At 44.0% G+C, this 288,358-nt stretch overlaps 2 protein-coding genes, 1 non-coding gene and 1 pseudogene across 3 annotated transcripts; all 4 read left to right on the top strand.

Moving 5' to 3' along the window:
* The first annotated feature begins 57,092 nt into the window (after positions 1-57,092).
* Positions 57,093-123,918, top strand: LZTFL1 (leucine zipper transcription factor like 1). The gene is made up of 10 exons (XM_030204336.1): positions 57,093-57,199; positions 57,314-57,438; positions 71,702-71,896; positions 77,693-77,753; positions 80,386-80,457; positions 89,853-89,918; positions 91,471-91,548; positions 104,218-104,394; positions 112,158-112,261; positions 123,189-123,918. The coding sequence occupies exons 1-10, from the start codon at positions 57,197-57,199 to the stop codon at positions 123,205-123,207; spliced, it is 900 nt and encodes a 299-aa protein (XP_030060196.1). The 5' UTR covers positions 57,093-57,196; the 3' UTR covers positions 123,208-123,918.
* Positions 106,671-106,769, top strand: LOC115460806 (annotated as a pseudogene).
* A 19,869-nt stretch (positions 123,919-143,787) lies between the features above and the next one.
* SLC6A20 (solute carrier family 6 member 20) lies at positions 143,788-284,498 on the top strand. The gene is made up of 11 exons (XM_030190010.1): positions 143,788-143,978; positions 201,318-201,458; positions 225,503-225,594; positions 227,158-227,385; positions 231,898-232,008; positions 242,780-243,021; positions 249,059-249,221; positions 256,119-256,323; positions 262,018-262,177; positions 278,027-278,192; positions 284,182-284,498. Exons 1-11 carry the CDS (start codon positions 143,858-143,860, stop codon positions 284,329-284,331), a joined length of 1,779 nt encoding a protein of 592 aa, XP_030045870.1. The 5' UTR covers positions 143,788-143,857; the 3' UTR covers positions 284,332-284,498.
* Positions 195,058-195,152, top strand: TRNAI-UAU. The gene is made up of 2 exons: positions 195,058-195,095; positions 195,117-195,152. It is a non-coding gene; the product is annotated as a tRNA-Ile (tRNA).
* Positions 284,499-288,358: the final 3,860 nt, after the last annotated feature.

The following is a 288,358-nucleotide window of genomic DNA, read 5'->3' as shown; positions in this document are numbered from 1 at the left end:
AGTTTTTCTGATGGTCTTTCTTTCCACAATATTACAGCATAAACAATAGTGTTCTTTACACAGAATGATTTATAATATTAGTATTATTAGAGTATTCTGGAATTTGGGGGATCACTTCAGTGTGGTTTACCCTACAATGAATCATATTTTCATGCAAACAAACCTATTTTCAGCATTAGAAATAAAAGCTAGAAAAGGGGAACTTACGCTTTCCCACGTGTATGTTTTTAATGGCCAAAATGCCATATACATTCCTTTCAACATAAATAATAACTCTGACACACATGGTACAAAACAGATGTTTTGAACACCACATCTCAAAAATAATTTATACACTAAAGGAGGAATAGGATGTGGTTGCTTCGAACAGTAGGAGAAACGCTTCTGATTCTTATTTTTGGTTACCCGTAATTAAATTTTGCAATGCAGCATAGCTTGGCTAAATTTAAAATGCATTGGTTTTATGGACAGGAATGCAGCTGTTTTGCTTCAGCAGAACTATCAATGAAAGAACGGGGATTTACAGCAGTACTATGGGATTCATTCTATAATAGGGTGCCTCTATTTAGGTGCCCTATCGATGCGTGGAGGAACAAATGACCACTGCGAATGCCACACAGCATCCAAAACAAGTGGAGTTGAGGAATGGGTCTTCCAGCAAGGGACACTCGTACACTGATTGATAAATAAAGACTGTTACTGAGAAATTATCAGTGTACAAGTGTCCGGTTTTGGAAGACCCAGCCTTCTACTTCACTTGTTTCGGGTGCTGTCTAGAATTACTTCCAGCAAAAACCAAAAATCCACTGTAGATAATCAGTACTTAACTATTGTGGAAAGACACTTCAAACAACTGGAATTTTAAACAGTTTTTCTATTCATATCTTTTATATATATTCAGTTAGAGATGGGGTAGAAAAAAGCCTCAGAACACAAATAATTGTTACTGCTTCGGTTATTTGTTATCCAATCACTGGTTCAAAAAACATCCCCACTCTAGTTTTATTATTATTATTCTATTTATGGCGCTAAATATTGTGCACACAGATTTGGGCATGTGCCCAATTTGTGTACACAATTTAATTGAGTAACAAGCCAATTAGCGCCAACAATTGGGCGCTAACAATCAATTATTGGCACTAATTGGCAACATTTTGGATTTACGCGTGCATCTTGCTAAGTGCTTTTCTATAAAGATTCGTACGTAAATCTTCAAGGGGGCCTTTTACTAAAGGGTTGCCATGTGGCAACCCAGAATTACTGCCGGTCTAACGTGGCTGCTGGCAGTAGTTCTGCCTCCAGTGTGCGCCATTTCCGGTGCTGCTGGATTTTTAAAACATATGCTGTAGGGGGTTACCATCAGGGTACACGGGAGCCCTTACTGCCACCTCAATGGGTGGCGGTAAGTGCTCCCCGCCACATGGCCACGCGGAAAGAGTAATCTTACCGCATGTCCATTTCTTTGGGGGGGGGGGCTTTTTACTCGCTGATGGAAAAAGGACCCTGGCATGTGGGGAAAATGGCCCTTGCTGCTACCGCAGGGCCCTTTTTACTGCAGCTTGCTAAAAAGACCCCTTAGTGTGTAACTGAAAAGGGGATGTGACCATGGAACGAGCAAGGGCAGGTCAGGGGCATTCACTATACGTGCAGTATTATAGAATTCAGGGGATCCATGCCCTAATTTACACATGAGGTTTCAGTTGGTATAAATAAAACTAGAGTGGAGAGATTTTTTAAGCCAGTGGTTGGATAACAAATAACCGAAGCAGTAACAATTATTTATGTTCTGAGGGTTTTCCGAAACCCGCCTCAAATTGAATATCTATCTATCTATAAAAGATATACATAGAAAAATAGCCGTTTTAAATTTATCCCCCTGTTTACTAAAGCTTAGCTCGAGTTATCTGCATCAGGGCCCATTTTATTCCTACGGGCCCTGCTGTTAAATTGTTAGAATAGCCTTTCCATAATAGTTGAGGTATAATGGGGACGTCGACATAAGCCATGCAATGTGCATAACTTATAGCATTCTCTAAATTGCGTGCATAAATGAGACATGCCCATGCCACGCCCAGATGTACACCCCCTTGCGGTTACATGTTATAATCTTATAGACCCAACGCTAAAATGTACTTCTAAATGATTTCTAATAATTAGGCACTATCACAAACTTTTATTTGCTTTCATAAGACCTCAGCAGCCACTCATTTCATAAGAGCTAACTTGCTCTTGATTTGGCGGACAGTTTGTCGATCAGTAAACTTTATGTCTTTAACTTTTCAAAAAGATTTTTTGTATATTTTGATAAGATAGAATGTGAACTCATATGTAAATGTACTTAGCTCATAATTGTCACTCATTGTCATTCATTGATGGGAGTGCTAGCCGACATGTGGCATGTTTGACATTCTTGCTGCATTAGGATTCAGTTCACTGTCCACAAAAGCAAGTTAGCTCTTGTGAAAAGAGTCGCTGCTGAGGTCTTATGAAAGCAAATAAAAGTTTGTGATAGTGCCTGCTGAATTATTAGAAATTATGTAGAAGTACATTTTAGCATTGGGTCTTTCCAGTTGGATTACTTTCAACCCCCGCTGCACAAAATCTTTGGGCCACAATAATGAATAATCTTACAGAACAGCATGTAGTACACTTATGTGCATAAGTGCTGCATTTCTGTGCACTTATTAATGCAAGGCACATTTAACTGTGTATGCCCAGTTATAGAATTGTCTTGTAATGGTTTAAGAAACGCGGCTTAAAATCTCTGGATAAAGTTGAATGGAGAAGATATCCATTTAAAGCTATCCTTGAGCAGAGGATTGAAAGTTACTTTTGTAATTCCTGCAGTGTGAATTTAATGAATACACCATCTGTTTAGCTGCTCCATATCACTGCTTAAATGGAAAATATACACTATACCTGAATGTAACTCGTCTTCAACTAGTACTGAAAGGGTGCGAGCTAAACAAAGATGAAAGGTGGTTACTGTAAGGAACAAAATTGATAAAAGAACAATACTAAGAGAAGAAATATGTACAGAAGGTTAAAAAATGTTTATGGGGTGCCAACTGAAAGAATATAAGTACATGCGTCTTGCCATACTGAGATAGACCAAAGGTCCGTCAAGCCCAGCATCCTGTTTCCAACAGTGGCCAATCCAGGTTACAAGTACCTGGCAATATCCCAAAACAGTACAATACATTTTATGCTGCTTATCCTAAAACACACCTACACCAAAAAAATATAAAGTACACTCAATCTTATATGCTGCTTATCCTAGAAATAAACACTGGATTTTCCCCAAGTCCATTTTAATAATGACTTATGGACTTTTCTTTTAGGAAGCTAGCCAAACCTTTTTTAAACCCCGCTAAGCTAACTGCTTTTACTACAGTCTCTGGCAACAAATTCCAGAGTTTAATTACATGTTGAGTGAAGAAATATTTTCTCTGATTTGTTTTAAATTTACTACTACTACTTATCATTTCTATAGCGCTACTAGACGTACGCAGCGCTGTACAAATTTACTACTTTGTAACCCCTAGTCCTAGTATTTTTGAAAACAGTAAACAAGCAATTAACGTCTACCTGTTCCACTCCACTCATTATTTTATGGACCTCTATCATATCTCCCCTCAGCCATCTTTTCTCCAAGCTGAAGAGCCCTAGCCACTTTAGCCTTTCCTCATAGGGAAGTTGTCCCATCCCCTTTATCATTTTCGTCACCCTTCTCGGTACCTTTTCTAATTCCACTATATTTTTTTGAGATGCGATGACCAGAATTGCACACAATATTCGAGGTGAGGTTGCACCATGGAGCGATACAAAAGCATTATAACATTCTCATTTTTGTTTTCCATTTTTTTCCTAATAATACCTAACATTCTATTTGCTTTCTTAGCTGCCACAGCACACTGAGCACAGAATTTCAACGTATCATCAACGTCGACGCCGAGATCCCTTTCTTGGTCGGTGACTCCTAACGTGGAACCTTGCATTATGTAGCTATAATTTGGGTTCCTCTTTCCCACATGCATCACTTTGCACTTGCTCACATGAAACGTTATCTGCCATTTGCGCCTGCAAAGAGGTGGGAAAATGTGGGATACAAGTACAATAAATAATAATAAATAATAATTTGGATGCCCAGTCTCCGAGTCTTGTAAGGTTCTCTTGTAATTTTTCACAATTCTCATGTGATTTAACAACTTTGAATAACTTTGTGTCATCAGCAAATTTAATTACCTCACTAGTTACTCCCATCTCTAGATCATTTATAAATATGTTAAAAAGCAGCAGTCCCAGCACAGACCCCTGGGGAACCACTATCTACCCTTCTCCACTGAGAATACTGACCATTTAACCCTGCTGTCTGTTTTCTATCTTTTAACCAGTTTTTAATCCACAGTAGAACACTATCTCCTATCCCATAACCTCAAATTCCTCTGGAGTCTTTCATGAGGTACTTTGTCAAATGCCTTTTGAAAATCTATAATGAAAAAAGCACTGAGCCTTCAAAGTCGGGACACAATTCCTTTAATCATGTTACTTAAACATCAATATTCCATAAATGACCCGACACAGGCCGTGTTTCAGCTCACAGCGCCTGTGTCAGGGGTCAAATATGTTATGACGTCTAATAAAATGGTGTTCACAAGCCACCACCTCCTTGGTAAAAAGCAGTCTGTGCCAAAAGATGGCAACCTCACACAGCATTTCAGTAATCCAGATAATATTAACTGGCTCACCTTTATCCACATGTTTGTTCACACCTTCAAAGAAATGTAATAGGTTGGTGAGGCAAGATTTCCCTTCACTAAAGCCATGTTAGCTTTGTCTCATTAATCCATGCTTTTGAATATGCTCTGTAATTTGTTCTTTATAATAGTCTCTACCATTTTGATTGGCACCGACGTCAGGTTCACCGGTCTACAATTTCACGGATCACCTCTGGAACCTTTTTTAAAAATCGGCATTTAATTGGCTACCCTCCAATCTTCCAGTACCATGTTTGATTTTAAAGGTAAATTACATATTACTAACAATAGTTCCGCAAGTTCATTTTTCAATTCTATCAGTACTCTGGGATGAATACCATCTGGTCTAGGCGATTTGCTACTCTTCAATTTGTCAAATTGCGCCACTACATCTTCTAGGTTTATAGAGATTTCATTCAGTTTCTCTGACTCATCAGCTTTGAATACCATTTCTGGCACCGGTATCTCTTCCAAATCTTCCTCGGTGAAGACCGAAGCAAAGAATTCATTTAATCTCTCCACTATGACTCTGTCTTCCCTGAGTGCCCATTTTACCCCTCGGTCATCTAGTAGTCCAACTGGTTCTTTTGTCGACTTCTTGCTTTTTTTTTTTTAAATTTCTCTTTATTAAGTTTCAATTGCACATTTACATAAAATAAATGCCAAGAAAAAAGAAAAATAAACACTGTCTAGCAAATGATTAATAGAAAAATTACCTTTAAAATTTGTCCTCTCTAACATCAAGATATAAGGAAAACAGCAAGAAAGAAAAATTATCTTGTTAATTAACAAAAAAAGAAGTTAGAACACACATCCCAACCAGCGGTTTCAGCTACCTGTAGGAGCAATCGAGGTTGCTTCAACATTACCATTTTCTTTAACAGTAATAAATTGTAGTAATTTAACAGGGTCAAAGAATACATAGTTAATTGAATTCAAGGAAATTAAACATCCACATGAGAATTTCAAAATGAAAGTTCCCCCCAAAGCTAAAGTCCGTGACCTTAACCCAAGAAATTCCTTCCTCCTTCTCTGTGTAGATCTACTCAAATCAGGATAAACCTGTATCCTTGACCCAAAACATTGCTGGGAAATATGTCTGAAGTAGAGCCTCAATATATTATTCCTATTGGTCTCGAAGGCGAAAGTAACCAATAAAGGTGTACGTTCAGTAATCACCTCCAACGAGGTTTCCAATAGTTCAGTTAAATTTTGATCGGGAATTGGAACTGAAGTTGGCAATTTTGTTCCTGTAATATAATACGCTTTCACAATAGGAGGAAATAAATCTGTAGAGACACCTAAGACTTCTGAAAAATATTTTCGCAGCATTTCTGTTGCGGATATCAGAGGCGTCTTTGGAAAGTTCAAAAATCTTAGGTTATTTCGTCTTAATTGATTTTCTAGTTATTCAACTTTGTTCTGCATCTTATCCTTATCAGCAACAACTGACCCCATACAACTTTGAAGTTTTTTGATCTCAAGTTCGTTTAACTCACTTTTTTCCTCTTGTTTTTTCACCCTCTCGCTCAAGGTTTGATGTTGCTGTTTAACTTCGGCTACCTCAGCCTTAAGAGAATTAGAGGATTGTAGCAATGTCAAGTTTAAAGCCTGGATTGCATCCCATAGGGTCTCTAGTGTAACAACGGCTGGTCTCATCTGTCCACCAAGACTCTCCACAGGGGTTGCCAGAATAGGAGAAGGTGAGGGAACAACTTCACTCAAACTTCTTCCCAATGGTAAATCTTCTGGTGTAGAGAAACCAGCTGGGCCTCCTGTAGTCACTATCAGTTCCGACAGTGACTCTCGAGCTGGCTTCAATCCTCCACCGGGTCTTGGTGGAGCCGTTTGTCGAGGCGGGCTCAAAGACGCCGTCTCCAAGCTAAGGTCTCCCAGCTGACACGGATACCCAACCAGGGTCGGAGGGTGTGCTCCGTGTGCTTGGGCGCAAAAAGCCTCCATCGTCGTCTGTCACAGGGCTAGGGTGTTACCGGGGCTAGAAGAGGCTTTAGCCCTGGCCTTCTCCTTTCTCTTCCCCATAAATCAGGAGATAAGAAAGACTGCTCTGCGATACGCAGTGGAAGTTCAGGAGCGCTCAAACAGCACTTCCTCTCACGGATGCCATCTTGATTCCCTAAGTCTTCTAACTCACTTCTTGCTTTTAATATACCTAAAAAAGGTTTTTCCTGGTTTTGCCTCCAATGCAATCTTTTTTTCAAAGTCCTTCTTAGTATTCCTTATCAGCGCTTTGCATTTGACTTGTCATTCCTTATGTTGTTTCTTATTATTTTCAGTCAGATCCTTCTTCCACTTTCTGAAGGATTTTCTTTTAGCTCTAATAGCTTCCTTTACCTCACTTTTTAACCATGCCGGCTGTCGTTTCGTCTTCCTTCCTCCCTTTTTAATACACAGAATATATTTGGCCTGAGCTTCCAGAATGGTATTTTTGAACGCCTGGCCGATCCTCCTGTCCACCAGCCACCCAGCTATCTACATGCCTAATAATCAAATCGCCAACTACAACAGCTGTCCTAACCCTTCCCTCCTGGGTAGTAGCTCCTGGGGACACATCCTCGGTGCAAGACAATATTGCATCCCCTGGTGTGCTGGTCCTGGCTACAGGATTACTTCCAGCTGCACTAGGATGATGCTCTTCTTTTTGAAGACCTCCCTCCTCCATGGCAGCACTCCCTGCTCAAAAGAGCTTACAATCTAAATCAGGACAGACAGACAGACAGGACCAGTGCTTTTTTTGTAGAAAAAAAGGTGCCAGTACTCATTGTGGGCGGAGTCACCACATATGGCTCCACCCCTTATGATAGCCACACCCACATTGGCCACACCCCTTATAGCAGCCATGGTGCATATAAACAGACATCATTGAAAATATACTAGTATAGGAGAAAAAAATATCATGATTTTTTTCATTATAAATAATTTCTGTAAGCTGCTACAGCTCCAGTATACCCAGTGCAAAATAAGACAACAGATGTAAACACTAAAATGAAAATAAAATGATTTTTTCTACCTTTGTTGTCTGGTGACTTTGTTTTTCTATCCATATTGGTCCCAGCCTCTGATTCTGCTGCTCTCTATCTGTTCTCTTAACTCCATTTATTTCTTTCCTTTCCTCTTCTTCATTTCTTGCCCTACATCCATAAGTAAAAGCTGGATCCTCCTCTGCGGAATTGACTGGAGGAGGTACAACATGGATCCAGCTTTTGCCTATTTTCTCCATCCAAGTGCAGTTTTTCTCCTCTCTTTCCTTTCCCTCATCTCCATCCATGTGCATCTTCTTTTTTTCTTTCCTCCGCTCCATCCATGTCCAGCATTTCTCCTCTCTCTTCCCTCCCCTGTATCCATATAAAGAAATAATTCTCTCTCCCCTCTCCTCCATCCAAGTGCATTTCTCCTCTCTCCCCGCCAACCCCTCCATCCATCCATGTCCAGCATGTCTCCTCTCTCCCCTGCTCTCCCCTCCCATGTCCAGCCATTCTCCTCCGTCCCCTGTCCTCCCCTGCCATCCATGACCAGCCATTCTTCTCTGCCCCCTGTCCTCCCCTGCCATCCGTGACCAGCCATTCTTCTGTGCTCCGTCCTCCCCTGCCATCCGTGACCAACCATTCTTCTCTGCCCCCTGTCCTCCCCTGCCATCCATGACCAGCCATTCTCCTCCGTCCCCTGTCCTCCCCTGCCATCCGTGACCAACCATTCTTCTCTGCCCCCTGTCCTCCCCTGCCATCCATTCTTCTGTGCTCCGTCCTCCCCTGCCATCCGTGACCAGCCATTCTTCTCTGCCCCCTGTCCTCCCCTGCCATCTGTGACCAGCCATTCTTCTCTGCTCCGTCCTCCCCTGCCATCCACGACCCATTCTTCTCTGCCCCCTGTCCTCCCCTGCCATCTGTGACCAGCCATTCTTCTCTGCTCCATCCTCCCCTGCCATCCGTGACCCATTCTTCTCTGCCCCCTGTCCTCCCCTGCCATCCATGTCCACTGATTATCCTCTCTCCCCTCTCCAGCAATTTTCTCTTTCCTGCCCTCCCCTTCTTCTCCAGCCCCAGCATTAGACCCTCAGCCCCAAACCTCAGCGTCTGTCCTTGGTCCCTTTTTCTCCAGCCACAGAGTCAGACTCTTCTCCCTAAATCAGCTCCCTTCTCCCAGCCCCAGCAAAATACCCTTCTCTCTCCTCAACCCCTAGCGCCCAGCATGTGCCCTGTTCTCCCATCCCCAGGCTCTGCCATTCATCCAACCCCCAAATCAGACCTTCTCCCCACCCGACGTCGAGATCCAGCGCCCCTGCCCCAGCTGCCCGCCCTCTTTGCTTCCCGACAGCCCTGCTTTCCGGTCCAAACCTCCCCCCCCCCCCCGCGACGCGTTTCAATCTTGTATTTATTTATTTTTTTTTACTTGCAGTCACAGCGCCGGCGTGGTTGAGAGGACCAGGCTCGCCTCCTCATGCTTTCCTTCCCTTCGGTGTTCCAATTCGCTGCCTCAGTGTCCCGCCTTCCTGTGACGTGTTTCCTGTTTCCGCGAAGGCGGGACACTGAGAGGCAGCGAATCGGAACATCGAAGGGAAGGAAAGCATGAGGAGGCGAGCCTGGTCCTCTCAACCACGCCGGCGCTGTGACTGCAAGTAAAAAAAAATAAATAAATACAAGATTGAAACGCGTCGCGGGGGGGGGGGGAGGTTTGGACCGGAAAGCAGGGCTGTCGGGAAGCAAAGAGGGCGGGCAGCTGGGGCAGGGGCGCTGGATTTCGACGGGCGGCAGGAACGCAAGTCAGGAACCCTAGGGAAAAAAGGTGCCGGTACGCCGTACCGGCGCGTACCGGCACAAAAAAAGCACTGGACAGGACAAATAAGGGACAAGGGTAGGACAGACAGATAGGATACATAGGGAAAAGGGACTATTGAAGAGAGGAAGACAAGATAAGGTACAAACAGGTGACAAGTTAGGAATTAAAAGCAGCATCAAACAGGTAGGCCTTTAGCCAGGATTTGAAGGCGGCCAGGGATGGAGCTTGACGTAATGGCTCAGGAAGTCTATTCCAGGCATAAGGTGCGGCGAGATAAAAGGAACGGAGTCTGGAGTTAGCGTTGGAGGAGAAGGGTGCAATTAGGAGAGATTTACCTAGTGAACGGAGTTCCTGGGAAGGAGTGTAGGGAGAGATGAGTTGTTCATCAGGAAGAGTAGCATATAATGAATTACAATAATCCAACTGTGCTAATATATAAGAGGTAGAAACTTAACAGCCAAAAACTCTTGTTCTAAAAGGCAGTTATTTTCTGTTCTTTGGCTGCTGGAGAGGTAGCACCTCCAGTGACCTCAATTAGGTGTTAACTAAGGTGTGGGGGAAGTAGAATATTTGCATAGGTCGCTGAGTTAGCTTCAAAGAGCCTGTTTAAAAAAGGCCCCTTAGATTCAAAACTATATAAAGAGGAAAGGTCCCACTAAACTTTCTCTCTGAGAAGTCCTGAGAGAAGAGGACATTTCTCTGGTAAGTGAACACTATTTTGCTTTGTGCTTTGGGAACGTAAAGATTGGGGTTTAAAGGAAGAATTGTAGGTTAGTGATAGGCAAAATAAAAATATAAAAAAGCAAATGTTATCAATTAATCTCCATAGAGGGGCATAATCGAACGCGAACGCCCATCTCCATGGGCGTCTATGTCCGAAAACGGGTATGTGAAGAGGCGGGACAGACTGAATTATCGAAAAAGATGGGCGTCCATCTTTCGTTTCAAAAATACGGTTTGGACGGACCAAATGCCATGGATTTGGTCCCTTCTGAGATGGGTGTTTTTTTTGTTTTTTGCGATAATGGAAACTAAAAACGTCCAGGTCAGAAACGTCCCAATCCAAGCCATTTGGTCGTGGGAGGGACAAATGTACAACACTACCATAGCTCTTAGGGGTGAAGGGGGCAACTACATGTGGGTACAGTGGATTTTAGAGGCCTCCCATTCTACCCTCATCTCCCCTTACGCTCTTACCTGTAACCTCCGCTCACAGGATAAATCCCTCCTCTCAGTACCCTTCTTCACCACCGCCAACTCTAGACTCCGCCCTTTCTGCCTCACCTCACCCTATGCTTGGAATAAACTCCCTGAGCCCATACGCCAAGCCCCCTCCCTACCCATCTTCAAATCCTTACTCAAAGTCAATGTCGCTTTCGGCACCTAACCATTGTACCTCTAACCAGGAAATCTAGACTGCCTCAATCTTGATTGACTGCACTTTTTGTCCTTTAGCTTTTAAGCTCGTTTGAGCAGGGACTGTCCTTCTTTGATAATTATACAGCGCTGCGCAACCCTGGTAGCTCTTTAGAATGTTAAATAGTAGTAGTAGTACCACCACAAGTGTTACGGGTGGGGTGGGGGCAGGCCTGGGTCTGCCTGCCTGAAGTGCACTGCAGTACCCACTAAAAGTGCTCCAGGGACAGGACTTGTTGTTGCTGTATAACCTTGGCACAGCAGTTCACACCTGACGACTAATCTCGCTGAAAACGTCCTTTATTTGAATAAGCACCTTTACTCACAGTTAACTGCAGATCAGAGATTGTGCCACACTGGCAACGAGTCTCGCTGGTACTGAGATTAGCAGTAGGTCCGAGCTGGCAGAATGGTGTACAATGCCCTCTTTCAGCAACATTCAAGGTAAGAACTAAGTGCTGTAACGTGGCTAACACATGGAAGGGATCTAAAAGTGTCTTACACAAATGGCCACTACCTCATGGACTACCGGAAACAAAACAGGGCACACTCTGACCCAGTAAGCAGAAGAAAAAGCACCATGGGAGTAGAGCCTACCAACTACCAACATCGTGAGCATTTAACACAAGCTAGTGGAATCACGGAGCCCAATACCCTACACCCACCACAATGCATTGCTGATGTGACTCTGCAGTGCCCTTAACAGAAAAGGTGTCACACTCACCCGAGACCCACATCAGAACCAGGGAAAGGCTGTCAGAGGATAGAACACATTCTGCTGTCATGGAGGTGGGTACGGCATTTGAGGCTGGCATACAGGCTGGCAAAAAAAGTTTGTAAAGTGGGGGTTTTTTGGTGGGAGGGGGTTAGTGACCACTGGGGGAGTCAGGGGAGGTTATCCCCGATTCCCTCCGGTGGTCATCTGGTCAGTTGGGGCACTTTTTTGGGACTTGGACCTGAAAAAAAGGGTCCAAATAAAGCGAACCAAATTCTCGTCAAAAACGTCCTTCTTGTTTCGATTATCAGCTAAAGACGCCCATCTCTCCTCGACTGATAACCACGCCCCAGTCCCGCCTTCGCCACGCCTCCGACACCCCCCCCCCCCCCCCCGTGATCTTTGTTCATCTCCCTGACGGACTGTAGTTGAGGACACCAAAAATCGGGTTTCGATTATACCGATTTGGGCGCCCATGGGAAACGGACGCCCATCTCCCGATTTGGGTCGAAATATGGGCGTCTTTCTCTTTTGAAAATAAGCTGGATAGTCTTTTCCCCTTAGTTTTAAAAACTTTGTACCACAGCATTAACAGATAGACTCTAGCAGGCACTGCAGGATCTAGTTTGGTCTTCCCACCCACCCCTAGGACAACTCTTCATTTATAGTCAGTTATTGTAATTAGGGTAACAAGCAAGGAGTTCTCTTACAGAGTTTTAAATACATTTCATTACCATCTAGGAAGGAAACACTAAATAAATCATACAATATACTATCCAGCTTATTTTCGAAAGAGAAAGACGCCCATATTTCGACCCAAATCGGGAGATGGGCGTCTTTCTCCTGTGGGCATCCAAATCAGTATAATTGAAAGCCGATTTTGGGCGTCTTCAACTGCAATCTGTTGCGGAAACGGCCAAAGTTGACGGGGGCGTGTTGCAGGCATGGTGAAGGCGGGACTGGGGCGTGTTTATCGGCCGAGGAGAGATGGGCGTCCTCGGCCGATAATTGAAAAAGAAAGGCGTTTTTACCGCGATTTTAGGTCACTTTTTTTGGACCCTTTTTGTTCTTCTCGGTCTGTTTGTGTGCTAGGTTCAGCCTTCAGCCATAGTTCTGTTGTTTGTCTGTGTGGGTCAGCTTTGTATCCTGCTTGTGTCTGCCCTGTTTGTCTTCAGCTCCAGTTCCCTTCCTACTTGTGTTTGCCCTGTTTGTCTTCAGCTCCCGTTCCCTTCCTGCTTGTGTCTGCCCTGTTTGCTTTCAGCTTCCACTCCAGCCTAGCCTGTTTGAGTATGCTAAATCCTGTTCCTGCCAAGTACATAAGTACATAAGTACATAAGTAGTGCCATACTGGGAAAGACCAAAGGTCCATCTAGCCCAGCATCCTGTCACCGACAGTGGCCAATCCAGGTCAAGGGCACCTGGCACGCTCCCCAAACGTAAAAACATTCCAGACAAGTTATACCTAAAAATGAGGAATTTTTCCAGTCCATTTAATAGCGGTCTATGGACTTGTCCTTTAGGAATCTATCTAACCCCTTTTTAAACTCCGTCAAGCTAACCGCCCGTACCACGTTCTCCGGCAATGAATTCCAGAGTCTAATTACACGTTGGGTGAAGAAAAATTTTCTCCGATTCGTTTTAAATTTACCACACTGTAGCTTCAACTCATGCCCTCTAGTCCTAGTATTTTTGGATAGCGTGAACAGTCGCTTCACATCCACCCGATCCATTCCACTCATTATTTTATACACTTCTATCATATCTCCCCTCAGCCGTCTCTTCTCCAAGCTGAAAAGCCCTAGCCTTCTCAGCCTCTCTTCATAGGAAAGTCGTCCCATCCCCACTATCATTTTCGTCGCCCTTCGCTGTACCTTTTCCAATTCTACTATATCTTTTTTGAGATACGGAGACCAGTACTGAACACAATACTCCAGGTGCGGTCGCACCATGGAGCGATACAACGGCATTATAACATCCGCACACCTGGACTCCATACCCTTCTTAATAACACCCAACATTCTATTCGCTTTCCTAGCCGCAGCAGCACACTGAGCAGAAGGTTTCAGCGTATCATCGACGACGACACCCAGATCCCTTTCTTGATCCGTAACTCCTAACGCGGAACCTTGCAAGACGTAGCTATAATTCGGGTTCCTCTTACCCACATGCATCACTTTGCACTTGTCAACATTGAACTTCATCTGCCACTTGCACGCCCATTCTCCCAGTCTCGCAAGGTCCTCCTGTAATCGTTCACATTCCTCCTGCGACTTGACGACCCTGAATAATTTTGTGTCATCGGCGAATTTAATTACCTCACTAGTTATTCCCATCTCTAGGTCATTTATAAATACATTAAAAAGCAACGGACCCAGCACAGACCCCTGCGGGACCCCACTAACTACCCTCCTCCACTGAGAATACTGGCCACGCAATCCTACTCTCTGCTTCCTATCTTTCAACCAGTTCTTAATCCATAATAATACCCTACCTCCGATTCCATGACTCTGCAATTTCTTCAGGAGTCTTTCGTGCGGCACTTTGTCAAACGCCTTCTGAAAATCCAGATATACAATATCAACCGGCTCCCCATTGTCCACATGTTTGCTTACCCCCTCAAAAAAATGCATTAGATTGGTGAGGCAAGACTTCCCTTCACTAAATCCGTGCTGACTTTGTCTCATCAGTCCATGTTTTTGTATATGCTCTGCAATTTTATTCTTAATAATAGCCTCCACCATCTTGCCCGGCACCGACGTCAGACTCACCGGTCTATAATTTCCCGGATCTCCTCTGGAACCTTTCTTAAAAATCGGAGTAACATTGGCTACCCTCCAGTCTTCCGGTATTACACTCGATTTTAGGGACAGATTGCATATTTCTAACAGTAGCTCCGCAAGTTCATTTTTTAGTTCTATTAATACTCTGGGATGAATACCATCAGGTCCCGGTGATTTACTACTCTTCAGCTTGCTGAACTGACCCATTACATCCTCCAAGGTTACAGAGAATTTGTTTAGTTTCTCCGACTCCCCCGCTTCAAATATTCTTTCCGGCACCGGTGTCCCCCCCAAATCCTCCTCGGTGAAGACCGAAGCAAAGAATTCATTTAATTTCTCCGCTACGGCTTTGTCCTCCTTGATCGCCCCAAGCTTGTTTGAAAATCCTGAATCCTGTTCCAGTATCCTGAATCCTGTTCCTGCCAAGCTTGTTTGAGTATCCTGAATCCTGTTCCAGTCAAGCCAAGTCCGTTCCTGCATCCAGTTCCTGTCAACCCAAGTCCATTCCAGCATCTGGTTCCAGCCAAGCCAAGCTTGTTAGTCCAGTCCTGCTTGGAGGGTTTTGCCTCCTGCTGCCGCTCGACGACAGTAGGCCAAGAGCTCACGTTGTTCCAGAGTTCGTGACTGTTTGTTTAAAGCCTGGGACAGTGACAAGAAGTTTTCCTCAGGCATGGGGAAAAGCATAAAGGGAAGACCAGGGAATTCCCCTCTGAAGCCCAGGTAGCTCTCCACTACCGGCAATCCACCATTCCAGAGCTCCTTACTGTATGGTTTGCCATGGATGAGTTCTGCTGAGGCACTAGAAACGGTGTCTCCTGGAATGCTCAAAACCACTTTGAGCCCTGAGCTGTGGGTTGCTCCTCCTCCACCTGGGATGGTGTCATTGAGCAGGGAACTGCGGTTGGAACTGCCGCAGGATGGTGCTTCAACCGCCGAGGGGAACTCCCTGCCATAGGCGGTCGGTGGCCCAACTGTTTGGGGAGGCTAAAGGGGGTGGGGTTAGGGGTGGGGCCAGGGGCGGACCTTATATCCATAATTGTCTGACAACACACAGAAAAAAAAATAAGTAAAAATAAAATAGTCACAATTAATACCTTTTATTAAATTTAGATATTAGATATGTATCATATGTCAAAGAATAAAGTGGTTGCTCAAAGCATATACTAACCACAATTGCCCAACTGCAAAACACTATGCACAACTTTGTGCAAAAACACACTCAGAACCTTACTGTACCATAAATATTACACTGGGCAGAACCTAATACACCATATACCACCCAAACGGACAACATCACAGACCGAAGACCGTCAACAATATGAAACATGGAATCATATCACAATTCTCATGTACAGCCACAAAACATCCTTTTAAGGTGGAAATTCACAATTAGCTCCTTTTATTAATGACCAGATAGAGAACAGTTTTCAAATTTCAATTGTGGCACAGTATAAGTCATCACAAACAAAATATAGAAAAACCAAAAGCATTAGGGGCTTATAGCCCATTTAGGTATGTTTAAACAAAAGAGATGTGCATGAAACAAAATATTTTTTTTTTTACTTGTTTTGTTTTAAAACCTGCTTCAGAGTCAGCAGCACCTACCTCTGTCTCCAGGCTGAAATCCAACGTATGTGCAAATTTCTGGGTGTGGATGTGGAAGGAAGTGGGAGGGAACATCTCTCAGACTCTCTGTCTCTTCTCTTCTTCTTCTTGCCTTCCCTACATGCCCCTCCCGCGCGTTCCAGCTTATGCGGAACAGGAGTACATGGGACGGGAGCGAGCGCTCGAAGGCTCAAGACTGACTAACTAGCTCTGGCTGCTTGAGCTGAGGCAGGGTGAGGGTGCGAGGCGAAGAATTTCAAAAAGATGAAGCAGGTAGCATTGCACTGCAGGCACACAGGACCGCGGCGCTGAATTTGGGATGGCAAGGCGTGTCGGCTCGGGCTCGGCGTCGTGGTGGTCGCGTCGGTCCGAAACAGAGATGATCCTGATTCTTGCGGTGAGCCCCGAGCGGGCGGAACTCTGGGGGCTGATGGCGTGTTGTGGTGTCGGCGGCGTCATGGTCGGTCCGACCTGTCAATCATAATCCGACGATCCTGTGGCTGGGGAGGTTTAGCCTGGTAGAAGGAAGTTCTGGCCGTCTTTGGAGGAAGTCCTCAGCTGGGGAGGCTTGGGATCCCTACTAGCTATACAGCAAGGGTCAGAACTGGTGTTAGACATGCTAGGGCCCCATCCGTGATCCCCTCTCCTCACTGCCTTCCCTCCGATTTCCCAACCTGCCATTACTGTCACACCAACAGACCCTCACCAAATACAGAACAAGGGATCACATATCAGAAATAAAAATATTTAGACAAAAATTGAACTCGGAACCCCAAAAAGTTAAAATTAGCATGTACTTCAACACTAGAGAAATAAAAACAGAAATGCATTTCCTTTCTCCTGAACACGATACAAACACATTTGCTATGTAGATTTCCCAAAGCCAACATATTCCATTTAAAACATTCAAAATACATTGCTTATTTCTACCTTTGTGGTCTGGACATTGTATTTTTCCATCATGTTGGTTGCAGTTTCTTTTCTGTTTCCCTGTCTGTCGTCTTCTAATTCTCTTTCGAGCGGCTGCTGTCCATTTGTCTTCTTTTACCTTCACTACACCTGCTTCTGACATATTGACTTCTTATTTTTAGCTCTTTCCTCTCTTTTTTCTTCTTTCTGCCTTGCTGTCAACTCAAATTTCACCCTCTCACTGTTCTCCTTTTTAGTTTACAGCTACCTATCAGATTTTCATCTTTTTCTCTCACCCACTAGCTTTTCCATTTCCCCATCTCACTCCTTCCTCAGCCCTCCATTCTCTTTCATTACCATATTTCTATCCTCTGTAATCACTATCTTTTTATTTATTTATTTATTTATTTATTTATTTATTTCCTTGCCACCCTCTTCCTCTCCCTCCTGGCCTATCCCACATGGTTCCACCATCTTCCTTCCCTCTACCCTTCTAGCCCAGCATCTGCTCCCTCTTTCTCCCCACACCACTCTTGTAGCCTTACATCTCTCTGCCCCTTCTCTCTTCCCTCCTGCCCTCTCCCCCATGTTCCAACATTTCTCCCTCTCTCTTCCCTCACTCCCACTGTCCGGCATCTCTCCATCACCCTTCTGCTCCTGAATCCAACATCTCCTTCTTTCTCCCCTGTCCACCTCCTGTGTTTCTCTCCCCCTCTCATTCACTGCCAGGTCCAATATATCTCCCTCTCTCCCATATCTACCATTTCTCCCTCTCTTGTGCCATGGGTCCAACACTTCTCTTCCCCTTCCCCCCATGCAGCATTTTCTCTCTTCCTCCCTTCCACTGCTATGTCCAACATTTCTGCCTCTCCCCCTCCCTTGTGCCCCATCCAACATCTCTCACTTCCCTCTACAACATCTCTTCCTGCCCTCCATCATCATGTCCAATTTTTCACCATCTATCTTCTCCTCCTCACCACCCCCTGTCCAAGTCCAACATTTACCATCTCTCCCTCCGCACTACCTCCCTATGTCCAACATTTCTTCCTCTCTTGTCCCTCTCCCCTCCCAATGCAAGATTTTTTCCTTTCTTACCCCTCTGTACCCTATGTCCCACAATTCTCTCTCTCTTGCCCCTCTCCACCTCATGCCCCCCCATGCAGCATCTATGTTAAGAAGACCTCCCCCCAACTCTCCCTCTCTTCAATGGGGCACAGCACCACCCTTAGCAGGCTGAGGTCCGATCCTGCATCTGCCTCCCTCTCTCCAACAGCGCTTCTCAGACGCTGCCTACCTATCGCCGCCATGATCCTGCATCTACCTCCCGTCTCAGCAGCAGCGGACCAGCGGTAGTGATTCATGCTGCCTCCTGCTTCGTTCTAACCCGGAAGCGTCTCCTCTGCCACGTGCCTGCGCCCTGCCCCAGCAGAAACAGGAAGTTGTAATAATGGGGGGCGGGACGCGGCAGAGGAGACGCTTCCAGGTTAGAACGAAGTAGAAGGCAGCATGAATCGCTACCGCTGGTCCACTGCTGAAGTGCTGAGACGGGAAGTAGATGCAGGATCGTGGCGGCGGTAGGTAGGCAGCGTCTGAGAAGCGCTGTGGGAGAGAGGGAGGCAGATGCAGGATCGGACCTCAGCCTGCTCCCTCCGTTGAAATGAAAGTTCTCCACTGCTGGCTGGGTGGACCTGAACCCAAACTGGGTGGGCCTAAGCCCACCCAGGCCCACCCGTGGCTACGCCCCTGGTATATAATATAAACTGCTTTGATTGTAACCACAGAAAGGCAGTATATATCAAGTACCATCCTCTTCCTCTGGGTTTTGGAGGGCTCACGTTCCACTACAACTGTAACAATTAGAGTGGTATATGGGCCTGGGTCCCCTTCTCTACAGTGCACTACACAGACCACTAGGCTACTCCAGGGACCTGCTTGCTGCTCTAATAGGTCTGCCCATAACATCTGGCATAGATGCTGGTATATACTGTTTCTTTCACATCTTGAGAGGGTGTAAATGGGGGGGGGGGGCGATTTAGAATCATGCCTTAATCTCTCCAGTGGACATTTAGGACACCTCTCTGTATGACTTAGTCTTGATTGAAACAGGTCCAGATTAAAACATCCAACTTTGAGCCCTGGACGTTTTCACTTTGTTCCATTATAGCAGAAAAGCGTCCAAGTTCTGGGAACGCCCAAATTCTGCCCCCGACATGTCCTTTGTGATTTGGATGCACTGCAAATGAAATGCATAGAAAAAGGTCTTAAAAATGTGTTTTGAAAATAGCAATTTGGACATTGTTTGCAAGAAAAATGTCCATTTTCCACTTTGTGCCACTTTTTGGACATTTTCTTTCAAAAACAAGCCCTGTAGTGAGCCATGTAGTTTGCTACTAATTGTTATACATACTGCCAACCAGCAGTGGCAAAGCAAAGCAATACCCACTGCCTTGGAACAGTGACACCCTGTGATTATTATTATTATTATTATTTATTGCATTTGTATCCTACCTTTTCCCACCTATTTGTAGGCTCAAAGTGGCTTACAGAGAGGGGCATAATGGAACAGAAACGCCTATCTCCATGGGCGTTAATCTCCGAGAACGGGTCCGTGAAGGGGCGGACCAAACTATATTTACGAAAAAAATAGACGCCCATGTTTTATTCGCCAATGTGTGAGCTGGGCGTTTTTGCTTTTCAGCGATAACGGAGAATGAAAGCGCCCAGCTCAAAAACGAATAACTCCAAGGCATTTGTTCGTGGGAGGGGCCAGGATTCGTAGTGCACTGGTCCCCCTCACATGCCAGGACACCAACCGGGCACCCTAGGGGGCACTTTTACAAAAACAAAAAAACAGGTAAAAGAGCTCCCAGGTGCATAGCACCCTTCCATTGTGTGTTGAGCCCCCCCAAATCCCCCTCAAAACCCACTGCCCACAAGTCTACACCATTACTATAGCCCTAAGGGGTGAAGGGGGGCACCTACATGTGGGTACAGTGGGTTTGGGGGGGGTTGGACGACTAATAAGCATTAAGCAGCACAATTGTAACAGGTAGGGGGGATGGGCCTGGGTCCACCTGCCTGACGTCCACTGCACCCCCTAACAACTGCTCCAGGGACCTGCATACTGCTGCCTGGGAGGAGGGTATGACATTTGAGGGTGAAAATAAAAAGTTGTGAAACATCATTTTTTTGTGGTGGGAGGGGGTTAGTGACCACTGGGGGAGTCAGGGGAGGTCATCCCCAATTCCCTCTGGGGGTAATCTGGTCATTTAGGGCACTTTTTGGGGCCTTATTCGTGAAAAAACAGGGTCCAGGAAAAGTGCCCTAAATTCTAGCTACAAACGCATCCATTATCGGCGAAGGGCGCCCATCTCTGTTCGGGTGATAACCACGCCCCAGTTCCGCCTTCGACACGCCCCCGTCCACTTTGTCCGCATCCGCGACGGAGTGCAGTTGAAAGCGACCCAAATTCGGCTTTTGATTATACCGCGTTATTCGTTTTTGTGAGATAAACGCCCATCTCCCGATTTAGGTCGGAACTTGGGCGTTTTTCTCGTTCGATTATAAGCTGGAGAGTGTGGTTATGACATAATCATTTTGTGATAACAGGTACAGTTCTTATAGTTTGAATGTTGGTAAGAGAAGATAAGCATAGTCGTTTCATGATAACAAGTACAATTATTACTGTTTAAAGATTGGGTAAGGGAGGATAGACGGGAAGTGTTAGGTAAGTTAGAGGTGAGCTGTGGTGATTGTGTGATTTGTTGAAGTAGTTTGTAGGCTATGTATTTTCCTTGTAGGCTTTTTGGAAGAGATGGGTTTTCAGAGATTTGCGGAAGTTAGTTAATTCGTCAATGGCTTTCAGGTCTGTAGGTAGAGCATTCCACAGCTGCGTGCTCAAGTAGGAGAAGGTGGTGGCATGTGTCAGTTTGTATTTCAGTCCTTTGCAGCTGGGGAAGTGCAGATTGAGATATTTGCAGGATGATCTTACAGCGTTTCTGGGAGGCAAGTCCACAAGGTTTAGCATGTAGATTGGGGCGTTAGCTTGTATAATTTTGTGTACTATCTTGCAGATCTTGAACTCAACACGTTATTTGAGTGGGAGCCAGTGGAGTTTCTCTCTTAGGGGTTTAGCACTTTCATATTTATTTTTTCCAAATATGAGTCTGGCGGCTGTATTCTGGGCTGTTTGGAGTTTTTTGATAGTTTGTTCTCTGCAGCCGGCGTATAGTGCATTACAGTAGTCCAGGTGACTTATTACCATTGACTGTACCAGGGTGCGGAAGATATGTCTCGGGAAGAAAGGTTTTACTCTTTTGAGTTTCCACATTGAGTGGAACATTCTCTTCGTTGTATTCTTCACATGAGTATCAAGTGTGAGGTTTCGGTCGATAGTAACTCCAAGAAGTTTTAGGTTTTGCGCGATGGGAAGAGAACAGTATGGTGTGATTATTTTGGAGTAGGTGTTTTTGTTGTGTTGTGAGGTTAGTACAAGACATTGTGTTTTCTCTGCGTTGAGTTTCAGTTTGAACGCATTAGCCCAGGAGTGCATGGTTTGGAGGCTTTGATTGATCTCGTTGGTGATTTCGTTTAGATCCTGCTTGAATGGGATGTAGATCGTGACATCATCTGCATATATATAGGGATTGAAGTTTTGATTGGCTAGGAGTTTGGCTAGTGGTATCATCATTAGGTTGAAGAGAGTTGGTGATAGGGGGGATCCTTGGGGAACTCCGCATTCAGGTGTCCATGGGGATGATGTGTCCTCGTTGATTGTGACTTGGTATGATCTTGTGGTCAAGAATCCTTTGAACCATTTGAGAACTGTGCCTCCTACTCCGAAGTATTCTAGTATATGTAATAGTATTTCATGGTTGACCATGTCGAAGGCACTGGACATGTCGAATTGTAGGAAGAGTATGTTGTTGCTGGTTGCAATTGCTTGTTTGAAAGCGTTCATTGCCGACACTAGTACTGTTTCGGTACTGTGATTTGTCCGGAATCCTGACTGTGATTCGTGCAGAATTGAATGTTCGGTTAGGTAATCAGAGAGTTGTTTCGTCACTATGCCCTCCATGAGTTTAGTTATGAGTGGGATAGATGCTACTGGGCGATAGTTAGTTAGGCCCATTGTGCTTTTCTTCGCATCTTTTGGCAGTGGGGTGAGTAGGATGTAAACTGTAAAGCCCATCCTTTCAAATCTGACAATGACCTATAGGACTAGTTTCTATATATGGAGCCTAAAAAAATTGGCACCGAAAAAACCACTTAAGTGGTATTCTATAAGCTGCACCTAAAGTTTGATGCAGTTTATAGAATTAACTCTTAAGCATAAAGGTTGCACATAAATTTAGGCACTTCCATTTGCACCAACGAAAACATGGCGCAAATACCCATGCCTAAATTTATGCATAGAGCACCATTTTTCTATAATTATGTGCATAACTCAAAACTACACCCCCAAAACACCCATGACCCTCCCATTTCCATGCCTCTTTATTCGGGCCATGCGTAAATTTTAGGTGCAGATCCTGCACCTAAAATTACACACATAAGTTCCAATTAAATGTAATTAGTGCCAATAATTGCTTGTTAAAAAACAATTATTGGCACTAATTGGCTCATTATTCTTTTAACTTGTACACGCAAGTCAGGAACGTGCCTAAATTCGCCTGCACAATTTTTGGCGACCATTATAGAACCAGGGGGATAGTAAATAAATATATTATCACACTTGGTTTCATGTAATTATTCTTTCAAAACTAATGAAATGTTTGGAACTGCTCCATTAAAACCACCCTTCTCCACTCCTCTTCAGGTCAGAGAGATGGCACAAGATACAGACACACACACACATACATGTGCAGAGAAGTTTGGAAAGATTCCCAAGAGTCATGCTTTACAATACATGCTTTCACCACTGTTTAAAATGGATTACTTTTTTGGCCATCAGAAATATAAACAGCCAAAGTTATCTGTATATGTGGCCTACATTAAAAATAAATTAATTAATAAAAAAAACACTCATGCAGTCAGTACCACTATTGACTGTGTGTTTTTGAGTATCAAGTCCAAAATGGCCAGACAACAAAGGAAAAATAAATATTTTCAGTTTAGAATTGAAATATGTCAGCGATGGGCTTCTGAATCTCACGCATCTTTCTATTTTGCTCAGTAGAGAAGAAAATGCATTTCAGTTTCTTTTCTCCATTGTTGCAGTGAGTCTGGCTTCTTGGGGTTGCCGTTTAAGATTTTATAATTTTTGGTCACTTCTGCTTTATTTGGTGAGAGCCTGAAATCTGTTTGGGTGTCATTCTACTAACGTGCACTTGCTGTGTAGGAAGCCTCAGCAGTTCAACTTATTTTGTTTTACCAGTTGCAGATATATTGGTATATTGAAATATTTGCAGTACTGCCTTGTATAGGTAGGGCTGTTGATGTCTGAGTCTGGCATGTTATAGTATAACAGGTTTGCTCTATAGTTACTATATATGTGTTTGCAGGGTTTTGTATTATTCACAATGTACTTGGTGGTGGAGAGAATTTGTGCTGCTGTTTACTGAGATGTCACTAGAATTAGTTTTTCATGGTGATGGGAATGCAATCATAGTTGGAGGAGTTTCTGTGTATATTTATACAGAACAATATTCAAAGCAATTTAAGCAGGCATGAGCCACTCCTGCCCACTTAAATCGCTTCTTGCCGCATAAGTGAGGATATTCAGTGGCACTTAACCGGAGAGTGCTGTTGAATTTCCCCACAGACCACCCAAACAAAAAGTGGACAGATCTAGCGCAGCACTGGGGCGGCACTGGGAAGGAACCCAAGGTTGTAGGTGCTGGCAGTATTCAGTGCCAGCACTCACATATCTAAGCAGCTTAATTTAAGACAGCTCAAAAGCTGTCCTAAATATGGCCACTTAGCCATATTACCAGCACCCGCATAACTTTTTAAAAATAAAACCCAGTGCCCCCTCCTTCTCTCCCCTCTAGCCCCAGATCTTGTCAATAAGAACCCCTTCCCTCCCGGAATGCCTCCTGCCTCCTCACCTGTCCAGGTAGGCCTCCCCGGGCCTACCTGTATTCCTGGTGGTCCAGCAGTGGTCATTGGGGGCAGGAACGCAGCCCCTCACTCCTGCCCCTTACAGCGCCATTCCAAAATGCTGCCACGACCTCCCGCAGCGGTTAGTGGTACTACATGAAGTACCACGAGCTGCCACAAGAGGTTGTGGCAGTTATTTTGGATCTGTGCTGTGAGGGGCAGGACCGAGGGAGCTGCGCTTTTGCCCACAATGAGCACCTCTGGACCACCAGAGATACAGGTAGGCCCGGTCTGGGGCCTACCTGGATGGTTGAGGGGTTGGGGTGGTTCTAGGGGACCTTCTTATTGGTAAGGGATGGAGGGAGAGGGGAGAGAAGGAGGGTGAACTGTTGGGGGGAAAGAAGGGGCTCTGGGGAACTTAAAAAAATAAAGTTCCGATATTCAGCAGGCCACATAACTCTTATGCGGGCCCTGGATGAATATCAACTAGGCCCGCATAATCAAAATTATCCCACGATATTCAGTGCCAGTGGCCGGACATGGCCTGGTACTGAATACTGGGGAATAATTTAGCAGGCGACGATCAGCATTTTAAAAAACACTGACTGATGCCGGCTGAATATTGTGGGGATAAAACTTTAAGGTGCAGGGTTTATATTGGGGTTCTTTTCTTTAAATTTTTATTAAAACACAGAAACATAGAAAAATGTAGGCAGATAAAGACTGTTTGGCCTATCCAGTATGCCCATCCGTTCCATCAACTCTCCCTATCACTCCCTTACAGATTCTATGTACTTGTCCCAAGCTCTCTTGAATTCAGATACTGTTTTCATCTCCACCATTTCCACATACAATCACACCCATGTCCTGTTCCTCTTTCATGTACAGAAGTTCTTCACCCTCTAAACTGTATCGTTTCCTTGGGTTTTTGCAGCCCAAATGCATGACCCTGCATTTTTTAGCATTAATTTTAAGCGGTCAGATCCAGAACATTCCTTTAGCTTCACTAACTCCTTCCTCATATTATCCACATCATCAGGGGTATCTGCCCTACTGCAGATACTGGTATCATCTGCAAAGAGGCCCTTCAGCAATATCGCTTACAAAAATGTTAAAAAGAGCTGTCCTAAGAACCGAACCTTGCAGCACACCACTAGCAACATCCTTTTCCTCAGAATGAGCTCCATTTAACACTACCTGATGCTAGGGTCCACCTAGGTGCCATTGTATACAATATGCTGAATTCTGTCCAGTGTACAGCGCTAGCCAAAAAAGCAAACAGGATGCTAGGAATTATTAGGAAAGGGATGCAAAATAAGACCAAAAATATTACAATGCCTCTGTATCACTCCATGGTGCGACCTAACCATGAGTACTGCGTTCAGTTCTAGTTGCTGTATCCCAAAAAAGATATAGCGGAATTAGAACAGGTTCAAAGAAGAGCAACCAAAATAATAAAGGGGATGGAACTCCTCTCATATGAAGAAATGTTAGAGGTTAGGGCTCTTCAGCTTGGAAAAGAGTCGGCTGAGGGGGGATATGATTGAGGTTTGCAAAATCCTGTGATATAGAATTGGTAAAAGTGAATCAATTTTTCACTCTTTCAAAAAGTACAAAGACTAGGGGACACTCAATGAAATTACATGGAAATACTTTTAAAACAAATAGGAGGAAATATTTTTTCATTCAAAGAATAGTTAAGCTCTGGAATTCGTTTCCGGAGGATATGGTAACAGTAGTTAGCATATCTGGGTTTAAAAAAGGTTTTGCAAGATTCTGTGTTATTTCATAAAGTGTCTGGCCCTATTTGAAAGCAGGCTCTGGGGCAAACAAAAATAAGAACATAAGAATAGTCATACTGGATCAGACCAATGGTCCATCTAGCCCAGTATCCTGTTTCCAACAGTGGCCAATCCAGGACACAAGTATCATCAGAAACCTAAATAGTAGCAACACTCAATGTTACCAATCCCAGAGCAAGCAGTGGCTTCCCTATGTCTATCTCATTAGCAGACTATGGACCTTTCCTCCAGGAACTTTTTAAACTTTTTTAAAACCCAGATACGATAACTGCTGTTACTACGTCCTCCGGCAGCGAGTTCTGGAGCTTAACTAATCCTTGAGTGAAAAAATATTTCTTCCTATTTGTTTTAAAAGTGTTTCCATGTAACTTCATTGAGTGTTCTCTATTCTTTGTACATTTTGAAAGAGTAAAAAATTGATTCCCTTCTTATTAATTGTCTATGCAGAACCATGTCAAAGGCTTTGCTAAAATCTAAATACACCACATCTAGCACTCTCCCTCATTCCATCTCTCTGGTCACCCAGTCAAAGAAATTGATCAGATTTGTCTGACAAGACCTGCCTCTGATGAATCCATGTTTCCGCGGGTCCTGTAATCCATTGGATTCAAACAACTTTACTATTCTATGTTTTAAAAGCATTTCCATTAATTTACTTACCACAACAACCTCTTCCTTCCGCTTTTATGAACAGGGACCACATCTGCTCTTCTTTAGTCCTCCAGGACCACTCCCAACTCTAGAGAAGCATTGAAAAGGTCAGCCAGCAGAGCCGCCAGAACTTCCCTGAGTTTCTTCAGTACCCTCAGATGTATGCCATCTGGCCCCATTGCTTTGTCAGTTTTTAGTTTAGCAAGCTCCTCTAAAAATCATTCAGGGACTACCACCCCTCCATTCAGCTTATTAGCCACATTGAACTTGAAATTGTACAGGAAAAAAATTGTATTGTATCCTCTTGAATTAATGTAAGCCACATTGCGCCTGCTCCTGTGGGAAAATGTGGGGTAAAAATGCACCAAAATAAATAAATAAATAAAATGTCATCATTACATTAATACATAAACAAATTAATACAGGTGCTCTGTTTGTAATACTTACCTCGAGCCATGAGGCGCCGTCGCATGCGCTGGATGATGTCCAGATTGTCCCTCCGGACGCGATGGTACTGGCGCCTCAGGGACTTGAGCTCCTGTCTTACGCCAAAACGCCTGCAAGATACAAGTTTGTACACCAGGAGTCAGGGGATGGCCCTTCTTGCCTTCACAGACAAAATTCCTTTGGAAGCCTAAGAGACACATAACACTGATTGGGGGGAGGGGGAACATTACGTGGGCACAGGTGATATGGTAGTTGAGGTGGACATGGGGACAGAGAGTGCACATTCTGTGCAGCATGTGCAGTATTGCAGGGATGTGGGAACTGATTCAATTTATGGAGTTAATGCTTGCATTGGTGAGGGAGCTGTTATATGTGTTGCAACAGGAGGGGGACCTGATACCCCATGTCCAGTGCTGGGGGGGCTGCCATTACTGAACAACTTACCTTACAAAGGTGTCCCTTATTAGGGTCCAGGCCCTGATAGAGATGTTCCTCAGGGGCAGGTGGTGGTGCCATTTAAATAGGCACCATCTGTGCCGAATACATAGTTGCACCAGATGCAGAGTCTCAGCTAAAGAATAGTTTGGCTCTCGCCGGAGTGCCATTTTGCTCTCTGAATAAACGTTCTGAAACATGCAGCACCTTATATGGACATTCAACACGTGTATGAACGTCCTTACATGTGCAGTGCTAAATATGGATGTTCAGCACGTGTATGAACGTACTTACATGTGTGGAACCTTATATGGATGCTCCGCAGGTACAGAAGACATTTCTAGCATGACCATGCACGTTTTTGATACGTGTGGGGACGCAATGGACGTTCTACAGCGCCTGTGCCCAAAAAGACATCTTTCTGCGGCCGACTTAGTCGTTCCCATTTTATGCAGTCTTCACCAGTATTATGGAACACGGAAAGACGTCCATAATATCTTTCCATTATATGTGCCCGACTTTGGAGGTTTTCATTAAAACGTCCAAAGTCGGACTTAGACGTCATATCGAAAATGCCCCTCCATGTATAATAACAGCAAAGTAACAAAGAGGTAGATATTCAGCCGGCGGCAGTGAGCAATTTTTTGTAGCTTCCGCCAGTGTAATCCCCAGGCAACTGGCTCTCTCTTATGCAGTTAAGTGTGATATTCAACACTTAACTATCTAAGCAACACCACACAAAGATAGGACTGTTTTATGCAGTCTGACTTAAGGGGCCCTTTTACTAAGCTGTGGTAAAAAGTGGCCTGCGGTAGTCTGGACGCATGAATTTGGCATGCACTAGGCCATTTTTTACCGTGACTGGGTAAAAGAGCTTTTTTTTAGTGGGACGGTAAATGGCTGTGCGCTACTCGTGTGGTAATCAGTTAGCATGCGCTAATGTGGCCACTCTGCCAATTACCATTGGTAATGCCCCATGATAGAAATTAGAAAAATATTTTCTACCGTGGGAATAGCGCGTGCTAACTTCGAAATTACTGCCAGGCTTTAGTATTGATTTGGCGTGCGCTACCCATGAAGTAGCCCTATCGCAACTTAGAAAAAGGGCCCCTAAGTTTGCAATATTCATCAATTTTTCGATCTGTTTTGGAGCCTGGTTACTTTTAGTCAAATCTGCATGTTGATCATTTTGATTTTGCAGATATACTAACTGAAAGAATGTGGTTTAACTTTAAACCTCTTTTTCCACCCTGAGTCCTTTGGTAAATAGGTTGTCTAAATCTGGCTGTCCACGAGATGTTATATCTTCCTACTTACTGAAAGATCCTTCACTAGGTTTATTAAAGTGGCTTAAGGTATTTGTTAACTCTGCTCTAGGTCTGGGATGGTTTCCACAGGATTTGGGAAGAAATGTGTTAACTCCAATCCCTAAGCAACCTGATGGTAATTTATCTCAAGTTTCTAATTTCAGGCCAATTACTATCATACCATTTCTTGCAAAGTTAGTTGGGGGGTCCTTTTAATAAGGTGCGCTGAAAAATGGCCAGCGCTAACGTAGGTACATGCTTTGAACACACGCAGATCAAATTTTCAGTGCACCTGTAAAACAGGCCTTCCTGTTTTGGGCCAAAAATGGACATATGGCAAAATGAAAATTGGTGCGTGTCCATTTTGGGCCTCAGAACTTACTGCTACCTGTTCACTTAGTGGTAAGGTTTCATTGAGAATACTGACCATTTAATCCTACTCTCTGTTTTCTATCTTTTAACCAGTTTTTAATCCACAATAAGACACTACCTCCTATCCCATGACTCTTCAATTTCCTCTGGAGTCTTTCTTGAGGTGCTTTGTCAAACTCCTTTTGAAAATCCAGATACACAATATCAACCAACTCACCTTTATCCACGTTTGTTCACCCCTTCAAAGAAACGTAATAGATTGGTGAGGCAAGATTTCCTTTCACGAAATTCATGTTAGCTTTGTCTCATTAATCCATGCTTTTGAATATGTTCTGTAATTTTGTTCTGTATAATAGTCTCTACCATCTTGCCCGGCACCAACGTCAGGCTCACCGGTCTATAATTTCCCAGATCTCCTCTGGAACCTTTTTTAAAATTCGGCGTTATATTGGCCACCCTCCAATCTTCCAGTACCACACTTGATTTTAAAGATAAATTACATATTACTAACAATAGTTCTGCAAGTTCATTTTTTAATTCTATTAGTACTCTTGAATGAATACCATTCGGTCCAGGAGATTTGCTACTCTTCAATTTGTCGAACTGCCCCATTACATCCTCCAGGTTTATAGAGATTTCATTCAGTTTCTCTGACTCGTCAGCTTTGAATATCATTTCTGGCACCTGTATCTCTCCAAAATCTTCCTCGGTGAAAACTGAAGCAAAGAATTCATTTAATCTCTCCCTTATGACTTTGTCTTCCCTGATTGCCTCTTTTACCCCTTGGTCATCTAGCAGTCCAACCGATTCTTTTGCTGGCTTCCTGCTTTTAATATACCTAAAAAAAATTTTATTATGTGTTTTCTCCTCCAACGCAATCTTTTTTTCAAAGTCCCTCTTTGCCTTCCTTATCAGCGCTTTGCATTTGACTTGACATTCCTTATGCTGTTTCATATTATTTTCAGTCGGTTCCTTCTTCCATTTTCTGAAGGATTTTCTTTTAGATCTAATAGCTTCCTTCACCTCACTTTTTAACTATGCTGGCTGTCGTTTCATCTTCCGTCCTCCTTTTTTAATACGCGGAATATATTTGACCTGGGCTTCCAGGATAGTATTTTTGAACAGCATCCATGCCTGATGTAAATTTTTGACCCTTGTAGCCATTCCTCTAAATTTTTTTCCAGTGTTCTTCTCATTTTATCATAGTCTCCTTTTTGAAAGTTAAAAGCTAACATTTTGGATTTCCTGCATATACCTACTGTACCTAAATATTTATGACACCTGCAAGCCTGAAGGCAGTGTACAGTCAGGTATAGTAGGGAAAGGGAAATGGGACTTGATATACTGCCTTTCTGTGGTTTTTGCAACTACATTCAAAGCAGTTTACATAGTATATACAGGTGCTTACTTGTACCTAGGGCAATGTAGGGTTAAGTGACTTGCCCAGAGTCACAAGGAGTTGCAGTGGGATTTGAACCCAGTTCCCAAGGATCAACATCTGTTGCACTAACCACTAGGCTACTCCTCCAGTAGGCATTTCCTTGTTCTGGAGGGCTCAGCATTTAAATACAAATTGTAGGGAGCTTTGAACCTGGGTGCCCTGGTTTACAGTCCACTGCACTGACCACTAGGTTGCCCCTCTGCTCTGCAAGAATGTCTGTGTGACCATTTTGAAAAACAAAATACTGTCAGACAGACATCCTTGTCCCTGGTTTTGGTGTTCATAATTTGAAAGTCTCAGTTTGTAAAAATGGCTGTATAATTTGGACATTCTCACATATTTTCGAACATATTTCCTGTTTGAAAATGGCTGTAAGATGGACAAGTTTTTTTGGACATTATGAGCAGGAAGTACCAGTTCTGACTTGGATGTCCTTTACGAAAATGCATCTGCATGTTTATATTCAGTTAGAATCATGTTTAAGTTCTTATTTAAGGTTTGTCAATTATAATTCTTTTCTAAAAATTGCATTTAAGTGCAAAAATATGTAAAACTGTATTCATACAGGTGGCTTAATTTGACAAAATTCTGTGTATACTGTTTGCGGTAGTGGTAAATAAATATCACCAAACTGACTCAGATTTTCCACTACCTTAAATGAAAGACAATGGGAACTTCTCGTGGTCATGAAAGCATAACACAATTTGAATATTGGTTTTATGTAATGTTAGGTTTGGACCCTTGTGTATTTCAAAACTCATCTGATACTGTTGACATTAACCACTATCAAGTTCACACCCTTGTTCACTAACACCCACAAACATAAACATGTTTGCAACACACACACACACAAGTTCACACCCTTGTTCACTAACACCCCCCCCCCACACACACACACACACCATTTATTTGCTCTAAACAATATAGACGGGGCATGACAAGCATCAAACTATAATTTTTTCCCATGTGAAATGAAGTAAGAATTAACTCTAGGATTTTTCTGATTCTTTTGTACATGTGTGGTACAATAATTTATTTTATTTTTTTGGACATTGAGCAATTTTGTTTCTTTGCTGTGGCTCATTCTGTAGCAGACGTTACACTATGAATATCTCACAGTTCCCAGTTCCATAATAAGTACAGGCCAGTAAGCCTGATGTTCATGCCGATTAAAATGGTCAAAGTTATTGTTAAGAACAAACTTACTGATCATATAGATAAGCAGAGCTTAATGAGAAGAAGTCAATATGGATTTAGCAAAGGGACTTTAGTGTATTAGCAGGTATTGAAGGTGTGAATAAATAAGGCTGAGCTAGTTGATAAGGGAAAATTGCAAAGGCTTTCTACAGTAAAACAGTTTTGTCCATGGAATTGTGCTTCTATATCTTTGTCAGACCTACATGTGTATATGTGTAGTACCATTCTGTGAGTACTTTTACCCAGTACAGGAAAAAGTGTTCCTGGGAGTAGGGTAGGGGCTGGAATTGGAACTATAAACATACTTCAAGTTTTTCAAAAGTATGTATGTCCTTTTCTCAGGAAATATATCCACATAAATGTGGGTTTTGTCCCTTCCATAGTCTCTAGGAAAAGGTGACTAAAGTAGCAAATCCAAAATGTTGAGAGTGGCTGAATTTTCATGTCATGGGTCCGTAAGCAATCTGAAAAAGTTACGTGTTTGAAGCAGGGGCGTAGCCAGACAACAGATTTTGGGTGGGCCTAGGCAAGAAGTGGGTGGGCACCAAATGTTCTCCTCTGCCACCACCAAAAGACATCTCAGCTGACAGGAAAATGCTTCTTTCCACCTTGGCATGCGCTGAAAACTGAACATGTGCAGGTGCAGGTGCTAGTATCGTGAAAAGTAGTGTTTTCATTACTATCAGGGGGAAGTCTTCAGCTGGTAGAGCTTGGGATCTCCACCAGCTACCGCTAAACATGTGCTACTGTTGGATGGGCCTGAGCCCTAAGTGGATGGGCCCTGGCCCACCCAGGCCCACCTGTGGCTACGCCACTGGTTTGAAGATAGGACTTGGATCATTGTATTACAAAGTGTGTGCTCTAGCAGAATTCATGAAAACCTCATTTTTTGTTTCTGGTGACTTGAGTCACTCTTTTCTCAGAGATGGTCACAAATAAGTAGGTGTAATTATGTGAGGATATTTCTCCTCTTGTAATTTTTATAGATAAAGTAAACACATGCTTTTATTTTGACAAATGCTGTAAAGTCCAGGGAGTGCACTTTTGCTCACAGTGTGGGCACCTAACAGAGGGATCAAGAAGACCCTATCAATATTTCTGCCTCCAGCTTTCACCTCTATGGGACTATATTCACATTTGTTCAGCACTGTAACAGATTTTTGTGCAGTGTTTCTGAGAAATTGGGCTTTTTACACAGTTTAAGCTTTATGAATTTTTATATCAAATCCTGTGTAATTTTCATTGACACCTCAAGACTTGCATTAATACTGAGATTCATGATGATTATACGATTCTGACTGACAGCTGAAACTCGAATGCCGGCATATTAGGTCCTGCGACCACCTGCATAAGTGTTTCTCTCTGTTTCAAAAACATTTTTTTCTTTTGTTTTTGCTCTTGCTTCTAGTTCATTTTAAGTGAATATTTGCATTAACGGTTGTGCTGTTGTATTTTTAGATAGTACGGAATTACCTTAATTTGTGTACCAAACCTTTTTCTGCACCTATGGACTCTAGTTTGTTTTTTGCCAGTTCTAAAATGACCCCATAGTGCAGCTGCATTTTCAAAAAGCAGTTAGTAAAGTTCCTTTTCAGAAGAAAAGTCACGTTAGAGGAAATAATGTTCTATTGTGGATTCATAACCGACTAAAAAGAGAGAAAATAGAAAGTAGAACAATATAGTTTTCTTAATGGAAAAAAGTAAACAATGGAGTGCCCCAGGGATCTAGAGCAATGAGTGAGATGATCATATTGACAGATAACACAAAATTATTGTAAGCATTTCAAACACAAGCAGACTATGAGGAATTGCAGAAGGACACTGCCAGAACAGAGAAATGTGGATTAACTATATGTAAGCCCAAATCAGTAGGTAATTAATCAAAACATAGCATAGAATAATAACATAGAAATTATATAAATTAAAAAAGGCGACATTAAAAATATAATCAAGTATAAACTTGTAACATTAAGAGCCAAATGACATTGAAAATATGGTCACATACAAATTTATAACATTAAAATCTATAACATCAAAATCCCACAGACTCATTATTCAAATTGTAGACATCATGTATATTGGTCATAGGTGGTTAGTATATCCACAACATACATATACAAATACATATGTATGTTGTGGATATACTAACCACCTATGACCAATATACATGATGTCTACAATTTGAATAATGAGTCTGTGGGATTTTGATGTTATAGATTTTAATGTTATAAATTTGTATGTGACCATATTTTCAATGTCATTTGGCTCTTAATGTTACAAGTTTATACTTGATTATATTTTTAATGTCGCCTTTTTTAATTTATATAATTTCTATGTTATTATTCTATGCTATCATTATATGGTTTTTATTTAGATGTTTAGATCTACTACTTATTATTTATTTATTATCTTGTCTTTTAGCCCCTGAAGCAGCCCAGTTGGGCGAATCACGGCCTCTGTCGGGCTATTATATGCATATGGGCTATTGTATGCATATTTTATCTTTGTTATATCAATAAAATATATTTTGGTTTATTAACGATGTGCTTTGTACAGTTTCCACTTTGGAGTTTGCGGATCGTCTGCCCCTTTGCTTTCTTAAAATCATAAAATGTCATAGTAAAGAGCATCAAATTTATTAACAGAAACTGTTTTTATTTTTTAATTTTTATCTCTTACTCTTTATTTTTGATTTATAAAGGGCTCCTTTTATGAAGTGGCGCTACCGATTAGCATGCACTGAATGTGAAGAAACCCTTTCAATTCCCATGGGCTTCTTCACATTCAGTGCACCCTAATCGGTAGTGCCGCTTCGTAAAAGGAGCCCAAAGGGGCCCTTTTACTAAGCAGCCATTAGCCCACTGTGGGCTCACCGTGTGGCAATCCTGAACTGCCGCTGGCCCAATGCAGGCACCAGCGGTAGTTCCACCCCCAGCATGCACCATTTCTGGTGCTAGGGAAAATAGGTCCCTATTTTTTTTACCACAGCAGTTACTCAGCAGTAATTGGACAGCACGATGCAGTTACTGCGGGGTTAGCACGGGAACCCTTACTGCCACCTCAGTGGGTGGCGGGAAGTGTGCCCCCCCCCCCCCCGCATGGCCACACAGTAAGTGCAATCTTACCGCATGGTCATTTCTTTTTTCAGCCTTTTTACCTGCTGTGGTAAAAAGGACCTCAGCGCACAGTAAAAATGGCCGTCACCACTAGCGCAAGGCCCCTTTTACCACAGCTTAGTAAAATGGCCCCGAAGTTTCTTATATCTCCCCCCTTTTTCAAAAAAATCTTTTTTTTGCCTGGGCGCACCTTATTTTTCAAAGGAAGGCTCCTGTGACGTAGGACCCTTGACAGATCCAGCAGGTATAGATTTTTGGGGGGATAAAAAAAGATCTAATGAATTATAGTGGCTTTTGGTCCTTAGCAAAGCATTTTGTTTATATTGTGTGTCTGTGTTTTTCCTATTACAGCCCCTGGAGCCTCAAAGCTACCTGACATTTCCTTGATTCTCCTGTTACTAGTGGATAGGGTGCCAGGCTCGGTTAAAGGTAAGGCACTCTGTTTACAAGGTTTTATTTCAAGTAGGATGCCATTGTTCTTGTTTTGGAAAAAAAAAACCATATTGCTCAGGTTGACAACATAGATTGAAACATTTTAAATATTGGCATTTTCACAATTTTTTAAACATTTTTTTAGATTGTCTGACACTGATTGTGAGCAGAAGGACAGCAGTTACTGAGTATGGAGCTGTGTCCACTTGCAGGTAAAGGCTTATATTTTCTGATGTCATTCAGGTTTTAGAATTGTGCTTTCATATATTGTTTATTTTTTGTACATTGAACCTATTTTTTTCAATTTCCCCTCTACTCCTTTGGTTTTTACCTTTAGCTGCCCTCTGTGGAGATTGGTTGGGCACATACAAGTCCTTTGATGCTTTTATATATATAGTTTGATTAATAATACCACAAAGGATGTTGAAATAAAATGACTATTTATTCTGATATTGACCCATCTATAATCAAAAAGACATATTTTATTTATTTATTTGCTGCATTTGTATCCCACATTTTCCCACCTATTTGCAGGCTCAATGTGGCTTACATTATGCTGCAATGGTGATCACCATTAATGGAATGATAAATACAAAGAGGTGTTACAATCAAGGTATATGAAAATATCATGTAAATTAGATGTAAAAATAAAATATCAAGTGAATTAGAAGAAATAGATAAATGATTCATAATGCATTTAAAAACTCACAGAGATTAGTATATCAGAACAAATTTTAAAGGGTCCTTTTACTAAATTGCGGCACGTGTTTTTGACATGCGCTGATGCCCCCTTTTACTGCAACAGGTAAAAGTCTGTTTTTTTAACAAAATGGCCATGTGGCAAGTGAAGCACTTGCTGTGCGGCCATTTCAGGGGGAGCACTTACTAAGGGCTCCCACACTAATCTGGCGGTAACCGGGCAGCATGCAGCACTGCTCGATTTACTGCCAAGTAAACACTGGCACTGCAAAAATACAAATTTTTGCAGCGCCAGAAATGACAAGAGCTGGGGGTGCAAACTACCGTCGGGCTGCTGCGATTGCCCAGCGGTACTTTGAGTTGGGCGAGCAGTAAGCACGCATTGGGCTTACCACCGCTTAGTAAAAGACCCTCTAATAAAAATAGGGCATTGACTATCGTCATAATACATAAAAATGAAAATAGACATACAAACAATAAACATCAAAATAAAATGCATATAGCTGGGGTGATTCAAAATCTTGAAAACTAATGTTCACAAAATTATACAGCTTAAATCACAAATCAGAAACACTAAAATACACTAAAAAATATATATTTAAAAAGTCTACTGTTTTATGATGTAAACTAAAATTATTTTTACATTTTTCTTGGAGGGGATGTGCCTGGGGAGCAGTGATTGGGTATTCCAGTGCTAATCAGTTATTAGTGCAGGATTAGGGAGTGAGCTCTTACCTTCGACAAAATAGGTGTCAGTAAGTGATCACATGCTAATTTTTTTAATGGCTGCACGCTAATGGCAACATTTCTGCATGGCCATTAATTGAAAAAAAATGGAAAATTGGCCATTTTACTGCTTCAGGGGTCCTTTTACTAAGGTGCACTGAAAAATGGCCTGTGGTAGTGTAGACATGTGTTTTGGGCATGTGCAGAATCATTTTTTAGTGCACCTGTAAAAAATGCCTTTTTAAAAATTTTTCGCTGAAAATCGACGTGCGGCAAAATCAAAATTGTCGTGCATCCATTTTGGGTCTGATATGTTACCGCCAGCTAGAGACCTAGTGGTAAAATCTCACGCGGTAACTGGGCGGAAATGACCTATGTGCGTCACATGCCACTTGATGCGCGTAGCTGACACGTGCCAGATAATAAAAAATATTTTACATATGTGTGTAGTGGACGCATGCCAAAAATGAAATTACCGCAAGGGCCACATGGTAGCCGGGTGGTAACTCAGAATTGGCGTGCGTTTTGTGCGCGTAGGGACTTACGTGGCTTAGTAGAAGGGCCCCTTAGTTAAAACAGCCTTAGTGCACAGGAGAAACCTGTGTGAGGGTGCACTAAAGCCATTTTTTTATTGCAGCTGTGGTAAAAGGGGACCTGTGCTAGCATCAGCATGTGTTTTTGATGCGAGCTGAGGCCCCCTTTCACCGTAGCAGGTACATGGCTGTCTTTTGGGGGGAAAAGAAATGGCCATGTGGTAAGTGAAGCACTTGCTGCACGGCCATTTTTTTGGGGGGGGGAAGCACTTACCCACCCATTGAGGTAGCGGTAAGAGCTCCTGAGCTAACCCAGCGGTAACCGGGCAGTGTGCGGCACTGCCCAATTACCAACGGGTAAGTACTGGTGCTACAAAGTTGAAATATTTTTGTAGCACCAGAAATGGCGCACACTTGGGGTGGGAACTACCACCAGGCTCCTGCGGTAGTTCTGGACTGGCGCACTGCAAACCTGTTGCCACGCCAACCCTTTAGTAAAAAGGCCCCTTAACCAGCTATGATGAATTGCATAAAGATAGAACTGTGCTTTATGCAGTCCTATTTATCCAGTTAACTTATCTGGTTAAGGGCTAAAGATTGTTTTTTAGGGGCCCTTTTACTAAGCTGCGGTAAAAGGGGGCTTTGCGCTAGCGGTGGTGGCTGATTTCGCTGCATGCCAGGGCCCCTTTTACCTCAGCGGGTAAAAAGGACAAAAAATGAAATGGCTGTGTGGTAAATTCATATTTGTCACATGGCCATTTCAAGGGGGGGAAGCACTTACTGCTACCCATTGAGATGGCAATAAGGTAACTGGGCAGCGATTACCGCCGGGTAACCCCTTGTGGAAATATTTTTTAAAATATTTCTGCTAGTGCCAGATATGGCAAGTGCTGGGGTGGAACTATCACCAGCACCCACGTTGGGCCGGTGATAGTTCTGGGTTGCCACATGGCACCCTTTAGTAAAAAGGCCCCTTAACCGGCTAAGTGCCAACACTGACCCCTGAATGCCCATTAGCTGTTTTCAGCATAGGCACTAACGGGGCATTTTTAGTGGCACTATTCAGTTAAGTTCTGCTGAATATGCCCAGTTAGCCTTGGACAAGTGATTTATTTATTTATTTTGCACATTTATACCCCACGTTTTTCCCACAGGCTCAAAGTGGCTTACAATGTACTGATAGGCTATCGCCAGATCAGTGGTGATACCGTTACAATTAAATTAGATAGAACAGAAGAAACAGGGAAAGAAGTAAAAAAACAAACAAAAAAAACTGTTTCTGGCCTTTTAAATCCCTTTGAATATCAACCCATATATTTCTCTATCTATCTATATCTATCTATAGATAAATAGATAGAGATAGTGATAAATTTATTGTCCCTTACATACCATATGCTATAGATATGGTGAATTTGATGCTATAGGCTTTTTAATGAGAAAGTCCACCTTATAGATGTAAACATTAAAAAAAATGTTTGTGTCACTTCATGAATTCTAATTTTAAAATATGTATCAACTTACTGTAAGATGACGTCTGCAACATTAACTCTTAATGGCATGGACCTGCCTTCAAACCGACACCAACTGTTTCAAAATCTGTATAAAGTGTGCAGAATCTCTGATGTACAAAGGAACCAAAGGAATGAGGAAATGACTCTATAAAAACTGAAAAAGAGTCCAGAAGCAATCCTATAGCTAAAACCATATTAAATTTGAGGCAGTAAGCTGTCTCCAGTGTTGTCCAAAGTACTTAAGTAAAAGTAAAAATAAATGCATATTTTAATACTTATGTAAAAGTACAGTGAGGAACACATTAAAAATTTACTTACATGAAAGTAAAAAAGTTATTGCTTAATATAATACTTTTGGGGTAAAAAGTAAAAGTACCGTAACTACAATGAATGCAACTATTTTTAATGTTTTTTATCCCAAAAGGTGTTCAACAACTGCAGTGACAGGAAGTACAGCATTCAGTCTGATAAAAGGTTCCTTCAGCTCAGGCCAGGCTGCAACATTACTGATGTCTTCTGACTGGATCTGCAGGTATAGATCAAGAGAATCTCTGTGTCTGAAACACTTGACTTTCATATAGCAAAGAATATTTTATCATCATCATCTGCATTAGAAGTGGTGCTGTCTAATTCATCACTTGCATCTTCATCTTCATCATGCTGTACAGGTACAGAGAAGCTTTCACAAAGCTGGAGTCATTGTAGTCTGATGGCAAACTCCGAGTATCTTCAACAACTGATGCAAGAACGTCAAATGTGTGGGAATCCTTCAGTCTTGAGGCCAAATAAGCAGACTTTCTCTCTAAAGATTATCAATCCAGTGGACAGTCACCTCAATGTAAAAATTTTCCATGGGATGACAAGCCATCTGTTGTGGTAGAGACATATGTCTGTTCACCAAGAATTGCAACCAGTTTCAGCTTCATCTCCGCTTCAAAGTGACCCAACTCATCACTGTTCTGTTTGGCTGGAGACTAGTAACCAGTTCAACAATCACAGACAACTCCACTATTCTCATAGGCTATATTCACTGAATAGCAAAACTTAAGATGAGACGATCCACTGTTACTGTTAGTGTAACAAGGTTTGCAATAGCAAAATACTGTTCAAGAAGCTGCTGTTTAAACCACTCGCCTCCACCTACCCTCCTCTCTTCCTTCCCGTTCACATTAATTGATTTGATTTGCTTACTTTATTTATTTTTTGTCTATTAGATTGTAAGCTCTTTGAGCAGGGACTGTCTTTCTTCTATGTTTGTGCAGCACTGTGTATACCTTGTAGCGCTATAGAAATGCTAAATAGTAGTATTAGTAAAAAGAGCTCTGGCGGGTGGGAAAAATGGCCCCACTGCAACCGCAGGGCCCTTTTTCATGCACCTTAGTAAAAGCATCCCTCAGTTTTGCTTCTGCTATTTCTTTTACTTTTAACTACAAGTATCAGATGTAACTGAGTAAAAATAATAAAAATTGGTGAAGTTATTAACTATACACAACTCCTCCACATCATCATCATTATGTTACCTAAGATCCTTCTGTTACACTAAATGTCTATTTTCTAATGTATTTCCACTATTCATGATTAATGTAAGCCACATTGAGCCTGCAAAAAGGTGGGAAAATGTGGGATACAAATGCAATAAATAAAATAAATAAAAATAAAAGTAATACATTTTTCCTGTACTTCTTTACAATTAAAAGTGACAAAACTTTTTCTTAAGTACAGTAATTAGCTGCATTTAGGACTTCTTTTCTGAGCTGCGCTAGTGATTCCCGGCATGGCACATGAGAGGAAGCCCATTTAATTCCTTTGGGCTTCCTCTCATTTGCCGAGTGCGAATCGCTAGCGTGGCTTTGTAAAAGAAGCCTTTACTTAGGGGTCCCTTTACCAAGCTGCAGTAAAAAAGGGCCCTGTGCTAGTGGAAGGGGTCATTATTGCTATGCGCTGCAGGTAAAAGAGGCAGAAAATAGCCAAGGCCATGCAGTAAGATTGCTCTTACCTCATGGCCATGCGAGAGGTGGTGAAAGGGCTCCCGTGCTAACCCAGAGGTAACCAGGTAACACGCAGAGATGCCCAATTACTGCCAGGTTAGTGCCACTCTAAAAAATATGGGCCGATTTTCCCCAGCATGGGAAATGGTGCGCACTGGGGCTGGAACTACCGCCGGAGTCTGCGTTGGGCTGGCGGTAGCTCCAGATTAGCGCCCTTGTTGGGTTCACCGCTGCTTTGTAAAAGGTCCCCTACGTTACTATACAACACTGGCTGTCTCTTATTTATGAAGTTTCTAACTAGGCACTAATCACTTTTGAAAGAGTCAGTGTAGAAGTGGATCCCATAAAGGACAGACTGTATGGTTGACTCTGCAGTGGACATTTATGCTCCAGGATGCTTGTTACCCCAAAGTCTAATTGTTAATCAAAGAGGATCACAGACTCATACAGAGGAAGAGTATGGAGAGTTACAGTGTTTATTCAGAGGGTCTTTTACAAAAAGGCGGTAAGCACCTGAACTACCACCAAGAAATAAGGATACTGAGTGCCGCTCTCTGGATAAGTATTTAGACAGCTTAGGACTGTAATTTTTCTGTCCTGTGTTATCTGGTAGTTATCTGAATAACAGGTACGAAATATGGCCGCTATACAGATCATTTCCCACTCCACCTCTGTAGTACCCCAGCGCTGTCCTCAGCGGTCTGCAAGAGCTGGATAATGTCAGCAGATGTTGCTACCTGGATGAACATTTTTGAATTATGAAATTACTGCTGTGAGGTACCAGAGAGGAGCAGAGATGGGCTAATGAAAGATTAGAGGAAAGGGATAAGAAGATATTACAAGAGTGGAGGCGATCGTAAGACTGCACCGGAAATAGATGTGGATGGGGGGGGAGGGGGAAATCATGGGAGGGAGGGCAGTGGTATGTGCCAAGCTGGCAGAACTGAAGAGGACGTGAGAAATAGAATGAAGTGAGGAAAGCACAGGAACTGGGTACGCAAGTGGAAAATTAAGCAGGCAAACTATTGCAGTGGCCTGTGCTAGGAAGATGAAAGATTATTAAAGTCTCCTCATGTTCATAATTATTTGTTATTAATATGGTGCTGTGTGTGGTTGTGTATGTGGCATTGTAGGCAATAATTCAGATGCTTAATGTCTAATGGTCATAGGCAGTCAGTGCTCACTTATTTGGGTAGAATGCAGCAGAGGGATGGGGCAGGGGTGAGGGCACAGACACAGCCCCCTTCAATGATGTGACTAGGGTGGACAATTTTAAAAGAGACAGAAACCTTGCCATATGCACATGCTCTCTTACCGTGGTCCCACCTATGACTTATTTCATAAAAACTTCACATAAGAGACAATTAGGGATTTACATCTACAAGTAAGTAGCCCTGATTTTTGCAATAAAAAGTACTCCTTTTATTTATTTTTATTTATTGCATTTGTATCCCACATTTCCCCACCTATTTGCAAGGTCAATGTGGCTTACATAGACCTGTTATGGCATTGCCATTCCAGGGTAACAGGTACATTTGGTGTTACAGAGATCAAGGATAACAAAGATACAGTTGATATTACAAAGGATCAAGGATAACACAAAGAGTTAATCAAACAATTATATATAGAAGACTTTCAGGGAAGGTTGGAGTGGTGGGGTGTTATAATTACGCTATGGATTTTCGGGGTAGGCTTTGTTGAAGAGGTATGTTTTCAGAGATTTGCGAAAGTTAGTTATTTCGTTGATTGTTCTCAAGCTAGTTGGTAGTGCATTCCACAGCTGCGTGCTCGTGTAAGAAAAGCTTATATAGAAAAGCTTATATATAGCTTTATAGGTCAATGACAAATTAACATACACTATACCACATAAATATGAAGGACTTTAAATCAGACTAAGGGGGAAAGGGAAATGGGACTTGATATACCGCCTTTCTCAGGTTTTTTTTTTTTTTTTGCAACTACATTCAAAGCGGTTTACATATATTCAGGTACTTAAGCATCCTCCACTCCCAAACAACCGTAAATGATTTTATCTACTCAACTACATTAAGCTGCAGAGAGCAGTCCAGCAAGATAGGGGCAATATGGGGGTGATATGGAGGCTATCTAGTCTTTTTCACTAAATGCCACAAGTACGATTACATAGCAGTTAATGTCTCATCAGAACTGATGGTATGAGTGTGGCTGTGGCTCAGCAGAGAAAGCAAACAATATATTTTAAAGCAGGGTTGTAAGACATGCTCTATTAATACTAGCAATTACTTCATTTCCTCTCCTTCTAGTAATTTCCTGTAGGTGGAGATTTCCACATCTAAAGCCTGTTTGATATCAAGTAACTTCTGATAAGACATGAGGAGGTTGTGAAGTTCCGCCTTCACTGAATCAATCCCAGTCCCCAAGCTGGTGATCTGTGACTGGTACTCCGCTACTCCTACAGTGGACCTGACTAGAGCTTCTACCACACTGTTTTCCAGAGCCAAGTTCTAAAAATACAAAATTGAAGGAAATATATTTTTCATGATAATGTAATTTTGCTCTAATCATGGGTCCAACAGAATTTTCTGAAAGAGATACCAGAGCTGGATGAATGCATTCACAGTGTTGCGTCTCCAGTCTCCAGATATTTGAACATGGGACCTGAAAAGGGAATAAAAGTTGCCCCACATTCATTGGTTTCCCTGCTTAGGGGCCCTTTTACTATGCCACGTAAGCATCTACGCACGCCAAAATGGAGTTACCGCCCGGCTACCGCATGGCTCTTGCGGTAATTTCATTTTTGGCATGTGTCTGATATGCGCGTCAGAAAAATAATTTTTATTTTCAGACTTACGTATTGGACGTGCACCGAGTGGCATTTGAGAGGACACTCAAATGCACTTGGCGTGCAGTTACCACATGAGACTTTACTGCTCTAAAGGTCTCAGACTCAAAATGGACACAAGGCAATTTTCACTTTGCCGCATGTCCATTTTTGGCAAAAATTTAAAAAGCCTTTACAGGTGCGCTGAAAAATGATTCTACACGCGCCCAAAACATGCGTCTACACTACTGCAGGCAATTTTTCAGCGCGCCTTTGCAAAGGGTCCCTTACTTTGGGGGAGTGGGGGGGGGGGGGGAAGAAAGACAAATCAGCATCAGTACCTGCAGCATTTGTGAGGACACTGTCCGTCCATGCCTCCTCCCAAACTATAGCTATGTCCACATTTAAGAGCCTTGTCTATCAAAATGAGCTGGCTATCACCTTGAAAAAGACACAAAAATGTTACCATTGATCCACCAACCAGCAATTTCTGTCCACTCTGTAATACTTTCCTTGCAGTTCAATAAAATGGTGCTGAATATTTGGTTAGTGTGCAATATTTATTTAAAGTGAAAGTATGAGGGTTAAATGAAAAGTAAAGCCTCCTCCATAATTCATCAACGGGTGGCTGCATTGATGCACTGCACATATTCACTTTTTCTCTGAAATCTCTTCCTTCACCTCAGTTTGCAAGATGTATCTGTGTGAGGAAGCTATTTTGCTATTGCTTGTGAAATAGAAGCATGTGGTGAGCATTTGTTGGTGATAAAAACTTTCTGACTGTTGAAGGAGTCCCTCCAATTCAAATTCACCGTGCATGCAGGTTGTTTAAGGTGATGACTGTATGTCACTGCGCCAAAAAATGTAAAGACTGTGGTTCAGGAAAGGATGATTTGTGTAATCCAAAACAAAGTGGATGATCCATTTCAACAACTGACAAGTCTCACACGAGAAAGTTTAACAAACTCATAAAGGACAATAGGAGGATCACTCAAATGGAAATTGTTGACACACTTGACATGCGACAGTGAATTACATTGGAGGGACCTCCTTCAACAGTCAGAAATTCTATCATGACGCATTGCTTAAATCACACCAACAAGTGCTCATCGCATGCTTCCATTTCACAAGCAATAGCAAAACAGCTTCTTCACACAGATAATTCTCGGCAGCTGAGTTGAAGGAAGAGATTTCAAAGAACAAGTGAACATGGGTCGCGCATCTGTGCTGCCATCAGTTGAATTGTGGAGGTGAAGGCATTCGTTTTCATTTAACCCTTGTACGTTGGAGAAGTCAAAGGGAATATTCAATGAAAATTAGATGGTGAGTGGGGTAGTATGATGGCATTGTGCCTGTTGTTGGCCCCATCTCAGTGATTACAGGAGACAAGTAGGAACTGGGGAAATCATGAAAAAAGTTGAGAGTTTCCTGTGAATCTCTCTCATCACAACAGAACTCAGTGTGAAGAAGATGAACATAATATTGTTATGATTACTCAGGAATTGCTCAGATCTCCATCCTTGTCAGCGAAGGGCCTACTAGGCACAGGCATCTCCCATCATTAGTAACTAGGAAAGAGCTAGACTTTGATATTGCTTACATTTAATTAATTATTTGTTCATTCATAACATTTGATATATCACCCTTCTGGGTAATTACCAAACCAAAGAGGTTCACATAGCTAATTCCGCTTTAAAATGCAATACATATAACATAGCCAACAGTGGATTTAACATATACAAATATTACTCAAAATCCAACAGTCACAAAATCAAGCAAACAATTAAGTAGACCATCAAGCAGTTCAGCCATCAAACCTACACTGTTTAACACCCTTCATGTACACAAAAAAGGCACCTTAAAAAAAAAGTTTTCATTCCTTTCTTGAGAGGCTTTAACCATGATTCTACCCATAACTCTTGGGGGAGAGAATTCCACTACGATGGGGCCAAAAAGAAAAAAAAAAGTCAAATCTCTCATAGAGTCCAATCTTACACAAAAAAACGGGAGGAATAACAAGTTGATTTTGATACTGGATCCAAGTACCTTATTTGGGCAGTATAGAATAAGCATCTTCAATAAATAGTGAGGCATGTATTTAGCTACAGGATCCTTGAGACATTTGTTCAGCCATGCAGTAGTGCTTTAAAGAACAGTGTCTCATATTCTTGACCAAATTAAAATGTACATCAGTGGGTCATTTGGCAGCACATCGAATAATGGGGAGTAGAGGAATAGCTGACTCTGTTCTGTTAACATAGCATAAATATCACTTGGGAACTTATGCCCGCAGAACTTGCAGATTCTCACCAGTTACAATAACCTTACTTTGGTCATTGGAGGGAAGTGAGCCAAAAGTGAGACCTGTGCTCCTCCAGCCGCCTCTCCCCCCAGCATGGCTAGGTCCCTGATATGAAAAATCTAAAGACATGCCCTTCCCCCATACCTTCAGAACCATTATTGGGGTCATTTTGGATTCCACACTTTCTTTAAAATCATGTTAATCATATTATTCAGACTGTATTTTTTAAGCTTCGGCAATTACGTAATGTTAGCCACTACTTTAACCAAAGTCATTTTACTTTATTGGTCCAGGCCCTTGTTCTATCACACGTAGAATATTGTAACAATCTTTTTTTCCTCTCTGTCAGTTAAATTATGCACTAAGCTTCAGTTATTACAAAATATGGCTGCAAGGCTCATTTTTCATCTGAAAAAACTTGATAGCGTAACTCCCTCATTGATCACTCTTCACTGGCTCCCAGTTCAATCCTGTATTCTCTTTAAACTAGCTTGCTTGATCTTTAAGATGTTCAAAGGTACCAGTTCAGAGTATCTTATTGATCTGCTTTCGTTCCCTACCAATAATCGAATTTTTAAACATAGAGATCCTTATCTTCTATTCTAGCCATCCTTCTCTGGTGTGAGATTTAAGAAAATATTGGAGGGTTTGTTATGCTATCAGGCAGTCCATACCTGACTTTCTTTACCACTATACATACAAGCTTCCCCTTCATATTACAGTTTCTATAAAAATCTGAAAACTTATCTTTTTAAAACATTTTTTGATTTGGATTAGTTATTTTTATTATCCTTCTTTGTGTTTATCTTTTGTTACCCGCTTTGAACCGCTAATTTAGCAGGAGCTAGCAGGATATAAGAGCCATACTATTATTATTATTATTATTATTATTAAATCACCAAAGCACAGAGTACAAAAAATGTTCACTTACCCAGAGAAATGTCCTCGACCTCTTCTCTCAGAGCTTCTCAGAAAGAAAGATTCCTGGGACCTTTCCTCTCTATATAGTTTTGATTCTAAGGGGACTGCTTCACAGACCCTTTGAAGCTAAAACAGGAATCAGATTGCCCTAGTAACCTTTGCAGCTATTCTACCTTCGTCACACCTTAATTAACACACCCTCCTCTGATGTAACTTTGTTTCTGCCCGTCCTCGCAGAAACAGTTACATCAGAGGAAAGTGGGGTGTGGTATGCTCCAGGGAAGGCCGAGGCTCCAAAGCAGCCCAGCTTCAATCGTTGCAGTGCCTTAAAAGGTGGAGGATAAAAGATTTTTTTTTTACATCTATATCCCACATTATCCCAAGCAAACTTGGGTTCAATGTGGCTTACATTTGAAAATACAGTGAGACAGAATGATAGAATTCAGTAAAATCATGGGAGCAAGTAGATGGATATGTCTGAAACATGTAACAAAGTTGAGATTAGCATATATACCCAACTGAGCATTTACAAGTCTATCCTTTAATGATGCTGCATGTTCAGAAATAATAGCCATATGTATAGACAGTTATTCAAACATTATCACACACACTAGAACAGGCATCCATACACACATTGCAAAAGTAAACAACAACTTCTACAGAGTACATCCAAAACTTAATTTTTATTTTCTCATTTCCAATTTCCAAATTTCTAGACAGCAGATGTACAGATCAGTGGGACCCAAAGCAGTCCAAAACAAGTAAAGGCAGAAAAAACACAATTTACACCTAATTGTTCAACCACCCGTAGGATTCGCCTTTTGGTTTAAAAAGCAAAGTAAGGTCTGGATAAACGAATTAAAACAATCAATGTTTAAAGCAAATGCCCATAATATGTAATACTTGATAGCAATATTGAAACAGTGATGGAATATTCACATAGCAAGTAGCCTGAGCCAACAGATTTATTTTCCACTGAACATAATTAATTTTGTATGAACTTGACAGCTGCTGAACTGGACAACGTTGGCACATTTAGACTGCCTCTGGACAGCACTTCTGCATGTAGGAAGCCCTTCCCTCATTATTCAGTACCTCTCTGTGAAATAGTAGTAATAAACAAGTACATTTTTATAATATACCACTGCATTCTGCAAAACAAAAGGAGAAAGGTCCCATATACCATCTTTTTCTTTTGATGTACGCACAGAAAAAAATTATGTCAAGTGCTCCCAGGTTTCAACCTAATTAATGTTTTAAAAATAAACTGTACTTATAAATAGTAAGCATGATTGTTGAGCACCTGTTTCTCTTAACATGATGTCTGTTTTGGTGGCTCTTTACTAGGTGAAAACATCTCTGCATGAATACAGGGAGTCCCTATAACCAGCCCCTCCAAATGACACAATGATTATGATTTAGAACTAATTACTACTATAGAAATCTGAGGATGTGGCTTACTGGTTAAAAGCCTGATTCTTTATTGCAGCTTGGTTTAAGGTGATATAGACTGGATCTGATGAATCTGGGTTACCAAATTTTTATCTATTTCCCTATATGCATATTTTATTGGAGTTAGTGCTAAGGGGGTGGGGTAATGTTGATTGGCTCTATTGTGTTTCCCCACCCTTCCCCTGATTTACTTGCATTCAGATTGATGGACCTGGTTGGGCAAGAGGTGCTTTATTTTTGTAAAAGGTGCAAATGTTCAGTTTATTAATGTATAGATGAGTATGTGTCCACTTACACTCATATACGCTAGTATGCTGTGTAAGTGCTATTCGGTAAATACCCACCTAATGTACGTGGAGGGGCATAATCGAACGCAAACGCCTATCTCCATGGGCGTTTATCTCCAAGAACGGGTCCGTGAAGGGGCGGGCCGAACCGTATTTTCGAAAAAATGGACGTTTTTGAGCTGGGCGTTTGTTTTTTTTAGCAATAATGGAAACTAAAAACGCCCAGCTCAAAAACGTCCTAATCCAAGCCATTTGGTCGTGGGAGGGGCCAGGATTGGTAGTACACTGGCCCCCCTGATATGCCAGGACACCAACTGGGCACCCTAGGTCAGTGCGATGGACTTCAGAAAAAGCTCCCACATGCATAGCTCCCTTACCACGGGTGCTGAGCTCCCAAACCCCTCCCCCAAAACCCACTACCCACAAATGTACAACACTACCATAGCTCTTAGGGGTGAAGGGGGCACCTACATGTGGGTACAGTGGGTTTTGGAGGCCTCCCATTTACCAGCACAAGTGTTGCAGGTGGGGGGGATGGGCCTGGGACCACCTGCCTGAAGTGCACTGCGGTACCCACTAAAAGTGCTCCAGGGACCTGCATACACGCAGGCCTCTAGGACTTGTTGCTGCTGTATAACATTGGCACACCAGTTGACACCTGAAGACTAATCTCTCTGAAAACTTCCTTTATTGGAATAAGCACTTTTACTCACAGTTAACTGCAGAGGTTGTGCCCCACTGGCAACGAGTCTCCCTGGTACTGAGATTAGCAGTAGGTCAGAGCTGGCAGAATGCTGTACAATGCCCTCTTTCAGCCACATTCAAGGTAAGAACTAAGTTGTCTAACGTGGCTAACACAGGAAAGGGAACTAAAACTGGCTTACAAAAATGGCCACTACCGCATGGACTACAACAGGAAACACAACAGGGCACACTCTGACCCAGTAGGCAGGGGGGAAAGCACCATGGGAGAAGAGCCTACCAACTACCAACATCGTGAGACTGTAACACAAGCTAATGAAATCATGGAGCCCAATACCCTACACTCTCCACAATGCAATGCTGATGTGACCCTGTAGTGCACCCGAGAGCCACATCTGACCCAGGGAAAGGCTGTGAGAGGATCAAACACATTCTGCTGTCATGGAGGTGGGTACGGCATTTGAGGCTGGCATACAGGCTGGGAAAAAAGTTTTTAAAGTGGGGGTTTTTTTTGGTGGGAGGGGGTTAGTGACCACTGGGGGAGTCTGGGGACGTCATCCCCGATTCCCTCCAGTGGTCATCTGGGCAGTTGGGGCACTTTTTTGGGACTTGTTCGTGAAAAAAAAGGGTCCAAAAAAAGTGACCCAAAATCGCGGTAAAAACGCCTTTTTTTTGATTATCAGCTACAGACGCCCATCTCTCCTCGGCTGATAACCACGCTCCAGTCCCACCTCCGACACGCCCCCGTCAACTTTATTCGTTTCCGCGACGGAGTGCAGTTGGAAATGCCCAAAATCGGCTTTCGATTATACCGATTTGGGCGCCTTTGCGAGAAAAACGCCCATCTCCCGATTTGGGTCGAAATATAAGCGTTCTTCCCTTTCGATTATAAGCTGGATAGCGCATCTTTGCAGAATTTATTTAAACACTGTAGCTGGAGACACTGTGTTCCACAAATTTTTAACATTTCATGGGTATCCAGATAATTTATTTGTGGGTTTTACAGCAGTGCATCTGCTTGCGTTGTGTTAAGAGTCACAGTGAGTATAGCCTCTGTTTCAAGTCATTTTAGGCATCTGCTGTGTGCGCTGGTTTTTTCCAATCTATTATACACCACAAGTTTTCCGTTTTAGAGTTGCTCCTTTCAGAAGGTTTCAAATTAGCCCCTGACGCAGCCCTTGGTGGGCGAAACACGGCCTGTGTCGGGCAATTTGTTTACATGCGGTATCTTCAATAAAATCTTTCTGATGTTATATTGATCTGCTGGCTTCTTTTTCCATTGCGTTCTGTGAGTGAATGAAGTAAGATATTTAAAAATGTTAGTGTTTCCAAAGTTTCCATAAGTATGAATGTGGTTTGTGTTGATGCAGAACAGACTGGAATGCTCTTTAGTGCGGGCTTGGGATTATCTGGGCAATCCGCTTTGAAATGTCCTGTACTTCCACACTGATAACAAAAGCGCTCATGCCTAAAGTCTTTAGGTTTTAGGGAACATTGGAGGGTTTGCTGTCAGTCTCGAGGTTGCAGGGATATTTGGCTTAGAGCTCTAGCTGCCCTTAGATTCCGGCTGCTGCGGATAAGGATGGCTTCTCTTTGCCAGCCAGGGACTGTTAGCTATAATGATGTCAACCAGTGGCGTAGCTACGTGGGCCACGGGGACCGGTCTAGGCATTTGCTCTGGGCCCCTGGTTTGGCTGCCGGGGGTTCACAACCCCCGCCAGCTGAAGACTTCATCCAGCGCTGGTCTCTGGTGCCGCCACATTGCCTGCCCTGCTCTCTCTTCCCCTCACGTCTGGCACACTCCTTTTAGTGAAATCAAGCATGCTCAGTTTCACTAAAAGGAGTGTGCCGGACGTGAGGGAAAGAGAGAGCAGGGCAGGCAATGCAGCGGCACCGGAGACCAGCGCTGGATGAAGGCTTCAGCTGGTGGGGGTTGGGGACCCCCATCAGCCAAGATGTACAGTGGCGGCAGTGGGTGGGGAGCGGCAAGGAGGCGGAGGGGGGTGGCAACGGACCAAAATGTGCCCTCCCCACCTCGAGGTCTGGCTACACCCCTGATGTCAACCAACTCAGCCGCTTTCTCTGGAGTATGGGGCTGGTGATCTTGAATATGTTCCTTCACCTCTGGACAACAACACTGAAGAAACTGCTCCAGGGTCATCAGGTTTTGGCAGTCCTCCAGGGTTTTAACTTCAGCTCCACTGAACCTCCGCTGACGCTGGTATCTTAGCTGAATCACAAACTCGCTGTATCATCTACCCCCTTTTGAAAAGTCCAAAACTTTAGCCTGTAGGTCTCAGGTGTAATGGAATAACGGTTCAACAAAGCTTTGTGCACCTCCTCATACTGGGAGCAATCTCCATGGACAGTCCTTGGAACACCTCAAGAGCTCTACCAGTGAGCTTTCCTCCCAGATTGCGCACCCAGTCTTTCTGAGGAATCTCATTGAGGCTGCAAATTTTTTCAAAAGCAGTTATATATCCATCTATGTCACCTCTGGTATCATCAAACTGAGAAAACAAGTTGGGCCCGATCCGAGCTGTGGATCCTGTCTTGGGCCTCGGCACAGGGACTGCGTTGGAGCTTTGGATGTGAGCCATTTCCATCTCCAGCTTCATTTTCTGCAGCTGGAATTCATGCTGCGCTCGCTGCTGTCACTCTTCCCGTTCCTCTTGCTGATGCTGTTGTGCCTCTCACCGCTGGCACTCTTCCTGATCCTGTTCTCTCACAGCAGCTGGTCTAGCCACTGTTGCTCTAGCATGTAGGTCAGTCGGATCTCAGCTGGCGTGGCATCTGGCCCTGCCAACTCACAGACCTCTGCCCACAAGGGGTCTGCTGTCCCCCCAGGAGAACTCTGCACAGGCTGGTCATACAGCTCCCCCTTGCTGAGGTTATCTGGTTGCTCTTGTGTTAGGACAGGCATATCCAGTGTCTGAGGGCTGCTACCAGTCGCCATCAGCACATTGCTAATCTCCTAACACTACCAAAAAAAAAAAAACCTGAACAGGAAAGAGACCCTGTTACTGCTGCACTTGTTCACTGTGCTCTTTGTCTGGAGGTTACAGATAAAAAAAGACTCTGAACTACTCAGTGGATGGTGACCCTCACTCCACGTAATCAGCCTGACAATCCCACTGCTGCCACAAAAAATGAAGGACGAAAAGGTCTGTCATGAAATGCCTAGTCACCTGCCTGGGGTTACCCCGCGGCCACTCAAATGGTCTATCCCCAGCACAGCTCAGGTCCATCTGCACCTGCCGTTTGTGCTCTACCTTAGCACCCTCCTCCCACCGACTGGGTCCCAACCGCCTCTGGGTGAGTCTCCCGCTCTCAAATTATCCCCAGTGATTTCTAGGTTACTGGAGCCATACTCCCAGTGGTCCCACAGTTCCCAGAACTTACTCACAGACTCAACACGCAAACCACCAGGATTCTTTATCAGTCCAGACAAAAAGGCAATAAACTAAATTGTTTATTGTCTTAAGAATATTGAACAATGAACAAAAAAAGTACAATCAGCAAACAATAACAGGTAACTGAAATATGGATCAATTATAAAACTATCTAAAGATTTGTTTACTTTCTGAAAAGTACCTGGGAAGATCAGGACATAGAATTGTTCACTGAGCCTCAGCAAAAAGATCTGATTCTCTTTCTCCCTGGCTAAAACTGGAACAAAAGCCAGTAAAATCCAAATTAAAATGAACTCCTGGGCCAATCAGAGCCCAGAACAACAATCTTTGAAAATATACTGCAGACTGCCTTTCCAAAAGGCTTAAACAAAGAAAACAGCTTTAGTTCTACAGCAGCTTCAAAGCACAAACATGTACCACCTGCTGGCCAAACTGGAGAAATGCATTTCAAAAATTAATAAAGGCAGTTTTACAGGCTTAAAACACACTGTTCTGTCACAACACCTTTCAGAGATACTCTTTGTTGACTAGTCAATTTGTACTTCTGCATCTTAAGATGTTGTTCTTGAGCGTTAACATCCCCTCAACACCAATCATGAGAAAGTGTCTAAAACTGAGTCTATGGGTCCAGGGAGGGGGGGTGGGGGTGCACCAAGTCGAAGGCAGATGGTATTTGTCATAAAATCTACATTCTGACATAGTAACTTCTGATATTTCTGTATTTTTGGACTCAACCACTTGTTTGACACACTGGGATTTCTCTACAGCTGATGGATTCGTTTTTATTAGAGTGACACTTCAGTGTGGAGCCGTCTGGGAGCAGCAGATGGAGAAGTAACTTTGAGAAGAGTCTCAAGAGTTTTATTGCAAGATACGTATAGACTATAGAATTTAGGATGTATGTAACAACTTAAGGACATTGACATTTTGAGGTTATTGATGCATTCCAACTTGTTGTACTGCAAAACCGGGGTTGATGTATTGTTTTATGTTGATAGTAGGAAATGTAAGTTTTATAAATCAAATAAAGTTAGTCTTAAGAGATAGAATGGTTTTGTAAGTAGCATATATTACAATTTATAAACCATATAGTGAGAACAGAATCCAGTATTTGTAATTAGATTATGAATATTCATTGTGGATGTCCTGAAAACCTGACTGGCTGGGGTGCCTCCAGAAACAGGTTTGGGAACTACTGGTTTAAACCCAAGGGCAAAACCTAAGGGTAGTTGAACAATTCAGTATAAACTTTGTTGTTTCTGACTTTATTTATTTTGGATTGCTTTGGATCTTATGTACATCTAAATGAGGAAATAAAAATTAAGTTTTGGATGTACTCTGTAGAAGTTGTTGTTTTCTTTTGCAATTTGTGTAGGGATGCCTGTTCTGGTATGTGCATGTGATAGTGTTTGAATAACTGTCTACTACTACTACTATTACACTTATGGCTATGATTTCTGAACATGCGGCATCATTAAAGGGCAGACTTTTAAATGCCCAGTTAGGTATATATGGTAATTTCAACTTTGTTAAATGTTTCAGACTTCTGCGCTTGACACTACATTAGTCTGTAGAAATAATTCATGGCCGTTCTCGAAATTGGTCCGAGGTTTGTTTTTCTGTAATGAGAACCGGTGTTCATACCGAAGTTCCACAATGTTTGTTTACACATAGACGTCATTGATACTGGATGGATTTCCTTACCAACATCCTTTAAGACTCCTGATGAAGGCCTAATAAGCTAAAACATGGCCCATGTCAAGTCTTGGATATTAATAAATATTTATTTTTTAACATCGTCTGATTATTTTAGTCACCTTCGCTGTGTTTGTGTCACCTGATTCTCACAACATGATGTCTGTTTTGGTGGCCCTTTACTAGGTGAAAAAAATCTCAGCACCAATACAACACCTGCTAGAGTATCCCTATAACCAGCCCCTCCAAATGACACAATAATTGCGATTTAGGAAAAATTAATACTCTGACCGATGAAAGGTTATTCCGTTGTGATAGTTCCTCTGTGCACATCCGCATGCTGCACGAACCGCCATGTTTCTAAATATAACTGAGATAAAACACCAATGAACAACAATGTGGATACAGCAGCTGATAGCCTCTTTACTTTGTTTTGGGTGTATGAATATGGCGGATGTTTGGAGAAACCAGCTTCAGCCTTGTGACATCATGTCGTCTCCTGTTCTTTCTCCAACCTCCTTGTTCCCACTCAAGGAGGTTTAATGACAGGAGATGGCATGACGTTAAAAAGATGAAGCCATCTCCCCCAGGATACTGCCATATTGGTGTACTTTAAACAAACTATCCACTAACAGTAACCAAGAATAAAAATCCAAATACCTAATTCCGCAAATATGAACAATAGGTACAAAAAAGAGAAAACATCTTTAACTTCTTAGACAAGACACTGCCTTCACTTACTGCCACCTAAGCACTTTCCTACTTGCTTCTTCTCACCTCAAGTTTGGTGAGTAGCACCTCCTCTGATTCAAAGCTTTTCTCTCCCATTATAGCTGAAACATGGAAGTCTTGCGAGTAGGGTTACCATATGTCCGGATTTACCCGGACACGTCCTCTTTTTGAGGGCATGTACGAGCAACCGGGCGGGTTTTGCCAATCTGCCCGTTTGTCCGGATTTCTGGACAAACGAGCAGGCTGGGGGGGGGGGGGGGGGCGGGCTGTCCTATAGGACGGCCTGCCCGCCAGCCTGCCCATTTGTCCAGAAATCCGGACAAACGGGCAGATTGCTAGCCTCCCCTTACTTACTATTGCCCTGGTGGTCTAGTGACCTCTTCCGTCTTCGGGGCAGGAAAAAGCCCCCTCTTTCTTGCCTGAAGCACTGCCCTGCATGCATCCTTCCTGTTGCTGATCCTCGGCGCCGATTCAAAATGGCCGCCGAGAGTTGAAGTGACCTCGCGAGACTTCAACTCTCGGCGGCCATTTTGAATCGGCGCCGAGGATCAGGAACAGGAAGGAAGCATGCAGGGCAGCGCTCCAGGCACGAAAGAGGGGGCTCTTTCCTGCCACGAAGAGGTCACTAGACCACCAGGGCAGTAGTAAGGTAAGGGGATGGGGGTGACTGGGGAGGGGAAAATGTGACAGAGGGCGGAGCGAGGGTGTGAAAGGGGACAGGGAGGGGTGTGTGGTGGTGGGGGCATGTGTCCTCCTTTTTGGGGGACAAAATATGGTAACCCTACTTGCGAGGCCACCACTTGAGGTCTCGGCAGCCATTTTGAAGTAGCAGCAGGCAGGAAAGGGTGGAGTTCTTTCCTGCCCCTAAGAGGCCACCACTACACCACCAGGGTACGTTCAGAGAGGGCACCCTGACTCAGTGGGAAAGAAAGTGGATGAATGGATGGAGTCGTGTGAGTGGGTGGAGGGAGGGTCTGTAAAAAAGATGGATGGATGGTGGGTGCAGGGAGGGAGGGGGGCTGGAAAACGATTGGTGAGGGAGATATACATGGGGGAAGGGAAAAGGGGGAAATACAGTATATGGATAGAAGGGGATGGAGAGGAGAGGGTACATGCTGCTCATAGATGGAACAAAAATGATGGGGTACATGCTGCTCATGGATCTTTACTTTTTTGGAAATGCATATCTTTTCTAATTTTGTATTTAGCACCATATGGAAGAAAATGCATTTCTTTTACTTTTACCAGTATTCTTCACTGCTTATAGAATCTGGCTTTCTTGAGGGGGGGGGGAGGGGTCAAGCTGACTGTGGCAGGGGTGGGGCTGGGGCAGGCCACATTTTAATTTTTGCATCCTCTCTTTTTGTTTCCACAAATATTGTAACCCTAGTTAGGAACGCCCTAAGTCTGCCCGAAACATAAGCAAAACTAAAAGTATATAGTGCATCACTGAAATCCACAATACAGCATTGCAAATAACAAAGCAAGCTCTGGGGCACTTAAAAAAAACCATTTTGAATATAACCAGGGCTTTTTTTGAGGGGGTACTTGGGGGTACTGAGTACCGGCACCTTTTCCACTGTCTGCTAAAATTGACTCATGGACCCCAAGTTTTAATGATAGATCTCAGGCTCTACACACCAATTCTGTCTTGTCATAGATTCTGTGACTGGTTGCAGGGGGCCTGGCTATTATGGGGTGGGTCCGACCCTCAGAGATCACCCCACTCCTGAAGGGTGGTCTAGCATTTGAGTACCCGCACCTTTTTTGCTAGAAAAAACACACTGAATATAACCCTCCCTCCATAAATCCTGAAACCACCAGCCCTTACTCCCCTTACATCCCCTCCTCACAGAAAGAATACAAAAACCAAGGGGATTTACTAAAACAACATAAACCTCCCAAGTTTGCTATTGTTTTCAAAAGCTGCGCATTTGGGTCACTCAACATGGCAGCAAGCTCCACCCACTGCCTTCACTTCAGCCCACATAATGGGCCAGATAGGCAGCCCTCATGCCGTCTCCTGTCATAAACCTCCTTTACTCCCACCCTATCTCTCCCTTTACGTCATTTCTCCTCACGTGCCAACGGAGCGCCAATGACAAGAAAGTAAGAACCGGTCGCGTGTCTAGCTTTACCATGGCAACCGGTTCATTTTAATTCCTTGTTTATTTACCCAGGTGCCAAGTCCCGTTCAAGCGCCGCGGATCCTGCGATTATGGTAGGTAACGGGCGCAGTGTTTGCAGGGAATCAGGCCCATCCCGGTGTAGAGGGTCGGGAGCGCCTCATATAATCTTACTGGCTTTGTTTCTTTCTCTTTCATCTTCGCCGCAGGCCGAGCTGGGGCTGAACGAGCACCACCAGACCGAGGTGGTCAGCTACATGCGTTTCGCCCGCTCCAAGCGCGCCCTGCGCCTGAAGACAGTGGACTCCTGCTTCCAGGAGCTGAAGGAGAGCAGGTGAGATGGGCCTGGGGGTACGCTGTCATCCCGGGGTCTGAGCCATAGGGGCAGCACAGAAAGACGTCTTACAAGCAGGGCTGTTTTTGAGGGAGTATTTGGGGGTACTGAGTACCTGCACCTTTCCATTATCTACTAAAATTGACCATGGACCCCCTAGTTTTAATGATAGAACTCAGGGTCTACACACTAATTCTGTCTTGTCATAGATTCTGTGACTGGTTGCAGGGGGCCTGGCTATGATGGGATGGGTCTCTCAGTGATCACCCCACTCCCGAAGGGTGACCTAGCATTTGAGTACCGGTACCTTTTTTGCTAGAAGAATCACACTGCTTACAAGTCACAGGGTTATTTGGGGGGGGGGGGGGGGGGCGCGGAGGAGGAGGAGAAGAGAGTTTTAATTTTTCTGCTTTGGTAGTGGTCATTAAATCATCCTGTCCCTAACGGAGATAGGGCGGTGTTATTAGATCTAGTTCACATCTTTTCAGTAGTAGTTTGCCTTCGCAGCAAGTTATATTCAGGTGCAATTAATATTTTCCTTCCTCAGAAGCCGTGCAGTAAAAAGATTAGGTTTGCTAATATGAATTCATATCAGTGGGATTTAATACACCTGAAATCCTCATTATTGTTATTACAGTTTATTTACTTCGAGGGTTATTTTATAACTTAGTGCACACATAAAAGTACATATGATGATAAGATCGAGTGTACTTTATATATTTTTGGTGCAGGTGTGTTTTAGGATAAGCAGCATAAAATATATTGTACTGTTTTGGGATCTGGCTAAGCACTTGTGACCTGGATTGGCCACTGTTGGAAACAAGATGCTGGACTTGATGGACCTTCTCTCTGTCCCAGTATAGCAATACTTACGCACTTGTGTGAAGCTTGGGCAGAATTGTGATTTATACATCTACCTTTATAAAATATGTGTGTGTGATCTTGGGCAAGACACTTAACCCTCTATTGTCGCAGGTACAAACTTAGGGGCCCTTTTACAAAGGCACGTTAGATGCTACACGCGTGCAGCATGTGCCTAAATGAGGCTTCCGCACCCCCAGAGGTAATTTTAGATTTGGCGCAGGCCCATAATGCCTGGATGAGTTGTTTATTTCCTCTCACACGCATAGTTTCTGGTGGTAATCGGCAGTTGGTGTGCGCTGACCAGTCACCATGCTTGTAGCACGGTCGCCCTTACCACTAGATCAATGGGTGGCATTAAGGGATCAGGCCAGTTTTAGGCACATGCTGGTTTGTTTTACCAAATGCCCTTTTCCCATCCCATTAAAAAAAGCCCTTTTTTGCATACACGGTAAAAACTGGTCCAGTGTGCGCCCAAAACATGCGCCTGCACTACCGCAGGCCACTTTTTTACCGTGGCTTAGTAAAAGGACCCCTTAGATTGTGAGTCCTCCAGAGACAGGGAAATATCCAGTGTAGCTGAATGTAACTCGCTTTGAGCTACTACTGAAAAAGGTGTGAGCAAAATCCAAATTAAATAAAATATTTACATCTGTTCCTGAGCTGGTGTAAGTTCATGTGGTACATTTTACTCATGATTTATAGTAGTATTTTATAGAGGTGGGCAGTGATTGAAAATTTTGATCGCAATCAGCCATGCAATTAAAACTTTTAATTGTGCGATTAATCGCACTTAATCATGGCATGCATTTTGGGCACATGCTTTTCTTTTCTTTTTTTTTTTTTCCATGTTGACCCAAACATCCTTTTGAACAAATGCTTAGCGTGGCTGGTTATCCTTCACAAAGTGCTATTCAATTAGGGGTGGGCAAGAAATAAAAATTTTTATCAAAATTAATCATGGACTGGACTCTGGCTCTGGACTGGATGGCTTGGTACTGGTAAATTCCCACTGCATGAAAATTCTTTAACCCTGCTAAAAGAATGAAAAACTACAGAAAGACACTTCCTTCCCACATGCTCCCCCTCCCTTCCTTATGGGTACCTACCATTCTCTCGCGCTGTATCCATCCCCTGTATATACACCCAAGTAGCTGCCCTTCTGTTGCTTTACCTGTTACCCCTGATACACAGACACCCATTTCTCTCCTCTCCTGCTGTTGACCCCCCCCCCCTCCAGTACAGAAGTCCAGCATTCCCCCCCCCCCCCCCCCCCCCCCCACACACACACACACATTTATTTTAACCTTTATCTGGCTCTTCATAGGGTTTCCGGCAGCAATCCCCACATGCTACTTACGCCGATGCCTTCCCTCTGCTATATGCCAAGCTGAAAAAGGATAGGCAAGGAAGAGAAAGCAATGCTGGGCAACAGACAGGAGTTAAATTTTTTTATCAAGATTTAAAAATTTAATCATAGTTGAAATAAAAAAATAATTGCATTAATAGTGCACTAAATGTCCACCCCTATTTTGTAAAGAATTATAGGCACCTATATTTCTTTACAAAATAGGCATTATATTGCGTACTCAGTTTAGGTATCTTTTTATAAAACTACCCTCCATCTACATAACTCACATTAATGAACATGAGTAAATCAGACCCCAAACTTGTACCAGAGGCAACAGAGAGTTAAATAACTTTGCCTGCAGTCACAAGCAGCATCAATAGGATTTGAGCCTTGCTTTTCAATTTACATCCTGATCACTAGTTTATTCCTCCCTTACTGTACAGGTTCTCAGTCTCAGCAAAACAAAAACAAAGAGATTTTTCTCAGTTTATGTAGGCTTTGTGTTTAGATTACTGTCAAAAGTAGGTTGAGAACTAGACTCTGGTTTAGCAAAGATGCATCGGCAGGAGGACTCTTACAGACTAATAACCTATTTACTGTAACCCAGTAAATGATGGCATATAAGGACCACAGTCAATGGTGGCTGATGAAAAAACTGCACAGTCCATCCAGTCTGCCCAATAGAGGCATGCATGAGCTTTCAAGAACAAGAGCCCACTTTAGCAGATGCGGAAATTAACTCATTTTTGAAAGCTTATGCCTTAATAAATGAAGACTTTTGTGAGGCACTTCATATTGTTGCAGCTGAGAACATAAGAAAAAAAAAAACACTGAGTCAAGCCAAGGTCCATCGAGTCCAGCATCCTGTCTCAACAGTGGTCAGGCCAAGTCACAAGTACCCAGCAGATAACAAAAAGTGAGAGACTTAATTTTCATAGCTCATTCCCAAGGATAATCATTGTCTTTCCCAAATCAATCAGGAACTTGACTAACGTAGTGGAGTTTAAAAGAATGTTGGACACCTTGACCTCATCTAGTGACATCCCACAATTTAAATTATTAATTGCATGAAAAAAAATTTCTACAATTTGTTTAATATCTTCTGGTGGTTAGTCTTATGGAGTGTCCTGTTGTTTGAAAGGTTTAAAAAATTCCCTCATTAACTGTTTCACCCCACCCATGATTTTATAAACTTATTTCATATCCCCTCTCAGTTGTTTTTTATTTTCTCCAAGCTAAAGCTCTTTAACTTGTTTAGTCTTTCTTCAGAATGGAGGTGTTCCATCCCCTTTTTGTTGTTGCTCTTCTGTGAGCTCTTTCTAGTTGCACTATATCTGTTGTGAGATGAAGGTGAGCATAACTGATGCCAACTCAGAGTACGATTGTACTAGAGACCTATTCAGGGGCATAATAATTATCTTACTTCCCTGTGGCAAAACAGGGGACTTATGTCTGTGATTTCTTATGTGAATGCATGGTGGAAAAACAAAAGAGCAGATCGATAAGAGAGAAAAAAATATCAATTTATTATATGACAAAAATATTCAGAATCAGCTCAGGGCTGATTTGCTCTTATGTGAATGCATGCCTTTTTTGTTCCCTAGTGCATTTCCCTTGTTTGGCCAGCAGATGGTGTCTGTTCTCTGTTTGTAAAGCTGTTGCAGAAGTGACCGTTTCTTCCTGCCTAAGCATTGAGGGAAAGTAACCTGCATGGCTGTTGGTCAGAGGCCCCTCAGTGTTAATGCCCTGGGCTCTGATCGGCCCTGAGGTTCAAAATACTGCAAGAATCTGCTGGAAATCTTTAGTCTCAGAGAGGGAGTGTGGAGACTAAGAGCCTCTAAACTAAAATCCTGTTCAAACCTGTCAGCAGTTATATTTTTCCTAATCTTCCCAGGAACTACTCAAGTAGTGTTTAGTTAGTTTTATGTTGATACCGGTTTAATTTACTGGTTATTGTTTACTAATTTCACCCTATTCCTCCGTTCATTGTTCTACCTTGTTCTGATAAAAAACCTATTAGTTTATTAGCTCTGTTGTCCTGGACTGACTAAGAATCCTGGTGTTTGTGTACTTGGTCTGTGGGTGCTTTCTAGGAATTGTAGGACTCCTGGGATTGTGGCCCCAGTGTCCTTAGAAACCACCGGGGAATTAACTTGGGGGGGGGGGGGGGGGGATGCCAGTGTAGAGCATGTGCCCAGGTGCAGGTGGGCCTGAGCAGTGCTGGGATGGACCCTTTAGGTGGCCTCAGGGTTAGCCCCCGGTGAGTGCTAGGCGTTTTGTGACACCCCCCTTTTACAAAGCTGCGCTATCAGCTGCTGGTATGGTAATGCCAACACAGCCCATTAACTTTGAATGGACTGTGTCAGCATTACTGCACCGGCAGCCACTAGAGCAGCTTTGTAAAAGGGTGGATTAGTTTTGTTCTCCAAACCTTTTCAAACAATCCCTAGCATTCTGTTTGGGTTTTTGGGGGACAGCGGTGGCACATTGGGCTGAGAATTTCAATGTATTGTCCACAGTGACTCCAAGATGTTTTTCTTAGATGGCAACACCTGACTTAGAATCCAGCACATTTTGTACCTGTAGTTGGGATTATTTTTCCCTATATGTATCACTTTGCATTTTCTTATAATAAATGTATCTGCCATTCAGCTGCACAGTCTCCCAAATCTCACAAGATCCTTTTCCAGCCCTCTGAATATTTGTGTTCATCTGCAGGTTTGATCACATCACTCATTACTCTTATTTTCTAGATCATATATGAATACGTTGAACAGTACTAGCACCAGAATAAACACTTGGGCCACTCCACTACTGACTCTTTTGTATGTGGATAACTAGTCCTACTTTCTGTTTCCTGACTTTTAGCCAGTTTCCAGGCCACAAAAGGGCATGGCCTCCTATCCCATAACTTTAGTTTCTTATGGAGTCTCTCATGAAGGATTTTGTCAAATGCCTTCTGAAAAAATCCAAGTACACTAAAACACAACTACCAAGTTACCTACTGGTAGAAAAAGATAGGACAGGGATACTCTCTTGCTTTTTGCCATATGTTGGTTGCCTTTAAAGTACAGAATTTGATATATTTTATTTTTGTTACATTTGTACCCCGCGCTTTCCCACTTATGGCAGACTCAATGCGGCGGGCAATGGAGGGTTAAGTGATTTGCCCAGAGTCACAAGGAGCTGCCTGTGCTGGGAATCAAACTCAGTTCCCCAGGACCAAAGTCCACCACCCTAACCACTAGGCCACTCCTCCACTCCACTTTTGTTGGTTTTTAAAATTCTGTAATGGACTTGAGCATTTATATCTGCAGGTATTGTTCTTTTAGGTCTGGTTGTAGCATGAAAATCATTTAAAGCTTCCATCCTTGAAGACTGATTAGCAAGCTTGTGTAAGTGTATTTTACAGGGCAGTGCTTCAGTAATACGGAACTACCTGCTTACAGCTAAGTTAAATGGGATTCTGGAAAGAAACATTCAACCTGGCATTTTTGACCTATGGCTGCGAAACTCTTAAATAAGCAGTAATGTTGGGTGTTTCTGGATTGATAGAATGTGCAAGCTTTTTAGCCAATCATGAGCATGTAAAAGCACTAGTAGTATCCAGTTTAAAAATCCTTACCAATTCTAAAAAAAAACCCGGTAGCCTCCATTAAAAAATATGAATTAAATGACATCATAGGCTAAAACCCTTCTAAACAGACTGTGCCTGTATGAAAATTGCTCTCTCTATGCTTCAAAACAAAAAGCTATTTGTAATGCGCCCCCCTAATATATATCTTAAATGTAATCGTGGAAAGTATAATAAAGAAATCTCAACCGTGCACATACTGACCAACTTCTCCATAATAGAATGACACTGAGATATAAAGCAATACTTTCTTCTAAAAGCAGTCCCTACAGAGAGTAGATGGTATGATGCATTCTTATCTTGACTCTGCAAGTCAGCATAAAATGCATCCAAAGAACTGCCCACACTAAAGTCGACAAAACATTCCTTGGTTTTAGAATCCCGCCATTTATAGACGTATGCTTTCATGAATATTAAAAATATGATGTCACAGGTTAAAACCTCTGAAATACTTCTGATGCTCAAGAATAAAATATTAATGGAAAATTAAACCAGCTGCTATGTTGGATTCTCATAAATATACAATGAGAATACACAGAGATTTATAAATATAACATATTCCCCCAGATTCTATATAGCGCTCCTTTTTCAGCACAGATTCTATAATAATGTGCAGAAACTTAATTGACTTAAGTTAATCAGTGTTGATAACAGCTCTTAACAAGCAATAATGAACACTAATTGGCACTGATTAGAATTCACACGCACAACCCGCTAAGCGTATTCTATAACAAAGCGTGCTAAACTTCTAACACGCGCAGGCAAAAGAGGTTATGGTTAAGGGCGGGGAAATGGGTGCCTCCGGATGGGTGTTCTGAAATGTATTCACATAGATGTAGAATACTAGTAAAACAGGCCCGTTTCTGACGCAAATGAAACAGGCGTAGCAAGGTTTTCCTCGGAGTGTGTATGTTTGAGAGAGAGAGAGAGAGAGTGTGTGTGTGTGTGTGAGAGATGGAGTGTATGTGTGTGTGAGAGTGAGTGTGTGTGAAAGAGAGAGATAGAGTGTATGTGAGAGACAGAGAGTGAGTGTGTGTGTGTGGGGCTCCGAGTTCCAGGCCCCCCTTCCGTCCGAGGTGCAGGCCCCCCTCCCTTCCTCCCTCCCTCTCTCTCCTCTCCTCCGAGTTCTTGGTCCCCCTTCCTCCGAGTTCCATGCCCTCCTTTCCTCGGAGTTTGTATGTTTGAGAGAGAGTGTGTGAGTGAGAGATGGAGTGTGTATGTGAGAGAGAATGAGTGAGAGAGATAGAGTGTGAGTCTGTGTGTGAGAGAGAGTGTATGTGAGAGACAAAGAGTGAGTGTGTGTGAGAAAGTGAAGCCTTCAAGCCTTGAAGCATTTGTGCACTCTGTAAGGCTCCATCTCCTCAATTGATGACACGTAGTTCCGGAATGTTGCAGGAATGCTTCAAGGCTTGAAGGCTTCACTTTCTCGGCTTCAGAATGTTGGAGGTGCGTTTTATTATATAGGACTAGCCGTTAAGCCCGTTAAAACGGGCGAGTTTTTTTAATTTCACCTCCATGTGTAGCAAGTCTGCTCTGTCCCCTGTCCTCCCCCCATGTCCAGCAATCCTCCTCTGTCCTCTTCCCTCACCCCATGTCAAGCCACAGTCCTCTGTTCCCTGCCCTCCCAAAGAGACAGTGAGTGTGAGAGTGAGCAGCTAGTGTGTGTGTGCTTGGGTGTCTCTGTGTGTGTGTGTGAGTGAGTGAATGAGAGAGAGTGTGTGAGTGAGTGAAAGAGAGTGCTTGTGAGCTGTTAGTACTCCCTGTCTCAGTGGAGGTTCAGTGTCTCCTTGTAGTCAGTTGTTGGAGCTGTGTGTCAATGGAGGTTCAGTGTCTCCTTGTAGTCAGTTGTTGGAACTGTGTGTCAGTGGAGGTTCAGTGTCTCCTTGTAGTCAGTTGTTGGAGCTGTGTGGCAGTGGAGGTTCAGTGTCTCCTTGTAGTCAGTTGTTGGAGCTGTGTGGCGGTGGAGGTTCAGTGTCTCCTTGTAGTCAGTTGTTGGAGCTGTGTGTCCGTGGAGGTTCAGTGTCTCCTTGTAGTCAGTTGTTGGAGCTGTGTGTCAGTGGAGGTTCAGTGTCTCCTTGTAGTCAGTTGTTGGAGCTGTGTGGCAGTGGAGGTTCAGTGTCTCCTTGTAGTCAGTTGTTGGAGCTGTGTGGCAGTGGAGGTTCAGTGTCTCCTTGTAGTCAGTTGTTGGAGCTTTGTGGCAGTGGAGGTTCAGTGTCTCCTTGTAGTCAGTTGTCGGAGCTTTGTGGCAGTGGAGGTTCAGTGTCTCCTTGTAGTCAGTTGTTGGAGCTGTGTGTCAGTGGAGTGTCAGTGTCGTAGTCAGTTGTTAGAGCTGTGTGGCAGTGGAGGTTCAGTGTCTCCTTGTAGTCAGTTGTTGGAGCTTTGTGGCAGTGGAGGTTCAGTGTCTCCTTGTAGTCAGTTGTTGGAGCTGTGTGTCAGTGGAGTTTCAGTGTCGTAGTCAGTTGTTAGAGCTGTGTGGCAGTGGAGGTTCAGTGTCTCCTTGTAGTCAGTTGTTGGAGCTGTGTGGCAGTGGAGGTTCAGTGTCTCCTTGTAGTCAGTTGTTGGAGCTGTGTGGCAGTGGAGGTTCAGTGTCTCCTTGTAGTCAGTTGTTGGAGCTTTGTGGCAGTGGAGGTTCAGTGTCTCCTTGCAGTCAGTTGTTGGAGCCGTGTGGCAGTGGAGGTTCAGTGTCTCCTTGTAGTCAGTTGTTGGAGCTGTGTGGCAGTGGAGGTTCAGTGTCTCCTTGTAGTCAGTTGTTGGAGCTGTGTGGCAGTGGAGGTTCAGTGTCTCCTTGTACTCAGTTGTTGGAGCTGTGTGGCAGTGGAGGTTCAGTGTCTCCTTGTAGTCAGTTGTTGGAGCTGTGTGGCAGTGGAGGTTCAGTGTCTCCTTGTAGTCAGTTGTTGGAGCTGTGTGTCAGTGGAGGTTCAGTGTCTCCTTGTAGTCAGTTGTTGGAGCTGTGTGGCAGTGGAGGTTCAGTGTCTCCTTGTAGTCAGTTGTTAGAGCTGTGTGGCAGTGGAGGTTCAGTGTCTCCTTGTAGTCAGTTGTTGGAGCTGTGTGGCAGTGGAGGTTCAGTGTCTCCTTGTAGTCAGTTGTTGGAGCTGTGTGTCAGTGGAGGTTCAGTGTCTCCTTGTAGTCAGTTGTTAGAGCTGTGTGGCAGTGGAGGTTCAGTGTCTCCCTGTAGTCAGTTGTTGTAGCTGTGTGGCAGTGGAGGTTCAGTGTCTCCTTGTAGTCAGTTGTTGGAGCTGTGTGGCAGTGGAGGTTCAGTGTCTCCTTGTAGTCAGTTGTTGGAGCTGTGTGGCAGTGGAGGTTCAGTGTCTCCTGTGTGGCAGTTGTTGGAGCTGTGTGGCAGTGGAGGTTCAGTGTCTCCTTGTAGTCAGTTGTTAGAGCAGTTTGAAACGCAGGCTCATTTTTCAGTCGTGTGCCGGTCTCCCTCCCCCCTTCCCGCATACATGTTGTTGTTCCGCCCCTTCTGCTGACTCCTGCTGTTGTGTGTGTGTGTGTGTGTGTGTGTGTGTGTGTGTGTGTTGTGAGTGAATACACCTGTTTACCTTTTTCTGTTGGCCCCAGAACGTTTTTTGATCCCTGCTTGGTTTCTGCTGCGGGTTTTTTTAGTTGCCTCGGCCACTTCGTCGTTCCTGCTGTGCCCTTGTACATGGTGGTTCTCTTCTCCATCCTCCCTCCCCCATTGATGTCCACGCCCCCTCCTTCCCTCCCTATTGGCTGCATTACGTCCTCCTTCAATTTCCACGCCCCCTCCCCTTCATATTGGCTGCATTAGGTCCTCCTCCGATTTCCACGCCCCCTCCCCTCCCTATTGGCTGCATTACGTCCTCCTCCGATTTCCATGCCCCCTCCCTATTGGCTGCATTACATCTTCCTCCGTTTTCCACGCCCCCTCCCCTCCCTATTGGCTGCATTACGTCCTCCTCCAATTTCCACGCCCCCTCCTTCCCTCCCTATTGGCTGCATTACGTCCTCCTTCGTTTTCCACGCCCCCTCCCCTCCCTATTGGCTGCATTACGTCCTCTTCCGTTTTCCACGCCCCCTCCCCTCCCTATTGGCTGCATTATGTCCTCCTCCGATTTCCACGCCCCCCTCCTCCCCTCCCTATTGGCTGCATTACGTCCTCCTCCAATTTCCACGCCCCCTCCTTCCCTCCCTATTGGCTGCATTACATCCTCCTTCATTTTCCACGCCCCCTCCCCTCCCTATTGGCTGCATTATGTCCTCCTCCGATTTCCACGCCCCCTCCTTCCCTCCCTATTGGCTGCATTACGTCCTCTTCCGTTTTCCACGCCCCTCCCCTCCCTATTGGCTGCATTACGTCCTCCTCCAATTTCCACGCCCCCTCCTTCCCTCCCTATTGGCTGCATTACATCCTCCTTCATTTTCCACGCCCCCTCCCCTCCCTATTGGCTGCATTATGTCCTCCTCCGATTTCCACGCCCCCTCCTTCCCTCCCTATTGGCTGCATTACGTCCTCTTCCGTTTTCCACGCCCCTCCCCTCCCTATTGGCTGCATTATGTCCGCCTCCAATTTCCACGCCCCCTCCTAACCTCCCTATTGGCTGCATTACGTTCGGTACAGGAGCTGCTAGTGGAGGCGGGGTTTGGAGTGTTGCTCCTTGAATGTTGGTCTCTACTGCGCATTTGCGGTGAGTACGGTCACTCGCAATTTATATGTTTGATTGCCCAGTGTGCCTAAATCTACATGTGGGGATTTACGCCACGTTTTTGTTGGTATAAATGGATACATGTAGTTTTAGGCGCTCAGATGTCAACTAAGTGTATTTTTAAAAGAAAATTCCTACTATCTGAAGACCATTTATAATATTTATTTTTGTGGATTCTATATGAAGTCTTGTAATATCAGTCTGTTGAAATGTTATCCTGCTTTGAATTCCTTAGGAGAAAAAGCAGGTTATAATTCTGTATATGATGCAAGCTTTCGTGGAAAGCTTATATATAAGATACACATAAAAACTTATATGAACGATAAAAAATGTTATTAAAAAAAGTGATAATCCTATATAATAAAAAGCACCTCCAACGTTCTGAAGCTAACTCCGTAAAAGTGAAGCTTTGAAGGGTTCTTGCTCCTGCTTTATCCATCTCCTGAATTGATGTCACGTACTTCCAGGTTCATCACAAACAGCAGTGACCAATCACTGGTTGGGAATGCTGCAGAGTTGCCAGGCAATGGAACGCGACGTCACACGCATGAGGGTGTCGATGTCCCTCCCTTCCAGTTCCAGGCCCCCTCTCTCCAAATTTTAAAAGTCATCTTCACTTACCAAGTTGGGTTTACAGCGGCCGTCAGCAGTGGTAAAAGGCGTGCAGGCTCGGCCCTTCTTTCTCTCTAAGCTCTGGTCCCGTCCTTGCGGAAACAGGAAATGATGGCGGGACCAGAGCTGAGAGAGAGAGAGAAGGGCTGAGCCTGCAAGCCTTTTACCGCTGCTGATGGCCGCTGTAACCCTGACTTGGTAAGTGAAGATGACTTCTAAAATTCGGAGGGAGGGGTGCTGGAACTGGAAGGGAGGGAGGGACGACGACCCTGGAACTGGGAGGGAGGGGGATCCTGGAACTGGGAGGGAGGGAGGGGACCCTGAAACTTGGAGGGAGGGAGGGGGAGGATGACCCTGGAACTCAAAGGGAGGGAAGGAGGGGATGACCGTGGAACTCGGAGGGAGGGAGGGGACGGACGACCCTGGAACTCGGAGGGAGGGAGGGAGGGAGGGAGGGAGGGGAGGGGACGACCCTGGAACTCAGAGGGAGGGAGGGGAGGCCCATGGCATACACTCTCATTCTCACACACACACACACACTCTGTCTCACAGACACACTCGCACCCAGTCTCACTCTCTCTCTGTCACACACACACACTCTCATACACACTCTCTCTCTCTCTCACACAGTCACTCTCACACACACTCTCTCAAACATACACACTCCGAGGAAAACCTTGCTAACGCCTGTTTCATTTGTTTCAGAAACAGCCCTTTTTTACTAGTATGCATATAATTATACATTAAGAAGGCAACGTAAATATACAATAGATATAGAATAAACTCAAGGGGACTTTAAAAACTTCCATATTATCCATAAGAGAGCTAGGTTAAATAATAAACTTATCTAAATTGTAATAATGACCTGCCCGTATGTGGCCTCAAGCCAATATCTCTTTTATGGTAAAATTTGCTAGAGAGCAAAAACTACTACTAGTACTACTTATCATTTCTATAGCGCTACAAGGCATATGCAGCGCTGTACACCATACACAAAAAAGACAGTCCCTGCTCAAAGAGCTTACAATCTAGATAAGACAGACAGACAGACAGAACAATTAAGGGTAAAGGAATAAAGAGGTGAAGATAAAAGGACAGGGCAAGTGAGCAGTGGTTAGGAGTCAAAAGCAGTGGTAAAGAGGTGGGCTTTAAGTTTGGACTTGAAAATGGCCAAAGAGGGGGCTAGACATACAGGCTCGGGAAGTCTATTGCAGGCGTGAGGTGCAGCAAGATAAAAGGAACGGAGTCTGGAATTAGCAGTAGAGGAGAAGGGGACAGATAAGAGATATTTATCAACAGAAAGGAGTACCTGAGGGGGGGGGGTGCGTAGGGAGAGACAAGAGTGGAGAGGTACTGGGGAGCGGCAGAGTGAATGCACTTATAGGTCAATAAGAGAAGTTTGAATTGAATGCGGAAACGGATAGGGAGCCAGTGAAGTGACTTAAGGAGAGGGCTAATGTGAGCATAGCGACTTTTGCGGAAAATGAGTGGCACAGCAGAGTTTTGGACTGATTGGAGAGATGGCTAAGAGGGAGGCCGGTGAGAAGCAGGTTACAATAATCAAGACGAGAGGTGATAAGAGTGTGGATAAGGGCTCTGGTAGAGTGCTCAGAGATGAAGGGACGGATTTTGCTGATGTAATAGAGAAAGAAACAACAGGTTTTGGCAATCTGCTGAATGTGAGCAGAGAAGGAGAGAGAGGAGTCAAAGATGACCCCAAGGTTACCATTTTGGTGGGTAGGGGAAGTGGAGCATAGTTGTAGATTGAAGTTTAAACTGCTATGTATAACACCTAAAAAATAATGAACGAAAATAAAAAACTGTGGTTGGTATAAACATAAAAATAATAAGACCACATTTTTTGTTCTTTTACTTTGGTGGCATTACGAATCAACATTTGCAGTGAATATTCTCTTAAGAAATTCAAAATGTTACTAAAAGCATGTGTATTTCAATTAGCCTACAGTTAAACATCACTTCCTGGCTGGTTGATGGTTCCTACCCCTGTATCCTTTATCCTTCACTCCACTCTTGCTTCTTTCTGTGTGTCTGTCCCCCTTTTTTCTGTCTATATATCCCACTTTCTATTTCAATTCTATTTTTTTCTTTCATTAGTTTTTATTGTATTGTAACCACCTAGTGGTACACGGTGCAATTGGCAGTATATCAGATCCTTATGAATAAAATACTGAATTTGACCATAATGTTTTACTTTATATCATGTGCATGGAAGATTTCTGTTGAGATTTAGTTTGGCTAACACCGAATTATATGTGAACAGGAAAGACAAGTTCATTAATCAATTTTACTTCACAATGACCTTCACTAAAGGGGTTTAGGAGAGAAGTTATCAAACTGTTAGGGCACTAACCAATGTTATTTACCCTTTAATGCATGTTAAAGGGCTGTAACATTGGGTGCAGTGCCCAAACAGTGTTAAATAAGTCACCCTGCATTATATAGTAATGAAATGCAGACATGCAAATGCATGTAAAGCAGTTCATTACTATGTAAAGTTGCTACCATGGTTCGTAGTATGCACCAGGTGCTCACTTCAGTTTGCGCTATTTTCAATAAAATAACTTCAGCTAATAGATTACCAGTTGGGGGTCACTGGCGCAATTTTGGATGATGGAGCCAGCGAGGGCAGGAGCAGCTGGGCATCGCTGCTGCCCAATCACTAGACACCAGGGATTTTTGCATAAGATAGACCGGGGTAGCTTCCAGTAGGGGAAGAAACTGTCACTTATATGTAAAAGAAATACGTTTATTTATATAGTGTAGCATGCCAGAAATTAAAAATAGTGGTAGTAGCAGTAGGAGTGGATTAGTAGCCTAGTGGTTAGTGCAGTGGACTTTGATCCTGGGAAACTGAGTTCAGTTCCCACTGCAGCTCCTTGTGACTCTGGGCAAGTCATTTAACCCTCCATTGCCCCTGGTACAAAATAAGTACCTGAATATATGTAAACCGCTTTGAATGTAGTTGCAAAAACCTCAGAAAGGTGGTATATCAAGTCCCATTTCCCTTTCCCTAAGGATTTACATTAAATATTTGTTTTCTCTTGCTAAGTACACTAGGTAGAGCATTGGATTGTCCTGCTAGCACATCTCATATCTACCCTTTTCTCCATTGTTCAGGCTGGTAGATGAGACCTTCACTATGGATGAGGTGTCTGACATGCTGGATGGTCTGCAGACCGTGGTTCACAGTGAAGTGGAGTCTGAGCTCATTAACACTGCACACACCAATGTGCTGCTACTTCGTCAACTCTTTTTTCAGGCCGAGAAGTGGTACTTGAAGCTCCAGACTGACGTTTCTGAACTGGAAAACCGGTAATGTATCTGGAGACGGGTATTCTACTCCACAGAGGGCTATAGTTGAATGGTGATATATTTGCAGCTATAGACGGGATGGGCAAGTAAACTAGTACTGTGAGCCAGGCCAGATGGGCTTTGTTTTTTTTCTGTCATGAATTGATTGAAATTGTATTGGATTTATAGGATCTCTCTTAATATAAGTTTTGTTTTTGTTTTTTTCCTTTGTGTTTTTTTTTTTTTCAGTGGGCTCAGACTTGCAAATAAATCAGGTTCATGGTGTTTGGTGACAAACTCCAGCTCAATAGAAGAACAAACTGAGCCTGGATAGAGAGAAACTGGGAAGGGAAGCTGCAGTGGTCCATGTAACTTACAAGGGCTATGTAAAAATTAAGGGCCTCTTTTATCAAGTCGTGCTAGTGGTTCCCACACGGCAGTGCCGACGGAGCCAATTCAGAGTGAATGGGCTTTGTCAGCATTATCACACAGGGAGCCACTAGTGTAGCTTTATATGAGGCCCTAAACTTTTTACAAGGTTACTTTGACTTCTGGTGTTTTATTTATTTATGTATTGGGATTTATTAACCACACTTATGAAGAGATTCACCCAAGATAGTGTTCATCAGGTACAGTTTAACATAAAATTTACAATTTTGTTAACAGCATAACAATATTAAACTGACCAAATATAAGCATAAATACAATCAATGAGGTAAACATGTAAATGGCAAATTTAAACCTAATAATAAGACTAACATGAAATGGTATGAAAATCATACACTTTTTTAACAGCACTGCAGTACAATCATATAACAGAAATATGATAAATGTCAGTACAATACAAACAATACCATATTTCATAGCGTCCCTCCAGACCAGCACAGCTGGGTTAGGCACTCCGACCAGCAGATGGAGACTGAGAACCACAAACTTTTCGAAAGACCTACACTATCCTTTGCAGTCCCCTGAAAGTCAGTAGTTCTCAGTCTGTAGCAGATGGATATGTTTTCCTGCGCAGTCCCGGTCTGAGGTTTGAGCTTGCTTTAATTTTGGTAAAATAAATATTCTAGTGGCTGCTAGTTTCTTCTCAGCGGTGCTAGTGCTCGTTTGTCAGCTGGACTGGGGTTGAGGTGTATGTCTTTTGCCCCGGGGGTGTCACCATGGAGGACAGGTCCCTCCCCCCATCCCTGTTGAGGATTCTATTCTGAAGTTGCCTCAGCTGTGCTTCTCTGCTTCAGTGAAGACAGCCAGCTTAGAGCGCAGTGGGGTCTGCTGATTACAAAAAAGTAAAAATAGTCCAGTTGATTGGGGTTTTGTACCTGCCTTCCCCTTGCAGTGTGCCATTTGCAGTCATGTTCCCTGGGATCTCAAGGAGGCATATTCTCGCATCCCGATTTGGAATCCCCACTAGCTGTTCCTGTTCTTTGCGGTCCTGGGCCGACACTTTCGATTCTAGACCCTTCCATTCGGCCTTGCCACGACTCCCAGGACCTTCACCAAGGTGATGGTGTTCATGGCGGCATTTCTTCACAGACAGGGTATCAGGGTACATCCTTGCCGGGACGATTGGATCCGGGCATCATCAAGGCAGAAAAGCCTGGATGCGACCTCCCAAGTGGTGTTGCTTCTTCAGTCGGGTTTGCAAACTGCAGGGTCAGTTTCAGAGGCTGCTGAGACGTCCTTTCCTTCAGGCATGGGATTATGTGCAAGTGCTGGGCTCCATGGCAGCTTTGTTGAACATGAGCCGGGGCTCACATGCGGCCACTTCAGGCCTCGCTTCTCAGTCATTGGTGCCTTCTCCATCAGGACATTTCAGTCCTAGTTCCTTGGACTCAGCAGGCCAGGAGGAGCATGTTGTTGTGGTTGGCTCCGGGCAGCCTGCTGGAGGGCAAGCCTCTAGTGGCTCTGGACTGGATTGTAGTCACCACATTCACCAGCCTGTTGGGCAGGGGCACCCATGGCCTTCAGCTAGTGGCACAGGGTGAATAGTCGGTGTTTGAGGCAATGTGGTTAATCAAACAGCTGGAGCTCCGGGCAATCAGGAGAGCTGTAGTGGCTTTCGCTTCTGTTCTCCATCTGTGAGTGGTCCAAGTGCTGTTGGACAATGCTACAGTAGTGTTTTATGTTGACAGTCAGAGGGGCACTCGGAGTACAGCCCTGGGCTTTGAGGCTCAGCTTCACTTCGCCTGGGCAGAGAAGCATCTCCTACAGATCTCGGAAGTGCACATTGCGGGTGCTGTGAACACACAAGCGGACTTTCTCAGCCGGCATGCGCTGGATCTGGCTGAGCGAGAGCTCTCTGCTCGGGTCTTTGCACTCCTAACCTCCACTTTGTCCCAGCTCTGGACCTCATATCATGGAAGTGCAATGCCAAGGTTCTGCAATTCTTCAGTTACTGGTGGGAGCCGGGGTTGTTGGTGGTGGATGCATTTCTTCAGCGGTGACTCCTTTTTTATACGTGTTTCCCCCCCCCCCCCCCACCCACCCTTGGCCCATGGTGGACAGGTTGCTGGGTAAGGTGGCGCTCCATCTGGGCAGGGTGGTCCTGGTGGCCTTGTCTGGCCCAGGCGGCCATGGTATGTGAATCTTGTTCGTCTGTTGATCGCCAAGCCCTTGCCTCTTTCCCCAACTGTGGGGCTTCTACATCAGGGGCCTGTGTCCCCTTTTCGTGCCTTGCTGCAGATTGTAGCCTTTCTGCAGGACTATTTTAAGAAAGGCTTGGCTTTGAATTCCTTCAAGGTTTAGGTGGCGGCCCTGGCCTGTTACAGGGGTCATGTGAACAATTCTTTGTTGGCCTCCCATCCGGATGTGGTGTGCTTTTGTTTTGGGGGGGGGGGGCGGGGATTCAGTTGGTTGCAGCCTTCTTTCCAGCCCATCTGTCCACAGTGAGATCTTAACTTGGTCCCGCGGGGCCTTCAGGCAGCTCCCTTTGACTTGAGCACCTTCTGGGGATTTGGTGAAATATTGTATTCTTAAGATGGTGTTTATGGTCGCTATCGCGTCGATTTGCAGGGTTTCAGAGTTTTAGGATTGCTCTTGTCTGGATCCTTTCTTGGTCTTCACAGAGGGGGATGTTTCCATCTGTGCAGTTCCATCCTTTCTACCTAAGGTGACTTCTTCCTTCCACCTCAATCAGGCAGTGCTTCTTCTTTTCATAGAGAGGATTATTGGTCTGACTTTTCCTACCTCTGTCTGCTGGACGTTCGGTGGGCCTTGTTGCACTACCTGATGGTCACAAATGATCTTCAGTTGTTGGACCACCTGTTTGTGCTGTTTTCAAGGCCTCAGAAGGGCCACATGGTGCCCAAGACCACAATCTCCCGTTGCACGCGTGAGGTGATTGTTTCAGGGAAACAGCCCCCGGTGTTAGTGTGGGCTCATTCCTTTCGAGGGCTCACAACATCTTTTGCAGAGTCCCGAGAGGTGCCGCTGGTTGAGATTTGCAAATGTGCTATGTGGGCTTTGGTGTATTCCTTTGCGAAGCATTACCTCCTGAATGTGGTAGCATGGTGGGACATCAGTCCTTCTTGCGGGAGTGACTGGTTCCTACCCTACATGAGGACTGCTTTTGTACATCCCACTTGTCCTGGATTGATCTGTTGCCATGCTAAAAAAAGAAAAATTAGTTTCTCACTGGATAATTTTCTTTTCTTTAGTGCAATAGATCAATCCAGGAACCCTCTCTTCGAAAATTCTACTCATGTTGAAGTGTTTTTTTCTGGCTTCCCCTGACTTCTTTGTTTAGATGTAGATGTCACAGTTTCTGTGGATGGCAGCCTTTTGAGGGCTCTGAAGGTAGAGGAAGGAGATCCATCTGCAGAGGCTCTTGTGTGGTTTGGCTTCTTTTCCTCTACTTTGTTACCAGTATACTAGGAAGTGACACTAAGCATCGAGGCTTAAGGTACAGTGAAACTGTCCTCTATCTCCACATGCTGGTAAATGGGCATAACCCACTTGTTCTGGGTTGATCTGTTGCACTAAAGGAAAGAAAATTATCCGGTAAGAAACTAATTTTCCCTTGCATGTGCCTCAGGATAGGTGCGAAATTGATGGGGATACTTTTTCCAATAGACGTGTATTCTCATTGTTAACTGGGAAGTATAGCCCTGTCCTGTCGTCTTTTATATCTGTCTCTAGGATGTACACATCCAAATGGCTGCTTTCTAAAATTGCTAGTTGCATCTAGTTGCATATGCATGCAGTGTAGACACAAATGCCACTATTTACCCATCTAGATGCTTCTAAAATGACTTCCATAGTGTGTTTGAGCTAATCTTGTTCGTGGAAACTCAAAACTTTAGCAGATTGTGGGTTAGGTAACTTGAATAAGCATGTCATTTACTTACTGAAGGCATGCAAAATAGTGCTAGCATTCTAAACTGAGTATGTTCTTTTCTCTTTCCTCTTGACTCCTGCTGATACCTAGTGTCCTTCAGCACAGGAGCCAACTTTTCAAAATGATTGCGGGTGCTACCCAAATGGAAATTACCCCTTCCTAGGCACTGTCAAGGAGTTTGCTCAATACTGGTGTGCTACTACTACTACTATTTAGCATTTTTAAAGCGCTACAAAGCGTACGCAGCGCTGCACAAACATAGAAGAAAGCACCCAAAGAGCTGGCTCCTATGCTACAGCTATTGTACATCAAGTGAGTAAATCAAAGGAGAGGGAAAAGTTCCAGGAGAGCCTTGTGTATCACGAAGGATCTTCAGAGTGGTGTGAGATTATGTGGTTGTTGGAAAAGGGAGTAAGGAAGGCTGAATCTGTCCACCTTGACTCAGAAGGGCACTGTCATCTAATCAGTTCTCCTCTATGATCAATCACCCTGTAGTCTAGGCACAATAGCAGTTGCATTACATAATCTGCTACTGCTTCAAAGCTCACAGATTAGATTTGTGCTCAAATCAATACTTGGTCAGCTGAAATGAGGAGTTTGTGTCTGTAAAACTCAGTCATGAGCCCATTTTTTTTATTTCATTCTTTTGTCCTATCCTAGGTTATTGCTGAGACTCAAAGGAAGAACTCTTGAGCACTCAGGGTTATCTTAAGGTGGTGAAAGGGGAGTTAGACTCATATTCCTTGTGTTTCACCAAACGGTTACCTGTAGTGTTTATTTAGTTAGATAGGGGTCCTTCTTCTAAGCTGCAGCAAAAGGGGGCCCTGCACTGGTGTCTGTGTGTGTTTATGATGCACACTGAGGCCCCCTTTTACTGCAGAGGGTAAAAGGCTTTTTTTTTTTTTTTTTTAAAGAAATGGCCATGCGGCAAGTGAAGCACTTGCCATGCAGTCATTTCGGCGGGAGCATTTACCACCACCTCAAGCTCCCACGCTAATCCGTCAGCATTGCCTGATAACCGCTGGGTAAACACTGGTGCTACAAAAATACTCACTCACTGAATAGTATGGAGGATACTTGGTATGAGAGGGAGAGTGAGGTTGAGTTCCGTATTAAGTTCATCATGATTTTATATATTTTTAATGATCTTTTGTTGTACTTTAAGATTGTAAACTACTTTGGAACATTTATTCATGGAAGAAGGAATATAAATTGCAAAAATGAAATGAACTTAGTAACTGCTGATTTACATAGGATAATTCTTCATTTGCATGTGCAGATTTGTGAAGTTTGCATGCTTATGCCAGGTCTTCTCTTTAATGTGCATGTTGAGGCCTTCCAGCATAGCTTGCTATCCTTAGCATGCATAAGAAGGCCTTAATGTTTATGGTAAAGTTTATTGCATAGGCTTCTAAATTAATTCACTGATTGTGCTGCCAGTATGTAACAGCCTGTTTTTTTATCTTTTGTCCTTGAAGAGCACTGTTAGAACAAGTTGCAGAATTTGAAAAGGCAGAATTTACATCATCCAGCATGAAGGTAGGTTTGTGTTCTCGAAGAGCACTGCTTGCTTGAGAAGAAAGGGATTTTGGAGAGAGGGGAAGGGTTTTAGAAGGATAACACCCTGGGCACTTTGGGAAGAGGGTAAGGTTTTAATGTGCAGAGGTCCTGGGTGCTTTGAGGAGAGAATAGGGTTTTTCTTTGCAGTGTCTGTGAGTGCCTTGGGGAAAGGGGAGGAATCAAACATTGGTCAGCAGTATTAAGTAGCTGCTTACAGGTCTATACAATTGCTGCTTCCATGATTCTGGCATATATTTGTATAGGTATTTTTTAGAGAGACTGTGCAGGTACAAAATACTGTTTGTAGTGAATTTTTAAGGATAACCACAGGGAAATATTGAGGGCTTATAATAGACATGTAGCAAGGATTTCCTTTCAGTAATTGGCAGTGACGCTCTGCCTTGTGTTGCTTTTATTATTCTTAAATATTAACAGTGGGTGGATGCAGATTATAATATTTTAATGCAAAGATTTCTAGGCTCATATCACAGAAAAGGGAGTAGGGGATGACACAATGACTTTCAGCCAAAGGGTAGATCTGAAAGCAGTCTTTGGGGGCCTTTTACAAAGCCACACTAGCGTTTTTGGCTCATGGTAAAAATCAGCTTGCGATAAACACTGAGAGACTCATTATATTCCTGTGCGCGTCTCGGCGTTTACCACAAGCTGATTTCTACCGTGGCTTAATAAAAAAAAACCTTTATTAAGTAAAGTGATAGTTTATACCCCTGACGCAGCCTGAGGGCGAAACGTGGCCACGTCGGGTATTGTTCCAACTTATGAAACCTCTAAAAAAAATAGCACAAAAACATAAAAATAGCAAATAGCTATAAAAAATAGTCAAAAAATCACAAGAGATAATCCAGGCACAGAATGTAAAATAGTAAACAGACAATAAATATATTAAAACAGGATATGTCTATAGTACAAATTGAAGGAGAATAGATAAAATAACAACCAACCTGTTAAATATAAATGCTGTGGCAGTGGTGCCACCTCTATATGCTGAACAGATCCCGCCTCAAACAAACGAGAAGTGCAACAAACTACAAGAAACAAGCAATGCAGTATTGTAAAACCATGAAAGAAGACTCCGGAGAGCATGGGGCAGGACTTGAAATATATAAATACCACCAAATCTGATTTTAAAAAGGAAAAGAAATGTACCAAAGCAGAAAAATCAAGGCATAAAAGGATATGGCACTGGGTACTGTTCGGGGACTATCACACCAGTACCGCATGCATGTATCGATACACCTAAAAATCTACAATCAAAAAGACAGGGGACAAAAACTTAATTGGCCAAAGATGTAAAAGAAGTGCAGGCACAAAAAATGTCATTATGAAAAAGTAAAAGTGCACCAAAACAACGACTTGAAAAGTCAGGGAGAGAAATGCCCATCAGTAAAAATGACCATACGCAGTTAAACTTGCCCTGCGCTAGAAAATCTTAAACAACCAGCTTTGAGAAACTTAGGTGCCATTTTACTAAGCTGCATAGGTGCCAATGCGCACCCAACGCATGGCAATTCGGAGTTACTGCCCAGATACAGCGTGGCCCATGCGGTAATTTTATTTTTTATGCACGTGTGCTATGCGCACCGGAAAATCATTTTTATTTTCTGGCATGCAGCAAAAATCAGGCGGTAACTCCAGCTTGACGTGTGTAGGCAATTACCACATGGTTAACGCAAGAGACCTTACCGTTAAGTCAGTGGTCAGTGATAAGGTCTCAGACCCAAAATAAACTCGCAGAAATTTTTATTTTGCTGCACGTCCATTTTCGCAAAAAAATGTTTAAAAAGGCATTTTTTCAGGCACGCTGAAAAATGGATCTGCACGCGGCCAAAACCCGCACCTATACTAGCGCAGGCCATTTTTCAGCGCACCTTAGTAAAAGGACCCCTTACTCTAAAACTTATTCTAAAACACATTACCAACAGGTACTGTGAAGTATAAGATAAAAGGAGGAAAAGCCCGCCAAAATCTCTACTGTGAACTAATGGGAGTGTCTGAAGCCATGAACAGGGGAATTATTAGAGATTTTGGCAGGCTTTTCCTCCTTTTATCTCATACTTCACAGTACCTGTTGGTAATGTGTTTTAGAGTAAGTTTCTCAAAGCTGGTTGGTTTTTTTTTCAAGCGCAGAGCAAGTTTAACTCCTTACTTTGATGCCTTAGTAAACTGTTCATCTACTATTGAGAGTCGTGAGTCACCCTCTAATTTGTGCTGCATCTTGTGTTCTTTGTAGAGGTTTTCTCCTGTTTTCCTTGTGCATTACAGGCATTTCTCTCCCCAACTTTTTAAGAGTCTGTTATGGCGCAATTTTACGTTTCCATAATGACGCTTTGGTGTATGTTTTCCTTTTAAAAAAATCAGATTTGGTGGTTTCTATACATTTCCAGCCCTGTTTAAACCATTTTAAATGAAGATACAGCTTGTTGGTGGGCTTTGGGCCCCCTCTCAAATTTCTGCCTTGGCCCCCTGCATGCTTAACACCAGCCCTGACAAAATATGTATTTTGGAGCCTGAGTTTCTGACAAGTGTGGAGATAATTCTTTATTTTCTTCTTATTGTCAAAAAATGTTATTCCCTTTAAACACTGGCTCAGGGAAATCCAGAGACCCATAGACCAAGACTTGCCCCATTAAATGAAGGTGGATCATCGGAGCTGCTCAATAAGGTAAGATTTGCTTTTTTTTTTTTTTTGATTGGGGGGATGACTCAGTTCAGCTACTGACTTGGGTTAGCAGAATGTTGACTACAGAGTGCTATAGATTGTTGATTATAGAGTGCTGCCTATGATAACCCTTAAATGGTATTCAGTAGATCATTTATTTAAAAGTGTAGGTAACAAGGTCCCCAGTATAAGCCTTTCCAGTACTTAACCTTCAGTTGTCCCAGCTGGAGGTGGTGGCACCAGAACGCGCTCACACCCAGCTTACTGGGACAGACCAGTTAAGGTCTGGCTGTAGTAAGCAATTTGAATCTGACTGAGAACCTCAGACATAACAAAGGCAAATAGCATAACAGAGCTCATAATTGAAACAAAACAAACAAACAAAAAAAGAACTGTATGGGGATCAATGTACTTTAACTACAAGAAAATTTCTAATTTTTATAATGTGATTTTAGGGTTTAAGGCAATGTGCTCATTTGGAAACAATGTTTTGAAACGTTCACAGGATTTCCTCCAGGTTTAAATGTGAAAGTACATGCCTGCTTTTTGTCTTGGTACCTTCTAAATGTGAAAAATACATGAGGATTTGAAAATGCAACGTGCAAGTGTCATGTTTGGCATCAACCAAAACACATTCCAAGGAATGTTTGGAATTTCTTGGAATGTGTTTTGGTTGAAGATGAACCTGACACATATTAGTACAGCTAAAAGTACATATGCATTTTCATTGTCTTGCGAGACAAGTCCTTGGAAAAACCTATTTGTCTGGACAAGCAGGGTAGCAAGTGGTCATTGACGGAGCCCTGCACAGGAAGGTAACTCCAGCTTTATCTCTTGAAGATTTTGAGCCACCTCACTGCGCATGCATGCCACTTTGTCCCTCCTGGTGTCAGTCTTCATCTTTTAGTGGAGCTGATTGGTTGTGTGTCACCAGAGTTTGCATCAACACAATTTCTTGTTTTCACATATTTTCACATATTTTCACATATTTTCTATTTTCCTTTAAAACGTTCGGTGCCAATTCTTATTAGTGCTTTCATTTTTATGTTTTCTTTTATTTTGCACATTCCACCCAGTGTAGGTCTCTGTCAAGGATCTTGGGACCCTCAGTTTGGGTGTTACTTTATAAAATCAAGTCTTTTGAATTTGTTGCAGTTATCTTTTTTGATGATATGTCCCAGAATAAAAGCCCCAGCAACTTTAAGAAGCACACCCAGTACAGCAAATGGTGTCTGGGGCCCAGCCATGATTCCTCTTGCTATTATGATTACAGATGTCACAGGTCTTTGTTCTCATGAGAAGCTGTGACTTTGATATCAGAAGCATCAGTCTCTGTGGGTTCCAGGGTTCCAGAACAGTACTGGAAGCTGGGGATGCGTTGACATAGGGTGTGTTGGTCACCCTCAGCATTAAGTATCGATAGGAGGCCATTGGGACTGGTCATTCTCAGAGTACCACCCAAAGAAGAGGAAGGATTCAACTTCGACTTCATTGATGCCAGACGGAGTCCAGAGCACAACCTCACTGGAGTAAAGCACTGAGAGCACAGTGTCTTTGAAGCACCTCAGATGGGAGGATTTGCTCATCCTTCCTCAATATCAGAGGGGATACAGTAGCCTCCATGGAGCTGAGACCAGGTCTCTGAAACAACTCAAGTGACTCAGGAGGATATGGTCACTCCAACTGCACTCCCTATGCCTCCGCTGATGGTGGCCTTCAAGGAGAAGCTCCTGAGGATATTAGATGAACACTCCACTCAATACAGTGCTGTGGCTACCACACTGTTAATGTCAGTGCACAAAGAGATCAGCTAGTCTTGAGACTTCTGCAAGAGAGGCACCAACACAGATCTTGAAGAGCCTCAAGATCACTATCTGCCACACCGATGTTGATCTTCAATGCACCCTCTCTTACCCCACAAAAATGTAAAAGAAACAGTACATATCAGCCTCTATGACAGCCTCAGATGTTATAGCCAGTCCTATTAGAGCAGCAAGCAGGTCCCTGGAGTAGCCTAGTGGGTAGTTCAGTGCACTGTGGAGAAGGGGACCCTGGCCCATAAGCCATCCTAACAGTTATACTTGTGGTGGACAGTGTGAGCCCTCCAAAACCCACCAAAAACCTACTGTACCCACATACAGGTGACATCTGCAGCCATAATAGCTATTGTAGTGGTGTACAGTTGGGTACAGTAGGTTTTTGGTGGGTTTTGAAGAGCTCACTATACAATATAAGGAAGCAATGGTGAGATGTGTACCTTGGAGCTTTTATGTGAAGTCCACTACAGTGCCTCCTAGGGTGCTCCACTGCTCTCCTGGGATATTTGTGTGCCCAGTTTACTGAGAATGCTGGCTCCTCCCACGTCTCAATGACTTGATTTTGTTCGTTTTTCACTTGGACCTTTTTTTTTTTTTTTTTTTTTTAATGGACCAAAAAGATAAACTCATAGAGCACAAACACATCTAGCAAATAGCCATTTTCAGGGGGGGGGGGGGGAAGAAAGATGTTTTCTGGTTTGAAAATTATCATTTTCATTACTCTATTTTTGGGCGTTTTCAGCAAAACTTCCAAATCCAATTTAGACATCATATTGAAAATGTCCCTCCACGTAACTTTGTAAGTCTAAGTGCTTTGAAAATACGCCTCTGTGTAACTTTATAAGTCTAAGTGCTTTGAAAATATGCCTTTGTGTATTGCAGGCATATTGTTCTGTGTTTACCTCCATGTCTGTTGGTGGAAATGTAGGGTAACAATATGGACCTTCACCTTAGGCTTCTCATGGGACGGTTCTTGTGGTTCATTATTCAGTTTTTCGCTTACTGGTTTTGTGAGGAATTACTGGCAAGTCTCCTAGAAACACAGCCTTTTATTGACAGTGATAATAATGTCACTGCAAAGCTGTGCTCTCTGTTTCTATCATCTGCTGGCAGGGAAGAATGAACTCATCCACCTGAACTGGTCTAGCAGGATTCAAGGAAAGGAAATGAACAGGTAAGGCTAAATTTAATCGTTTACTCAGTCTGTGTTAACTATGTAAATAGCCTTAACTGCTCTCATTTATAAAACATTTTCCATATCATCATGCTGATCAATCCATAGACTGGTGGGTTGTGTCCATCTACCAGCAGGTGGAGATAGAGAGCAATCCTTTTGCTTTCCTATATGTGGTCATGTGCTGCCGGAAACTCCTCAGTATGTTCTCTATCTCAGCAGGTGGTGGTCACACACACAGCAGCAGCTCTGGCTAGGTCTCCAAGCCTAATTTTTAGGTTTTGTTGAGTACCTGGGGTTGAGGGCTCTTCTTGAGCAAGTGCAAACCTGGTGGCGCCAGGTCCCTCCTTTTCTCCCCCCTCCCGCTGGCTCCGTTAAAAAAAAAAAAAAAAAATTTTGGACGTCCTTAAAGGTGTTTATTTCGACGTTTATTTAAACGTTTATTGCAGCTACTCACTGGGACACCAGGTCGTTACAGCTCGGAGCGAGAAGCAGGTAATTTTTACCTTTTTATAGCGGGCAGGGGTTTCCCCGATCGATCTCCACGTGGCCTATGACGTCGGAGGGCGAGGGCGCGAAGAATCGCTCCCCGGACCGCGTGTGCGCTTCTAGCGGGGATGCGGGGGTCTTAAAGTCTGATTCGCCCTTGTTGGGTGTCAGTTCGGAGGCCGGTCAGTGTCCCGGGTCTTCCTCCGGTGCGGCAGTTTTTCCCGCCATAAACGCCCATCCCCCGCTGCTCGCCTCCACCATCTTGGCCGGCCACTCTGCTCGGACGGCTTCTTCTTGGGCCGCCCTTGAGCTGGAAGACGTTAATGCCATGGCCGCCCTTGATTTGGGCGACGGCAAAAAAGCGGGTAAAGTTAAGCGCCGTTCTTCCCGCGCGGCTCCTTCGTGGAGTGTCGCGCCGGACGCCATCTTGGATGCGCAGCATGTTTCTCCCCTGCTCTTGCGAGCGCCGGTTGAGGGTGCGTCTAGGGCTGTGGCCCAGGCTGCTGAAGTGCACAGTCTGGGGGGTTTCTCCCCCGAGTTTATTTTGCTGCTGCATCAGGCCTTCCTTATGCAAAACGCTGCCCCTTCTCCCTTGTCCGATAAAGGGGTTGAGGCCCCCAGAAGTAAACGCCCTCGGGTGGATTCCCAGGCCTTAGAGGACGCTGTTTCCTCTGATGTAGATGAGGGCAGCGTATCTGAGTTCTCCCAACGGTCCTTTGGGGATTCCTTGGAGGAGACGGATTCCCGCTCGGATGGAGCGGATGACCCCTCTGCAGCGCGGATCTTTCGCTCAGAGGATTTGCCCAACCTGTTAGTGCAGGCCATGAGCATTTTGAAGATTTCCTGTCCAGAGGACGTCTCTCCCTCAGCCCCTGTTGGCTCCGCCATTATGCTGGGGACGAAGCGCCCGCCTAGAACCTTCCAGGTGCATGATGCCATGCACACCTTAATTTCGGCTCAATGGGATGTCCCGGAAGCGAGCCTCAAAGTGGCTAGGGCTATGTCCCGCCTCTATCCTTTGCCTGAAGGTGAACGGGAGGCCTTTCTTTGGCCTACCGTGGATTCTTTAATCACTGCGGTGACTAAGAAAACGGCGTTGCCGGTGGAAGGTGGCACGGCCCTAAAGGACGCCCAAGACAGAAGATTGGAGGCGGCCTTAAGGTCGTCCTTCGAGGTGGCTGCTTTAAGTTTGCAGGCCTCAGTTTGCGGCTCCTATGTGGCCAGGGCGTGCCTGACGATTGTGCAGCGGGCTTCCCACTCGGATCCTTCCTTGAGGGCTGATTGACCGGCCCTGGAATCGGGCTTGGCTTATTTGGCAGACTTACTGTATGCTGTCTTGAGAGCCTTGGCTAAAGGTATGGCTCAGACAGTCTCTGCGCGGCAGTGGCTTTGGCTGAAACATTGGTCTGCTGACCACGCCTCTAAGTCCCGCCTGGCTAAGTTGCCTTTTAAAGGCAAGCTGCTCTTTGGGGTTGAGCTGGACAAAATTGTGACCGATCTCGGCACGTCTAAGGGCAAGAGGTTACCAGAGGTCAGGGCTCGGGCCAGTGCTCGCCCCGGTATCTCCAGAGGACGGTTTCAGGAAGCCTGTCGGTACCGCCCGGGCAAGTCGGGCTCCTCTGCCCCCTCTTCCTTCAAGAGGAATTTCTCCCCCAAGCAGCATTCCTTTCGCAAAGACCGCTGTTCCGGAGGTGCGCCCTCCGGTCCTCCCCCAGGGTCTCGTACCCAATGACGGGGTCCTGGTCCATGGCCCAGTGCAGATTGGAGGACGCCTGTCCTCGTTTCTGGGCGAGTGGACCAGGGTAACTTCAGACGCTTGGGTGCTGGAAGTCATCAGAGACGGCTACAAGCTAGAGTTCTGCCGACCCTTAAGAGACGGGTTTGTACTCTCTCCCTGCAAGTCTCCGGTCAAAGCTGTGGCAGTGCAGCAGACCTTGGACAATCTGATCCGCCTGGGTGCGGTCATTCCGGATGCCAGAAAATCAGCTTGGCAAGGGGCGTTACTCCATTTACTTTGTGGTACCAAAGAAAGGAGGTTCTGTACGGCCTATCCTCGACCTCAAAGGGGTCAATCGGGCCTTGAAAGTTCGGCACTTTCGCATGGAGACTCTCCGCTCTGTTATAGCGGCAGTGAAGGCAGGGGAGTTCCTGGCATCCTTGGACATCAAGGAAGCGTACTTGCATATTCCCATCTGGCCTCCTCATCAACGCTTTCTGCGTTTTGCAGTCCTGGGCCGACACTTCCAGTTCAGAGCCCTCCCGTTCGGGTTGGCTACTGCTCCGCGGACCTTCTCCAAAGTAATGGTGGTCATCGCGGCCTTCCTGCGAAAGGAAGGAGTACAAGTCCATCCTTATCTGGACGACTGGTTGATCCGAGCCCCCTCTTATGCAGAGTGCGGCAAAGCTGTGGACCGGGTGATTGCTCTTTTGAGCTCCCTGGGGTGGATCATCAATTGGGAGAAAAGCCAGCTGCGCCCGACTCAGTCCCTGGAGTATCTGGGAGTTCGATTCGACACCCAAGTGGGCAGAGTGTTCCTGCCGGACAATCGGATTGTCAAACTTCAGGCTCAGGTGGACCAGTTCCTAGTAGCCTCTCCGCTTCGGGCTTGGGACTATGTGCAGCTGTTGGGCTCTCTGACGGCCACGATGGAAGTAGTGCCCTGGGCCAGGGCTCATATGAGACCACTACAACACTCTCTGCTGCAGCGCTGGACTCCGGTGTCGGAGGATTATGCTGTGCGCCTTCCCTTGGACCCAGCAGTGCGCAAGGCGCTGAGCTGGTGGCTGAAGACAGACAAGTTGTCTGCAGGGATGCCTCTTGTGACCCCGGAGTGGATTGTCGTCACGACAGACGCCTCTTTGACGGGCTGGGGAGCCCACTGCTTGGGAAGGACAGCGCAGGGGCTCTGGTCTCCTGCAGAGGCAAAGTGGTCTATCAACCTCCTGGAATTCAGAGCCATTCGGTTGGCGCTTTTGGAGTTCCTCCCGGTACTGGCGTTGAAGCCAGTACGGGTCCTGTCGAACAACGCCATGGCTGTGGCCTATGTCAACCGCCAGGGAGGTACCAAGGGCGCCCCTCTAGCCAAGGAAGCCATGAATCTATGCCAGTGGGCGGAAGCGAACCTGGAACAGCTGTCAGCGGCCCACATTGCTGGAGTCATGAATGTCAAGGCGGACTTTCTCAGTCGCCATACCTTGGATCCCGGAGAGTGGCAGTTATCGGCTCAGGCGTTCTTGGACATCACGAAGCGCTGGGGCCAGCCGAGCCTAGATCTGATGGCGTCATCAGCCAATTGCCAAGTGCCGCGCTTTTTCAGCAGAGGACGGGACCCTCGATCTCTGGGAGTAGATGCTCTTCTCCAACTGTGGCCGACACAGGAGCTTCTCTATGTGTTCCCGCCCTGGCCCATGTTGGGCAGGGTACTAGACCGGGTGGCAAAGCATCCGGGCCGAATAATCCTGGTGGGTCCAGACTGGCCTAGACGTCCCTGGTATGCGGATTTGATCAGGCTCTCAGTGGATGACCCTCTGCGGCTGCCAGTGGAGCAGGGCCTGTTGCATCAGGGTCCCGTGGTGATGGAGGATCCCTCCCCCTTTGGTCTTACGGCCTGGCTATTGAGCGGCAGCGTCTGAGGAAGAAGGGTTTCTCAGACAAAGTCATCGCCACTATGCTGAGAGCGAGGAAGCGCTCTACTTCTACTGCTTACGCCAGGGTTTGGCGTATCTTTGCAGCGTGGTGTGAAGCAGGCTCACTTTCTCCCTTCACTGCTCCAATTTCTTCAGTGCTGGCGTTCCTGCAAGAAGGTCTGGAGAAAGGCCTGTCGCTCAGTTCCCTTAAAGTCCAGATAGCGGCTCTGGCTTGCTTCAGGGGCCGCCTGAAGGATGCTTCCCTGGCTTCGCAGCCAGATGTGGTACGTTTTCTCAAGGGAGTTAATCACCTGCGCCCTCCTCTGCACTCAGTGGTGCCTGCGTGGAATCTCAACCTGGTGCTAAGAGCCTTGCAGAAGCCGCCTTTTGAACCCTTGTCGAGGGCATCTCTGAAAGACCTGACGTTGAAAGCAGTCTTTTTGGTGGCTATCACTTCAGCCAGAAGAGTTTCCGAGCTCCAGGCACTCTCATGTCGAGAGCCTTTTCTGCAGTTCACTGAGGCAGGAGTGACTATTCGCACAGTGCCTTCCTTCCTGCCCAAGATTGTTTCTCGCTTCCATGTGAATCAGCAGCTCTGTCTCCCTTCCTTTCGTAGGGAGGACTACCCAGAGGAATATTCTGCTCTCAAATTTCTGGATGTGAGACGAGTCATCATCAGATACTTGGAAGTGACCAATGATTTCCGGAAATCGGATCATCTGTTTGTCCTGTTTGCAGGTCCTCGTAAGGGTCTGCAGGCTGCTAAGCCTACAGTGGCAAGATGGGTCAAGGAAGCCATTGCAGCGGCTTATGTGGCCGTGGGGAAGGTGCCGCCTATTCAGCTGAAGGCTCACTCCACTAGAGCTCAGGCGGCCTCGATGGCAGAGGCCGGGTCCGTCTCCTTGGAGGAGATATGCAAGGCGGCAACTTGGGCATCGGCCCATACCTTCTCCAGGCATTACCGCTTGACTGTGGCTGCTTGGGCGGAGGCCCGGTTTGGAGCTTCAGAATTGCGGTCAGAGATTTCTATGTCCCGCCCTGGGTGAGTACTGCTTCGGTACATCCCACCAGTCTATGGATTGATCAGCATGATGATATGGAAGGTAAAATTATGTATCATACCTGATAATTTTCTTTCCATTAATCATAGCTGATCAATCCATAGCCCCTCCCAGATATCTGTACTGTTTATATTCTGGTTGCATTTCAGGTTCAAGTTTAGTCTTCAGTTCCTGTTCAGGAGGACTTCGTGTTCAAGTTTTTTCAATGGATTCTTCAAGAGTTGAGACGAGTTTGTGTTACAGTGAGCTGCTGCATTCCTCTCCCCTCCGTTTTACGGGGCTGGATTGAGACATAAATTCTGCCGGCGCTCCCTCCCGCTTCGTGCGGCTGTAGGGCAGCTTTGTACCCCTCCCGCTTCGGCGGTGTTAGGGTCAGTCAGCTCCTCCCGCGGTTGCGGTTGCAGGATAAGCCAGATCCCCCCGCATCGGCGGGGTGGTGTCCCTCCCCCGCTCCGCGGGGATGAGCTGGACGGATTCCCCTCCCCCACTTGTGTGGGGATGAGCTGGGTTAATTCCCCTCCCCCGTTTCGGCGGTGGTGAGCTGGGCAGAGTGTCCCTTTGTGGGTGTAATTCTCTAAGTGCTGAGTCCTGCGGATGGAGCTTGGATATCGACATACTGAGGAGTTTCCGGCAGCACATGACCACATATAGGGAGGCAAAAGGATTGCTCTCTATCTCCACCTGCTGGTAGATGGACACAACCCACCAGTCTATGGATTGATCAGCTATGATTAATGGAAAGAAAATTATCAGGTATGATACATAATTTTACCTTCACTTCCTATTATGATTTCTGGTGCATGGGCCTCTCAAAGCCACCAAATTATTTCAATTTCCAGTCAAGAGAACAGGGATTTTGGTTTGCAATTTATTGGGAATTGTTGCACAGCAGTGTCCTAGGCATTCACATTTGGAAAATGAATCTAGCTGTTTGCTTGGGCAAGGAAGAAGTATTTAATTATTTTTTTTAACCTGAGCAGGCTATACTGTGGTTAACTAAAATATGAACTGTATAATACATCTTGCCTTTTTTTAAATCTTTAATCTTCTAAAGGTGAGAATGCTGTACCAGATATCATTCTGCCACCACCAGGTGGTATGATTTGACTGTATCATGGACAACACTTGTGTTCCTGAAAACAGTATGAAATTACTGTAGGATTGGATAGTAGTGAGGTATCCTTAATTCATCGTTACCACGTCTCATGAGCAATCTTGTTTACTTCTCAGGAAATTGCAAGGCTTCATGAAGAAAATGAGAAGTTGAGGGCCAGACTTCGCACTATAGAATCACAGGTAATGTCAAGCCTCAAAATTCAACTTGTGTGTGTTTGAGTTTTGTGTTATGAGCATGGTACCACTTGTGTTGTAAAAGGGTTACCTCATGCAACTTTGGATAGTAGGGGCTGGGAGAGCAATATGCCCTGACTCACACATGGGGATGCTCATGTACCATATGCAGACTATGCATGGCTAGCGTTCACAGTGGCTTTTCAAAATTTACTAGTTTTCATAATAAAGTAGCAAAAAGAAGAAAAGCTGGAGCAATAAGCTTTTTGCTGCTAGTTAGACTAGGAAAAAGTATACTTGCCTTTGCCACTGGGCAGCACAAGTGGAGATGTGACGGCTGTTAAATGGCACCTGAACACAAACTACTTTGTGATGAAAGGTCAGTCAGCACATTAGATGGCTACTTAGCTTGCCAAGAGGCATTTCTCATCAGAAGGTATAATGTAGTTTTTGGAGTAGAATAGGCCACTTGCTGTTTGTTGTACTAGCTAGATATGGCAGAAAGAGGATTTTTTTTTTTTTCAAAAATAACAGAATGCTGACTTGGCTACATCTGTAGTATCAGTGCCACTGGTTGATCTGGTTAGCTTTTAAAAACTGAGCAGACACACTAAGCAGCAATGCAGTTCTGTAGTGGCAGGTCATTCTTAGATACTTTTATTCTGGACAATATTTTCAGTTGTGCTTTAGACACAGACATTGACTTATATAAACTATTAGGTCTGGCTCAGATGCAGGTGTGTTCCTCCTATTCTATACTGTTTTTGGCAAGCAGAAAAGAATGTGGACTGTGACTCGGGTAAGCCTCTTAACCTGTCATTGAGTCCCTGCCGTTTGTTTCCGTTCTTTCTTTATGAAATAGCATATTACTCATGCTGTCTTGTCAAGCCTCTGAACAAATGTAAGATGCAGAACTTGAGACTAGTTAGATTAGCAGGGTCTAAAAATGGTTTGGATAATTTCCTAAAAGAAAAGTCCATAAGCCGTTATTAAGATGGACTTGGGAAAATCTACTGCTTATTTCTAGGATAAGCAGCATAAAATATGTTTTACTTGTTTGGGATCTTGCCAGGTACTTGTGATCTGGATTGGCAACTGTTGGAAAAAGGATATTGGGCTTGATTTTAGTCTGTCCTAGTATGGCAACGCTTATGTTCTTAAGAAAGAAAGCAATTAAGGTGAAGTTGGGGTGTGGATGAACCCAACTACAGACATTCCAGCCAGTAAAAAACAGTGATGATGGATTTGTTTGTTAAGATGAATGACAAAATATCACTATACATATATAATTTAATAAATATCAATCCATCAATTTAGGAACAAATGTAAAATCGATTAATAGACACAAATTTAAGTGAAACACCACTTTGTATTTTTGCCACAGAGCTATCATCCAGGGGCTAGATGGTAAATACTTGGAACCAATGAGAATTTTTTGCAGATACTGGGACACCAGTCTTGTCCCATTTTGCTAGCTGGATCCATTTACTATGACAGGCTCTATTGCATTGCTGAGCAGCTCTAATAGGTTTGATCTTTTTTGTTTTCTTATTTACAGGCTACAAGTGCACTGGATGAAAAATCAAAACTGGAGAAAGCTCTGAAAGATGTGCACAAAGTTCAGGGAGATCAGAAGGTAAGCACGGTTCTCTTCAGGCTTCATTCCTTTTTTTATCCATGGGTTGGCCACTAGAGGGCAGTGCTTGTTCTCATCTCTTTCTGCATGTACTGTAGAACTAGAATTCTACTACTTTTTTTTTTATCACTTCTGTAGCACAAGCAGTCATGCAAATCTTTTACATCAGACAATGGGGGGAGCAAATGAGAAGACATTTTTCTCCAACAAATAGGTTTAATTCAGATATATCTGGGTTAGCAGGAGGGCATATATTCAAACATCTCCTCTGAGCTGCCTGACTAGCCAGTTAAAAATCCATGTATAAAAATAACTGGCAATGTTCCTGACCTCCCTGCAACCTGTGGAAAAGGAGGCACAAGAAAGCTAGCAAACAAAAGCTTATATATTTGAATATTGCTGTAAAAATGCATAAAGAGAGCCAGGAAAGAGGAAAAGTGGCCTTCGGGGAAAACAAGTTGGAATCTGATTTGTCAGAGTCCCACACCCACAGTACTTTAGTGTAGTTTATTAATTTATATTCTGACCATATGTAAGCGGATAACAAAAGAAAAATACATAATTTGCAAGGCACAGCAATAAACACATACACTGAACACTAAAACATCATTTAAAACAAAACATAAAACCCAACCTACTTCAAGACTTCCTAATCTTCCTTTCAACTGCTGCATAAATTTTCCAGCTCAAAAATCTGCTATACTGCATACCTCTAGAATACTTCACTAAATAAATGTTTTTAACAATTTTTTAAAATTGTGCTGTATCATTCAATGTCCTAATTTGTATTGGTAGTTTGTTCTACAGTATTGGGCCTGCCAGTAAAAACATATGCTGCCTGGTCTCTTCAAAGTGAACTTTCTTCAGTGCTGGGATAGAGAGATGTCATGTACCCTCTGACCTCAGTGTCGTGTTAGGATGATACATTTTTAAAACTGTAGCCAAATAAAAGCAGGGGCGTAGCCAGACTTCGGCTGGAGGGGGGGGGGGTCCAGAGCCCGAGGTGAGGGGGCACATTTTTAGCCCCCTCTCCCCCCCGCTATTGCCAACCCCTGCCATTTGGATTCCCAGTCTCTGTGTCTCGTAAGGTCCCCTTGCAATTTTTCACAAATCTTCTTGTGATTTAACAACTTTGAATAACCTTGTGTCGTTAGCAAATTTAATACTAGTTACTCCCATCTCTAGAGCATTTATAAATATTTTAAAAAACAGTGGTCCCAGCACAGACCCCTGTGGAACCTCACTATCTACCCTTCTCCATTGTGAATACTGACCATTTCACCCTACTCCAATTCCTTTCAGTTTAAGCGGTGCTTATCACCGGGGCAAGTCCATCTCTGTTAAGCTTCTAGTTGTTTGCTTCATGAGAGGTTTGTTGTTAACAAAGCCAACCTCTAACTGTGTCATGGGATCTCAATGTTGTTCTCAACCAGTTGATGAAAACTCCTTTTGAGCCTCTTGATTTCTGCCATCTGAAGTATTTGACCTGGAAAGTTGTGTTTTTGGTGGCAGTCACTTCAGCTCACAGAGTGGGTGGGCTTCAGGCCCTAGTAGCTGATCCATCTTACACTAAGTTTCACTACAACAGAGTAGTTCTCCGCACACACCCTAAGTTTCCTCTTAAGGTAGTTTCAGAGTTCTATCATAATCAGTCAATCGTTCTACCAACATTTTTCCCAAAGCCACATGCCCATCCTGCATAGCTTAGACTGCAAGCGAGCCTTGGCCTTCTGTCTGGAGTGGACTAAAGTCCATAGACCAACGGTTCCCAAACTGTGCACTTCAGTGAACTCTCAGGGGTGCTACGGCAAATCGTGACCTCCCTCCCGCCACCACCACCTGAACTGCTACTTCTGTGCCCAGTCCAGCGTCTGCTTCCTGTCTTTCCCAACTCCCCCCCCCCCCCCCCCCCCCCCACACACACCCATCTCTGCCGCTTCTGCTTCTCTAGATGCCCCTCAAACATCACTTCCTGTTCTGGCACACAGCCGGAATCTGCGTGTCTGGAGAGTCCGGTCCTGCATAACTGCAACTTATTTTGCTGCAGCCACTGCTGCTGCTCATCTAGAAAAGCAGCAGTGGCAGGGATGGGTGTGTGGGGAGAGCAAGGACAGAGAGGAAGCAGACGCCGGATTGAGGGAGAAACGGGGCTTAGGCTGCATGGAAGGGGGAGCATGAGGGAGGGCAGAGGCTGGCTGAAAGTAGGGAGAGAGGGAGGGCAGAGGCTGGATTAAAGTGGGGAGAGAGGGCAGAGGCTGGATTAAAGTGGGGAGAGAGGGCAGAGGCTGGCTGAAAGTGGTAAGGGAAGGAGGGATAAAAGGGAGAGAGAGAGAAGGAGGGCAGAGGCTGGATGAAAGTGGTGAGAGAGGGAGGGATGAATAGAAGGGAAAGAGAGAAGGAGGGCAGATACTGGATGGAAGGGGAGAGAAGGGCAGACGCTGGAGGGAAGGGGAGAGAGAAGGAGGGTAGATGTTGGATGGAAGGAGGAGAGAAGGATGGCAGACGCTGGATGGAAGGGGGAAGAGAAGGGAGGACATGCATGGGAATGCAGATGTTGGTGGCTGAAGCATGCTACCTATTTGCTTTCGCAAGCAGCATGGAGTGTGGACCTGAACAGTGGACCTTTTGAGCTAATAGGGCTTGGGCATCCCCACCAGCAAAGGTAGGACTCAATACTGGTGGGGTGGGGGCGGAGTGAGGAGGAAACTTGAGAGCAAATGTGTAGCCTAGGGGCACCGTGACCCGAGAAAGTTTGAGAACCACTGCCATTGACAGTCCACCCAGCTTTTCGTTTCTTTTGACCCAAATCGGATGGGAGTGGGCATCAGCAAACGCACTACTTCCAGTTGGATAGCAGATTGCATTTTCTTTGCTTATGCCCAGTCTGGACTTACTCTAGAGGGTCATGTCAAGACTCATAATGTCAGAGTCATGGCAGCGTCGATATCACAGTTGAGGTCAGCCTCCATGGAGGAAATATGCAAAGCTGCAACATGCTCTTCTGTCCTCACATTCACATCTCATTACTGCCTTGAGCAGGATTCTCGATGTGACAGCCAGTTTGGAAAGGCAGTCTTGAAGAATTTGTTCAGTATCTAGAATACAACTCCACCCACCTAGGCCCAGTTCTGTTCTACTCCAGGCTGCACCTCCACTTCTAGTACGTAAATAGTTTCCGGTTGATTTCCAGACCTCAGCGTTTTGAGTCCTTGTTCTCCCGGCGTTGTTATTTTTGGTGAGCCAGGTATCTAGGGATTCTCAGCTGTGAAAATACGAAGGCCTGCTTGTTCTTGGAGAAAGCACTTACCTGTAGCAGGTGTTCTTGGAGGACAGCAGGCCAAGTATTGTCACATACCCTCCCACCTCCTCTTGAAGTTGTAACCTTTAACTATTTAATCTGACTGAGGAGATGGCGCTTGTGCTTTAGGCAGGAAGGCACTCATGCATGCACGGTGCAGTGCTGCTGGAAAGTTCTACTTATGTAGCTAGTCAGCTTCCGCACCAGACTCCACTGGAAGATGTCACCCCTCTATGAGACTACTTGGCCTGCTGTCCTTGGAGAACACCTGCTACAGGTAAGTAACTTTTCTTTATCCCTATTCTTCAGTGGTGGCCTCAAGGGAGGGCAGAGAATGGTGTTATCTGTATGGTTTTGATTATAAAAAAAAACTAAAGGCGGAAAGTTATCAACGAGGGCTACCTTACCGCAAGTCAAATTATTTTAGCACAAGGTCCCATTTTATGCAGAGACCCTGTGCTAAAATAGCACAACTTGTGGTAAAATACCCCATATTAATGGTAGCCCATGTTGATAACTTGCCCGCTGAATGCATAGATTTGTGCTACAAAAAATTATGCACAGAGAAAGCAAGCACAAATCTCTATGTAATTTTTTGGCACGATTTTGCTTTGATTATTGATGCAGTTCATGCAGGCAAAAGTACCCTTGGAGTGAGTACTGGTGGGCTCAGTTTTTAGTATTTTTCTCTGAACTGTCAGCAGTTAGGAACTAATAGCATTAAAGAATATGAACACAATTTCTTCCAGACTCATTTTACAGTTGGCTTGATAGTGAAACATTCTTGATAAGCTCTCCAAACACAACCCCCTTCCCCAATGCCTTCTCTCATTTCTGAAATAAGTTTTGCCATTGAAGATCTTCAACATATGTTGTACTGTATTGTATTTTTATGGCATGTGATATTGTGTTTTGCATGACATCTAACTCTAATTTTCTTTTTTTTTTTTTTTTGTTTGTTTCCGAATGGTTGCTGGTATGTAGTTTATTTCATTTCATACATGGCTATAAGGCTGGAGTGAGTGAGTGATGATGGAATAATAAAGAGACAGTGTGCATGACATGACCCTAGGAAGGCCATAATGATTCCTTCCTCCTTCTGGTACCTACGCTGTTTCTCTTATGTTTTTGCTTTTTTCTATTAATTTGCTGTCTGTGCTAGGTTTCCCTTGTCACGCAGTGGAGGTCATTTTCCAAACAGATAGACCTCTCAAAATGGCCAAAAACACATACATCTGCTGAAACAATTTTCAAAAAGGCGGAATTTGGACATTCCATATCATCAAGCTGATCAATCCATAGACTGGTGGGTTGTGTCCATCTACCAGCAGGTGGAGATAGAGAGCAAACTTTTGCCTCCCTATATGTGGTCATGTGCTGCCGGAAACTCCTCAGTATGTTCTCTATCTCAGCAGGTGGTGGTCACACACAGCAGCAGCTCTGGCTAGGCCTCCAAGCCTAATTTTTAGGTTTTGTTGAGTGCCTGGGGTTGAGGGCTCTTTTGAGCAAGTGCAAACCTGGTGGTGCCAGGTCCCTCCTTTTCTCCCCCCTCCCGCTGGCTCCGTTTAAAAAAAAAAAAAAATTTTGAACGTCCTTAAAGGCGTTTATTTCGACGTTTATTTAAACGTTTATTGCAGCTACTCACTGGGACACCAGGTCGTTACAGCTCGGAGCGGACAGCAGGTAATTTTTACCTTTTTATAGCGGGCAGGGGGTTCCCCGATTTATCTCCACGTGGCATATGGCGTCGGAGGGCGAGGGCGTAAAGAGTCGCTCCCCGGATCGCTTGGGCGCTTCTAGAGGGGATGCGGGGGTCTTAAAGCCTGATTCGCCCTTGTTGGGTGACAGTTTCGTGGCCGATGAATGTCCCGGTCCTTCCTCCGGCGTGGCGATTTTTCCCGCCATAAACGCCCATCCCCCGCTCCTCGCCTCCGCCATCTTGGCCGGCCACGCGGCTCGGATGGCTTCTTCTTGGGCCGCCCTTGAGCTGGGAGACATTAATGCCATAAACGCCCTTAATTTGGGCGACGGCACAAAAGCGGCTAAAGTTAAGCGCCATTCTTCCCGCGCGGCTCCTTCACGGAGTGTCGCGCTGGACGCCATTTTGGATGCGCAGCATGTCTCTCCCCCGCTCTTGCGAGCGCCGGTTGAGGGTGCGTCTAGGGCTGTTGCCCAGGCTGCGGAAGTACACAGTCTGGGGGGTTTCTCCCCCGAGTTTGTTTTGCTGCTGCATCAGGCCTTCCTTATGCAAAACGCTGCCCCTGCTCCCTCGTCTGGTAAAGAGGTTGAGGTTCCCAGAGGTAAACGCCCTCGGGTTAATTCACAGGCCTTGGAGGACTTTGTCTCCTCCGATGTAGATGAGGGCAGCGTATCTGAGGTCTCCCAACGGTCCTTTGCGGATTCCTTGGAGGAGACGGATCCCCGCTCGGTTGGAGCGGATGACCCCTCTGCAGCGCGGCTTTTTAGCTCAGAGGATTTGTCCAACCTGTTGGTACAGGCCATGGACACTTTGAAGATTTCCTCTCCGGAGGACGTCTCTCCCTCAGCCCCTGTTGGCTCTGCCATTATGCTGGGGACGAAGCGCCCGCCTAGAACCTTCCACGTGCATGATGCCATGCACACCTTAATTGCGGCTCAATGGGATTTCCCGGAAGCGAGCCTTAAAGTGGCTAGGGCTATGTCCCGCCTCTATCTTTTGACTGAAAGTGAACGTGAGGCCTATCTGTGGCCTACCGTGGATTCTTTAATCACTGCGGTGACTAAGAAAACGGCGTTGCCGGTGGAAGGTGGCACGGCCCTAAAGGACGCCCAAGACAGAAGATTGGAGGCGGCCTTAAGGTCGTCCTTTGAGGCAGCTGCTTTAAGTTTGCAGGCCTCAATTTGCGGCTCCTATGTGGCCAGGGCGTGCCTGACTATGGTGCAGCGGGCTTTCCCCTCGGATCTTTCCTTGAGGGCTGATTGGCCGGCCCTGGAATCGGGCTTAGCCTATTTGGCAGACTTGCTGTATGATGTCTTGAGGGCCTCAGCGAAAGGCATGGCTCAGACAATCTCTGCGCGGCGGTGGCTTTGGCTGAAACATTGGTCTGCTGACCACGCCTCTAAATCCCGCCTGGCTAGATTGCCTTTTAAAGGCAAGCTGCTCTTTGGGGTCGAGCTGGACAAAATCGTGACCGATCTCGGCACGTCTAAGGGCAAGAAGTTACCAGAGGTCAGGGCTCGGGCTAGTACTTGCCCTGGTACCTCCAGAGGACGGTTTTAGGAAACCCGTCGGTACCGCCCGGGCAGGTCGGGCTCCTCTGCCCCCTCTTCCTTCAAGAGGAACTTCTCCCCCAAGCAGCATTCCTTTCGCAGAGACCGCCGTCCCGGAGGTGCTCCCTCCGGTCCTCCCCCAGGGTCTCGTACCCAATGACGGGGCCTGGGTCCACGCCCCAGTGCAGATTGGAGGACGGCTGTCCTCGTTTCTGGGCGAGTGGACCACAATAACTTCAGACACTTGGGCGCTGGAAGTCATCAGAGACGGCTACAAGCTAGAGTTCTGCCGACCCTTAAAAGACGGGGTTGTACTCTCTCCCTGCAAGTCTCCGGTCAAAGCTGTGGTAATGCAGCAGACCTTGAACAATCTGATCCGCCTGGGGGCGGTCGTTCCGGTGCCAGAAACTCAGCTTGGCAAGGGATGTTACTCCTTTTTCTTTGTGATTCCAAAGAAAGGAGGTTCTGTACGGCCTATCCTCGACCTCAAAGGGGTCAATTGGGCCTTGAAAGTTCGGCACTTTCGCATGGAGACCCTCCGCTCTGTTATAGCGGCAGTGAAGGCAGGAGAGTTCCTGGCATCCTTGGACATCAAGGAAGCGTACTTGCATATTACCATCTGGCCTCCTCATCAACGCTTTCTGCGTTTTGCAGTAATGGGCCGACACTTCCAGTTCAGAGCCCTCCCGTTCGGGTTGGCTACTGCTCCGCGGACCTTCTCCAAAGTAATGGTGGTCTTCGTGGCCTTCCTGAGGAAGGAAGGAGTTCAAGTCCATCCTTATCTGTACGACTGGTTGATCCAAGCCCCCTCTTATGCAGAGTGCGGCAAAGCTGTGAACCGGGTGGTTGCTCTTTTGAGCTCCCTGGGTTGGATCATCAACTGGGAGAAGAGCCAGCTGCGCCCGACTCAGTCCCTGGAGTATCTGGGAGTTCGATTCGACACCCAAGTGGGCAGAGTGTTCCTGCCAGACAATCGGATTGTCAAGTTTCAGGCTCAGGTGGACTAGTTCCTAGTAGCCTCTCCTATTCGGGCTTGGGACTACGTGCAGCTGTTGGGCTCTATGCCGGCCACGATGGAAGTAGTGCCCTGGGCAGGGCTCATATGAGACCACTACAACAATCTCTGCTGCTGCGCTGGACTCCGATGTCGGAGGATTATGCTGTGCGCCTTCCCTTGGACCCAGCAGTGCGCAAGGCACTGAGCTGGTGGATGCAGACAGACAAGTTGTCTGCAGGAATGCCTCTGGTGACCCCGGAGTGGATTGTCGTCACGACAGACGCCTCTTTGACGGGCTGGGGAGCCCACTGCTTGGGAAGGACAGCGCAGGGGCTCTGCTCTCCTGCAGAGGCAAGTGGTCTGTCAACCTCCTGGAACTCAGAGCCATTCGGTTGGTGTTGTTGGAGTTCATCCCGGTACTGGTGTTGAAGCCTGTACGGGTCCTGTCGGACAATGCCACGGCTGTGGCCTATGTCAACCGCCAGGGAGGTACCAAGAGCGCCCCTCTAGCCAAGGAGGCCATGAATCTATGCCAGTGGGTGGAAGCGAACCTGGAACAGCTGTCAGCGGCCCACATTGCCGGAGTCATGAATGTCAAGGCAGACTTTCTCAGTCGCCATACCTTGGAGCCCGGAGAGTGGCAGCTATCTGCTCAGGCGTTCTTGGGCATCACGAAGCGCTGGGGCCAGCCGAGCCTAGATCTGATGGCGTCATCGGCCGATTGCCAAGTGCCGCGCTTTTTCAGCAGAGGACGGGACCCTCGATCCCTGGGAGTAGATGCTCTTCTCCAACGGTGGCCGACACAAGAGCTTCTCTATGTGTTCCCGCCCTGGCCCTTGTTGGGCAGGGTGCTAGACTGGGTGGCAAAGCATCCCGGCAGGGTAATCCTGGTGGGTCCGGATTGGCCCAGACGTCCCTGGTATGCGGACTTGATCAGGCTCTCAGTCGGCGATCCTCTGCGGCTGCCAGTGGAGCAGGGCCTGTTACATCAGGGTCCCGTGGTGATGGAGGATCCCTCCCCCTTTGGTCTTACGGCCTGGCTATTGAGCGGCAGCGTCTGAGAAAGAAGGGCTTCTCAGACAAGGTCATCGCCACTATGCTGAGAGCGAGGAAGCGCTCTACTTCTACTGCTTACGCCAGGGTTTGGCGTATCTTTGCAGCGTGGTGTGAAGCAGGCTCACTTTCTCCCTTCACTGCTCCAATTTCTTCAGTGTTGGCGTTCCTGCAAGAAGGTCTGGACAAAGGCCTGTCGCTCAGTTCCCTGAAAGTTCAGGTAGCGGCTCTGGCTTGCTTCAGGGGCCGCCTGAAGGGTGCTTCCATGGCTTAGCAGCCAGATGTGGTGCGCTTTCTCAAGGGAGTTAATCACCTGCACCCTCCTCTGCACTCAGTGGTGTCTGCGTGGAATCTCAACCTGGTGCTAAGAGCATTGCAGAAGCCGCCTTTTGAACCCTTGTCGAGGGCATCTCTGAAAGACCTGACGTTGCAAGCAGTCTTTTTGGTGGCTACCTCTTCAGCCAGAAGAGTTTCCGAGCTCCAGGCACTCTCATGTCGAGAGCTTTTTCTGCAGTTCACTGAGGCAGGAGTGACTATTCGCACAGTGCCTTCCTTCCTGCCCAAGATTGTTTTCGCTTCCATGTGATTCAGCAGCTCTGTCTCCCTTCCTTTCGTAGGGAGGTCTACCCAGAGGAATACTCTGCTCTCAATTTCTGGATGTGAGACGAGTCATCATCAGATACTTGGAAGTGACCAATGATTTCCGGAAATCGGATCATCTGTTTGTCCTGTTTACAGGTACTCGTAAGGGTCTGCAGGATTCTAAGCCTACAGTGGCAAGATGGGCAAGGAAGCCATTGCAACGGCTTGGGTGGCCGCGGGGAAGGCCCATACCTTTGTCATGCATTACTGCTTGACTGTGGCTGCTCGGGCGGAGGCCCGGTTTGGAGCTTCAGTGTTGCGGTCAGGGATTTCTATGTCCCGCCCTGGGTGAGTACTGCTTCGGTACATCCCACCAGTCTATGGATTGATCAGCTTGATGATATGGAAGGTAAAATTATGTATCATACCTGATAATTTTCTTTCCATTAATCATAGCTGATCAATCCATAGCCCCTCCCAGATATCTGTACTGTTTATATTCTGGTTGAATTTTAGGTTCAAGTTTAGCCTTCAGTTACTTCAGGAGGACTTCGTGTTCAAGTTCTTCTTTCACTTGGATTCTTCAAGAGTTGAGACGAGTTTGTGTTACAGTGAGCTGCTGCATTCCTCTCCCCTCCGTTTTACGGGGCTGGATTGAGATTTAAATTCTGCCGGCACTCCCTCCCGCTTCGTGCGGCTGTAGGGCAGCTTTGTACCCCTCCCGCTTCGGCGGTGTTAGGGTCAGTCAGCTCCTCCCGCGGTTGCGGTTGCAGGATAAGCCAGATCCCCCCGCATCGGCGGGTGTGGTGTCCCTCCCCCGCTCCGCGGGGATGAGCTGGACGGATTCCCCTCCCCCACTTGTGTGGGGATGAGCTGGGTTAATTCCCCTCCCCCGTTTCGGCGGTGGTGAGCTGGGCAGAGTGTCCCTTTGTGGGTGTAATTCTCTAAGTGCTGAGTCCTGCGGATGGAGCTTTGATATCGACATACTGAGGAGTTTCCGGCAGCACATGACCACATATAGGGAGGCAAAAGTTTGCTCTCTATCTCCACCTGCTGGTAGATGGACACAACCCACCAGTCTATGGATTGATCAGCTATGATTAATGGAAAGAAAATTATCAGGTATGATACATAATTTTACCTTTTTCACTGAGTTCGTCCAAATAACAAGGGGCGTGTGTTTTGGACAGGATTAGGGTGGGCCCAAAATTAGGACATCTTTCAGCAATAATGGAAGAGGAAGACATATCCAAGTCTAAAAAGAAGCACATTTTTATCTAGACCTGCTTCAATCAAGTCCGAGTTGAAAAAAAATGCTTTGAATGACCAGTTGACCTCTGGATGGATTAAGGCTTGATCCCTTCTTAATCCCCCAGTAGATGCTGGCCCCCCCACCCCTAAAAACTGAAACTGAAAGGGAATTCCAGGCATTATGACAGTATCGGGTATTATGGCATACCCAACACTTTGGAAAACAGCTCTTCTTTTTAGACATCCATCGTAGAGCGATTTTCAAAGGGGAAACCCAGATGTATTTCCTGTTTGACAATGACTCTGATGAATTTTTTTTTTAATGTAATGAGCTAGGTCTCTCAATTGTGACTTGAACGGTTTTTGAAAATGCCCCTCCACGTGTAGTGTTGTTCTCAGTACTTCTACTCTTCTGCTCATAAGGAGTATGTAAAGTTGTTGGGGTTTGTTCTTCCCTTTCCCATCTAAAAATCTTGTTCCATCTAAACTCCTGCCCCACTAGCTCTGTCCCTTTATCACCTTCTTCTACTAGAGTGGAAATGCCTGATAGAGTCTGAGAATATACGTTGTGAATCATATCCTACTTTTTTAATGCAGTTAGAATGTACTTGATTCAAGCTACAGTCGATTTTTTTTTTCATATGGTCACTCCCATTGTAAGGAAATATAGGGCCATTATTCAAAGCCAGTTATACATTCACCAGCTGCTAATGGATATATAATTGGCCTGTCCATATATTTTCAAAAATGATATGGATAGTATTGGGCCAGCCCAATAGTATCTATATAATATGGGATCAGGTTTGAGGTGAAGGCAGGGTGGGCTTTAAAATTATCCATTTAACAGTGATCTTCAGCCACTAAACAGATAATTTTACACAGTTTAAGCCCACTGCATGTTGAGCCTAAACTAAACGGACAGTGGTGGTATGCTGACTTATCTATATTCAGCGCTACTACCTAGATGGAGAGCGGCACTGAATATACATATTAAAAAGCGCTGGCACTGAAACTAATACACTTGCTTTGTTGGCTGAAAATCCAATCTTATGTGTTAAAAAAATATTTATAATATGTAGATAGCTAATAGAGATATATATACCTTTTTATGCTGAATGTCTAACTCAGGAGCTGTTTTACTTTATTTTTCACAAACAGACAATTGCACACACCTGATTTACCCTGTAAAACCTGACCTGAAAAGTTACCTTTCTCGAGTAGGCAGCTCATTAGTTTATGTGGCAAATTGTTTTCCTTTTGTATACCGTATGGAAAATATACCTCTAGTAAACCATCTGCACGTGGAAACTAGAAGGTTGTGGCCCTGAGAGAGCCCAGAATACTGTGCCCTTAAAATTTCTAGATTCCTCCCACCTTCCAAAGAGAAACAAGCTAGTGATCCATGTTATTCAACAGTGATATCAATTGGACAAATTAACAAGTATGGGGGAGGGGGGCAGCATTTCTCCAGACATGTAATCCAGTGTTCTGTGGGCTGCTGACTGTACTTGTTTTCGGCCATTGTCAGAACTGCAGGTTGCATCTTTCCACGCCAAATCGTTTACTTTTCTGAAAACTGAGGGAGTTTTTTACTAAGCAGCGGGAACCCTAATGCAGGCTTACTGTTTGCTAAACTGGAAGTACTGCTGGGCTACCGCAGCAGTCTGGTGGTAGTTCCCACCCCCAGCTCCCTCCGTTTCCAGCGCTCACTGGTGTTTACCCAGCGGTAGTTGGGCAGTGCTGTATGCTGCCCGATTATCGCTGGGTTAGCACTGGAGCCCTTACCACAACCTCAGATGGGCCCTTACCCCCCTAAATGGGCGTGCAGCAAATGTGTCACTTGCCATACGGCCATTTCTTTAAAAAAAAAACAGCCTTTTACCTGCTACGGTAAAAGGGGGCCTCAGCGCGCATCAGGCCCCTTTTGCTGCAGCTCAGTAAAAGGACCCCTAAATCCTGAGGACAAATGTCCTGACCTATGGGACCCTGGCTTTAAATATGGAGATAGAAAGAGGACTGTTTATTTAGTAGCTACAGGTTTCAATATATACCAGCATTTCCCACCTATGCTCTGAGAAAAGTTTTCCCCTTGATGCAAGTGATCTTGCAGTTCCCTGGGACAAACCTTGCTTATGGAGAGTTTTTTTTGTGTGTGGTGGGTAGGAGGAGGGAGGTAAGCAGGCAGCAACAAGAAAGGGAATCTTACACTTAATCTTATTTTTATTATTATTTCTTAAAGATAAATTTCAAAGCACAGGAGATCAACAATTTGGAGAAGACAGTATCGGCACTGAAGTCAGAGTTTGAGAAGTCTCTCCATGACAGCACTGTAAACCAGAAGTGTCTAGAAGAAAACCTGGTATCAACCAAGCACGACTTGCTCAGGGTTCAAGAACAGTTGAGCCTGGCTGAGAAGGTGAACTTTGGTTTCATTAGTAATTTTAACTAAGAATAGAAATAATAATAAGTCTTATTATAAAATGAGCTGCATGTGTCCAGGTGCTTCCTTACAGCTTTTCTTTGATGATGTCTGACTTTGCTTTTCCACATCCTACCATTATCTGGTTTTGTTTAGATTTGCTGACTGACTAACCTTCAAAAGAACCTGTGATACCCTGATTCCTAGAAGAACTCTCAGTCCAGTTCAAGCTCATGGATTGGGCCTACCTGAATCTTTTGCCCTTAAACTTGCCATCTGGGTTGTTCCAGTTTCTTTATAGTCTTTTCCTGCTGCCATCCAATCCTATATTTTGCCTTTTCATCTCCAACTTATTTTATTTTGATGAGATTCTTCTTCTTCTTCTTTTTTTTTGACTGCAAGGGCTACCGTCACCATTCTCAGAACACAGATAACTTGCATGGGGCCATAAAAATGATGAATAGGTCAAGGGTTTCATAGAATGCAGGCTGTAGCTCTCCCTACCTTTACTTCATATTATTGTTACAGCCTGTTTGTAGAGCTGATAGCTACCTCTGACTTTTAGGGGTCAGTATACTAAAATATGCTGTTCTTCAGCATGGCAGTCAAGATGTTCCTATGTTAACATTTCTACCTGATGTATGTAGTAAGGTTTTACCACTGAAGAATCCACAGTAAAACCACTGCAGTAAAGAGTAGCACAGTCAGCAGAATGACTAATAGTTTCCAGTGTTGAAAAATGCACTAGATTTTGGTATGATTTTTTACTTTCTCCATGGGTTGTATTAAAGATTTCACCTTAGATCACTCTGGTCATAAAAAGATCTCTGGTGGCCTCAGTGGGCCCCAAAATCCCAAGTAGGCCCCCTCCTTCCGCCCCATCTCTCAAGCCAACGTTTCTGTTGCGAGACTAGAGGATGTCTGTTCCTGCTTCCGGTTCCACAGTCTTGAAAAATAATGGCACAAGAAGAGGATACCCAAGACACTTCCCCAAGACCAGGTAAGTAGTAGTAGTTCACAGGGGGCTGGAGGAGGGTGCTGTAGCTTGGGGGGGGGGGCTCTGGTCAAGGTCCAAGGGTGCCTGGACCAGGAGTGCTCTGGACCTGACAGCCTCCTTAAAGGGGGGGGGGGGGGGTCGGTCTTTCTACTTTCCTGTCAGTGCATGAGCCACTCCCTTAGTAGTATTAGATAATGATCGGGGATTGGCTCACGCACTGACAGGAAAATAGAAATAGACCCCGCTCATCCATATCTGAATGATCTAAGTAACAAAACTCTGCTGAAATGAAAATATTTTAAGGCTACTTTGAATCTTACAAAGGAAGGCTTGGCGCACGTCAGCAGTGGATCATTCCAAAACATAGGAGCAGCAGAAAAGAAAGCACGCTGGCATGTAGACACAAGATGAGCCAAATGAACTAGTGGAATACAAAGTTAGCCATCGTGAAGAGAGTGCAGCGCTCTCTGTGGGTGTGGGCAGTAAGATGGGGTATAGCTAGAGAATGACACGGGGGCAAAGTTTGTCCCCTGCGGGCTCTGTCCTCATCTGCACAGCCTCAAACACATATGATTTTATATTTAAATCTTTTTTGTTAATGTATGAAAAGGAACAATATTTTGTACAACTGTTGTTTATAAATCACAAGTAGAATACAATAATAACAAGCAACTGAAATAAACACCCCCTCCCGCCACTCTCTACCCTTCCAACCCTAACAATATCTGACTTCTACTACCCCAAGGAATCCTAATCCACCCTGTTAAAACTTCCAGGAGGACAAACTACAACCCACTCTGCATGCCCTAGTGGGTGAGAAATATGCCTGTGAAGCACTGTTATGATTTTGTAAATCTGTGGATGAAAAATAAGTTGTCGACAATCTCAGGATTCAGTCTAGCTCTCCTGTCTTTCATAGCCCTCACAGAAGACATGCTGGTAGCAGAAATTCACAGGATCCCCTGTTGAAGTTTTGACAGTTTTGGCCAGCACTTTTGCTTGTTTTTCCAAAAAATCGAAACATCAGTGGAGGAGTGGCCTAGTGGTTAGGGTGGTGGACTTTGGTCCTGGGGAACTGAGGAACTGAGTTCGATTCCCAACACAGGCAGCTCCTTGTGACTCTGGGCAAGTCACTTAACCCTCCATTGCCTGCCGCATTGAGCCTGCCATGAGTGGGAAAAAGTGCGGGGTACAATTGTAATAAAAATAAATAAATAAAAAATCATCTGCATCACTCAAACATAAATAACTGTCCAATCCATTAACAATAGCTTTCAAGACCATACTTTCAGGGATCATTTCTATAGTTTGTAACAATAGCTTTCAAGGAAGCATTATTCTATAAAAGTCACTCATCCATTTTCATTCTCTTGGAGGGGGACTCTTCCACATATGTGATGCTTTCTGGGAATGTGGATTGTGGAAGATCCCGAGTTGTTGATGTTGATGGACTCGAACCTTCCATTTCGATCTGGTTTTGGTACAACCTTCTCAAAGATTCTGTTGGATGTATTTTTACATTATCTGGGAAGATTACTGGATTGTCTTTCAGACATGGGTGTAGAAAAAAACAGCACTGTATAGTGGATGAACAGGAAAATAAGTGTCAATTAAGTGTTGGAAATGCTCCTTGATGCCAGCAACAGTGGATGAATCTGTTGCTGTAACAGTAAGATACTTGAGCAATTGGCATGTGATGGAAGGTTGCAGATGGTAGGAGTCTGATCAGCAGACAAGACTCTTGTTGCCACATCAAAGGCAGACAAGACATAAATGATGTCATTTAACAGTACTTTATTTAAAGCAGCTTCTGCAGTTTATTATTAAATTCAATTGCCAGTTGTCTAAGGTGTGTTGTTTTTACATATTGATACTAGCATTTTATAGACGCTGTTCTATCTAGTTTGAACAATCTGTTTAAGGCTAGTCTTAAGCTTTTAAAGAATGCCACGGGAACAAAGTTTGTCCCTGTTGCCACGCCATCCCCGCAGTTAACCGTGTGTTCCCATCCCTGTGTCATTCTCTAGGTAGCATTATATAGTATTTTTTCTGTGCAGAATCTATGCTGTTTACCCGCACAGTTTCAGCTGTACCTAACTGTGCATGTTCACTTCTGCTTCTCATCGTGGATTCACCTTTCCTTTTTCTTGCGAGTTCCTCTGGACTTAGCTGTATTATCCTCACTAGCCCTCTTAAGATTCTCCTATCATAGGGGTTCTCAACCCAGTCCTCAGGTCACACCTAGGCAGTCAGGATTCCATGATATCCATCATAAAGGCCTACCTATTTGATGCTGCTTTCGACTCCTGACTTGTAACTTTTATCTTATCCTTATGTGTCCTTCTGTCTGTCCTTCCCTTATCCTTTGTGGTCCTGTCTATTTGTCCTGATTTAGATTGTAAGCTCTTTTTAGCAGGCACTGTCTTCTTCATGTTCAATTGTAAAGCGCTGCGTACGACTGGTAGCACTATAGAAGTGATTTATATTAGATTTATAGTAATAAATATGCACGAGATAGATTTGCATAGAATGGAGGTAGTGCATGCAACTTTAACTTGTGCATTTTCATTGTGGATATTCCAAAAATCTGACTTGCTAGCTGTGTCCTGAGTATTGGGTTGAGAACCCCTGTCCTACCACATTCAGCGGTCTTTCTCCTCTTTCGGTCAGCTCTGCTTTTATTTGCATTTTCAGTTCAGATTTCCTTCTCATAATGGCTGAATTTAAGCTCAAAGGATCAACTATGCTTGACTTCACAGAATCAGCTCGCATTCATCAAGTCATCTGGGCTTAGCCTTGCAGAATCGGCGGGCTATAACCTTGCAGAGTCCACTATTTATGCAGTCCTATTTAGTCACTTAGCTATGCAGGCACTGGCACTGAATATTGCTGGCACCTGCATACCTGCTGGCTCCTCCACAGCTCCACCCTCGGAACACCACTGTCCTGCCCACCTTCAAAACAGCTGGTTACAGCCAATGTTCAGTGGCACTGCCCAGAAGTGCTACTGAATATCCGCGGCTGGCCTGCTGAGTGCGATTTAAGCGGGCAGGAGCCTCTCCTACCCCTTAAAGCACTTTGAATATCAGGACCTGTATTTTATTGTATTAGTTGTTTAGACACTGTATAAAATGTGTATTTTGTTATGTATTTTTTATTATTTTGGAAAAATTGTATTGCATTTAAATGTTTATCTTATCTGCCTTGTGCAGACTGAATAAGGCAGAATATTAAATAAGATGTATTTGTATACACTTGGTTCCAAGAACAAGGTTCAGGCATGTGTTTTGCCTCCTTTGAAACCCGGTCTTCTGTGGCCATCAAGGATTGCAGTTAAGACCCCCTCGTCTGTTTATTTAAGCACTTCACTATAATGTAGAATTTGTCTTTGGATAGGAGTTCCAGGCTCCTCTTTGTCACTGATTGTATGACCAAGACAAGGCACTTGGAGGCCAGTATACCAAGATAAGTGTGTGTTTGCAAGTGCATTAACATAAAGAAAAAAATTAGAGCATGTACATAAGCATGGATTGAGACAAAGCCAACATGGATTTAGTCAAGGGAAATCTTGCCTCACCAATCTGTTACATTTCTTTGAAGGGGTGAATAAGCATGTGGATAAAGGTGAGCCGATCGATATTATGTATAAACGGTTTTTATTGATGGTCAAACGTCAATTCAAACATAGTAAATGCTTACAGTGTATAACTTATCGATATTTCTATAACAGCAACTTATCTGACAGCATGTCTATCCCATCACTTTTTTAACATTTACCCCTTCCCCTCCCCCCCCCCCCAAAAGAAAATGAAACATTACACTCTGGATTAAAGCTTCATACATCCTATTGACACTCTTGTACAACCTTGTCCAATCTTTATTCACTTACACGAGGGGCTCATAACTTCATTGTATCGGTCCTAATCTATTAAGTATAGCACTTCTGGCTCTGTGGGATATATTTTGCAAATAATGAGTCCAAACATTAAGAAATTTCTTTCTTTTCCTCAAATTATCATATGCATCCCTTGCCTCCCACAACATTAGCTCATGTAGCTTATTCCTCCACAGCCAAACAGAGGGTGGGTCTGCCTGCATCCAATGTCTCAGTATGCATTTTTTGCCCACTGCATATGCTTTACATAAAAATCCCTCCAAGTTTTTATCCGATATCCCATATGCATTATTTTTGTTCAAGAGTACTCCTCTCCAAGAGGGGTGCACCCTTTGCCTCAATACTTGTTCTAGGTATTCCTGTATCGCTTTCCAAAATGTTTTAATTTTATCACACCTCCAAAATGCATGCAAAAATGTGCTCCTCTCTCTTTGACATTTAAGGCATTGGGGATCAGAGCTCCATCCCGCCCTTGCAGCCTGGGATTGTGTTATGTAGCCTCGATGAATAACCCTAAATTGACTCTCTTGTAATTCTGCTCCCCCCACTTGCCCCGGTATACCTTTGATTAGTTTTGCAAAATCTATTCCCTTCAACTCATATCCCAAGTCCTTGCTCCATGTGTCTTTAAGCTTCTCATATGTTCTGGGAGGACCTAGCGGGACCAGGGCCTTATGTAAGCTCGATATTGATACCTGTCCATGTGCATCCCCCTCCAGGAATTCACGTATCTTCTGACCCAATTTTGTGCCCAGGGCTGCCTGATCTAAACTATGCCAATAATGATGCAATTGTCTGTATGTATAATAGTCCTTCTGGGCCAACACCTGTCTCTGCTGCAGGCTCTGAAAGCTATGCAGGTTTCCCTCTTCATTCATTAAGTGTTCAAATAAAGTGATGCCCATTTCCGACCATCTAGCCATTATCCCTTTCTCTAACCCGGGGGGGAAATCCCTATTCCCCTGTATTGGAAGTTGAGCCGATCGATATTATGTATCTGGATTTTCAAAAGTCTTTTGACAAAGTACCTCATGAAAGATTCCTGATGAAATTAGAAAGTCATGGGATAGAAGACAATGTCCTATTGTGGATTAAAAACTGGTTAAAAGGTAGAAAACAAAGATTAGTGTTAAATTGTCAGTATTCTCAATGGAGAAGGATAGATAGTGGTGTTCCCCAGGGATCTGTGCTGGGACTGCTAGAGATGGGAATAACTAGTGAGATAATTAAATTTGCTGATGAAATAAAGTTATTCAAAGTTGTTAAATCGCAAGAGGATTGTGAAAAATTGCAAGAGGAGCTTATGAGACTGGGAGATTGGGCATCCAAATGGCAGATGAATTTTAATGTGAACAAATGCAAAGTGATGCCTGTGGAAAAGAGGAACACAAACCATAGTTATGTGATGCAAGGTTCCACGTTAGGAGTCACCACTCAGGAAAAGGATCTAAGGGTCATTATTGATGATACGTTGAAACACTCTGCTCAATATGCAGCAGCGGCCAAGAACGCAAATAGAATGTTAGGAATTATTAGGAAAGGAATGCCTAACAAAACTGAGAATGTTATAATGCCTTTGTATCGCTCCATGGTGCGAACACACCTCGAATACTGTGTGCAGTTCTGGTCACCACATCTCAAAAAAGATGTAGTGGAATTAGAAAAGGTACATAGAAGGGCAACGAAAATGATAAAGGGGATGGGATGACTTCCCTATAAGGAAAGAGACGACTGAGGGGAGATATGATAGAGATTTATAAAATACTGAGTGGAGTGGAACAGGTAGATGTGAATCGCTTGTTTAATCTTTCCAAAAAATACTAGGACTAGGGGGCACATGAAGCTGCTGAGTAGTAAATTTAAAATGAATCGGAGAAAATATTTCTTCCCTCAATGTGTAATTAAACTCTGGAATTCGTTGCCAGAGAATGTGGTAAAAGCAGTTTAGCAGGATTTAAAAAAGGTTTGAATAATTTCCTAAAAGAAAAGTCCATAAGCCATTATTAAAATGGACTTGGGAAAATCCACTTCATATTCTAGGATAAGCAGCATAAAATCTGTTTTGCTGTTTTGGGATCTTGCCAGGTACTTGTGACGTGGATTGGCCACTGTTGGAAACAGGATACTGGGCTTGATGAACCTTTGGTCTGTCCCAGTATGTTCTCAAGCTAAAATGACAGTGTACATTATTCCAGTTTTGAGCATTTGTGCATTTTGCTTGTATTCTAACGAGCATTACTTAGATGCTGTAATCATCATCACAAAATGTATATAAAACTAGCTAATGAGCTGCCTATTTTGTGTAAATCAGCTCATTACCTATGTTCACACGGCAAAATAGCATGTATTATGGCAAATGTAAACACACATTTTTGTGAGAGGCATAAGTATATGTCACCGAGAATTTTAATGCATACAAATCAATCATTTGCATTCTATTAACATGGACCATTCTCCTGTATATATTAATTCACAATAATAGTCATTGTTATTGCAGCTTAGCATATCAACCACTAGACCAGTGGTTCCCAAACCTGGTCCCGGAGGCGCCCCAGCCAGTCAGCTTTTCAGGATATCCACAATGAATATTCATGAGACAGATTTGCATGCACTGCCTCCACTGCATGCAATCTCTTTCATGAATATTCATTGTGGATATCCTGAAAACCTGACTTTCTGGGGTGCTTCCAGGACCAGGTTTGGGAACCACTGCACTAGATCTTTCTTTGCTTCCAGAACCCAGTTGAAAAGGAAGCACTTGACTTAACATGACTTTGCAGACAATGGATTGCCAAAGTCAAATGGCAACTATAGATTCTGTCTGAAATAAACATAGCATTGTAATGTATTGGTGTTTGTTATATACAGGAATTAGAAAAGAAGTTTCAGCAGACAACTGCATACCGTAATATGAAAGACATGCTGACCAAAAAGAATGACCAGATAAAGGAGTTACGGAAAAAACTGTCCAAGTAAGTTGCTTCATTTCACTGAACAACATCTCATCTAGGGCCCGATGCACAAAGGCAGCTGTAAAATTCAGCTGCCTCGGCGAAATTTAGCGACTCATTAACAGCGAGCAATGCACAATGGGGATAGCATGCATATGAGCTGCACAGATCTCCCTTTGTGTATTGCTCACTGTTTGTGAGCCCAAGCTGTCAAACAGATTTGACACTGCTGTCAAATCCATTTGACAGCTCTCATGCACCGGACCTCCTTGACACCACAGGTTTTTTTTTTCCCCTAGTAGTCCAGTGGACCGTGACCCCCCTACGAATCTTTTTTTTTTTTTTTTTTTTTTTTTTTAAATGTTCTCTGGTGTTTCAGTGAACCGGACTCCTTCCCCCACGGTGCACATACTCCCTTCCCGATCCCACCCACACCTCTCCGTGCACCTTTACAAGGTGGAGGAAGGTGGACAGAATCAACAGCTCCTCCCTCCTGCCTTGGGCCCACCCAGAACACAGTGGCAGCACCTAGGCCCTGCCTAGTGTATTCTGGGATGCACTGAGCGGGGCTGCCTCCACCTTGTAAAGGTACAGGGTGGAGTGGGGTTGGGACCGGGTTTGGGGTGTGTGCAGGCGTTGGGGAAGGGATCTGATTCACTGAACCACCAGGGAAAATTAAAAAAAAAAAGATTTGGGGAGGGCCGCGGGGGTCAAGGTCCACTGGACTACCAGGTAAATAAAAAAAAAAAAAAGATTGGGGGGGTGTCGGGGTCCATTGGTCCACCAGGGAAATTTTTTTAAAAATTGGAGGGGGACGGGCGCTGGGAGGTAACAAGTAGGAAGCACAAGCAGGCAGCCTTTGCAGCTTTCTGCTTGTTGTTCTTTCCTCTCTGACAGCTCCAGAACAGCCGTAAATTTTGCTCATTAATTTACTGCTGGTCTGGAGCTGTGCATCCCCTCGAATACACGTTAGAATACTAATGAGCTCATTAGAATACTATTGAGCTCATTGTAAATACATTTGCATAGGGTTCTTGGTGGCTGCTAATGGCACACGTTAGCCACGGAAAACTCTTTTGTGCATTACTAGCTACATACTCATTTGCTTTAAACTGGGTAGAATCAGTCTAAAGCAAACGTTAATAGCACTTTAAGCTTTGTGCATCTGGCCCCCAATCTCCATGCTCCTCTCCTCTCCTCCATAATCACACAGACAGAGATAAACACACACCATGAAGTTCACCTGAATATGTTTTAAAATCAATTCTAACATATTTGAAGATCAACTTAACCTTTAAGTGAATGGAAAAGTACTACAAGGTAATCCTATCAAAAATAAGTGGAGCAGAGAGATTGGTGCTTTCTTTGTTTTGAAAATTCAACATCTTAAAAAAAAAAGGTGCTAAGATCCCTTTCACAAGCAATGTTTCTAAAAGTCTGCATATTATGGTTCTTATTTTTGCCCTTGTTATTTAAATCTCATATCATAGATATGTACCTGAGCAGTGCAGGTATTCTTGCCAAACCCAACAGTACAGAAGGGAAGTTGTTGAGACTCGCTCTTCATATTACACTATTCTCCTCGGGGGATGCTGTCCTCTTGATCTACCTGGGCAAGAGAGTATCTACTGCTCCTTGATAGTACAACCAGAGCCTAACTCACAAAATATGTACGTTATCAAATATTAACCTTATAAAGGTAAGTATAAAATAACGTATCAGCCAGGCCTTGACAAATTTTCCTTGGATCTAGGATTCAGCCCCCAAATTTAGAAGCCACCAGAAGGGAAGGCAGAGGAGAATAGGGCCCCAGAGAAAGGGCCAACTGCTGAGTGTGTGAGGTAGCAGCTCTGATTTCAGGCCAGATGATTGGGTTGCTTCTTAGTGGTCCATGTAGGGTTCAACACCAGAGCTGCTGCTCCTCTTCTTCTTGTTGACCACTACTACTACTACTATTTAACATTTCTAAAGCGCTACCAGGGTTGCGCAGCGCTGTACAATTAACAAAGAAGTACAGTCCCTGCTCAAAGGAGCTTACAATCTAAAGGACAAAAAGTGCAGTCAATCAAGATTGAGGCAGTCTAGATTTCCCGGATAGAGGTACAATGGTTAGGTGCCGAAAGCGACATTGAAGAGGTAGGCTTTGAGCAAGGATTTGAAGATGGGTAGGGAGGGGCTTGGCGTATGGGCTCAGGGAGTTTATTCCAAGCATAGGGTGAGGCGAGGCAGAAAGGGCGGAGTCTGGAGTTGGCGGTGGTGGAGAAGGGTACTGAGAGGAGGGATTTGTCCTGTGAGCGGAGGTTACGGGTAGGAGCGTAAGGGGAGAATGAGGGTAGAGAAGTAGTGAGGGGCTGCAGATTGAGTGCATTTGTAGGTTAGTAGGAGAAGCTTGAACTGTATGCGGTACCTGATCGGAAGCCAGTGAAGTGACTTGAGGAGAGGGGGAGAGGGGTGATATGAGCATATCGGTCTAGGCAGAAGTTAAGACGCACAGCAGAGTTCTGAACAGATTGAAGGGGGGATAGATGGTTAAGTGGGAGGCCAGTGAGGAGTAGGTTGCATTAGTCAAGGCAAGAGGTAATGAGAGAGTGGATGAGAGTTCGGGTGGTGTGCTCAGAGAGGAAAGGGCGAATTTTGCTGATGTTATAGAGAAAGAAGCGACAGGTCTTGGCTGTCTGCTGGATATGGGCAGAGAAGGAGAGGGAGGAGTCGAAGATGACTCCGAGGTTGCGGGCAGATGAGACGGGGAGGATGAGGGTGTTATCGACTGAAATAGAGAGTGGAGGGAGAGGAGAAGTGGGTTTGGGTGGAAAGTGCTGATGTCACTGTTAGTAGCTCCTTCTGTTGGCTTGCCCTGGCCCATGGTGATGTGGTGCTGGAGGTTTGTTGAGCCCTGTGTCATATATCAGTGTTTAAAGTTAGCATATTGTGAACTTCTACTTCATGTAAAAATGCACTATTAATTTTCAGCACTGTAGCATACAGTGGGGGAAATAAGTATTTGATCCCTTGCTGATTTTGTAAGTTTGCCCACTGACAAAGACATGAGCAGCCCATAATTGAAGGGTAGGTTATTGGTAACAGTGAGAGATAGCACATCACAAATTAAATCCGGAAAATCACATTGTGGAAAGTATATGAATTTATTTGCATTCTGCAGAGGGAAATAAGTATTTGATCCCTCTGGCAAACAAGACCTAATACTTGGTGGCAAAACCCTTGTTGGCAAGCACAGCGGTCAGACGTCTTCTGTAGTTGATGATGAGGTTTGCACACATGTCAGGAGGAATTTTGGTCCACTCCTCTTTGCAGATCATCTCTAAATCATTAAGAGTTCTGGGCTGTCGCTTGGCAACTCGCAGCTTCAGCTCCCTCCATAAGTTTTCAATGGGATTAAGGTCTGGTGACTGGCTAGGCCACTCCATGACCCTAATGTGCTTCTTCCTGAGCCACTCCTTTGTTGCCTTGGCTGTATGTTTTGGGTCATTGTCGTGCTGGAAGACCCAGCCACGACCCATTTTTAAGGCCCTGGCGGAGGGAAGGAGGTTGTCACTCAGAATTGTACGGTACATGGCCCCATCCATTCTCCCATTGATGCGGTGAAGTAGTCCTGTGCCCTTAGCAGAGAAACACCCCCAAAACATAACATTTCCACCTCCATGCTTGACAGTGGGGACGGTGTTCTTTGGGTCATAGGCAGCATTTCTCTTCCTCCAAACACGGCGAGTTGAGTTCATGCCAAAGAGCTCAATTTTTGTCTCATCTGACCACAGCACCTTCTCCCAATCACTCTCGGCATCATCCAGGTGTTCACTGGCAAACTTCAGACGGGCCGTCACATGTGCCTTCCGGAGCAGGGGGACCTTGCGGGCACTGCAGGATTGCAATCCGTTATGTCGTAATCTGTTACCAATGGTTTTCGTGGTGACAGTGGTCCCAGCTGCCTTGAGATCATTGACAAGTTCCCCCCTTGTAGTTGTAGGCTGATTTCTAACCTTCCTCATGATCAAGGATACCCCACGAGGTGAGATTTTGCGTGGAGCCCCAGATCTTTGTCGATTGACAGTCATTTTGTACTTCTTCCATTTTCTTACTATGGCACCAACAGTTGTCTCCTTCTCGCCCAGCGTCTTACTGATGGTTTTGTAGCCCATTCCAGCCTTGGCAGGTGTATGATCTTGTCCCTGACATCCTTAGACAGCTCCTTGCTCTTGGCCATTTTGTAGAGGTTAGAGTCTGACTGATTCACTGAGTCTGTGGACAGGTGTCTTTCATACAGGTGACCATTGCCGACAGCTGTCTGTCATGCAGGTAACGAGTTGATTTGGAGCATCTACCTGGTCTGTAGGGGCCAGATCTCTTACTGGTTGGTGGGGGATCAAATACTTATTTCCCTCTGCAGAATGCAAATAAATTCATATACTTTCCACAATGTGATTTTCCGGATTTAATTTGTGATGTGCTGTCTCTCACTGTTACCAATAACCTACCCTTCAATTATGGGCTGCTCATGTCTTTGTCAGTGGGCAAACTTACAAAATCAGCAAGGGATCAAATACTTATTTCCCCCACTGTATATTGTAATCATTTGCCAAACTTTTAAGTCCATATTTTTTTTACTTTACAGAATTAGTAATCCTTTAAATAAATAGCTGTATTGCTTTTGGGATGTAATAAAACATGGACATTGGAGTTTGGTAAATGATTATCATATATACTTGAATATAGAACTATCCAAGTATAAATTGAATATACACCTGGAGGGGGAGGTTAAATTCAAGTATTTCTCTCTCTCTCCCCCCCCCCACCCCCACCCCCACCCCCGTGGCATCCAGCATATTCCCCTTACCTCTCTTCTACAGTTGATGCTGTGGAAAGGAGGAGCAGAATATCTGAGATCAGCTGCATCCTTAGATCACCAAGTCGGGGGTGGTAACTCTCCTGGCTGATGGTGCTGATGCAGTCAGCATGTGTAGAGGTCTTAAGCATCTGCACATGCTCAAGGCCTGCCAGCTCCTGCCTCTCCAAAATAGGAAGTTAAGGGTAGGAATTGGCAGGTCTTGAGCATGAGCAGATGCTCGAAACCCCTGCACCAGCCTACCATGATGCTGTCAGTGCCAGGAGAGTTACCACCCTGGATTTGGTGATCCTGGGACATTGCTGACCTGAGAGACTCTGCTCCTCCTTCCCACAGTGTCAGTCGCAGAGGGAAGGTAAGGGGGGAAATGCTGGACACCATGAGGGCTCAAATATACACAAAGAGGCATTTTTTAACATTTTGTTATAGCAAAAGTTTATCAGTTTATATTCGAGTATATATGGTATATATTAGAGCTGATAGTTAATTGTGAATTTGTACAAGGTGGCTAAGAAAGCAAATGGAATGTTAGATATTATTAGGAAAGGAATGGAAAGCAAAAGTGAGGATGTTATAACGCCTTTGTATCGGTCCATGGTGTGACCACACCTCAAATATCGTGTTAATTCTGGTCACCGCATCTCAAAAAAGATATAGTGGAATTAGAAAAGGTACAGAAAAGGGTGACGAAAATGATAAAGGGGATGGGACGACTTCCCTATGATGAAAGGCTGAAGCGTCTAGGGCTCTTCAGCTTGGAGAAGAGACGGCTGAGGGGAGATAGAGGTCTATAAAATAATGAGTGGAACAGGTAGACGTGAATCGTTTGTTTACTCTTTCCAAAAATACTAGGACTAAGGGGCATGTGATGAAGCTACAAAGTTGTAAATTTAATACAAATCAGAGAAAATATTTCTTCACTCATCGTGTAATTAAACTCTGGAATTCATTGCCACAGAATGTGATAAAGGCAGATAGCTTATTGGAGTTTAAAAAGGGACTGGATGTCTTCCTAAAGGAAAAGTCCATAGACCATTATTAAATTGACTTGGGGGAAAATCCAGTGCTTATTTCTGGGATAAGCAGCATAAAATGTATTGAGCTTTTTGGGGATCTTGCTAGGTATTTGTGACCTGGATTGGCCACTGTTGGAAATAGGATGCTAGGCTTGATGGACCTTTGGTCTGTCCCAGTGTGGCAATACTTATGTACGTATGTTATATGACTTAATTGAAAGTGGAGTCTGGACATGAATTGCATCTTCCTATTCTTTATTTTACAAATCAGAGGAAAATATGCAAATTATAGATCTTTTTAGTCTAATAAAATGACTGAAAGAGTACTAGATTTGTCAGTAGGTAACCAAAACTTGGTTACCTACCGACAAATCTAGTAGCCAAATTGGACTTTTTTTCATCACTGTTGCTCACCTGTTCATTAGATTTTTGTTGCATGTTGTTCAATATGCTTCACAGTATAGCTTGAGTCCTATACTTCTGGTACAACATGAATATTTTTTTATTTTATTTTCTTCAACTGTTTGCTCAGCCCTTGGGACCTAATGCCACAGTCAGTATGTGTAGGTGATTTCAGCTGTTCTTAACCAAGGACCTTGCATGTTCCCTAGACATTTCTGGTGGCATTTACCTGCTAACAGTTTGATATTCATGTCTTATTTTTTTTTTCCATTTTGCTAATCAAATAGCAAGGCTTCCTTGTCATGTGTACCAGGTGAGTACAGTACTTGTTTGTGTCCATGTACCAGCAGGTGGAGATAGAAGAATATGGAATTGTCTGAGCTGCACATGGCACAATTCTGTACTTTTATCTCCAGTAGGTGGTAGACGGTCACTGTGCGGCTCTTGGTTTGGATTTTACTTTTAATTTATGAACTGGCTAATGACTATTTTATCAGAATTTAGGGGGTAGGACCAATGAAGTTCTGTGGAGAAGGGCTTTTGATATTGTACTATAATTGGTCGTTTGTGGGTATACCTAGCAGCATCTGGTCCTCCCTCTCTCGAGGCACTTTATTTCTACTTCCACCTTCTTTACTAAAGATAACAATTGTTGACAGAGAAGAGCAGTGGCTGAAAGGAGAACTGGGTTCTGTCTCTGAGGACATCTGTCAGTAAAAGCTGCATTCGTCCTGGTGTGAATGAATTACTGTGTACTCTGATAATGACAGTTGGACCGTGCAGCTCCTACTATTCCCTGACCTATCTGGAGAACTGGACTTCAGTTAGACAGAGGGGTATCTCACTTGAGGTTTTACAAAAAAAAATAAAAAAAAAGACATAAATCAATTGAATTGGACCTGAACAGGAATGAGTCCTTCTCCCCTCTTCCCGTCCCCTCGCTTGTTCACAGCTGTTTTCTCCTTTTCCACTAGAAGGGATTTTACTAAAATTGGATGGGAAGTTATTTCCTCACCTCAAAACATTAGAAGAGCTTTAAGCACTGCAGTAAGCTTCACTGCAGCGTTTGTTTCAGGCTACAATACCAGTTAGTGGAAAATTGGGAGTTTGGACCTGAGGGATGTTTTCCGGTCTTTTTGGATAGTCCAGAAGGGTGGGCAAGCAGCAGAGCTTATTTCAGTGTGTCTAGGCTGAAGCACCAATATTTCAGCCCAGGCACATCACTTCTGGATGTAGAAGAATAGCTCGGATGAGTCTATGTCCTGTTCCCTCCCCCCAAGTTTCTTTTTCTTCAGCTTCAGGCAAACAGTGGTCAGGTGGGTGCAATCTGTGGAGATTTAGCACCCAGCCAAAAGCAAAGCTGGAGAGGATCCCCAAACTGAACTGTGATCTATGTGGGGTGCCTGGCACTGTTACTTATTTCTTTTCTTTAGTCTCATTTTGGGCTGCTATATACAATGGCTTCAGATCGAGTCACCCTGTATTGGATCCAACATCCCCTGGATGGGGCCATGCTGACCTTCCTGCAGGTAACAGTATGCAGAGGAGAGAGGACTTTAAAATCCCTATGTAGGATTTAACAGCTTCTGGACAGGTTAACTGCTGGTGAGTTTTGCTTGATGAAGGTAAGTGATGCTAGGAGTTCCTCTGCTTGGATTCTTCATATTGCCTGCTCAGGACTAATTTAGGACAGGGCTTTATGTTTTGGCTATGCTTCTCTGGAGCTCCTATCCAAAGGGACAGATATGTCAGTCTCAAACAGGTTGTTAGGTTTCATCCTCTCCAAGAGAAGAAGTCCTGGAATTTTAGAAACCAAATTCAGAGGCAGCTGGAAGTACTAATGGGGAGGGGAGGGGAGGGGGGCCTTCCTCACCTCAGGCCACTCCTCCCATTACTGGCCATTGTTGGTCTAAAATCAGAGGCCAAGAGCGAATCGGTAGGGAACGAGAATTCACTAAGGAAAGGGAATGCAAATGAGCTACTCATTGTAGCTCCATTGCATTCACCATTACCTCGGTAGCCAGTCAGAGAATCGGGACGTCCCATTCGGTTATGCTCCTCTTCCAGGTCTATTCAGCCAGTCAAGCGCGTCTAGCTTGCTGGTGTCAGCTAAACGCACTCTGATTGGCTGAAGAGACCTGGAAGAGGAGCATAATGGAAAGGGACGTCCCGAACTCCGTATCGACTCGCACGTCCCCGATTCCCTTCTCCTCGCACAGCTACAGAAGGTGAGCAGCGCCGGGGAGACAAAACTAAAAAAAAAAAACGGCGAAAAGACAAATAAAAGACGTCCCTCACAAGCGCAGGCAGAGTACGTCCATAAAGGACGCCCCTCAAGTGCGTGCGCTGCTTTTTTTTTTTTTTTTTTCCCTTTTTTACCTTTTTTTGGGGGGCCCTTTTCCTTTCCGATTCCCTCACAGGAGCCATAACGAGAGGTGCAGACCTCCTGTTAGGGTTCCCACGGTAAGGGAATTGGAAAAACGGTAGTGCATCTCATTATAATGAGCTGCAACGGTAGTGCAGTCTGCCCAACAAGATAAAACTCCTAGAATATGATAACGTATGCATACCTGATCTTGAGCTGCCCTTGCCATTTTCAGGGTGTAGACCATAGAAGTCTACCCAGCACTGGCTTAATTTTCAACTACAGGAGTTGCCGTTGAAGCCTGCTCCAGTGCAATCATATCTATCTATCTATGGATGATCACTAAATCAAATCTCACAGTCTTCTGGTAAGCAATGGTAACACAAATAACTAGAACCAAGACTGAAAATGCTGCTCCACTGACACAGCTAACAGCACTGCTAACAATGTCCCTTTATGAGATTGCTTTATTTCTTTTAACTTTTTATAATTTTTTTGTTAGAGAGTGCCCTCAGCAAAAAACCACTTTTTTTTTTTAGGCAATATATTTCTTTGCCAAGTGGTATAGCACTTCTTTCATCGGGCCACTCCCTGTATTTATAAGTGTGCTATACCCAGTCCAAATAGTGCTACAACATAAGCGTTTAAACAAATCAAAACGTGAACTTATCTTTTAACATTCTCAGCAACGTGCATAATGTTGCTCACATAATGTTTTGGGATCTAGTCTCTTCAGGTTTGTTAGTTTCTTTGTATGTTGTTTTCAAGGAATGCTCATTCTTTTGAAGGATGTCTTCCACAATGAAACTCTTTTCTTGGTGTCCCTGAAAGAAGACCCACTCTGCTTTGAGTGGATTTGATTCCTCCCTCCATAAGATGGGTTTGATCTTGCAATGTTTGAGTCATTGTTTCACCTTTTTTACCCTCTATCTTTTCCCATGGTAGTGGAGAGTCAGAAACTGAGGATTAAAGGTCTTTCACCTTGTAGCTCCTCGGACATTTTCTCTCCGTGACATCTTTGTACAGTAGGACAGTTAGGAGCATGGTAGTCCAGTCCTAGGCAGAGAGAGCTTTTTTTTTGTTGTTGTGTATGCGTAATGGACATATTCCACCCAGAGGAATATCTATTGAAACTTCTAAGCAAGGTGAATAATTGATCTGTGATGTAAAACTCACATTTTATAAAAAGCAATTTTTGGGAGGGAGAGGTAAGTGGCAAAGAGGAAATGCAGAGGAAGCAAAAAAGAGAAAATATCTTTAGCAGCTATAAAAGAAAAACATATTGAAAGAGAAAACCGCGGTCTTGGTGATAGCTGATATAAAAGCAAATTAAGAGGAAATCCATAAGGTAACAGCTTTACAAGAAACTCCAAAGCCCCATGTTAGGGGTTCTGAGGGGCCAATGCACAAAAGTCCCTGGTAACATCCGCTTGCTGTTTCCACCTCGGTAAAAATTACTGAGGTGGAATTAGCGAGCGATGCTCAGAAGAAATCACATGCAAATGAGCTGCGTGGACTTTTACCATGCATTTCATAGGGAAGGCTGCCAGGGCATGTGCAGAGCATCCATTCGCAAAGCTGCGCATACCAGAACAACCTTCCGTGTCATTTCATAGCTTTCATACACACATACAAGCTGCGTGTATGAAATCCATGTGTAGCTTTTTTTTTTAACTTGAAAGACACTACAGCAGGGGGGGAGAGAAAGAGAAAAGGCAAAAAAGGATCGATGGAGGTTGTTATTCAGAAGTATATAGCACATAGCGGCTATCCGGCGCTGAATTTCGCGTGATATAACCGGCTATTCACTGATTTTAAACGTCAAACCAGTCAAGTTTGGCAGCCATATTAGGTGTAATAACTTTGGCCTGTCTGATTTTAACCGGCCAGCGCTGAATATGAGCTTGATCGGTTAAAGTCGGACCGGCCAAAGTTAAACTGGATATTCAGTGCTGGTCTTCGGAAATGGACCGGCATTGAAAATCCAGGTTGAGCACGGACCACGGGAGACATCCCGGCTATCTCCCATGGTCTGAAAATTGGGCAGATTGATTACTGTATGTATATTAGTCATATCCTGTGTTTACATACCTGTTACAGGCTCTTTTTGAACAAACCAAATTTTTTTTTTTTTTAAACCCAATAACAAAAGAAATTCCATGGATAATTTCTTGTATCTGTGGCCTTCAGTGTTCTCTAATGTGCTACTTCTGAACCATTGTAAATGAGAGCTGAGCCACCTTTTCTATGATTAATTGTATACAGTATGAATAATTTGCCTTTAACTTTTTTCTGTTTCTACTTTAGATATGAATCAGAGAATTAGACTGTAAAGACGGATTTTCTCATCTACTACCAACCTGCCATGCAAAGGGACCTGGGACTGTTCTTTATATGCACATTGTAGTGCAGCTATTCGTAATAGCTGGTTTTGAGTTTTACCCTTTTTTTCCCCTCCTTGTTTGCCATAATTGTTTGTAGCTTTTGTTAGGAAATAGTTGTATTATTTTAACCCAGAAGTTGAATGGAAAGAATGACAGAAAGGCATGTTATTTTTTTCCATACTTTAAAAGAAAACCCATGCATTTCCTAGCATAATGTTGGATGAGAATTATTAAAAATTCAGTGCTTTTTCCAAAGATACATTTTTATTTTTGCTAATAATAATAATTAGAAAAAAAAAGTGAAAAAAAAATCTTTTGCGTCTGTATAGTGTGAATGGGACTGCAGAAATTGAAATGCATTACAACTGTACATACCTACCGGTAAGGAGCGGATTCAGATTCAAAAATTGATCGGCATTTCTAGACTGTGTCGACATGTTGTTTTTATACATATTTTAAAATAAATTTGAGGAGTTCCGGTTTACAGAGGCACTTCATGTTATTCTAATATATTTTCCCTTCATTATTTTCACCAGTTGAATTAATATTGGATAGGTCTGTAAACAAATTGGAGGTGATACCTTTTCTAGGGGTCCTTTTATAAAGTGGTGGTAAGCCCAACACAGGTTTACCACTCACTAAAAAGGAAGTACTGCCGGGCTACTGGAGTCACCTGGCGGTAGTTCCCACCCTCAGTACACTGTCATATCCGGTGCTACAAAAATATATTTATTTTTGTAACATCAGTGTGTACCCGGCAGTAATCGGGCAGTGCCACACTCTGCCCAGTTACCGACAGGTTAGTGCTGGAGCCCCTGGTGGTAAGGGCTCTCCCCCCCCCCCCCCCCCAAAAAAAAATGGCTGCACAGCATATACTTCACTTGCAGCACTGCCATTTCTTTAAAAAAAACAAAAAAGAAAGACCTACTTTTTACCTGCTGTAGTAAAAGGGGACCTCGGCGTTCGTCAAATACATGTGTCAACGCCAATGCAGGCCCCCTTTTGCCGCAGCCTGGTAGAAGGGGCCCCTAATGAATTAAATTATCACATTTTGTGACCCCTTCGGACTTATTCTACCTTCATGCTCAGTGTAGTGACATATGCTATGGCTTCATCCAGTGAAAAGGTATCACTGCTGCTTGTTTTGCCAGCCCATTGATTTGGGTTGTCACTAAAAATGAGTTCAATCTGTGTTTTCCTTTCCTAACTTCAACAATAAATCTACAGAATAAAGTGAAAAATGTTTAAAACATAATTTTTAAGTACTTTTCCTGCCCCAGCTAAAGAGCACAGACTGTTGTTGCAACTTGGAAGGCCTCACTTGCATTCAGCTTCTGTACATTGATGGAATATAAAATAGACACCCAATATTATAAGCTAGGTAGACCCTCTAGCATTGATTGACTGGAGCCTGAGTCAGAACTGGATTAAAGCATATGCAAACTAGGCACGTGCCTAGAACCCAAAAGTTTAGAGGGGCCCTTTCAGGTGTGCTCAGGACTTGGGAGGCTAGGACTGCAAACTCTGGATTTTGTTCAGTCTTCTACAGATTTATAAAGTAACTGTCTCAAAGTCTGAAGGATGGCTAAAATGTCTGAATACTTTTCACAGTTTAACCCTCAATAGTTCTCCAGTCCTCCCTCTTCCAGTGCAGACACTGTGGTAGGATCCAGCCAGCGGGAAGGCTGCTGTAGTCACAGGAAGAAAAGGGTGAGCTCAGCTCAGCTGTAGACCTTTTGGGGAAGGGAGAGAGGATGTGAACTCTGTTTAGTGCTTTGGAGACAGTCTGTGAAGTCAACAAGTGTCTTGGGGGGGAGTTGTTGAGAAGGGATAGGAATATAAGAGGAATGGGGGGAAGTTGAGCATCTGTTGCAGGCTGAAAAAGAGCTGGCAGAAAATGCAAGAACTTTACATGATGGTGGTCAGAGTAGAGCTGCCAAGGGGACCCAATTTTTTAGTACATGCCCCAGCCCCGCCCACTCTGTCTCCTGGTTTCACCCCTTGACAGACCTCTAACTCATGGTCATTCCAGAAAATACCTTATTTACGTTGATGACAACAGGGATGAATGAGAAAAACTACAGATAACCATTTCTCCTGTTTTTTCTGTCATCTCCTCTCAACTCTTCTTGCAACTCACGCTGGGGTTTACTAAGCTGGTAGCGTGGCTGGCTGTGCGCTAGTGCCAACACAGCCCATTCAGTTTGAATGGGCTGTGACAGCAATGCCACGTGGAAGCCACTAGCACAGCTAGTAAACAGACGGGGTTGGGAGGCGGGGCTGGTGGTTGGGAGGTGGGGATGGTGCTGGGCAGACTTGTGTGGTCTGTGCCGGAGCCGGTGGTTGGGAGGAGGGGCGGGTGGTTGGGAGGCGGGGATAGTGCTGGGCAGACTTATACGGTCTGTGCCCTGAAGAGCACAGGTACAAATCAAAGTAGGGTATACACAAAAAGCAGCAAATATGAGTTATCTTGTTGGGCAGACTGGATGGACCGTGCAGGTCTTTTTCTGCCGTCATCTACTATGTTACTATGTTTTCTTGGCTTGTCTTAGGATGTAGGACAAATATGTCAATATTAAGCCAGGCCCTAGAGCACCAATATAGCCACTACTGGGAAACCAGACCAAGCTGAAGAGTTACATATTCCTACACAGAAGCTACACACAAATTAGAAATAAACGGGTAGATAAAAACAAATCAAAATTCAGAACATCTAAGAAAGCCAGACTCTGGAAGCAGTGCAGAACCACTAAAAGAAAAACAGAAATCTGTTTCCTTCTATGCTACAAAATACAAAAATGGGAAAACACTTTTTCCAAAACTGATGCATTCCAGTTTCTAAAAATGTAATTTTTTTGCTGTCTTGGCAAGTTAATTTTTCTGACCAGGTTGGTTCCAGTTTGTATTTTCCATTTCCTTGTGTGATTCTTCTAAATTCTGTTTTCAGCATCTCCTTTACATTTTTTTTCTCTGACTTGTCATCTTCCCTTCCTTCTCTACATCTAACACTGATCTTCTCTTTCTCTTTTTTCTCCATTTCTCTTTTCTCTTCTTGTCTATTCCTAGTTAACAGTGTAGGCTCATTTTCACTTTCTTTCACCCTCCAGTCCTTAGTCTCCCTCTTTTTGCACCTCTCACCCACTTACCACCTTTCCATCTCCCACTTTTACAACCCTCCTATTGTCTTTTCTCTCTCAGCCTATTCTCCCTTTGTCTTTCACGCATTCCCTAGTTCCCCAGTCTTATCTTCTCCCAAGCCCTCATCTACTTTTCTTTGACTCTCATTCCCTCACCAACCCCAGTTCCTTCCCTCTAACTCAACCCTTCCTGACATCTAGGCTATTTTCTGTCTGTCACCCCCCCCCCCCCCCCTACCCAGCTTCCCGTTCCTCTTCAGTTTTATCTCCATTTTCATATTCTCCCTGCCTTTCCATAGTCCCATCTCTTTACACTGCTTCCTAGGCCCCCTGCCCTTCTGATCCTTTACTGGTGAAGGGGTAGATGGGTGGAGAGATGGTTCTCTCCACCTGTCTATCCCTTCCCCCTTTGATCCTCTTTCCACTCGCTACAGGCTCATCCCTCTCCCCAGCCCCAGAATCGGCTCCCTTCTTCCATCAATAACATCTTTCAGTCAGTCTCCTCCTATATCTAGCATCAGATCCTCTCCCACCCTTTCAATCACTACCAGCCTCCTTGCGGCATTGGGGAGGGGGAAGGAGAGACACATCTCTGTCTCTCTTGTCACTCCTTGTCCATCCTCTCTCTCTCCTTCCCTACATGGTCCAGCATATCTCTCATTCTCTCCCCCCAATCCAGCATCTCCTCTATGTCTCTGTTCACTCCTTGTCCATTCTCCCCCCACCCCCAAACATAGTCTGACATCTTCCCCTGTCTCCTCCTCTTCGTCCTCTTATCAAGTATTTCTTCCTTACACCTCCCGTATATGATCACAACAGGTATTTATTCAGCTCTCAGCATGAGCAGGTACTTGCAGAGGAACTCGCTGCCCTTTTGAAGGCCCATGCGGTTGAACCTGTTCCACCAGGGGAAGAAGGGCAGGAATTTCTATTCCAGGTACTTCCTCATGCAAAAGAAAACGGGGAATGCATCCCATCCTAGACCTAAGAGCCCTGAACAAATTCCTGGTCAAAGAAAAGTTCAGGATGGTTTCCATGGGCATCCTTCTACCCATGATCAGGAAAATGATTGGCTATTCTATCTGGACTTAAAGGATGTATGTACACATATCCCGATACTTCCAGCCCACCCGAAGTATCTATGATTTCAGCTGGGAACACATCACTACCAGTACCGCATATTGCCCTTTGGCCTCGCATCAGTTCCCAAGGTATTTACCAAATGTCTAGTGGTAGTCACAGTGTCACTATGCAGACTAGGAGTCCATCTGTTCCCTTTATCTTGACAATTGACTGGTGAAGAGCATGTTGGAGGATGGTGCTCAGGAGTCCATGCAGAGGACTGTTCAGGTGCTAGAGCTACTAGGGTTCATGTTAAACTGCCCCAAGTCCCATCTTCGGCCTGCCTATCAGTTGGCATTCATTGGAGCCCTGCTTGATATGCAGAAGGTTTGAGCCTTTTTCCCAGGGCCGAGCAGATGCTTTAGTCACATTGGCTTCTCAGGTTCAAGCCTCTCAGCAGGTCACAGCTCGGCAGATGTTGAGGTTGTTGGGCCACATGACATCCACAGTTTATGTGACACCCATGACAAACCTTCACATGAGATCAGCCCAATGGACCCTGCCCTCAGTGGTGCCAAGCCACAGGGGGTCTGGAAGATGTTGTCCAAGTGTCCCTGGAGCTTGTTTGCTCTCTGTTGCGGTGGACCATTCGATCCAATTTGACTCTGGGACTTCCATTCCAAATTCCTCAGCTACAGAAAGTGCTAACTACTGATGCATCTCTCCTGGATTGGGGAACTCGTGTGGATGGGCTTCACAATCAAGGTGCTTGATCCACCTAGGAAACGGATCTCCTGATCTATCTCCTGGAACTTCTGGTGATCTGGAATGCTCTAAAGGCTTTCAGAGAGTGGCTGTCTCACCAAATTGTACTCATTTAAATGGACAGTCAGGTTGCCATGTATTACATCAACAAGCAAGGGGGGCATTGGATTTCGCCCTCTGTGGCAGGAGGCCGTCCAGATGTGGCACTGGACTCACCGGCATGGCACGCATCTTCGAGAACAACAGCCTGGCCGACAGACTGAACAGGGTGGTCTGTCAACATGGGTGTTGCCCAAGAAATCTTCCGAGCGTGGGCACCCCCTCGGTCTCTTTGCCACTCACATGAATCACAAAGACCCTCAGTTCTGTTTCAGGCTTCAAGCCCATAACAGGCTAGCGTCAGATGCCTTCCTCCTTCATTGGGGGACAGGCCTTCTTTATGCATATCCTCCCAGTCCTCTCATGGGGAAGACATTGCTGAAACTCAAGCAAGACCATGATTCTAATCACGCCTTACTGACCTTGGCAGATCTGGTTCCCTTTTTTTCTGGAATTATCCTCCGAATAACCGTGGAGATTGGAGTGTTTTCCCTCCCTCATCATTCAGAACGAGGGGTCTCTTCTGCATCCCATCCTTCAGTCTCTGGCCCTCACAGCCTAGATGTTGAAAGCCTAGAATTTTCTTCCTTAAGTCTTTCAGAGGGGGTCCAGCACTAATCGGGCTCTAACACCGATGTTAGGTTCTGAGCACCGAGGCCCTGGAGAGGTAAAATGTGGGAGAAGGCCATGAATCATGATTTTGGGGAAAGGAAAGAAGAAAAACAGCTCTATGATAAAGGGGCCCTGAAATGTTGATTCCTAGTTCCCAATATAGTATTAATCCTTAAGCTAATGCACACCAATTGTTTTAAAAACTATTATTTTGCAAATTTGTTTTATCATTTGCAGAAAATTAAAACCAAACTACAGCATGCTTAAGTTATAGACGGTTGTTTAAAAAATATTTTAGAAGGAAAAGGTCTACACGAATCCAGTCAATGATTTGATGATACCACCTATGGAATTTATTTAGAAACCCAGATCCCTAAGTCACATCCTCTAAGAGGGGTTGGTACACCTCCTGCATCCTCTGTATTTTCCATCCACTTTTCTGCAGAATAATGCTGTCAGCAACAGAGTGTACTCTCTTATAAAATATTGGCACTTCGGGTTTTACTGAGTTTAAAACTCTACATTTAAAAGATTAATGTAGATATTCATTATAACTTAATACATGTGCAGCACCATTTTAGATTGTAGAAATAGGAACTGAGATGTTCAGTGCGTTTCTATTTTTACCTTTATTTTAGAACTGAATCTTCTGACATACAGCATGTTCTAAAATACAGGGAAATGGCTGTTTATCTGCCTGGTGTGTTTAAAAAAAAGAGCGTCCTATAGAATAAAGATGTTTAGAAAGCTGGCACATAACTGGTTATGTTTCTAAGATCACAAAAATAACTGGACATGTGCCAGCAAATAACAGATTATCTTTGTAACCTTAGAAACTTAAGCGTTCTATTCCCGACATTGATCTGTTAACCTTTCTGGTTTGGTATTTGGGCCAAAAACTATTGAGGGATTAAAGGACCACCCTTCAGTGGAATGCTGTTCAATAGCAGCTAGTCACAATCCTAAGTGTGCTTGGGAGCAGGTGTAATTCCTGATGTTGATTTTTTTTTTTTTAGGGCATTAGTCCCCTTCTGAAATGAGGACTAAGAGGTGAATTCTACAAGCCGCTGAAACTTAGGCGTGGCTTATAGAATAGCACTTATGCTCGGAACTCGCATCTAACTTTAGGCTTGGCCATTTGCACCAGCTGAAACATAGTGCAAATATATGCACCTAAATTGGGCGTGTATCCCCCATATTCTTTAACAACATGCGTAAATGCTAGGAATGCCCCCATTCTGCTCATGACCCTCCTATTTCCATGCCCCCTTTTTTTCACTTTTGCATAAGATTTAGACATATAAATTCTAATTAAATCTAATTAGTGCCAATAATTGTTAAAAAGCCAATTATTGGCACTAATTAGCTTGTTATTCAATTAAATTGCATATGCAAATTGGGCGCACACTCAATTTTTAGCAGCTTTTATAGAATTAGGGGGTAAGTGTTTGTGAACTTGCCACGCCGTTGCCATTTGCACACACTTGGGCCTAATATAGGCATATCCCAGGCTTTGTAAAATAGGGATGTAAACATTTAAGTGCTGGTTTATGCACGTATTAAAGTCAAGTAGATCTTGTAAAATGAGGGCCATAATTAATAGGTTTTAAAATTTTTCTTGTTCTCCATACCAGACCAGTTCATACAGAGGAAAAAAGTTCAGAGCTAATTTCATTCCCCTTACAATGATCTGGTGCTGCATTCAGGTCTGAACTATTTCCCTGTCTCCAACAGATAAAGGTCCCAAAAAGCAACAAGGCAAATGATCTGCAAAATCCAATATGGAAAAAGAAGCCAGCAGATCAATATAACATCAGTAAGATTTTATTGAAGATACCGTATGTAGTTTAATAAAATCTTTCTGATGTTATATTGATCTTCTGGCTTATTTTTCCAACAGATAAAGTACACTTTTGCCTGGTGCACCAGTTAGTAGTGGACTGCCCCCAAGAAGGCTATGGGCCCAGGTTCTTGAGGGTAAATAAGAGTCTGAGGATGTTGTAGTGTAAACATGTAAAGCAAACCTCAATTTTTTTTTTTACTCAACCCTACAATATTGTCCAGTGTTCCAGAGCTCAAGTGATACTTGGTGTCCATCTTGTGAGAGAGCCTGCAGATTTGATATTATTTATCTTTTTCAGTTTAATAATTTTTATTGTATATTGCTATTATTACTCCCACTCTCCCCTCCCTACTATTAACAGACTTTTCTTTTATAATTTTACTAGCCGTTGAGCCCGTGTGAACGGGCTAGTTTTGGAATGGGGGGGTTCGAGCCCCCCCCCCCCGAGGTCGCCGCTGCTCCGCCCCCCCCCCCCCCGGCCCGAGCACTGTCTGTTATTGAACTTACATCGCACCACGCAGACGCAGCAGGCACATCAGCAAAGCTGCCATCAGGACGGGCTTCCTTCTCTGCCTGTGTCCCGCCCTCGTGTGATGTAACGCGGCGAGGGCGGGACACAGGCAGAGAAGGAAGCCCGTCCTGACGGCAGCTTTGCTGATGTGCCTGCTGCGTCTGCGTGGTGCGATGTAAGTTCAATAAGAAAGACAGTGCTCGGGCTGGGTGGAGGGGCGGCGACTCCGGGTGGGGGGAGCGATAGCAGTGACCTCGGGGGGGAGGGCGGAGCAGTTGCGAGTACGTCTTCGGCATGTGCAGTAGAGACTTCCCGCTCTGTCCCGACCCCCTCATCACGTATTGCTGCAGGGGCGGGGCAGAGAGGGAAGTCTCTACTGCGCATTTGCGAGTGAGTACGACACTCGCCTTTTATATGTTTGATTATTGTGTGCACTGCTTTTCTGGTCTTAACTAAAAACGGTTAATCAAGTTGAATAAACAAAAACAATCGTGTTGGGACTAATTTACCCTACCTCTTAAGAACCAACTTAGGTGGGGGCTTGAGTTCCCACACTAAGGATCCAATGCAGAAAGCCACTGACTGCACAGCTCCTAATGTGAGGTTCCTGCAAAAAGGTTACTGCATAATACAGTAATCATTGAGCATGCAAATTTATGTTGCATTAATATTGTAACCCACAGCTTATTGTGAAATGTTACCTTTCCAGTCAGCATGTGGGTGCAGGTTGGCTCACGCACTGACAGGAAGGGTGACATTTACAACAACAACAAAAAAAAAAGTCACGAGTCTGCATTGGGCCATGACCCCTAAGGTAACCAACCTGACACCCCCCCCCCCCCAAACAAGCCTTGGTAGACTAATGGCCTGTGACCCTACACCCGCCCCACCACACCCTGATGCTGCCATTAAAAAAAGTATCCCTGGTGGTCTAGTGCAGTGGTTTTCAACCCAGTCCTCAGAGACCATCTGGTCAGTCCGGTTTTCAGTATATCCACAATAAATGTGCATGAGATAGATTTGCATGCACTGTCTTCTTGGTATGTAAATCTCTCTCATTCATTATAGATATCCTGAAAACCCAATTGGCCAGGTGGTCCCTGAGGTCTGGGTTGAAAACTACTGGTCTAGTGTACCCCTCCTCTCTCCTCCCCGAATGTCCCTTGCCAAACTCGCCCCATGCACATCAAATCTGGCCAGAGAGAAGTGATGCCTACCTCTCCTGCCTCCAGCGCCTGACCTCTAGCACTACATTGTGATGCACTGCTAGGGGTCTGTCTAACAAATAAAGCATTGTAATGATAGTAGACAATAAGGCGTACTTTCAAAGCACATAGACTTACAAAGTTCCATAGGTTACTGAGGCGTATTTTCAAAGCACTTGGAACTTTGTAAGTCTCAGTGCTTTGAAAATGAGCACGTGTCAAACAAAAGACATTTCCTCATCTAGCTCATAAACTGAAATAGCAGATAAGTTGGCTACTTATCTTAAATGTAAAGTGGATATTTTAAGATAGATCAAACATAATGACATTTTGATCAAACGGGCATGACCCTAGGGATGATCCAATAGATCTTATCCCTGTGGATAGATCTAACCCAACATGATCATTTCTATTCTGTTTAACCCAGAATGGCTCAAGGCAGATCACAATGATAAAGAAATAAGATAAGATAACATTTTATTTTTATAGCCCGCAATACCTCACAGTTTGATGCAGGTTACAAAAGGAAGAAACAGAACAACTCAGGAAAACAATATTGTACAAATTAACACAAAATGTACCAGTAACAATCACTTCTTACTAAAATTCTGAAACAAGTGGGTGAAGTTAAGTAGTTATTACATTTACAAAATCATGCTATCAATTGGGCATTCCTTATCATCAGCTCCAGACCATGCCCTACAAGTGGGTATATGTCCTCCTACCAGCAGATGGGGAGATTGAGATAAACTGTGAAGTGGATACACTTGGTTATGTAGTGTGGAGCCCTGTATCCCTCAATATTTCTATTGACAAAGCAACTGAAAAGAACAACGGTACAACAGAGCAAAAGATCCCCCTAAATAGCCCCATGGGGAACCAAAATAACCAAGAACCAAGCAGGAACTACCTGAACGTCCTGCAGCACAAAAATGCACTGCCAAGTTAGTTTGGTTGGTTTATCTTCTGTTTTTTTTCTTGAGCTGAGCCGCCCACAGGGTCCCCTAGAAGCCAGCTGGCTTCCACCTCCTGCTATTCTTCCAGTGGTAAAATCCTGCAGCATGACGCACCACAAAACAGTGAAGACAAAGTAGAGAGGGAACAGGCATGGTCTGCAGCAACTAAAGGAAAGTAAATTAGCAGTTAAGACCTAATTTCTCCATCCTCAGCATCAGCTCCAAACCATGCCCTATGAGTGGGTAGTACTAGAGCAGTATGCACCGAGGGAGGGACACAGCCAACCTTTGGTTTAGAACCACCACCCCAAAGGCAGCCTTTCCCCAAGCTTGGACATCCAAACGATACTACTTGATGAAAGAATTCAGGGCTGACCAGGTAGCCACCCTGCAATTGTCTGTGACTGGAATCAATGCGTGCTCCGCCCATGAGGTCACCTGCACCCATGTAGAATGCAAGTGTAGACCCAAAGGAGCACTCCTGCCTCCAAGGAAATAGGAGAGATTGCCTCCAAGAGCCACCTGGGGATCATCGCCTTCGAGGCAGCCTCCCCCCTGCAGTGACCCGCAAAAAGTACTAAAAGATGATTGGAGAGTCTAAACTCCATCATCTTGCACAAATAACAGCAAAGAGCCTGATAAGTATCTAGCCAATAGAGATCATCACCTGCCTTCCATCATGACAACACCGGAAGAGAGATGGTCTGGTTAACATGGAACGGCAAGACCACCTTCAGCAAGAAGGATGGAACCAGACGCAGAACGTGCTCCTCAAGAAACAGGAGAAAAGGTTCCAGGCACGACAGGGCCTGAAGCTCCGAGACTCTCTGCACTGGTGTAATGGCAACCAAAAAGGCCACCTTGAAGGAAAGATCCTTTGGGGTTTTCATCTGCAAAGGCTCAAAGGGAGGGTGCAGTAATGCAGCCAGCACCAAATCCAGGTCCCAAAGTGGAATGATAGATCTCACTTAAGGGCAAAACGACAAACTCCTTACAAAAATGGGTGACATCAGGATGGCCCGAGAGGGAATGGCCATGGACTGGCCCCCAAAAAACCATGAGGGCCGCCAACTGGACCTTCAATGATGAGAGGGTTAACCCTTTCTGCAAAGCATCCTGGAGTAACTGCAAGATCTCAGCAATGGAGGATTGCCAAGGTACCACCCCATGGTCCGAACACTAGTCCTCAAAATGGGCCAGACCTTGACATACAGTGGTGGAAATAAGTATTTGATCCCTTGCTGATTTTGTAAGTTTGCCCACTGACAAAGACATGAGCAGCCCATAATTGAAGGGTAGGTTATTGGTAACAGTGAGAGATAGCACATCACAAATTAAATCCGGAAAATCACATTGTGGAAAGTATATGAATTTATTTGCATTCTGCAGAGGGAAATAAGTATTTGATCCCCCACCAACCAGTAAGAGATCTGGCCCCTACAGACCAGGTAGATGCTCCAAATCAACTCGTTACCTGCATGACAGACAGCTGTCGGCAATGGTCACCTGTATGAAAGACACCTGTCCACAGACTCAGTGAATCAGTCAGACTCTAACCTCTACAAAATGGCCAAGAGCAAGGAGCTGTCTAAGGATGTCAGGGACAAGATCATACACCTGCACAAGGCTGGAATGGGCTACAAAACCATCAGTAAGACGCTGGGCGAGAAGGAGACAACTGTTGGTGCCATAGTAAGAAAATGGAAGAAGTACAAAATGACTGTCAATCGACAAAGATCTGGGGCTCCACGCAAAATCTCACCTCGTGGGGTATCCTTGATCATGAGGAAGGTTAGAAATCAGCCTACAACTACAAGGGGGGAACTTGTCAATGATCTCAAGGCAGCTGGGACCACTGTCACCACGAAAACCATTGGTAACACATTACGACATAACGGATTGCAATCCTGCAGTGCCCGCAAGGTCCCCCTGCTCCGGAAGGCACATGTGACGGCCCGTCTGAAGTTTGCCAGTGAACACCTGGATGATGCCGAGAGTGATTGGGAGAAGGTGCTGTGGTCAGATGAGACAAAAATTGAGCTCTTTGGCATGAACTCAACTCGCCGTGTTTGGAGGAAGAGAAATGCTGCCTATGACCCAAAGAACACCGTCCCCACTGTCAAGCATGGAGGTGGAAATGTTATGTTTTGGGGGTGTTTCTCTGCTAAGGGCACAGGACTACTTCACCGCATCAATGGGAGAATGGATGGGGCCATGTACCGTACAATTCTGAGTGACAACCTCCTTCCCTCCGCCAGGGCCTTAAAAATGGGTCGTGGCTGGGTCTTCCAGCACGACAATGACCCAAAACATACAGCCAAGGCAACAAAGGAGTGGCTCAGGAAGAAGCACATTAGGGTCATGGAGTGGCCTAGCCAGTCACCAGACCTTAATCCCATTGAAAACTTATGGAGGGAGCTGAAGCTGCGAGTTGCCAAGCGACAGCCCAGAACTCTTAATGATTTAGAGATGATCTGCAAAGAGGAGTGGACCAAAATTCCTCCTGACATGTGTGCAAACCTCATCATCAACTACAGAAGACGTCTGACTGCTGTGCTTGCCAACAAGGGTTTTGCCACCAAGTATTAGGTCTTGTTTGCCAGAGGGATTAAATACTTATTTCCCTCTGCAGAATGCAAATAAATTCATATACTTTCCACAATGTGATTTTCCGGATTTAATTTGTGATGTGCTATCTCTCACTGTTACCAATAACCTACCCTTCAATTATGGGCTGCTCATGTCTTTGTCAGTGGGCAAACTTACAAAATCAGCAAGGGATCAAATACTTATTTCCACCACTGTAGGCCAGCAAAGTTGACCACTTCTTCTCACTCAGCAATGTAGAAATGACAGCTGTCGAATAACTTCACTTCAGCAACCATGCCAATTCAAGAGCCACGCTGTAAGCAAGAATCAAGCTGCGTCAGGCATGGCCACTGAGCCTTGAAACAGCAGCGGAGTTGCGAGAGACAGCCAAAGGGGCAGGTCAACCAGTAAGCACATCAGATCCTTGTACCACAAACAGCGAGGCCAGTCTGTGGCAACGAGCACCACTGGCCCCCCATGAACCTTTATGCACTGAAGAACCCAACCCACAAGGGGCCATGGGGGAGATACATACAGCAGGCCATTCTGCAGCCATGGCTGGACAAAGGTTTCAAGGCCTTCCAACATTGTCTGCTTCTGCTGACTGAAGAAATGCGCCACCTTGGCATTCTGAGCCGTGGTCTTAAGATACATGTTTGGGGTCCCCCACCAGATTGAGAAGGGTTTTAGGATGTCCACCTGCACATTCAACATGCCATCTATATGCTGAGCCAAGAACTGAAGGAGTTTATTTATTTATTTATTTATTGCATTTGTATCCCACATTATCCCATCTCTTTGCAGGCTCAATGTGGCTTATAATACATCATGGATAATGGAAATGAGAAGAGAATAGATTTTAGGTGTTACAGAAGGATTTTGGTTTGCATGGTAATGGAATACATGATAGTAATATAACAAAGGCATTATTAACGTTATTTCACATGTTTTGATCTTCGTGGTATATCTTGTCGAAGAGATGGGTCTTTAGTAGTTTACGGAAGTTGGTCAGTTCATAAGTCGCTTTTAGGTTGCATGGCAGTGCGTTCCAGAATTGTGTGCTCATATAGGAAAAGGTTGATGCGTGCATTAATTTGTATTTTAGACCCTTACAGTTGGGGAAATGAAGATTGAGGAATGTGAGCGATGATTTTTTAGCATTCCTAGGTGGTAAATCTATCAGGTCTGACATGTAGGCTGGGGCTTCTCCATGGATGATTTTATGTACTAGGGTACATACTTTGAACGTGATTCGTTCTTTGAGTGGGAGCCAGTGTAGCTTCTCTCGTAGGGGTTTTGCACTTTCATATTTTGATTTTCCAAATATGAGTCTGGCTGCCGTGTTCTGGGCTGTTTGGAGTTTTTTGAGTATTTGCTCTCTGCATCCTGCGTATAGTGAGTTGCAGTAGTCCAGATGGCTGAGTACTAATGATTGTACCAGATTCCGGAAGACGGTCCTAGGGAAGAATGGTCTTACTCTTTTTAATTTCCACATTGAGTGGAACATCTTTTTGGTTGTGTTTCTCGCATGATTCTCAAGTGTTAGGTGCCGATCAATGGTAACTCCAAGAATTTTCAGGGTTTCCGAAATTGGTAGATTTAGTTTTGGTGTGTTGATGGTGGTAAATTTGCTCGTGTTGTATTGAGAGGTGAGTATTAGGCATTGGGTTTTCTGCGTTGAGTTTTAGCTGAAAGGCATCTGCCCAGGAGTGCATGATATGAAGACTTTGGTTGATGCCATTGGAAATTTCTTTTAGGTCTTGTTTAAATGGGATGTAGATCGTTACATCATCAGCGTAAATGTATGGGTTGAGGTTTTGGTTTGATAGTAGTTTAGCCAAGGGTGTCATCATTAGGTTGACTATAGTCGGTGAGACGGGAGATTCCTGTGGAACTCCACATTCAGGTGTCCATGTGGCTGATGTGATCGAATTTGATGTCACTTGATATGAGTGTGTGGTTAGGAATCCTTTAAACCAATTAAGAACGTTGCCTCTGATACCGAAGTATTCAAGGATGTATAATAGGATTCCATGATCAACCATGTCGAAGGCGCTTGACATGTCGAATTGTAGAAGTAATATATTCTTACCGGATGCAATCGTTTGTTTGAATTTAGTCATGAGCGTAACTAGTACTGTTTCAGTACTGTGATTAGAACGAAATCCTGACTGGGAGTCGTGTAGTATTGAGAACTTGTTTAGATAGTCTGTGAGTTGTTTGGTTACCATCCCTTCTGTTATTTTGGTTATTAAGGGAATGGATGCTACTGGTCTATAGTTGGTTAATTCACTCGCATTTTTCTTTGCATCTTTGGGTATGGGGGTAAGTAGAATGTTTCCTTTCTCCTTTGGGAAGAGTCCATTTTGTAGCATAAAGTTCACGTGTTTCGTTAGATCTGTTATGAAGTGTTGGGGGGTCGATTTCATAAGGTTATTTGGGCATATATCTAGTTTGCAATGGGATTTGGCGAATCTTTTAAGCGTTTGGGAGATGAGATCTTCCGATAGTATCTCAAATTCAGTCCAAATCCTATCTGCTGGGTATACTCCAGGGTCTGGGTCTAGACAGTCTAGAAGTGCAGTGTATTCGATGGTGCTGACAGGAATTTTAAATCGTAATTGTACTATTTTCTCTTTGAAGTACTTCGCGAGGTTTTCAGCTCCTGGTGTGTCTTTGCTGTTGTTTGTGACTGGTGTGGTGTCTAGTAGTTTATTCACGAGTTGTAAGAGTTTGTGTGTGTCCTTGTAATTTGGTCCAATTTCAGTTTTGTAGTATAGTCTTTTGGTTTGTCTTATGGTGTATTTATATTTTCTTCGGAGTTGTTTCCAAGCATTAAGTGTGGGATCGTCTTTCTTTTTTTTCCATGCACGTTCTAATTTCCTAACTTGTGTTTTGAGTTTTTTCAATTCTTCGTTGAACCACGGTATTGACTTCTTTCTGTGCGAGGTTCTAGTTTGAGTTGGGGCGATGTTGTCTAATATTGTTCTGCATCTATCATCCCAATCTAGGAGGAATTTGGTTGTGTCTGCCTTTGTTGTCCATTCATTGTAGTAGATCTGTTGCCAGAATATTACCGGGTCTATTTTTCCTCTCGTGGTGTAGGTTTTTCGTTCTTGTTTTTTTATTGTGGTTTTCGTTCGCCACTGGAGGGAGATGTGTGCTTTGAGCTTCCACCCAGGAAAACAACTTGGTCGCCTCAAGTGCTGTCTCTGCTCCTAGTGCCCTCCTGACAATTCACGTACGCCACAACTGTGGCATTGTCCAAGAGAACCTGGACCACTTTGTTCTCCAGAAGGGGCTGAAAGGCCACTAGAGCTAAACACATGGCCCTGGTCTCCAGATGGTTGATAGATCACAGAGCCTCCTCTGGCGACCAATGGCCCTGGGCCAACTGGCCAAGACAGTGAGCTCCCCAGCCCAGGAGACTGGCATCTGTAATCATCAGTACCCAGGCTGTGGGCTCGAGCAGCATCCAGTCCGCCAGATGAGCCAGGTCCGTCCACCAGCTCAGACTGCCCCGCACTGCCCTGGACAAGAGGAGAAAACTGAGACAGGAAGGACCGCTGCAGAGGACGCATGCGAGTTCCTTGCCCGTGTCACTACCTCGATTGTCACCACCATGGAGCCAAGGACCTGAAGAATACTCCATGCGGACGGGGGAGGGGGGCGACGACCCAGCAAGGCCTGTACTTGGGCTTGCAGCTTCAGCATCTGGGACTAAGGCAGGAATACCTTGCCCATCGCTGTATCAAAATGTACACCCAGATACTCCAGGGATTGGGAGGGCTGAGGTCAACTGTTTGCCATGTTCACCACCCAGCTGAGATGCTGCAACAGGGCCACCACCCAATCTGTGACCCGCCAACTCTCCTTGTGAGTCTTGGCCCTGATCAACCAATCGTCCAGGCAGGAGTGCACCAGCACCCCCTCCTTTTGGAGATGGGATGCAGCCACCAGCTCCATCACCTTGGTGAAAGTCTTGGGTGCAGTGGCCAAACTGAATGGAAGTGCCTGGAACTGGTAATGCCAGCCCAAGATTGCAAAGTGTAAGAACTTGTGATGGTCTGGATGGATGGGAAAGTGGAGGTAACCTTCGGAGAGGTCCAGTGCTATGAGAAACTCATCCTTGCGCACAGCCACAATCACAGACCACAGAGTCTCCATGTGGAACAAGGAACCTTTGAAATCCAAAATGGGCCAATACGAGCCCTACTTCTTGGGAACCACAAAATAGATGGAATACCTTCCAGAACCAATCTGGCACGGTGGCACTGGCTCTATGGCCTGCAGCGCCAAAAGATGGCTCAATGTCTGGTGAACAGCTGCTGCCTTTTCCAGTGAGCCACACGGAGACAGTAGAAACTGCTCCTGCAGAGGACAGTGAAACTCCAGAAAGTAACCGACTCACAATAGATCCAGGACCCACTGGTCGGATATGATGTGGACCCACCTCAGGGGGCCACTTGCAGCGTTTTTACCAACAGGAGCCACCAGCGTGGGCCCACAAATCTTAATTAGGCAGCACAGGAAGCTCCTGCCCTGAGGGCTCCATCCCAGTCTCCCCAATGGGCTTTCTGAAGGCCTGAGAGCTCTGGTGGCACTTGCAAAAACCAAAACTGGGATTGCTGAATGTCCCAGGACCTGAATGGTTAGGTAAAGGGATAAATACACTGGTGCCTAAAGGAAAATACAGGAATGTGCAAAATGTAATCAAAAAATTCCTATTGAAAATGATCAAAATTAGGGAGGAAAAGACCTCTTAAAGATCGTTGCCAACAATGTTGAGGCTCCCAAATAAATGAGGCCACTGAGCAATGCACACGGTCAAAAAGTAATCATGGGTCTGAAATCTCCCCCAGTAGCTCCAACAAAAATACAACTTGTATTCTTCATCTATGGAACTACCAACAGCAAATATACAACAAAAGCACTTAGCTTTGGATGCTGAATACTGTGAGTGAAGATAATGACACCATCTAGTCTTCAAACGATTATAGGTTGTGTGCTCTCATTATAGAATACTAAATACTTTTCAGCAAATTGGCTAAGGCCTTGACAGGGACCCATTCCACAGGTAGCTTCTTCTGGAGACCTCTCCAAAAAATCACCTAGATAACTAATTTGAATAAACCAGGCAGAGAGACGTATTACATTGTGACTCGACCAGATCCATTAATTAGTAGCAGGTAGTGGCATGCCTCCTCACACTCTCCTCACATAGGCCGTTGGTGGCTCAGGTTGCACGCCACCAATGGCCTAGGTGGTAGTAGATGTAAGTAGTGATGTCCAACATAGTTGTTTCTGTGTTATGGTGGCATCTGAATCCAGTTTGGTTAGAGAGGAGCACGTGTTTTCTCAAGGAAGTCCTACAGCCATGAGTGAACAACAGATTCTGCAATTTTTGCTGTGAATGTAAAGTTGGCAATAGGACAGAAATTAGCACAGTCATTTGGAGGTTTGGTGATGTCTTTAATTTTGGGTCTTCTAGTGGCGGTTTTCCATGCAGCCAGTACATAGCCTTTAGTGAGGCTGGATGTAAGCATAGATAACAGGAAAGGAGCCAGTGCTTCTGAAAACTTCTTCACAAGGCTGGAGAGAATTGGATCTTGAGAGGCAGTGGCTATCTTCATATACCTAATTACTAAAGAGAGGCTATAGAGTGTTGGGAGATTGAAGTGAATAGTAGAGTGGGCGAGACTTGAGTCGTAGAGAGAGTATGATGTCAAGCTAGGAGTTTTTGCTCAACGTGAGCAGCCAATACTTTCGAGGTTGGCATGAGACCTGCGGAGTCCTTTGTTGTGAGGAGAGGTAAGGGTTTTAAGTACATTGTAGAGGGTAGCAGTGTTGGGCACAGTTGAGACTTTCTTAGTATAGAAGTTTCTCTTAGAGAAGAGCTGTCTAAAGGTACTAGCAATATCTTTATATGGGAGTGTGGAGCTAAAACACAATCACCTGACCCTAGGTAAAGGGCAAGCAAAGAGGGAACATATATACAAGTAACAATTATTGGTATTTTAGTACTCTGGAATGTAATTAGGTGTAATTAGACGTCTCGCCAACAGCAAAATCCAAGTTCACTATAGCCCAAAAAATAACACTGAAAGAATAAAACAAAGCTGAAATATTGTAAGAAAAATAGAAAAACTGTTCATGGCAAATCTGGTACCTGCATAGCTAAGTGGGCAAAGATAGGACTGCTTGTTGTGTGGCACTGTCTGCCCGTTTGGCTATTCAGGCAACGGCACGGAATATGGCTTGTGCATAAATAACTGCTAACTCCTCCCTGACTCTGCCCACAGACCACCTTGACACCAGGCAGTGCCATGTTAGTCAGAGCTATCCAGGCAATCATTGAATGTTAAGTGCCACTGTATATTGGCGGCCAGGACGCTGAGCACAATTTAGGTGGGCAGGAGCCTCACCTACTTAAACCACGCTAAATATTGACTCTGGTCTGTTTGGATATCAGCAAAGTTTTCAAAACAGTCCCATGGAAGCCTCAAATAAACTAAGCAGCCTGGGGTGGACCCAAAGGTAGTTGAATGAGTTAGAAAATGATGGCGTGATAGAACACAATAGGTACAGCAAGGAAAAAAGGGTTAGCTGTGGAGCTTTCATCAGAGTGACACAGCAGAGCAAAGGGTTTTCTTTTGCTTATGTAATTAAGGATTGCAACAGGGTGGACACACCTGATGAAGCAGACAAAATGAGTAGTGATCTAAGAGCATGAGAAATGGTCAAGAGATTGCAACCATACTTCAATGGAAAATTATACTGTCAGATTATGCACTGGAGGAATGTAGACATCTAAGAGTACCCAATTTTTCCCTCCTCCAGCATCTGCCATTTACCACTGCCTCCTCCCTTCCCTAGCATTTGCTCCTTGCCGAATATGTAGCCCCTGCCTCTTCTCTCTGCCACCCCCAGTTCTCTGCACTCACCAGCATCCATTCCCTCTGACTTCATTTAACTGGGCGGCAGGAACCTATCCCACAGCTACTGACTGCCTGGCCTTAAGAGCAGAGCGAACACTGGTGCTGCCAGCACAGAGAAGGCAAAGTGATCGGCAGCTGTAAGATGTGCTCCTGAGATCTTGGATAGTTTAGAACGGGGTCTGCATGGCCTCTGGAGGAATGCTATGTGGCCACAGTAGGAGCATGGAACTATGACTTGGGGCACAGCTGCATGGCATTGGAGCATGTGTTTTCAGGGCCCATTCTTAGCAACGCCCATGTAAATACCCATACCCACACCTTTGCCCTATACCAGGGGTTCTCAACCCAGTCCTTGGGCCACACCCAGCAATCAGTTTTTAAGATATCTACAAAGAATATGCATGAGATAAATTTGCATGCACTACCTCCACTGTATGCAAATCTGGCTCATGCATATTCATTGTGGGTACCCTGAATACCTGACTGGCTAGGTGTGTCCTGAGGGCTGGGTTGAGAACCCCTATCCTAGCCACACTCATGCCCCCTCCTACATACAGCCAGTTACCTACTCTTGCATCCACACAAAAGTTTTCAAATCCAAATTCCAGTACTAGAAATCAGAAACCTAGAAGTTGCTCAATAAATCTATGACATAATTTACAGCATTTTGTGGTCTATAATCTATTTACTAGCATTCCCCCTAAGTGCCTGTTAATAAGATTAGTGATTAAAAAGCCTGATAAGAATTGGCAAGGATTACATCCCTCTGAGGCTTGTTGGTTTAGAAGCCTGCAGCCAGCTGAAGTTGGGCACTGCAAGCATTCCAGCTAAGAAGCTGCAGCTTACAAAGAGTTGAGCTTCCTCTGGACCAGGAGATGGAGAAGACACGACCTTTGTGGGACAATCCCTTACAGTTTGTGTTTGCCTGTATTTCCTATGCTGTGGGCCTGGGAAATGTTTGGAGATTTCCATATTTGTGTCAGAAGTACGGAGGAGGTAAGTGGGATTTGTTTCTGTTTCAGAATTTGCTGTCAAAGGAACCGCGTTGTGGGGTATTTTGAGTATGAGGCAAATGCAGGAAAAGTTTTCAGTTAGCATTTTATATGAAGGGAACAAATGTTTTTTACAATTTTAAAAACCATTACTTTTCTAATGAATTTAGTACTTTCAAAGGTGCTGGATAGACAGTACTGGACACAAGTCCTCTGTTTAGCAGGTACAGCATAGGCAGTACTAGGATAAAACTTCCCAATGTGCTCGGGGATCTCAAAGGGGCAATTTCTCCAAATGGGTTAGTTTTTCACATACTGTGTATGACAGGAATGAATCTGATTCTTACACCAGGGTATGTGGAGTATGATCTAGTCTCTCAAACTATCCAGTGTACCAGAATGTAACTCACCTTGAGCTACTACTGAAAAAGGTGTGAGCAAAATCCAAATAAATAGCCTAGAATGGGTGGCAGAGCTGGTGGTTGGGAGGCGGGGCTAGTGCTGGGCAGACTTATACGGTCTGTGCTAGAGCCGGTGGTGGGAGGCAGGGATAGTGCTGGGCAGACTTATACGGTCTGTGCCAGAGCTGGTGGTGGGAGGCGGGACTGGTAGTTGGGAGGCGGGGATAGGGCTGGCCAGACTTATATGGTCTGTGCCCGGAAGAGGACAGTACAAATAAAAAAGTAGCACATATGAATTTATCTTCTTGGGCAAACTGGATGGACCGTGCAGGTCTTTTTCTGCCGTCATCTACTATGTTACTATGTAAATAAATAAACTTACTGCTAATGCTCACTGTGAAACTTGCATTGTGCCAAGACAGCTTCTTCTGGAGTTTGTAAGATGCAATATGTACAAGCAACTTATCCAGGTGCTGTACTTCTCTACCCGGCTCAGGAGAGTTCCCAGATCTTCAGTTGATTTTTACTTCCCTGTTTAGTTTTCTTGTTTTCTAAATCCCGCCTCTTTTTAATGAATAGCTGGTATAGATCCAAGTGTTGTTTTAAAAACTGACACAAAATCAGAACATCAGATTCATTCCAGAGCAGTGAGAGTTTGCTAAAGTGAGACATTGTGCTGTGTTCGTTTGAGACAAGACTTAAGAAATGTAAGGTGAGGGATTCCTTTCTATACAGCAAATGTATGATCTCACCTCAGTGGCAGCAGGAGTTCATGCAAAGAAAATGCCACAGTCAACTAGCTTAGGGTTCAAGCCCATTCCATGATCTTTTGATTGTTCCTTTCCAGTAAAAGTTTTTGCATTCTGCAAACAGCAATACTAACAGTTCTCTGGACTGATTTACAGCAGAAGATATCACTGTTACCCATACATAGCAGTCATCAGAGAAATCCTTTATAGATCAATAAAATAATGGGAAAACCTACCCATTGCAATTATATGCAGGAAAGCACATCCATTATGCTATGTGGTTCAATCTTCTTGAGACAAATTCTTCAAAGATTTCTAGACTGACAACATTTTGATAGTGTTATTTAAGGGCCCCTTATCTCCTCCATTTCCATTATCTGCCCACAATGTGTGACTTAAGTGATGAGGGAGAGGACAGACTGAGAGGTGATGTAGAAAGCCGCGTATTAGAGCCGTGTGCCAATGGCGGAGTACACAGCTCTCTAACGTGAGCTTATTGAGAAAGTTTTACCCACCGATGCAGTAAGCTAATCATATGCACATATGAAACATGCAGAACTCGTGCGCTATTCAGGGTACGCCTACCAGACGCAAGTGCACAAAGATCTGTGCCCAGGGCAGCTAGTACTGTGTGCATATCCAAGCAAAATGAAAGTGCTTACACATATCTGCACACAAGCTGGAATGTTATTCTGTGGATAAATAGCCTCACAAAATGTTCATCACATAAAATGTTTGCAATGCAGATATTGCATCCTGGAACCACTTTTAAGTACTGCTTCACCAAAATAAAACCCTTATGGTACCTTTATTATGGATATTGTTACAAACGTCTTAGTCCAGATGAGACTGGACTCTTTATCCTGGGAAAGAACTTTGTGTCACATACTCAAATCCTGTCTTCTTTACATCATGCAGTTATAAACTTGTACATAAATGTCTCTCTAGCTATGCACTTCTGCCTGTGCTAGATTTCTGCATCGGCCTGAGTATTTCAGTTCTGGTATGAGCCAGTCTGCCTGTGTTAAGTAAATGGTATTATTGCCCTACAAGGCAGGGGATGCCAATGTCTAGTATGTAGACGTCTTGTACCATACAATGCCCCAATATTCATCAGTCGGTTAAGGATATATGAGCTTGTCCCAACACTCTACATTGTAGATTATAGATTATATAATACAGTGCACTCCATTTAAGTGCACTTCGGATAAGCACAAGCTCTGTTTAACTGCATGCCGTACTTCGGTCCTGTTTTTGGTGCTATCAATTTCTATGGGGACAAACTTTGGTTTAGCGCACCACTGATAAGTGCAAGATTCACTTATATGCATGGTTTAAGACCGCTCCTCTGCAGGAAAGACTCCGCATAAACGCACGCACGGAATATGGAAGCCGATTGACATGTGACAAAGGAGCGATAAATTTGAAATTTCATTGGTTAACTGCCACAGGCAGAATAAGCAAAAGAAAGTTGTTAGAGTGTACACTGGAGTCATTGTCGTCATCGCGCAACTGTAAGACTTTAACACTGGCTGAACGAATAGAAGTTCTTAAAAAATTAGAAAACAAACAAAGTCAAGCATCTATTGCTAAAGAATATGGTGTCAATCCCAGTCAAATTTCACATATCTTGAAGTAGAAAGATCAGCTTCTGGAAGACTGGCAAAACAATACAAATCCACACAGGAAATGTAAACGGGCGGGAAAAGCTGAGGATATAGAAGATGCTCTTCGGTGGTTTTCTCAAGTCAGGAGCAGACAGTTTCCTGTCAGTGGTCCACTGCTTATGGAGAAAGATAATCAGCTAGCTGAAAGTCTTGGACTAACTGAATTCAAAGCCACTGTTGGATGGTTGGAAAGATGGAAGGAGAAGAACAACATAAAATTCAAGAAACAACATGGTGAAAAACAAGATGCTGATGACTTTGGTGCTGAAAATTAGGTTAATTCAGTTCTTCCTACCATCTTGAACAAGTTTGCACCTCGTGACATTTTCAATGCTGACGAAAACAGTCTCTACTGGCGAGCGATCCTCCTTTGCTGCAATATGGATGGGAGTGAGAAGTTGGAACCACTCGTCATTGGAAAGAGCAAACAGCCCCATTGCTTCAAGAATGTTAAGCGACTTCCTGTGTCATATGAGGCTAACGCAAATTCATGGATGACTGGGGAAATTTGGAAGCAGTGGCTAAAGAAGTTAGACACTAGAATGCGGGCACAAAAACGTCAGATTTTGTTGCTTTGTGATAGTTGTGCTGCAGACAGTGATGATGTCAGGCTGTCTAACGTCAAGGTGGTCTTCCTGCCACCAAACACTACCTCTCTGATCCAACCTATAGATCAGGGCATAATAGCCAATTTCAAACAACATTATCGGGCTCTTGTGCTACGTCGTCTGATGAGCGTTATGGATGACCAGACCTGCAAGGATAAACGTGCTGTTGAACTGGCTTGTAATCTATCACTGTTGGATTCCCTACATATGCAGAAAGAAGCCTGGAATCATGTTACACAGGCAACCATTGTGAACTGCTACAAGCGGGCAAGCTTTGTTAGGGATGTGGAGAGGGACGAAACAGATGCAACTGTTGCAAACGTGTCAGATGAACAGGCTATTGACATCCCAGCCGATGTTACTGAAGAGGAGTTTCATCACTACGTAGCTGTTGATTACGATCTACAAACAGCTGACGAAAACACTGATGTCGAGATATGCGCCTACACGCAGGCAACGGCTGATGATGAAACAGATGATGAAATGAGCAGCGAGGCACATGCTGATGAAATTCAACAACCTCCTGTCACTTTTGCAAGAGCGCTGCAGAGTCTCAACATCGTGCGGGCCTATCTGGAGGCCACTGTATGTCAGTGCTATGACAGTTTTTACTGTCTGGCAGACGTGGAGGGGCATAATCGAACGCGAATGCCCATCTCCATGGGCGTCTATGTCCGAAAACGGGTATGTGAAGAGGCAGGACAGACCGTATTTTCAAAAAAGATGGGCGTCCATCTTTCGTTCCGAAAATACGGTTTGGACGGACCAAATGCCATGGATTTGGTCCTTTCTGAGATGGACGGGGTTTTTTTTAGCGATAATGGAAACTAAAAATGCCCAGCTCAGAAACGTCCTAATCCAAGCCTTTTCGTCATGGGAGGGACAAAGGTACAACACTACCATAGCTCTTAGGGGTGAAGGGGGCAACTACATGTGGCTACAGTGGGTTTTAGAGGCCTCCCATTTACCACCACAAGTAATACAGGTGGGGAGGGGATGGGCCTGGGTCTGCCTGCCTGAAGTGCACTGCAGTACCCACTAAAAGTGCTCCATGGACAGGACTTGTTGCTGGTGTATAACCTTGGCACAGCAGTTCACACCTGAACTACTACTACTACTACTATTTAGCATTTCTATAGCGCTACAAGGCGTACGCAGCGCTGCACAAACATAGAAGAAGGACAGTCCCTGCTCAAAGAGCTTACAATCTAATAGACAAAAAATAAATAAAGTAAGCAAATCAAATCAATTAATGTGAACGGGAAGGAAAAGAGGAGGGTAGGTGGAGGCGAGTGGTTACAAGTGGTTACGAGTCAAAAGCAATGTTAAAGAGGTGGGCCTTCAGTCTAGATTTAAAGGTGGCCAAGGCTAATCTCGCTGAAAACGTCCTTTATTTGAATAAGCACATTTACTCACAGTTAACTGCAGATCAGAGGTTGTGCCCCACTGACAATGAGTCTCGTTGGTACTGAGATTAGCAGTAGGTCCGAGCTGGCAGAATGGTGTACAATGCCCTCTTTCAGCAACATTCAAAGTAAGAACTAAGTGCTGTAACGTGGCTAACACATGAAAGGGATCTAAAAGTGTCTTACACAAATGGCCACTACCTCATGGACTGCCGGAAACAAAACAGGGCACACTCTGACCCAGTAAGCAGAGGGAAAAGCACCATGGGAGTAGAGCCTACCAACTACCAACATCGTGAGCATTTAACACAAGCTAGTGGAATCACGGAGCCCAATACCCTACACCCACCACAATGCATTGCTGATGTGACTCTGCAGTGCCCTTAACAGAAAAGGTGTCACACTCACCCGAGACCCACATCAGAACCAGGGAAAGGCTGTCAGAGGATAGAACACATTCTGCTGTCATGGAGGTGGGCGGTTTCAGGGGAAGGCAATTGATGAATGTTTCAGCAAGGCAAGATAGTTTTGCCTGGGAGGCAAAAACTCAAGAGATAAGTGCACAGTTTTCACCTAGTATATACAATTTTAAAAGTGATAAGTGATTTTATAGCACTGAGGTGATTGGGAAGCATAAAAAAACGAGCATATGTTGCTCTCCCAAAAAATTTGTTAGAGTTACCTGATGAAAGAAGTGCTATGCCACTTTGTAGCAGCATTATTGACTGCAGTTATAGTGGTAAATATCTGAGGGTACTCTATACACACATATAATATTTTTATTACATTATACTGGTGTGAACTGATTTACAGCACTCTCTTGAAGTTGGTGGCTAGAAGTCCTGGTTTGTATGTACAAGTTATGGAGGTGGGTACGGCATTTGAGGCTGGCATACAGGCTGGGAAAAAAAGTTTGTAAAGTGGGGGTTTTTTGGTGGGAGGGGGTTAGTGACCACTGGGGGAGTCAGGGGAGGTGATCCCTGATTCCCTCCGGTGGTCATCTGGTCAGTTGGGGCACTTTTTTGGGACTTGGACCTGAAAAAAAAGGGTCCAAATAAAGCGGACCAAATTCTCGTCATAAACGCCCTTCTTGTTTCGATTATCAGCTAAAGACGCCCATCTCTCCTCAGCCAATAACCACGCCCCAGTCCCACCTTCGCCACACCTCTGACACGCCCCCATGATGTTTGTTCGTCTCCATGACAGACTGCAGTTGAGGACGCCAAAAATCAGGTTTCGATTATACCGATTTGGGCGCCCACGGGAAATGGACGCCCATCTCCCGATTTGGGTCAAAATATGGGCGTCTTTCTCTTTCGAAAATAAGCTGGATAGTCTATGGAACTCACAGACACAATAGTGTACAGAGGATTATGACTGATTACTTCAAGTAAGTCTAACGTCAGTTAACAGAGACTGTATATTGTATGTATAATAAACAGCACTGTACATATGTTTATCAGATGTCAAGCTTCTTTGGGTCACAATGGTTAACTGCATGTATTTCTTTGGTCCCAGACCCTTGCAATTAAGAGGATTGCACTGTATATGAAAAAAGTTGTGTTTACTGAAATGATTGAGCTTTAGCAATTAAAACAAATATGGAAAGAGTATGGCCTGAAGGAGATATTTTTCTGAAAATACTTGTGTTATACATATACACAAAAAAGGGGCAGCTAGGCCTCCCCTTAGAAGACTTGTTTAGTATACACAAGTGATTAGAGATGAAATCAAGTAATGTTTTAATCTATTCAGACCATTGATAAGTAAGCTCTGAGCAAACCAAGATGTGTATGAACGGGGAAATAGCTGAATGCCATTTATTGTACGTTATAACTGGTTCATAGAGATGTTTAGGGCCAAAACAAAAAGCTGGTTAGTCTTCATTTTAAACAAAGTTTGTGATTTTCATGTGTCTTTTTCTTTTTTTATTCACATCAACGTTTTCCACATGCAAATCAATTGTATGTGTGTTAATTCATAGGTTTATGTGGGCATAAGTGATCTGTGTGCACTTTATTAGGATTTATTTACCACCTTTTTGAAGAAATTCACCCATTTAGGGGCCCACGTAAACCAAATACACACTCATATTCCCAGAGCAGGTACAAAGAAGGGTACCCAGGGTGATTTTCTGTCAGGTCACCAATCTGGAACCTTTTATCAGTGACCTTTTCTCTTCCCCCTCCCCCCCCCCCCCCCCCCCAGCTGTCCTAGATCTATTACCTTATGTTCAAGAAACTGGGGATACTGTTCCTCAAATGTCATCTCTATCAAATGGCAATGTTCAGGTGTAAGCCTCCAGTATGCCAGCTTCCTGAGACAATAATGCAACTGTGAAGCAAGAGGCAGCAGGAAGCATTACCATGACAAGCTTAATCCTAGACTACTTCCTGATCCAGACGGATGGAATTTATTTATTTTATTTATTTGTTGCATTTGTATCCCACATTTCCCCACCAATTTGCAGGTTCAATGTGGCTTACATTATACCGTAATGGCGATCGCCATTTCCGGATAGAGAAATACAACTGGTATTGCATTTAGGTACACCACATGCTTCATATAATGCCTCTAATTTCCTGTCTCTCTCCTCCTACTGTCCTATTGTTCTTCCCAATTGATTGATTCATTATGATTTTGATTTCTTTTCGTCAACTCTCCCTAATGTAATCCATAACCTGAATTTTTTTAACAAATTGTATTTCCACTATTCATAATATATTGTAAGCCACACTGAGCCCGCAAAAAGGTGGGAAAATGTGGGATACAAATGCAATAAAAAAATAAATACATAAGTGGTAAAGTAGAATACACAATGGTATTACATTGAAGTTCCTAAAAGATAAAGTGAATTATAAAATAAGTTAGACAATCAACTATAGAGAGTTCATTTCCGGTATATGAGATAAAGTGGTAGTGCGTATTGCTTAATTTTCATTGTTAAGCACAGGGGATATGTTAATCTTATGGAGGGGGAGGGAGACTGAACTGGCTGGTAACACACATGTATTATTAAAACTTGTGATTCCAGAAATGGTAAAGGTGATTGTTCGAAAAAGTGAGATTTAGCTCGCCAATAAGTGAGATTAAAGGCCAGCTGATGAAACTTTTCAGGGATCCAACTGGATTGAGAGCATGCACACATGGAGCTCAGGCAGCAGCCACTGCACTCATACTGCAGTGAGTGAGTGCTGCAGACAGAGCGGAAGCTTCTTACTATGGCAGAGAGAGCCCCACTAGCACACTCAACATACATTGCCATGAGATGCTGCTCCTGGCCAGTTTATGTAGGTTTATCCAAAACCACCACCACCTGCTCAAGCACCTCAGCACACAGCTCCTTTATTTTCTTTTGATAGCATGGTTCAGTCCCTCTGAGACAGCTGGGGCACTTCAGACAGACATGGCATTTATTTAATGATAGGATGGTATAAAGAGTATGCAGCAACAAAAGCAATCTTTTCTTCTGTCTTTTGATGCATATGAGAAGTCTGTAGCCTTACAGTTCTGGCTCCATGGGTTTAAAAAAGGTTTGGACAAATTCCTGGAGGAAAAGTCCATAGTCTGCTGTTGAGACAGACACAGAAAGCAACTGCATGCCCTGGGATTTGTAGAATGGAATGTTGCCACAATTTGGGTTTCTGCCAGGTACTTGTGACCTGGCTTGGCCACTGTTTGGAAAACAGGTTACTGGGCTAGATGGACCACTGGTCTGACCCAGTATGGCTACTCTTATGTTCTTATGCTGCAAACCCCTAACAGCAAGAGACTTTCCAGCCTTCTATCATAGAGATTCCCTATCAGTGAGGTCATCCTCTGATATCCTGACCCTAGTCAGTAGGTCTTCCCTGCCAGTCCCCTCTTTGGGCTGTTCTGCTCTATCCTCGCCATTGCCTTCCAAGGCAGCCTGTATGAGCAAGTACCCCCCCCCCCCCCCCCCATGTGGCCCAGTGGATCAGTGCCGGATCCTCTTTCAAACATGTCCCTCCCTATTTCTCACCTCAATGCCTCATACTTAACTCCCAATACAACACGAAAAAATTTATCGCCATTAACACACCTAAACTAAATCTGCAAATCTCAGAAACTTTAAAGATCCTTGGAGTCACTATTGACCGCCACCTAACACTTGAGACTCACGCGAACAACACAACCAAAAAGATGTTCTACTCCATGTGGAAACTGAAAAGAATAAGACCGTTCTTTCCAAGATCTGTCTTCTGCAGCCTAGTGCAATCACTCGTACTCAGTCATCTGGACTACTGCAACTCGCTATACGCAGGCTGCAAAGAGCAAATACTGAGGAAACTTCAAACAGCCCAGAATACAGCAGCCAGACTCATCTTCGGAAAACCAAAATACGAAAGTGCAAAACCATTACGTGAGAAACTACACTGGCTCCCACTCAAGGAACGTATAACTTTTAAAGTATGCACCTTAGTTCATAAAATCATTCACGGTGAAGCCCCTGCATACATGTCTGATTTAATAGACCTACCACCCAGAAACGCTAAAAGATCATCCCGAACTCCCCTCAATCTCCACTTCCCTAAGTGCAAAGGCATAAAATACAAAGTAATGCACGCATCAACCTTCTCTTACATGAGCACGCAATTCTGGAACACACTACCACGCAACCTGAAAACGACCTACGAATTAACCGACTTCCGCAAGCTATTGAAGACTCATCTCTTTAATAAAACTTATTGCAAGGATCAAAACACATGAAGTCCATACACACTAATAGAAATGCATCAATACACTCTCTTCTGAATTCTCTTCCCCCATGTTTTCACCACACTTAAAACTCTACCTATAGTTAAAATTGTTATACCCAAATGTTTCTTACTATTGTTCTATCGCCTTATCATTTTCCCATTGTTACACTCCATTGTTCTATTTCCCTAATGATATTTTGACTTTGTCTTCCCATAACCCTTCACAATGTAACCCATAATTGAATTGTAACAAAATGTATTTCCATCATTCACTATGTATTGTAAGCCACACTGAGCCCGCAAATAGGTGGGAAAATGTGGGATACAAATGCAATAAATAATAATAATAATGTGGGCTGATGCCTTCTCCTTACTCTGTCTTTGTGGACTGATGCTAACATGGGCTGATGCTAAGGCCGTGCAGCACTGCTGACACAGCCCATTCAAAGTGATTGGGTTTTGTCGGCATTGTTTTGTTCTAGGCTGCGCGTTTGGTCATCCTATTCTTACAAAAAACTCAGGCTGTTAGAAGAAGAAAAGTATCTTTATTACTCACCAGCAACAGCACAAGAAATACTATTGGCTCTTGGTATTAGTAGTTTTGCAGAACAGAGTCTAACAATAGGAAGGAAAGTTTTATTCTTCATACAAAGGTTACAGAACAGAGAGAAAGAAAGGAAGGAAGAAAGAAAGAAAAAAATCTTAGCTATAGAGAATTAGTTTCTATCAAGGGGGGGGGGGAGCGTACCCCCCTCTGGACATAGGCTGATACAAGGATATGATACTCTCTTGCCATCAGGACTATTTCAGGGTCTCTTTAGATGAGCAGTTACTTATATACTCTTCCCATCACAAAGGACCACCTCATATATCACCCAATCAGCAATCCTGCAAGTACATAGGAGACCTGTGATAGGGCCTTAGTGTCCTTGCCACACCTCTGCTCAGTAACAAACAGTTGAGATGTCATGACAACGGGGGGGGGGGGGGGTCTGGTCAGTTTGTTTGTAACAAGACAGTTGGTTGAGATGTCATGGCAATGGTCTTGTCAGTTTGTGGTCAGCCAGAAATTCCTGTCTTGTAACTATCAGTGGAAACTCACAGGAACACAAACAGAAATTAGAAGACCCAAAAGAAAAGGCCAGAAAATTCCAGAACAATTGCCACACTGGGAATTGCTAGCACGGTTTGGTAAAAGAGTTCGCTGCTGCTTGCGTCTGGTAGCGCTAATAATAATAATAAATTAAGTATTCCTATAAAAAAACTTTTGTACAATAATGATCTATGATTAAACGTATAAGTTATCACTTTCAGGCTTATTTTCGAAAGAGAAGGGCGCCAATCTTTCGACACAAATCGGGAGATGGGCATCCTTCTTTCAGGGTCGCCCAAATCGGCATAATCGAAAGCCGATTTTGGGCGTCCCCAACTGCTTTCCGTTGCGGGGATGACCAAAGTTCCCGGGGGCGTGTCGGAGGCATAGCGAAGGCGGGACTGGGGCGTGCCTAACAGATGGGCGTCCTCGAGCGATAATGAAAAAATGAAGGGCATCCCTGAGGAGCACGGACAACTTTACTTGATCCATTTTTTCTTACGACCAAGCCTCAAAAAGGTGCCCGAACTGACCAGATGACCACCGGAGGCAATCAGGGATGACCTCCCCTGACACCCCCAGTGGTCACTAACCCCCTCCCACCCTGAAAAAAACAACTTTAAAAACTTTTTTTGCCAGCCTGAAATGTGATACTCAGGTCCATCGCAGCAGTATGCGGGTCCCTGGTGGGGGGAGGGAGGTATGTATGTGTCAGCGGAGGCATAGCGAAGGTGTGTACGTCTTTCTTTCAAACATTTTGGATGTCCTGAACTGCCCCCCCCCCCCCCCACAGGGACGGCCAAATTTCAAGGGAGTGGAGTGGAGGAGTGGCCTAGTGGTTAGAGCACTGGTTTTGCAATCCAGAGGTGGCTGGTTCAAATCCCACTGCTGCTACTTGTGATCCAAAATCCAAAATAAATAAAGCAGCTATCAGAGGCATAGCAAAGGCATGGACATCTTTCTCACAGAAACATCCACATTTTGGACGTCCTCAACTGCCCATTGCAGGGATGGAGGCATAGCAACACTTGGACGTCTTTCACCCATACTCTATAAAAAAAAAAAAAAAAAGACATCCCTGATGAGCACTTGGATGTTTTCACATGGATTTGTTCTTTATAAGGTTGTAGACAGCTATTATACATGCAGCCTGTCTGCATGTATGAAGCCGTCTTTGGCATGCGCAGAGCAGCCACGCATAATGCTTGGCTGCTCTGCACTGGCTTCCCCTCCTTAGGAAGGAAATTGTGTGCAAATTATCTAACAGCAAGCAGCTAATTTGCATGCAATTTCCTTCATGCATGCCCGTTCCTTTACGAATCGATAAGGGATCGGTAAGGGAAGGGATTTTTCCGTTCAGTTAGTGCATCTGGCTGAAGGTAAGGGAGATATGTACCTGGGAGCAGTTTGTGAAGTCCACTGCAGTGCCCCCTAGGGTGCCCGGTTGGTGTCCTGGCATGTGAGGGGGACCAGTGCACTATGAATGCTGGCTCCTCCTATGACCAAATGGCTTGGATTTGGTCGTTTCTGAGATGAGTGTCCTCGCTTTCCATTATCACTGAAAATCAGAAACAAAGTCCTGAGGATGACCATCTCTGCTGGGGACGACCATCTCTAAGGTCGACCTAAATTTGCTGATTTGGGCGTCCCTGACCGTATTATCAAAACGAAAGATGGACGCCCATCTTGTTTTGATAATACGGGTTTCCCCACCCCTTGCTGGAGCCGTCCTGTTATTTGGGCTGAAGTGATGTTAGATAGTGGCAGGGGGGGCTGCCTACTGGAGCAGAAGTGATTACCTGATAAACTAATAAGCACAGCAGGAAATGTAGGCATTGAAGCTGAGGTGGGGGCTGGCTACCAGTTACTACTACTACTTATAATTTCTATAGCGCTACTAGACATACGCAGCGCTGTACACTTGAACATGAAGAGACAGTCCCTGCTCAACAGAGCTTACAATCTAATTAGGACAGACAAACAGGACAAATAAGAGATAAGGGAATTACTAAGGTGGGGATGATTAAATAAGGGTACTGAACAAGTGAGTAAGGCTTAGGAGTTAAAAGCAACATCAAAAAGGTGGGCTTTTAGCCTAGATTTGAAGATGGCCAGAGATGGAGTTTGACGTACTGGCTCAGGAAGTCTATTCCAGGCATAAAGTGCAGCAAGATAAAAGGAACGGAGTCTGGAGTTAGTGGTGGAGGAGAAGGGTGCAGATAAGAGAGATTTACCCAGTGAATGGAGTTCCCAGGGAGGAGTGTAGGGAGAGATAAGAGTGGAGAGGTACTGAGGAACTGCAGAGTGAATGCACTTATAAGTCAATAAGAGGAGTTTGAACTGTATGCGGGAACGGATAGGGAGCCAGTGAAGTGACTTGAGGAGAAGGCTAATATGAGCATAGCGACACTGGCGGAATATAAGTCGTGCAGCAGAATTTTGAACAGAGGAAGAAATGGGCAGAAGGTTTAGGGATTGAAGATGATTCAGAAGAGGAACTCCACGAAGGGGTAGTGGGAGCAGAACAACTGGTAGATAGCGCTCAACTGTGGGAAATAAATTTAAAAACATTACCCAAAGCCTCTTAAGTGGGTACGCAAGGTAAGAGCAGACAGGCATCCTAATTTTAATAATTTTAGGGATCCAGAAGGAACTTATTTCCACTGCAGTTGCTGACTGTATTGGGTGTGTCCCTTCAGAAGACCCCCACAGGTGTGTCTGTTGGGTAAGTGTGAAGATCTGGAAATGAGCTTGGAATCTCACATCTTATTTCTAAGAAAAGCTCGTTTTATAGCAAAAAGGTTGTACCTTGATTTAAGAGACCAAAAAGGAGACTCCTGTTATATTATGGAGGAACCAGATGCATGAGTTAATACAAAGGGAACGTCTATCTGTCGGTAGAGGGAGATGCATGCAAAAGGACAAATTTGAACATATTTGGGAACTCTTCTTGAATTCAAAGAAACACAACGGCAGATAAAGGTCAAATGGCCCATCCTGTCTGCCCATCCTCTGTAACCCCTAACTCTTCCTTTTCCTAAGGGATCCCACATGCTTATCCACACTTTCTTAAATCCTGACACAGTCCTCGACTCCACGACCTCCGCTGGGAGGCCATTCCACGCTTCCACCACCCTTTCCGTGAAATAATACTTTCTCAGATTCCTCCTAAGCCTATTCCTAGCCTTTCCCTCTTAACTTTGTCATATGCCCCCTTGTTCTAGAGTTTTCCTTCAGTTGAAAAAGGCCCACTTCCTGTACATTAGTGCCCTTGAGATATTTAAACGTCTCTATTATATCTTCTCTCTCCCTCTTTTCTTTCGGCGTATACATGTTGAGGTTCATGAGCCTGTCCCTATTTAGTAACCGCCCTCTGGACCGACTCCATCCTGTTTGTATCTTTCCGTAGGTGTAACATTTGTAAAAGTTTTAAACTCAGATGCCCTCTTTCTTTATCCTTGGCTGTTTTCAAATCCTGCTCTCCCTCTCTTACCTTCCCTGATAATCAAAGACCCCTCTTTGATATATTAATAACTATTACACAGCAACTGATTCTGGACATTTAGAAAAAACTCCAAGTTATTAAATGAGCATTTTTGGTGGCAATCAGTTCTATTGTACCATAAATATGAAGAAGAAGCCACCACCTCAGGCTGTACTCCTAAAAAATGCTCTATCTGGGCACCGTTAACTGAGTTTGTCAATTCCTCTGAGTCACTTACTTAATATATTTATGACTGTTAATGGATATCTATTTTTCTTTAATATGTTCTTTTCAGCCTGTACTTGTATTGGTTGCCTCTGATTGTACTTTTATTGCATTTTTACTGTTTTTGTTTAAATAACAGCGTGTTATCTTAAAATTTAATGTAGTGTAACAGAGAGAGGGAGCAAAGCACAAAAAAACAGAAACAAAACCAAAAAGCACCAAGGGCCTTCAAAAAAAGGGGAATAAAGTCTTAAATTTTATATGTTGATGATACAGTGCTTGAATGGACCCGACACGGTCCGTGTTTCGGCGCCCAGCGCCTGCGTCAGGAGTCGCAAGTAATAGCTGACAGCATACAGCAGTATTATGAGAACAATTCAATTTTTAGAAATGATCTACTGCAACGCCATGTGATCCCCTTCACACAAAAGTAGAACGATATTTGGATTGACCAAACGCAGTCCCTCAGTTGCATTGCAGTAGATCATTTCTAAAAATTGAATTGTTCTCATAATACTGCCGCATGCTGTCAGCTATTACTTGCGACCCCTGATGCAGGCGCTGGGTGCCAAAACACGGACCGTGTCGGGTCCATTCAAGCATTGTATCATCAACATATAAAATTAAAGACTTTATTCCCCTTTTTTTTGAAGGCCCTTGGTGCTTTTTGGTTTTGTATCTTAAACTTTAATAAAATTTCATGGAAATAAAAAGAATTAGTGGGATTTGGGCTTAATTTACACATGGGGATTTACACCAAGTTTCATTGGTGAACATGGTCACACCTAAATGTACTCACGGTTCCTGGCGCTGGCTCTATTCTATAAACTGCACCTAACTTGTTCTCTGTCAATTTTATTCATGTTTGTCTTAGGAGGGGAGGGGGGAGGGGCATGGAGTGACAGGAGCAGAGCTGAGCACCAGTTAGAGGGTGAGAGTGAGAGAATTGCATGCTGCATGATTCACATAGTCGAGTGGCTGGTCAGCGCAGGAGAGAGAGGCGCAAGTGCGTGCATCACATGGGAGGTTAGCATTGGGCCCCCCACTGACCTGAGCCTTCGGGCACTGCCTGGTTGCCCGAATGGTCAGTCCATCACTGGTCTCAGTCTCCAATTTCTGCTTTCCTGTGTCTTTTCTTAGCTCTCTTTTGAGGGTCTCTGGGCCATCTGCCACTATTTCTTCTCTCCATTCCTGTCTTCTCCTACATCCATCTCTAATTTTGATCTTTTTCTTTCATCTTTCTTCCTTTTATTTTTCTGTCTCTCAATCTGCTCAGATTTCATTCTTACTATCCAGTCTTCAGTCTTCCTCTTTTGCTGCATCTACCTACAGTTTTCCTTCTCCCTCCCCCTAGCCCTCCCATTCCTAATCTTATAATTCACCAGTTTTTTTTCTAACATTCCCCTCTCTCTCCTCCCCTCTATCCAGCACCTCCTCTCCCCTCTGTACTGCACCCCTCTACCTCTCTTTTCCTGCTGTGCCCAGCATCTCGTTTATCCCCCCTTCTATTGAATATCTCAAATCTCTCTTTCCACCTCCATCCAGCATTTGTCCATCATCCTACTTGCCTCCTGCCCACCTGTATTCAGCATCTCCCTCTGTTTCTCTTTAGCTCTGTCAGGATCTCCCCTTTCTCCCTATTTCCCCCACATCCAGCATCCCCCCTTCTGGTCCCTATTCCCTTCCAATGTCCAACATCTACCATTGTCTTCTGACTCTCCCCATGTCCAGTATCTCCCCTCTGTCTTCCTACTCACCTCATATCCAGTATTTTCTTTCACCCTACAACCCTGATGTCCAGCATTCCCTTTCTGTGTCCCTATACACTCATGTCCCTTTTTCCTCCCTACCCAATCCAGCACCTCCTCTCTCTTTCCCCTCCTCTAATCCCCCCAACCTGTTCCAATACCCACTCTCTTCCCTTATCCCAGTCCAACATCTCCTTTGTCACCTTACTACATAGTAACATAGTAAATGACGGCAGATAAAGACCTGTACAGTCCATCCAGTCTGCCCAACAAGATAAATTCATTTTACATGGTATGTGATACTTTATATGTATACCCGAGTTTGATTTGTCCTTGCCTTTCTCAGGGTCCAGACCGTAGAAGTCTGCCCAGTACTGTTCTTGTACTAAGTTCTGAAGTTAACGTCGAAGCCCCTTAAAATTTACACTCCAGCCCATCCCTATTTATTCAGTCATGATCAGGGCGTAGACCGTAGAAGTCTGCCCAGCTCCTGTTTTGTTTCCCAATTTCCAGCATCGCCAACCAATCTCCGCTAAGATTCCATGGAACCATTCCTTCTAAACTTATATTTGAAAAAATGAAATTTGAAAGCACCAAACCCCTACGAGAAAAACTGCACTGGCTCCCAATTAAAGAACGCATCGTGTTCAAAATCTGCACCCTGGTTCACAAAATCATTTACGGAGAAGCCCCAGGATACATGGCAGACCTCATAGACCTACCAACCAGAAACACATCAATATCAACATGAACATACCTAAATCTCCATCACCCAAGCTGCAAAAGACTCAAATGGCAGATAAGGATACTGCACTACTTTTCATTTGAACCATATGGGCTTCTATACAGCCTCATGTTTCAAATGAACAGTTGGGCCTAGAGCAGCAGAGAAGGAGGGCACAGCCATTCACCTCCATTTGCCATGAGGTTTGGGGCAGGGAGGAAATGGTAGGTGCTACGAGATAGCTGGATATGTGTGTGCCATGGGATAGAGGTCTCTAGTGATAGGTGTGGGGGGGGGGGTCGTAGGGGTAAGACTCAATGGTGCAAGCTGAAGCTTTATGCCATGGGGGTGGGGGATGCCATAGGGTTGGGGGGAATCACTGAAGAAAACCGGGTGGTGTGCCACATGGGTGGGGGATGATAGAACAAGTGGGAAGGTGGTGCCACAGCGTTAGTGGCACTGGAGAAAGCTGGGTAGTGTGCCATGAAGATGAGGGTCTCTGGAGCAAGCTGGGGGGGGGGGGGGCTGTATGACTAACGTGGAGAAAGAAAAAGATGTAAGTGTATGTGCATGTTGGGGGGGAGGAGAGTATGCAAGGTGGGTGTACATGGTGGGGAGATAAAGATGGAGAGGTGAAATACATGTTTGGGGGAGATAAGGAGAAGCAAAGGTTGGTGAAAAGAAAGAGGTAAAGAGGTACATGCATTGAGTGAGAATTGAAGTTACACAGGATTGGGAATTAGAGGGGGAGAGAATGAGGGAGGCAGGTGTTCTTCTGATGTTGACCCTTATAGCATTTGATTAAAGTTCATAATCCCTGTATGGGTCCTACATATTACTTGCTGGTGCCTAGGAGTGGAGGAGTGGCCTAGTGGTTAACTGAGAAACTGAGTTCGATTCCCACTTCAGGCACAGGCAGCTCCTTGTGACTCTGAGCAAGTCACTTAACCCTCCATTGCCCCAGCTACAAATAAGTACAATATGTAAGCCGCATTGAGCCTGCCATGAGTGGGAAAGCGCGGGATACAAATGTAACAAAAATAAAATAAATACAAATCAACCTATGCATCCAGCTTCTCCTATATAAGCACACAACTATGGAACGCATTACCAAAAGCCGTGAAAACAACATATAACCACCTGAAATTCTGGAAATTACTAAAAACTAACTTGTTCAAAAAGGCATACCCTAACGATCCAACTTAAATGCCTTAACCCAGCAACACAACAAAACCAAAGCTCATACTAGACATACTGGACATAACTTAACTCTTCTTCTTACGATTCCCCAATGTGTCTGTCACACATGAACTTTACTTTACCACAACCTCACTTTGTATTTGTTATAACCGGTATTGGATATCGCCTCTACGGTACTATGTAAGCCACATTGAGCCTGTAAATAAGTGGGAAAATGTGGGATACAAATGTAACAAATAAATAAATAAACCAGATTCCTTTGTGTTTATCCCATGCACGTTTGAATTCCATTACCGTTTTCATCTCCACCACCTCCCACGGGAGGGCATTCCACATATCCACCACCCTCTCTGTGAAAAAATACTTCCTGACATTAGTCCTGTCTGCCCCTCTTCAACCTCAATTCATGTTCTCTAGTTCTACCGCCTTCCTGTCTCCGGAAAAGGTTCATTTGCGGATTAATACCTTTCAAATATTTGAACGTCTGTATCATGTCACCCCTGTTTCTCCTTTCCTCCAAGGTATACATGTTCAGATCAACAAGTCTCTCCTCGTTCGGTTTGCAACGCAAATCTCATACCATTTTTGTAGCTTTTCTTTGCACCGCTTCCAGTCTTTTTACATCTTTAGCAAGATACGTCCTCCAAAACTGAACACAATACTCTAAGTGGGGCCTCACCAACATCTTGTAGAGGGGCATCAACACCTCCTTTCTTCTGCTGGTTATGCCTCTGTCTATGCAGCCTAGCATCCTTTTGGCCACGGCCGTCGCCTTGTCGCATTGCTTCTTCACCTTCAGTGTCGCATTGTTTCTTCACCCATGTCTATCATTTCCCCTTCTCCCCTTGATCAACACATTTCTTTTCTTTCCATCCTTCCCTGATCCAGTAACTCCTCTCTCTTTCCTCATCCCAACTTTTGTCCAACATTCAGGTCTCCCTACTTCCCCCTACTTCTCATGTTCAGCATCTTGCATCAACTCATCTTTCCACTCCCCACAGGGTCCAGCATCCTCCTTTGTGTCCCTATTCCCACCCCCCTTCTTCCAACATCTTCTTTCCCCATCATTTCCTTTCTGTCATCCTACTGCCTGAGCTTTGTCTAGCACCCTTCCTCCCCACCCTGTGAACAAGCATAGTTGCTTTCTCTCTTCCCTCCCTGATCCATCATCTCCACTTTCCTCCCCTGAACCCCTCCCCCAATCCAATTTCTTGTGTGAAGCAGCAGTAAAAAAAAAAGACATTGGGGCCTTCCATCTCGAATGTGCTGCTTCAAGCTCTGCCGGTTCTGGTCTCACCCCTCAAAACAGGAAGTGACTTCATGGGGAAGGACCAGAACGGCAGAGTGTGCAACAACAGCACATGCGAGATGGAAGGCTCTATGTCTTCACTTTCCTCTGTTGTCAGTGCTGCACACTGCAGGAACCAGCCATGGCAAAGGAGCCCACACTGGAACTGGGATGGCAAAGGGGGGCACTTGTCACCCCATAGCAATGCCTATGGAATGGAGTGGAGTAGTCTAATGAGTAGAGCACAGTCTAAGAACCAGAGAAACTACCACAGCTCCTTAAGATCTTGGGCCCAGATTTTGGGCCAGTCCTGATTTCAGTGGGTAGGACAAGTGACTACAAATCCCACACTGCTTTGGGATGTAACTTCCAAACCAGAACTGTATTCTACTGCAGAGTAGAATACAGTTCAAGATTCTTTGTTATGTGCATCAAGCTATTTATAGCCCTGCTCCAGAATATTTGAAAGACACTTTTTGCGTGTATTGTCCAACAAGGAGTTTGAGATCAGAAACAGCAATGCGCTTATCAACAGATATAATGTCTCAGGTTACATATTGTGAATCTAGATCTGCTGGGGTACGGTTATGGCATGCATTGTTTGCTTTTATTTTATTTTGAATAGTTTTATTGTAAACTGCTTTGATTTAAGCAGTATATAAATGTGTAAAATAAATAAATAAAGTCTCCCTCCTGGAGCTCAGTAACTTGGCAGCTCTGTGTCATGAAAGGGGCTATCTAAGATACCAAGGGCAGAGTGCTGCAGAACCCTCAGGGGCTACATCATAGATGAATAGGACAGCACTGACCAAACACTGCAGCTTCTGAATAGGATCACTCAGGGCATTTATCTTATATGCAGAAAGATTATTTACGCCAGTGAATTGAGCAAATGAAAAGTGCAGGGACCATAACCACCTCACACATAAACAGTACAAAGGTTTCTTGTTTATAAAATGACTTTTATCTCAGACATCATTCTTTAGCTTTGCTATTTCATTCAAACTCCTGACAGCAAGACAATGGACACAGTTGCAAAGCCATCAGCTACTTAACAGAGTAAATATGTCTGGCACCTAGGTTTTAGCTCTCCATTCTGGAAGATGTCCTGCAATTGCTATGATAATAACTTTCATTAGGCTGTAAGACATCGGCCCTAGAACTTTCTAATGGTGATGTCCATAAGGGAAGAAAGCACCTAGATAATATGGGTGTGAGGTCTAGGGGCTCATTTCAAAGACTTACAAAGTTCCATAGTTTACTAACAGGCTCATTTTCAAAAGAAAAAAATGTCTAAAAAGTGGCATAAAGCAGCATTTGGACATTTTTCCCCAAAAAACTTCCAAATCAGTTTTTTCAAAACCTATTTTAAACATTTTTCTATGACGTCCGTCAGAAGTCCATCCAAATCTCAAGGGGGCATTTCAGGGGCGTGTTCAGGGCGGGACTTGGGCGTTCCTAAGACAGACATTTTTCAGCCATAATGGAACAAAACAAAAACGTCCAGGACTAAAACTTAGACGTTTATTTATTTTATTTATTTATTGCATTTGTATCCCACATTTTCCCACCTTTCTGCGGGCTCAGTGTGGCTTACAATACATTATGAATGATGGAAATACAATTTGTTACAATTCAGGTTATGGAATACATAGTGAAGAGTTATACGAGACAAACTCAAGGTAGCGTTAAGGAATATATCAATGGAAAAGAACATAGAAACATTGGAAGGAAACAACGGGAAATTGAAGGGCAATATATGATAACAAAAAACATATGGTATACATTTTTCTGTGAGTACAGGTATGAGTGTGGTGAGATTAGGGGTTGAGAATTCATACGTGGATGTATTGATGTATTACTGAATGTTGAGTGTGGACTTTATGTGTTTTGGTTCTTTCCGTAAATTTTATCAAAAAGATGTGTCTTCAATAACTTGCGGAAATTGGTTTGTTCATAGATCGTTTTCAGGTTCCGTGGCAGTGTGTTCCAGAACTGCGTGCTCATGTAAGAAAAGGTTGATGCATGCAGCGCCTTGTATTTCAGGCCCTTGCAGTTAGGGAAGTGGAGGTTGAGGAAAGTTCAGGATGATCTTTTAGCGTTTCTGGGTGGTACGTTTTGAGCTAGACCTGTTTTTATAACGAATAAGGCACAAAAAGGTGCCCTAAATAACCAGATGACCACTGGAGGGAATCAGGGATGACCTCCCCTTACTCCCCCAGTGGTCACTAACCCCCTCCCACCCCTCAAACAATGTGATTAAAACTATCATTATTAACCTGCACTGCTCTGTGGCTCCTGATATTTCTACTGTACTGCTCAGTCTTTGCCGCTCTTTCACATTTAAATGTCCTCTTTTGCACAGCTCACTTGCCATTTTTCTCCTGCTGTTAAACTTGCATTCCTTTCAGGGATTACTTTCTCTTCAGTATCCACTGCCCTTATCTACATATTAATCTCCTGCACTGTTTCACCAGCTCCTGACATTTTTACTTCACTGTGCTGTCTTTGCTTCTATTCTCACACCTTCTTCAACCCTTGCTCACTCTGTTATGACCTTTTTCTTTGCTCCTGTGCATTCTGTTTAGATATTACCACTTAAGTATTATTACTCTTTCACACCCTTCTATCATCTCACTCTGTCATCTCACTCTGTCTTCACATTCAGACCCCCTCTTAAATATCTCCCTCAGTCCTTACCCATGTGCTCGGGACTTGATCTTTCACTCCTGTGTATCCAGTTTAGATGCTACCACTTTATCTACACTTCTTCTGTATATTTTTCTCTCCTTCCTTGGCACCCTGGTGTTCACTCTCACATCTGGTTGGTCTCCGATTTAGGTATTACTGATGTCTATTTGGTCCTTATCTGCACCTCTTGGTTTTATGAAGTCCACTGCAGTGCCCCCTAAGGTGCTCTATTGCTGTGCTGGGATGTCAGGGGGACCAGTCTACTAAAAATGCTGGCTCCTCCTACATCCGAATGGCTTGATTTTGTATGTTATGCACTTGGTCCAAAATGGACCAAAAAAACCCGTCCAAAATACAAAATGCCCCTCTATGTAACTTTATAAGTATAAGTACTTTGAAAAATATGCCTTCTAGTGTGTCAGGGAAAATGAGAGTGCTGTGCATAAGGAATCCGGATGCAAGTGAGGGAGGGACAGCTTGAGTGCTGTGCATTTGAGGAAGAATTAGAGTGTTGCACGATGGGAAAACATAAGAATGGTTTGTTTGACTGGGAGCATGGAGAATGGTGAGTTTACTTTGCTAAGCATGTGAGATACGTAATGAGAGTGGTACATGACCACGCATGAGATGTGCGTGTGATAGAATGCCTACTGTTTGTGACAGAGTTCAGTGTGTATAGGTGTCTGTGGGAGAGGTGAGTGTGTGAGAAAAGTCTTTCCTAGAAATGACCATCAAAGGACATGCTAAGGCCACTTTCTACTGCAGCTTAATAAAAAGACCATCTCTGATACTACAAGCGCCATAGCAAATTATGAGTTAAGCACTAAAAAATTGTCAGATTTGCCAAATAATATAAATTGCTGAAACCTTAACTTACCTGAGCTTGTCATCCTATTCCACATACAGTATACTCAAATGCATATTCAAAGAAGCAGTATCTATGTATTGCGCCACAAACATATCCAGCCGGTCTATAAATGCATAATTATGGATTATAATTGCCTTGAATCAATACATGCAGATGAAGCATCATCTGTCAAATGTTGCTGTTATTTCTCATGTTTCACTGTGTTTAATCACCCACTGTTAATAGATGATATAGCTTAGTGCGCTCCAGTGCTGAAGAACACTTTATTATTGCTCTGTCGGAACTGAAATGCACAATTCTAGGATCTGACAGTCCCAAACATTTTCTTTGGATTTTATTTCCATGCTTGAATTGTTTAGTGAGATAAAACCTGAAGTTCTTTCATTTCTGGCCAAACAAAATTCTTCTATTCTTAAAGGTTGTCAATGGAAATCAAGCAAAATAAAACATGGAGGAGAGGGTGGGATGGTACCTTTTTTGTTGGACATGGCTTGGTGCATTTCTTGATTGGCTTTCGAGGGTTGCCCTTCTTCCTCAGATCGATCTGGGGAGGAGGGGCAACCTTCGGGGGCTGGTCAGGAGATGTGTTGAGTTGTGTCCAATGGAAAAGGTATCACCTTGTTTTCTTTTCCATGTTTTGTTTTGTTTGGTTTCTATTGATAACCTTTAAGAGTGGACTAACACGGCTACCACACCTCTCTATTCTTAAACTAAGGATTCTTCTCTCCCACTGTGTGGCTTAGAAATAGGCAATCATCATTATTTGGCTACATTAGCCCTCTCAAGTCACTTCACTGGCTTCCTATCTGTTTCTGCATACAGTTCAAACTCCTCTTATTGACCTATAAGTGCATTCACTCTGCAGCTCCTCAGTACCTCTCCACTCTCATCTCTCCCTACGTTCCTCCCCGGGAACTCCGTTCACTGGGTAAATCTCTCTTATCTGCACCCTTCTCCTCCACTGCTAACTCCAGACTCCATTCCTTTTATCTTGCTGCACCATATGCCTGGAATAGACTTCCTGGGCTGGTACGTCAAGCTCCATCTCTGGCTATCTTCAAATCTAAGCTAAAAGCCCACCTTTTTGATGCTGCTTTTAACTCCTAACCCTTGTTCACTTGTTCAGAACCCTTATTTTATCATCCTCACTTTAATATTCCCTTATCTCTTGTTTGTCCTGTTTGTCTGTCCTAATTAGATTGTAAGCTCTGTCGAGCAGAGACTGTCTCTTCATGTTCAAGTGTACAGTGCTGCGTACGTCTAGTAGCGCTTTAGAAATGATAAGTAGTAAGTAGTAGAAAGAGGGATGCAGGGAGTGTATTGTATGTGTAACATCATGACTGTCGTGTTCTCCTGAGTTGATCTCCCTGTTCATTTTATAGAATTAGTAGATGGAGAAATTAAGGTATAGTTTTAACATAGCCATATTGCGATCTGCCCTGGTGATACTGAAGAGTGAGATAATTCATCAGAGAGAAGTAACCTAGTGTAAGATGTCTAGTGTTAGTTGATTAAATAGGATGTTCATAGGTTGGAGACCTGTTGAAAGAGTTCTTGAGGACATTGGAAAGATAAAGGAGGGTTTAATAAGTGAGTGGAGAGAACCTTACAAATCGTAAACCATCACCATAAGTCCCAACCAAAATATAAACTGTAATTGTAAATCATCACTATAAGTCTCAACCAAACTGTAAAATGTAAACCAATACCGTAGCTGTTAACCAGAATATAATTTGTAAACCACTTTGAACTGAAACTTGTTTTTGGATAACAGTGGGATATAAGAATGTATAAGTAAATAAAAAAATAAAAATAAACCTTAGGGGTGGGATTGGGAACGTGAGAGATGGCCTGGGGTGTAATAATTCCATAATGTATGAGAATAGTAAATGGAAGATATATCTTATGATTGTTATGTATTGTTTTATATTGATGCTTTGTTTATTTAACTTTACTTTGGTTGAGGCTTTGGCCTATAAGAGTAGTTTATAAATGATGATGTTAAATTAAGTTAAGACCAATCAGCTTGTGGAAATATCTCCAAAGTCCTACAGAGCACTCAGAGAAAGGCATCGGGGATGTGGAGCGACTACAGCAAGAAGAGAGTTATCTGTGTTTAGGTTGAGTGAAGAGGTAAGTGGAAGCCACATCCTTCAAATTAAATGGACATTTCTAGTTAGTAATCAAAAAGGCCAGACCATGAAGAAACTGGAATGTGGATCTTTTAACTTTCTCGATCATAATGAAATCAAAGGAGCAGATGTCATTTTCTATACTACATGGATGAACCCGTGCTGGAAAGCACACATCAAATTTGTTCACATTTGTAACAAAGGTAAAACTGTAAACTCCAGAGCAGTTTGGGAGACCTGAGTATCTGATTTTGGTTGTCCCAGTATTGCAACACCAAAGAAAACCAATACTCCCATATCCTTCTGTCTTTGGTCAAAAGGTTGGAGGGCACAGAAAGGCATGAATGCGCGGAGGCAATTGCGAAGCCACGTCCTGTTAGCTTAGGTGCTGACAGAAGATTCCAAGGGAAGTTGGAGATCAATGCTTTGAAGAGCCCAGTGGAGCTGTGAATTTAACTTTTAATAGTATAATTGAACCTGAAAATGTCATTTAAGGATTGGGTCAAAGATGTGTAGGAGCTGGAGAAAAATTAACAAACGCTTCCTCGGTAGCCGCATTCCAGAGGGTAAATGAATCTAGTAGAGAAAGGTTTTGGCCTGCAGTCAAATGTAAGGTAATCTGGGGAGAGGGGGGGAGAAAAGCAATGGGAGGCCCCGCTATTTACTATTACTTTCCAGGATGCCATGCTTTCCAAGTTTCTTCCTGTTAGCTATTACCAGATCTGTCAACTGGAGTCTAAATGTTGTGAACTTCCTGAATTACACCCCGAAGGTCCTTAAAAGTGAGCTCAACTTTACTATGGAAAATGATGTGGAGGTGGAGCAGGTAAGAGAGAAGATAGGTCAGATTTTCTCTTGCCTGAAGATCTCACAGCCGCATGGAAGATATCCAAATCCCATGGGCGGAACCTGAGTGGCCAAGTTGCTTTTGCTTGACATGTCTAAGCAGAGCCAAGAGAGTGGTTCAGACAGAAGTCTATGATTTGTGATCATTAAGCTACCCCTACAGTATGGTCCTATAGGGATCATGAACCAATCTAAGGCATTATGTGATACCTGGTTAAGAATTCAGCAATGAACAACTTAAACAGGACCACACTTTCAGAAGCACAGTGGGGGCTGGCCCATGTCTATTCTCTGCTTTGGCAAGAATTGTCAGGTATGGGAAGTGGTAAGAAATGTGATGAAACATTAAACAAGTAACCAGGGCCGTGCTTAGGGTCTCTGGCGCCCCCCTGCAGACTATCAGTTGGCGCCCCCCCCCCCCCCCCCCCCCATGTGGCATCTCCTTTCTCTCAACGCAGTACGGTACGGTTTATTTTTTTAATTTTGAAATAGAACTCGACCGCCAGCGCCGTGGCCGGCGCAGCGCCCTTGAAGGCAGGCGCCCAGTACTAAAGCCATGAGTCACAACAAATATAATAAACTCAAACAAAATCTAGTTGCACAAAATAATAGTAAAATTAATAGCACATAAACGAACAGCTAGTCCTATCTGTCAAAAATGTCAACTGTATGAGTGCAGTGGTTGCTTGAGCATCACCACTATAGCACAAACTTGTTCAAGCGTGTCCAGGAAAGAGTACTGTCAGCAGAGAGTACAAACTTGTTCACTACGTCCAGGGAGACGTACTGTCAGAAAAGAGTTTGGTAAGTTGGTTTGTGCTTTGTGTCCCCCTCCCCCTGCAGACTCACAACTGCAGGAGCCGGAGTTGCGTGGACACTACAGGCCTTCCTCAGGGCGGACCCTTCCCTCCCCCAATACCCACCTTGTCACACACGGAGCTCACACTTGCTGTGACAAGCAGCAGCTCCACCCCACAGCCCCCCATCCGCTGCCGGTCTTCCTCGACTCGGTCAGAGTAAGAACTTGCCACACTGCAAGCAACACCTGCCCCGGTACTAGTTCAGGAAACAGTAGCAAGGAAGCTAAGGCCGCATCTTCCTGCCCGCTAAGCAAAGCTGAAGAGATAAATCGCGCCCCTACCCTCGCCGCTCGCTGAGCAGCTGAAGAGATAGATTCCCCGCTTTACTTACCCGGGTGTAGAGCTCACAGGCAGATATGTCTAGGCGCTGATGGGGAGGGAGGGAGGAGAGCTGAGCCCGAGTGCTGCGCGCGGGAAGGCAGCAGCACATGCGCATAGGCACCGACACGCCAATGCAGTACGGTACAGTTTATTTTTTTCAATTTTGAAATAGAACTCGACCAGCAGCGCAGCGGCTGGTGTGGCGCCCTTGAAGGCAGGCGCCCCCCTGCAGTGCTTACCCCGCTTACTGGGTTGGCACGGCCCTGCAAGTAACTATATAACTGCACATACTTTCCACTGTTTGAAATACATGTAAACTGTTTTGCTTTGAAAATTACCCAGGAAACCTATGCACTTTAAATTTACACTTGTAGCATCCTTTCCTCTTCTCCCAAAAATGTATTGCATGGTAAGAAGAAAACTATAGAGAACTATCACTTGATAGTCTTGATCTAACAGACATTTTTTAGAGGCTGGATATTAATGCTGTCATTATTTAGCTAACACGACTCTGATGTGCTGTGAGGAACTTTCACTTGTGCAGTATAAATTTGACTCCTGTAGAGGAAAGATGAAGTGTGTCACAACTGTCATTGACAACCGTTTTACTCTCTCTCTTCAGAATCAAATTATTTTCTTTTTAGAAAGGCTTTTAAAAACAATTCTATTTCTGAGTTGTAATGCACCTAAGAAATGTTAGCCATGCTAATTTGATGATCTGTTGAATTTGTGATAGGTCGAATTGTAATTACAGGGTAATTGACCTTGCTTCTGATTGTAATCCACATTGAACTCATATTAGGAGTATGTGGAATATGAAAGATGTTTATGATTATCATTATCATTATTCCCTCTCCTTTGACTTCTCTGGTCTCCTGCCAGCAGGGGGTGTCAGCAAGCAGCATGTGTTAGGGCCGGCTCTTTTTAACGCCTTTGTGAGCAATATTGCGGAAGGGCTGTCTGGTAAGGTTTGTCTCTTTGTGGATGATACTAAACTCTGCAACAGGGTGGACACCCTGGAGGGTGTGAATGACAAGAGGAAGGACCTAGCGAAGCTAGAGGAATGGACCGATATTTGGCAACTAAGGTTTAATCCCAAAAAATGCAGGGTCATGTACTTGGGTCGCAAAAATCCAAGGGAATGGTACAGTATAGGGGGTGTAGTGCTTCAGTGTGCGAAGGAAGAGCGGGACTTGGGGTGATTTGTCTGATGACCTTAAAGCTTTCAAACAGGTAGAAAAATCGACGGCCAAAGCCAGAAAGATGCTTGGGTGCATTAAGAGAGGCATGACCAGCAGGAAAAAGGAGGTGATAGTGCCGTTGTATAAGTCTCTGGTGAGGCCTCATTTGGAGTACTGTGTGCAGTTCTGGAGACCGCACCTATGGAAAGATATAAACAGGATGGAGTCGGCCCAGAGGGCGGCTATGAAATTAGTAAGTGGTCTTGAATGCAAAAATTATAGGGACAGGCTTATGAACCTCAACATTTATACGCTGGAAGAGAGGAGGGAGAGAGGAGGCATGATAGAAATGTTTAAATATCTCAAGGGCATTTATGTACAGGAAGAGAGCCTTTTTCAAATGAAGGAGAGCTCTGGAATGAGGGGGCATATGACAAAGTTAAGAGGGAATAGGCTTAGGAGTAACCTAAGGAAGTATTATTTCACAGAAAGGGTGGTGGAGGCGTGGAATGGCCTCCTGGTGGAGGTGGTAGAGTCAAGGACTGTTCCAGAATTTTAAAAGGCATGGGATAAGCATGTGGGATCGCTTAGGAGCAGGAAGAATTAGGGGTTACAGAGGATGGGCGGACTGGATGGGTCATACGGCCTTTATCTGCCGTCATGTTTCCATGTTTCTATGTTTCCTGCTTGTGTCTTCTCTGTAGTTTGCGGGCTTCACATTTTGCTGCAGCCGGTAGCGATTCACAGTCACAGGTTGACTCCTGTTGTTCCTCCTGCTACGTCCCACTCTATCTACTGCAACTTCCTGTTTAGTGTCAAAACAGGAAGTTGCAGTAGAGAGAGCAGGACACGCTAGAAGGAAGGCCATAGATTCGGCCTGTGACTGTGAATCGTTGCAGGAAAATGTAAGTGACACCCGCTGCGAAGAAGAAGGGAAGGGAGAAAAGTGTCGGCTGCTCCATGCACGCACAACCTTCTTGCCCCTGCCCCTACAGCTGCAGCCCTGGCTCAGTGTTGATCACAAGCAGAAGAAAGGAGAGCAGCTGCAGTGCTGCACATCAGGCCACACACTCCTCATCTGCTGCTCAATACTGAATGAAAATTTGAACCATGTGGCTTGAATTTTTATTCAGTGCTAAAGTGGCAGAGGAGGAGGATGTGGTCCAATTTACAGCTGTTCTCCTTTTTTTTTTCTCCCCCTCTTGTGATCACGTTGTGCCACCGCTGGGGTTGGGGGGAAGAGGATAGAAAGCTGAGCACTTGCACCCTGTGATCATGTGTCCCTGCAGCACATTGAGATCAGACACTGCATAGTTAGTTACACTGGAGAATTACATTTTCCAAATATTTCCAAATGTTTTCAGATTATATGTTAGAGCTTGCAGGGATGGGGACAGGGATGAGGACAGAGCTCGTGGGGATAGGGATAGAGCTTGCGGGGACCAGGACAAACTTTGTTCCTGTGTCATTCTCTAATCTCACCTTCCCTCCTTAAAAGTGAAAAAAACAGAAGCAGAAGATGAATAGAGACCAAAGATAGGGAAGTGACCAAGGATCTGAGAAAGACAAAATGGGCTGAAAGAAGAGCCAAAGACAGCCATAAGAAAGAGGAGCTAAATGAGAAGCAGAAAACGGAAAGCCAGAACCTGAAGGAAATCAAGAATGCTGAAGAGAGATTTGCAGCCTGCACTGGAGCTGTGCTGCTTGAAGGGAGCTGAGTGGCAGCAGAAACTAAGAATCCAGCTAGGGAAGAGAAAGGCTCTTCATGTTCAAGTGTACAGCGCTGCGTACGTCTAGTAGCACTTTAGAAATGATAGGTAGTAGTAGTAGAGCAGGGATATCAAACATTCAACCCATGGGCTTTTTCAGGGCTGCTGAGGTCCTTCATCTGGCCCACATGTGTATTCAACAGGAAGGGGCATTCCCGGCAGTAATTGGAGCCCTTACCACTAGGTCGATGGCTGGTGGTAAGAGCTCAGGCTATAAATAGGCGTACGCTAGTTTTTAATTTTTGCGCACACCTAATCTCTGCGACATAACAACACTATAGCTCGTAATGATAACCACCGAACTCTCCCGTCGAACAATTCCTCTATGTGGTCCTACCACGTGAACCTTACCATACCACAACTTCACCTTGCAATTGTATACACCGGAATATGCATCTGCTCTCCGGCACTATGTAAGCCACATTGAACCTACAAAGAGGTGGGAAAATGTGGGGTACAAATGTAACAAATAAATAAATAAAGTAGACACACTGCAATGTTGCACCTACTCTTACACAGTCTGTGCGTAGGCATTACTGGCAGTGAGTCCAGGCAGAGCAGGAGCAGCGTGATGATGTATGTGCGTATTTTATAAAATACTGCTTACAATAATGTGGTATCAAAATCAGAACTCTTATTTGGAATATATGATGACAATCAATACAATATATCCTTCTCAATGAACTCAGTTATGACAGCTGGACCATCAGATGGTGAACTCAGTACCATATAAATTTCTTCAGGTACTGGCTAAACCCCCACTTTTTCATTATCTTCTATAGCTTCATAATCTAGACAAATTTTCAGGAAACCTTGTCTAGAATATATGAAAGATAATGAAGATACGTGTATAGTATAATTTTGAATATATGGAGTTAATATATATGAGTATCCTTATATGGAATTAAAAGTAAGAAAAATGATATTGCACCTATGTAGAAGTGGGTGTTTAGCCGATACTTGAAGAAGTTTATATGGTACCGAGTTCACCATCTGACAGTCTAACTGTCATAGTTGAGTTCATTGGGAAGGATTTATTATACATTATAAAAGATGTATATTGACACAGCGAATGCATGCATGTATTTATACCTTCTATGGAGTGGGTGTCTGTGTGCTAGTGGGGGTCATTGTCGGATTCTAGTATATAAGGGCACACAGGCACCTAAAGAGATGCATAAAACAGGTACCTTTTTGGACATTTCACATAGATGCCCTGTTGTGAAGTTATCCGCTGTGTCTGTCTGTCTATCATAGTTTTGTACGTTTCTAAAACAAAGTGAGTGTATGTGCTGAATATAGTATATTTGTAATATAACATACTGGGTCAGACCAATGGTCCATGCTTCCAACAGTGGCCAATCCAGGTCACAAGTATCTGGCAGAAACCCAAACAGTAGCAACATTCCATGCTACCAATCCCAGAGCATGCAGTGGCTTCCCCATGTCCTTCTCAATAGCAGATACGCTAACCGCTGTTACCACATTGTCTGGCAACGAGTTCCAGAGCTTAACTATTCTTTGAGTGAAAAAATATTTCCTCCTCTGTTTTAAAAGTATTTCCATTGAGTGCCCCCTGGTCTTTGTGAAAAATTGATTCACTTTTACACATTCTACACCACTCAGGATTTTGCAGACCTCAATCATATCCTCCCTCAGCCATCTCTTTTCCAAGCTGAAGAGCCCCAACCTCTTTAGCCTTTCCTCATATGAGAGGAATTCCATTCCCTTTATCATTTTGGTCGCTCTTCTTTGAACCTTTTCTAATTTCACATTTTTGAGATACGACAACCAGAATTGAACACACTACTCAAGATGAGGTCGCACCATGGAGCAACAAGAGGCATTATAATATTCTTGGTCTTATTTTGCATCTCTTTCCTAATAATTCCTAGCATCCTGTTTACATTTTTGACCACCGCCACACACAGGGCAGAAAATTTCAGTGTATTGTCTACAATGACACCTAGATCTTTTTTGGGTGCTGACTCCTAAGGTGGACCCTAGCATCAGGTAACTATGATTTGGATTATTCTTTCCAATGTACATCACTTTACATTTGTCCACATTAAATTTCATCTGCCGTTTGGATGCCCAGTCTTCCAGTTTCCAAAGGTCTTCCTGCAATTTTTCATAGTCCGCCCGTGTTTTAACAACCTTGAATCTCAATCTCTCTGCTATGGCCTTGTCCTCCCTGAATGCCTCTTTTGCTCCTACATGATCTAACAGTCCAACAGATTTCCTCACACGCTTTCTGCTTCTGATGTACCTGAAAAAGTTGTTACTATGAGTTTTTTTTCTCTGCGGCAAGGAGCAGAAAAGAACAGAGACCTAAGAATCCATCTGGCCCTAGAACTGCTTCTCTTTCTAGATGTCCTATAGCAAGGGTTCAAAACTCCAAGGCTTATTTTAAGAGTAACAAAAATATGTAAATTAGCCTATTTGCCTAGACCAAGTGTAAACAAATATCCAGGATGAATAATAATCATGGTCATGTTGAAATTCAGGCCTATTTGCAGAACTGAAAAGCTCTGCCCTTGTCTATGTGCATTCTAAGTTTTGCAGATTTTTCTATATGTGCTTGTATAAGTGAAGATATGCTAGCACTTAGCTATGTAAAGCAGTGTGTGTGCATGCATGTGTGTACAATGTGTGCGTGTGTGTGTGTGTGTGTGTGTATGTATGAATAGAGGATGTGCATTCACCAGTTCAATGGAAGCCTTTCCTCTTTTTTAGCTTGCACATTGCACTAGTAGCTACAAGTACTTATCATTTCTATAGCACTACTAGACATATTTATTTATTTATTTATTTCAGAACATTTATACCCCGCCTTTTGCCACAGTGTTGCAGCCCCAAAGCGGCTTACAATGAACTAATTATATAAAATAAACAAAATAAATACATTAAGTTAAATTCCAGTAAATAGAATGGGTGAACAGGTAAGGAGGGGAAGGTAAAGGAGGCAAAGAGGAACAGCGAAAGTCCTGGCGGGCCAAGGGGAGCGATGAAAATCCAGGTTGACACGAATAGGACCAGCAGGATGACAGGTGACAGGTGAAAAGAGTTTAAAAGTGGCCCGCAGAGATGTCACTAGGATGGACTTCTGTGAGGTGTTGAAGCCGTGGAAGAGGATGAGACTCTGTGGCTGCTGCAAATCCAACCCTGAAAAGGGTGAAAAGCAGGAAGAGATGAGAGCTGCCGAACCGGCTCAGTGAAAACAGCAGGCAGCAGTAGTAGTAGGAGGTGAAAGCAGCTCCACCACTGACGCAGCAGCAGCAGCAGCAGCATCGCAGTGCTGTACACTTGAACATGAAGAGACAGTCCCTGCTCGACATAGTTTGCAATCTAATCACACAGGACAAATAAGGGAATTATTTAAGGTGGGAATTATAAAACAGACATGGGTACTTAACAAGTGAATAGGGGTTAGGAGTTGACTCTGGGCAAGTCACTTAACCTTCCATTGCCTGCCATGGAAAGCGCGGGGTACAAATAAAAAAAAAAAAAAAGCAGCTTCAAAAAGGTGGGCTTTTAGCCTAGATTTGACGAAGGCCAGAGCTGGAGGTTGACGTACTGATTCAGGAAGTCTATTCCAGGAGTATGTTGCAGCAAGATAAAAAGAACGGAGTCTGGATTTGGCAGTGGAGGAGAAGGGTACAGATAAGAGAGATTTACCCAATAAAGAGTTCCCAGAGGGGAGTGTAGGGAGAGATAAGAGTGGAGAAGTACTGCAGCATGAATTTGTTTATTTCTTACCCTGCACTTTCCCACTCATGGCAGGCAATGGAAGGTTAAGTGACTTGCCCAGAGTCACAAGGAGTTGCCCGTGCCTGGAATTGAACTCAGCTCCTCAGGACCAAAGTCCACCACCCTAACCACTAGGCCACTCCTGCACTTGTAACTCAATAAGAGGAGTTTGAACTGTATGCAGAAATGAATAGGAAGCCAATGAAGTGACTAGAGGAGAGGGCTACTGTGAGCCTAGTGAGACTGGCGTAATATAAGCCGTGCAGCAGACGATTGAAGGGGAGAGGAGGTGGCTTACTGGAGCTCTAGCTCCATTTTGTCGATGAGTAGCTTATACACAATCTGACCTCTGCAAAGGGAGTAACACATTCAATGACAGGTTTATTTAGTTAAAAAGTGATATTTTAACTTCCTTAAGACTGCTGTTGATATGCAGATTCTGTAAATGAACTCTAGCCTTTGTATGTTCTATTTATTCCGCCCTTTCTGCCTCGCCTCACCCCATGCTTGGAACGAACTCCCTGAGCCCATACGCCAGGCCCCCCTCCCTGCCCATCTTCAAATCATTGCTCAAAGCCCACCTCTTCAATGTCGCCTTCGGCACCTAACCACTACACCTCTACTCAGGAAATCTAGACTGCCCCAACCTGACATTTCGTCCTTTAGATTGTAAGCTCCTTGAGCAGGGACCGTCCTTCTTTGTAAATTTGTACAACGCTGCATAACCCTAGTAGCACTCTAGAAATGTTAAGTAGTAGTAGTAGTAGTAGTAGGTGGAAAGACTTAAGCCTTTTGCCTTTTCTTCCAAAATCTGCAGTCATTATAGAACCTTATTGGCGTAAAATACCTTATTTTGAACTAGTTCCAAACAGTAAGTAAATAATCACAGTAAAACGATGGCAAACATAGAAACAAAGAAAAATGTAGGCAGATAAAGAACATATGGCCTATCCAGTCTGCCCATCCATGCCATCTACTTTCCCTTAGAGATCCTATGTACTTGTCCCAAGCTTTCTTGAATTTAGATACAGTTTTCATCTCCACCACCTCCTTCAGAAGGCTGTTCCACAAATTCACAGTGCTTTGAAGATCCCATTGCTTCTTTTTCCCATCAACTCAATACTGACTAGACAAAAATGTACACAGAACATCCTATATAATAATTCTCACCTCCAACGTTCTGACTTGCCTGGGACCGTGGCTCATTCTGAGTTGGTCTGCTAGGCTCCGTAGATCAGGCTGACATCACCATAGCCATTATGATGTCAACTTCAGAACCCGGGGAAAAAAAAAACATGCCTCCTAGCTGAACCATGTCCAGAGGAGGGTCGCTGGACATGGGTGGCTGGAGGGGGGGCAGGGTAGAGAGGAGGGTCGCTGGACATGGGTGGCTGCAGTGGGCGCAGGGGGAGAGGAGGGTTGCTGGACATGGGTGGCTGCAGGGGAGCCGAAGAAAACCTTGCTAGCACCCATTTCATTTTGTCAGAAACAGGCCTTTTTTACTAGTTCTATATAAAGGGGAAAAGAGTTCCTCCAAAATAGGAGAAAACAAGTTTGAAAAGAAAACTGAAGATACTGAGCACATTTTACATTTATAATTTGCTTGGTTAAGAATTGTGTTCTATGGACTTGACTTTTGTTTTTTGGGTCACCAAAGCCTGGGGATGCTGTGTTCCACAGGTAGGAGGAGGGAATCTCCAGTGAATTCTCAACAGCTGCATTTAGGGGTGAATCTAGAATCCAGTGGAATCTATGATCAATGGTCTTCTTCAAAGAACTATTGCTGCAATGGACAGCTTGTAGAAGGAAGAAAGTGAAGGGGTAAAAATAGGGGAAATTCTTAGGTGCAAATGTTGCCATAACCCACGCTAGGGCAGATTCTGAAAGAGTAGTGTTTCTCAACTCTAATCCTCAGATTCCCCAGCATATCTGTATGTTCAAGAAAACCAAAATATGTGCAATAACAACTTAGGGCAAATATATGCAAATGTTTCTAATGAATATTCATTGTGAATACCCTATGCACAAGCTTTATTTGGTGTGGAGATGGAGGAGGATTCTGAGGAACATGTTAAAGAAAATGTGCTCTGCCCCTTTAAATTATTTAATCACGCCTAAGTATGTATTCAGTCAATGTGTTGATCAAATTAGGGAAAGAGAAGCTGCTTGAAGGTTATGGTAGTTACCTTTCAAATAGTATGGGCTAACAAAAACAGCCAAGGTGGTGATTGTTAATATAAGCCCAGCTAGGGAGTCCCAAGCTAAGTGGCCCTATTACTAAGGCACGTAAGCACCTACGCATGTCCAACACACGTCAATTTGTAACTACCATCCGACTACCACAAGCCCCGGGTGGTAATTCCATTTTTTACACACGTCCAATAGGCGTGACAGAAAATATTGTTTATTTTCTACAGCATGGCGCTAACTGGGCGGTAATTGGCAGTGTATGTGTGCTGACGATTACCGCCTGGTTAATGCGTGAGACCTTACTGCTAAGTCAATGGGTGGCGGTAAGGTCTCAGGCCCAAAATGGACATGCGGCAATTTTTATTTTGCTGCACATCCATTTTCGGCCAAAAAAAAAAGAGCCATTTTTTGCAGGCGCACTGAAAAATGGACCTGCGCGCATCCGATACACATGCCCACAACAGCGCAGGTCATTTTTCAGTGCCCTTTAGTAAAAGGACCCCTAAGACTTCAAATGACACAGATTATTGCTCGGTATTAAACTCATTTACATCAATTACTGTGATGACTGCATTCATTTACAGTGCTAGGCATGACCAATAGAGTCTACTAGAACAGGAATGTTAATGCAAGGGATTACATGCTGAATATGAGATTGTTTTTTTTGTTGTTGTGTCAAGGAGAAAAGAAAGGAAAGACTTCATTCAGAAAAGCTGGTTTTGACCTAATCAGCAGATCCAGCAGAGGTGAACTCAAAGTCAAAAAAATAGAGGCTTTCTTCTAAAGAAAGAGCTTAGGATGGGAGGATCCTAAGAAAGCGCAGCATGGTGGTCAGTCAAGAGATCTGTGTTTCACCACTACATAACTTTCTTTCTCTACTCATAATTGCACAGACCCAAGGGCACGCCAGCTGCTTGCCCCAAGATTGGTAGCATGGAATGTTGCTAATAATTGGGTTTCTGCCAGGCACTTGTGACCTGGCTTGGCCACTATTTGGAAACAAGATACTGGGCTAGATGCAGGGCCGGTCCTAGGGTCTCTGGCACCCCCCCCCCCCCAGCATCTTCTTTCTCTCTTCTCCCACCCTGCCCCTGTCCAGCGATTCTCCTTCGTCTGAATCGCCCCATCCCCCGCCGCCCTTGGTGCTTTAAATCTTTAATTTGCCTCCATTCCAGCAGCCGCATCATTTGAAAGCCTTGCCCCATCTCTAGCCTTCCCTCCCTTCATGAGTTCGTTCTGCAGTCCCCCCCCTCGAGGAAATGACATCAGAAGGCGGGATTGCGGAACGAACTCACGAAGGGAGGGAAGGCTAGGGACGGGGCAGGGCTTTTAAATGATGCGACTGCTGGAACGGAGGTAAATTAAAAGATTTAAAGCACCAAGGTCGCGCATTATGGCGGCACAGCACTGCAGCGGCGCCCTTGAAGGCAGGCACACCCCTGCGGCGCTTACCCCGCTTACCGGGTTTGACCGGCCCTGGCTAGATGGACCATTGATCTGACCCAGTATGGCTACTCTTATGTTCTTATTCCGTGGAATATGTGTTTTTTAGAACAGTACTGGCAGGTGCAGTAATTACTGAGTGATCTATCCGACAAAGTGCTTCCGCTATTCTCTGCAAAGAATAAAATTGCTTGGCTCCGACTCAGATCAAAATGATAGTAGTACTGGGCATAGGAGACAACTTTTCAAAATTATTGGGGGTGCTAAGCCCAGTGGAAATAACCCCTCCATGGACACATACATGGAATTTTCTCAATATTGGGGGTGCTCAAGCACCCACAGAGTCGGCTCCTATGGTACTGGGCATGCATGGGGGAATGAACTTCATCCACACACAAATCCATGTGAAGACAAAGACAGACCACTTAAGTCAGGTCAATTACGGCACCTCACCGGATCTAATTGCATCACAAACAGTGTCTTCAGAAATGGTGCTGAATGCTACTTTATCATAAGCTGTCAGCTCTTCATCTCATTGGCAGGGTTGCGGTGTGCTGAACAGAGCTGCTTGAGAGCACCTTGTTATATAACATTGTAAGAGCACGGAGCTGGTGAAAGCCCTTTGAGAAAACTCTGGCAGCGTGTCATTAATCATAGGATTTCTGCCATAACCTGCAGCTCCATTCACTTTTGTTCATAGATTATTATGTAACGCTCAGGATTTGTTGCTAAGATTTATTGTTACCTGCTATTTTTTGACCTGTATCTCACTTTGAGCACTATTTTAGCAATAATGGCAAGTTACAAATTGTATAAAAAAATAAGTATAACTAACCTGCACAATGGTAAAAAAGGAAACGATGGATGGTTGAAAAATGAATATACATGGAGAAAGTACGCTGTCACAAATGTAAGCTTAACATCAAGAAGTTGAAGATTATGGGGCAGTTCTGTAAGTGGACACCTCCTTTTGGGCATCCCAGTGGTGTAGACACAGGTGTGCCCAGGTGGACACCGGCCCACCCACTTTGGACTGAGGGCCACCCAGCAACAATGTGGCTGGAGGGGATCCCCAAGCCCCACTAGCTGAAGACTCCTGGCATGTCTCCTTCCAGGAAATCAGGGTGTCACCTAACCCCCCACCCCAGGTATGTTTTAATCCTTTAATTCTTCACCAGCATCAAGCGGCAATACATTCCCATTTCTCACACTGGCTCTGAGCCTTCTCTCTAATGCAACTTCCTGTTCTTTGGATCAGGAAGTTGCATCATAGTAGGAGTGCCAACTGGCCAGTTTCCAGCTGGCCTGGCAGGTTTTGCAATGGCCAGGCTGCCTGCCGGCAGACCCTTAAAACTGGCAACACAAAAGCCATTTTTGCTGCCTCTCTGATCTCTTTTGGCAGGTCCGGCAGCATCTCTCCTCCCTCTTCCCATGGTCCTTGACTAGCAGTGAGCCATGGGAAGTACTGAAGGTGCCTTGCTTCTGGCTGGTCTGATCCTCCTTTCTGCTTGTTCCTGGCTTTTCTGATGCAGCTTTCTGTGAGTGCGACCAAGCAGAAAGGAGTACCGTGGCAACTGGAAACAGCGTGCCTTCAGCGCTGGCCAAGTTCATTGCTGATCGATGACTGCGGGAAGAGGGAGGAGAGATGCCACTGGACCCGTGAGAGGCTGGGGAGAGGGGAGAGATGCCAGGCAGGATGAGGGAAAAGGGAATGATGTCAGATTCTTAGGGGGGAGAGAGATGTCAGACTGGGAAGTGAAGAGGAAGAAAGGGGGAGAGAACCTGGACAAGGTGGTTGGGGCAAGAAAAGGTGTTAGATCCACTGGGGTGGAATACCAACCCCATGGACGGAGGGGATAGGGAGAGATGTCAGACCTACAGGATGGGGGAAGGGGAAGAGGGGGAGACACCAAACCAACAGGTGGAGTATGAGAACAGAGGGAGGAGAGATACCAGACTAGGAGGTGAGAGGAAAGAAAGGGGAGAGATGCTGAACTCTGGTGGGGGAGGCGGAGAAGAAAGTGAGAGACCAGATCAGAGATGGTGAGAGATGCTAGACTCACTTTTTTATGCCTAGTGGTCTAGTGGAGAAAGGGCAGGAATGATGCCTACTTGTTCCTGCCCATTGTGACTCCCAGTTCAAAATAGCTGTCACAACCTCTACCAGGATTATGGTAGTGTGGCTGTCAAGTACGGTGGCTGTGCAGCACATCCTTGACCCTCCCGATTCCCAGCCCCCCAAGTCAGCATTCCCTATCCCACTCCAATCCCCAACACAAACACCTGCCTCTCCCCTCTCAAACACCTCTCCCCCCCCCCCCCACACACACACATAAGACATCCAATTCTCCCCCACATAGGGAATTTGATCCCTCTGACCTTCCCAATCAATGCACTCCAGAAAAGCCCTGCACTGGCACTCATAATTCAACCCTCGTATCCTCGTGCCTCCACCCCCAACCCACCCTGGGACATACCCAGGGGTCTGCTAATCCAGAAATCTACCTCATAGCAGCAGCAGTCCCTTTCTGCTGCTGCCTGAGTTGGTGCCTCCTCCAAAATGGCACCTTCCCCCCTAGCAGTAATCTTGAGAGTAGACTTCTGGATTAGCAGACTCCCAGGTCAGTCCTGAGATGGGTTGGGGGAGAATTGGGCATGGGAGGCAGGTTTTAAATGCTTGGGGTGGGGCTTTTCTGGAGGTGGGTGAGTTGGTACAGGGGTTGATTGGGAGGGTCGGGAGGAACAGATGCCTTATGTGGGGGGGGGGGGGGGTCAGATGCCTCTTTTGGGAGGGGGTCTATATGGCTAGAATTTTAGGCTTGAAGGGCTCTTCCCTCACACCAAGGGTCAGAGGCTGAGGAAGTAATAACCAAAGACAGTTATGCAAATGAGCCGAGAGGTTTTTATACTCAGAGGGGGTTTCTCCTAAAACTACTCTCTCCCTCTACTTGTCCTGTCAAGCCTCCAGATCCTTCTCCCTGCTGGAAGAAGATGGAAAGTCTAAGTGTTGTGCAGTGCTCTGCCTGGCAACTACTGATGTCAGCAAAAGGCAAATTTATACTTCTTATATTAGAGGTTCTGGGAATCTATACAAGCATCAAATACAGTGTGACACAAATGGGTGGTGGGCAGTTTTGACATTTCTGGAAGGGATAAATGAGATGTTTCCATCCTTCCTGGGTCCTAGAAATAGATCCATAAATTCCCCTTGCTAGAGTTATAATGCTGTTTCTTCTGATTAATTTGTTTTACATCCGCCTTCCTATATAGAAGGTTGGGATAATCTTGTTGGTTTGTGTATAGTTCTATCCCATTGATGATTGGAATCTATATCATACCACATTAGTGTATTCTTTGCATTAAAGACATGTTATCCATTATCATTTCTTGTTTAATTTCCCCCTCTAACTATAGGAAGATATTTTTTTATGGGGTAAAATCCAGCTTTGCCGTGGCCTGCTGTTTTAAATACAAAGAGAAGTGCAATCATCTGTAGAAATGATCAGCAAAGTGGCCCACTCAGACTGAGAAGCAGGAGGAAAAGACTCAGTAGGTTACAGTCTGCAACTAGACTGTTACTGATTATTAGTCAGTGTGAAAATGTCAGGGAGTATAAAAACAGATTCACACATTTCCCACATTAAGCCAAGGTACAAGGGTACTTCTGCACATGCTACTGACCCAGCCGCTGGTTGGGATTCTCATTAAGGTATATGATGTGTTACTCATTAACACAGCTTCTAGTATGCTATGAAAGATACTGGACTACTCACACACGGTGCCACAGCTGTTAATATGCAATAGATGATTGCGAATTTCTGCAGAAGAAGGCAGTCAGCTTCCTTGTTGACAATGGAGCTAATTTTGAAAGCACTTAGACTTACAAAGTGCCATAGGTTACTATCAGGCTTATTTTCGAAAGAGAAGGACGCCCATCTTTCGACACAAATCGGAAGATGGGCGTCCTTCTCACAGGGTCGCCCAAATCGATATAATGGAAAGCCAAGTTTGGCCATCCCCAACTGCTTTCCGTCGCAGGGATGACCAAAGTTCACAGGGGTGTGTCGGAGGCGTAGCGAAGGTGGGACTTGGCGTGCCTAACACATGGACGTCCTCGACACAAGATGGAAAAAAAGGGCATCCCTGATGAACACTTGGACGACTTTACCTGGTCCTTTTTTTTCTTACAACCAAGACATAAAAAGATGCCCAAACTGACCAGATGACCACCAGAGGGAATTGGGGATGACCTCCCCTTACTCCCCCAGTGGTCACTAACCCCCTACCACCCTCAAAAAACATCTTTAAAAATATTTTGTGCCAGCCTCTATGCCAGCCTCAAATGTCATACTCAGGTCCATTGCAGCAGTGTGAAGGTCCCTGGAGCAGTTTTAGTGGGTGCAGTGCACTTCAGGCAGGCGGACCCAGGCCCACCCCCCTACCTGTTACACTTGTGGTGGTAAATGTGAGCCCTCCAAAACACACCAGAAACCCACTGTACCCACATCTAGGTGCCCCCTTCACCCATAAGGGCTATGGTAGTGGTGTACAGTTGGGGGTAGTGGGTTTTGGGGGGGCTCAGCACACATGGTAAGGGAGCTATGTACCTGGGAGCAATTTTTGAAGTCCACTGCAGTGCCCCCTAGGGCTTGCATTTGGTCATTTTTGAGGTGGGCGTCCTTGGTTTCCATTATCGCCGAAAATCAGAAATGACCAAGTCTAGGGATGACCATCTCTAGGAACGACCTAAATGTCAACATTTGGGCGTCCCCGACCGTATTATCAAAACAAAAGATGGACGCCCATCTTCTTTTGATAATACAGGTTTCCCCGCCCCTTTGCCGGGACATTTTGTGAGAACGTCCTCAGAAAAACTTGGGCGTCCCTTTTGATTATGCCCCTCCACGGGGCTCATTTTCAAAAGAGAAAAACATCTTTAAACAATGGCATAAAGCCAACGTGCAGGATGTCAGAAACAGAAGGAAGCCTTTTGCGAGAAGAAGAGGACCTCGGCTGGCGGGGGTTGGGGTCCCCCGCCAGCAAAGGCAGGTGATGGCGATGGCGGTTGGTGGCGGGAGGGGGGGTCAGGCGGGTCGTCGACAGAGGGGTCCAGGGCCAAATCTATGGGGGCCCAGGCCCCCCCTGGCCCTACGTAGCTACGTCACTGCTTTATAGAACAGGCTCCTACCAGACACCCACTTACACAATTACTCTCATACCTGAATTACTCTCATGGCAGAAAGCTACAGAAATATTTCCCATCATTTTGGGTGCCATTGGCTTGATAAAAAAAAATCTTCCAAGCACACTTGCATAAGTTGCCTATCCAGGTTACATCTTATCAGTGCTTTTTTTGTAGAAAAAAAGGTGCCGGTACTCATTGTGGGCGGGGTCACCACACATGGCACCGCCCCTATTATAGCCACACCCACATTAGCCACACCCCTTTTACCAGCCATGGCGCATATAAACAGACATCATTGAAAATATTATACTAGTATAGGAGAAAAAATAATGTGATTTTTTTTCATTATAAATAATTTCTGTAAGCTCTTACAGCTCCGGTATACCCAGTGCAAAATAAGACAAATTCCAAACACTAAAATGAAAATAAAATGATTTTTTCTACCTTTGTTGTCTGGTGACTTTGTTTTTCTATCCATATTGGTCCCAGTCTCTGATTCTGCTGCTCTCTATCTGTTCTCTTAACTCCGTTTCCAGGGCTTTCTTTCCATTTATTTCTTTACTTTCCTCCTTTCTTCTTCTTTTGTTGCCCTGCATCCATAAGTAAAAGCTGGGTCCTCCTCCATGGAATTGACTGGAGGAGGTATAACATGGATCCAGCTTTTGCCTATTTTCTCCATCCATGTGCAGTTTTTCTCCTCTTCCCTTTCCCTCATCTCCATCCATGTGCATCTTCTTTTTTCTTTCCTCCCCTCCATTCATGTCCAGCACTTCTCCTCTCTCTTCCCCTCCATCCATGTCCAGCATTTCTCATCTCTCTTCCCTCCTCTATATCCATATAAAGCAATAATTCTCTCTCCCCTCTCCTCCATCCAAGTCAGCATTTCTCCTCTCTCCTAGCCAACTCCTCCATCCATGTCCAGCAATTCTCCTCTATCTCCTGCTCTCCTCTCCATCCATTTCTAGCATTTCTCCTCTCTCTCCTCTCATCCATGTCCAGCAATTCTCTCTTCCCTGTCCAGCGATTCTCCTCTCTCCCCTCCATGTCCAGCAATTCTCTCTTCCCTGTCCTCCCCTCCCCATCCAGCAATTCTCCTCTCTCCCCTCCATGTCCAGCAATTCTATCTTGCCTGCCCTCCCCTCCATGATCAGCAATTATCTCATCCCTGCCCTCCCATCAATGTCCAGCAATTCTCTCTCCCCTGCCCTTCCCTCCCATCCCATGTCCAGCAATTCTCTCTCCCCTGCCCTTCCCTCCCATGTCCAGCAATTCTCTCTCCCCTGCCCTTCACATGTCCAGCAATTCTCTCTCCCTTGCCCTTCCCTCCCAGCCCATCCAATGTCCAGCAATTCTCTCTCCCCTGCCCTTCCCATGTCCAGCAATTCTCTCTCCCCTGCCCTTCCCTCCCATTGATTTCCAGCAATTCTCTCTCCCCTGCCCTTCCCATGTCCAGCAATTCTCTCTCCCTTGCCCTTCCCTCCCATCCCATTGATTTCCAGCAATTCTCTCTCCCCTGCCCTTCCCTCCCATCCCATTGATTTCCAGCAATTCTCTCTCCCCTGCCCTTCCCTCCCATCCCATGTCCAATTCTCTCTCCCCTGCCCTTCCCATGTCCAGCAATTCTCTCTCCCCTGCCCTTCCCTCCCATCCCATGTCCAGCAATTCTCTCTCCCCTGCCCTTCCCTCCCATCCCATTGATTTCCAGCAATTCTCTCTCCCCTGCCCTTCCCTCCCATCCCATGTCCAGCAATTCTCTCTCCCCTGCTCTTCCCTCCCATCCCATGTCCAGCAATTCTCTCTATCCTGCCCTTCCCATGTCCAGCAATTCTCTCTCCCTTGCCCTTCCCTCCCATCCCATCCTATGTCCAGCAATTCTCTCTCCCCTGCTCTTCCCTCCCATCCCATTGATTTCCAGCAGTTCTCTCTCCCCTGCCCTTCCCTTCCATTATTTCCAGCGATTCTCCGCCTCTCCCCTGCCCTCCCATCGACGTGCAGCAATTTTTCTGTCCCTCCCCTGCCCTCACCTCTCTCATATCCAGCGATTCTTCGTCCCTCAGCGTCCTCCTTCACTGCCTGCCAGCCAGCGTCGGACTCAGAAGCGAACGGTGCAGGCAGCGATTGGCTGGCAGCGTCGTAGCTTCCCTCTGCATGTCCCGCCTACAACTTCCTGTTTACGCATAGGCGGGACTTGCAGAGGGAAGCTACGACGCTGCCAGCCAATCGCTGCCTGCACCGTTCGCTTCTGAGTCCGACTGGCTGACAGGCAGTGAAGGAGGACCCTGGGGGACGAAGAATCGCTGGATATGAGAGAGGTGAGGGCAGGGGAGGGACGGAAAAATCGCTGCACGTCGATGGGAGGGCAGGAGAGAGGCGAATTGCTGGAAGTAATGGGAGGGGAGGGGAGGAGGAGAAAAAGGTGCCGGTACGCCGTACCGTTGCGTACCGGCACAAAAAAAGCACTGCATCTTATGAACTGCAGAAAGAAGCCCTCTTTGGCACATTGCAAGCATTACAGCGAGTGTTAGCAGTAAATTTGAGAGATTGAGATTGTGCCCTGGTTTAGGAATGAGATTGATTTCTATAAGGTATGTGCACAACTAACTCAACTGGAGAAATTGTCCCTGAGACAACCAATGCAGAAAACTATGCATATGTATTATTGCAGTTTTGTGCACACAATTTTTATTGTGTGTGTGCATTTCTTAATGCTACTGTAAATTTATGTGCAATTATTTTGCTACTTTAAAAGTAAATAGGTTTTTTTAAATGTGTGTTCAGAAACTGTATGTATATTGATTTTCATTTTTTTTTTAATCCTTTATTTATATACTAGTAAAAAAGGCCCGTTTCTGTCAGAAATGAAACGGGCGCTAGCAAGGTTTTCCTCGGAGTGTGTGTTTGAGAGAGTGTATGTGAGAGTGACTGTGTGTGAGAGAGAGAGAGTGAATGTGCGAGTGTGTGTGTGTGAGAGAGAATGAGTGTGTGTGTGAGAATGAGTGTGTGGAAGTGCGTATGTGATCCTGGTTTCTGTAGTTGAGGGGGTGTTCCCAGGAGGGTGGCTGTGTCAGGCTATTTGCCATCTGTGCCCTGAGGTCCCTGAGCTATGGTGATTGAGGCTGTCACACTTTCTATCCCTCTGTATGTTGAAGATACCTTCATGCTGTTTCCTTCTGTGTGACACAGAGGTGCCTGGGTTCTGTTTAGAAATTATTCTTCTGAGTTTCTGTGAGGCTCTGTGGCAATGGGCTGTCCCTTCCTGCGTGTAGGTTCCCTCCCTTCACAGTTCTTCCATGCTGTCTGGGAAGCTGCGTCCCTGTGGGCACTGTTGATGAGCGGCATGGCGATTGTTTGGGAGGTATGTGCTTGGGGGAGGAGGTGGTTGGGTGATGCGCCTGGGAGGGGGGCAGAGGAGGAGTAGGGAAACATGCTCCGCGTGTTTCTGTACTCCTCGCCCTGCATGCGTCGCGGTTTTGTTTGTTTTGTATTCCTGCTCCTCCCCCTGCGTCCGTCACATTTTTGTGTGCCTTCTTTTTTTTTTTTTTTTTTTTGTTACATTTGTACCCTGCGCTTTCCCACTCATGGCAGGCTCAATGCGGCTTACATGGGGCAATGGAGGGTTAAGTGACTTGCCCAGAGTCACTGCCTTTCCTGCCCTGCCGTCAACGTCTGTCCATGTGACTCGTGGCTTCTGCCTTCCCCACCCCACCATCGACGTCATTGCGAGAGGCGGAGGGACGCGCCGTCGACGTAATTGCGGGCGGTGGAGGGGCACAAGGGCGGAGCTACAGGCCACAGGCCAAACCGGATATCTCGGCCGCCTGAAATGGCCGTTTCTGAAACTAATGAAAGGGGCGTTAGCAAGGTGAAGGCTGCAGTTGGAAGTAGTGTCGGTCCCAGCCTGCTGTTTGGGAGACGGCAGCTGTCATGGACAGGGGGATCGGGTTGCGTCAGTGGGAGTTGGTGGCGGGAGGGGTGATAGAGGCTGGAGGCGTGCTTGGGGAGTGAGAAGCAGCCTTGCCCTGGGGGGTGGAGATCTAATTCTCACGTCATCACAGTCGACGCGAGGGCGTGTCCGAGAGACATGGTAAGTAGAGAGGCTTCACCACCATGAAGTTACGAACCCTTCACGGACGTGGGTGGAGCTTGGGGGCTTTATTCGAACGTTGGGGTTGCGAATTATGTCCGGATGGGGCGTGGCTGGTGGCGTGGCTGAGCACGGGTGTATGAGTGACAGTGAGAGTGAGTGGTGCTGGCAGGCTACAACAGTACAGGGCTTCAGTGTTTCCCTGCCACACTGTGAGCTTCAGAATTGGAGGTGAAAATTATTTATATAGATTTCAAATATTGTTACAAGTTCAACATACTTGCACAAGAAAAAACAGGGCATAATATTAATTAAAAGGAAAAGTAAAGGAAAGAAGACAGATTTATATATTGAAGAAACGTGATTTGACCACAATCAATATTGCTATACAAATTAAGAAATGTCAAAGGTAAAGCCCTTCCTTAGACCCCAAAATAGAAGAGGAGATCAAAAATAAAGCAAAAGAGAATTAAAGAAAAGGCTTAAGGCCTCTTTTATCAAGCCATGCTAGTGGCTCCCGGTGCAGTAATGCCAACAAAGCCCATTTACTTTGAATGGGTTCCATTGGACTTGCCACGCAGGAACCGCTAGTGTGGCTTGATAAAAGAGGCCCTTAGCTAGAACATTCAAACAGCCTAAAGCTAATTATGATGACACAACGCTGGTTACTTTCTTTACGTCAATAAAAGACCTAAGATGTTCTGGGGCAAAAAAATACATACTTCATTCCCAAATATTTCACCACACACCTACATGGATATGCTAACAATAAAGTAGCTTTTTTGATGCATCTCTCATTGCAAGGAATGCCTTCCATCTTTCCTGAGTAGATTCCCTCCCAGTGTCTAGTGACTTATCTCTTAAAATTGATCGGCCTTCTAAGATCCTTGGAGTTATATTAGATACTACTCTTTCTCTGGAACCACAAGTGAATCATCTAACTCAAATCATTTTCTTCAAGCTATGTCAGTTATGTCATTAGAACACATTTCGCCATTTTAGTATTTTAAGTCATCTAGATAACTGTAATGCCCTTTATTCATCTCTTACTGTGAAATTGCATCTTAAACTACAATTGTTATAGAATACTGCCACTAAACTTATTCTTGGTCTTAAAAAATCTGACAGTTGTACTGTTGCTCTCACCTCTCAGCATTGGCTTCCTATTCATTTGTTAGTTTTATTTAAGTTGGCCTGTATAATATTTAAAATGTTTGATGGTACATTCCCAGACTATTTTTTAGTCTGATTTCTTTTCCTTTCATTTGTGGAATCATGAAAGTCCGAGATCCATTTCACTTGATTCTACTTTCCTTTTCAAATGTTAAATATAAAAAAACTTTGGAAGTGTCCTTCTGTTACCAGGCTCCTCATTTTTGGCTCTCTCTCCCTATTGAACTTCAAAGTTCTGTCAGTTATTTTTCATTTTGTAAGAACTTAAAGACTGATTTGTTTATAAGGTTTTTGTCTTAATTTTTCAACATTACCGTTTTTATTCATTTTGTTACCCACTTTGAACTACTAATAAATGGGAACACCAGAATTCCTAAAATAAAGTCACAGAATTGAATTCAAATCTTGCTCAAAAACAAAAGCAACTAGTAAAGTTCCACTCTTGGTAGTTTCGAAAAAAACCTTTTTCCAAAAGCGCAGAAAGATCTTTTAAACCATCTTTATCAGAAGTCTGAACTTGCAAGTCCATCACCTGTAGCTTGGAAGATAAACTATCTGTGGCATTTTTCTGTGCAGTTGGCAAAAAATAAATTTTATTACAAGGTGGAACATCTTCAAGAGGTAATTTTAAATAGTCTATAAGACACTTCTTAAAGGAATCCACTGGGGTTATTCCCATTAATCTGGGGAAATTCAAAATTCTTATGTTTAGTCTTTGATTATAATTTTCTAGTTGCTCAAATTTTCTATGCATAAATTTCTAATCTTTTACTATAGTTGACACAGTCATGGTCTCTTCAAGATTTTTTATTTCCCTTTGTGTAAGTGAAACTGTTCCACTCATTCCTGATGAACCTTATCCCGGTTCTGGGAAAGTATCTCAACTTTACTTGCTAGATTTGTAATTCTGCCACTGATTTTTAATAGTTTCATCCATCTGTTTAATCACTGATTAAAGTGTCTCCAGCATAATTGCCATGGAAGTAGCCAGCACCTTGGCTTCTCAAATGAGTCCACACTCAGCTGTTCTCACTGAGGGGGGCTCCCACCACCACAGGCCCCAGCTTCTGAGAATCCCACCAACTGGGAGTCTGCAGTCTCCTCATGCAGGACGACTGGACACCGTGGAACATTAGCATCCAGTGGGGACAACGATTTCTCCTGCTCCAAAAGGTCCAGCACTCCTTCGCTGGGCCGCATTGCAGGGCTCTCATTCCACCTTACCGGCTGAAATCTGGCCACATAGTTCTGTGGATCAGGGACAAGGATCTGGCCGATGGGAAAGGGGGAGGATAACACCTTCACTATCCCCTTCTGTTTCATATGGGGCATAGTCTATCAAGCAACAAGAGAAATGAAGAAGCTTCCCAACAGAGATTGAGGAATGCTGTGCTTCAACATCTGGCCGCCATCTTGGTCACTCTCCATATATTGATTATCAGCACATATTCTTAGTCCACAGCTTATTATGTTAACCCCTACATAGGCTGCTGCTTCAGCTGTAACTATCTTCACTTTAAAAGCTTTCTCTGATTGGCGTTCCCTTGATGGGAAGACACAGAGCAGCGCCCAACCTGACTGGTGTCAACATTCTATTTCCAAAGCCGCTTTTACCCAACACTCCGAACGACTGAAGAGATTAATATCTTTGTAATTACAGATAGTCTGGTCCTGTGGTACAAATAAATAAATTCCAATAAATAAATACATATCAAACTCAATCATCGGCCAGAATTTCCTGCCGTTTAAGAAGAGGGCTAGGAAATCTCTCCCGCTCCTTTCCAGGATACAGTGAACCTTTAAATAGAGCACCCCATGAAAAGAAAACCAATGCATTTAACTTAGAAAAGCACTCTAGGGAAAACTGTACATTTTGTTATTCAAAAATGAGCAGAATATGACTTGAACTAGGAAGAAGCTTTTCGAAGTATCACAGATGCACAGCAAAGACACTGTAATTAAATCAGATGAATACAGGATTTGTTATTACATTTAAAGATACCAAATTCCTTCAACTGCCACTGACAACACCATATGCAGTGTTAAGTGTAGCCCCCTCCTGTGTCCTTATTGGTAAGGGGAATCAACTTCTAGGTCTGCCAAGGCCTGACAACTTATAACAGCTACAGGTGATTCATCCCAAAAGGGAGAAGCCAATGATCCAGAGCCCTAAGAACCAGAATTAACAGTCTCTCAAAACGTACTTAGTATACTGATGGTGGTGTTCAAATCGAAAGATAGTTTAGTGAAACAAGACTTCTTCAGAAATGATGAGTTGGCAAAAATACATGTTTTCTAGAAGATGTAATACCCCGTGTTATGGGTATTACTAGAATAGCAGTGATAGATTTTTCCAGAGGTCCTGGGGGGGGGGGGGGGGGGGGGGGGGGGAAGGGAAGTCCCTGCCAGTGGGTGGCATGTGAATTTGGAGGTCTGCTCATGGGAGGTGCTGGCAGAGATGTTGGACAGATAAAGTGAATCCCTGTAGAGAGTGGCAGCAGGGGTGGAGTTTGGAGAGTAATAAAAGTAATAAAACATGCAAAAATACATGTTTTCTAGAAGATGTAATACCCTGTGTTATGGGTATTACTAGAATAGCAGTGATAGATTTTTCCAGAGGTCCTGGGGGGGGGGGGGGGAGGGAAGTCCCTGCCAGTGGGTGGCATGTGAATTTGGAGGTCTGCTCATGGGAGGTGCTGGCAGAGATGTTGGACAGATAAAGTGAATCCCTGTAGAGAGTGGCAGCAGGGGTGGAGTTTGGAGAGTAATAAAAGAGTCTGGAGTAAGGTGCATGAAGTCTTTAGTTGCCTGTACCCCGCCCGGACCCTTGGGAGCATTGGGGAATCCTGGAGTGAAAGGAATAAAGGCAGGCTAAGTAAAGGAGTAGTTGCTGCCCCTCTAAGTGGCAACTGAGAAGGAGATAGAGCTTCAGGTGGATAAGGGGAGTCCAGCCTAGAAGCAGGATACAGAGCAGGGGAAGACTGTTCAAGGCCAGAGTATAGCCCTGCGAGGTGTGTCACTGGAAGAAGGACTGCATAAAGGGTTTGTGCCTAAAGGAGTTGGATTGATATCAAGAGTAACAGAAGCAGCCTTAGTTTATTTCTGGCCCAACAGGATGGGTAAAGGACAGGAGTCTGTGTAAATATGTGTATCATTGAATATCTACAAAGAGTAAAGTGGAATGGAGAAGGCTATCACCAACCGCAAAGCCAAGTGGGGTTCACAATTTCCACAAAAGTTCAACAGCACGAAAGGAAGTGGCAAAGCTATAACTGTGCTCCAGTGGCGCATTCGGTTAGCGCGTGGTACTTATATAGCAGTACTTGCCAAAAGTCATGCCGAGGTTGTGAGTTCAAGCCTCACCTGGAGCATTGCCTTTAAGGCTTTTGTAAAAGCCGAAACACGGCCCGTGTAGGGTCAGAATAAAGTTTGTGTTTTGGAGCATCTTATTCTGGTATTCTGTTTGATCTCTTGAAGTTGATCTCTTTTCCACTTCCTTTCGTGCTGAAGGTTATCACCAATAATCTCAGATGGACAATGTTTATAAAGAGTTTTGAAGAGTTTGTTACAGAAGTTCCTGTAAAGTTATTTGTATTCTACAAAATTCCGGGAGTGCAGAGAGTGAGTGTGCCTGCTCATGGACTGACAGGAATGCCAAAGTGAGACTCTCTTAGCTTCCCAAACCCCAGATTTCTATTCCAGACCATTGGCCCACTCCCAGGCTCATTGGATGGAAGCTGTGATGGTATGAGTGATGAGCTGAGTGGAGACAGAATAGAGCATTGAGAGAGAAATACATTTTCCTTGTGACCCCGGTCTGGGTTGTTGTGGACCTGAGCTAGTAAAGGGCAAGACTTGGGTTACCAAGATGAATCCTTATACTGTAATCTCACAGTTTTATATTATACTCACCCTGTTAGGATCCCTTGGCAGTATCAAATGACTCCTTTGGTACTGTGCTGTGAGGTTTCTCTTACTCTTCCCTTGTACCTGAAAGCATTTAAGCCATCCATGAGTGAGGGACAGATTGTTGACTTAAACATTTTTGATAAATAAATAAAGAAATAAATACTGGTTATATCAGGTAGGCACTGGCTTATTACTTCCTGTTGCTAACATAATAACAAATCTCAGTTTATGTTTATATTGAAGAAACATTCATTTCTTGGGGCCTATGAAGTTCAGTGACATTGGATACGGGGACATGGGTGGCACTGGCATGTTTTTATACATTTTGTATTTCATTTCATTTCTTGTCTTTGTTGGATGAATGGTTTTATAGTGTGTGCTCTTTCCTGTACATGACTGGAGTTCCTTTCATTTACAGTTAAGTTTGTAAATCACCTAGATTTGGCATTGCCATAGATTGGCGATTCATTAAATTCTGAAATAAACACAAACGTATTTATTGAGTACTTGATATGCCTTAACCTTTCAAACAAGAATCACAGCAGTTTACAAACAAAAATTAACAGAAAAGAAAAGAACTACAATCAGGTAACAGAACCGATGAAATGAAGAAAGAGAAAAAGGTAAGTACATGGTAGAAAGGGCAGGGACTCATTGCTTAACACCAACAAGACCAGATCTATGACCCACTACGGAAGGCCAAAGTGAAGAGATAGGCTTTCAAAGTGGCCTTGAATGAAGAATACAATTGCTCATCCCAAATGTCCAAGAGGAGTGGAAAAGAGATCAACTTCAAGAGATCAAACAGAATACCAGGATAAGATGCTCCAAAACACAAACTTTATTCTGACCCTACACGGCCGTGTTTCGGCTTTTACAAAAGCCTTAAAGGCAATGCTCCAGGTGAGGCTTGAACTCATAACCTCAGCATGACTTTCGGCAAGTACTGCTATATAAGTACCACACACTAACCAATTGTGCCACTGGAGCACAGTTATAGCTTTGCCACTTCCTTTCGTGCTGTTGAACTTTTGTGGAAATTGTGAACCCCACTTGGCTTTGCGGTTGGTGATAACCTTCTCCATTCCACTTTACTCTTTGTAGATATTCAATGATACACATATTTACAGAAGAAGGGTGCAATATAAAAGAAAGCAAAGGGAGGTGTTGACTCCAGTCTAGAGCATTAAACCGAGGGCATAGTGAGACAGTATTCAGTGGAAGAACGCAGAACATGGGTGGGCTCCCATGCACACTCCAGCACACTGGCAGGGACTAGGTAATAAGAGAGGACAGGAAAGAAGGAACCCTAAATAAGAGGACTTTTGTGAGTCAATGTTAAGATAATATGTTGGATTCAATAGATAATGGGGAGTCACTGGTGTTTCATTAAAATGGAGTAATGTGATCGTGTCAGTGGGCATGGGAGAGCAGGCATGTTTGGACAGTCTGTAATCCTTTAAGGAGAATGGAAGATAGATCATATTAGGGAAAGTGAAGCATTAGAGCATCAGCTTTCCTCAGAAGAGATTAATAACTATGTAATCACAGATAGTCTGGTCTTGTGATACAAAAAAAGAAGGTCTCAAAAACTCAAATAGAAGATATAACCTCAGGTTTATAAACTTGCTCAAATCTTCTAATGTCTCACCTTTGGATATGTTTAAGAAATACTTCCTAGGCATGTTGAAAATACATGAGAGTTGATTCCACCCACAACTAGGGCTTATTAATCTCTCAATAGGGAAACAAAGAGAGCTAAACAGAAACAGCTCTTGGCCAGTTGAATATTTTTACTGCTGTAATTGTCTATTGCTTATGTTTGATTTATTCTTACTGTACACTGCCTTGAGTGAATTCTTTAAAAAAGGCAGTAAATAAATCCTAAGAAAGAAAGACAATATGGAGTCTCCTATGGGCCATCTCATTGGGACTATTCAGATAGTATGAGGGCGGAACTTGGGCTTTCCTTATTTCAGTCGGTGATATCCAGCTGCTTTCCAGGTAGCTATATGAATAAGTTAGGACAGCAAAAACCACATAACTATCTGGATAAACAGCTGAACGTTGCTGCTTTCCTTATAGCATTACGGGATTGGAGGTGCTATCCTTAAGTGGATCAAGGGTTTCCTCACTTCAAGATCGTACCAAGTGAAATCAACAACAAGTATTTCGTCACCGTGGAAGGCTCATTGTGGAGTACTACTACTACTACTACTACTTAACATTTCTAGAGCACTACTACCGATTCTCTTCAACATAATGATGTCCCCTCTGGCAAACATCTTATCCAAAGAGAGCTATCACTCATTTATTTATGCTGATGATGTCACAATTTATATCCCCTTCAGACGTGACCTCTCAGATATCTCCAAAGACATTGATTGTTGCTTGAACATCATGGATTTATGGGCTAACACATTTTGGCTGAAATTGAACACCGAAAAAACTCATTGCCTTATTGTCTCATCCTCATATAATACTTAAAAGCCTGCTACCCTCGTTACTTCAACTTATTCTCTCCTTATTTCTGATAACCTTAAAATTTTAGGAGTTACTATTGATAGCCACCTTACATTAGAGAGTCAAGTTATGGCCGTTATAAAGAAGATATTTTATTCGATGTGGAAACTAAAACGTATAAGACCCTATTTTCCAAGGGATATATTCTGCAACTTGACGCAATCATTGGCATTAAGCCATTTAGACTATTGCAATGGATTATATGTGGGTTGTAAAGTTCAGCTTCTGAAAAAACTCCAGACAGCCCAGAACACTGCTGCCAGATTGATATTCAACAAAACGAGATATGATAGCGTTACATCTCTTCATCGGATACTACACTGGCTCCCAATTATGGACTGTATTACCTTCAAACTTTGTACTCTAGTCCACAAAATAATCTATGGTGAAGCCCTGGGTTATATGATTGATTTACTTGGTCTTACGGCGAGGAATAGAATCAGATCATCTCATAATTATATGAATCTTCATTATCCCAGTTTATTTTTATTTATTTATTGCATTTGTACCCCACATTATCCCACCTTTTTGCAGGCTCAATGTGGCTTACAGAGTGAGGTTATGATAAAGTCAGTACATGATTTAAATACAGTTGATCATAAGCTGAAGTAAGAGAGGTGATAGATGGGCTGATGTTGGGTAGGTTGTATGAGAAATGTTTTAGGTGTGTTTGGGTGATTTGGGGGATGAATTGTATCAATGAGGGTGGTTATTGTAAGCTTTGTTAAAGAGTTGCATTGGTCTTAAATACAAAACCACCTACGCGTGTAATTTCTCCTACTTAGGAATGCAGATGTGGAATGCACTACCGAACTGTGTTAAAACGCTGCATGATCATCAAGACTTTAGGCGATCTTTAAAGACCTATCTGTTTTGTAAGGCCTACCCTACTGATGCTACTCAATAGACTCTACTTTATATTGCCTCAAAGGACAATTTTATTCCTTATTATTTTATACATGTACCCCTCCCTTACCTGACCCAATTTCTTATTGTCTAGTAAGCCACATTGAGCCTGCTTGTGTGTGGGAAAATGTGGGATACAAATGCTGCAAATAAATAAATAGCCAGCGCTGGGTCGCCACCGATTACGTATATTCAGCACTGCTGCTTCTGCAGATAGTGGTGCTGAATATACATAGATAATTCAAATGCTGAGGCTGGCTTTTCAAACAAATGCTAACTTTATCTTTTGAATATTGACCTGTTAATTACCTGCCAGATACTGGAGTCCCCATCAACAGAGGAGATTCTGAAATATGTGTTATTTCCTGGAGCCAGATCAAGACAACAAGATGAATCATTTGTAAGGCAGAAGATACATATTGTTTTTGTCTGAATATGTATAAAGCTTTTTACATTTTTGTAAGACATTTGTATCCCACATTATCCCAAACAGAGTTGAGGTTCAATGTGGCTTACAATCCAGTTACAAGCAGGTACTATCTCTGTCCCTAGGGGCTCACAATCATGCTACTTGTACCTGAGGCAATGGAGGACTAGTGACTTGCTCAGGATCACAGGTTGCTGCAGTGAGAATCAAACCCAGGATACTGGGATCAAAGTCCACTGCACTATTAGGCCACTCCTCCATGCCATCCAATGTGCATGTAAAACAAGCTTGAGGCAGAATCACAATTGAACCCTGATCAGCACTGTAAGAGCATGTCAGGCTTGACTTTCTCACCAGTAGCCTAGTGGTTAGAGCACCAGTCTTGTACTCCAGAGGTAGCCAGTTCAAATCCTACTGTTGTTCCTTGTGATCTTGGGCAAGTCACTTAGCCCTCCATTGCATCAGGTACAAACCTAGATTGTGAGCCCTCCTAGAACAGAGAAATATCCAGTGTACCTGAATGTAACTCACCTCAAGCTACTACTAAAAAAGGTATGAGTAAAACCTAAATAATAGATAAACATTCTTTTTTTTTGCCACTCTCTCTCATCCCCTTCTCTAGGCAGATATATTTAGTCATTCTGTGTATAAAAACAGCCAAATTTATCTGTAGAGCTGTCAGATAAGAAAAGCTCTGATGCAGCCCGCACTGCATAAGTGCCTTTAAATATCAGCACACTAGTGTAAGAAGGTTAACCAGAGAATAATAATCTATGGGGTCGATATTCAAGGCAATTTTATTGGCCAGAAACAGCTCTTGGCCAGTTAAATCACTAGTTTGGGACTATTCACTGATACTCAGTGTTACTTAACCAGTTAGTGCTGCTGAATATCACCACAGCCCACTAAACTCAAAACCAGCTACTTTGTGGGTGGTCCAGGGATGGAGTCAGCACTTATACGGTTAAATGCCAATATTCAGCACTTAACAGTCGAAGAGGTCCTTTTACTAAGCCGTATAAGGGCCTAAGTGTGCCCAACACGCGCCAATTCCAAGTTACTGCCCGGCTACCGCGTGGCCCAGGCAGTAATTTCATTTTTGACGCGTGTCCGATACACGCATCAGAAAATATTTTTATTTTCTGGCACGCAGGTGGTAATCAGCATTTGGACATGCGTTGATCATTACTGCCTGGTTAAAGCGTGAGACTTTACCGGTAAGTCAATGGCTGGCGGTAAGGTCTCAGACCCAAAATGGACGCACGCCAATTTTCATTTTGCCACATGTCCATTTTCAGCCCCTCAAAAAAGGTATTTTTTACAGGTGCACTGAAAAATGATCCTGCGTGCGGCCAAAACACGTGCCTGCACTACCACAGGCCATTTTTCAATGCACCTTAGTAAAAGGACCCCTAAGTTTAGCGGGCAAATTGAGCTGCATAAACGTCAGTCCTGTGTTTACGTGGTGTCACGACTTATGCAGTTAGGGGCTGAATATTGCACACTTAACAGGATATGAGATAGCCGGCCACATAAACCTCAATATTCAATACCAGTGCCCGGACATGGCCCAGCATTGAATATCCAGGAATAAAGCTGGTGTCAGCTAAAAGAAAATGCTCACCACCACCAGCTGAATATCGACCCCTTTATCTCTACTTTATAAAGTAGAAAAAAGAAGGAATTCCAATGATGAAATATGGTTTTGTAGCTGGAAAAGTATAAGAAAACATTTTGCAGACATTTACATTATTTTTCTCTTACTGTGCAGGTGGCTTTCTAATTCCCTACCTCATCATGTTAATCGTAGAAGGGATGCCACTGCTATACTTGGAGCTAGCAGTTGGGCAACGTATGCGTCAAGGGAGTATAGGCGCATGGAAAACCATAAGCCCTTATCTCAGCGGGGTCGGTATGTTATTTTGTCATTCTTGTGTATAGCTATTAACCCTAGAGTCCATTTCCACCTCTCACGGCAACTTTCTGATGTTATATTTAATTAAAACTTTCACAGGTTAAAATGGCTAGGTGTGGTGTCCTTACCAGTTGGAATGAAAGATAATACACCATGCATTATATTATACCCAAAAACAAGAAGCTGAACCTGGGAACCAAATGGTCATAACAGCATCTTGTGTCCCTAGTTCTAACCACTGTAAGGACAGAGAATTAGAAGTCACTTTGAATAGCTGGTCCTTCGGTTTGCTGCTTCGCAAAGGAGTTAAGGATCGCTCTACCCTTGGGAGTTGGGCCTTCAGTAGGGAAATAGAGGTCATATACTGGAAATTGACTGCAAGTAAGTACATGGATATAATATGATATTTTTTTATGCTGTTTTAAAACATTTGCAAATTTATTCAGACAGGCCAGAATGTTTCAGACATGCAGAAAACAAGGTCTCCCTAACTCTCATTTCTGATTCTGCCCCCATAAGGTTATAGACCTATCTAGATATGTGACTTTTATTCACCTTCCTGAGGCCTCTCTTTTGCCTATGTCATTCCCTTTTAGGTCTATTTACTAAGGTGTGTTAATGAATTAATATGCATTAAGCACCAGGTACAGAATTCATCCCTCTGTCTTGCTCCCCCTTAGTTACCTTTCTCTATCTTCTCCCCTCACACTCCACTTTGTGCTCTCACTTCTCTGTCTCCCCTCCCTTGATCTCATCTCCAGTTCCTCTCTCTTGGTCTCACTCCACCGTCCTTCTAAGCAGGTCACTACTTCTTTCAATTCTCATAGCTGATCGGGTCTAATGAGTACAATGAATCAGACAGCTATAGGAGATAAGGATATGAATAAGCTTAGTAGTGTGGTTATTGTGGTTTGCTACCTCCTCTTCTATATCACACAACTAGCACTGGAGTGGAGACACAAACGGAGCCTAGGGAGGGAAGAGCACATCATTTGCCTCCTGCTGTCAGCAACTCCATGGAACTGGCTCTGTCTCCCTCCTTGTGCTACTGCCTGACCAGGTGCATCACCTGCTCTTCTCTTGTCTTCCTTCTATTCCATGCAAACCCATCTCTTTTATTTTCTTCCATCTACCAATAGCCCCGTGCAGGTCATCATGCCTTTAGGTTTCTGCAGGTGCAACTGCCACAAGGCTTTGGGGCATGGTGTAGACATACCGGGGTGCCTCCTTTTAGGGATCTCAATGTCATGCAGTGAGAGTCCATTCTATAATGGAATCTGGGTGCCTGGATTCCATAATAGAATATTAGTGTAATCCAGTATTGGGCTGCCTAAAATCTAGGTGCCCACACTTACACCAGCCACAGACCTGGTGTATTGCATCACATAAATCTGACTGGGTCACACATAATTTACAATATTCTATAAGATATGCATGCAAGCGGTAGCACTGCCCATGCCCCTCCCATGCTCAGTCCATAAAAACGCCCTCCCCCCACCTTGCATTTACGTATTATGCCACGTACATCTGCCCTTACAGAATGGCACTTAGCTGCTTTGTTGCCACTTACCTGCAGAAGCACAGGTATACTGTACATTCACCCATGCAACTGGTGCTGAAGTGTGGGCACCCAGTTGTAGAACTGCCCTTTATTGTTCACATCATCCTGCTTGCAAGTGCATTGTTACATCAGCAAGGCTTAAGAATGGAGAATGGAAGTGACCGATTGTCCTGGCCCTCTTAAAGTGTACAAGTGCTATATTATCCAGGGAGTATAAACTTAGGACATCAGCACATGGAAGAAGTCTCTGTTCTTTTCAAAATTTACTTTAGTGAATAAATGTAGCTAATATACTCACAGTTTGTAGATTCTCAGAAGCTTGTTGCCCTAAGGCAAGAGACTTCATAGTTCTGAATGCTGCAGCAGTAGGTGGAGGTAGAGTTTTGCAGAGAAAAAGGAAGGCTTTATGGTAGAAGTGGGAGAATTGGCAGGTAGATGAAGGTAGTTCAGAGGTGAGGTGTTGAGTTGTGCAGTATTGGTAAAAAGGCAAGTTCACTTCATGGGAGCAGAGAAGCACATGCTTCTGAGCCAAGATTGAGCTTGCAGGGACAAAGGGACCAAAAAGAACACCCACAAGGCCAGAAGGTGTGGTGAAGGAACCAATAGGGCCAGAGCCTGAGACCAGGTTGTACAGAAGGTCATAGAGGGTAGTCCTTGATTGGAGAGAGAAGTCATACCCTTTCTGACCCTCAGAACAAAGATAGTAGAGATAATCATGAAATAAAAGCAGATAGGCAAAGGACAAGCTCGGATGAGAGAAAGAGGAGGCCTTTGCAGGAGAAAAGACCATTAGTTATACAGATAAGCAGGGGTGGTTGCAGTACATGTGACACTACATTACACACAATGCATTGCTTACATACCATGGCAGGAAGTGACCGCAGCACTAAAATCCTAAGAAGTGAGAATAGCATTAAACACATTTTAGAGCTATGCTATAAAAACTAGTATAGGGCTATCGGGGGCAGAACACCAATCAGTGCACAATATAGCAAGACTAATTGATAATACCAGTTGCAGTACAGACATCTGTGGTCTACAGGGTACACAACTGCAATAGAAATCCTCCTTCAGTGCCTATTCAGTGCCTAATTTCTTTGTCAAAATCAGGGAATAACAATGAGTGCGAGTCACCATAAGGAGAAGGCACCCTGATTCGAACAAGGAAGTAACGAGTACAAGGGGCAATTCTTTAAAGGATGTCAAAAGTTAGGCGCCAAGATGCAATGCACCAAGAGCTACTTCAATAAACAGCATTTGAATGCCCGGATTCCATTACAGAATGCTAGCACAAGACAGCATCTATGCATCTACATTTAAACACACCCACTTATACCTGGTCAATTTCAGGGTTTAAAAAAAGTTTGGACAAATTCCTGGAGGAAACGTCCATAGTCTGCTATTGAAACAGACATAGGAAGCAACTGCTTGCCCTGGGATTTGTAATATGGAGTATTGCCACGATCTGGGTTTCTGCCAGGTACTTGTGACCTGACTTGACCACTGTGTGGAAAACAGGATACTGGGCTAGATGGACCAAATTCGATCTACCAAAATCCCTAGCTGCTTTTCAAAAGCCATAATATCATTAGGAATCTCATTATTTAGAAACAATGCTCTAGCATTGCTTATTTTAGACTGAAAATCATCAGCCAATTGTGAGGAAGTAGGAACATTATTCACTGTTGGACAAGTGAATTGAGCTGTATCTGTCAAGGTCAAGACTAAATGAAAAAGAGCCTTAATATCCGAAACATCATTACCCATATAACTAGAATACCAAGTTGTACACTTAGCATTTAAGGAAACTTTATATTTATAGATAGCTGATTTCCAGTTCTTATATATCTCAGAATCTGATGTTTTCTGCCATTTTTGCTCTAACCTTCTGCATAATTGCTTCTATAAGAATAAGTCAGAATCATACCACTTATAGCTCTTCCTAATTAATTTGGTCTTACTCTGTAATGGAGCAATTTCATCTAAAGTAGTTGTACAACATGATTTCCAATTCATTTCAAAGTTACAATAGTCTTCGAGACGTTCTATTTGAGAAAACCATTCCCAAAACAGACCAGAATCAATATTTCCTCTAGAGAAATAAGTTTTACTACATTTTTGTCTATTTTGTCCTAGTTGTTCCCATTTCAGTGGAAAATCTAACAAAAAAATGATCAGCCCATATGACTGGAGACCAAGAGGGAACATTAAGAGGCCCTTTTACTGAACCTTGTTACAAATGGTATTATCGGGAAAAAAAAAGATAGATATTTTGCGTTTTCAAAAATGATTACATTTGCTATTTGGATTTGAGACATTTTATGTGTCTAAAGTCCGACTTAGATGTCATATCTAAAATGCCCTTCCATATTGTCAACACTCTGCTGAAAAGTTAATGGCACATAAAAGAATGACCTGACACATCATTCACAATTGCCCAAAAGAGCTTACATAAAGCCAAGTTTTCAAGGTTTTGTAAAACTGCAAATAACTATCTGAACTTCTTATTTCCTCTGGCAACTGATTCCACAGATAAGGGTCAGAATAACAAAAGGCCCAATTCATAGTTTATGATAACTTAACTTGGGATAATGGCAGAAGTTCCAACAAAGTTCGCCGTGAGGACCAAAGCTGCCTTTTAGGAACATATCTTTTGATCACTACAGGAAGGTAGCCAGGAACACCCACTCGAAATGCTTTAAATAACAAACATAAAATATCTTACCTATCTATATGTTCCATCTTTGCTTATACCCTACACTGTCAATTAAAATGTTCTACTACGTATTGTGTTGACATTTTAAATAGTATACTATCATACTTTCTATTGTTATTTAAATATTTTGTTTTACTGCTGTAATTGTCTATTGCTCATATTTGATTTATTCTTACTGTACACTGCCTTGGGTGATTTCCTTCAAAAAGGCAGTAAATAAATCCTAATAAATAAATAAAAGTTATTCTTGCAGTTACTGGCAGCCAATGAAGCTCAGCCAGGACCAGTGTTATATGGTCAGTTCTCGATATACCTGTAATCATGCCTGATGCAGTATTCTATACTAACTGTAACCTTTTCAAACAAATCTGTGACATACCCTGGAAAAGCAAATTGCCATAATCCAATCTGCTGGTCACCAAAGCATGTGTAATTTTCACCATATTAGTGGCCTTAATTGACATATCATCCTTAATTGAAAATGACAAGACCTTGACCACATCACTGACCTGAAGATTAAATTTCATTTGATTATCACAGTGAAAAACTAAAGTAATAAAATCATGGACAACTGTAAAATGTTTCCCGTGTAGCAATGGCTTAAACTCTAACGAATTGGATGTACGAGAAATCCACATGACCACTGACATATCCATAAAGAGGAGGAAATAGTCTAGTGGTTTGAGCACTGGCCTGACAAGCAGGGAAGATAGGCTGAAATCCTGCTGTAGCTCCTTGCGATCTTGGACAAGTCACTTAACCCTCCATGACCTCAGGTATAAACTTGAGATTGTAAGCCCTTCAGGGGCTACTGTACCTGAATGCAAATCACCTTGAGCTATTACTGAAAAAGAGATGGTAGAGAGAGAGGGGACCCCCTACAAGTACATAAGTACATAAGTATTCCCATACTGGGAAAGACCAAAGGTCCATCAAACCCAGCATCCTGTTTCCAACAGTGGCCAATCCAGGTCACAAATACCCAGCAAGATCCCAAAAAAGTACAAAACATTCTATACTGCTTATCCCAGAAATAGTGGATTTTCCCTAAGTCCAATTTAATAATGGTCTATGGACTTTTCCTTTAGGAAGTTGTCCAAAACTTTTTTAAACTCGGCTAAGCTAACCACCTTTACCACATTCTCTGGCAACAAATTCCAGAGTTTAATTACACATTGAGTGAAGAAAGATTTTCTCCGATTCATTTTAAATTTACTACATTGTAGCTTCATCGCATGCCCCCTAGTCCTAGTATTTTTGGAAAGCGTAAACAGACACTTCACATCTACCCATTCCACTCCACTCATTATTTTATAGACCTCTATCATACCTCCCCTCAGTCGCCTTTTCTCCAAGCTGAAGAGCCCAAACCGCTTTAGCCTTTCCTCATAGGGAAGTCGTCCCATCTCCTTTATCATTTTCGTCACCCTTCTCTGCACCTTTTCTAATTTCACTACATCTTTTTTGAGATACGGTGACCAGAATTGAACACAATATTCAAGGTGCGGTTGCACCATGGTGTGATACAAAGGCATTATAACATCCTCATTTTTGTTTTCCATTCCTTTCCTAATAATACCTAACATTCTATTTGCTTTCTTAGCCGCAGTAGGGGTTATTTTCTTAATGGAGGAAAGCCCATGAGGACTCTTACAGTAGCACAGCAACATCATTGTCACTTTGCTAATAGAAGTTACCAACTCTTGTTCTATAATATTGGGGTAAGTGTAGCTTTGCAAGCAGGAATGAGAGACTCAGGGGTAATTTTGGATACATTGTTATCCTTCCACTCGCATATCAAAGCACTGGTTCATAACAGTTTCTTCAAACTATGCATGTTGAATAAATTGAAATTATTTTTGAATAGAGATTTTATTTATTTATTAGGATTTATTTACCGCCTTTTTGAAGGAATTCACTCAAGGCGGTGTACAATAAGAACAGATCAAACATGAGCAAAAGACAATTACAGCAGTAAAAATATTCAAAAACAATACAAAGTATGGCATGGTATACTATTTAAAATGTCAACACAACACGTAATAGAACATTATAAGTGATAGCGAAGGGTAAAGCAAAGATGTAACATATAGAAGGGTAAGAAAGTAGGAAGAGTTAGAAAGTAAGGTGATTGATTTAAAGAAAGTTGCACATGAGAACACAGAAATGGTTAAATGTTATCTCAGCAAGGGTAGGAGTGAATAAACATATCCTGCTGCAGTATATGCAGCCTGAGTACTCCTTGTGTGTGTGAATGAGATTAACGAGTTAGTTACTTCTTCCACTAAAGGCCTGGTTGAATAGCCAAGCTTTCACCTGCTTCCTGAAGTAGAGCTAGTCTTGTGTTAAGCACAGCCTTTCAGGCAGTGCATTCCAGAGTGTGGGGGCTACTCCGGAGAAGGCTCACTTGCGGGTATCACATCGTGTGATGTCTTTTGGAGAGGGTGTGGTTAGTGAAAGTCCTTGGGATAGGGTTACCATATGGCTCCAGAAAAAGAAAGACAGACTGAGTCAGTCTGGGTTTTACTTCCATTGCTTTCAATGGAAGCAAAACCTAGACTGGATCAATGTGTCCTCCTTTTTCTGGAGCCATATGGTAACCCTACCTTGGGAGGACCTCAGTGTCCTTGGCGGTGTGTGGAGGATCATCCTATTTTTCAGGTACTCAGGGCCACTTCCTTTCAGGGCCTTGAAGATCAGACATAGAGTTTTAAATTTAGCCCTGTATTGTACTGGTAGCCAATGAAGTTTTTGCAAAAATGGTGTGATGTGGCCACGTCGCTTGCAACCTTCTATGAGTCTTGCTACTGCATTCTGAATCAACTGGAGCTGGTGCAGGCCCTTTGTAGCCCTTGTGTTGCTACTTTATGTGTTGTGTTATTTTTACGTTGTCATGGAGAGGTGGACTAGAAATAAATAAGTACATACATAAATAAATGTTGGTTAATTGCTATGAATGATTACAGCCCGGTGGCTTTATTGGAAATCTCTCTTTAAAACACTTGATGCAAGGTCATTCTGAACAGCACTCCAACTCCTCAGTGTTTATTGCTTTATGGCCCGTCTATTCCTTTTCTTTTATTGACCCAAAATAACTGAGATAGACTGATTGAACTGGGGTCAACCACCTGAGAATCTACTGTGGTTATAATTAGACATGGGTGTATGTTTTGAAGACCAGAGGGAGACACTAGCCAGATCACATTACAAAGTGGTTAATCTGTATCCTTTTGTTTTTAATTTTATAGTCATAATTTTACAACATTTAATCATGCAAATAACAGTGTAGAACAAACATTCTCTGTTGCCTAGATAACCATTTAATAAGTAGAGGAAAAGACTTCAGAAACTCCCCAACAGCTGGTCCAAATTATAACAGGACCGCTGATCGCTCTGCTCTGCGTGGCCAATTATTCAGCTCACGCTGGCGGGGATCCTCATCAGTCCAAATCCTCTAACGCACTGGCACTAGCAGTAATATTTTTTACATTTTTTTTCAATTTTTCTTATACGTGCTGTGCGGTATACATATAAAAAGAATACTTAGCTGTGGCTGTGCTGGAATAGTAGCGAATGTCCGCACCCAACAGCGAGCCCCTGTTTCGCTCTACACTTCTAAGGGGCCGGACCTTACATCTTTTCACAGCACCTACAGTAATAAAAAGAAATCTTGACAATTGAAAATATTTCTTATAAATGGAAAAGAAAAATATAATCCAATATACACAAGAAAAATTAATTTATATGAAATATAATCATCAGTAATACTAATGGAATAATGAAAAGGAAAAAAAAAAGTTAAGTAGGACAACACTTATAATTGGAACATAGAAATACACAAGGAAACTTATTATCAGGTGCCAGCCTTAAACAAAAATTAAAGCAAAGTACTAATTCACATTGGAGGAGGGTGTTGAAACTATTTTTGGAGTAGGAGTTTCTCTGTCTGAAGAAAATTCTTAAAATGGTCAAGATCTAGGAAAACAAAAGTTTACAAGTCAATCTTGACAAAACGTTTACATGGAAACTGTAGGAAAAACGACCCTCTGATTGCCAATAACTGATCCTCGAGAGCAATGAAGGCTTTTTGCCTAAGTTGAGTGGTTCTACAGAGTTCATGAAAAATTAGCACATTGGGCCTGATATTCAGACCACCGGAGGTAGCTAGGCTAACTCCCGTGGTCAGCTCTCAGCCTGGATATTCAGTGCTGGGCCCTTTCCAGTGACCGGCACTAAATATCCGGTTTATTTTTGGCTGCTAAGAATATAACCGGTCAAGCTGATATTCAACACTGGCCAGCTAAGTTTATAGCAGCCAAAGATAGACCCTGCTACTGACGCAGCCAAATTTGGCTGCCAAACTTAGCCAGCGATGCACTGAAAATCGGCAGATAGCCGGATATATCATGCAACATAACTGGCTATGCACTCAGCGCTTTCCGGGGATATTCAGCAGGAGAAAGATTACTTATCCCTCTTGGTTCAGAGTTCCTGCAACTTGTCCCAGACACAGGCTTCATAGGGTAAATATACAGTCACTTCTTAACTTAGGCTCTTTAAGTCTCTCTCTCTTATACACTCCACAGGGTTAGGTAACATTCACTGTCTTAGCTCTGAGGTTCGTACTCCTTCCTCACTGAAGCTTGACCTGCTAGTAGTTATGGGCAGTGGCGTACTAAGGGGGGGGGCGGTGGGTGCGGCCCGCCCCGGGTGCACGCCGCTGGGGGGGGTGCCACGCGCCGGTCAGTTTTGTTGTTTCCATGCTCCCTCTGCCCCGGAACAGGTTACTTCCTGTTCCGGGGCAGAGGGAGCATGGAAACAACGAAGCTGACCGGTGCACAGCACCCCCCCCCAGCGGCGTGCACCCAGGGGGGGTTGTTTCACCGGGGTGGGGGGGGTGATGAGGGGGTTCACGATGCACCGGGGGGGGGGGGGGGGCGCATCGGCGACCGCCCCGGGTGTCAGCGCCCCTAGGAACGCCACTGGTTATGAGAGTCCTCTGCACTCATGTTCTCTCTCTCTCTCTCTCTCTCTCTCTCTCTCTCTCTCTCTCTCTCTCTCTCTCGGAAACCTCTGTATCAGGGCTTCCCTCTCTCTAAACTAAACTAAGCATACCTGGGAAGTAAAATCAAATACATTATAAAAGAGAATCTAGCATTAAACTTTTTTCAAAAAGTTCTCAAATAGCCATGTTTTAAGGGTTTTTCTAAATAGCAAAAGACCATTGAAAGATCTAAAAATGCCTGGGAGCTCATTCCAGAATTTTAGTCCCATATAAAAAAAAATGAGGATTGGAAAACTGACTTAAATCTGACAAATTTTGAGGTTGGGAGATGTAAAAGTAAAGTATTCCGTAGTTTTATGGTGCTACCCTGACAAGAAAGAGTAAATAATGACAGCATATATTTGGGAACGAGACCATATAAAGTTTTTAAAATGATTGTACGAGCTTTAAAATATATCCTAGCTTTAATGGGAAGCCAGTGGCCCCTCACCAAGAAGGGAGACGCCCTATCATACTTTTTAGCAGAATGGATCAAACGAACTGCTACATTTTGCAAAGTTTGCAGCCTCTTTAAAATTAGTCAGGGCCGCCAACAGGGGGAGCAAAGGGGACAAAATTCCCCAGGCCCAGGCCTCCAAGGGGGGCCGGCGCCGGGGTCTCACTCCTTCTCCTGCTCCCAGGCCACCTGCGCTGCAGTCCCCAGTCTCACTTACCTGCCCTCGGCTCCGTCGACAGCCCCCCTCCATCCACCACCGGGCCCCCTGCATTCAAATCGGCAGTGCCTCACCTCCGTGTGAAAGCAGCAGATTGTCTCCCTTTGGGCCCTCCCTCACTGTGTCCCGCCCTCGTCTGAGGTAACGTCCTGTTTTCGTGAGGGTGGGGCACAGTGAGGGAGGGCCCGAAAGGAGGCGATCTGCCGCTTTCACACAGAGGTGAGGCGCTGCTGATTTCAATGCAGGGGGCCCGTTGGTGGATGGAGGGGGGCTGTCGACGGGGCTGGGGGTGGGCGGGTGGAGAGCGGGGACTGAAGTGCCGGCAGCCTAAGAGTAGGAGAGGGAGGCGATGGGGGGGGGGGGTGGCAGCGGCGGCAGGAGCCCCGGGCCCGGCTCTGCCCCGGGTCCGGCTCTGCCCCGGGTCCGGCTCAGTCTCTCGGCGGCCCTGAAATTAGTTGCCTGCATCTAATAAAAACTACATTATGATAGTATTGCTGGCTTAAAATCAAGGCCTGAATAACCAACCTAAGCTGTAGGGATTCAAAGCAATGTCTAATCCTTCTTAACCTTCTCAGACTGAAAAATACTCATGGCATTTAACACCCTCCTGGCCTGAGCCCCTCCCCTCTGACAGCCTCAGTCTCAGCAGACTAGCGCCACCTGCTGAAAGGTAGCTGAACTGTAACCTCAGTGAGGAAGTGTTTCTAGGGATGCCTGCTACAATGTCACTCACTCCCTCACAAACATTTAAGAAAAAGGGTTAATGCAGAAATTGGTAAGTTGGTCTTATCATTGGGAGGTTGTGTCTCAACTCATGAACTGATAATAGTAAACTGTTATGGTCTGTATCGACCTGATGGGGTCCATCTCTCCAAAATTGGTTTGAACACTCTGTTAGTGATTTTCAAGATGTATTAGAATGTGTTGGAGAACGTTGCAGGGTCGCAGCTGTTGGTGGGAGCTGAAGATTCGTGAGTCACTGTCTTCACTTGAGGTGGTTTGAAAAAGCATGCCCTGGAATTTTCCAAAAAGATAAGTTTAAGTTAAGTATTTAATTTTGAGCACAGACTGCATATTTTCTTGTGTTAAAACAGAAAACTCTGGACTCAATTTCAGCAATACTAAACTAAATAGTCAAATAACAAGCTAAATCTTCATAAACTATATATAGACTTATATCTATGTGCAATGTGATATCTTATTTTTCTTAATTTTTTGTTTTTTATTTTTTATTTTTTTATTTTCAAAAAATGGAGAAAAAAGACCTCATCAGTCCCAGCATGACGATATTTTCATTCAATTTCTCAATCGATTTAATCGTCTGCTTGTTTAGGACTCCATTATAATCCTTGGTCTTAAAAAAAACTCCACCTTTCTTTTAATACTACTAAAATTATTCAATTTCAATGTTCAATTTCATTATTGCAGTCGTGATTGTTTTCAACAATAAATTTAACCTGATGTTACTTAGCTTTTTACTCTGCCCTACGGGGCTCTCCGTTTCGCTATATATTATCTTATATGCTTCATCAGGGGACCAAGTAACGACTGGCAAATCACAATTCTCGATGTCTACAATCAAACAGAAAGGATATCACATCAATTTTCATATAAAAAGGCTAGATGTTATATTTTAAACAGATACAAACTCTAACTACCAACCTTAAAACATGGCGTCTCCTGCTCGTATGACACCTGTAGTGAAAACACTACCCGGAAGGAGTTGCTCTTATTTGTAGTCTTATGGTTTATTTTCTTGTGTTACCACTTGAGGATTTGAGTTTCGTTCTGGTATGAATAATTTATGATGACCATCGATTTGAATGCACCTCGGTGTCACCGTGAGGGACACAGATGGCTGAAGTTAAGGGTGCTATATGCTTGGCTAGTATGATATCATCTAATCAAGTAGCTGAAATGTATTTATATATTTTCTGAATGGGCATGAGATTTATTGAGTACAAGTCTTCTTTGAAAATTTTTATAAAGCTGCGGTCCTGTTTCTCCATATATATTGTCTATGTGTAATGTGTTGGGGAAGGGAACTGGGATTGTGAATGGCACATGTTATGATGCTTATAGTTCTTCAGTGCTTCCAACCTGCCCTTAACTAACATAGACTGGTTATCTTTCAAAAACTTTAGCTCCATTTTTTTATTGCTTAACTGCAGATTGCCAGAGAACGTGGTGAAGGCGGTTAGCTTAGCAGAGTTTAAAAAGGGGTTAGACGGTTTCCTAAAGGACAAGTCCATAAACCACTACTAAATGGACTTGGGAAAAATCCACAATTCCAGGAATAACGTATAGAATGTTTGTACGTTTGGGAAGCTCGCCAGGTGCCCTTGGCCTGGATTGGCCGCTGTCGTGGACAGGATTCTGGGCTCGATGGACCCTTGGTCTTTTCTCAGTGTGGCATTACTTATGTACTTATGTCTTAATAATTCCCCATGTTAGTCCACTTGAAACTGCAGGGAAACATGGCCTATGCAAAATTGTCAAATTTTTTTCAGCAGGGAGTCTGTCAACTGTCCTTCTAGTGTCCAAAACCACCTCCAAGATGAAAACATTAGGGGCTTGATGCACAAAGCTTACTGTGCTGTTAATGTTTGCTTTAGACTGGTTCTAAGATGAAGTTTAAATAGGTTTAGGAGGAATCTAAGAAAATACTCTTTCATGGAAAGGGTGGTGAATGCATGGAATTGCTTCCCAGTGGAAGTCATGGAGACAAAGACTGTGTCAGAATTTTAAAAAGCGTGGGACAGGCACATGGGATCCCTTAGGAAAAGGAGGAGTTAGTGGTTACTGAGGGTGGACACACTGGATGGTCCATTCGGCCCTTATCTACCATCATGATTCTATGTTTGTATGGTGAAACCTGCGTCTCACTGCCTCCACCACCAGCTCAGTCTCTCAGGGTTGAAGCACCCCACAGACCAGGGCCAAATACAGTACATCCTTTTCTGCCTTCACTTTTCCCACTCACTCTATCACATAATTCACTATTCGAGCTTGGGAGTGGGTACAGGTCCAGAGTAGAGATCCAGGGCAATGGGGTGTACAGTTAAGACTTCATAAGAGTGTTCTGCCAGTCCTGGAAAGCAAGCATCTTCATTCTTGTTCCAAAGAATCAATCTGTATGCCAAGGCTTTGATTTTTTTTATGCCAAACTCAACTTTACTGAATTTCTGCAACCAGCAAGTAAAATAGGTTATAACTCCATCTGTATAGTTTTCAATCTTGACTCCAAACATCTCCTGTCCATTCGAGATTCTGTATTACAACCCCAACTGTCTTCCAACTTGATTCACATGGTAAACCCCAAAGTATTTACATATGTACAGCTCCACCTGTCCTTTACTCATCCCTTTGGGCTAGTAATAATCCAAGGCTGCTCCTTATATCTCTGATCATAATCCTTATTGTCTTCAGGCACAGACCCTCCAAGCTGTCCTCCTTCCCGCGATGCACTTCTCAGTGCTGCACCCTGGCCTTGAACAGGCATCCCCTGCTCTGGTTCTTGCTCCCGGACTGGGCTCCCCTTACCCACCTAGAATACCACACTCCTCCTCAGCTGCTACTCTTAGGGTAACATCTGCTTCTTTATTCAGCCTTGGTTTATTTTGCCTGTCTAGGACCCCCCTCTCCTCCAAGGGTCCCTGCGGGGGGGGGGGGGGGGGTACAGACAACCAAAAACCCTGTGTTCCCCTCTGCAATCCCTTTTATCAACTCTAACTGCTCCTCAATGATCAATCATTACTCAGAAGCATTTTTCTCCTGCAAGTTATTCCAGAACCACCCCATTGGGCTGGATTATCACACCTCTCAAACCTCGAATCGCTCCCCCAGCAACTCTGGAGAGTTACACACATGGGTGTAGCTGCTATGGGGCCACGGGGGCCTGGGCCCCTGTAAATTTGGCCCTGGACCCCCCTACCGATGCCCCTCTCAACCCCCCCCCCCCCCCCCCCGCCAACTTGCCGTCGCCGTCTGTGCCTTTGCTGGCGGGGGACCCCAACCCCTACCAGCCGAAGTCTTCTTCCTGCGTTTGGTTTCTTCTGAGTCTGACGTCCTGCTGCACGTACAACGTGCAGGATGTCAGACTCACAGAAACAGAACGAAGCCTTGTGATCTGCAGGGCTTCATTCTTTTTCTGTGAGTCTGACGTCCTGCTGCACTTACAACGTGCAGGACGTCAGACTCAGAAGAAACCAAACGCAGGAAGAAGACTTTGGCTGGCGGGGGGTTGGGTCCCCCGCCAGCAAAGGTACATATGGCGATGGATGGCGGGCGAGCAGGTCGAGGGGGGGATCAAACATGTTGGAGGTGGTGCTGGCGGCGGCAGGGGGGTGGCAGCGATGGTGGCGGGGAGGTCGGCGGCGCCTGGGGGGGCTAAAATTTGCCCCCTCACCTCTGCTCTGGCCCCCCTACCACTAAAGTTCAGATACACCCCTGGTTCCACATACCAAACTTTAGTAATCCCTATTATAATGAGGGATTACAATAGAATAACACATAAGCGGAGAACTCACACGTAAATTTAGGCACCACCATTTGCATCAGCAAAAACTTGATACAAATGTCCGTGCCTAAATTTACACGCAGAGCACCCAAATTCTTTAATTACACATGTAACTCAAAGCCATGCCCACAATCCACCCTGAAAATGCCCATGACCCCCATTTCCACGCCCCCTTTTGTGGGCTGCAGGTAAATTTTAGGTACTGTTACTGTCCAGGTCAGTGCCCAGTGGTACTGTCCAGTATGACCTCACAGTCAGTTAAACCACCTCCTCCCCGACTACAAAACTTTACCACTAGACTCTCAATTCTCAGGCAAATCTACTTTATTGCAATTCTCCCTATACACAAAGAGAATCCAGTCTACAGTTCAGCTGCCTGTAAGAACTGTGCCTATTGCAACATGGAGTCTATACACAGCCACCTCAGAGGCAAGTAGAGAGGTCAGATCTTAGTACTGCTGAGCGGCAAAGCTGTAAACTTAAACAGTGAGAAACAAAAAGAAAATGCCTTTTCAGCTAGGGTTACCATTCATCCGGATTTCCCCGGACATGTCCTCTTTTTGAGGGCATGTCCGGGGCGTCTGGCGGATTTTGCCCGCATGCACGTTTGTCTGGATTTCTAGACAAACGTGGGCGCGGGCGGGCGTGCATGCGGGTGGGCGATCGTCGCCTTGGGTCTGGTCTTGTCTCCTCTCCCCTTCCTTACCATGTTCCCTGGTGGTCTAGTGACAACTTCGGGGCAGGAAAGAGAGCCCCCTCTTTCCTGCCCAGAGCGCTGCCTCCCTTGTCCATCATCCTTCTCGGTCAGCTGGGGATTCAAAGTGGCCGGCGAGAGTTGACGTCTCGCGAGGCCGCTTCAACTCTCGGCGGCCATTTTGAATCCCCAGCCGAGACTGAGGAGGATGCAGGCAAGGGCAGGCAGCGCTCCGGGCAGGAAAGAGGGGGCTCTTTCCTGCCCCAAAGACATCACTAGACCACCAGGGCTAGATAGTAAGTGAGGGGGGGTATGTGATGGGGGGGGGCGCGGGGGGTATATGACGGGTGCAGGGGAGGGGACTATGTGATGGGGGAGGGGAATAGGGGGCGGAACGAGGACCCGAAAGGGGCGGGTGGGGCGGGGTATGGGCGTGATGGGGCGGGGCAGGGGTGTGACATGTGTCCTCTTTTTCAGAGGACACAAAATGGTAACCCTATTTTCAGCAACCTAAGGGAGAAGCCTCTAAGAGACTTGGGAAAAGGACTTGATCTAAGGAAAGAACCTAACCTTGATGGAACCACAGTGGAACTAAGAAAGATCGGCTCTCAGAAAAGCTTCTAGCATATGGCATGCAAGGCACAATCTGAGCCTCTCCCACCCAGCCTGCAGGGCAAAGGAAAAAAGTTGGAGTGAAGGAGTGGGCTAGTGGTTAATAAAGTGGACTTTGATCCTCAGGAACTGGGTTCAATTCCCACTGCAGCTCTTTGTGACTCTGGGCAAGTCACTTAACCCTCCATTACCCCAGGTACAAATGAGTACCTGTATATCAGGCTCATTTTCAAAGCACTTAGCCTTCCAAAGTTCCATAGGTTTCTATGGAACTTTGGAAGGCTAAGTGCTTTGAAAATATGCCTGCTTGTAAACCACTTTGAATGTAATTGCAAAAACCAGAGAAAGGTGGTATATCAAGTCCCATTTCCCTTTCCCCTCAGAGTTGACAGCCAATAGGGGGAAAGCTCCCAAGGAGGCAATCACAGGTACCCCAGTAAACAGTGATATTTATTACACAAACAGTGCAATTAAATACAAATAATACTCATATTAAATATGCATCACAATATAACACTAAATTATCTCTCTGACCTCGTGTGCAACTCTCTTTAAATTAGTCCCTTTACTCTCAGTCCTCTTACTGTCTTACCTATCTATATGTTCCATCTTTGCTTATACCCTACACTGTCAATTAAAATGTTCTATTATGTATTGTGTTGACAGTTAAGTAGTATACTATGCCATACTTTGTATTGCTGTTTGAATATTTTTACTGCTGTAATTGTCTATTGCTTATGTTTGATTTATTCTTACTGTACAACACCTTGACACACATACACACATAGACACAAGGAGTGGCACTGGCTACACATACTTTAGCAGGACATGTTAAAATTTAATCACCTCTCTGGCCTCATGTGCAATTCTCTTTAAATCCGTCCTCTTACTCTCTTATCTATCTATATATTCCATCTTTGCATACACCCTATGCTGTCTATTAAAATGCTGTATTATGTATTGTGTTGACATTGTAAGTAGTATACTAGCCATGCTTCGTTTTGTTATTTGAATATTTTTATTGCTGTAATTGTCTACTGCTCATGCTTGATTTATTCTTACTGTACACCGCCTTGAGCGAATTCCTTCCAAAAGGCGGTAAATAAATCCTAATAAATAAATAAATAGTGCCAGTAATTGCTTGTTAAAAAGCCAATTATTGGCACTAATTAGCTCATTATTCTATTAAATTGCAAGTACAAATTGGGGGCGTGCCTAAAATTGCATTCGCAATTTTTGGCAACTGTTATACGATTAGGGGGGTAAGCATGAATTCTACATTGGCAATTACACACATAATTGCTATTATAGAATACTAGTGCAAGTTCATATTTTAGCACCTAACTTTAGTCATGAGCACTTACACAATGTCAAAGACTGGTGTAAATGCTGGTGCCTAACCTTAGCGCGTAAAGCTGGGCATGTTCTTGACCTGCCAGTGCCCCTCCCACATCTACACACCTCTAACAGTACCTGTGCTAAGGTTACAGGATACCAGCTAAGGGCAGTTACTCAAGTAACTACAAATTACTGCAAATTAGTGCCAATTAACTCCAACGTAACTTCAATTATTCTATAACCTCTGTGTGCAATTTTGCGCACTAAGTGTGAAAATTTGCAAACAAGATAATAGAATTAAGGAAACACATATGTACTTTTATGTGCATACTTTAGGATATTTTTAGCTTATTTCTTAGTATTTCGCTCATGCCTAGTGCAAGGTGAGTTACCTTCAGGTACGGTAGGTATTCCCTGTCCCCAGAAGGCTCACAATCTAACAGGCCAATTCTCAGAATTCCCACGGTAAGCCAACAGTGCAGAAACCATACCGCCAGAAAAGCACAGAAACCTAGCTTGCCAGTGCTCAAAGGAAATGATATTCAAATTATATGTACGCTGTAAAAGCAAAAGCAAGGGGGGGAACATGCTTGGTGCATGCACAGAAGAGTTTCACGGTAAGCTCAGCTCCTGGGCACATGCGCCTCGCAAAACCGAATGTGAAGTGCACATTGGTGTCTGTTTTCTGTGCCTTTAAATATAAGCATTTCAAATTTTTTTAAATTTGGAACTCTTATATTTAAACGCAGGAAATAGGCACCAATGTGTGCTTTCATTATTGGGTTTGCTCTGACTCACACACATTCATTTCTCACTACCAGTGCTTAGGGGCTTGCACGGGCCTCCTTCTGTGTCCAAATTATATAAAAACCAGCAGATTTTAAAAGAATCATGAGAAATCCTCTCTTCACCACCACCAAGGGTGAGAGTGAGGCAAGTTCCAAATGACCAAGGCAAACGAGCAGTAAAAACATTAAAAACGAGCAGTAAAAACATAAAAAGTTTATTTTCCAAAGTGGAAGTGCACTTTGGCAAATAAAGTTTTTATGTTTTAGGGTCTTGGAGTCAGCACTTTGACAAATAAAGTTTTTATGGGTAATACGTGGAAAAATAACAGGCTGTACTGTAATGATGGGCTACATCTTTCTGTGATGGGAAAAAGGATCCTTGGGGAGAAATTCAGACAGTATGTTTCTAGACATTTAAAACTAGAGGGTGGGGGTGACAAAAGGAAACAGGGGATTTCGGAAAGTCACCCCCAGAATAAACATAATGGCAGAGGGAAAGGTCATGTAAATATAAAAAAAACACCCAAACTCACTAAGCACATGGAAAGCTATGTGCACAAATGCGCGTAGTCTAAGTAAAAAGGTTCAAGACTTGCAAGCCCTGATGTTTGAAGAAAACTTGGATATTGTTGCTATTACGGAGACGTGGTTCAACGATTCTCATGAATGGGATGTGACCGTACCGGGCTATAATCTTTTTAGGAAGGATAGAGAGGGCCGAAGAGATGGAGGAGTGGCTCTGTATGGTTGGGAGTTTTTTCCTTTATCTTAGCTCTATCTGTCAGGCAGGAAGGGAGGGTCTGATAGTGCGATGATAGTGGCACTGGTGTTGATGCTACAAGCTGTCTTATAGCTTACCGCTTGCACCTATTTCTGAGCACTATTCACACTATTATGCTATAGTGCAACCACGATAGGACACTTAAGTATACTAAGTTTATATATAGTACATCTGAACATGTATATGTTTCTTATTTTTTTATATAGATTAATATACAAAGAAACCTTTAGTTTATTGATCCCCAGATTATCTCGATTAAATTTTAACTGCCAGACCCTCGACCGTTCTTCTAACTTTCGGAGATCCCTTCTCATCGTTTCTACTCCCTCCAGGGTATCCACTCTATTGGCTATCTTCGTGTCATCCGCAAAAAGGCAAACCTTTCCTTCCAACCCTTCAGCAATATGTCTCACAAATATATTAAACAAAATGGGCCCCAGCACTGACCCCTGAGTAACCCCACTGCTCACCATCCTTTCCTCCGAGCGGATTCCATTTACCACCACCTTCTGCCACCTGTCGGTCAACCAGTTTTCTATCCAGTTCACCACTTTCGGTCCTAAGTTCAGCCCTTTCAGCTTATTCACGAGTCTTCCGTGGGGGACCGTATCAAAGGCTTTACTGAAATCCAAGTAGATTACATCTAGCGCACAGCCATCCATTTCTTTTGTCACCCAGTCAAAGAAGTCAATGAGATTCGTTTGGCAGGATTTTCCTTTGGTAAAGTCATGTTGCCTTGGGTCCTGTAACCCGTTGTCTTCTAGAAAGTTAACTATCCTTTCTTTCAGCAGCGACTCCATTATTTTTCCTACCACCGACGTGAGACTTACCGGTCTGTAGTTTCCCACTTCTTCCCTGTCTCCACTTTTGTGAAGAGGGACCACATCCACTCATCTCCAATCTCACAGAACCTCTCCCGTCTCTAAAGATCTATTAAATAAATCTTTAAGAGGTCCTGCCAGGACCTCTCTGAGCTCATTCAGTATCCTGGGATGTATCCCATCTGGCCCCATAGCTTTGTTCACCTTCAGATTCCCCAGCTGTTTATAAACTCTTTGTTCCGTAAGCGGCGCAGGATCCACTCCATTCTCAGACGTTCCCTCGGCAGTTAACCACAGTCCTTCTCCAGGATTTTCCTCCATGAACACCGAAGAGAAATAATTGTTTAGCACGTTCACTTTTCTTCATCACTCTCCACATAGCCATTCTCATTATCTTTCAGTCTCGCAAATTCCATTCCTCTCTTCTCCTTTCTCCAATATATCAGAAAAAAGTCTTGTCACCTCTCTTTACATCTTTAGCCATTTTTTCTTCCGCTTGCGCTTTCGCTAGCCATATTTCCTTCTTCGCTTCTTTCAGTTTAATCCGATAATCTTTTCCGTGATCCTCTCGTTGCGTTCTTTTGTATTTCTTGAGCAAAGCCTCTTTTGATCTTATTTTTTCAGCTACTTGTTTGGAGAACCATATAGGCTTCCTGCTTCTCTTGTTTTTGTTTACTTTCCTCACAAAAAGATCAGTCGCCATATTTATAGCAGCCTTTAGCTTGGACCACTGTTTTTCCACTTCTCCTATGCCTTCCTACGCCAACAGCTCCTTCTTCAGGTATTCCCCCATTTTATCAAAATCAGTATGTCTGAAATCCAGTACTTTGAGTTTTGTGCGTCCACACTCCGCCTTTGCCCTTATATCAAACCATACGGTGTGATGATCACTATTACATAGGTGGGCACCCACCTGCATATCGGAAACACTGCCTCCATTAGTGAGCACTAGATCCAGCATCGACCCTTCCCTTGTGGGTTCCGTCACCATTTGTCTGAGCAAGGCACTTTGACAGGCATCCACAATCTCCCTACTTCTTTCCGATTCTGCAGACGGGATGTTCCAATCCACGTCAGACAAATTGAAATCTCCCAACAGTTGCACATCCCCTTTCATACCAATCTTTTGAATATCTTCTATCAGATCCTTGTCTAACTTCTCCGTTTGCGCAGGGGTTCTGTAGATAACTCCCATATGGATACAGGTTCCGTCTTCTCTTTCCAGGATGATCCATAAAGCTGCTTCTTTTCCCCAGATTCCCTGCATTTCAGCCACTCTGATATTCTCTCTCACATACAGAGGCACTCCCCCAACTCTTCGGCCCTCTCTATCCTTCCTAAAAAGATTATAGCCCGGTACGGTCACATCCCATTAATGAACCACGTCTCCGTATTAGCAACAATAGTACTGGGCAGACTTCTACGGTCTGTGCCCTGAAAAAGACAAGGACAAATCAAACACGGGTATACATATAAAGTATCACGCACCATGTAAAATGAGATTGTAAGCTCCCTTGAGCAGGGACTGTCCTTCTTTGTTAAACTGTAAAGCGCTGCGTAACCCTAGTAGCGCTCTAGAAATGTTAAGTAGTAGTAGTAGTAGTAGTAGTAGTTTATCTTGTTGGGCAGACTGGATGGACCATACAGGTCTTTATCTGCTGTCATTTACTATGTTACTATGTTTTAGGGTCTTGGGGTCAGCACTTTGGCAAATAAAGTTTTTATGTTTTAGGGTCACATCTTATTTGCAAACATATGTTTTGTATTCAATATATTAACAAACAAATTACATGAAAACCAAGTACTATATGTAGTACAACAAAAGTATAGCCATGATGTTCAATATGTTTAGAAAAAGACAAATTGATGCAAACAGACATCAGCCATAATGCAAAAAACTTTTAACAGTCAAAATTCATCTAACACAGTGGTTCCCAAACCTGGTCCAGGAGGCACCCCAGCCAGTCAGGTTTTCAGGATATCCACAATGAATTAAAGAGAGAGATTTACATACACAGGTCCCAGTACTCCATTAAGAAAAAGGGGACCTTCTCCCTTCAGGACAGATCTACAACCTAGAGGACCCACGAGGGTCAGTGTCACATATCCTGTTGGCTGCTCCTAGGGTACTGGTTCTGGGCCACTCTCCCATTCAGGGTGATCAAACAAGTTCAAATCAAGACATCAGCATCACCACTGTATGTTTTAAAATCAGTTTGCATAAGTCAATAAGATAAACTCCAACCTAGTATTCCTCCCACAACATCTCATAATTCAGCAATTTTAACTGTCCATCAGTCATATGCAAATATGCTTCTAGAAAATAAAGTACCTTCTTTCAGTCTCTTGCTTGGTTAGGGCATCCCAGCCTTAAGAGCTACAGGATCCCTGACAGCTCCTCCTGTTGGGATATTTTTCTCACATAGCCCCATAGTTGTCAATCAGAAAGTTGTAAGTAGATCTTTCAACATATATGAGAATTCCCTTTTCTCTTTCACATTTCCATACTTTGGGGTTCCACCCAATTGACTCCATCAGAGCAGTCCATAAACTCTGCATCAGACATTTGATCTTCTCCAAGTATCTCAGTCCCCTCCACTTCCATAGGGGTAGGTCCCTCAAGCCTTTCAGGTTCCACTAGGAGCTCCTCCTCCCTGAACTGGCCAGGAGCCATTACATACTGTCTACAGATCCAGGGAGGCTCATCTTCCTCAGCACTTCTCCCTTTGCTAACCCTTCACCTGCAAAGTCTCCTAGGCACCTATGACCTTTCTTTCCTTCTCCTCCTACTCCAGCATGGGACTTCCTTGTCTCCTGGTATACTCTGTTTTTCAGGAACCACTGATTTTTGTGGGAAAGGGATTTGGGGGTCAGGTTCAAAGGCTGGAGCACTGGCATCCTCCTGAATATGCCAATGCACAAGTCCTGGCCACACACTCAGTGGTATTCTATAACATAAGTGTGCAAATACTTAGGGGGAAATTCTATATACAGTGCCAAGAGTTAGGCACTGAAAAGATCAGCGCTAAACCCCTATTCTATAAAGGGTGCACGACCTTTAAAGCATACTGGCACAGCATGCAGGTGACACCTAACTTTGGGTGCCAGACTTACGACTGATAGAAACAGGTGTAAGTCCAGTGCCCAAAGTTAGGTGCAGATCAGAACTATTCTATAACTTGATCCTTAAATTTTGGGAATGCCCATGACCCACCTATGCCCCTCCCATGGGTACTAGCAGTACAGCAAGGTTGGGTGAGAGATTAGTACTTCCATATTGGATGTGGCCATGGGCAGGAATTGAATGGGCCTTGCTCCTGTCCCAACGGACCCCCACTAGACAACCAGGGACTATGGTAGGCCCAGGAAGGCTTACAAGAGCCATGGGAAGGGTGGGCTGGAAGGATGGAGCCTTGGCTCATAGGGGGACTGTTGTATACAAATAAAACCATGCCCATTTTTGTTTGTCAATGATAGGAATCAACAGTGGAAATGTCATTGACATTTCTGAAATCATTGCTAATGACTGTCCATCCCTATATATTACTCTCCTCCTTCCTTTCCTTTAGTCCCTGTGGTAAAGAATTAAGGTTCTGATAGGACCTTGGGTGGGAGTCCCCACCTACTGCTCCTTCCTGGACATCGTCTGAGGGAGGAAGACCTGGTTCCTTCCTTCTACTTAAGATATTATAATTCTCTCCAAAAGCTCAGTTTCTATTTATTTAGATTTTGTTCATACCTTTTTCAGTAGTAACTCAAGGTGAGCTACATTCAGGTACACTGGGTACTTTCCTGTCCCTGGAAGGCTCACAATCTAAGTTTGTACCTGAGACAATGGAGGGTTAAGAGACTTACCCAAGATCACAGGAAGCAGCAGTGGGATTTGAACTGTGTACTTCTGGATGTCAAGACCACTGCTCTAACCACTAAGCCACTTCTCCACTCCAATGACTATTGAGTCATTTCTCAGAATAGACCTCCTGCTATTCAGATTGATTGGCACCTTCTCTGGAACAGGGACCTAGAATGTTCTTGCTAATCCATCAGAAGGTACATTTGATGTCCTTCTACATGTGCGTTATCTCAGATGCATTGCCACTAAAGACTCAAAACCACTTTTGCTGTTTTTACTGTTTATGAACTGAGAATTGCTGCTAGGATGCCAAGAGTATACCCATGGGGAAGGAAAGCAATCAAGAAAGTTGTCCCTTCCATTAAATAAAATTCAGTATGACACTCATTGGCATCTTATGGCACATGATAGAAAAAAATATATAGGTTCTTTTCATTTTTGTTATGCAATAGCACTAGAGCTTTGAAAGCATTCTGTATTTCAAAAGTCCAGACTCTGTTTCACAGATATTATGAAAACCCCTCTTATAGCACTAGAGTGCACACAGTCTGGAGATGATAACACTGACTTGGTTGGAGGATGATAAAGAGAATAAAAATTGAGTCTGTGTTATTTGTCATTTTTCTCATATCTCCTTTAGGCGTTGCCAGTGTCGTGGTGTCCTTCTTCCTCTCCATGTATTACAATGTTATCAACGCCTGGGCTTTTTGGTATCTCTTCCATTCATTTCAGGTGGGTAACAACAATTTATTCAATTTGCAGTGAGATTCTTGGTGAGGTTTTGAGAATTATGAACGGATTTTGCTTCATTGAGAAAGCACCAGTTTTTTTTCTTCATAAATGGTCCCCAGGTCTTCTTAAGGGTTTGGAAAGGCTTATATTTTCAATGTAAATATCAATACATTTCTTTAGACACCTTTATTTTCATTCTTCCTCAGCTTTATCTCATGCCTCACACGTCTTCACAGAAGTATTTAATGCCAGATGGTCTTAGCTTGATCTTTCTTCGAACATTTTGGGCTTATGGGAAATATATGTAGTACTTTTTATATCCATTGATCTTGTAGTTAATTTTCAAAAAGAAAGTATCTTCATACATTACACTTGCTATATTTGTGGCCAAGGTGCACTGAGGGAACAACATATGTAGAATTTAAAATTCATTTACTATATATGAAAGTGGTTGTCTCTTTCAACAAAAAAATGAGTAAAATGTGTCTGCTATGACAAAACATATGTATATAGGTAAATAAGTAATGCCACACTGGGAAAAGACCAAGGGTCCATCGAGCCTAGCATCCTGTCCACAACAGCGGCCAATCCAGGCCAAGGGCACTTGGCAAGCTTCCCAAACATACAAACATTCTATACATGTTAAGCAGGGGACAGTTTTTCAATGGAACCATCTACCCACATAACTTCCTACATTGTACAGGTAGATCCTTTGAAAATTGAGCAGCACATTAGATCAAATTGCTTTCACTGACAATAGTGATATCTACAAATTTATACTTGACTGAAAATTGTTGATCTTACTTTGCCCCTTCAGTGCATAAGATAGGATTACCACATAAGGTATTTGTATTCAGATGCACACTGCAGGTTGGAGAAATATTTTATTTGAAAGGAATATGTTCAAAAACATATTTTAAATACAAAATCAAGTTTTTCATTTACAATTCTATGTAAATGTGGCACATTATTGCCATGGGATCATGAAAACTGTGACAGAATTTTCTAACATTTGCCACAGAATCTACTGTTAAGCTGCCGCCGCATATCAAAGTCTATAAGTATAGCATATAATAACTTATAATGTAATTTATGACTGTTTGTTTTACTTCAAGTTGTTTTTATGTTGGTTGTGGCCTGCCTAGAAGCATCAAGATGGCAGGATATAAATAATCAAATGAAATGAAATGAAATACTGAAGAATTCCTTTGTAGAATGATAGTTCTGTTTGTCATAATATGAAACTAAAGAAGTGTTAACAAGAAAGACCTTTGTATATAAGAAATTATCTGTGTCACAAGTGCAATGTCTTTCTAATTCAGATAATTCACAAACATATTTATTTATTTAGTCATATGATGATATTTTAAGTAGAAGGAAATAATTTGGTAAAGCTTGATATTGTCCTAGAGTCCAGTATGGAATTTATTGCTGCACCAGACCTCAATCAAGTCTCTGCCCACCCCTCAAAAGTCTTCCTCAGCTTCTATGTTGTATTCAAATTTTGTTACTAATAAACAGTGAAACATGTCCATGTATTCCTTTTTTGTTTAATCCTAAAAGGATCCATTACCATGGTCCAGTTGCCCACTGAACAACAATTTCACGGGTTATGTTGAGGAATGTGAGAAGAGTTCACCCACTCAGTACTTTTGGTACAGAGAAACCATCAACATTTCGCCATCTATATCAGAGAATGGAACGATTCAGTGGGAGGAGGTTGTGTGTCTGATTCTGGCTTGGTTCACGGTGTACATCTGCATCCTAAGAGGAACTGAATCAACTGGAAAGGTATACAAAGAGGCAAATTCTAACCTCAGCAACTATTTGTGGGCTCTATTAGCCTGTGATGCACGGTAACTCACACTATTTACCACAGCTCCCCTGTTTATTTACTTACCACCCTGTTGGCGGTGCGCTAATGCTGACACAGACCATTCACTTTGAATGAGCTGTGCCAGCATTGTCTCGATGCAGCCACTAGCGCAGCAGCCGCTAGCGCAGCTTAGTAAACAGGGGAATTAGTTAGTTAGTTAGTTAGTTAGTTAGTTAGTTAAAGTCAAGTTTTTATGTTTACTAGCGTCTGTAGTCTTCTCTTCTGTCTCCCTTGCTGATGCTTTCTTACCCTAACTGGACCTACTAATATCTTTACTTGCTCTCTCCTAGTCTCTTTCTCTTTTACTTTCCTGTCATGATTTGGTGTTCTTTTCTTGCTTTGTATTCTTCTTTGATTATTGTAAGATTATTGCTAATCTTAAAGGAAAAGCAATATATCAAATACTTCCTCTTTCCTGTACCTTCAGCTCCACCTCTCTCATCTCACTTCCTCCATGGGCAGGACTAATGGGTTTAAGGTGGCCCAGGCTATCTGAGGGACTATTCTTAAGGGTGAGGGGCAGTATTCTGTATACCCCCTCACATGCCCTCCCTCTCAGCTCAATCCTGCCCAGTTGAGCCATTGCCATATCAGGATCCACCTCCCAAGACAAAAAAAATCAGCATTGGCATGGTCTCGGCCTGCCTGATGTATCACCCAATAGCTGAAGGGCTGGAGGCTAAGAAACCAGTGCATGATATGTGCATTTGTGTCTTTATATCAGGCCATCCACTGAAGGGGTTGATGGTTGGTGACCAGCAGGAAGTGTCTCCCCAATAGATAATACTGTAGCGTTTCCAATGCCCACTTGACTATCAGAGCCTCCTTCTCAATCACCGCATAATTCTTCTCTCTTGGGAACAGCTTCTAGCTAAAGTAGGCCACTGGATGTTCTTCCCCATGCACTTCCTGGGCCAGAACAACCCCGAAACCAACCTCTAATGCATTGGTCTGCACAATAAAGGGCTGGTTGGACTGACCAGCACCGGCTCTGAGCAAACATCCCTCTGGAAGGCCACATCCAGCTCTGCAGTCCAGTGTATCTGTTCTGGAGCCTTCTTCTGTAGAAGGCAGGTTAACGATTCTGCTTTCTCAGCGAACTCTGGAATAAACTGGCAGTAATAACCAATGAGGCTGAGGAAGGCTCATACTTATTTCTTCATCTGGGGTACTGGCACCTGGGCAATTGCCTCTGCCTTCTGGATCTGAGGTATCACATGTCCTTTCCTAACCGAGTACCCCAAATACTGGACTTCTTGTCCTCCCAAGAAGCACATTTTAAGATTTGCTGTTAGACCAGCAGTCCATAGATTATCCAGTACTGCTTCTACCTGGATGAGATGAGACCTTCAATCCTTACTGTAGATGACAATGTTGTCTAGGTAAGCAGCCACATAGTCTACATGCGGTTTGAGTAAGCGATCCACAAGGTGCTAAAAAGTAGCCGGAGCCCCATGAAGGCCAAATGGCAACACTGTGAACTGAAACAACCCCTGGGGCATGAAAAAGACTGTCTCCTCCTTGGCCTTCAGGACCTGACCAATATCCCTTGGTCAGGTCCAACATCAAGATGAATTCAGCTCCTCCCAGTCACTTGATGAGTTTGTTTACCCTTGGCACTGGATAGGCCTCTAGTTTGGAGACAGCTTTCACCTTCCAGAAATCAATACAAAACCAGATACTCTCTTCTGGCTTTGGCACCAGCACAATGGGCGATGACTAGTTGCTGGTCAACTCCTCAATGACACCCAGTAACAGCATTTCAGTGACCTATTTCACCACAACTTGCTACTGGGCTTTTGGAATCCTATAGGGACATTGCCAGACTACTACTCCCAGCTCAGTGAGGATGTCATGAGTTGCAAGGTGGGTCTGGCCTGGCACTACAGAAAATATATCTTGATTCTGATGTACCAACTGCTCTAGGTCAGCCTTCTGTGAGACAGAGAACTGGTCATCAAATGAAACCTGCAAGGACCCAGACTCTGTCGGGACCTCTGGCCAAAGTCATCTCTTTGGACCAGTGCTGTATTCATGTAGGCCCATGTCTTCAACAAATTAATGTAGAAGATCATCACCTTGTTCTTCTTGTCCAGTTGGACCACCTTATAATTAACAGGCCCTGTCTTTTCCACAACTTCATGCTGACCTTTCCATTTGCAAAATAGTTTACTCTGTGAGGAGGGTAAGAGGACTAATATTCTATCCCCTGGTTGGAAGGTTCTCTGTACCGCTTTCTGATCATAAGCTCGAACTTGGCCCGCTTGAGACTTTTCCAAGCAGAGCTTGGCTGCTTCACCAGTTTTCTTTAGCCTCCTGCATGATGAGCACATATTTGTCCAAGTTTTTTCTTGGGCTGGGTTCCTCTTCCCAAACTTCCCAAACCACATCCAGGATTCCTCTAAGTCTCCTCCCATATAACAGTTCAAATGGAAAGAATCCTATCTAAATCTGGGGCACCTCCGAGATTGCAAACAGTACATACAGGAGCAGAGAATCCTAGTTTTTCCCATCTTCAGTCACAAACTTCTTTAGCATTTGCTTGAGAGCCATGTTGAAGTGTGAGCGTCTTTTTGAAGTATCCCACTAGACCGTCTGTCTGCGGATTGTAAACGGATGTCCGCAAGGTCTTCACTTTTAACAGAGCACACACTTGCTTCATAACTCTGGACATAAAGGTGGTGCCTTGGTCAGTCAATATTTGAGCAGGGACACTCATCCAGGAGAAAACTTCCCACGGAGCATTCACCACCATGGTAATCTTCATGTTACACAGGGCAATGGCCTCTTTGTAAGGAAGCCAAGGCAAGACTGCTACTTCTAGCTGAGCTTGGCCTACAGGTGTTTTAAAGGACACTTGAGCTGTAGGGTACTGCCTCTGGTCACCATGTACATATGCCAAGGTCACAGTCTGCTTGTAATTCAATTGAAGACAGTTGAGTATCTCTTTCCGAACAAGAGTCTTGATGCTTCCAGAGTCCACTAGGGCTTGGTAGGATTGCCCTTCCAGTTCAACTTGTTATACACAATTTATGCTCCCCAAAGGGGAAGCTTCCACAAAATTGCAGTAGTGTAGGGCCACCATGTTTACATCCATGGCATCTTTGGCTCAATTTTTGGCAGTTCCAGGCTATGTGACCTTTTTCTACACACTGGAAACAAATAGGGCCGCAAGGATCCTGCAACCAGGTCTGCAGGTTGTGGTATGTTTGTGGGGATGAAGGTCTCCATCGCTCAGACGCCTTCCTTGGAGAACCAAGTGGGAAGGTGGATTCTGATCCTGCGGATTATCCACTCCAGTTTTTTCTCTTTTCTTCCCAGGACTCCCAGCCCGCTTCCTCTCCTTGTAGAGTTCTGACTCTAGTTGGGCTTGGTAGAAGGCATCAGCACTCTCTGGGGTCAGTTTAGGGTGTTGCTTTACCCACTTTCTCATAGGCGAGGGTAATCCTTCAAGGAACTGCTCCAGAAATACAAGTCCTGCTACTTCTGAGCCCGTCTTCCCTTCCAGTTGCAGCCACCTCCAGGCCATCTCCTTGAGTCAATAGAAGAAACCCCGGGGGTTCTCTTTGATTTGCAGAGTCCCCTTCTCGAACTGTGTTATCAGTAGATTTCTTGGTTGCAGCAGGTCCTCTCCAGAATAGCAGCCTTCACTTCTGCATAGGTGGCCATCCCGCTAGGGTTAACATGCTGGAAAGCAGCCTGGCTACTCCCAATCACAAAGTTCCCTAGATAAGCAGTCCATGACGCTTCTGGCCAGCCAGATAACTGAGTGGTTCACTCAAAGTTCATTAGGAAATAGGCTGGATCATCCTCTGGCACCATATTCTTTAATACTGTAACTGGAGGGATTAGTTGCAGGCTGGGTACTTGGGTAGCCATTCCTGCGTGGGTCTGAGAGGTCTGTTGTAGCTCTACCAGCTTCTGAAACACTTTCTGCTGCACCTGTTGTTGCTGCTCTTGCTGTGGCTGCTGCTCAAAATGTGACCTCAAGAACTGTTGTTGTTGTTGTTGTTGTTGTTGCTGTTGTTGCTGCTTTTGCAGGATCTCTTCCTATATATGAGTGTGGTTGTCTCTCCCAACAAAAAGCTGAGGAAAGATAAGAAAAAAAAAAGCACTGTCCTCTCACATTGCAATAGCTGAATAATGCTTACAGTTCCCTATTTATCAGTGGCTGTGACTCTTTAGAACTGAGATAAATGCACAGGAGAAATAATCTTATTATTGATAGGGGATGCAGAGGTAGCTATCAATTTTGAATTGTTATCCTTAGTTTCAAATTGTCGAAACTTAGTTGAGTTTGACCATTGTCGTCTCCTTGATAACATGTGCTTTCTTAGTGCCATACTGGCAAAATATGTCTATGGAACACCAGAATGGAAGTTCTTTCATGACTTTTTCATGTGTCTCATGTTTGCTCTTTTCTACAGGTTGTCTATGTGACGGCTTCTTTGCCCTATTTTGTCCTCCTCATATACTTAGTTAGAGGGCTGACTTTACATGGCGCAGTAAATGGACTGACGTACATGTTTACACCAAAGGTACATAAATAGATATTTTATGTTTAAAAAAATGTATTGGTTAAATATCTGATGAATTTAAATAAAAGGAGGAAACAGACCTCAGACACTCAATGATGTCATATAAAAGCTTACAATCTAAATAAAGTTGCTTAGCCAACTGGATATATTCTTCACCAGTCTTTAAAAAACCTCCTGTATATTAGAACTTATTTTAATTTTGTAATTTTATTTCTTATTCATTGCTTTCATTACTTCATTCTCATTAACTTCATCTTTGGAAAAAATATTCAACACTTAACTGGCATAATATCTGTTGCTTCTCCACTCAACAGAGCGCTGCTGTTTCACAAAGGCTTTTTCAAGAGTAGTATTTATTGCATTTCCAGTCCATCCTAAAAACAACTAAATATTTCATTATAAAGCACCACAGTGAATAATAGCTTATCCTCAAATAATAACCAACCCCTCCCTGATGCAGTTCAAATTTTCAACGTTATAATATCTTACTGCCAGTAAGTCCTTTCGTATCCTACCGATCACTGATCTAAATATAAAATGGTGCCTCTGCAAATTTAAAAGGACCTATCAAGATACAGATGATGTTATAACATGAAGTTCAATGTTTACATTTAAAGGGACCCTGTCCTTAATATTTACCACTTATGGGTCATGACCTCAATATTTAAAGAAATGATTTCCAATCCAATCGAATGTTATGTCCTGTTGGAATCGAATTTAATTTATATATCCAGCGTTCTTTCTGTAGTAACAATCTGCCCCTATCTCCCCTCTTATCGAGTCCTCTACTTTATCTATTGCAAAACATCTCAGATCTTTAAAATTATGTGGCACGTTCAAACAATGAGACACCATCAACGCCTCTACTCTAGAGTTCTTTAAACAAGATTTATGTTCATATATCCTTATATGAAAAGGATGTTATTTGTCACATGGACACCGAATGGCATAAATAACACTCAATTGGCTAAGTAACGTTATATAGATTGCATACATTTATATGGAATCATTGAGTGTCTGAGGCCTTTGCCCTCCTTTTATTTAAATTAATCAGATATTTAACCAATATAATTATTTCTTGCATATTTGGTTGAGATATTTTTCTAATTGGCAAGAAAAGAGCCTTATGATTTTCTAAAATGTATTTATAATAATACTTAGAACTGACTATTATTATGAACTGTGGAATGTGCAGAAATATAATTTTTTTAATAAAATTAAAATGTTATATAATGATATTGTTGTTGGCATCTGTAATACTTAGCCTTGATATTCAACAGCAAACTGAAATATAAACAAGTAAATAATACAAAATGGAAAATAACAATTATGTGCAAATTTTTCAGGACTGTACCCAATAATAATATCCTTGATATTTCTGTGGATCAGACGTAAGGTCATTGATTCTACCCACATTGTTGGTAGTGTAGAACAGTAGTTAGGATGTGTTTCTATGCAGTGGTGTAGCCAGACCTGACATTTCGGGTGTACCCAGAATTAATATGGGTGGGCACTCTGCATATAGGTATGAGTAGTGTTTCTTGGGTACTACAAAATAATGCCTTAGAATGCACTTAATGATGGATTTCTAAGTGGTCTGCCCAACAGCTGCCCTGCATCAATATAAACCACATACATACATACATACATAATGGGAAAACCAACCAGTTACATTATCCCATATCTTAAACTTGACCAGACTAAAGTCTGCAGTAATGGCAAACATGGCAAACATCTCAACATACATGACAGGATCCTGCAATATAATTACAGCAATGGCATATATCCTTCAAACTTTGCTTTATAACAAACATAAAAAAATATAGAACCCACCAACATTAAAAAATATAGAACCTTTTCTTTTATTGTTTTAACGGGCATTGAGCCCACCTCCATCCCCATCCCCACCCAGAAACCCAACAACATTAAAATGTATTGTTGGTGGGTTTCTGAGTGGGGGTATGCTCTTCACTGCTTAGGGGGGGAAAGGTATATTTGATTAAATATAACTTTTTTCCCCTAGGCAGTGAAGAGCCCACCCCCACCATTACACTGTACATTTAAACATATTTATTTTACCTGGGCAGCTGGGGTTGAGCTTCCAAAATTTGTGTGCATGTGGTGGCAGGTTTTTCAGAGAGCACTGCAGACTGTGCTCTGTGTGTGCTGGCTGGGTCCTGTGCCTGTTGGGACTACAGGGGAATGCATTTCTCCCCTCTCCCCTCCCTTCCATCCATGTGCATCTCCTTCCTCTCCATCCATGTCCAGAATTTGTCCTTTCTCCCCTCCATCCATGTGCATCTCCTCCTCCTCTGTCTTCCCTCCCCTCCATCCATGTCCAGCATTTCTCCTGCCCTTCCCTCCATCCATCCATGCCCAGTAACTCTCCTCTCTCCCCTGCCCTCTCCTCCATCCATATCCAGCAATTCTCCTCCCGCCTTCCTCGGACACTGAGAGGGGAGGGAAGACTAGAGGTGAGCCTGCTGCTTTTAGTGCCGCCGCCACAACTTGAGGTAAAATAAAAGATTTAACACAGGACCGCAGGAATGAAAGGAGGGCTGCTGGGGAGCTGAGGGCAGGCAGCTGCTTGGGCTGGAACTCTAACTGTGAGCTGCCCGGCAGCAGTAAGCATGGCTTGTGGCACCCTTCAGAGGTTGGCACCTCCCTGCCATGCTTACCATGCTTACTGAGTTGCGCTGGCCCTGGAACAAACCCCATTCTTCCCTTGTCTTTCCAAAATCCTAGGTAGGAGGGCTGGAGAGCTCCTGTTATTGCTGCCAGCTGCTGATTGCCTACTGAGCAGAACGCTGTGCCATTGCAGCCTAACCAAGACCACACCAATTGGAGCATATTCAGCATCTCTGCTCTGTCCCTATCTTATTCTGTCCAGCATCTCCTCTCTGTGTCCCTGTGCCTATGCTCCCTCCATGTTCAGCATCTGCCATCTCAAAGTCCCTATTCTCCCCCCATATTCAGTATCTCTCTTCTGTGACTCTATCTTACTCTGTCCAGCATCTTCCCTCTGTGTCCCTATCCATCCTGTCCAACATCTCCCTCTGTGTCCCTGTCCCTGTCCTTCTCACATGTTTATAGTAATACAACACTATAAAAATTGACAACAATCGGACCATTTAAATATGATAACAAAATCTACCTACAATAACTGTCAATTAACTAATCTTATTTCATAAAAAAATACAGGCTACATTTAATACTCTCAGTGTCTCTATGCTCCCTCTCAGCCCTCTCAGTGTCTCTGTGCTCCCCTATATTCAGTTTCTCTTTTCTGTGACTTTATCTTACTCTGTCCAGCTTCTTCCCTCTGTGTCCCTATTCCTTTCCTTGTATTCAGCATTGCCTCTCTGTGTCATTTCTCTAGGCTTCCTCCATGCCCAACATCTCTGTGTCCCTGTCCATCCCTTTGTCCAGCTTCTCCCCTCTCTATGCCCGTCCCCCCACATCCCCCACCCCAAGACCAGCATCTCTCCCTTTCTCTCCCCCTGCCACTTCTGCCCCCCCCCCTTCCACAGTAGGGCCAGTTTGTCTACCACTGTCACTCTGACCCTCCTTCCCCTGTGGTCCAGCATCTCTCCCCCTCTCTCTTCCAGTCTAGTCTCTCTCTCTCTCTCTCTCTCTCTCTCTCTCTCTCTCTCTCTCTTTCTTCCCTCTGTGCTACCCCCAGGTTCAGTATCTTTGCCCCTTATTGTGCAGAGAGATCTCTCACCCCTTCATGGTGCAAAGATCTCTCTCTCTCTCTCTCTCTCTCTCTCTCTCTCTCTCTCTCTCTCTCTCTCTCTCTCTCTCTCCCTCTCTCTCCCTTCTGCTTCCCCCAGAACAGCATCTCTCCCTCTTTTTCTCTTCCTCCTCTCCCAGGTCTAGTATTCCCTCTCCCTGACAGGCCCAGCATCTCTCCTTCTGCCCTCCCCCTCCCCCATTCAGGTCTGATTTCTCTCCCTTCCTCTCCCCCCACAGATCTGAAGTCTCTCTCTAGACACCCCCTTCCCCATGGTTCTCCAAACTCATGCTGGGATTGCTAGTGAAGAAAACAGGCCTCTCTCCTTGCGAGATGTTTATTTTTTTTAATTTTCTCCCCAGGAGCAGTGACTACCATCTGTATATCAGGCATCATGTGGTCATTCAGCATGGGGTCTTGAGCATCTGCACATGCTCAAGGCTGGCTGTTTCTATCCCCTCTAAATCAAGAAGTTTGGAGGGAATGGGAGTCAGGCAGTCTTGTGCATGCACAGATGCTTAAGGTTTGCTCTGGATGGTCATGTGATGCCTCTTATGCAGATGGTAGAGTCACTCACCTGGGGGAGCAAGGTAAAAACATACTTCATGGCAGTGGTGGCAGGGAAACAAATGCTGAAGAAGGGGGACAGAAGGAGGGAGAGGAATACTGAAGATATGGGGGGAGGGAAGAAGAGAGATACTAAAGAGAGGAAGTGGAGAGGGAAGATGAGATGCTGAAGAGAGGATGGAGGAAGGAATAGAGAGAGATACTGGAGATGGTGGGGTGGGGGAAGGGAGGTAGGGAAGCAGAGAAATGCTGGAGACCATGAGGGGTAGGGGAGATGCTGAAGGGAGTAGGGAAGGAAGAAAGGAGAGAGATGCTAAAGACAATGGGGGGACAGGAAAGGGAGTAGGGAAGAAGAAATATACTAGATACCATGGGAGGGGCATTGAAAGGGAGGGAGGACATGAGATAGATACTGGATACCATGGGGGGGGGGGGGGAACTATGGGATGGTAGCGAAGGGGCAGGGCTGGGGTTGGGGGCTGAACTTGAGCACCCCCAAACAAAAAAGCCTTCTACTGCCTCTGCATCAGGGCCTTTCATTTGCCATATCTCACCCACAGAAAGTTACCTCAAAGGAGGTGAGATGTGGCAGAGGAAGGCTCTGACAGGGCAGGCTAGAGTCAGCTTGCTTACATTGCTGCTGATGCCAGGGGTAAGTTTGGAGATGCTGGACTTGTGGAGGAGGGAGGAAGAGAGAAGGAAAGAAATGCCAGGTAGTGAAGATGGAGAGCAGCAGTTCAACCTGGGCTCGCTCAATGGTAGCTATGCCCCTGATTATCATTTAAAGTATTAAATGTAGTCTGTATTTTTTTATGAAATAAGATTAGTTAATTGAGAGTTATTGCAGGCAGATTTTGTTGCCATATTTATATGGTCTGATTGTTGTCAATTTTTATAGTGTTGTATTACTATTTTATTGTTTAGATTTTTATATGCTCTCTATTGTCTTGATTTTATGTTTTTAACTGCTTCTTTTGTTACTTCTTGAGTATGTTTTATTATTATATACTTTGTCCATCCAGTACGGTTTTTGTTGTTGATAGAGACATTTAAGTACCTCAGTGGCGTTAATGTACAGGAGATGAGCCTTTTTCAAATGAAGAAAAACTCTGGAATGAGAAGGCATAGGATGAAGTTAAGAGGAAATAGACTTAGGAGGAATCTAAGAAGATACTCTTTCACTGAAAGGGTGGAGAATGCCGGCGAAGGTCGTGGAGACGAAGACTGTATCGGAATTTAAGAAAGCGTGGGACAGACACGTGGGATCCCCTAGGAAAAGCAGGAGTTAGTGGTTACATTTGGCCCTTTTCTGCCATCATGTTTCTATGTTCCTATGTTTTCCTTAGGACTCCACCATCTTGATTCACCTCTGGTATCCCTCCTTTCCCATGTCAAACCACAAGCCACTGCCTGAAAATCTAGCCTCCTAAGTCCCTCGAATGGCCTAGCAGATAGACCCACAAAAAAAAAAAACAAAAAGGCACACAACTGCTTACAAAACAGTAGATAAAAAACAACAACAAAGCAGTGGAATCAAATGTATTTATCAGTTTAGTTGGAAGTAGCAGATAAGTGGAACTAGATTTTTGGAACTACTAGTGTGTATGATATATTTACATACACTTTTGATAGTTTATACCCCTGACGCAGCCTGAGGGCGAAACGTGGCCACGTCGGGTATTGTTCCAATAAATACATTTGATTCCACTGCTTTGTTGTTTTTTATCTAGCAGATAGACCCACTACATTAGTACCTGTATTTCTGCTACGACTTATATTATTGTACTTGCAGCCTGCAGACAGACACAGCTTCTAGTTAAATTCTAGCTCATCTGCATAGGTTGTTATTATTGTATTTGCAGCCTGCCAGACAGAGAAAGCAGGGTCCTTTGTCTTGATGGAATGCCGATATTCAGCGCTTAACCGAATATGTTAACCAGACACATAGGACTGCATATAAAGCAATCCCATCTTTGTCTGGTTTAACTTATTGGCTCTTACCCAGATAAGTGCCAGCCATTAACCAGGTGTACCGATCCTGGGAATGCTCAGTCTCTTATTCTGAAAGCCACACTGAACTCAAGAGGCAAATGTGGGATATAAATGTTGCAATGTAATGTAGCCTGGCATTGACTATCTCTGCATAAAGCTAGCAGTGGCAAAAAAAATCACTGATTGCCGCTGGCTGAATATTTTCCCCTAATTTCCTTGGAAATTTCTCCATGTTGTTTTAAAACAAACTAGCCACGTCTGGTTTGTTGTGTTTTCATTTAATTTCAAAATGAATGGATATCTGTGGACACCATCCATAGGTCAGCAGGCAGTATGCTGGAGGGAAAGATGCACAGAAAGACCGGGATCTAATTGCAGTGGGTGTGTTCCATTTCATTAATTTGATAGGAATATAATGTGTGTATTCTTACATTATTTGCCATTCGGAGGGTGGACTTCCAGACAAGCAAAACATTGCAAAACTCCAAGCCAACCAGTTCGAAAGATTTTTTTTCATCCTCTGTGATATTCATTAAGATCAGCACATGCATACATGGGAAATCTTGAAAGCTCAAGCCATTAGATTTAGAACCAGACCTACTAATCATTTTCCCACAGACACAGAATGGAACCTTAGTAATGCCCAAATGCTCAGAAGCAAATGCCAGCGCAAGAGGCCATTAGCTCCAAACTACTACTACTACTATTTCACATTTCTATAACTAGCTCCCTCATTTACTACCACAAAATGCACACAGGGCAGTAGCGCAGTGAACAACGAGCATGCCCAAGGATACCACAAATTGCATGCTAATGCAATTTAAATTAGCTGATTTCCTATTCTCTCCGATGCTTGACGAAGAGCGCCCTGAACAAGGGCACCCTTACCACCGGGAGCCTAACATCAGCTTGGTGGTGTCTGAAGAGGCCTAAAGCTATTTGCAGCCCTATTCAAGCGCCATCTCCAAGGCTTCCGAAAGACACTAGGAAGCTGCAATCACACTGCTGTGGCTCTATCAAGCAAGCATAATTAGTCTGATTTTAAAAAACCGCATTAATAATATCATGCTCTTCAGCGCAGAGAGTTACATATTACAAGTATTTACAAGAAGCAATATGACTCAGTCAAAAGTTACTACTACATATTACATTGGTTACCTGTTGTGAAACATACGCTTCAGGGCGTGTGTGACTGTGTTTAAAATTTTATCTGGTAATGTTCTGTTCTTTATGATTGAATTGATTTCATTACTGCATAGTTCAATTACAAGAAATCAATACCTTTTACAATTTCCATCTATTAGTAAGTTAAAATCAATTAAACCTTTTTCTTACTCTCTCCAATATCAAATGTCAAAGATATAGAACTCATTATTTCTATCTTTACGACATTGCTGATACTATTTACTCTTTAGGAAGTTATTAAAAGCTTTGCTTTTTATGCAGGAAGATATTTATTTTTTGTTACATTTGTACCCTGCGCTTTCCCACTCATGGCAGGCTCAATGTGGCTTACATGGGGCAATGGAGGGTTAAGTTACTTGCCGAGAGTCATAAGGAGCTGCCTGTGCCTGAAGTGGGAATTGAACTCAGTTCCGCAGGACCAAAGTCCACCACCCTAACTACTAGGCCACTCCTAGTGCAGATAGTGTGATATTTAAATCTATCTTACTAGCAGAATTCTTTGTTTAAGTTTGTTGATTTGCTGTTTGATTGTACTTCCTGGTCTGGATATATTGTATCTGGCTTCTTGACAACGTTACCTGGTTTCAAGATTTATTAGGGATTTACTATCCCACCCATCAAAAAGTGTCTGAGCGGCTTACAGACTAATAAAGACAGAAAAGGGAAGGAGACAGAAGTGGGAAGGGGATGAACTACGATATCAATAGGAAAGAACGAAAAAGGGAAGGGGGTGGGGGAAGTGGTCCATAGGTCCTATCTGATCAATCAGGGTCACCAGCTGCCCAAAAATCTAGGAATAGGCATCCACAAAAAAGAAAGGTTTTCAAACCTGATTTAAAATGCAAAAGTGGTGTATGAGAACGAAGAGACTGGGGTAATCTATTCCATTGCTCTGGATCTTGCACAGAAAAACTGCTCCTTGTGATACGCTCATGGGTAATGTCTCGAAACAAGGCCATCATAAGGTTATTATAAAAAGATGAGTGAAGAGTTTGTGAAGTGGAGTAAGGAATCAGCAAATGAAAAAGATGTAGCGGATCACCTGGAAGACGAACTTTAAACACTAGCAGTGTGATCTTGCAAATTATACGGTGAGTTAACAGGAGTCAATGCGCTTTCTTAAGAAGGGGGCTGACATGATCATATTCCTTTCCTTGTAATCAGCTTGATTACAGTATTCTGAACGGTTTGCAAACATTGGATGCCAATTGATCTGAGACCTTGATATAAAGTGTTGCAATAATCAAGTTTGCTGATGACAAAAGAATGGATGAGAATATTTATGGCAGAATAATCCAAAACAGATCGAAAAGAACAAATTTACTGTAATCTGAAAAAAACAGCACTTGATAACCACAGACATTTGTTGCTGAAATGTTAGGGAGCTATCTAAAATGACTCCCAAAATCTTTGTGGCTGGTTTTTGAGTAATAGCAGCAGAGTCAAGAATAATAGTCTGAGAGAGAGAAGCACCTGAGATATTGGTGTAAAGAATGCAATCAGATTTTACTGGATTAAGAACTAGTTTATTTTCCCGGAGCCAATCAGTTAACTGTCGCAGATGAGAGTTAATATCAGATAACAATTGAGTATCAGTTGGATCTATAGTATGCAGTAGTTGAATATCGCCTGCATAAACATAAGCGGTGAAACCCAAAGAGTGGGCCAAGGTCAACAGCCGTGCCGGAAAGATGTTAAACAATGTAGGCGACAAGATTGAACCCTGCAGTACCCCGGAGGCAAGAGAAAATGGAGCTGAGGTGCTATTTCGAAAACAAACTTCGTATGATCGGTTGGAAAGGAATTATGCAAACCAAGGTAAAGCCAGGTCGCAGAGTCCTATATGATAAAGTCAATCCAAAAGTAAAGTATGACCAACTAAATCAAATGCTGAAGTGAGATCTAATGATAAAAACAGAAGAGATATTGGCGGACTACATGATTACATAGCAAAGGAAGAAGAAAAAAAAGAAGGGAGAAGCAACATTCTGCTTTAACAAAAAAAAAGAGTTATGACTACATAAATACATGATCCGGATTCTCTTACCACCTCTGCAAAACAGGGGTGTTTTCACAATACCTTTCAGGTGGGCCAAATCCATGGGAGACCCTTGCAGCTGTCCTATCCTTCGCTTGCTAGAGGTAAGTTTTCTTCATACATGCAGTGGCCAGTGGAGAACCTTCACACAGATCTTGTGCACATGTGCTGGGCATGTTCACCCCCCGTTCTTTACTTCCCAATGCTCTGCGCTAACTGCGTACATAAAATTTGCATTCCATTAGCGCTGAGCAATGGGAAGTTCTTTTGCTGTGCTATAATGGCAGTATTTTCCACCACTGTTTTGTACAGCACCGGAGTTTTGAGCATCTAGTCTCCAATGAGGTCAACAATGGAAGACTCACCTTCATACATTTGGTCCTTAGTTTGAAATTAGGAAATCTATACTGGGTCAGTGACTTAGTGTCAAGTATCGCTGGTGGGAAGAGAGTTTCAGTGAGTGCACAATGGACCATGATACGTTACTTGTGAACCAGCAAACCCTAGTATAAGAGTGAGGCTCATTTGGGTCATGGTATGACTAAAATTAACTCATTTGGAGACATTGCATTGAGTCACATGTAGCAATCAGATTTAGGGTCCATATTAACTGGCTGCCAAGGGGTGATTGGCTAAGCTGAGATAGGAATGGGATAAAAAATGGGAGAATAAATTCTTAGTTACAAGGGAAAAGCTCATGACACTATAGCTAGCAGTGGTGTAGCCACAACTGAATTTCTTTAGCGGGACCTGAGGTTTAACTTGGGGGGGGGGCCACTGATGCTAATTGGGTGAGCAGAACTCCAAAGGGGAGGAAAAAAGAGGAGGAGGGAAAAGGGAAGGGAAAGAGCGAGACCATATCCGAGCCCACCACCCCTGCCTATGGCCATGTCCCTGCTTGGCAACTCTGACTTAGAGGGTTGCCACAAATGATTACTTCAGTCATATTACAGAATACCAGAGCTTTTACGGAGCCCTGGACATCACCAATTAAAATAGATGAAAATTATAACAAACCGATAAATGCCAATCTTATGCAGAGCTGTCCGGCTGCAGAGTATGTGTGTGGGAGGGGAGAAGACCCAAAGGGCTGTGGTGAATCATTATTGATGACTCTTCAGAATACACTTGTACTTTTGCTTTGCCACTTGTGAATTAAGTTATCTCTGATTTTCAGACATTGCAGACCTAGTAGGGAATACAGGGATTGACATGTACATATACATTGTTGGAATGAATCCATTCTTCTCTTGTAGCTGGAGCAGCTAGCAAACCCTAAGGCCTGGATTAATGCAGCTACGCAGATATTTTTCTCACTGGGGCTCGGCTTTGGAAGTCTGATAGCCTTTGCTAGCTACAATGAGCCAAACAACAACTGTGAAAAGCATGCTATCATTGTCTCGCTGATAAATAGTGGCACCTCTATATTTGCCAGCATTGTGACCTTCTCCATCTATGGATTCAAAGCAACTTTTAATTATGAAAATTGCTTGAGCAGGTAAGCAAATGCAGAAGCTTTCTTGATCTTCATGGGATGCAAGTATCAAAACTAGTGGGATAGCTTGGAGACTGTGATATATTTGCTTGGACCAACAAAAATAAATTCTTCATCAAATGTACTTAATACATTATTGTATATTAGCTTATAGGGCCTCATAGGTCCTTTCTTCAGAAAATGGAACAAAGAATAGATTTCTGAAGAAAGGACCTAAGAGGCCCTAAAAGCTAATATACAATAAGAAAATGCAACCTTCGAAGTACGCTACTATTTCCGAGATTAATCCATCAACAAACATTCTAACACATCATCTTTGATGATACATTCAATAGTAGCAAACGTTTGTAACAGGACCCTGGTGAACTCCCTTTTGGCAAGGCTGGTTCATTCTGTTTTTTTCTATTCTGAGATTTATATTCTGCCTTATTCCAGTAGAATTCAAAGCGGATTGCAGAGACAGGAATCTTAAACAAAATTAAATAAGATAAAACAATAATCCCAGTTTACATGAGAGTTAAATTTACATTCAGAGCAGAGTTGTTTTTTTCAAAGTAGTTTTGAAATAAGTCTGTTTTCAAGGCTTTACGGAATAGAATGAATGACAGTATGAGTCTAGTCTGTTTCAGAATATCATTCCAAATTGGGGCTACAGAACAATTTTTGGACTTTTATAGGGTCCCAAGGCATGGGGGAAAGATTCTATCTCCAAGGTCCTTTAATGAAAACCAACTCAGCCATCAATAGTCTACTTCATGTCAGTTCCTTTGTCGGCTAAACAGCAGACCCCCCCCCCCCCCTTCTTGTTTCTGGATACCCTCTCCTTCCTTTACTCCTGATTCTCCCTACCCTCTGCTCTTTGCCTATCCTTCCAAACCAGAGTTTCTCAATCCAGCCCTCAGGACACATCTAACCAATGAGGTTTTCAAGATATCCACAATGAACACGCATGAGATAAATTTGTATGCTCTACCTTCATCATATGCAAATTTATCTCATGTATACCAAACATATGATCATTCCCAAGTCTCATTCCTCTTTCATGCACAAAAGTTCTTCATCCCCTAAACTGAACCGTTCCCTCATGTTTGTACAGCCCAAATGCATGACTTTCATTTTTTAGTATTAAATCTAAGCTGCCAAATTCCATACCATTCCTGTAGCTTCACTATGTCCTTCCTCTTGTTATCCACACCATCAGGAGTGTCTACCATATTTCAGATTTTGGTATCATCCTCAAAGAGCCAAACCTTACCACCCAGAGTCACTAGGTTTGGGATCTGCACCAGTAGTACACTAGTACTCCCTCTGCTTACAGTCCATACCTGAAGGGCCCTGGTGGAATGAGGGAGAGTAACTCACAAAGTTTTGGCTGATAAGAAAATTTGGTGATCAAATTAAAAACCTGATAATAATTAGAAACCTTTTATTGATTGCTCACCACACAGATAGCAATGTTGCTCACCTGTAACAGTTGTTTTCTGATTGATCAAGCACACAAGTGAGTGATATCATCCGATAAGGCAGGGATGAAACTGCCCTCCCATAATTTAGAACTTCACCTCAGAGATCTGAGCATGTGTGGCCTTTCCTATGCAAGGCTCCTCAGTTACTTCCACAGCTTAAGGAATTACATAACTATTGGGGAGGCTTGAGGGACTGTGTACTTGATCAACCCTTCTGTCCAAGAAAAGCATCTGTTAGAGATGAGCACCATTGCGTTTTCTGTCGACTAAAAGGATTGAGTCAGGCATACAAATAGATGTCTCCCATATTTAGGGCTTCTCAAAGATTTTGAACTTTAAACTGTCTGCAGAGCAGCCTTCCTGAGGAATCCACCCACCTCATACCATAACCAATCAGCTTTGAGAACCCACTATATAAAGAGAAACCACAGATTTTACAGCATACCCTGAAGAAAGTGACAGCACAATGACTGAAGCACTGGTTCCACTTACTCAGATGCAGCAAGACCCAGACAACCACAACAATCACCTCGTTTTTAGGCCAAAGGCACCATATTGAAGACTGAATCCAACAAATGAAGATATGCTCTCGCTGTAACTTTGGACTTTTTTGCAAGGTATGGACATGAAAAATGAGAGCCTGCATTATGTCTTCCAGTAGAAAGATCTTTGCTTGATTTGTGTTCAAGGTAGTGCCTATAAATGAAATGGTACTCATTGGCCATAAAGACAGCTACTGAAAGTTGATTAGAAACCCTAGGAACAGGAAATATTGTACAGTATCACTTGCTAGAGCAAAGGCTTGTGCTTCTGAAGAGGTCACTGGGGGCTGGTCATCAATATATGGGAAAACCAGATGACCCTAGTGGTGGAGGTAGTATCAAAGGGGGTCCAGCAGTTTCTCCATCTGATAAACAATGGGATTTGGAGAGAAAGATGGTACCAAATGCATTAGCTCCTACTCCAAATCAGATGTGGGTTTTAAAAACTATGAAGGGCCTTGACAATACATATTCTCTCTCTCTCTCTCTCTCTCTCTCTCTTTCTCTCTCTCTCTTTCTCTCTCTCTCTCTCTGCGAAGGGTAACTTCTGTTGAATGGATGAATACCTTTAAAGGCTTTTGATAAGTAATACTAGGTAAGTCTTTACAAAAGTCCTTGACAAACTTGAACAATTTTTGAAGAAATGAATATGGTTGTTCCACAGGAGGTATGGAGACAGATGAGGAGGATTGAGGAGGATTGATCAGCAACTTTGACCAATACTGGAGAAGAAAAGGAATCTATTGCACAGAGGACTGCAAAGGTGTGGTGGAGGTAGTGATGAATAGTCCTTGTACTGGATCTGTAAGTTCTGCACTGGTGGAAAGTAAACCGCATTGATACCGTTCTGTAGAGGAATCCAAGTGTTTCGACCAAAGGCAAGACTGCACTGACATGCTTGCTTCTCTAAGCACAACGAAGATGTGGAAACAGCCACCTTTCGTCCAGGCTTTGGCAGGTGCTCTGATGGTGACTGTGCTACAGACTTGGTAGACTTTGGGATCAGCTTTTCTTTGTTCAGAGACATTCCGTTATCCCCAAGGGCAGCAGGAGTGTGGAGATCATCATGCCCAGAGGTTGAAGGTTGCTCCATGGAAGATTCTCACCTCATACACACAGGTGTTATAGACTATGCAGAGCTAACTTTTTCCAGTTTTTTTTTCTCTCGTAGGAGATACTTCTGTACCTTCAAATGGTAACAATGTTGATTCAATCAATCTCTTCTTGCTCTAGAAGACATTTGAGCACAATGCTTGTGGTCTTCTTGAGTATGGTCCAGACCCAGACAGAGAAGATATTTAGAAAGAGTGTTTTTCTGCTGCACTTTGGGCAAAGTTGAACTGCCAACATTGACATTTTTTTTAAGAATAAGAAAAACAAACAAAAAATACTATATCAAATGTGTTTTCTTGAGAAGAAAAAAAAAGGCAAAAAGCTGCACTGAGAAACAACAAATACTTTTTAAATTGAGGGAGAACGTTGACTCGGGTTTGTTAATTAAAGAAGATATGAAACTGGGAACTGGGGAGACTGCTGCATGTGGAAAGCACCATGCATGCTCAGAACTCTACCTGGCATTCTGAGCTATGGGAGAGCAATTCCATCCTTGCAGCATCAGATGATGTTATCCACTTGTGTGCCTGATTTAATCATGGTTATAGATGGAAAAAAGTCTACGGAAGCAGCAAAATCAAAAGAAACAAAAAGTCCTTTTCTATTAAAGGTCAAAACATATGAACAAAATATATTACGTTTTCTTTCAGTCTGTTGAATAGTCTCAGAACAGGTCCTGGTTCAGGCATACCTCCCTCCTCTACTGGGAGCCCTATGGGACTCCATGTAACTTTGGATTCTCCATTCCTTGATCTTGACTAGTACTCCTTTGGCGGGTGCTCTCTTCACTACATCCTCTATTCTCCAATTCACACATACTTCTGCTGCTCTCCTTTCCCTTAAGGTGGGCTTCACTTACAAACCCCTTCTCCTTCTGTACAATGCAGTTCCATTCCAGTACACAACTCTTCTTGATTTTAGACATTGTCTCTCCTGGCATTCTCTCTGAATAAGCTTCTTTCGAGGGTTCTCGGGTCACCTGGCTTCTCACTGCAAACTTTGGGTCAGACTCTGAGCCAAAGGGTACAGACTCTGAGCCACTGGTTCTCTGCTCTTCTAGAATGAATTATGAATACTTCACTCCCAACTAAGCTAAGTGGGATTTAGGGTGTAAGAACTCTTGAGATTTGAAAACTAGATTGCTTACCAAGGTTGTTAAACCCTATCCAGCCTATCAACCTTCCCAGCAAGCTGTTGTACAGGGAAGGGCTTTCCTCCCTTGTAACCCCTCCATGATAAGAGCCTAGGTGGAAGAGCCCTTTGTCCCTCCCAGCTGCCACCTTTATATTCCCTCCCATTTAAGTAAACATTCTTTGCTACGTTGTGAGATTAGACTACTCTCATTACTTCTGATTGACAATATCTAGGAGTATGGCACATTGTGGTATTCTGCAATATATGAAACACCAGAAAATTCCTTTGAAAATATAGTTTAAAAGGCAACATAATATGCAAATTTATGAAAATGTGCCACATAATTTTGAAAAATCTGTTGTAGAATTTGCAAACTCTTGCTGCAGAATCATGAAAACCTTTGTTGTCGGAAACTAGGAACTCTTCCTCCAATTAGAGCACAGGCAGGATTCACTAGGTTTCATATTTTGTTGCAGTCCCTCCCTCTGTTATTCTATTTCCTGTGATCCCTTCCTTCTCCATCAGACGGCTGCATAGCGTGCACCGCATCAAGCACAGAAAACATGGTAATTAAGAAAAACCTTTAGTTATTATAAAATAATTTGGAACTTTAACAAATGGTCTTTTACAGCTTTTTCACTTTTCATTAAGTCACCAAAGAAACAATGTTATAGTTAAAACATACATGTTTCATTATGTATAACAGTCCACAGATATGTGCCTTATGTCAGGTTAATCTGAAATTTACATCTCTTTACTAAGGAATTGCAGTTCAACCAGGTTTGCCAGCTTGAACAAATACAACAACAACAAACAGAATGACCAGTAGCCCCTCCTCTCTTCCTTCATCTATTCCTCTCTTCTACATCCAGCATCAGCCTTTGCTTTATAAGAAAAAATCAGGGAGGGGAAGAGGGGCGAAAAGAGAAAGATAAAAAGAGGTCTGAGGAATGGGAGAGACTTTACTAAAGTGAAGTTTTGAAATCTTGGCTGTTTAAGAAATATTATTTGGACCTGTGTAATTGAGAAGGGATGGGTTATGTTTGTGTTTTAATTCTGAAGTCTTTAGGTCATTGACTGTATTATTCTGGATTCTGTACTTACTATACTCTTGTATATGGTGATATAATCTGAGATCCACCTTAAACTCCTATTAGGGTTAAGGAGAATAGAAATACCATGGTTAAATTAAATTAGATTCAAGACTGACAGTCAGCAGAATGTCAGTAATTACATTTCTGTTTTAAAAATCCTGCCGACAACCAACCTCCCTTAACCAAAAAACCCAACTTGGGTGGCCAAATACTGGGCAGTTGCCAAGCCGATATTCAACTAAGAAATCTGAACCAACCTCAGTTCTAGTTTACAGTTAGACTACTGTAACTCTGTCCAAATTGAAACTAGTGGAAGTTTCTGCAAGTCATCACATTTCTTGAAAAAGAGACCAAAGGACTTTCTAACCTCTTAAAACCCAGAATGAAAATAGCATTGGACCAGATTTGTTCTAAAAAGGATTTTGACCCTGGCCTGAAACAGTTCATTAATCCAGGCCAGCTGCAATCTGTTAGTCACACCAGGATGATGCCCTATCACTCTATCTCCAGTACTAACAAAACCCATGTAACTGTTAATGGTGAGCTGAGAAACAAGTGACTTGGTGCCTGACTCATCAAAGGACTTCTTCTATGGACGCAGAGTGGAAGAAAAGCCTCAGTGAATCAGAACCTAAGTCATTTTTTTTTTATTTGTCAGCATAAACAAAATTAAATGAGTCTGACTTCACAGGGTCATACTGCTGTTGACCAATACGTTTGATCTGGAAGAAGGGCTCATCAATGCAGACAACCTTGCAGATATGAAAGACTTCCTAAATGAAACCTTCCCCGAGAAATATGCCACTGTGTTTCCTCAGATTAAAAACTGCAGTTTGGACGCTGAGCTGGACACGGTACAGTATTGTTCTTAGTATTCATGCTTCTCTTTTCTGCAGCTACTTCTTACCATCTAAACTATGTCTGAGGCTAGAAGTGGTATTTTATTCCTCTGGGCACAGGAGAATCAAGTGTTACTGTATGTCGCATAAGGAAGAGTGAAGTGCTTAACCAGTATGGGGTTGGTGCAGTACTTGGCCTTTGAACCACATACTCAGGCCTATATTACTAGCTAACTCATGCTGTCACAGTATCCCCAGCATGACTTAGGTAGTAATATAGACTAACATAGTTGGGAGACAAATTGTTGAACTACAAACCCCACCGGCGCTCAGTGCGTTCACAAAATTAAAAGCATTTAGAATTGCCACTAAATCAAATGCACTTGACTAGAATGTCATTCTGTTTGTCTGTTCCTAAATTTTGGAATACTGTCCCTCAAGGTTTGTGACTTGCCGATTGTCTTATGGGATTCAGATGAGCTGTAAAATTTGGTTGCTTACTATAACATCTATGGGGAGAAAGGCAAGTAAGAGCAGCAATGACCTAGGTCTAAGTGGGTCATCATGGAGATTAAATTGTGATAAAAAGGACCTGTGGGAATAATTGAAGAGTGAAACCAGAGTGAGGGATTCTACTGTATATAAGCAACAGAGGGAAAGGGAGATTTGGGAAGAGACTAGACAAAAGGATAGAGAGAGAAAATAAAATGAAGCCATGTAGCTTTAGGGCCACTCCAGTGGAGACCATTTCTCTGCTCTTCAGATATTCAAGGGGGGAGTACCTCATCTCCACCAGCATTACAAGGCACCATTCCTGCAGCCATGAGGGTGAACATAAGATAAGAAAAAAATGAAGAGAAAAGGGCAGACCCAGCTTAACCATTAGGCATGACTAAGTAGTTGCCCAGGACAGCAGCCTGTTGGGGTGGCAAACCAGTAGGTCCTGATAGCCACAGGAACTCAGCGAACCATCAGTATGTACATTTACCCACAGAGAAAGTATTTTCAAATAGTCTTTTGCCCAGGTAAATGATTTGTGGAAAGCACCCTCATTGTTTTAATCAACAAAAATAGAATGAAATATAGAAAAGGAAGAAGAGGAAAGAGGAAAGCAGAAGTGTGATAGAAGAAAGGGAAGATGAAACAAACAACTGAAGAAGTGAAATGAGATTAAATCAGTCAAATACATTACTACTTGTCATTTCTATGGCGCTACTAGACATATGCAGCGCTGTATACTAAACATGTAAGAAACAGTCCCTGCTCGACAGAGCTTACAATCTAATCAAGACAGACAAACAGGACAAATAAGGGATAAGGAAATTACTTATGGTGGGAATGATAAAACAGACATGGGTACTGAACAAGAGAATAAGGGTTAGGAATTGAAAGCAACCTCAAAAAGGTGGGCTTTTAGCCTAGATTCGAAGATGGCCAGAGCCAGAGCTTGGCGTACTGATTTAGGATGTATTCCAGGTGTATTGTGCAGCAAGATCAAAGGACCAGAATCTGGAGCTGGCAGTGGAGGAGAAGGGTACAGACTGTAGTGTGCTGGAGCAGGCTCTCATGGTTCGCGAGAGCCGCTTGTTTTTAAGAATTCTGGGAGCCGGTTGTTAAAGTAGGCCCCCCTCCCCATGGCTACTTTAAAAACTGGATCCCAAAATGTGGGCTTGGGCCCCTCCTGAATTCTCTTTTACTTTGCTGTCAGGGATGCTGAGCCCTGTCAGCCAAGTAAATAGACTGCTGCTGCTCCCCGCTCCTTGTTTCAGCTCTGAGCAGCAGGCTGGGACTTCACATCCATGCAAGAGAAGTCTCAGCTTGCAGCTCAGAGCCAGAAACAAGCAGCAGGGAGTGGTGGCAGTCCATTTATTGGCTGGTGGGGCTCAGCATCCCTGTAAGCAAATATATGCCTATCATGCGCACACAAGGGGGGGAGAGAGAGGCATGCATTGCCCCCACCAGTCCACCCCTGACCCCCCCCCCCCCCCAAATTGCAGGGCTGGCTACGCCCAGAGAGAGAGCCTGTTGTTAAAAATTTACCAGCACACCCCTGGGTACAGATGAGATTTTGAATGGAATTCCTGGGGAGGAGTGTAGGGAGAGATAAGAGTGGAGCGTTACAGGATATCCGAACAGCTCAGAGCTGCACTACTTACTTTATAGCAGAGATTTTTCAAGCTTTTTTCTTGAGAACACACCCCCATGACCAAAAAATATCTTTTGACTTGAGCTATGGACTTCCTCTTACTTGCCGTGCCGAGAATCGCTAGCACGGTTTAATAAAACAGGCCCTCAATGTAGCTATAAAAATATTTGCTAAAATACCCGAAATAGGTAGATGAGATGGGGGTTATGTCCTAGGCTTTATACTATTATTGGGAAAATATTAAGGGCTCTTTTTACAGAGCCTCACTAGCCATTCTGGTGAGGCAAATGCGATGAAGCCCATTCAGTTCCTATGGGCTTTATCACATTTGCCGAGTGGGAATTGCTAACACAGCTTTGTAAAAGGAGCCCTAAATGTTATTCATGTTGTTAAAGAAAAAGGAATTCCTGCTATGCTACTGTTGTTTGACCAGGAAAAGGTATATAATAGAACTGACTAGAAGTTTGTACTTTTAAATTTACTAATAATGGAGTAGGGGCAAGCTTTTGTAACTGGGTGCCAAAACTATCTGATGCTCCAAGGGCCTGAATTAGGATAGTTGGACATTTCAGTACAGAGAAAAGCTAGACAAAAGTATCCCCACCCTTCTTTTGTCCCTGGTTCTTCAACTTGTATCTATTCATACTGATACAAGGAGTAAAAAATTGTGGGAAATAACTATACTAGCAATAAAACCACACATTACTGTGCAAAACCTCCTGATGATATGGAAGGACTTTGGAGCAGTATGAGATTAACATTAACTGTAATAAAACTGTTGCTCTCAATAGCAACAGAAATAAAGCACATCAAAGAGAAATTTTCTTCCAAATGGGCAGCCTAGATCCTGAAATATCACATTGGCCTGATAATAAGGGTAAGATATTTTTTCATATTATGCATGTCATAAGAACATAAGAATAGCCATACCTGGTCAGACCAATGGTCCATCTTGCCCAGTATCCTGCTTCCAACAGTGGCCAATCCAGGTCACAAGTATGTGGTACAAACCAAAATAATAGCAACATTCCAAGCTACCAATTCCGGGGCAAGCAGTGGCTTCCCCATGTCTGTCTCAATAGCAGACTACAGACTTTTCCTCCAAAAACGTGTCCAAACCTTTTAAAAACTCAGATATGTTACCACTTTTACCACATCCCCTGGTAACGAGTTGCAAAGCTTAACTATTCATTGAGTGAAAAAATGTTTCCTCCTATTCATTTTAAAAGTATTACCATGCAACTTCATTAACTGTCCCTAGTCTTAGTACTTTTTGAAAGAATAAACAATGGATTTACGTTTACCTGTTCTACACCACTCAGGATTTTAAAGACCTCTATCATATCCCCCACTTAGCCATTTCTTTTCAAAGCTGAAAAGCCCTAACCCCAAAAAGCCTACCTCATCTTACAGTCAAAGCATTCCCAAACAAACCTTCTTCTCTAAAGCCAATGGAGCTCACCCCATCAAAGTCAAAAATGGTTTCATGAGACCACAGTTCCCATGCCACCAAGGCCAAAGACTATCAGAGGAGAGCTGCCAAGCTCGTCTCACTGAGGCTGAAGTCTGCACTATAAGATCTCTGGCAGAGCCCACTTCACCTAGCCTGTAGACTGCTATAGAGGTGTCCTGGGTGGGGTAAGAGATAATGGGGTCCATCTGGACCCAGGCTGAGGAAGCAGCATCCTGAAGGAGCAGACAGCTATGTCCTGTGAAGCATGGTTGGAGAAGAGGCAGCAGAATCCTACCAGATCACAAGGTAGGAGAGACAGCCATTAAAAGTTTTAAATAAGAAGATATATATATATATGATGACCTTGGATGTAAAAAAAAAATCATTTTATATATGAGGTTGTTTTATAATTTGGAAAATTATGGTACTTAGGAATTAATTTAGCTAATGATTTCAGAAAATACATAAAGTTAAATACCCAAAGCTGTTGCTAAAAATATCAAAAGACCTATAATACTTGATTTTGTGGTTTGGAAAAAAATAGTTTCAATCAAAGATGACAGTTTTGCTACCACATTCTGTAACCTGTTCAGTTGATTTTATATAATCCTAAGCATGTTTTCTGTAAGGACAAAGGGGTCCTTACTCCTTTTACTAAGGCGCGTGCACTGCTAAACCTGTTAACGTGCCTTAGTAAAAGGACCACAAACTCAACTTGCCTTCAGGCATTTGCAGAGCAGGATTGATCCTGCACACTAGTGGACGACATCACCTGTCAGCGCACGGGCAGAACTGCTCTGCCAAAGCTCAGAATTTCCATTTTTAAAAAATTTATATTTATTCAGAGTTTAAATTTCCAACCAAGTAACTAAAACTTGTACAGAACTCAAGAGGAAATTACAAATGAAAAATTACCCTAACTGCAATTATATATGGAAACAAATCAGAGCATTAAGTCCATGACACTATGGGTGTGGTGCACAAGAGAAAAATTCAAAAAGAAATCATCATGCAATAAGCAACTTTAAGTAAGCAAGTAGCACTGAACACTCCAGATACTATCTATGAACAACTATATGGCAGCAAACTCTCTCTGGAGAGCTCATTATTTTTCAGGATTTTCAGGTCCTAGTGAAGGCAATGATTTTGACCCAACTTGATTATTGTACCCCCGTTTACTAAACTGTGTTAGCAACTACCATGTGGCAATGTCGACACAGCCCATTCTTGTGTCAACATTAGCGCACCAGCAGCCGCTAACGTGGCTTAGCAAACAGGGGAGGTAATGCTTTATATGCTGGATTACAGCGTGAATTTTGATATAAACTTCAACTTCTTCAGAACGCAGCAGCTAAATTAATCTATAGATGTAAAAAGTTTGATCAGGCATCCCCCCCTTTGCTGAGTAAATTACATTGGTTGCCCGTTGAAGCCCAAGTGGAGTTTAAGGTAGCATGCTGAGCACATTATTTCTGGAAACTGTCCATTATCTCTGATTAAATTGTTGACTTTCTTCTTCTTCAGACTTTCTCGTTTTAGCGCTATACTTAAATTAGGGTTTCCATCGATTAAGAATGTTTAACTAAAACGATGTCACGTAAGCTCTTTTTGCTATGGTCCCTTTGCAGATAAGCTCTTTATTTAATTATTTATATTTTCATAAAGGTTTAAAGACTTTCCTTTTTAGTAAATGTTATTATTTTAATTAGTGCATTTTTATTTTTATTTCTGCTTCTCTCTTAGGGCAAGCTTGTTGTCCTTGGGATTTGCTTTGTGTTACCCACTTTGATTCCTGAGTAGATATAAGCGGGATATAAGTGCCAGAACAGAGTAGAACCCTCCTGCTGCTAATGAACACAGCAAGCTGAGACGGCTCAAAAAAACAAACAAACCCTATACTTAACTGAGTTTAATTTCACAATACGTTTACATGGGTATTTAAGGGGAAAAAAAATGTGTCCCCAGCAGGAGCATTCCAGGTCTAAGAAGTAAAAAGCTTTTTTTTCTTTTCTGAGTCTCGGAAAAATCCTGAATAAACTACCTAAAGAAGGAATATCATGTTTTTTGAAAAACAAATGGAGAAGCCAATCCCTATCAAATGGTAATGTTGAAATCACCACTAAAAAAGTAGCCAATGTTACAGGTTGGGCCTCATAAGATTCCAAAATACCAGATATATTTAGGACATCCAGTTCAAATGCTGGGCACCAGATCACCACGGAACCTAGAATTTGCATGCAGGATTTCACGTGTCTGCATCATAAAACCAAGGTCCCTCTACAACCATATACCAGACTCTCAGCAAGTTAGAGGTGCAGGAACTGCCTGCTGGTCACACAAGAATCAGTTGCTGGACCGCGTGGCTCTAATGTGCTGTAAGCCGACACACAGTGCAGACAGTAGAGACGTTCTTGCAGTGGCAGGGTTAGTATACAGGGAGATGAGGAATGGGGATGGATGGCTATGAAGTCAACTGGCTGGTTTGCAAGGGTGGAGCTAAATTATTGAAAGAATTAGGGGAAGGTGAGTGAAAGAGTGTCAGATTGGTGTGACCCAGGCCACAGTGATAAGTGATGCCAAAACACAAATACCTCAGGTACAGCAATGGGGGGGGGGGGGGGGGGGGGGGGGGGGGGAGGAGTTGTTAGCTTCCTGTTGACAGCCTTTGGCATATGGTTTTCCCAACACGGTACAGTGGCACATAAGGGCTGATTTACTACAGTTTACTAAAATGTGGTAAAGCTTTCTAATTACCATGTGTTAGTTGCTAAAATTAACACATGGTAACTTTTGGGGGCATAGCTAACATCTGATCCTGTAGTTATCACACACTACATGCTTTGTGGATAATGTGGGTACATCTGTATTATCAGCAATGCAATTACTATGAAGTCCACCACCCCCCCCCCCCCCCCCCCCCGACATAGGCAGCACGATCCCTCTATCACCCAACCCCCAATCCTCTCTCAGTTCCTACTGGAGTCTTCCTGGTGGCTAGTGGGGGGCAGGAGTGATCCACAAATACTAATAATCTTGTAGGCCTAAGATAAACCTGTATATATTGGAGACCCACCATCTGCAAATTTCTCTCATGCATATTAATTGTTGGGGATCCTGAAAATCCAACAGGCTGTAGGGTCCTCAGAATAGATTTAGGAGGGCCTTTTCGACTCTATTTTTGTGAAACTACATCTCTGTATAAATCTTGTAACAACACTGCCATGAAACAAGAAGTAGTAGTTATCAGATGTTTTTATTGTGTGATACATAACTAAGTACAGTGCTGGACATATTTGGTTCATATCATGGGCAGGCTGTGCAAGGGACTGGCTTGGCATTCATAGTCTACTCTGAGGCAATAAAGAACATGGAGGTGTCCCAACTGTGGTCGGTTCTCTATTTTTTGATGCTTCTGATGCTGGGACTGGGCAGCATGCTGGGAAATACTGCAGCCATCCTCACTCCCCTGACAGACAGCAAGTTCCTTTCTACCCATCTGCCTAAAGAGGTCATCTCAGGTGAGTCAACCACTGCACAAAATGAGTTATGTGGGAATGTGGGTTTGGTAGTGGGTTATTTCTCGATGGCTACTGGCTTTCGGTATCCGTAGTTTCCCACCCCTCATAGACCCAGAAAATATTTTTCAAAGTGTGTGACTGTGAATTCAAAACAAAGGATCTCCTCAAGAAGGTTTACCCATTGTTTCTATTAAAATGGACAAATAATCAAAGACATAGGTGTAGTTTGCCTGCTTAGCTTGGGGGCAGGAATGACAAGATAGGAAGTCATATTGACAGTAGGGAGAGGGTGAAGATACCACACCGGCCCCTGAAGTATTTGAGGGGTACCTCCTCAAAGTACACTTATGTTCAAAGTTTACCGTCTAGAAAAAGTAACTGATCACTTTTAAGAACAAGTCATATATGAGCCTGATATTCAAAGGGCGAGGCTCCTGTCCGGTTAAACTGGGTAGTGCTGCTGAATATCAGCTCTAACCGGTCATTTGAAAACTGGCTAGCCAAGGAGCAATCCCTGGGTGGAGTTTGGGCGGAACTGCTACTCAGTGGCGTTCCTAGGGGAGCTGACACCCGGGGCGGATCGCCGATGCGCCCCACCCCCGGGTGCAGCGCCTCCCAGATGCAGCACGACCCCCCCCCCCGGCGAAAGGACACCCCCCCGCGAAAGAACTCCCCGCCCGGGTGCATGCCGCTGGGGGGGTGCCGCGCGCCTGTCCGTCGTTCGTTCCATGCTCCCTCCGGGGCAGAGGGAGCATGGAACGAACGACGGACAGGCGCGCGCGCAGCACCCCCCAGCAGCGTGCACCAAGGGTGGACCGCCCCCCCTAGGAACGCCACTGCTGCTACTTAACTGCTTAGCGGACGTATTGAGTCCACCCAACTGCTTAAGTAAGCATATAAAGTTAGGAGGCTGTCCCAACTTTATCCACTGAGCTACCTGGGCAGCGGTCTGAACATTGGCCAGTGCCTGATTAACTTCCAGGTGCTGGAGCCCGCACATAGTCTGAATTGAATATCAAGGGTTAATTCTGCCAGGGCTGACTGCTACGGGCTGAATATTATCCCCTACATTTCTAACTGATCATTTTCAAATGTAATCTAGGACTCAACCATTTTTCTCTTCTTCAATGAGTATTAACAGTAAACAGCTCCAAAGTTGTAAGTGGACTTCTATAATACAACATACATACCTAAATAAGAGTATTATCTTAATCCTCAACGCATTTTCATTCACATTTATAACCAAGTACTGTATCTCCAAAGAACATCCGTAAATGTGTTTCACCACCAACCAAAAATGTTTGCTTTTTTGTTTTTCATTTTAAATAATAACCATTTTTGCATCATGTCTAAGATACATATCTGTTTATTGTCTCTAATAGCTAAGGGCCATGTTTACAAAGGCGCACTAGCATTTTTAGCGTGTGTTAAAAATTAGCACGTGCTAACCATGTAGATGCCCCTAGGAATACTATGAGCATCTACACAGTTAGTGCGCACTAAAAACGCTAGCATGACATTGTAAACAGGACCCCATGGGTCCTGTTCTTGCATGTAAACCAAGAGGAATTCATACTGCAGAGTGCAGTAGTAAAGCAGACAGAGAGAATAACCATATTATTATACAATGGCTATAAAATTAAAACCTGATAGAAACATAGAAACACTAGTAAAAAGGCCCGTTTTCGAAACAAATGAAACAGGCGCTAGCAAGGTTTTCCTTGGAGTGTGTATTTTTGAGAGAGTGTGTGAGAGAGAGAGAGAGAGTGAATGTGCGAGTGTGTGTGTGTGTGTGACAGAGAGTGAGTGAGTGTGGGTGTGAGTGTGTCTGTGAGAATGAGTGTGTGTGTGATGTGTGTGGAAGTGCGTATGTTTGACACAGTGAGTGTGAGAGAGTGTGTTTCACACAAATACAGTGATTGGGAGAGAGAGAGTGAGACTGTGTTCGAGTGTCTGTGTGAGAGAGAGAGTGAGACTGTGGGCGAGGGTCTCTGAGAGAGAGAGTGTGTGTGTGTGGGAATGAGAGTGTGTGTGAGAATGAGTGTGTGCCAGGATGGTCCCCCCTCTTGCAAGGTGCCCCCTCCCTGTCTCCCTGCCATGTGTAAGTGTGTATTTGTGAGAGAGTGAGTGTGTGTGAGTGTGTTTGTGAGAGAGTGTGTGTGTGGGAATGAGAGTGAGTGTGAAAATGAGAGTGTGTAGCAAGATGGGCCCCCCTCCCTCAGATGTGGCCCCCTCCCTCTCCTCCTGCCAGGTGCAAGTGTATGTTTGTGAGTGTGAGAGAGTGAGACTGTGTGCGAGTGTCTCTGTGAGAGAGTGTGTATGGGAATGTGAGTGTGTGTAAGAATGAGAGTGTGTGCCAGGGTGGCCCCCGTCCGCCAGGGTGGCCCCCTCCCTCCCAGGTGCAAGTGTGTGTTTGTGACAGAGAGAGAGTGTGTGTGTGGGGGAATGAGCGTGTGTGCCAGGGTGGGGCACCTCCCTCCCCTCCCCCTCCCAGATTTAAGTGTGTGTTAGTGACAGAGAGAGAGTGAGTGTGTTTGTGAGAGAGAGAGAGAGTGTGTGTGTATGAAGGAGAGTGTGTGCCAGGTGAAGGTGAGTGTGTGCCAGGGTGGCCCCCCTCCCACATTGTCTGCTTCCCTGCCAGGGGCCCCCCTCCCTCTCTCCCCACCTCCTCCTCCTCCAGCCCTCCCTGCCACTTGATCCCGTTCTTCGGTACTCCTCCCCCTGCCTTCTAGCACTGATGTTTACCTCCTCCTCTTCTGTCCCTTCCTGCCTCTTGATCGGCGATCTTCGTGACTCCTCCCCCTGCCTGGTACACACCTACCTTCTCCTCCTCCGGGCCGCCCTGCCACTTGATGTTGTATCTTTGGTACTCCTAGGGCTGGTGCTATAAAAAGAAGCGCTCAGCTGTCCTGAGCGCTAACTACAAAACATGTTTAAGAAAATGTAAAAACGCGGCACCGCAGGCAGCCTTGAGGCATTGGCTGCTGCCTGTGCAGGCTCCTCCCGTCTCTTACATCACTGCTCCCAGAGCGACGTAGGGGTAGTGACGTAAGAGATGGGCGGAGCCTGCACAGCCAGCAGCCAATGGCTCAAGGCTGCCTGCGGTGCTGTGTTTGTTTTTTTGTTTGTTTGTTTTTTTTACATTTTTTGTTGTTTGCGCTCAGGTTAGTCAGCTGATTGGTTTTTTTTTTTTTGTAGCACCGGCCCTGCTGCTGAACATGAAAAGCAGCAGTGGCGGCAATGGGAGCTGGGGCTGTCGCTGTCGCGGTGGAGGAAAAGTGGGCTGGCAGGGCCCGTCTAGGGCCGGCCGTGGCTACGCCCCTGGCAGCAGTCTTGAGTGATTCTACTCCTCCCCTGCCTGGGTTGGTGTTTGCTGGGGTGTGACGTTCAGTGTGTTTGCGGTGTCAACCTTGGGGGGGGGGGTGTTTTGGTGACGGGCGATGACTTTGGTGGGTGGGGGACGTGCTGAGGGGTTTTGTTCCGTGTGTTAGCGGTGGCAACCTTGGGGGGGGTGTTTTGGTGACGGTCGGCGACTTTGGGGGGTGGGGGAAGTTGGGAAGGGCGGATAGTGTGTTTCCAACCTTCTAATGGGACGTCATTTTATGTTGAGCGCTGTTATTTGCTGAGTGTCATTGCTCCGCCCTCGACGTCATTACGTTTGACGCATGGGCGGGGCAGACACTCATGGAGCAAAAAAGTGGTCTCAGCCGCCTCACTTTAGAACGTTGGGAAAGTGAGGCTTCATTAGAATGTTGGAGGTGCGTTTTATATAGAGAGATGACAGCAGATAAAGGCCAAACAGCCCATCCAGTCTACCCATCCACAGCATCCACTATCGCCTCCTCTCCCTAATAGATCCCACATGCCTGTCCCATATTTTCTTGAATTCAGACACAATCTTTGTTTCCACCACTTCCACCGGGAGGCTGTTCCACAAATTCACAGCACTTTCTATGAAGAAGTATTTCCTCAGTTACTTCTTAGTTATCAATAGAAATCAAACAAAATAAAACATGGAAAAGAAAATAAGATGATACCTTTTTTTATTGGACATAACTTAAAGTTTGATTTCTATTGATAACCTTTAAGAGTGGACTAACACGGCTACCACACCTCTCTACTCAGTTACTTCTGAGTCTATCCCTGTTCAACTTCATCCTATGCCCCCTTGTTCCAGATCTTCCTTTCAATTGAAAGAGACTCACCTCCTGTGCATTTATGCTGCGTAGGTATTTAAAAGACTATTGTTTCTCCTCTCTCCTGCCTTTCTTCCAAAGTATACGTATTGAGATCTTTAAGTCTGTCCCCATATGTTTTATGACAAAGACCAGTGACCATTTTAGTAGCCACCCTCTGGACCAACTCCACCCTGTTTATATCTGTCCATAGGTGTGGTCTCCAGAATTACATGTGGAGGGGCATTTTCGATATGACGTCTAAGTCCAATTTTGGACGTTTTGCAAAACAATGTCCAAAATCTGAACAGGAAAGAAGGTCATTTTCAAAAAAGAAAAACGTCTATCTTTTGTGTTCGAAAATACAAGGCTTTCTGATTTGGACGTTTTGTGTTTTGGTCCATTTTCAAACAAAAAACATCCAAGTGCAAAACACATAAAATCAAGTCATTTGGATGTAGGAGGAGCCAGCATTTTTAGTACACTAATCCCCCTGATATCCCAGGAAAGCAATAGGGCACCCTAGGGGACACTGAAGTGGACTTCATAAAATGCACCCAGGTACACATCTCACCATTGCTCTCTTATCTTGCCGGCTGAGCCACCCAAAACCCACTATCCCCAACTGTACACCACTACCATAGCCCTTATGGGTGAAGGGGTACTTATATGTGGGTACAGTGGGTTTCTGGTGAGTTTTGGAGGGCTCACAGTTTTTTCCACAAGTGTAACACTAGCATGCTGTTCTAATGGACCTGAATATAACATCTGAGATTGGCATAGAGGCTGGCAAGTAATGTTTTTAATCACATTTTTGGGGGGCTGGAAGGGAGTTAGTGACCACTGGGGTAGTAAGGGAAAGTCACCTCTGATTCCCTTTATTGGTCATCTGGTCATTTAGGGCACCTTTTTGTGCCTTATTCGTTATAAAAGCAGGTCTAGCTCCAAACGTCTTAGTGTTAGCCTTGGACGGTTTTGTCCTGTTCCATTATGGCTGAAAACGTCTAGGAACGCCCAAATCCCACCATTGACACGCCCCCTTGTGATTTGAACGCACTTCTGACGGACTTCATAGGAAAACGTCTAAGAATTGGTTTTGAAAATACCAGTTTGGATGTTTTAGTGAGAAAAACGTCCAAATGCAGATTTATTCCACTTTTTGGACGTTTTTCTCTTTTGAAAATCAGCCCAACAATATTCCAAATGGGGCCTCACCAGAGACTTATACAAGGGCACCATCACCTCTTTTTTTCCCGCTGACCATTCCTCTCCCTATGTATCATAGTTACGGTGGAGTATTCATAGCAGCAGCTCTTCAAGTCTATGAAACACAAGAGTGTACAAGATACCGTCATCTACTATGTTATGTTACCATGATACCTGCACCATTTCCCATGCATGTAGATCAGTGCCTCACTTAAATTGGGCAAATTTGAGCTTTACAACGATGAATCAATCTGTGTAGGTTATTCACTTTCCAAGACGGAGCTGAAACTCTTGTTTTGTTTTGTTCTCAAAGGTTTGGTGTGCTTCATCAACTGCATTATTGGATTGGTATTCACCATGCAATCTGGAAATTATTGGTTTGACATATTTAATGATTATGCAGCTACTTTGCCACTGCTGCTGATTGTCTTAGTGGAAACCCTTGCCGTTTGTTATGTTTATGGTCTTAAAAGGTAAGAACAGAACCCTTCACAGCTATATGCTGGAGGGAGCTATTGCATTTTTTAAATAATGGGCATGTACTCCCAACTGGGTCTGCATATAATGGAGACAATTCTATAAAGGACACTAAAAGAGAGCTAAGATAGTATTCTATAAAAGGCATCTGCGGTAGAGGCTGACTAAATTTTTGTTCGATTTCGGTTACCACCCTGAAACTGGCCCAAAATCCTTTTTCTGCTTAGTTTAAGTTTTGGCCAAAAGGTTATTTTAATTTTCAGCCATGGTTTTGACTGAAAATGAGTCGTCTCCCCAGTGCTTTTTTTGTAGAAAAAAAGATGCCGGTACTCATTATGGGTGGGGTCACCACATATGGCTCCACCCCTATTATAGCCACACCCACATTAGCCACACCCCTTATAATAGCCATGGTGCATATAAACAGACATCATTGAAAATATTATACTAGTATAGGAGAAAAAAATAACGTGATTTTTTTTTCATTATAAATAATTTCTGTAAGCTGTTACAGCTCCAGTATACCCAGTGCAAAATAAGACAGCAGATGTAAATTCTCAAATTGGACATATTCCAGACACTAAAATGAAAATAAAATGTTGTTTTTTTTACCTTTGTTGTCTGGTGACTTTCTTTTTCTATCCATATTGGTCCCAGTCTCTGATTCTGCTGCTCTCTATCTGTTCTCTTAACACCGTTTCCAGGGCTTCCTTTCCATTTATTTCTTTCCTTTCCTCCTTTCTTCTTCATTTCTTGCCCTATATCCGTAAGTAAAAGCTGGGTCCTCCTCTGTGGAATTGACTGGAGGAGGTATAATGTGGATCCAGCTTTTGCCTATTTTCTCCATCCATGTGCAGTTTTTCTACTCTCTTCCCTTTCCCTCATCTCCATCCATGTACATCTTCTTCTTTTATCGTTCCTCCCCTCCATCCATGTCCAGCACTTCTCCTCTCTCCTCCCCTTCATCCATATCCAGCATGTCTCCTCTCTCCCCTGCCCTTCTCTCCCATGTCCAGCGATTCTCCTCTGTCCCCTGTCCTCCCCTGCCATCCATGCCCAGCAATTCTCCTCTCTCCCCTTCCCTCTCCTCTCATCCATGTCCAGCGAATCTCTCTTCCCTGACCTCCCCTCCCATCCATGTCCAGTATGTCTCCTCCTTCCCCTGCACTCTCTTCCCATCCATGTCCAGTGATTCTTCTCTGCCCCCTGTCCTCCCCTGCAATCCATGTCCAGCAATTCTCCTCTCTCCCCTTCCCTCTCCTCTCATCCATGTCCAATGATTCTCCTCTCTCCCCTGCCCTCCCCTTCCATCCATGTCCAATGAATCTCTCTTCCCTGTCCTCCCCTGCCATCCATGTCCAGTGATTATCCTCTCTCCCCTGCCCTCCCCTTCCATCCATGTCCAGTATGTCTCCTCCTTCCCCTGCCCTCCCCTCCCATCCATGTCCAGCAATTCTTCTCTGCCCCCTGTCCTCCCCTACCATCCGTGTCCAGTGATTATCCTCTTTCCCCTACCCTTCCCTTCCATCCATATCCAGTATGTCTCCTCCTTCCTCTGCCCTCCCCTCCCATCCATGTCCAGCAATTCTCCTCTCTCCCCTGCCCTGCCATCCATGTCCAGTGATCATCCTCTCTCCCTGCCCTCCCATCCATGTCCAGTATGTCTCCTTCTTCCCCTGTCCTCCCCTCCCATCCATGTCCAGCGATTCTTCTCTGCCCCCTGTCCTCCCCTGGCATCCATGTCCAGCAATTCTTCTCTGCTCTCTGTCCTCCCCTCCCATCCATGTCCAGCGATTCTCCTCTCTCCCCTGCCCTGCCATCGATGTCCAACGATTTTCCTCTCTCCCCTGCCCTGCCCTCCCTTCGATGTCCAGCAATTGTCTCTTCCCTGCCCTGCCCTCCCATCGATGTCCAGCAATTCTTTCTTCCCTGTCCTCCCATCCCCTCCCATTGATGTCCAGCAATTCTCTCTTCCCTGCCCTGCCCTCCCATCGATGTCCAGCAATTCTCTCTTCCCTGCCCTCCCCTCCCATCGATGTCCAGCAATTGTCTCTCCCCTGCCCTCCCATCGATATCCAGCAATTCTCTCTTCCCTGTCCTCCCCTGCCCTCCCATCAATGTCCAGCAATTCTCTCTTCCCTGTCCTCCTCTCCCCTCCCATTGATGTCCAGCAATTCTCTCTTCCCTGTCCTCCCTCCCATGATGTCCAGTGATTCTCCTCTCTTCCCTGCCCTCCTGTCTCCCATGTCCAGCGATTCTTCTTCCCAGAGCCTATCCTCCTCCCAGCACGTCCTCCTTCTCCACAGGCTGCCAACGTCGGACTCAGCAGCACGAACGGTGCAGGCAGCGAATGAGAGAGGCTGGCAGCGTCGGAGCTTCCCTCTACGAGTTCCGCCTATGCGGAAACAGGAAGTTGTAACAACGTAGGTGGGACTTGCAGAGGGAAGCTCCGACGCTGACAGCCTCTCTCAATCGCTGCCTGCACCTTTCGCACTGCCGAGTTGACATCAAAGTAAGTAGGGGAGTGAAAGAAGGGTCAGGACTCGCCGGGAGGGGGGGGTGGGGGGGAAGGTGCCGGTATGCCATACCGTTGCGTACCGGCACAAAAAAAGCACTGGAAATTTCTATCCATAGAGATTCCAAGATGTGTTTGTATCCTGCAAAATTTTTAGTCTTTTCGATTCAAGGCCCTCCTCAAAGCTGCTTGTTTAGTTTTTCAAATTTTACAGGGTTTCACCTCTGAACTGCTAAGACCACTTTCCTACGTTTGGTACAGCCTAACAGACTGAAAGAACAACTGATGCATCACCGCTTCAAAACACAATTTGAAATCAGGATTTTCAGCTCTCTGTTCCCTGTATTTAGAGTTAAAATATGGAACTCTCTACCTATTCCTATCAGAACAGAAAACAGCTGCTTTAGCTTCAGGAAGAGGCTAAAAACCTTTCTCTTCTCAAAGACTGCTTCATAACAATCCATTGACTTCTACCTCCTAGTATCATCCATTATTTATTTATTTTGTTTTATTTATTTGTTACATTTTCCCACCTATTTGAAAGCTCAATGTGGCTTACATAGTACCGGAGAGGCGTTACAGACTCCAGTGTAAAAAAATACAAAGTGATGTTGTGGTAAGATAAAGTTAATGTGGCACAGCCACACTAGGGAATCGTACAACGGAAGAGTTGTGTTATGTCCATTATGTTCTTTATTTTTGTTGTGTTGCACAGATCAGGCATTTATGTTGGATTAGTAGGGCATGCCTTTTTAAACAGGTTAGTTTTTAGTGTTTTACGGAAGTTTAGGTGGTCGTTCGTAGTTTTCAAGGCTTTTGGTAATGCATTCCACAGTTGCGTGCTTATGTAGGAAAAACTGGACGCGTAAGTTGATTTGTATATTTTTTTTTTAGTTACATTTGTACCCCGCGCTTTCCCACTCATGGCAGGCTCAATGCGGCTTACATGGGGCAATGGAGGGTTAAGTGACTTGCCCAGAGTCACAAGGAGCTGCCTGTGCCTGAAGTGGGAATCGAACTCAGTTCCTCAGTTCCCCAGGACCAAAGTCCACCACCCTAACCACTAGGCTTTATTTATTTATTTTTACAGTTACTACAATATCAGTATAAAATACAGCTGATAGGCACAGGAAGCCTCAGTTTACTTTAACTCCCACCCACCCCTGGCCTGACCTCTGATTTATTGGCCCTTGAATCAATTAGGAGGCTACACATTTTCATAAATACCCAGTGTACCTGAAAGTAACTCACCTTGAGCTAATACTGAAAAGGTGAAAAAAAATCCAAATAAATAAATAAATACAATAATGGCATGTCTATCAGCCAGTAATTAGCTCTTCGAAATACAGTCTAATTAGATCCATAGAGAGGGACCTACTAACAACATTAAAATAATAATAATAATAATAAAAACTAAATATTAGCATGGCATATAACTAGAAATTTTAGGAGACTTTTGGGCTCATTTTCGAAAGAGAAGGACGTCTATCTTTCGACATAAATCAGAAGATTTGGATGTCTCCAACTGCAGTCCGTCGCAAGGACGGCCAAAGTTCAGGGGGGAGTGCCGGAGGCGTAGTGAAGGCGTAAAGGCGTACTTGGGCGTGCCTAACACTTGGACGTCCTTGACACATAATCGAAAAACAAGGACGTCCCTGATGAACACTTGGATGTTTTCACCCGGACATGTTTTTATTATGAATAAGGCACAAAAAGGTGCCCAAAATGACCAGATGACCACCTGAGGGAATCGGGGATGACTTCCCGTTACTCCTCCAGTGGTCACTAACCCCCCCCTCAAAAAAACATCTTTAAAAATATGTCGTGCCAGCCTCAGATGTCATACTCAGGACCATGACAGCGCATGCAGGTCCCAGGAGCAGTTTTAGTGCACTTCAGACAGGTGGACCCAGCCCCATCCCCCCTACCTGTTACATTTGTGGAGAAAACAGCGAGACTTCCAAAACCCACCAGAAACCCACTGTACCTGCATCTAGGTGCCCCCTTCACCCGTAAGGGCTATGGTAGTGGTGTACAGTTGGGGGTAGTGGGTTTTGGGGGGCTCAGCACACAAGGTAAGGGAGCTAAGTACCTGGGAGCAATTTATGAAGTCCACTGCAGTGCCCCCTAGGGTGCCTGGTTGGTGTCCTGGCATGTCAGGGGGACCAGTGCACTACAAATGCTGGCTCCTTCCATGATCAAATGCTTGCATTTGGCTGTTTTTGACATGGACATCTTTGGTTTCAAAAATCGCCGAAAGTCAGAAACGTCCATGTCTAGGAACGTCCAAATTTAGGGACATCCAAATTTAAGGATTTGGACGTCTCTGATGGTATTTTCGAAACGAAAGATGGACATCCATCTTTTTTCAAAAATATGGGTTTCCCCACCCCTGGATTTTGCAAGGACGTCCAAATCGCAACTTGGACGTCCCTTTCGAAAATGCCTTTCTTTAGTTTATATATTCCCACTCCATTAGCAACTTAATTAAGAAATCACCAATAATAAGATGCAGGCAGCAGTTCAGCTGCGAGATGGGGGCTATCCAGTCTTTTGCACTGAGTGTTAACATGTTTGATTATCTTCCAGTTGGTGAGAAGTCATATGTGTGAACTTGGTGCAAAGAACTTCCAGCACTTAGGGAATGGGTCCGAGAGGAGCTGAGGCAGACAGAGGTTTACAAAGGTGTTCTACAGGGACATAATACAGAAGTCCCACCTCCAGTCTGGCAACTTCTGTGCTGCCACGGAGAAGAAAGGTCTCCTCAAGGGACAGTATCACTGTGGAGAGGCAGGAAGTGATCCTGTAGCCAGCACCTGCCCTCCACGGGATGCAACATCCTCTCGCACCAAGGATGTGTCTCCAGGGGCTTCTACCCAGGAGGGAAGGGTTATAGTTGGAGATTTGATCATTGGGAATGTAGATAGCTGGGTGGCTGGTGGATATGAGGATCACTTGGTCACTTGCCTGCCAGGTGCGAAGGTGGCAGACCTCACATGGCACCTAGATAAGATTTTAGACAGTGCTGGGGAGGAGCCGGCTGTTTTGGTTCATGTGGGTACCAATGACATATTAAAATGTGGGATGGAGGTTCTGGAAGCCAAATGTAGGCTCTTAGGTAGAAAGCTCAAATCCAGAACCTCCAGGGCAGCATTTTCAGAAGTGCTCCCCATTCCACACGCAGGGCCCAAGAGACAGGCAGAGCTCCAGAGTCTCACTGCATGAATGAGGTGATGGTGCAGAGAGGAGGGTTTTAGATTTGTTAGCAACTGGGCAACATTCTGGGGAAGGGGGAGCCTATTCCAGAATGAATGGCTCCATCTTAAACAGGGTAGAACCAGGCTGCTGGCAACAGCATTTAAAAAGTTGATAGAGCAGCTTTTAAACTAGAAACTGGGGGAAGGCTGACAGTTGCTCAAAAGTGCATGGTTTGGAACAAGGTATCTTTCAAAGATATCACCATACAGGGAAAGGGTATCCCAATAGCAAGGTTGCAATAGAGATGACCATAGTAGACAAGGTGTCTTCAAATAAAAAGCAGACAGATTTTTAGGATTGCAAATTATCACTGTCAACTGCTGAGCAAGTTGTAAATAGGAACAACAACAAATATAAAGTTAGAATATATTGCACTAAATGAAAAGAAAGATATAATAGGCATCTCTGAAACCTGGTGGAAAGAGGATAACCAGTGGGACACTGTCCTACCAAGGTACAAATTATATCACAGTGATAGGGTGGATCAAATTGGTGGAGGGGTAGCATTATATCAAATCAAATTAATTCTTGTACACTGCTAATATCCCCTTTCCAGGGTTCAGTGCAGTTTACATTCTAGGTAAGACAAAAGCCAATAATGTTAGTGTGAGGTATGAGAACAATTAGATACCATTGGTGTAATGCATGAAACCAAAAACATTACAGGAAAGGATCTCAGACAGCCTGAAAATCCTCGGCGTTACAATGGGCCGCAACTTAACACTAGAGAGCCAAGTGACATCCACAACAAAGAAAATGTTCTACTCAATGTGGAAACTCAAACACGTGAAACAATTCTTCCCGAGGGGAACATTTCGCAACCTGATACAATCAATGGTACTAAGCCATGTAGACTACTGCAATGGAAAAGCCAATAATGTTAGTGTGAGGTATGAGAACAATTAGATACCATTGGTGTAATGCATGAAACCAAAAACATTACAGGAAAGGATCTCAGACAGCCTGAAAATCCTCGGCGTTACAATGGGCCGCAACTTAACACTAGAGAGCCAAGTGACATCCACAACAAAGAAAATGTTCTACTCAATGTGGAAACTCAAACACGTGAAACAATTCTTCCCGAGGGGAACATTTCGCAACCTGATACAATCAATGGTACTAAGCCATGTAGACTACTGCAATGGAATTTATGCGGGATGTAAAGAACAAACCTTAAAGAAACTTCAGACCGCTCAAAACACGGCAGCTAGGCTTATCTTCGGAAAAACGCAATTTGAAAGTGCAAAACCCCTTCGCGAAAAACTATACTGGCTCCCAATCAAACCACGCATTGCTTTCAAAATCTGCACTCTGATTCACAAAATTATCTACGGTGAAGCTCCGGGATATATGACAGACTTGATCGACCTACCAACTAGAAACACATCCAAATCAACACGAATGTACCTAAATCTGCACTACCCAAGCTGCAAAGGAGTGGAGGCGTGGCCTAGTGGTTTGGGTGGTGGCATTGAGCCTGCCATGAGTGGGAAAGCACGGGGTACAAATGTAACAAAACAAAAAAATAGTAGCCTATGGAACTGTAACAGATATGCTAATAAAAACTATTCCTTAAACTAAGGGGATCTTTTACTACAGATTAGCTTGAGTTATCTGCAGCAGCACTTATTTTATTCCTATGGGCCCTGCTACATATAACTCAAATTAATCTTTAGTAAAAGGCCCCCTAAGTGAGCAGAGTAACTCAAAAATAAGGTCCCTGAGGTTACCTATTTAATTCTAAGTCTAGCTTTCCCCAACTTTAAAAACAATTTCCCAGCAAATTCTTACCAATGTAGATCTCTTCTTCTCTGGAACTGTTCTCACAGCACCTCTTCTGCTGAGCGTTTCTCCCTTCCTCTTCCCTTCCTCCATACCCCTTTGGTCCAACATCTCTCCCTCTATCTTCCTTCCCTCCCTCTGTCCAGCATCTCTCCCTCACTCCATTCCACCCCCGGGTCCAACATCTCTCTCTCTCTCTCTTTTTTCCCTCCCTGCCTCCTGTTGTCTGGCTTCTCTTCCTGCCTCCCTCAATCCTCCCACCCCTGGGTCTAACATCTCACCCTCTCTATTCCCTCCCTCCTTCCCATTGTCCCCCATCTCTTTCTCCCTTTCTCTGTGCTCCTGGATCCACAGTCAGTCGCCTGCATTGATTCTTCCCCATTGTCCAGCAGTTCTCTCTCCCTCCACTCCTTCCCATTGTCTGGCATTTCTTTCTCCCTCCAGTCCCCCCCCCCCCCCCCTGCTGATTCCCTACAGTCTGGCATCTCCCACTCACAATTCTTCCCCCGCCCTCCAGGTCTAACTTGATGTGTCTGTTCAATATAGGGGCTGCTGGCAGTGGCAGCAATTCACTCATGCTGCTGCCCAGTGAACCCCATGATGTGTCCCACCTTCTCTGACACAACTTCCTGTTTCCACATGGGTGGGACACAAAGGCTCTGGGGCTTGTTGGGCAGTAGCGTGAGTTAATCTCTGACACTGCTGGCAAACCCTATAAGAAATACATGCATTAATGCAGACTGAGTGGGGGAGTGGTGAGAGAGGGGGAGATACCAGACTGCGGGAAATGGGGGGAGGGACAAAGATGTCAGACCATGGGGGTCCAGTTTGCCCCTGACCAACACCAGCCCTCACATAGGTACACTGCTACAGAATGGGCCTGAGCCCTAAATGGGTGGGCCCTTGCCCACCCAGGTCCATCTTTGGCTACACCACTGGTTAAAACAGTGAGCTAAGACCAGAGGAGGGAGGTTCAAATCCCACAGCCACTCTTTGTGATTTTGAGCAAGTCACTTTAATCCTCCCTTGCCTCACATACAAACTTAGGGGCTAACCCAGAAGTGTGCAGTTGGTGCGATGTTTGTGCACAATACAGAAAAGGGTTTTGCACAGAAGTTAACTCAGCACAGAACCTTGTGTTAGATACCAGTGCATAGCACATTAAAATCAATGGTAATAAGGCTAATACTTTTCCCTAGGCAGAAGACTTCAAGGCAAGCCCAACACCAGACCTGAGGAGGCATAGAGGGTTAGCTCATTCTTCTGCAGTAGCATTTGTGAGGATTTAATTCCTGTTTCTTCTTTTTGCTGCAAGCATAACAGTCCCTGCAACTTTTTAAGACAGAATGAGGGAGTTCTGTGTACAGGTCTAAGCAGAAAAAATAGTATCTGCTCAAGTGCAGGATGTCGTTCTGGACATAAATATCAGTATCAGAAAGCGTTATAAATTGAAGTTTTGTGATGCCAATATGTATGTGCAGCAGGGGCGTAGGCAGACACCCAATTTTGGGTGGGCCTGGGCCCAAGATGGGTGGGCAGAACTCCGCCCTGTCCCACGAGTGATTTGGTCTCTCCCTCTCTTGCCTGCATACCATATGTTCTCTTAAACGTCCCCTCCCCCCATACCTTTTAAATAGCAGATTTTCACTGGCAGCAAGCAGCAAATAATACACACTGCTCATGTTGGCTCCACAGCCTTCCCTCTGATGCAACTTCCTGTTCCGCATAGGTGGGAATACATCAGAGGGAAGGCTGGAATGCAGGAAGGACAGGAATTTTCAGCTGGTGAGGCTTGGGAATCCCTGCTAGACACTTCATAGGTGTCCTGCGACTGGGTGGGCCTGAGCCCAAATTAGGTGGGCCTGGGCCCACCCAGGCCCACCCTTAGCTACGCCACTGATGTGCAGAAAGAGTAGTTACTTACCTGTAACAGGTGTTCTCCGAAGACAGCAGGCTGCATATTCTCACAAGTGGGTGACGCCACGTCGGCCCCGGAGGATTTTAAAGCAAAATCTCAAAATCTCTTTACGGCGTTCCGTCGCGCAAGCGATCGTACTGCGCATGTGCGCACACCTATTCCCGCTCGCCGAGCGGACACGCCCCTCAGTTATATCCAAAAGATGGAGGAGACAACTCCAAAAGGGGAAGGTGGGAGGGTTTGTGAGAATATGCAGCCTGCTGTCTTCGGAGAACACCTGTTACAGGTAAGTAACTACTCTTTCTCCAAAGACAAGCAGGCTGATATTCTCACAAGTGGGGTATCCCAAGCTTTCAGGCTTACACAACAAACAGTGGTCAATAGAGTCTCGCAACGGCGAGGCCAGAATAAAAATTGACCTGAAAAGAAGAAACATCTAAATGAGTGTAGCCTGGAACAGAACAAACATGGGCTTAGGAGGGTTGGAGTTGGATTCTAAACCCCAAAGAAGTTCTGCAGCCCCGACTGCCCAAAACCGACTGACGCGTCGGCTATTCTGCTGAAGGCAGTAGTGAGATGTGAATGTGTGGACTGATGACCACGCCGCAGCTTTGCAGATCCCTTCAATAGTGACTGATTTTAGATTAGTCACCGATTCAGCCATGGCTCTAATTTTGTGAGCCGTGACATGGCCCTCTAGAGTCAGTCCAGCTTGGACAAAAATGAAGGAGATGCAATCTGCCAGTTAAGAAGAAATGATGCGGTTTCCGACAGCAACTGGCATTAAAAGAAATAAACAACTGGGCGGACCTTGCGAGGGAGCTCGTCTGCTCCACGCAAAAAGTGCGCAGCTTGCTTTCGCCAGGGCTTGTAAGATGAGGGAGAAAGCATGTTGGCAAGACAATTGACTGGATCAGATGGTACTCTGATACCAGCGCCCGTAAGAACCTTGGCTGCATGCGAAGAACTACTCTGTTAAGATGAGAAGTAAGGTAAGGAGCTTGAGCTACTAGAGTCTGAAGCTCACCGACCTATCGAGTTGAAGGAACAGCCACCAAGGAAAATGACCTTCCGGGTCCAATACTTCAGATGACAGGAATCCAGTGGCCCGAATTGAGCTTGCAGCAGCTGGATGAAAACGACATTGAGACCCCAAGATACTGAATAAGGAGTGATAGGGGCTCTGACCGAAGCATAAGAGCCAACTGTAAAAATTATTGGGGGTGCTAAGCCCAACAGAAATAATCCCCCTTAGACACATACAAGGAATTCTCTCAATACTGTGGGAGAAGTAAACGTCATGAAGTGGATAGCTAAAGGCTGACCTTTTACACGTTGATGATAAGCTCTTATTGCACGAAGATGAATACTGACCGAGTTGGTCTTGAGACCAGATTCAGACAGGTGTAGAAAGAACTCAAGCAAGGTCTGTATAAGACTAGAGGCAGGATCTAGGGCCTCGCTGTCACACCAGACGGCAAACCTCTTCCATGAAAAGAATAACACCTCTTTGTGAAATCTTTTTCTGGAAGCAGGCAAGAGTCGGGAGACACTCTTCTGGAAAAGTCAACGAAACCTACACTCTCAACATCCAGACCGTGTGAGCCATAGATTGGAGGTTGGGATGTAGAAGTGCCCCCTCGTTCTGCGTAATGAGAGCTGGAAAACATTCCAACTCCAGAAGAAGAGGGAATCGTATCTGACGTAGCTAGAAAGGAGCAATGAGAATCATGGCTCCACAATCTTGCTTGAGAATCAGCAAGTCTTTTCCACCAGATGTATGGTAGGATACGCATACAGAAAACTTGTCCCCCAAAGAAGGAGAAAGGCATCCGATGGTAGTCTGCCGTGAACCTGCAGCCTGGAACAGAACTGAGGGACTTTGTGATTGAACTAAGTTGCTCAGCCTGTCGGCCAGACTGCTGTTTACGCCAATTAGATAAATGGCTTGGAGAAAACAAGCCGCGTTGGCGAGCCCACCGCTACATCTGCATGGCATCTTGACTCAGAGGACAAGATCCAGTACTCCTTTGTTATCGAGTACATCACAACCCGATTGTGTGGTTGATTAAAATAATTAGGTTGGATAGCCAGGAGGGATGCAACCTTCGTCAGCAGCTTTTGACTGAGTAAGGTGGACTGGACACCTCAGAATCAAAATGAAGAGAATTAACCACCTCTGAGGGGAATTCCGAAGACTGGCGAACAGTTGGGTTACATCCTCTAGATGTGCAAAAGTGTCAAGGGAGAGACGTGAACTGTGGAAGCCATGTGTCTAGAAGTCTCAATATTACTGTGCTGTAATCTGTTGAGACGGGCAATTAACGTGTTAAGGGAACACTTGCACTCCCAGTCCATGAAGATACGCTGCAACAACAGCTAGGCACTAGGAAAAACATACTCTGGACGCAAAGTGAGTAGAAGTATCTTGTAAGCCCAGAGAGCATAACCATTCGTTTTCCTGAAGTATGGGAAGAAGGATGCCCAGGGAAATCATCCTGAACGAAATCTGTTGAGGCCCCTTATGTCTATGATGGGATGGAACCCACAAGGAAGGACCTGGGATAGAAACTCAATCCTTCTTACCCTTGTGGAACAGGCTCGACTGCATTGGTACTGAGAAAGGCAGAGTGTTCCTCTGCAAGTACTCACTGTTGATGGAAGCTAAAGGATTAAACTTCCAATGAACAATGTGGAGGGTTTGATTCCAGATTGAGAATGTATCCTAACCGGACTATTTGAAAAAAAACCCCGGTTGGAGGATATAGAAGTCACCTGTGGTGGAGAATATTTGAACTTCCCCCCGACAGGCAGATTGGCCGGTACGGACATTTGTTGTTTTTTTTTTTTTTTTTTTTTATATAGTGGCTATGCTGAATTGGAGCCACTCCAAAACCCCTCTCTGGTTCCTGCGGAATAGCTGCAGGAGCCTGATTAGGTGCACGCCGCTGACTAGAACGAGCGTGCTGATCTCTTTAAAGAAGTTCCGAGATGAGGAAGTGTATGCACAGCATATCAACAATTTTCTGCTGAGTCTCCTCCTCCAGGTGAGAGGCACACAGTCATGAGAGTCTGCGCATCACCATACCTAGAGCAGAAATCTAGGTGTTACAATACAAGTGATGAAAACGCCATTGGACAGGAACTTGCGACACTTGGAAAAAAGATGTAGCCTACTCCGGTGGGAATGTTCATAAAGATCTGGCAGGACTTGGTCTTGGACGCGATCATGCCAGCCTGGTACGCCATTCTCCAAAGGAGGCTAAGGATGTATGCTCTGGCCTCGGGGGCGCCGAAGCAAGTTCTTAGAACTGCTATCAGTTCTGAGTTGAAGATGGTAGTCCAGGACCTCGAGCATCTGGCATTGGGCTGATTGACAATCTCCATTGTAATGTGTCAAGACAAATAGAGGATCTAGAGGATTCTCAGCAGAGAAACCCCATGACCTTCATGTTCATCAGATGAACCATCATTGAACTGAGCCAACTACTCAAACAGAGCAGCTCAGATGCAAACATTGACCAGTATAGAGCAACTGTCATACATACAATTCTACAGAACAGCTATGGAAAAATATGTTCTCCTGTAGCAAAATGGCTGTTCTTAACATGCATTTCTGGGCCTGGAAGCCAAGGTATGGAGGCGCGGTAAGTTCTACGAGCAAACACCCATACCAGAGGCAGCATCGGTGAAGGAGACCAGTTGAAAAGCTAGATGCCGCGGGAGGCGGTAGCATCCATGGCATCCAATGGTACCCATGGTCTCGAAGCCAAGGACAACATCTGGCAATGCAAGGGAATCGAAACCAGAATGCCAGATGACTTCCATAACAGAGATGTGACCGATGGTACTGATAGTACTCATGGCACCGACGGTGCCGATGATACACATGGACCGATGACCCCCGGTACCAATGGAACCCATGGTACTTGGTACCGATGATAGTCATGATATCTGGTATCGATGGTACCCATGATACCCTAGTACCGAAGGGACCCTTGACATGTGGTACCGATGGTACCCATGATATTCGGCACCACCAGCACCGACGGTACCTATGGTACACATGGTATCGACGGTGCTCAAGACACCTGGTACCAATGGCACCCATGGTACCGATGGTACCTGGTCATGATATTTTGTATCGACGGTACTCATGTACCGACGGTATCCATGATACCTATCCATGGTACCGACGATACCCGATACCGATGGTACTCGTGATACTCGGTACCGATGGGCGATGATACCTGTGATCGATGGTGCCCATGATATCTGATGCCGATGGTGATACCTGGTGCCGACGGTGCCCATGCACCGAAGACACTCGGCACCGATGGTACCCATGGTACCGATGATACCCGGTGCTGACGGAATCCATGGTACCGATGGTACCGGTACCGACGGGACCCATGGCACCGACCATGGTACCAATGTTCCCGGTACCGATACTCCTCGGTACCGACGCACCGGTGACATTCGGCACCGACGGCACCCATGGTACCGATGATACTCGGTACCGACGGCACCCATGGTACCGATGATACTCGGTACCGACGGTACCCATGACACCCGGTACCGATGATACTCGGCACCGACGGTACCCATGACACCCGGTACCGATGATACTCGGTACCGACGGTACCCATGACACCCGGTACCGATGATACTCGGTACCGACGGTACCCATGACACCCGCGATGCGGTGTATCGACGTCCAATGCCAGGATACCTCCATAATAGAGGGAGCAACGCTCTCGGCACCGACTGATGTCTGAAGCCCGAATACCTCCATAACAGAGGGAGCAAAGCTCTGGGCACCGATGGTACCGACACCCGCTGATGCGCCCGAATGACCTGCCAAGCAGGAGGCGCCGAGGCAGGTGGAGACCTACTCGATGCATAACTATACCCAGCGTGCATCGGTCTCTGTCGGACTCCAGAAACTCCTGTGGGCATCCCTGACAAGTAGCATAAGTCTCGTCTTTGAGACACTACTTGCGCTTCACAGGGAGATGATCCGGTCCTTTGGGCATCCCTGGCAGAGTAGAATACGTCTCGGTACTTTGAGACACTACTTGCGCTTCACAGGGAGATGATCCGGTCCTTTGGGCATCCCTGGCAGAGTAGAATACGTCTCGGTACTTTGAGACACTACTTGCGCTTCACAGGGAGATGATCCGGCCCAAGACACTTCCGCCGATGCGTCCGAATGACCTGCAGAGCAGGAGACGCCGAGACGGGTGGAGACTCACTTCAAAGGTTACACCACTGATATTGTGTCACCAGGCTGCCCATTCAGTGGCTAACCAGGGATGCACCTGCTTAGGTTCCTGGTTTTTCCTGTGACATACACCTTCACCACTTGTGAGGCTCAAAGACAGTAGTGTGCTGAAGCAGGCTCTCACAGCTCTCGAGAGCAATTTGTTTAAGTTTTAATAAATGGATCAAAAAATGTGGGCTTGTTTTATTTGCTGGCTAGCCCACAGATAACAATATACCAGCACTTTTGAAGTAAAAAAGAAAAAGAGAAGCTTATATGCTTCGTTGAGGCACAGCCCCTTGTGACTCTGGCAATTACTTAAATTTTTTCTTGCCTCAGGTACAAAAAATACCTGTATATATAAGCCACAATGAGCCTGCCATAAAAAGTACAAATGAAAAAATAAAAAAGAGATTTACTCCGAAGACCTGAAGAAAACACGAAGCCCTAACGAACTCCGTGTCTCCTCAGACGCGGAAAAAGAAAAACTGAGGGGCGTGTCCGCTCGGCGAGCGGGAATAGGTGTGCGCACATGCGCAGTACGATCGCTCGCGCGACGGAACGCCGTAAAGAGATTTTGAGATTTTGCTTTAAAATCCTCCGGGGCCGACGTGGCGTCACCCACTTGTGAGAATATCAGCCTGCTTGTCTTTGGAGAATAACATTCCAGCTCATGCACAAATAAGTTTATCTTTATTTTACTCTCGATGTACCACTTTTTACTTGCATATGTGCACAGCACTAGCTGCCCATAGCGCAGGCCTTCTGCACGTGCATCCAGTGTGCCCTCCCAGGTTAGTGCACAAATTCTTCACAAATCAAGTTTCCATATAAATAGTTTACTGCATCGATGAGCACACGGCTCTAAAGCAAGCTTAGATTGTAAGCCCTCTGGGAACAGGGAAATACCTACCTTATCTGTATATAACTTGCCTTGTATGTCTGAAACAGATGTAAGCTAAATTCAAATATGCACCATAAATTTTTTTTTGGGTAGTATAAAAGAAAATGCTTCCAGCTGAGGAATTTTGCAGATGGGGAGCCCAGATGAAAAGCATTGATCATTTCCATGCTGTTTCACTACTCTTTCTTCTCCTTCCTGTTATCAGATTTGAAAAGGACCTTCAGCTGATGATCGGACATAAACCAAGCTGGTACTGGAAAATTATGTGGGCTTTTGCTAGCCCTCTGTTAATCATAAGTCTATTTATATTTTATATAACCGACTACATCCTCACAGGAACACTGCAGTATCAAGCATGGGATGCAAGTGAGGTATGTCTAACGCTGTATGGCACTGAAATAAGTTGAAAAGATGCATGCATAGGAGGTGCAAAGCATTCTTAGCCTACTCAACTATAAATGTGCCTATAACAAATATCTCTATTAAGAGGTGGGTAGACTATGGTCTATGGGCCCAAACTGGCCTACCAGATGGTTGAGCTTTTTCTCTGGATTGCTCAGCATTGGGTAAATTAGCATTACCTCTGGGTCACAGATGCTATAACTCCTTGACTGCTATGGCAACATCATCACTGAAGGCCCAAACTGTCCACCTATGATGACATGTTGAGATTCTCAAGTCAAAGGTGGGCATTTTGGGCCTTTGATGATGATGTCACCAGAGCAACTGTAGAGCTAAAATGTCATTACCTGTAATCTGTCACTCTCGCAGACATTCCTTCACCACTGCCAAACGGGTTAGCCCAAGGCTGACTGCTGTTCTCACTGACACTGCTCCTCCATGTTTCCTTGTGTAGGTTCCTACCTCACTTCTGTAAGTGATGGGGTGTGAGATTTTGCGCTGAGAAACAGGAAGCATGAGTTTCTCCTGAAAATGTTTTGGAGGGGTACCTACTTTGCAGTGTTCAAAAAAAAATATGGAATGGAAAGAAGAAATGTGTGGGTTTATTTATGTATATACTGTATGTTTTGTAGTCTAGGCCCAGGCTAAATCAAAACAGAGTTTTGGCAATGTTTGCAGAACTACAAAATTTTTATGGAAGAAATATGTGGGAGTGTTCAAGCGTTGCTCTCCTTATTTTTTATTAGCATACATTGTTTAGGGAGAGGGGCAGTGAATCTGCCTGTTTTATGAAAGGGAATTTATTTTGTTGTCTGGGTTTATTTTAAAAATCAGAAAGCTCCAAATAGTGGAGCTCAATACAAAAATAAGAAGCATCACAAACCTCCTCTAATTCAGGAAAGAACTGAAAATCTCTCTCTTCAAAAAATTCTACAGCTAACTACAAAACTACCAATTACCTCCCTTCCCTGCCAAATCCATCTCCCCACAAACCCTTAAATAACTACACAAACTACAGATGTCCATTTCACACTGCAAAGCAGAAATGTAACTCCACCAAAATGTAGTTGTAAGCCATTTTGAACCGAAACTAGTTTTTGGATAATAGTGGGATACAAGAACACATAAATAAAAAGAAATAAATAAATCCAAAGAAAATTTGTCAACGTCTGCATTAAGGCAGACTGTTTTGATTTTCTGGACCATGGGATAATTTTTCAGGGCTGCTCACCTATTGAAAAATGGGTGCAGTGTCTTCCACAACAGTCTGGCTGACCTACTGAAGAGGTCTTTAAACTAGGATCACCAAAAATAGGTGAACAAAGGCCCCAGGTAAATAAAACATTAAGGGCCCTGTTTATTAAGCCGGTGCGCTAGCATTTTTAGTGTGTACTAAATGCTAGAGACACCCATATGGGTGTCTCTAGTGTTTAGCACAAGCTAATTTTAGCATGCGCTAAAAACCCTAGCACACCTTAGTAAACAGGGCCCCAAATTCCTCTACAGAAATGGGGGAAAAGGCACTGGAAAGTTGTGCATACATATGCCCTAATAAGGTAAATAAGTTCCTGGATCTATAGGCTGTGAGAGAAGAGGCTGACTTGGATTTAATAGTGGTCACAAAGAACCATGACAAGAGGGATAGAGTGGTACAATTTGTTAAAGAAAATAAAACAACAGAATTGCAGAACATAATACAAGGTATGGTGGAAGCAATGTGTGCTAATCTGGAAAGAAGGAAAGGAACATCTATTGACACTGCTGTGACATACAGACCTCCTTCACAGGCAGAAGACATGGACAAAGTTTTAATTGAAGATGTTCACAATATTTCTATAAAATTAGTACTGCTAAGAGGTGATTTCTGAGAGGCTAGCTGTTGATTCGGATATCCCTGCTGTAGCATCATCTAGGAGTAGAAGATCTTAGATTCACTACAGGGAGAACTGTTCCAGCCACTGCTGATGGAACCCATATGGGAGGGGTCCATACTGGACCTGGTGCTTACAAATGGATAGTATATTTATGTTCTAGTGGGGTGATCATATGGCATCCAGATGGTGTGGTTCTTTATCAGGACACATGTGGAGAGGGTTCATTGAAGTGAAGCAGGGGCTTAGGTATGGGTAGGCCTGGATGGGCACAGGCCACCCAGTCTGGTAGCCATCTAAAAAGGGGAGGGGTACAAATATTTTTGATGTAGTGTCCATTTCTACATCTGTTCTCTCTATCACTCTTCCCCCCCCCCTTTTCTGGGTATAGTATCTCTGTGGGGGGGGGGGGATGGGGGATGGGGGAGATGCCTAGTACCCATCTAAGTTAACTCTTAGCCCACCTAAAATAAAATGTCAGGCCTGGCTACACTACTGAAGTGAGGGTCCCAGAATTCCAGAAATCATGTGTAGATGGGGGAATACCGCAAGGAGTTGTTAGCTCAACAGGAACATCTGAGGGAAGCAGAAAAGCAGTGGACAAATTGAAATGGATATTTTAAGGGCAACAAACCTTTTTGTTAGGAACATAGACAAAAGCAAGAGGAAGAGGCCACTATGGTTCTCGATAGTAAGGAAAAGGTAAGGAAAAAGAGGTAAGCTTTCATAAACTATAAGGGATCACAGACTGGATAGGCCATATGATCGTCATCTGCTTTATTTTTCTGTTCCTATGTTTTTCTACAGAGGAAGACAAACGACATCTGGAACAACTAATAGAAGCCAGTAAAGTAATCAGGAAAGCAAATATACGAATGGAAGAAAAATATGTTGATACAGTAAAAAGGGGAAACAAGACCATTTGTAGATACTGTATGTTCATGATAGGAGGAAGTGCAAAAGAGGCATTGTCAGAGTCAAGAGTGAAGGGAAGGAATACGTAGAAGACGATGAGGATAAAAAGGAATTACTTAAATATTTCTGTTTTGTGTTCACCTAGAGCAGGACTGCAGAAAACAAACATATAAGGATGGAAGTGAGGTAGACTCAAATAATTTTCTGAAGGCTGTTCATGAAGAGCTAGCTAAACTAAAAAGTAGGTAAAGTGAAGGGGATGGATGGGATACATCCAAGGGTATTGAAGAAACTTAAGGGCATGTTTACTAAGGCATGTTGGCATTTTTAACAAACCTATAATGTTAAGGCGCATTAAACGCTAATGCGTCAATACATTCCTATAGGCGCATTAGCGTTTGACATGCATTAGCATTTAATGTGCATTAAAAATGCAAATGTGCCTATAGCGCGTCTTTGTAAACACAGGCCTTCGGAAACTTTTTATATCTATCTATATAACTTTTTTTTGTGGTATTGCAAAAGGACTATCAGGTAAGGTTTGATTCTTTGCAGATAATATCAAATCTGCAATAGACACCCAGGAAGATGTAGATGAGGAGAGATCTAGTGAAGAGTTGAGGGCTAGTGTACAATTTGGCAACTAAGATTTAATGCTACAAAAATTGCAGGGTCATGCATTTGGGCCACACAAACTCAAGGGAGCAGTACAGTGTAGAGAGTGAACTAGCTCTGTGCACAAAAGACTAGAACCTTGGGGATAGGCGTGCCTAATTATTTTTAGATGGCCAAACAGGAGGAAGGGCAATGGCAAAAGCCAGATGTATGCAAATGGCCAGCAGAGAAAGGAGGCAATAGTGCCTCTGTACAAGTCTCTAGTGAGACAGCATTTGGAGTGCAAACAGGATGGGGTCAGTCCAGAGGGTGACTAAAATAGGAGTGGAAGAGTGGCCTAGTGGTTAGGGTGGTGGACTTTGGTCCTGAGGAACTGAGTTCCATTCCCACTTCAAGCACAGGCAGCTCCTTGTGACTCTGGGCAAGTCACTTAACCCTCCTTTGCCCCAGGTACAAATAAGTACCTATATACAATATGTAAGCCACATTGAGCCTGCCATGAGTGGGAAAGCACAGGGTACAAATGTAACAAAAAAATGGCCAGTGCTTTTCATTTTAAAACAATTTAAAGACCTCAATATGATTATTTTGGAAGAAAGCACCCAACCATTCTGTGTATGCATTATAGTGGTAGCTTAATTAAATGGAAAAGAAGAACCATTAACCAAAACAACAATCTTATCAGTGCTGTGAATGTTTGGCCAGAAGACTCGGTCAACAGGCCCTAATTTTATGAAAGTCAATGCCAAGGCCACAAGTCAAAATATAATTCTTTTATAAGTAAAAAGACTCCCTCTGTTTATTAATTTTTTGTCAATATTATAATGTAAAAACCAAGGGGCCTTTTGCCAAGCAGCAGCAGGGCTGCCACATGTGGCATAACAGCACTGCACTACCACCGAGCATGCCCAGTGATAGTTCTGAGTTTGCAGCACTAGAAAATAATTTTATTTTCTAGCACAGAGGTGGGGAGTAGGCATTCCTGGCAGTAATTGGGCAGTGCGGGCACACTGTGTGTTAGTGTGTGAGCCCTTACCATCACCTATTTAGTAGGTGGTAAGGGATCAGGCAGTAAATGGCTGAATGCTAATTTTGATGTTAGTGCACAGCTATTAATGACACCAATTCAAAAAAAATTCCTTTTTTCCCGCCAAGGCAATTCCACGCGCTAACACTACCGCGGGACACTTTTTACCACAACTTGATAAAAGGGCCATCAAGTGTTTTGCATGCCAGATACTGCATCCACCCACCCCTTCTATAGGCATGCTCAATTTCACCACTCTTTTCTTATGGGCAGCATTACGCACATTTTGAGTAGCAGCTACTGTTGTATAAACTGCAGATTGAAAAATAAGTAAGCATATACTTCATAACCATGCTCCTATCATATTCTATTAACCACATACAAGTGATCCATTAAAACTTGATGTAGGAACAAGTCCTTTATCATAATGTGCCTTCACCATTCATAGAAACTTACAAAACAATCCTTCTAGACAGTTCCCCATTGATGGATATGGGCGTGGTTAAGAGATGGGCATCCTCGGCTGATAATGGAAAAAAGAAGGGCGTTCCTGACGAGCACTTGACCAACTTTACTTGGTCCATTTTTTTTCACGACCAAGCCTCAAAAAGGTGCCCGAACTGACCAGATGACCACCGGAGGGAATCAGGGATGACCTTCCTTACTCCCCCAGTGGTCACCAACCCCCTCCCACCCTAAAAAAAAAAGCTTAATTTTTTTATTTTCTGCCAGCCTCAAATGTCATACCCAGCTCCCTGACAGCAGTACGCAGGTCTGTGAAGCAGTTTTAGTGGGTGCAGTGCACTTCAGCCACGCAGACCCAGGCCCATCCCCCCCTACCTGTTACACTTGTGGTGGTAAATGGGAGCCCTTCAAAACCCACCCAAAATCCACTGTACCCACATCTAGGTGCCTTCCTTCACCCCTTAGGGCTATGGTAGTGTTGTACAGTTGTGGGGAGTGGGGGTTGGGGGGTTCAGCACACAAGGTAAGGGAGCTATGCACTTGGGAGCAAATTCTGAAGTCCACTGCAGTGCCCCCTAGGGTGCCCAGTTGGTGTCCTAGCATGTGAGGGGGACCAATGCACTATGAATGCTGGCTCCTCCCACAACCAAAGGACTTGGATTTGGTCGTTTCTGAGATGGGCGTCCTCGGTTTCCATTATCGCCGAAAACCGGGGACTACCATCTCTAAGGACGACCATCTCTAAGGTCGACCTAAATATTGGGATTTGGGCGTCCCCGACCGTATTATCGAAACGAAAGATGGACGCCCATCTTGTTTCGATAATACGGGTTTCCCCGCCCCTTCGCCGGGACATCCTTAGAGATGGGCGCCCTTAGAGATGGCGTCCCCATTCGATTATGCCCCTCCACATATCCCAGAGAACACTCTGTCTTATTGTTGACTGGTCTATGTGCATTCTCTTGCTGCTGTTTGGAAAGAATACCTCCATGTCCTAAGAAAAAGCGACTCAGATGGGAAAAGGTTGAGTAAACATTAATAGAGTATTTTGTTTCTTGTTCCCAGGGTCGACTGATCCCAAAAGATTATCCCACGTATGCCCTAGTGGTTATTGGGCTACTTGTTGCAGCATCCATAATATGTATACCACTGGCTGCTCTCATCACCTTTATCAGGAGGAAATCACAGAGGCCCAGCATATCTGTTATTGCATGATTTTTTTAATTATTATTTTTACTACTACGGACCAATGAAAGCTTCTGGTTGCTTTGTTGAGACTAGAGTAATCATTGCCATTGTAACTATTTATGTATGTGTCTTGGTTGTTATAGTTACCTACAATAATAATAATAATAAACATACAAGTTGAAAAGTGCACACTTAGGGAGTCTTTTACTAAGGTGTGCAAGTGTTTTTAGCTCACACTAAATGATGAGATGCCCATTATATTCCTATGGGCTTCTCAGCGTTTAGCGCACCTTAGTAAAAGACCCTCTCAATATGGCATGCTGGTGGTTTCCATCATCACTTAGCAAAGTCAGACATGTCTCCATGGGGGGACTTTGTGGAGAGAGGCATGGTGAAGTATGTACTTCTAGTACTGCTATAGAAATGGCAAATAGTACCAATCGCTGTAGGCTGCTATGGGAGTGTAAGACAGTGTATGGTTTTATTTATGGATCGGGTGTAGGTGGGGGATGACACTGGAGGTAGCCCTCTTCCTGTCAGTCTCCCCATTCCTCACATCTCTTCCTCTTTCTGCCCACACAATCAAGTATCTCTTCAGACTAAGTGCAGCGGAGCTTGTGATTTACATCTTTTTTTTTAATTTGTTTATTTATTCATTTATATACTTTACACAAGCATAAATCTTGTTACATGTAAATCAGGATACAGAAGAAATCAAGTATATTATAATCATGATATATAATTAGGACACATAAAAAGATTCTTTTGTCCCTTCCTTGGACCACAAAAATTGCCTGAGGGGGGGTGGAAAGAAAAGATCAGGGAAATCTAAATAAAAGGAAATTAACAAACCAAAAAGGCATTCCCTCCACCAATATATATACTTAATGCCTGCTGTTGTCATGTCTTAGCTACTCTTTTCAGGTCTATGAAGGCTTTCAACTGTTCTGGCATAAAGAAAATGTACTTAAGTCCCACGTATTTAACTATACATTTACACAGATATGCAAACAGGAATGTTGCACCCAATGACCGTGTCTCCTCTCTTAATTCCAGAAATTTCTTTCTTCTATCTTGGGTGACTTTAGTAATATCAGGAAATATCCACAGTTTCTGGCCACAAACGTTTTGGTGCATATTCTTGAAGTAAAGTTTCATTATTGCATTAAAATCCTGCTCGAATACAAATGACACCAAAAGAGTGGCCCTATTAGTTACTTCAGTTAAAGAGTCCTCCAAAGTTAAAGAGATGTCTTTCAAGTCATCGGATTTCTCATGCTCTAAGACTTCATGGGTCTCTTCTTGATGTTTTTTTGGAAGGTAGAATATCTTATTAACAGGGGGAACATTTTGAGGTAATATTTTCAATATTTCAGTCAGGTATTTTTTAAATAATTCCAAAGGAAGAACTTCAATTGGTCTTGGAAAATTTAATATTCTCATATTCACTCTTCTATTGTGATTCACATCTTAACTGTGTTGCCCCACCACCTTCTCGTTTTCATCCACCCAGGTAACAGGAGAAGCTTATGGCCCACCGATGCAGAGATAGTCCACAGTACAAGCTGTGAGATCACATGGCTTTTATTATAAAACTGCCTCTCCTGCTGCTGGTTTGGGTGGGCATCCTGTCATCGTCTGCCAGGTCCCTTCACTGTTCAGGTAGAGGGGCCTGGCCATCTGCACAGCTCTGCACGGCACCCTTGTAGTGGTTTAGTATGCACATCTCTGTATATGTGAAAACATACATATAGAAGGATGTTTTGACCAGAACTTAATCTCTGCACAATACTAACTGTATCCGATATCCTGGAATGACAATGTTAAGAAAACTATGTAAGCCACATTGAGCCTGCAAATAGGTGGGAAAATGTGGGATACAAATGCAATAAATAAATAAACAGGTGCTCTTGCTTTTTAGAGAAACACAACTATAAATTGGGAAAACCATATTTATAGAGATAAATGTCTAAATAAAAGATAGCACCTGTACAAAAGAAGTATTGTGAGGGAGTAGCCTAATGCTAACAGATCACCTGCTCTCCCAAAGAACAATGGTTCCTGTAAGTATCTTTATTAAACCAAGAACACCAACTACTGCAAAGGGAGATTTTAGACGGATATTCAGTTTTGAAAATGAATCACAATACAACTTCTTCCTCTGGCAGAAAGCTACAATATTTTCATTGCTTACCCGTAACAGAGGTTCTCCGTAGACAGCAGGGGAATGCAGCCACACTTGATGGTAAAGACCTCAGACTGATCCTGTGTGTCAGTGCTTTAGGGGATAGGGGGAGGGTAAGTGTAGCTGCATTCCTATGCTGTCTACAGCAAACCCCTATTACAGGTAAGCAACTTCACTTTCTCCAGAGCCAAAGCACGGGAAATGCAAGCATACTTTGATGGCGAGTCCCTAGCTGTGCACTGAAAAAGTAGATGGCTGTAGACTGATGTTTTGATGAGACAGCCAACAGTCTTAGGGTGTGAAGAGATTGGGAAGGTCAGATTGATCAAAGTGCACAGCTTGAGCTGAGTCATGATCCAAGCAGTAATGCTTCGTGAAAGTATGCACAGAGGACCAGGTGCCACCATGTAGAAAACATAGTGGCATGAGTATTGGCTACTGAGGAAGCTGTGGCTCGAAGTCAATGTGCTCCAACCTTACCAGTCAGGGTGTGGCCAGACTTTTGGTAACAAAAAGAAATGCTGTCTGAAATCCAAGTGGAGATGGTACATTTCAACAGGTAGGCCAGGGTTGTAAGTAACAAAGAGCTGTGTGGACTGTTGGAGGGAGCAGTATCTCTGAGGTAAAGGAGGAGTGCTCATTTACAATCCAAGGAGAGTCATTGCAGCAGAAGCGTTATGGGGTGGTAGAAAGAAAGACGGTAGCCCAATGGATTGATGTAAAAGAGTGAACTTAGGGTGAATGCGGAACTGCTTGTTGAAAAATTGCATAGTAGGTAGCCAGGGCTTGTAGTTCACTGACCCATCTTGTGGAGATTATAGCTGTGAGAAAGGCGGTCTTCCAGTTTAAAAATTTGAGAGGAAGAGTGCCCAGAGGTTCAAAGGGCTCTGACATTAGCTGAGCTAAAACAATATTGAGGTCCCAAGGTATTGGGGGGGGGGGGGGGCTGGAGGAGAGGACAGAGGTTGGTGAGGCCCCTGATGAAACGTGCAACAAGGGGGTGTGTATAGACTGGTTTGCCATCAATCTGGTCATGATAGGCAGATAGCACAGAAAAGTGCAGGCAAATGGAGGTGGTCCTGAGGCCAGACTCAGAAAGCAAAAGGTGAGAAGATGCTGCACATGACACACCCTGTCGTTTCTATAATATCACCAACACCGAGTGGGGAGGGGGGTGGGTTGAGAGGAACACAAGATCAGTTCAGGCAGGGAGGGAGGGAGGGTAGGAAGGGGGGAAAATATAATAAAAATAACATATATTGTTTATTCTAGTATTGCACATGAGATGTTAGAAGACAATTTTTGTGTTATGCATTTTCTTGACAAGCATTTGTTATGTGTCAATTTATTAATAAAAACGATTTAAACATAATATCACCAAAATTCGACCATTCCTTTCTGAGCATACTGCCAGAAACCTTATCCACACTCTTATCACCTCTCGCTTAGACTATTACAACTTACTTCTCCCCTTCAATCTGTTCAAAATTCTGCTGCACAACTTATATTCTGCCAGTGTTGCTATGCTCATATTAGCCCTCTCCTCAAGTCACTTCACTGGCTCCCTATCCGTTTCCACATATAGTTCAAACTCCTCTTACTGACTTACAAGTGCATTCACTCTGGAGCTCCTCAGTACCTCTCCACTCATCTCTCCCTATACTCCTCTCAAGGAACTCTGTTCACTAGGTAAATCTCTCTTATCTGCACTCTTCTCCTCCACTGCTAACCCCAGACTCCGTTTCTTTCATCTTGCTGTACCATATGCCTGGAATAGACTTGCTGAGCTGGTACATCAACCGTCATCGCTGGCTGTCTTCAAATCTAGGCTAAAAACCCACCTTTTTGATGCTGTTTTTAACTCCTAAC

The sequence above is a fragment of the Microcaecilia unicolor genome, chromosome 1 (assembly GCF_901765095.1).
Source record: "Microcaecilia unicolor chromosome 1, aMicUni1.1, whole genome shotgun sequence".
Classification (NCBI taxonomy): domain Eukaryota; kingdom Metazoa; phylum Chordata; class Amphibia; order Gymnophiona; family Siphonopidae; genus Microcaecilia; species Microcaecilia unicolor.
The sequence above is the reverse complement of the archived record's forward strand: the minus strand, read 5'-3'. Positions and strand labels throughout refer to the sequence as shown.

Excerpts from the sequence above, each read along its gene's own strand:
- LZTFL1 (XM_030204336.1), top strand. Across the intron at positions 77,754-80,385 it reads TTACATCATCCAGCATGAAG|GGAAATCCAGAGACCCATAG; the intron begins GTAGGTTTGTGT and ends ACACTGGCTCAG. Across the intron at positions 80,458-89,852 it reads CATCGGAGCTGCTCAATAAG|GAAATTGCAAGGCTTCATGA; the intron begins GTAAGATTTGCT and ends TTTACTTCTCAG.
- SLC6A20 (XM_030190010.1), top strand. The coding sequence starts at position 143,858 with ATGGAGAAGACACGACCTTTGTGGGACAATCCCTTACAGTTTGTGTTT. Across the intron at positions 227,386-231,897 it reads GAACTGAATCAACTGGAAAG|GTTGTCTATGTGACGGCTTC; the intron begins GTATACAAAGAG and ends TCTTTTCTACAG. Across the intron at positions 249,222-256,118 it reads TGGACGCTGAGCTGGACACG|GCTGTGCAAGGGACTGGCTT; the intron begins GTACAGTATTGT and ends TATCATGGGCAG.